The 288,358-nt window shown below is 44.4% G+C and overlaps 2 protein-coding genes and 1 long non-coding RNA gene across 7 annotated transcripts in view; 1 reads left to right on the forward strand and 2 right to left on the reverse strand.

Annotated features, from left to right (window-relative positions):
* Nucleotides 1-9,756: 9,756 nt before the first annotated feature.
* On the reverse strand, nt 9,757-155,143 carry GXYLT1 (glucoside xylosyltransferase 1). 2 transcript variants are annotated; one of them, XM_029615449.1, is made up of 8 exons: nt 154,686-155,143; nt 141,664-141,756; nt 114,788-114,959; nt 81,836-81,961; nt 54,342-54,593; nt 27,946-28,069; nt 26,624-26,796; nt 9,757-9,955 (listed from the first exon to the last, which is right to left on the reverse strand). In XM_029615449.1, the coding sequence occupies exons 1-8, from the start codon at nt 154,898-154,900 to the stop codon at nt 9,794-9,796; spliced, it is 1,317 nt and encodes a 438-aa protein (XP_029471309.1). In that variant the 5' UTR covers nt 154,901-155,143; the 3' UTR covers nt 9,757-9,793. The 2 variants fall into 2 exon arrangements, with proteins under 2 accessions (XP_029471309.1, XP_029471310.1); XM_029615450.1 differs by lacking the exon at nt 141,664-141,756 and having other exon boundaries at nt 154,686-155,141.
* On the forward strand, nt 154,445-196,208 carry LOC115098664. Its single transcript, XR_003858585.1, has 3 exons — nt 154,445-154,527; nt 195,001-195,175; nt 196,161-196,208. It is a non-coding gene; the product is annotated as an uncharacterized LOC115098664 (long non-coding RNA).
* Nucleotides 196,209-201,333: 5,125 nt separating this feature from the next.
* The window catches only part of YAF2 (YY1 associated factor 2), a 90,249-nt gene continuing 3,224 nt past the window's right edge, over nt 201,334-288,358 (reverse strand). For all 4 annotated transcript variants that reach the window (XM_029615454.1, XM_029615453.1, XM_029615452.1 and 1 more), the window contains exons 3-4: nt 204,796-204,948; nt 201,334-203,517 (exon numbers count right to left, since the gene is read on the reverse strand). In XM_029615454.1, the coding sequence (XP_029471314.1) occupies nt 203,280-203,517; nt 204,796-204,948 (391 nt within the window). In that variant the 3' untranslated portion in view covers nt 201,334-203,279. The remainder of the gene's footprint in view (nt 203,518-204,795; nt 204,949-288,358) is intronic.

Consider the following 288,358-nt stretch of genomic DNA (forward strand, 5'->3'; position numbering starts at 1 on the left):
GGGATTTTGTGACAGATACCTTGACCATGTCCTGCAATCATAGCTGAGTTTAAAAGGAGATACGTTTCTGTAGGAAAAATCCAAAAAAACATTATAGCCAAGTGGATTTGAAAAAACAATAACTTATCCCTGGAAGTGAGCATTAAGAAATGGATCTGCTCTTTAGGGTCTGCTGGGTAATTTGTGACCTAGGCACAGAGACAGGAAGATGGGTTTGATGAACCTTTGGTCTGACTCAGCAAGGCACATCTTTTGTTTTTATGAGTATTGATAACACAGGCTTGTCTACCCTGACCAGCTGCCAGCATATTTAATCAATAATCATCTACATTTATCAAGTAGCTAAGAAATGATTTTTTGTATATTACTACAGTAATCCATTTATCAAAGCTAACATTATCATAAGTAAATTATTACTGAGACATTCTTTATTTGACTTGAAGTGTGCACTGTTTCTAGATCTTGTTTCCAAAGTTGTGACTCTGGGGCTTGACCTGACATGATTTTTAAGAAGACTGCTGAATGAATTCACTACTCCAAACGTCTATGGATGTGATGTCAAGAAAACCAAGTAGGCTTTCTGCAGTTGTCCATGACATAAAGGCTCTGGATTTGTGTTAGGGAGGTTACAAGAAATATTTGCTTAATCAAGAACAAAAAAAATAAATGGGATAGAAATAAAAATTTGATTAATACTGGATATGACTTAGCTGAAAGGGGCATCATATAGATATCCAGTTGAGCTCATTTTCTTAGATAACTAGGATGAAATAATCCTTCATATTTTTCCCAAACTTAATATTTTGGCATATGTTGCAATGGAGGACGGCATGTCAAAACTCATGTCTAGGAAGAGAGAATTTAAAATATTTTCACATGGTTTTATCTTTTCACCCCAAACTGATTTTTATCTTATATACAAAATGAGTTTGTGTTACACTTTTGTATATTAAAATACCATTATCATACCTGGGAACTTTTGAATCCTGCTCACCCTGAGATTTCTCAAGATGGGGGGGGGGAGGGGCCATTTATCACCATCATTAATTATCATTCATATATTCATAATCATTGTTTTAATCACCAATTCATCACTATTATTCAATTCACTATTATTCAATCAATAGAATCAGTATCAATATTTAATATTAATCATCAATTCATCAGGCAGACCAATGAAACCCTGCCCAACCCACCCACCCTGAGTTGAAAGTGTGCCCTTACTGTGGTGTATATATAGTCATCATGTTTGCCTTCTTATAGCTCTTTCCCCCCCTCCCAGCCATATACATGAGTATGGGAAAAATTAACTATGTTTCAATAGATATCCATGTGAGATTAAATGGAGCACATTGAGTTTTGAGCAATAAAAAGTTTGCAATGCAGTTTGCTTTCACAATTTGGGCCAGATAAACTTAAAAAAGCCACCTTTACTTACCCTCTCCAGCAACTCTCCTACTCGTTTCCCTTGGAGGCCAATAGCACATACCAGAAGCAGCAATGGCTGCTGAGACTCTGTCCTCACGCTCCTCTTCCTTAGGACCCATGACAAGTCTGTCTTTCACACACATACACATTCTTTGGACATTATACTTGTGGTCCAGCTTCCTGGCTACTGGGGGAAGAATGCTGGATTTTCCCCACATTCTTATTTGTAAATCCTGCAGGATCAAGTTCACCAGGACTGCTGCTAGCTCAGGTGGAGATTCCAGATCCAGAGAAAACAGAGTTGCTTACCCGTAACAGGTATTCTCAGAGGACAGCAGGTTGTTAGTCCTCAGTCATGGATGATATCATCAGATGGAGCCCAGTCTAGAACTTTGATATCAAAGATTCTAGAACTTTCAAACATGCTCTACTGAGCATATGCAGCTTTAGTTATCACCCTGCCCCAAAGGCAGGGTCCCTCAGGCCATGATATAGCTCATACATGGAGAAACCATCTCGCAGGGGTGGTAGGTGGGTTTTGTGAGGACTAACATCCTGATGTCCTTAGAGAACACCTGTTACAGATAAGCAACTCTGCTTTCTCACAGGACAAGCAGGATGGTAGTCCTCAGACGAATGATTCCCAAGGTATAGGTTGCCCAAGCAGGACACCGGACAGTGCTGAACACACCACCTCTCTCGCTTTTCCTTGTGAATGAGCTGACCCATAAAAGAGTCTAGGCCCGAAAAGAGTTGGGCTGTATAAAGAGAAAACCATAGTTCTGGTCTTCACCACTTCCGGAGGAAGTGGTGAAGACCAGAACTATGAAGGACTTCAAAGGGGCGTGGGATAAACACTGTGGATCCATAAAGTCTAGAGGATGTGAATGAAGAGTGGGTGGCTTGCGGGAATGACGGCTACTACCTGGAGATAATACCCTTATTCAATAAACATACACACGGTTAATGCGACTCCAACATTGCTCTAAGCTTCAACGGCAAGAGGAAATGTGGAAAAAAGGATTTGCATTCACAAAAAAGCGGGGAGTAGCTTGCTTGTTACTGCGGTTACTACCCCAAACCAAATAAGCCTGATACTTCACTTTCAATGCATATCCAGCATAGCTCTCTGCTTCAACGGCAGGGGAGAAAGTCTGATACTTCACGCATATCCAGCATAGCTCTCTGCTTCAACAGCAGGGGGAATGAAGTAAAGTGGATCTATATACAGACAGCAATCAACAAGGACTGAATTACATAGTCTGGGTAAACAAATAAGCATGGGTGTAGCTTGCTTATTGCGGCGGTTACTACCCCTAACTAATTAAGCTAGATATTTCACTTAGATGCAGTTCCAACACTGCTCTCTACATTAATAGTGGGGGTGGAGGGGAAATAGAACCAAAAGGTTACTAAGAGCCAAGAGTAACAGATAAGTATGAGAAAAAAGAAAAAAAGTGCAAAATTTGCTGGGCAGACTGGATGGGCCATTTGGTCTTCTTCTGCCATCATTTCTATGTTTCATAGAAAAGACAGACATGAAACCCCAATGTGTAGCAGAGGCGCCTAAGGCAGGGGTATGATGCAAATGCCAGCAAGAAACATAATCCACATCTCGCAAAACAAAAGCAGGGTTCTGGAAAAGTAAACCCAGACGACAGAAGATCTAGAACCTCCTACAAACAGGAAAGAGTCTAGAGATACAAACAAGAGAACTACTCTTGGATGAAGACTGAATAGTTTCCTTCGGTGTTACAAGACAACTGAAAAACCAACGGAGGCCCAAGAGCACCCCAGAAAGAAACTGCGATCCACTGGCATCTGAAGGACAGAAGGCATCTGCAGACGTGTGCCCTATGTTTGGCTGATAGGCACAATGGACCGAAAAAGCCCAAGCAATGCTTGGAAGAATAATCAGCAACAACGGCAACCGCAAAGTGCATGGTGCTCTACACTGGTGTCCTGCAGCATCCGACCGCATGCACTGTTGACCACTTTGGCGACAGCGCCCATGGGGCCCACAGCACTCTTCTGCTCACCAACAATGGATCATATAAATGGCAGCAGTTGATGCTGCACCCAGAGCTTCAATGGTGCATGACCATATCTTCACCAATTCAATGGTATATAGTGCCATCCCTGTGTCCCAGGTACCCACAGACATAGAGATCCCGGTGCCTGAAGGCGTTGATGGACCAGCAGGGCTGAGGATGCCAGGGGTGCCTGGAGGCAGAGGCTCTGCGGCCCCAACACACTTCATCGGTGCTGAAAGGAACAAATGACTACTGGCACCAATCGACGGTTCCCCTCGGCTCATCTATACATCAGAGGGCATTGATACTACAAGCTTGATGGCGTTCCTTGCTAGTAGCCATGACTGACGATAGCCTCAACAGCAACCCTAGTGCTCATTAGCACCAATGGTGCACGAAGCCAGGCAGAGCCTCTGATGCCTCCCAATCCCAGTGGCTCAGCGCCCCCCAAGATTATCAGCATCCATGGTGCCCAATAGCCATAGGCCATCGATGGGGCAACACAATGCCTATTGGTGCCCCGTCCAGATACCGCAAAGGAGCTTTGAGGGAACCAGACCACTGTGCTTGGATGCCTTGGCGCTCCAGGGTACCTCAGGCTGATGGCGACCTTGACACAACAGTATCAAGGTCATCCAAGGCCTGAAACCCCATCACCCGAGGGCTTCAGTGGCACTCGAGGGCTCTCAGGAGCTCCAGCTGTTTCATGACTTTGGGAAGACCAGGGCTCGCACAGTGATCCCAGTGCAGTGTCGACATTGCTAGACATTGAGAATGGCAACGAATGGCATCACTGGCCAACATGCCCAATGGTATTGAGGGTGGCCACAACATTGAAGCCATGCACCTCGCTGGCATCAAGGGCAACCATGCACCTCACTGGGATCGAGGGCAGCTCCAATGGCATCGAGGGGGACCATAGTACTCAATGGCAGTCCTGGTCCCTCACACAGTTCGGATAGCGCCACTAGAGGTCAGTGTCATTACTCCGCCACATCAAGGCTCAAGGCGCTCGCTGATGCTAAGTTCGATGCAGATATTCTACGGTGCTCCTCGATGCTTACAGCATCAGAAGGCACAACCAGCGCTCGAAGCACGCATAGTGCTTGATGGCGCCCAAGTGGCCCTTACGGCATTGAGGGCAGTCACGCACCTCGATGGCGTCAAGGGTGACCATGGCGCTCAATGGCAGTCCTGGTCCCTGACATGGTCCTGACATCGACTCGTGAGAACATCAGTGCACTGGCATAGGTGTGCATGGGCAACCATTATTGGACATAGCACCAAAGGTGCAGCAGCAATGCCGCTTGCCCAAGCTCCTGCTCACCCTCTCTCACAAGGAGACTGTACTGCCATCACAGGCAAGTAGGACAGGAGGCTCCATCTTCCAGGGCTCCTGCCCATGGAGACTAGCTTCTTTTAATGGGGGGAGGATGAGCTCTTCACCCACAGCACAGTGTGGTTCTTTATTTCTTCACTGTCCCAACCTCCATTGATGACAATCGATCGGTGAAACGACATGGAACTCCTGCCTGGGTAGAACTCAGGCAAGTCTGCAGGCTCAAGTGCCTACACGGATAACCCAGGCCTGCATTTTGTCAGTTCTGCCAGTACCTAATAAAAGTACAAAAAACAGACAGAGCAAGGAGAGGACACAGATAAATAAATACTGCACCTGCAGTTTAGTCTTAAAGGATAGTATACGATTCTGCCAGGCTACACAGTGACTAAGGCCTGCCATGTGGCTGGCAGTCAGTGGAAAGAAGAGAGGGAAAAAAAAAAAAGACTATAGGACATCCCTAAGGAGCAACCAGTAATCAGCCAGATATATTTATCTGGTTAACTAAGATAGCCAGATATAGTCAGCGGTCCTGCTGTGCCGCTGAATATGTCCATAAAATTGACCAGCTACCTATATACAGTTAACTTCATTAGTTACTCCGCAGCTGAATATTGGTCCTGTAAAGTTCAAATACAAGTTGCTAACTGATCAATTTAACAAAGCCATATTTGAAACTTATGGAAATACTGACAAGCTTTTACTGTAACATAGTAAGAAAAATGCTGTACATCATGGGTTTACAAGTTCAATCCTCGAGGACTGCAAAAATGTTTAATTTTCAGGATAATAAAACTATTCAAAATAGACCTTTTTTTTAGCCCATATGTATACATACATCTGATGAACACCCAGATTACCTCTGCTATAAATAATGCCCAGAGGAAATAAGTAAACAATTATTTATACAGAAAATGTTATACATCACAGGTTTCCTTAATGTACCAGTTTCAGATTTTAACCACTTTCATATAGACCTGATCATATACAAAAAAAATTACAAAAGTTTTACTTTATATATTGTACATACAAACAATAACAATAAGCTTTAATTTTAATGTGAAAGTGAATTGTTAGTATGAAAAATATCCAGTTAAATACATCATTAGTAAAATAATTTACAAGTACTTTGATCTTTAATCTTTTATAATCCTTGGTTAAAAAGTGACCCTTCTAAACACCCGTGGCTATTTAAGTATGGTTAATCATGGCACATGATTTTCTAGATGTTGTATAAAGAACTGGGGGGAGCACATATTTAAGTCAAATTAGCTTTTGTTTTCTACATATTTACTAACAAACAAGTAAGGAACTCTTTCAACTTTTTAAAATTAAATCATCATCATCATAATAAGTACAGTACCAATAAATCTAGGATGATATGCCTAACAGATCTCCTGCCAGAAATGAGCTATCTGAAAGACAAATTATCCCATATATGCTAGTATGGATAATCTACATCAAATCTTATAATTTCAAAGGCCGCTTGTTGAAAGCTAACTTGAACACTTAAAAAAAAAATGAAAAGCTTTACTTTAGTGGTACAGTGAAAGGAAAGGAATTTAATCCAGATACCAGGTAGTATGAATTCTGTTGCTGACCCAAGAATTAAATGATTCTTTTGTATGTAGCTTGGTTCCCGAACCAGCATAAGGTGCACCAAACGGAAACTGGGAATAAAGACTGATAGCTCTACTGAAAATTAAATGATTGGCAACAGTAACAATTATTTAGTCAGCCACTGCACGAGATGATCAAGGTTTCAGAAGCAAAGCTTTGGCATGAGGCAGTTTGCAAAATTATCTTTGGTGATTGTCTTGAATTTGTTCCATATTAAATTCTGACTAGAAGTTCTTATATTTGTAACTAATGATATTAATTTTCTTACAAGTATTTATATAATCACTTACTTAAAAGCTAGATCCATCTTTGTGAGGCAATCTTGAAGTAAACAAAACATTATAATTGGTCCTATGTAATATCCACTGTACAGTGTTATTTTGCATTTAAAAGACAAATTTCCCAACTTAGTGGATAAGGTTTCACTTTGATAATTTTTGAACCATAGATTTATACCAGCACTAGCCAGAGCCAGGTTAGCGCTGCAGAAAGTCACAATTCTGCTGATGAACTTTGGTTTAAAGCCTGGAATTCCCCTGTTGTGCCAGTTCTGATGACTAAAAATTTCCAAAAACATGTATTGCTTTTTTGTTGTGTGGACAAATGTTCCCTATAGATAGTGCTTTTTAAGCTTTCTTGTGAAATTACCTAAGTTAATTGGCAAAACCAAAAACTTAAAAAGTTAAAATGTTCAAAAAAAGAAAAAATGATATACATGTGGGCCAGTCTCATGGTGCAGGGGATCCAAGTGCAGATCCTCCATCCATTGGGATTAGATAGGCTTTGGCACACCACAGAGATGGTGCACTCATGTCTGCGAAAGGAGAGCAGACAATGGCTGCTGCTGCAACTATTCTGATGTCCCCTACCAGGAAAACAGGTCGATAAGTAAGGACGCGGTAGAAAACGTGCGGCAGTGCCGGGCGCCCGCTCGTTTGCCGCGCACACAGTTCGGATCACATACCGCTCGATACAGTATTTAAATAGCATGCAAATGCAAGCTGCGTCCAAAGTGCGTCCATGAAGCGCAATCCATTTTACTGTATAGAGCGCTATACAGCGCCTATACAGTATTCTGGGTGCGCTGGTACCTGTCATTTCAAATGTCATTTCAAATGCCAGGTACCAGGAAGTGGATCCCAACTTAAAGCAAAAGAAAAGGATCAGAGAATTATCAGCCGGCCTAAACTCTTGCTTGCCCAACCTAAAATCCAACGCACTGGGAAAGCCAAGCTTCAGGATCGGGCAAACTTTCCCCCAGCCCCCGCTCACCTACCCTGGCCGCGCCCATGGGTGCCGGTCTCCGGAGCAGCCCCAGTCCTCTCTCCCCTCCTCCCGGGGGCAGCTGGTAGCGAGAGCAGCTTCAGCAGCCCGGGGTGGATCGGGCGCTCCCCATGCGAGGAGCAGCTTCCAGCAGCCCTTGCCGGCAATGGTGAATGAGCGCACGCCGTGACCTCGGACGTCCAGCCGGGTGCTCAGGTCACGGCGTGCGTTCATGCGCTCATTCACCATCGCCAGCGAGGGCTGCTGGAAGCCGCGCCTTGCATGGGGAGCGCCCAATCCGCCCCAGGCTGCTGAAGCCGCTCTCGCTCTCGCTGCCGGCTGCCCCCGGGAGGAGGGGAGAGAGGACTTGGGCTGCTCCGGAGACCGGCACCCATGGACATAGCCAGGGCAGGTGAGCGGGGGCTGGGGGAAAGTTTGCTGCCCGATCCTGAAGCGTGGCTTTCCTAGTGCGTTGGATTTTAGGTTGGGCAGGCAAGAGTTTAGTTATGGAGGTTTAGAGGTTATGCTTGGAAACAACAGGTCCTTCCTTCCTGCTCTGGAGCTGTCAGCACGCCCGCACGGGAGATCGGCACCCATGGACGCGACCAGGGCAGGTGAGCGGGGGCTGGGGGAAAGTTTGCCCGATCCTGGCTCCTCTAAAGGTCGTCCCGGGGGGGTGAGGGGGTCGTCTGCCCGTGAAATTTTGTCTCTTTGACCTGACGCTCCACGCTAATGCAGGGGTAAGGGTAGGCAGTAAATTAACAGGTTAAACACAAGGCAAAACTGCAGGTTAAAAAGGCGATAATCAGGGGCACGTTACTGTATGGGAGGGAATAGCTAATCCGATTGTTTACATACCATATACATGCTGCGGGCGGAAAGGGTTACCCGTTGATTTAAAGAAGCGGTAAGGATGGGTTAAAAGGGATAGTGAATCGCGGGTTGGACTAACGCGGCCAAATTGTGAGTAGAAAGCGGGTTAGAAGCAGGGTAACCGCGGCTGCGCTTTACTGTATAGGCCTAAAAGAGTGGCATAATGGGTGCACATTGGAGGAGGTACATTTCCAGCTTTTAAGCTAGCAACCCATGAATGCTGTCTGAAGAGGGTAAGTGCTAGAGATCATGAAGAAAAAAAAAAAAAGGAGGGGGGAAACATTCCCTAAACATGCAAAACTTGTCTAATACTCTTACAAAAATGATTTTCAGCACAGCTAAAATAATCTAGCTCTCAGGGTAAGATATCTAAGTATTTCACAACATTCAGTAGCAGTAATATGAATTTTACAAATACATGTAACCTACAATACATGTAAATCCAGAATGCCCCATTAATCTGTTTAAAAAAAACAACTGTCTTGAAGCAAAAATACACAAATTAATAAAAATGGTAAAAAGTCTAATTTTAAAACCAGCTCAATGGAAATTCTGATATGTGAGCTTTATCATTGGAACATTGGGTTAACAATGCAAATCAATATAGCTAGAGAGGAAACACACCCTAGTCCCATTTTTTCATTGCTTGTAGACTTTCTGTAAAATATGAAATTCATAACACGATTGTCAAACAATATTTCAACAAACAAAAATGAAAGCACACAGATTGTCAACTGTTACATCACATTTCAAAAAGAACATTTTCTGTCATTGTAAACGATTTTCTTCTCACTTTTAAAGTGAAGTTAGTGCGAAGTGTAATTATTGCTACATTCACAGTTTATTAGTGCCTAACATTATGTATGAGATGTGAAACGCATGTCCATTTGTCATCTGTTCATTTGAGTATAAACAGACAACAGAAAAAATAAACAGAGTAATTCTACTGGATGACAAAAGCAACATCTTAAGTTACCAACATTGGTAGTAAGAGGATTTACGGTAATAGGGGTGTCAAGGATAAGAAAATTACTCCTCTGGAAAATATTCCAACTTACTCTTCAAAACAAAGTCTTTCTTCATTTCTGATACATTAGCAAAATACTGTCGATCAGTACATAAGTAACAGAATTATTTCTTTGCACAAGCATCCTTTACACATCTATTCTGTATTTATGTTTGCACTGTTCGAAGACTGAATGGATTTTATATTCTTTATTTTGTTAAAATTACAGTTTTATCTTTCCTTAGGTCTTGAGGCATAATAATCTTTGATGCTTTTAGTCAACTGCTTTGTGAATATTTGCCGTATCCTTCCACAGTATGTGTGCGCTGTCTTTTGCAGTTCTCGCTCTAAAGGGTGCAAAAAGGAGCGAACCAGATCATCTCCAAATGAGTGCTATAGAAAGAATTAACAACAAACAGTAAGTTACATGGGATCAATAATGCTCCCTACAAATAGTAACTACTGTATTATGAAGACTCCCTTTGGGATTGTTTTGCATTTAGTAAACCAAGGGCGTTCATAAAGACAGTTTAACTGGTGGCAATAGGCCAGTAAAAAACTGTGGACAGATGGTATTAAATCTAATTTGGAAACAATCACTGTTATTCCACTTATTAATAGTATATCCTCATTATCCTAATACTATAGTTAGTTATGGCCATAATAAAAGAGCACATCAAATTTTTGCCTTGTGGAATACAAACTAGTATACTCTGTTAAGCAACGGAATTAAACTCAAGCTCTACAGACCTAACACACTTCAAAGACTGCTAGCATGATCACACAATTGATATATCTCGGCTCTATTCTAAAAAGTATAATTATCTAAATCTAAATGCAACTCTGCTCACAATTATAATTCTTATTGAGCTAAGGTAAAATAAGAGTATAAAAGAGCACACTGTAACATCATCTGACAAAATAATTCCCCTTAATTGAATGATAGTAGTGCACATGCCATGTTTAAGACAGCGTAAAGGTATATTCATTAACTCTGCATTTTATCTTGCATTGTAAAATATTTTGAAATAAATTGCATGCAAATCAAACATTTCAAAGTAGAATTATTTAATTTGACTTATGATCATTAGAACAGTTTTGCTTTATGCACGTTTCCTGACACATTCATAAACAATAGCTGGTGATAAAATACAACAAAACATAATGTGTGGCAAACAATATACTGGTCAATATATGTTAACAAAAACTTTTATTTGTGAATACACACACATAAGTGGTACGTAGTTCAAGGCACAAAATTTTCAGCAATTTTTTTTTTTTTTTGCTAATTCTCATAGGAAACCAAGGAGTCACATTTTTATGGGAACACATTTTCTTCTGTGCAGCATAGTCCCAGACCTCCAAAAATATTCACCCTCATTTTTATATCTGGTTGCTAAATAAGGCACCATTAAAATACAGCATTGATTTTTGAAGGTTATATAAGAGAGAGTCTCCTACATAATGAGCATCATTGCCAAATTTCACAACTCTTCTGTAGGCCTACTAGTATTATATTATTTATTAGATACCTTGCTTGTAGTCTGAAAAGAAGAACTCAATCTGCTTGGCTGAAATTGGAAGTAATTGCATCAAACTAATGTGCATAGTAAATTGTACAGATCAGAATATAATTCTCAAAACAAGAACTATAATAAAAGCCAGCGTTAGTTTCTGAAACTGAAAGTTAAGGTCAAAGCACCTAAAGAACATGGGCTCCCTTTCTTAATAATTCTTTCGATAGACTCTGGTAACAAATGAAAATTGCCTTGCTTTCATGGGTTCAGTAGACACACTTTTAGCTCATTACAATGTTGGTTTGGGAAATCAAATAAAATTGGCACTAAAGCAGCAAAGAAGAGCTCCATTTTGAGCCATAAAAGCAAAGAGTTTCAAATTTAAAGTGCATATACCTAGCTATACTGCAGAAAATATTGTGGAAAACATCCCTTTGTTTCTAGCAGCTAGTTATCAGAGTTTTTTAAAATTACTTTTTCTTAAATTTGACAACTCAGTGTCATAGGGCTTCAAGGAACATGTTCAGACTTACACATTAAATGGTGATTCTCCTATGAGTCAGAAATGCACTGCATCTTTTGGTCCAGCACCTCCTGGATCTTCCTTTCCAGTTCTTCCTCAAAAATTTCCAAAGCCAAAACAGCCTGAGAGGCAGGAAGAAAAGCCACATCTTCCTAGGATACCAGAGGTGTATTGGTGCCTGAAGCCTGGACCCGTGGACACTGGTACTATTTCAGAAATTGCACCGAGGATAAGCTCGCCGCACCATTGAACCTTAGATGATTCAAAGCAGAAGGCAAAATGTCCCCCATTTTCAGCATCATGCATCAACGTAGATCAATGTTTATGCTTTTTGGCCTTCACCCAATGAATCTGACTAGAGCTCTGCAATAATGGATTCAAAGAGGCTGAACCCTTCGTGCTCTTTGAATGGGAGAAACCAATGGTCTATCTGGTGGTTGATGTCAAGGGGCATCAATATCTCCTCAATGCTGAGGCATCGCCAGTGGTCGATGTAGGTGCTGGGTCCTTTAATGTCGATTCCTCTGAAGGACCGGAGTTACAATACTTGAAAATACTTCTCCAAAAACTTGTTGGGATTGATGCCCCCGACTAGGGTACACAGTTGTGCAAGGGGAACCCCTCAGACATCGTGGTCTGCCCCCAGGCAGAGGACATATATCATGGGGATCCATGTCACACGTGATCTTCTTGCACAAAGGGCATTTATTGAAGTTACTGGCTTTCTCTTTTAGTGGCACTGAGCAAAAAATTAAATCAGTAAAATCAAACACTTAATGCTGGATTGAAAACATGACTAGTGGCACTTCAATGCACCAGTGCATCATGAGGCTGTTGAGAAAATTGAAGGAAACAACTGAAAAACCTACCTAAGATAACTAAAGAGACAAAGACAATAGGGCTCCCAAGACAATTCCTGCAATATTTATGAAACAGAATTTTCTTCCTAGCAGCAGGAGAGAGAAGAACTGTGATTTGTGGACTCCAAGGAAAAGGGGAGACTGAGGGCCACCCCCTCCCCCCTGCATGGCAGTAGGGCATGCTCAAAGTTTCTGAAAAATCTGAAATAAAATTTCTGTGCCAGCCTACATCTGATGTCACCAGTGTTTGAGAATTGCTATCCTGGCGGTCCTTGAAGAAACTTTAATGGGCCATAGGGGAAGGGAGATGAATGCTAAACCTCTAAAATACGTTACAGGATGCATTGATCATACCTGCTGTTGGAAGTCTATTTAAACAGTAATAGGATGCAAATTTGTACACTGAGCACCATGTTGCAGCCTTACAAATCTCTTCCATGAAAGTTGATTTTAGGTGGGCCACTGATGCCGCCATGACTCAATCTATGACCCTTGTCATGTTGATCCAGAATCAAATCTTCCTTGGCATATTAGAAAGATATGTAATGTACTAACCAATTAGAAAGGCTATGCTTGGCAACAGCTGTTCCAGGTTTGTTTGGGTCAAAAGAAAAAGCTGGTGGACTTTAAGGGCTTCAGTTTGCTCCAGATAGAAAGCTAAGGCTCTTTTGAAATATAAACTGCAAGATTAGTTCATCTTTTTGGACATGTGGCCTAGAGAAAAAAGTTGGAAGGACGACTGACTGGCTGAGAAGGATGCCCAACGCTATCTAAGGCAGGAATTTAGGATGCAGGTACAGAACCACCCTATTATGAAAAAAGGTATAAAGCAGATAAGTTAATAAGGTCTGGAGCTCACTGAATGTGTGTGTACTGAAGTAGCCATCACCAAAAATATGACGACCTAGCTGAGGTACTTCAGCTCGGAGGAATCTAATGGCTCAAAGAAAGTTTTCATCAATGGACGAGTACCATATTGAGATTGCAAGACACAGCAGGAGACAATTTAAATCTAACTGGGAAGCCTTTTGTTATTGTGGTCAAAAAGTAGTGTTAGATTTTGGTTGTTTGTTGAAGAGGTTTGGACTGTGCTCTTTCCTTAGCATTTAGCCTGCTTTGTTGCTGCTACGAGCAAAGTAGATTTGGTAACTTCTTCCTGAAGTAAATTTTTCTGGTTGTAGATGGCTACTCTGCTCTAGCTCCTGAAAGGGTAAAGAGAGTGGAGCAGTGATCTTTAATAGGATCTATTGTTTCTTTAAAGGTTGTCTCCAAAAAGATTATCCTCTGTACATGAAGTATCAGCAAGTTTCTTGTGAACATCTTCATGAAGACCCAAAGCCCACAGCTGTATTAGTTTTCTGGCTCCAAAGGCTACTGCACACATTCTGGAGAAAATATATGAATAAAACAACCATACTAAGAGGATCTACACAGACATCATTGGTGTGGATATGTCCGGTGAAGTGTAAATAACGAATGGAGTGGTAGTGCACTCTTGCTAAAACAACACTGCACTGTTTTATTCTTTTACCAAACAATACAATGTACAGTCCAGACTATACATTGTATTGTTGGGTAAAATGAGTTCATAAAATAATTGTATTTATTTTTTCTAATTTTGAATTAGTTAAAAATTGAAATAATTAAAAATTTATAAAAAAGAATAAAAGACGGTGCAGAGTTATTTTAGCGAGAGTGCACTACCATTGCCCTGGCTATTTACACTCCACAGGATATATCCACATCAGTGGGGTCTGTGTAGATCCTCTTAGTATTGGTGATTGAAGATCATTATAAGGCTTTATTATTTTTAAAATATATGCATGGCAAGCTGTTTAAATTTGATGCTTTCCACATTTCTCTGTTTCTTGCAGCTTAGGAATGAAATAATTAGTGTCATATCTTGTAACTTTTTCCAAATAGTTATACATGTATTGTACCATGTATTTTCACTCAACACACAATCTAGCTCTGGAACTCATTCCCAGAGTATGTAGTTAAGGCAACTAATGTAGGGAATAGCCACTGCTTGTTGCCGGCATTAGTAGCATAGGATCTATTTGATGTTTGGGTATTTGCCAGGTACTTGTGACTTAGATTGGCCACTGCTGGAGACAGGATACTGGGCTTGATGGACCCTTGGTCTGGCCCACTACGGCCTGTATGCTTTGGTGCCAAAGAGCGCATTTTCTTTCTTGCTAAAACTTCACAGAGTTATGGCACATAGCATGGGGGGGGGGGGGGGGGGAGACTCCGTTTTTTGTTTTTTATTTAATTTAGGCAATGCTCCTTCACCTCATTAATTTTCCTCTTTACTGACCTGATGGGTTGACAAGAACTAAAACATTATTTTCAGTGTGTAACTTCTGGATGTTCTGGCCTTGGAAGATTGTGCTGCCCGTGCCTAAATGTTAGGATCAACATGGGATGTTCTTAAACAGGGAACATAGTGATTTTGCCAATCTGAAAAATTAATCTTCTAGAACAAGCAAAGACATTTTTTGAAGCCTGATTTGCCACCTGCCATTGTGAAGAGAGCTGAGGCTAGGTCAAACTCAAAGTTGGAGAAATTGAACATAAAAAAATGTTTGAGACTCACGAAAAAAAAAATCTTCAAAAAGGAAGAAAAAAAATAATGAAAAGCCAGGAGAGCAGAAAACAATGAGCAGCTTAAGAAGAGAGCAAAAATGCATCTTTTCGCACAGTAGGGCCTAGCCTAGGTCACTTAAAAGGAGCTGTGTGTGTGTTAGCTGAACACAACAAGATGGTTCTGAATCAAACAAAATGGATGCTACTGGAGACAAAGAACTGTTATTGTTCAGAAAACAGGACATTGTTTAAACTAAATGACATGGCTAGCTGGACATGAATATGTTGAGGCTACAGTGGCCTTGCAATTGTATTCAGCTAAACAGAATATTTTGATCTGCAGGCTGGGTTTCCCAGCACCTACACCAGTGATGGCCAACCTTTTGAGCTCAGTGTGTCAAAATTCATTAAAAAAAAACCGAGCATAACTCGAGTGGTGTCACTTCTAGAAAAATCCATAATTTTGTGATATTTGTAGCTCTAATTAATAACAAAAAGTTATAATTTTAATATATGTACTGTATTTATTAATAAAGCAAAAACAAATAATTCTTTACCTTACCTGCTTAGTGACTTTTTTGTTGCTGAATTTCATTGGCTAAATCTTCAATTGAAGGTTGGTATTTCGTACACTTCAAGCCCAAGCAAACATTACAAACTTCATCTGTCAGTCGGTTTCTTTTATTGGCTCCCATTCATTTTCACACCACTCCCTCCCCATCCCCCAGGCCTGCACACATTCATTCTCACACACATGCATTCTCACACACATGCATGGGTGCCTGCCCGCAGGCAGGCACCCATGCATTCACATACATACACCCCCAGGCAGAGTCCCATTCATACACATGCACACACTAAAGGCAGACCCCCCCTCTCTTTCTTTTGCCAGCAACCTCGGAGCCTCTCTCATTCCTCTGCTGCCACTGTCACTGCTGCCACATGGCTATTGGGGAGGTGCCGATTGCTGCTACTGACACTGAAGCCCATTCTGCTGCCTCCTCTGTGCAGGCCCCATGGGTTTCCAATTCCTCCATGTTGATCTCGTACATTATGAGATCCGCAAAGAGAAAGTGCTACTCTTGCACATTCCCAAAGATTACATGTGCCAATCACTAAAAAGTAATATTTATTTTTTTTGCCTTTGCTGTCTGATCTTAGTTTTCTAATTGGTTGGTCACAGGCTTTTTTTTCCACCTTCCCTTTCTTATTTTTTTTGCCAATTCCTTTATATTGTCTTTTTTTTCTGTTTCTTTTCTCTCCATCTTCTTCCCTCAAACACACAGTCAGGTTCTCATTCTCACATGCATTTCTCTCTCTCACACACACAGGCTCTCACTGTCACATGATCTGTCTCATACAATCATTCATACACACAGTCTCTCACTGGCACATGCTGTCTGACTCACACACACAGGCTCTCTCTCACTCCCACATGCTGTCTTGCTCAAGCACATGCTGCCTCTGCAAACATTCAGGTCCTCGCTCTCACACACAATCTCTCAACTCATCTCATACACGCACGCACACACACTCTATAGACCCTCAGCCTCTCTCTCACCTCTGGGCCTCCTTTTCGCGGGTCGCCATAGGATGGGCTCTGCAGCGGCCCTGCTACCTGGCCTCTTCCTCTTCTCGGGCCGCTGCGACTTGGAATTCGCGGCGGCCCGTTAGCGCAAGTGCTGCTCCTCTTCTGCACGTGCTGATGCTTCTCTCCTTCCTGCCCACGTGGCTCCGGCAACGTTTACTTCCGGGGCTGCACAGGCAGGAAGGAGGAGCAGCATCAGCGCGTTTAAACGCAATCTTTTTCTTTGGGCCGTGGTGACGTGAGCCTCACCACGGCCCTGCCTATCGCTGCGCCGCATGAGCCTCCCTGCGCCCGGGGGCATTGGGGAGGGTCCAGAGGGTGGGGGGGGGGATACTAAAAAACAAATTTTAAAGGGTCAGCGCAGCCGATAAAAAAAAAAAAAAAATTCCCGATAGTCCATGAGACGCTGCTCGTGTCAGCAAAAATGGCTCGGCGTGTCACCTCTGACACGCGTGTCATAGGTTAGCCATCACTGACCTACACCATAATGTGAACTTGTTGCTAGGGGAAAAAAAATCAGCTTTTAATCACCCGCCAATGATGGACTTTGGCATATCTAATCAATGATCACTTTTGGGATCGGGTGGGCTTTTATATGGGGACCTGGGAGCCTTGAAAGTCCAGGAAAGAAACTGACTGAAAAAGAGAAGGAAGAAGTAGTAACAAATGACAGGGGCTTTTCTGCTGACTTCTCACTGAAACCCTGTCCATGCAACACTTGTATACTCCAAATGGTTCTTGCCTGTCCACATGCACAGAAGCTATCTACCAGGTGATAAGGTCTTATCAGTAATTGGCTGAGAGCTTTCTGACAGCATTTCCTCTCTGAAAGTTATCTGCCACTCTGGTACTGATAAGAAATGCTTCCTGACTATATGGACACATGGAATTGTTTCCAGCCTAAGCAGGGAAACTCTGAATGTGTTGCCAGCCTTGAGAACAGAGTCCTTGATATGACTGCCAGGACTGTGACAGACACGCTGTATGCTCCTGCATTTCTAAGACCTGGGCTAGTTTGTTTTTTGCATGCTGTGCATTTAGCTTTCGATGCATATGTGAGAAAGGTTAAGTTAAACCGATTTGGAATGGGTGATATAGGCATTTCTGAATCCAGAATAATTTGTAGGTGTTACCTAATGAGGTGTTGCTAAACAAGTCTCATGCAACTGTCATTCATTATAAATGACTATTTCACAATAATTTCTTTTACAGAAACAGAAAAGATGTGACTTAATTCTGAGCAGTAGAATGAGCTTTGGTTGATTTTATTGGCTGGGATATAAACATAGTCTCAGCAGTTATATGTTTGAGTCCTATATGCCCCACAGCATAAGTAGAAAAATAAAGACTGAGACTCATGTGGCAGCTGCTGCACAGGAACATCAGCACATGCTCAGAAAAAAAACTGCTTTTTCTGATCACTGAGAGAACTTTTTTGTTTCAGTGCCACTGGATGATGTCACCCAGTTGTGTGACTGATTGTCCTGCTTTTTTTATATATCAAAATCTCTCTCAGTGATATCGTGCAGATGTGGCAGTGCTCTGGCCTGCAGTTACTACTGTTTAGGGCAGAAAAACATATTTGGATTTAATTACTCAGCTCTCCAAACCAGTACTCAAGGCAAGTTCCAGTTTAGGTACAATGAGTAGGTCACTGCCCTACAGAAGGCTTACAATCTAAGATGATGCCTGGGGCAAAGGAGAAGAAAGAGACTTGTTCAAGGTCACAAGAAAAATCAGTGGGAGAAGCAGGATTGGAACCTGTGGCTTCCCTAGTTTTCAGCTCACTGCTCTAAACATTAGGCCACTCCTGCACATACAGAGATCTGAGAGTTTTCAGAGATGAATAAGACATGCATTTTGGTAAAGTTGTCTTTGTAGATTAGTCTCTAGGCAGAGATGAGGCCTAGAGACTAGGCTACAAAGACAGGGTATGTAGGAGGAGTGTCTTTAGTAGCTCCTCCTCCTGCACATCTTGAATAAATTTCACAAAAAAAAAATTAAGAGAATCTCTGCTTTTAACAGTTTTTCAGGAGTTTCCCATTAACATCCTCCAGAGACTATATTTATGTTCTGCAAATCACGTCAAACCAAATAAGAATCAGAAAAAAAACAAAACCCTGTCTCCCAACCAACGGGTCGATACAGTAAGGTGCAGTAGAAAGAGTTGCGTTAGTGCCGGGCGCACCCACGTTTGCCGCACGCACAGTCTGCATCACATACCGCTCGATACTGTATTTAAATGGCATGCAAATGCAAGCCGCGTCCAATGCGCGTCCATGAAGCGCAATCCATTTTACTGTATAGGCGCTATACAGCGCCTATACAGTATCCTGGGTGCGCTGGTACCTGTCATTTCAAATGACATTTGAAATGACAGGTACCAGGAAGTGGATACAGGAGAAGGGCTGACTGACCCCCTAACTCCCCCCAAACTTTCCGCCAGCCCCCGCTCACCTGCTCTGGCCGCGTCCATCTCCCGCGCTGACAGCTCCGGAGCAGCCCCAGCCAGCCCCGCTTCACTGCCTGACCCCCTAACTCCCCGGGACAAGACCGAAGTGAATCAGGCAAACTTTCCGCCAGCCCCCGCTCACCTGCCCTAGCCGCGTCCATCTCCCGCGCTGACAGCTCCGGAGCAGCCCCAGTCCTCTCTCCCCTCCTCCCGGGGACAGCCGGCGGCGAAAGCGGGCGCTCCTCATGGCTCCCTATTCTCTAAAAGGTAACGAGTGCACGCCGTGACCTCGGACGTCGCACACCGTGATCTGAGCACCCGGCTGCACGTCCGAGGTCACGGAGTGCACATTACCTTTTAGAGAATAGGGAGACATGGGGAGCGCCCGCTCTCACCGCCGGCTGTCCCCGGGAGGAGGGGAGAGAGGACTGGGGCTGCTCCGGAGCTGTCAGCGCGGGAGATGGACGCGGCCAGGACAGGAGAGCGGGGGCTGGCGGAAAGTTTGCCCGATTCACTTCGGTCTTGTCCCGGGGAGTGAGGGGGGTCAGGCAGTGAAGCGGGGCTGGCTGGGGCTGCTCCGGAGCTGTCAGCGCGGGAGATGGACGCGGCCAGGGCAGGTGAGCGGGGGCTGGCGGAAAGTTTGCCCGATTCACTTTGGTCTTGGCCCGGGGAGTAAGGGGGTCAGGCAGTGAAGTAGCCCTTCTATTGTAAGCTTTGAGCCCCATGGTGTACATCAAGGGCTTACCAATGCCCGAGAATGGCGCTTTTTATGCTTACTCAACCCCAAAGAGATGGAAGGGCCCCAGGTCTGCTCCAACAAGAAGAGGCTTGCTCAAGAAGCTCCTGTTCAACTTGGCACACAGGGAGCCCGAATACGCTCTACTACAGGAGCACCATCATTTGTGGCTCTTCAAAGACTTGCGTAGATCTTTCATCTTCCAAGCCTAGATTACTGAGAGCTCAGTGTCATCTGGCCACAGCGATAGCAGTTAGATCGGTTGTAGTTCAATCCTATGCATTGGTAACAAATATCACATCTGTTCCTAATGGGCATTTTCATACCACACGCAGTCCTCGAAGCAAAAGATAGTGGGCTTTTTAGTGCCAGATATTTAAAAAAAAAAAAAAAATTCTTCACAGAAAATATTAATTAGTACTGAAAAGTGCTGTTTGGGGGGGGGGGGGGGGCTAGCAATTTAGTGAGGCAAAGTAAGAATAGAAAATATTAAGAAAAGTAAAGATACTAAGAGATATCACAAAGAAAAATGGAGAGATAGGGTACACGTCCAGGCAGATGCTCAGATGACAAAAAAAAAAAAGTGATAGGGCCTCATAGGCAACTCCCACATATGCTCAGTAGAGCAAAAGCACTATAAGACAGAAGAGCCCATTTGGTACAGTCTCATGCTGTCACCTACAAGTCATGGTTAGCAAATGTAGCTTACCTGTAACAGGTGTTCTCACAGGACAGCAGGATGTTAGTCCTCATATATGGGTGACATCACAGGATGGAGTTCAATCATGGAACACTTTTGTCAAAGTTTCTAGAACTCTGACTGGCACCTACTGGGCATGCCCAGCATGGCACTAACCCTGCAGCCAGCAGGGGTCCCCCTTCAATCTTGTTTAAAAGCTACAGGAAGTGCCGAAAAATAAAACAACAAACATAACGAACCCAACACCGCGGGGTGGCAGGCGGGTTTCGTGAGAACTAACATCCTGCTGTCCTGTGAGAACACCTGTTACAGGTAAGCAACATTTGCTTTCCCACAGGACAAGCAGGATGGTAGTCCTCACATATGGGTGAGTACCAAGTTGAGGATGTCTGTCTGAGTATGCACCAAATGTACCCAGGTGTGCAAGGCACTAGGGCTGGGGTGCAGTTTGGCTGAGGGCATCCTGAACCCTACCGGGCAGGCGGAAGGGTGTTGGTATGTCAAGTTGTGAATAGGTTACGCAGGACAGATTGGCCAAAGATGGAATCTTGTCTTCCGGCCTTGTCCAAGCAATAGTGGGCTGTAAAGGTATGGAAAGAATTCCAGGTGGCAGCCCTGCAAATGTCAGGAAGCGGCACCGAGCGTAGGTGTGCTACTGAAGTCGCCAAGGCCCTCACAGAGTGTGCTTTAACACAGTCTTGAAGTGGAATGCCTGCTTGCTGATAGCAAAAGGATATGCAGTCCGCTAACCAAGAGAAGAGAGTCTGCTTACCCACAGGCGGCCCCAATTTAATGGAATGGAAAGAGACAAACAATAGAGTGCTTTTCCTGTGGGCAGCTGTACGGTCTAGGTAGAATGCTAGAGCCAGTTTACAGTCAAGGGTATGCAGAGCCTGATCTTCTGGATTGGAATGGAGCCTGGGAAAAAAGGTAGGTAGTATAATGGACTGATTGAGATGAAACTCTGATATTACCTTAGGCAAAAACTTAGGGTGAGTGCGGAGTACTGCCCGGTCCTGCAGAAGTTTAGTGTAAGGCAGATAGGTAACTAGGGCCTGTAACTCAATAACTCTACGAGCTGAAGTGATTGCCAAAAGGAAGATCACTTTCCATGTGAGATAGCGAAGTTCACAGGATTGGAGAGGCTCGAATGGTGGTTTCATGAGCCGACCCAAAACAAGGTTGAGGTCCCAAGAAGGGGACGGAGGATGCAGTGGAGGCTTGAGGTGAAGCAAGCCCTTCAGAAAACGTGTTACAAGGGGTTCTACTGACATGGCAACATCCCCGACATCTTTATGGAAGGCGGCGACCGCACTAACATGCATTCTGATGAAGGAAGTTTTAAGACCTGACTCCGACAAGTGCCAGAGATAGTCCAGAAACTTCGTGATTGGACAGGTAAAGGGGTCAAGGGATTGAGAAGAGCACCATGACTGAAACCTGTTCCATTTATAAAGGTAGGATTTTCTCGTGGAAGGCTTCCGTGAAGCAATCAGGACACTGGATACTGATTCAGAAAGGTTAAATGGCTGAAGAATTAACCTTTCAACATCCAGGCCGTCAGGGACAAGGCTTGAAGATTGGGGTGGCGTATGCACCCATCGTTTTGAGTGATCAGAAGCAGGTCCTTTCCCAAGGGTATGTGCCTGCGAATGGAGAGATCCTGAAGTATTGGATCATGGTTCCCTTGCCCTGACATAACTTCACGAGAGTCTTTGAGAGAAGTGGAAGTGGAGGGAATGTATATAGGAGACCGGTTGCCCATGAGAGGGAGAACGCATCTCTTGGCTGATAGTGTTGGCTGTGAGTGAGAGAGCAGAAGTTCTCTACTTTGCGGTTTCGAGGTAACGCAAAGAGGTCTATTTGAAGGTAACCCCATTGTTGGAAGATCGAGTCCGCTATTGAGGGGTCGAGAGACCACTCGTGCGGTTGAAAGGTGTGACTTAGCTTGTTTGCCAACACCTTGTCCACTCCCGGCAAGTAGGTGGCCCTGAGGTACATCGAGTGGGAGAGGGCCTCCTCCCATATCTGCACAGCTTCCTGACACAGGAGGTAGGAGCCCGTGCCTCCCTGTTTGTTGATGTACCACATGGCCACCTGGTTGTCCGTTTGAATCAGGATGACTTGGTTGGAGAGGCGATCCTGAAATACTCAGAGCATATCTGATTGCTCGAAGCTCCAGGAAATTTATCTGGTGTTTGGCTTCCTCTGGAGACCAAGTTCCTTGTGTTTGCAGATTGGCCATGTGGGCTCCCCAGCCGAGGTTGGAAGCATCGATGGTGAGAGTTATTTGAGGATCTGGAGCCTGGAAGGGCAAGCCTTGGAGGAGATTGATCTGATTTTTCCACCAGGCGAGAGACTGACGGAGTGAGTCGGTGACGTGGACAATGGTCGACAGGGACTGAATGCATTGAGTCCACTGTGACCTTAGAGTCCACTGCATGACTCTCATGGCTAGGCGGGCCATTGGGGTGACCTGAACTGAGGATGCCATGTGTCCCAGTAGGATGAGAAAGTGGCGTGCAGTCGTGTAGCGCTGAGACTGCAGCTGGTGTGCGAGAGAGACGAGAGTGAGAGCTCGTTGTCTAGCAGGAAAAGCTTTTGCCTGCAAGGTGTCCAAGTCTGCTCCTATGAATGATAAGGTTTGAGATGGGACTAAGTAGGATTTGTCGTAGTTGACGAGAAATCCTAGGGAAATCAGAGTGTGTAAGGTAAGATGTAGGGACGACAGAGCAGTTTGCTGAGTGGGAGCCCTGATCAACCAATCATCTAGATAGGGGTAGACATGAACACCTTGAGTCCTGAGGAAGGCTGCAACTACTACAAGACATTTTGTGAAGACTCGTGGTGCAGACGCAAGGCCGAATGGAAGCACTCGGTACTGATAGTGCTTGGGGCCTACCAGAAATCTCAGGTATTTGTGATGAGATGGAGTTATCGCAATATGAATGTATGCGTCCTGGAGGTCTAGAGAGCAGAGCCAGTCTCCCCTTTGTAGAAGAGGAAGAAGAGAACCCAAGGTTACCATCTTGAACTTTTCTCGATGAAGGTACTTGTTGAGGGCACGTAGATCCAGAATTGGACGAACGCCTCCCGATTTTTGGGGATTAGGAAGTACCGGGAATAGAACCCTAGGCCGTGCTGAGAGTAGTGTACTGGTTCTATTGCCTGGGACTGGAGAAGGAGGAAGACCTCCTGTTCCAGAAGGATGGAGTGATCGGATGTTCTCCACGTCTGTAGGGGTGGGGAGTCCGGTGGGATGGAGAGAAAGTTGAGATGATAACCTTGAGTGATTATCGCTAGGACCCACTGGTCTGAGGTAATTGTGCCATTTTAACAACAGGTGGCACTCAATCGACCTCCCACTGGTATGTGAGGCAGTGGAAGCTGGCTGCTGCTCTCTGTGCAGGAGTCAAAAACCGAAAGCAGGGCCCAGCTGAGGAGCTGCTTGCGGCTTTTGTTTTCGTATCTGACGAGACTGGGTTTTTTGAAATGGTCTCAAAGAGCGAGTTCTAGCCGGTGGTGGGTAGGGCTTCTTCGGATGGAAGAAAGACTTCTTAGTGTCTTTTCGGAAAGGCTGTTTTGAGGAGTACTCAGAAGGCATCAGAGAGAGGTATCTCAGGGTCTCATGATGGTCCTTGAGTTCTGCCACCGTTCGTTGAATCTGCTCGCTGAACAGATTGTTTCCTACACAGGGCAGATCGGATAATCTGTCCTGCACTTCAGGGCGAAGGTCCGAAGACTTGAGCCAGGCCCATCATCTTGCCGAGATAGCGGCTGCAGATACTTTGGTAGCAGTGTCAAAGATATCGTAAGACGATCTTATCTCATGCTTGTCCACCTCAAAACCCTTGTTTACTAGGGTTTGGAGCTGATCTAGGGAGTCTGTCAAGTCTTGTATCTGCTTAAATAAGACCCTGTTGTATTGGGTCATATAGAGCTGATAAGAGGCAATTCGGGAAATGAGCACTGAGCCCTGGAAGACCCGGCGACCAATGGCATCTAAAAATGTTTGCTCCTTGCCTGGGGGAAAAGAAGTGTGGGGTTTTGATCTCTTTGCTCTCTTTTGGGCAGATTCTACCACCACAGATTGGTGATCCAATTGAGGTTTTTGAAAACCTGGGGCTGACTGTACCAAAGAAGTGTTGTCAGCCTTCCTGTTGACTGGAGCAACAGAGCCAGGGTGTTCCCAGTTCTTTTGAGGAGATCTAGAAGAAATTGGTGAATAGGGATGGAGGTTATTTCCTTGGGAGCATCCAGGAATTGCAATAGCTCCATCATTTGATGCCTGTCATTTTGTTCGGTCTGTAATTGGAAGGGAACCAATCCAGACATCTGCTTCACAAAATTTATGAAGGAAAGGTCCTCTGGAGGAGAATGCTTTCTGCTTTCAGTAGGAGAAAGTGGTGAAGGCAGGTCATTGGTGTTTGGTGAAGAATCATCAGTCCAGGTATCGTAGGGATCAGCACCTGCCCCTCTAGGAGCCAGAGGGGGATGGTAAGGTGGAATCCCTGAAGGCTCCAAAGGAATAATTGGAGGCACCGATGAAGGCATTGAGGGCATCAATGAATGGATCAGTGGCACCAATGGACACATCGGCATTGGTAGGACTCCCGATGCAGGGATGCGGAATAGTGTTTCTCCTCCCGATGACAAGGTAAGCGGAGAGGGTACCGGAGCCATCAGTGACCCGGAATCCATCGGTGGAAAAGCGGCAATGACCGCTTCCAACCTCGAGAGCAGTGGTGCCAACGCTGCCGGAATCGGGTCAGTGGTCGGTTCCACAATCGGTACCGGTGTCTGTGTCGGAGGAACTTGGAGTTGATGCATCACCTTGTCGATGGCCTCCTGGACCAGCCGGTCCAGTTCTTCTCGGAGTCCTGGAGCAAGCAGCGCTGGCTCCGGAACAGAAGGAGGCAGAGGCATAGCCGGAGGGACCACCGTTAAAGGCGGAGTTGAGGCTCCCAATCCCCTTTCTGGTGAGGGTTGCCTCAGTAACCCGGTCGGTGCCATTTCTGGACGGGGTTTCTTCGATGGTGGCTCGGACAATGGTGAGGTCGATGATTTCGCTCCCTCGATGGTCCAAGACTTCCGATGTCGGTGGCGATGTTTCTCTCTACGATCCCCTCGGCCCTTAGAGGGAGTAGAGGTGGTTGAAGGCCGAGAAGTCGTCGATGCCGGACGGTCACCGGTCACTGGTCAATACTGGCGCGAAGTTGACGGTGCCGATTCTGACGATGTTGATGCAATAGACGATGTCTGGGTTTGAGCATGGAAGAGAAGTTCCATCTTCTCCATTCTGGCCTTGCGACCTTTTGGTGTCATTAAGGCACATTTGGTGTAGGTCAGGACATCGTGCTCACATCCAAGACACATTACACAGACCTTATGAGGGTCTGTTATGAACATGGTGCGATTGCAGTCCGGGCACCGACAGAACCCCGATGTCATGGCCATGAAAAGTTTGAGCCGTGGTACGGTCAACGGCCAAACTCGTTGGGAATCGACCGAAAACAGGTAGAAAAATTACCGGAGTACTGTGGCTTGAAAAAATTGAAGGAGGGACCCCTGTGGGGTAAGAAAAGTTGTAGTAATTCCGTGAGGAAAATTCCTGTCAGGAATCTCTGTGGAGCTCCTTAACCGCGTGGCTACTGCTGTGCAGAAAAAAGAAGACTGAAGGGGGACCCCTGCTGGCTGCAGGGTTAGTGCCATGCTGGGCATGCCCAGTAGGTGCCAGTCAAAGTTCTAGAAACTTTGACAAAAGTGTTCTGTGATTGGGCTCCATCCTGTGATGTCACCCATATGTGAAAATTCAGGCCTATTTTCAATGGAGAAGAATGTGTACACATGCATTAACTTTTGAAAATTGGACGTGTGTGTTTGAATGTCCCTGGAATGCCTCTTTCAAGTTTTCATAAAAATTTGAAATAGCTTCCATGCCATTTACATACAAAACCCCCACAGCAATTTTCAAAAAGCCCATTTACACAATTTTTTTCATGTGCAAATTCTTTTAAAAATTAGGCCCTATGTATACTGAATATGAAGCAAAGGGGTAAAACAGTTACATGTGAAAGACTACACATAGTTGCTTACATTTCGTAGTGCTTCATAAATAGCTCTGAACACTGGCTGTTTATCATCATGATAAACTCCTCGATTCCCATGGAGTATAAAAATTCCTTCTTCTTCTGCTTCCTGACAGTTGCTGCCATAAATGCAATGATCAGGACGGTAATTCCATTGGCAAGGAAAAATAAATAGGCTATCTATTAAGAAGAAGATACATGTTAAGACAAAACTCAAAATCTAAACACGGCTGACATATTGTCCCTATGATATTATATAAAAACCGAGGTCACAACACGTAGACAAAGTTGTATTGTATTGATTAATTAATTAATTTTATTTAAAAAGCTTTTATATACCACTATTTGGATACAACCATCATAATGGTTTACAATATTTGTCATTATCTAACAGATACCAAAAACAATACAATATTCAAAAGCATTCTTCTTACGTTCTTAAAATTAAACAAAAATTACAATTTAAAATAAAATTTAACTAATTCTTCTAAGCATTCATATCGTTAGCAGTCTCGAAAACTTATGCTGCATGCTGGATTCACGCTGTTACTAAAAATACTTATTCTGTCTCGGTTTTGTCTGTACCAAAGGCTTGCTTGTATAACCAAGTTTTGATTTTTTACTTAAATTGGATCACATTAGCTTCTAATCTTATTAGTGTTCCTCTGATCAGAGAAAAATTCAATAAGAATACCCTCATACACCCTACCTGAACCTCTGGAACATTTGTAATTCCAAATTGTTGTCCAGCCAATGACAGAGCTCTTTCCCTTACAGATGTTAGCTTTGCTGATACCAATGATTGAAGAGATAGAAGTCCTTTATTGGCAGATCTTAAATTTCTCTGCGGTGTGTGCAGTCTTATTACCGCATTTAGCCATTCAACGTTTTCACTATGGATTGTTTTATGTAAAATGCATAGCACTTTGTATTGGACTCTCTGCTCTATAGGTAGCCAATGGAGTTCCATCAAAACGGGGGTAATATGTTCTTTTCTGTTTGACCCAACTAGTATCCTTGCTGCTGTACATATTTTTCCTTTTATTCATGTACATGTTTTTCCTTTTATTCTTTTTAGAAAAGCTAACATATCTATAAAACATGGTGATACTTGGGATTAAAAAATAAAATATAAAGGATCAATATAATTTATCACTGTTTATTACTTAAGAATATGTTTTAAAATACATAAAACCTACTAAATTTGTCTAAGAGGAGTGAGAGGAGGGGAGGGGCAATTTGTACTGTTTTGCAAAGTGCTGTGTGACTGTTTATTTGTGAAAAACTTTCAAAATAAAGATTAAAAAAACACTACTAAAAGCAGCATACCTGGATTGTAAAAAAACATTATGTTTAGAAGATCTTGATCCCCCCAAGTAATGTTCAGTTTGTATTTTTTAAGCAAGGGCATCAATAACTCTCCCCATCGCAGCTGTGCAGTTGTCATATCATTCTATAAAATAAGACAAGGTATTTAGTAACCAAGAAAAAATATCAAACAATTCTATATTTAAAAACTGAAATCCTAATATATATAACTTTGCTGCTCTTTGAACAAAATTAAACTGATTTAGAGTGCATGTAAAGCTCCCCTATTCATAGCTCCTTGAATAATTCAATTAGTATTGGAACATACAATGGCCCACTGAACCCAGTATCCTGTCTCCAACAGTGGCCAAAATTTAGGTCATCTGGAAGTACCAGACAGATATTAATGGAAAGATACCTTTCCTATTGCTTATTCTTAGAAATTAAAAGTGGTGTCATGGCAAAAATGCACTGGCCTCCTTTGAATAGGAGTTTGTTCAGATAAGAAGCTAGCATTCTGGTTCTGAGTCACTAGGTGGCTTGAGAAAATGCAAGCTCAAGCAGGCCTGAAGAGTCTGTGACTCCAATGAAAAATGCAAAGGTTCTGCTTCTATAGATCTGAATTGATCCTAATGAATTCAAAAGGGTTTGCTAGGAAAGCTACTGTGATCCAGGAAATTAGATTGGAAGCCCTCTTTAATATTCTCAAAGATACCCATGAGTTTTTGTATTTGTTTGTAAATGTCTAAAATAGTGGAATTACTGTGAGACTAGACCATGTATCGGATTATGGATCTGAGAAGCCTTCTGACTATGAGCACTATATTTAGATGTAGTTCATGCCTTTTCAATGGTAGCTCAAGGCAAGTTATATTCAGGTACAGTAGGTATTCCTTGTCCCCAGAGAATTTACAATTTAAGTTTGTACCTGAAGCAATAAAGGATAAAGTTACTGACTTAAAGTCACAAAAAAATCAGCAGGATATGAACTCTGGTTTCCCTGGTCTGAGTATTCTGTTCTAATTACTCGCCTACTCCTCCTTCCTACTATTAAAATAGAATTTGTGGAGTAGTTTTTGTTTTTTTTAATTTCATCATCATCGTTAATACTTCAAAGAGGATTACGTAGGTATTTTCTTATACCTAAATGGTTTACAATGTAAGGGGCTCATTCATTAAGCTGCAATAGGCCATACATTGCAAGAAAAATTATAAGGCAAAGGCTGAGTGGCACCATTTTGGAAAATGGCTACCACCCAGGCCTGGAGCCTAAGGGGCACTACAGGCCTCCAGTGGACCACTAGTATAACTTTTTTTTTTTTTTTTTTTTAGCATGGGGGAGGGGGGGGGTTCAGGGGTCAGGGATCCACAAGGCCACAAGGGATCTTTGTATGTAAGGAGGAAGTCTAAGGGGTGAGGGTAAGGGGGCCCACTGGATCACCAGAGCAATGGCCATATTTTCTGAATGAAGGGTGGTTTGGAGCTTCTTAAAAAGTTTTTTGGGTTTTTTTTGTTTTTTTATTTTTACAATGGGCCACCTGCAAAGGAGGGGGTGGGACAGGGGGGTCTATGCAGACCCCAGGAGATTTACACTATTTTGAGGGTAGGTAGGCTTTCTTGGGGCTAACTGGACTCTTTAAACAATGGTGGCTCCATACTCCTTGGACTGCCATCATACTTTATTTGGGGGGCTTTCACTGCCCTGGTATTTTTTCCCTTGAAGATAAAAACCGTGGTAATTACAAAACGGCAGGGTCATTTACCATGGCTTTGTGATGCCCACAAAAATAACACAGTCTGTTCCTGAGAAATGGAGAGTGAAGTAACTTGCAACTGTCAAAGATAACGAAGAGAGAGAAGGTACCCAAGTGCAGATAAAGGCAGAATAATAATGATAGCGTGACAACCAAAAGAGTAATATCTAAGCAAGTTGAAATGGATTATAGGACTTCTTCCAGTTTACCTCTGTTTGGTGAAACTTTCAGTATTAACAGCATAGTGTATAAGAGAATCGCATTTGAGAAAAAAAAACTTGGGATCTGGGTAGACTACTCAAATTGGAAACAGCAGTTGAGTAATCAAAAGCTAGGTGGACAGTAGTCAGTGGGAGGCTAGACAGCACAGTATTTGTGAACTGGAGTTATCTAAGTCACAGGTAGTGCAATATGGGCAGGGTGCATAGAAATTTAGTTAAAAGTTGAAGGTAGACCAATAAGTAATCTTTCTTATTTCTCTGTTTCCCTTAAACCACTAACAAAATCTATTAAGGCTCAACATTCAGAATATACAGACAATCGGCAGTGAGTCTGGAAAGAAGCCAGTTGGTCAATCTGACTAGCTAATTGAGGATTGTCTGGAAAATAAAATCTCAATATATGAATTGGGACCTTTGTAAAATTCCAGGCTGCCACAAACAGAAACAGAGCTAACCATAAAGTTACTGAAACAAAAAGTGATACTTAAAATTTATTTTGAATTCATAATAGTAGGCATCTCATGCCTGCATCCTTTGACTTCTAAAACCTTGCAACTAAATATACTTCATTTGTCAGACTATCGTAAGATAGACACTTATGGTCTATTTTCCCTGTAACTATTCATGTCTGAGTTAAACATCAATTTAAAATAAAGTTTGTTTTTCCTTTGCTTACCTTTTTAACTAGTGCTACTACAATTAACCATATACAAGCATCAGCAAACCCAAAAAATAACATCTCAGTTGGCTTGAACTCAGTGCTTACAGTATGCATACAAGATGTATTTACTTTACCTATACCAACACATTTCTAAATGTATAATACTACATCAGTAAATTAATTTCTCCATTATTTGGTAAACTATGAAATTATGGTGATTAACCATGGTCTCTGTGTTTATTTTTGCCCTTTGATGGCTGCACTTCCAAATGCTTAGCTTTTCCTTTTCAACCACAGCAGCTGCTATTCCAAGTCGTAATTCATCAGTGTTTACTGCTCAGTTTTGAAATTTTATATTAAGACTCAAGCTTGTTTTTCCTTTTCACCATCATTTTGTTAATATTTGAATAGTAATAATTCCATGCTACTATAAGACATGTAGTAGCATGCATAAATTCTTACTTTATAAACATTTCTGTTTCAACTCTACATAGATACAGAAGATATTTATGCCAATATACATAACTGGGTATTATCTGTTCAATGTATCATAATATGATCTGATAAATTTCCACAGTATCTTTTGATAACTTGTTTACTTTAAATGAAAATAGTAATCTCTGTTATATTGCTATCAGTAGTGAGGGGGAGGAGGAGGTGTTGCAGGTTACAAGTACATTGTATTTGGAGGTGCAGGGGTAACAAAAATATGCAGAATTCAATATATTATTGTACTTAGGTTAGATATTTAGAAATCAAAGATTTCAAATAGTAGAACTTAGTATCCATTTTCTGTATCTCACTTGAAAATGCACAAAGACTTCTAGCAAACAATCTTGCAGCACCATCTTCTGGTCAAAATTATCAACAGGTATTGTACACACATTGTTCAGAAGTATTGGCACTTAAGTTCATGTGACAATTTTAAAAGCAAACGTAACAGCTACAGATAATGAATTAGGTACAAAAGCTAAAGGATTAAGGAGCCTACAAAAATGACATTTTAATTAAATGGATATAACACAATTTAACCTTTTGATGGGAAAAAGAAATAAAACCTTTTCTCTTTAATAAAATAAACCATAAAATGTAAAAAAATGTTTACTTACAAATGTTCACACACATTTATTTTTTTAATAAATATGAAAGTGAGAGAAAACAAATTCCTTTTGTATAAACATCCAATAAATAAGAAAAATACTTTGAGTAAAAAGTTTATATACAAGGAGATATTTATGCTTGAAGAGTTTACAACTTCTTCCTACTTAGCATTCCAACTAATCAATGCATGTAATGGCTAATTTAACCTGCTTATCGACTGAAAAAGCAAAACTAACAGGTGACTTCTGAGGATAGCAGAATGATCAGTCCCAGAATTTTCTGGAAAAGCAAATTTGCTTACCGTAAACGGCGTTTTCCCATAGATAGCAGGATGACTTAGCCATACTTTCAGATAGTAGAAAGACTAGGGGGCACTCCATGAAGTTAACATGGGGCACATTTAAAACTAATCGGAGAAAGTTCTTTTTTACTCAACGCACAATTAACTCTGGAATTTGTTACCAGAGGATGTGGTCAGTGCAGTTAGTATAGCTGTGTTTAAAAAAGGATTGGATAAGTTCTTGGAGGAGAAGTCCATTACCTGCTATTAAGTTCACTTAGAGCAGGAGTCGGGAACCCATGGCTCGCGAGCCAGATATGGCTCTTTTGATGGCTGCATCTGGCTCGCAGACAAATCTACTTCCAGTCCCCCGCTGACCCAGCTGCTCCCTGGTCCTCCTCCGCCCGGGCTTAAAATGCTGTCAGCCCGGGCGGAACGCGGCAGAATAGCTGGAGTCGGCAGCACCGGCATGCTCTCTTCTTCCCGCCCCCCACCCCCCCCACCCGCGGCCTGGAAGAGGAAGTGGTGAGCATCGGGTGCGTGCGCGGGAAGAAGAGACCACGCTAGTGTGGTCAGCGTCGGTCCGACGAAAAGAAGACTGTGCAGCGCAGCTCGGAGGAAAATAAAGAAGAGCTTCAACCGCGGCCGATGGGACTCCTCCTCCGCGAGGGTTGAAAATGAAGGAGGTTAGCGTTGGGAGGAGGCTGCTGCTGCCGCGAGTTCCCGGGGTGGTGGTGGAGGAGAGAGAGAGTGAATGAGCGAGCAAGCATGTGTGTTTGAGATCCTGTGTGTGTGAGTGAGAGATTGCATGTATGTGAATGACAGAGCCTGTATATGTGAAAGAGAGTATGTCTGTGATTGACAGCCTGCCTGTGAGAGAGAGAGCATGAACGTAAGTTTACAATTGGGAACCTGTATGTGTAAGTTTGTGATTGAAAACCTGTTTGTGTGAAAGAGTATGTGTGTATGATTGAGATCCTTTGTGTGTGAGAGAAATCATGTGTATGTATGATTAAGAGCCTGTGTGTATAAGTAAGAGAGAGCATGTGTGTCTGTGTGTGATTGAGAGCTGGTTTAGGTGATGGAGCATGTGAGTATGTGATTGAGAGCCTGTGTTTAAATGAGAGAGAGAGACCATGTGTGTCTGTGTGTGATTGAGAGCTGATTTAGGTGAGGGAGCATGTGAGTATGTGATTGAGAGCCTGTGTGTAAATGAGAGAAAGAGAGGACATGTTTGTAAGCATGTGAATGAGAGTCTGTGTGTGAGAGAAAAAGACAGCATGTATTTATGTGACTGAAAGCCTGTGTGTGTGTGTAAGTATGAAAAGATAGACAGCATGTGTGTAAATGTGTAATTAAGAGCCTATATAAGTGAGAGAGAAAAAGCATGTGTATATGTGAGTGACTGAGAGCATGTGTGTATAGGTGTGTAATTGAGAGCCAGTGTGAGAGAGAGCGCTGGTATGTGACAGAGAGGAGAAAGTTCCAAGCAAACCACCCCTCCCTCCTGCTAATTCAGAACAATTTCAGGACACCTGGATATCAAACGTTCCCAGGTATGCATAGCAAAAAAATGTTTGTATCCTTATTTTTCATTACTGGGTCTTTGTGTCTGCTATTTTGAAATATTTTGTTGGTATCTGGAAATTTTTTATATGAGTTTTTAATTATTGGATATTCCACTCATCAGCTGTTTTGAAATATGTTCTTTTTGTTAGTACAGTTTTACTGCTGATGATTTTATATTTCTTGATTTGTTTTATAAGGATGGGTAATGTTTCTTTTTTCCTTTGTTACACTACATACAGAGACTCTGGCTTGTTGCAGTTTCCAATTCAGTTTTTTCTGCATGCTTCTAGTTATGCGTTTTGGTCTCTTTATTCTATGTTAGGTGAGGGTCAGCACGTGATTCAGGTGAGGTTTTCTGCTGGCGTGTAGTTTCTGTGTAGGACTCTATAGCAGCCTGACTTGGTCTGTTTTCCTAATAGGAGATGTATTGGTGTCTTAAGGCCTGGTGTAATATTTTCAGAGACTTATTGAACTTTAAAAGTGTGATCTTACATAAAATGCACACATTTACTTGTATTTAGTTTTAAAATATTGTATGGCTCTCATGGAATTATATTTTAAAATAAGTGGCGTTCATGGCTCTCTCAGCCAAAAAGGTTCCTGACCCCTGACTTAGAGAATAGCCACTGACATTAGCAATGGTAACATGGAATAGACTTAGTTTTTGGGTACTTGCCAGCTTCTTATGGCCTGGATTGGCCACTGTTGGAAACAGGATGCTGGGCTTGATGGACCCTTGGTCTGACCCAGTATGGCATTTTCTTATGTTCTTATGTACTCTCTGGCATGTCCTCCTGGCTGCCCGATGCGGAATCCTCTCAAAGTATTCAAAGCTGTGCTCTGTGCATCTGCCCAGCCGTTCTTGCACGATTCTCCTCCCCCCTTCAGTTAAAGAAAGCATAAAACATGCAGCGGAGAATAGGACAGAGATAGAGCCAAGGAATAAGCTCTCCAGGGAGGAACATGGGGACACATGGCTAATTCATCCTGCTATCTATGGAAAACACAGTTTACAGTAAGCAAACTTGCTTTCTTCCCCATAGATAAGCAGGCTGAATTAGCCATGCTCTCTGGGAGTCCCCAGCTATGAATTCTAGAGCACACTGTTAATTCAGATTCTTCTCAGCATTGTATAAAATTGGAAGGGTGTGTGCAAAGGAATTACCATATTTTTCGCTCCATAAGATGCACCTTGTATTCAGAGCGGGAAAATTAAAAAAAAAAAAAAATTGTGCACTAAACCAGCTCTGTTCCCGGGCATCTGTGCATCTTATGGAGCAAATTAGGGTAGGGCATAAAATGTTTTTTATGTCCCCATTTCCCATCCCAACCGTTTAAATTTAATTAACTACAACCCCCCACCCTCCTGACTCCCCCTCCCAAGACTTGCCAAAAGTCCCTGGTGGTCCAGCGGGGGTCCAGAGCGATCTCCTGCATTCGGGCCGTCAGCTGCCAGTATTCAAAATGTCACCGATAGCCTTTGCCCTTACTATGTCACAGGGGATACTGGTGCCATTGTTCGGCCCCTGTCACATGGTAGGAGCACCATTTCGCATCGGGCAGTCAGGAGGACATGCCAGAGTATGGCTAATTCATCCTGCTATCTACGGAAAACGCCTTTTACGGTAAGCAAATTTGCTTTTCCAGAAAATTCTGGGACTGATCATTCTTCTATCCTCAGAAGTCACCTGTTAGTTTTGCTTTTTCAGTCGATAAGCAGGTTAAATTAGCCATTACACGCATTGATTAGTTGGAATGCTAAGTAGGAAGAAGTTGTAAACTCTACTGGTGCCATTGGTCGGCCCTGTCACATGGTAGGAGCACCACTGCTCCTACCATGTGACAGGGGCCAACCAATAGCACCAGCAGCCCCTGTGACATAGTAAGGGCAAAGGCTATCGGTGCCATTTTGAATACTGGCAGCAGATGGCCCGAGTGCAGGAGATCGCTCCGGACCCCTGCTGGACCACCAGGGACTTTTGGCAAATCTTGGGGGGGGGGGGGGGTTGCAGTTAATTAAATTTAAAGGGTTGGGATAGCGGGGGGTTCTTTTTTTCCCCCCCACAGAAAGAGAATGATAAAGGTTTTCTGATCTGGGGAGTGGACCGAAATGGCCCTCCCCAGACCCAAAAACGAAATGGGGACCAAAAAAAAATAAAATGTATGCACTTCCCTAATTTGCTCCATAAGATGCACAGTCGCCCGGGAACAGAACCATTTTTTTTTGGTTAATTTTTCCCCTCTGAATCCTAGGTGCGTCTTATGGAGCGAAAAATATGGTAATCTCCTTGGGGAGTCCATGGAGGTGAAAAATGTGTTTCAAAAACAACTTGGCTAATTCTGGGGCCAACAGAAGGCCCGGGAAGGGAATAAAGTGACCCATCTTCGAAAAATGGTCAATGATGACCCAAATTATGGTATTGTTCTGGGATGAAGGCAGGTCTGTAATAAAGTCCGTTGAGATGCTGACGTGGTTGGAGTAAGCCCCAAGGCTTTCCTGTAGGCGGTTTCTGTTGGGTGCAGGTGTTGAGCCACCAATTGTTACGACTGTCGCTGCCCATCTCCACTCCGCCCTCCTTACCTCTTTGGCGACTCCTCCCGCGGTTGATGGACATCTGGGCTGCCGCGGCATCTGCCTGCCGTCCTCTCTGGCGTCCCCGGTCCGGCTTGGGCACTGCATCCTGCCATGTTGTTCAGCTACCATAGGGTGCGCGCACCGCGTGGCCCTGCTTCTTATTCCTTCTTTGGTGTGAACCTCAGGGGCGTCCCCCTGTGACGACATCACGCATCCCGGATACAAAAGCCTACTCTGTTTGCTAGCTATTCGAGTTAGCAAGGTGAAGGGACTCCTTACGGATGGGATTCGCTCTCCGTACCTAGCTATTCTGCCTCTCCTTAATTGGACTTACTCTATTGGGGTACCCACTCCTCGGGGGCCTCTCTCTTTTCTTTCAGGTCGCTGTCTGGAACCGGTACTCGCTCCTCGAAGGCCCATGTTTGGGGACTCACTGCCTGAGCTCACTTCTGCTTGGAAGAACCCGCTGCCTACACCATCAGTGAGTTACCATCTATATTCTCTCAGAGCTGTTCCCTGGAACCAGGTACTCGCTTCTCGAGGGCCTGCCTCTATTCCAGCTTCTGTGTTACCTTCTGGGAGAAACTGCTGTGCGAGTAATCAACCAACGAGGCTCTAATCCAGAACCCTGTGTATGCTCCACTGTACTCACTATCTCAGTTCCTCTCCACTACAGCACAGCTATTGCAGAATCGCTGTTCTAGTGTCCTGAGGGACTACAAGCCCAGCCGAGTTTCATCTCTACTCACTACTGCCACCTCTGGTGGCTTCTCAACTTTGTTTAATAAAAAATAATTCTGTGTTGTGTGTCCTAAAGCTGAGCCTGACCTGTGGCCCCCCACAGGATTTCCCCCCGTGGGCGTGGTTATCTGCCACAGTGTCCAAGGGTCCACCCAAAACCTTACAAACAATAACACCAATAGCGTCTTCATAACATCTCTAGGGTCCTGCCAACTTGGAATCATGAGCCCATTTCAAAACTTGTTCACATAATCATAAGAACATAAGAACATACCATACTGGATCAGACCAAGGGTCCATGAAGCCCAGCATCCTGTTTCCAACAGTGGCCAATCCAGGCCATAAGAACCTGGCAAGTACCCAAAAAACTAAGTCTATTCCATGTTACTGTTGCTAGTAATAGCAGTGGCTGTCAATTAATAGCAACTAATGGACTTCTCCTCCAAGAACTTATCCAATCCTTTTTTAAACACAGCTATACTAACTGCACTAACCATGTCCTCTGGCAACAAATTCCAGAGTTTAATTGTGTGTTGACTGAAAAAGAACTTTTTCCGATTAGTTTTAATTTTTTTTTCAAAGATTATCGTACTGTCTTGCAGTCTCTAATTTTTTCGGGTATGGACTATTGCAATGCCCTATTCTTAGGTTTATCTGACTCCGCTTTATACCCTTTGCAATTAATTCAGAACTCTGCTGCACTGCTGCTCGAAGGTACCTCACACCGAAATCATATAACACCTGTCTTATTCTCCTTTCACTGGTTACCAATTAAATACCGAATTCAATTCAAAGTATTATCAATTATTCATTCTCTTATTTACAATACTTCATCTACCTGGCTATGCACTAATCTCCGTATATACAAACCTTCCAGATATCTCAGATCTCTCTCCAAAAATCTATTAGACGTACCTACCATCAAATTGGCAAAACATGAATTAACTAGAAAAAGGGCTTTTTCAGTAGCAGGCCCTGTTTTATGGAACTCACTCCCAGATTTCCTCCGCCTTACCTTCTTCTATACAACCGTTTAAAAAATCACTAAAAACCTACTTATTTCAGAAAGCCTATAGTTTATTCTCTAACTCATAAAATTAACACTCACTTATCTCCCACATTGTCACTATCTACCTTCAAACAGACAATAACCATATTATCTCCCACATTGTCATTATCTACCTTCAAACAGACAATATCCATAAGAAATAATACTCTACAGTCAATTTAATTTTACTGTCTAAAGTCGTAGGGCATGAATGTTTATTGTGCTATTATTTTAATGTTAGTTTTAATTTGTTGCATTTTTAAGTTTATTTATTATGTATGTTTGGTTGTAAACCGTTTTGATTAATTCTTTTGAATTGTAAAGGCGGTATATAAACATTTTTAAATAAATAAATAAAATAAAATGTGCCACAAGCTAACTTCATGGAGTGCCCCCTAGTCTATTATCTGAAAGAGTAAATAACCAATTCACATCTACCCGTTCTAGACCTCTCATGATTTTAAAACACCTCTATCATATCCCCCCTCAGTCGTCTCTTCTTCAAGCTGAAAAGTCCTAACCTCTTTAGTCTTCCCTCATAGGGGAGCTGTTCCATTCCCCTTAACATTTTGGTCGCCCTTCTCTGTACCTTCTCATCGCAATTATATCTCTTCTGAGATACGGCGACCAGAATTGTACACTCTCTTTCTTGGTAGGTAGCACCTAATATGGAACCTAACATTGTGTAACACTAGGATGAGTTATTTTTCCCTATATGCATCACCTTGCACTTATCCACATTAAATTTCATCTGCCATTTGGATGCCCAATTTTCCAGTCTTACAAGGTCTTCCTGCAATTTATCACAATCTGCTTATGATTTAACTACTCTGAACAATTTTGTATCATTTGCAAATTTGATTACCTCACTCGTATTTCTTTCCAGATCATTTATAAATATATTGAAAAGTAAGGGTCCCAATACAGATCCCTGAGGCACGCCACTGCCCACTCCCTTCCACTGAGAAAGTTGTCCATTTAATTCTACTCTCTGTTTCCTGTCTTTTAACCAGTTTGTAATCCACGAAAGGACATCGCCACTATCCCATGACTTTTTACTTTTCCTAGAAGCCTCTCATGAGGAACTTTGTCAAATGCCTTCTGAAAATCCAAATATACTACATCAACCGGTTTACCTTTATCTACATGTTTATTAACTCCTTCAAAACAGTGAAGCAGATTTGTGTGTGCATATTTGTATTTATACGTCATGGTCTTTTTATTCTTATTTGGTGAGGGGCTATCTGTGGTTTGCATTTCTGACTAAGGTGAGGTATTCTGCTACTATTTAGTTACTGTGTAGGTATGTATAGCAGCCAGGCTTGTTCTCTTTTTCTAATAGGAGGTGTATTGGTGTTTTAAGGCCTGGTGTAATATTTGCAGTGTTGTCTTTTCTTAGGTAGGGTTGTTACTGCTTTGAGTGCTAATAATTAATGCTGTTTTGATTATGGGAGGTGTTCTATATTTTAATTCTGTTTATTCATGGCCTAGCCTACACCCAATGTGCTTTACATTATGCCTAATACCATATGTGTTTCAAGTGTCTTTTCTGCAGGGTTTTCTGGTTGGCTACGGCAGTGCATGTAAATTTAATAAACATGTTGGAAATATTTTTATCTAAGAATATTGTACTTTGAATGTCCTTTTTCATGTAAAAATCTTTTAGGTTGGGAAATTGGTTAATAAGAAATTTTAAAATAAATGTATAATTTTTAATCGTGTGTGTGTATGAGAAAAGGGTACAGAGTTATAAGGTCTAGGAAACCTAATACCGCTGCACCAACCAATAGAGTACACCATACAGACTCCTATCATTCACCCATCTCTCAAATCCCCAGGGGGGGGCAGATGCTGGAACTATGGGAGGCAGGTGGTAGGGTTCCCATCTCTCTAAAAATGATGTGACTGACCCTCTGTGCCATTCCTCTGGGAGCCCTGACTCTGCCTTACCCCCTTATCCAGCATATCAAATTGCTGAAAGGGCCAGATTCCAAAGGCGGCCTCTCCAGTAATCGTACCTATGCTGTGCCTTTGGGGGGGGGCACCATCTCATCCCTCAACTGAGGCAGCAGATTGTCTTGAGCCACCCCCCGATGATGCACGATGGGGGGTGGCAGAAGGGTGCAAGGAGAGGAAAGGTGATGGTGCCAGGGAGCGAGGGAGGGAACAGAAGGTGATGCCAGGGGGTAGAATGAGAGGAAAGTTGATGCCAAGGTGTGAGGGGAAGGGAAGTTGATACCAGGGGGTGGAGGGAAAAGGAAAAGAAGCAGATTGCCAGGAGGGGAGTGGAGGGAGTGGAAAGAGAAGTGAAAGTGATGCCAGGGGGTGGGGGAGATGAAGGGAAAGGGAAGGTGATGAGAGAAAGGAAGGGAAGGGAAATGAAGAGCTTCAGGGGAGAAGGGAGATAAGGTGATTATGATGCTGGGGGGAGGGAAGAAGTGGGGGAGGAGAAGGTAATAATGATGTCAGGGGATGGGGTGGGGGAACGAAGAGAAGAGGAATGGATAATGAGAAAGCTGATTGTGTGCCAGTCGTGCTATAAAATAAAAAAGCTTGGGAAACACTGGTCCAGACCATTTCTCAATTTTTTGCTAAATCCCTCATGTTTTCCACAGCGTTCTAGCTGTCTATTCTGTTGCACATTTTGGTGTCATTACAAAAATATAAACCTTTCCAACAATACTCCTGCAATGAAGCTCACAAAAATGTTGAGAAACACCTGTCCTAGAAATGACACCTGTAGCACACCACTATTAACACCCCTCTCCTGGGAATGATTGTTTACTAATACTCTTCATCACCTCCCACTCAACCAGTTTCTAACCCAGTCATGCACTTTAGGGCCCATACCAAGGGCAACTCTAAGTCACCTATCTGGAACCGTGCCAAATGCCTTACTGAAATCCAAAGTATGACGGTTTCTCCAGTAGGAACTGTAGTGGTCACAGCAAGGGATACGCAGGCAGGATCTATGATGTAGCTAGGAACTTCCAGAACATCTTCAGGTTCAAATGATCTTGACAGTGGGTCAGCACGGAGGTTCTTGGAACCTGGGCGGAAACATAGAACGAAGTTGAACCGTTCAAAGAAGAGCGCCCATCGGGCTTGTTGAGGATTCAGGAGTTGAGCTTCTTTAAGGTGCTCAAGGTTCTTATGGTCAGTGAAGATGGTAAACTTGTGTTGCATCCCTTCTAACCAAAGGCGCCACTCTTGAGTGCCACTTGACTGCGAGGAGTTCTCGGTCACCAACGGTATAACGTTGTTCTGTAGGAGAGAACATATGTGAGTAGAATGAACAAGGTATCAATTTAGCCTTGGGAGAAAACTGGCTCAAGACAGCTCCTGCGCCAACTGTAGAGGCGTCAACTTCAACGACAAAAGGACATCTTGGGTCCGGATGCTGAAGGCAAGGGCCAGAACAGAAAGCCTCCTTAATCATCTGAAAGGCGGCTGGTGCTTTAGGCGTCCTTACCCTAGTGTTAGCCCCTTTCCTGGTCATGGCGGTAAGCGGGGCAAATAAGGTAGAATAATTGGCAATGAAGCTCTGGTAATAATTGGTAAAGCCAAGGAAACTGTGTAAGGCCCGTAGGTCTACTGGCTGGGGCCAGTCACAGATCCTTTGGACTTTCTCTGGATCCATGGAGAAATCTTGATCAGATATGATATACCCTAAGAAGGGTAAGCGATTACGCTCAAAAAGGCATTTTTCCAACTTGGCATACAGATGGTTCTCTCTCAGACATTGAAGGACGATCCGAACATGATCTCGATGAGATTCAAGGTCTTTGGAAAAGATTAGGATGTCGTCAAGATATATGACTACAAAGGAGTACAAGAGGTCTCGGAGAATTTTGTTCATAAGGCATTGAAAGACCACTGGGGCATTGCATAGCCCAAAGGGCATCACAGTATATTTGTAGTGACCATCCCTCGTGTTGAATGCAGTTTTCCAGATATCTTCAGGTTGGATGCATACCAGATTATACGCACCTCTCAGATCCAACTTGGTGAAGATCCGTGCCCCTTCAAGGTAATCAAACAGCTCACTGATAAGGGGCAGGGGATAATCTGTCTTTGCGGGTTATAATGTTGAACCCTCTGTAGTCAATACAAGGGCGTAGACCACCGTCCTCTTTCTTAACGAAGAAGAACCCCACTCTAGCAGGGGAATCAGAAGGACGAATGAACCCTTTTCTAGGTTCTCTTTAATATACTCAGACATAGCTTGGGTCTCGGGTTGAGACAGTGGATAAGTTCTGCCTTTGGGAGGCATTGTGCCTGGCAGAAGTTCTATAGGGCAATTGAACTTGCGTAACGGAGGCAAGGTATCCGCTTTCTGCTTCGAGATGACATCTGAAGACAGAATACTGCGGAGGCAAACCAGGTAAAGTAACAGACCACAACAGGAACTACTTGAGATACAGAACGTAAACAGGTCTTATGGCATTTAGAGCCCCACTGCACCAACTGCAGGGAATGCCAACTGAACTGGGGTTCATGGGCCTGGAGCCAGGCAGCCCCAGGATAACTGGATGTGTTGATCATTTTAATACATAGGACATCTCTTCGTGGAGAGTGCCCACAGTAAGACGAACAGCCACTGTTTGGTGGGTGATGAGCCCTGGAAGGTGTTCTCCTTGGATAGAGGCGATGCAGAGGCTCACTTCTAATAGCTGAAGAGGAATGTTCAGAAGCTTGACAATGTCATCCATAGTGAAGCTGCCACTTGCTCCGGTATCGACAAGAGCAGTAGTGGCGAAGATGTGGGCCTTGATGCCCACAGAAACAGGAAGCAAGAGTTGAGGGCCAGTAACAGTAGCGCCTAAGCTCGGGACCTCCGCCAGGCTCAGGCGTTGCAGTTTCCCCAGACAATGTCTAGAAGTGCCACAGTAAAGGCAAAGACCCTCCTTCTGCCGCCTGAGATGTTCGGTCGGAGACAATCGCCCACGGTTCACCTCCATAGGTTCCACCACGGAAGAGGGTGGTGGTGCTGGAGTCTTAGCTGGAGGACTAGGAATACGCATGGGACGTGGTGTAGGAGAGCGGGGAGCCTTTACTTCTAGGCGTCTTTGCCAGAGGTGATAATCTATCTTCTCAGCAAGGGAAATCGGGTCTTCTAGAGACGTGGGAGTCTCACAGACGGAGAGCTCATCTTTGAAAGCGCAGGAGAGTCCATCTAGGAAGATGGCTTGCAGACAATCTTCTTGCCACCCAAGCTCAGTGGCCAGAGTCTTAAATTCCACCATATACTCAAGAGAGGGTCCGTGATCCTTGGAGAAGGTGGAGTAAGTTATGGCTGGCTACAGCCTGGGTCTCCGAAGGTCTGCTTGAAGAGAGCGATGAATTCAGATAACTTGGAAAATATGGGATCAGAGAATTCCCATAAGGGAGAGGCCCATGCAAGAGCCTTCCCTTCCAGGCGAGATAGGATGAAGGTCACCTTGGTGATTTCCTTCAGGAAAGAGGGTTGCAGTGCAAATTGCATGAAGCACTGATTAAGGAAGCCACGACAGGAGTGTGGATCCCTATTGTATGGAGAAGGTGCAGGAAGTGCCAATGATGCTTTGGGAAGCATGGAGGTCGATAGGCCCACGGGATTGGCCAAAGTTATATCTCGTAGCTGGGAATGAAGCTCTTCCACCGAAAAGGCCAGTGATTTCAAAGCTTGATGATGTTCTTTGACTGTGGCGGCCAAATCCAGTAGGGCCCTAGAGGCGGGAGACTCTGCCGAGTCCATGGCCTTGGCAACCTGTTGCGCTTGGGGGTGGACCCTTGTCCTGGAGCAGAGGAGAACTGCTCCCTGGTAGGGACCAGGAAACACCTCCCCCCCCCCCCAGGGGGCGGAGCACTGGAGGAGACAGAGGTTAGGATGAGCTTCACCAATGGAAGCCCGCGGTCCCCCCTGGTGGAGCCTGTAGGGACCCGGACCGCTTGGACTTAGGTGGGCCTTGCAGGGTCTTCTGGAGAGATGATAGACAGGCATGCCCACAGACAGGAGAGGAGCGTGGTCGGGTTCGAGACTGGCAGTCAAAGGGATCAAGGAGGACCAGAACAGCATACGCGATGACAAGGCAAGTAACAGAACCAGAATCTGGAGACATGGTCAATCAGACAGAGGTCAGAATCTGAGGGTCAGTCCGAGGAATGGTCAGCAAGCAGGGGTCATTTTCAGGAGGTCAGACAAGGTCACATGCAGGCCGAGTGTTATGGTTTTGAGGTGTTGGAGTGGATTCTTGGGTACTGTGGTGATGACCACTCCCACGGGGAGGAGCCCCGTGAGGAACCACAGTACTAAGCTAGACTCTAGACATGCAAACACAGAGATTTGTCTTTTATTATATAGCACAATGATACCACCAGAGGTGGCAGTAGTGAGATGATCCAGAGGTAGCAGTCCAGAGGCCCTCAGCAGAGGAGACCCGTCTCGCAATGATAGTATAGGGAGTGCAGGATGTAGGTTCCCAGTGCTGATCTGTAGATGAGACAGACTGACAATGTTAGATTACTCACTAACAGGCAGATACAGTACAGTGCGCTCCGATGGAGCGAACTGTTAACCTGCCATTGGACGCGCGTTTTCCCTTACCCCTTATTCAGTAAGGGGCGGAAAACGGGTGTCCAACCCGCCGAACCTAATAACGCCCTCAACCTGCAAATGCATGTTGATGGCCCTATTAGGTATTCGCGAGCGATTCAGAAAATAAAATGTGCAGCCGAGCCGCACATTTTACTATCAGAAATTAGCGCCTACCTACCCAAAGGTAGGCGCTAATTTCTTCCGGCACCAGGAAAGTGCACAGAAAAGCAGTAAAAACTGCTTTTCTGTTCACCCTCCGACTTAATATCATGGCGATATTAAGTCGGAGGTCCCGAAGAGTAAAAAAAGTTAAAAAAAAAAAAATTTGAAGTCGGCCGGCGGCTGTCGGGTCGAAAACTGGACGCTCAATTTTGCCGGCTTCTGGTTTCTGAGCCCGTGGCTGTCAGCGGGCTCGAGAACAGATGCCGGAAAAATTGAGCGTCGGCTGTCAAACCCGCTGACAGCCACCGCTCCTGTCAAAAAGGAGGCGCTAGGGACGCGCTAGTGTCCCGAGTGCCTCCTTTTGCCCATTTCTACCGCCGGCCCTCATTTAAATACTGTATCACGCACACAGGCGAGTGGCCTGTTCGCCCGCTCTCCCGCGGACTTTACTGAATCGGCCCGTAAGTTGGTAGCTGTACAGATGGAGATCCCAGCAGGAAGAAGTCGTTGAATACAGGCACCGAGGCAGGGAGAGCAGGCCCTCAAGGAGCGAGTACCTGATCCCTGATAGGTACCTGAAAGAAAGCAAAAGGGCCCCCGAGGAGCGGGTACCCAGGTAAGAGAATTACCCCGAAGGGTAGAGAGAGCTTCCAGCGGCAGCAGGGAAGCGGTAGAGTAGCTTAGACCGGACAAGTCCAATCCTTGCTAACTAGATTTGTTAGCAAACAAAGGGTAGGCTAAATACCCGGATGGCGTGACATCACTCGAGGGGGCCGCCCCTGAGTTTCCCGCCATGACGTGGATAAAGACGCGCACCCTAGGAGACCCTCAGAAGAAATATGGCGGATTGCCTTGCCATTGCCATTCCGGGGACACCGGAGAGAGCGGCATGCAGACGCGGCGGTAGCCATCTTCCCAAGGCTAGCGGAGAGAGCAGAGAGAAAGGTGAGGCACAGAGGTCGAAGCCATCTGAGACAGACGGACGCAACACCGAGGTCAGAAGGCAGGCAGCAGGTTCAAGGAACAAGCCGAGGTCAGTACCAGTGAGACAGTCCGGAACTACTACCATGGGGAGATGACAGATGAACACAGGAAGAAGAGGACACTGGAACGGAAGGATGCAGGAACAAGGATGGAACAGAAGGATCCTGGAACAAGACTTGAACAAGGCTCAGAACGCAGTGACAATCTAGCACAATACTAACCCGATTGCCAAGGCAAGGAAGTGCAGGCATGCCCCATGCCCTACAAGAGACCGGGTGGTCCGCGCGCGCAGGGGCGTGACCAATGCCATGGAAGGCACCGAACTCCGAGGCGAGGCCTGGTGGAAGGACCGGCAACTGCCGCCGCAGGACGCCAAGGCCTGGAAGAGCTCGCACCTGCCGCTAGGGAGGCCGACCCGGGACCTGCCGTAGAACCAGAGAGGTGAGCAGGCCTGTGCACGGGCCGGACGCGGACGGGGTGCGCAACAAAAGCAGAGTTGCTTACCTGTAACAGGTTTCTCCCAGGACAGCAGGATGTTAGTCCTCACATATGGGTGACATCATCAGATGGAGCCCTGTCACGGAACACTTTTGTCAAAGTTTCTAGAACTTTGGCACACTGAGTATTCCTTCTTTAAATATCTCTTCTCTTTTGATGTTAAGTATGGCGCAGGTTCTATGTCAGTCGAACTTCTAGAGCAATAAAAACCAGATTAATAGAACACAGATCTAGACTTAACACCAACACTACAGAAGCTCCAATGGTTGAACATTGTATAGGACAGAAACATACGTTTGAACAGTTACGATAGGCAATTATAGATTCAGTGGAATCAAATAGTAGAGGCGGCAACCTCAAGAAGAGTCTAAACTTCCATGAACAACATTGGATTTTCAAACTCCATACAGTCACTCCTTCGGGACTAAACGAAGAAATCAATTGGGCATCTTTAGTATAAAAATCCATGGGGGCAAATTCTTATAGGTTGAATAATAATTACCTGAACAAATCAAACTGAAGGACGGTGATTGGATTAAGACAGGATGACGAATAACTGTAGCAACCCTTCATTGGTGCAAAGCTGATCATCTAACCAGCATAAAAAAGCAGTTGCTTTTTGGGAAGGAGAAGAAGAACGCCATTAAGAGTAAGAATGGAGACCCGACAGCGAGGAGAGAAGACGAAATAACTCCCCTGATGAAGAAAACATCTTTTCGAAACATGGCCATGTTGAAATATCTGTAAGCAGGGCCATGGAGGCAAGCAACAGATTATGTATGAAGCCTACACCATCCCATATAATAATTTATCAAATTAAATTTTGAGTGAGAGTAGGGTTACATTGTAGGTTGGGACTGATTACGTTTACCCTCACTACGGTGGAGATTTTTTCAGCAAAAATAATTTCCAAGCAACTGAACTGCAACGAAAGTGGGGTAGAAAAGAAGTATTATGGACAGTCCTTTAAAAAAAAAAAAAAAAAAAAAAAGATGATGGTGCATCCATTTTTACTCAGCATGGAGCAATACAGAGGCATTATGACATTCTCCATTGCCTTCCTAATAATTCCTAACACTCTCTTTCTTCTTTTAACCACCACAACATACTGAGCTGACAATGTCAATGTATTATCCACTAAGGTGCCTAGATCTTTTTACTGCGTGGTAACTTCTAACATGAAACCTAACATCGTGTAACTACAGCATGGGTTATTATTCCCTATATGCATCAACTTGCACTTATCCACATTAAATGTCATCTACCTTTGGAAACCCAATCTTCCAGTCTCATATGGTCATCTGCAATTTATCACTATCCATCTGTGATTTAACGAATAATTTTGTGTCATCTGCAAAATTTGATCACCTTTCTCCTTTCCATATCATTTATAAATATATTAAAAAGCACTGATCCAAGTAAAAATCCCTGAGGCTCTCCACTGTTTAACTCACTCCACTGAGAAAACTGACCATTTAATCCTACTCTCTTTTAACTAGTTTGCAATCCACAAAAGTACATTGCCTCTTATCCCATGACTTTTTAATTTTCTTAGAAGTCTCTCATGCAGGACTTTGTCAAATGCCTTTTGAAAATCCAAATACACCACATCTACCAGCTCACCTTTATCCACATATTTATTACCCCTTTCAAAAAAATGTAGCAGATTTATGAGGAAAGACTTCCCTTGGGTAAATCCATGCTGGCTCTGTCCCATTAAACCATGTTCTTCTGTATATGTTCTGTAATTTTGATTTTTAGAATATTGTTTCCATGATTTTTTCAGACACTGAAATCAGGATCACCAGTCTATAGTTTCCTAGACCATCTTGGAGTCTTTTTTAAATATCAGGGTTATATTAGTCACCTTTCAGTTTTCAAGTACAATGTACAATTTTAATGATATGTTACAAATTACTAGTAATAGATCTGAAATTTTATTTGAGTTCTTTCAGAACCCTCAAGTATATACCATCTGATACAGGTGATTTGCTACTCTTTAGTTCAGAGCTTTCCAAACTTTTAATGTTGGTGACACACTTTTTACACAAACAATTTCGTGACACAGTAATTCAGTCTACTAGCAAACCAGAGGTTAAAGGTTAAATGAACGAAATGTATTGACAATTTATGTATGTTTCCTTAAATATATACATAATAAAATGTTTCACGACACAACCTATCTTGTGAAAACCTTTCATTTATATTAAAAATATATAATATTCCAAGATTAATGTTATTGTTATAATTTATGAGTAACAATAATAAAACAAAGTTATTGTGTTATTCAATTTACCTCTTTAATGAGATATATGAGCTTGATGGGATGAACACAGCTTTTGAATATTTGGTGTTAATAAAGTCCAAAGCTGGCCAGTTTCACACTATAAAATTATTTGATAGCCTCATTCAACTAATTCTATATGGCTATGAGAGCGAAGTCTGGAATTTATAGGAAGGGACGGAATGTCAATATAAATCCTGCACCTCCAGTTCTGTAATTCTGTGCAACCACTGAAATTCCCCCAAACAATGGAGCTTGGATGTTTTCCTTACAGTTCATCATACTAAAAAATATTTTCAAATTCTGGTGTCACCTCACAGTAACAGCAGCACAAACACCTTCCACTGCCAGGCACATTGTGAACTAAAACAAAACCCCGCAAAAAAGACACTCAAAATCTATACTGCAATCCCATCGTAACGTAACAGTAATAACACCAAGGACTCAAACAACAACCACCCTACCTGTGAAAAAGCAAGGGTAATTATTACACTGGGTCCTAGAATACCAATACACCACCTACTGAGGAAACAAAACAAACCCCATTGCTATAGATCCCTATGCTAGCAGAATCTCTCATTGTGGTCACACACAGAGCAGAGACAGACCCTCACCAAATACAGAATACAAAATAAAGGAGCACAAATTAGACAAAAACTGAAATGGAAATCCCAAGAAGCCAGACTCTGTATTAACAATGGAAAAACAGAACCACCATTCCTCATAAAACAAATAAAATCAAGAAACATAAAGCATCAGTTGTTAATATGTACTTTCAAGTCTTTTGTTCAAATGTAAACCGGTATGATGTCCCCACTAATACCGGTATATAAAAGTTCCTAAATAAATAAATAAATCAGTTATAATAGTAAAACCATACTAATAAAAGAATATTTTAAAACTACTGATAAATAGAATTGCTATTAATTAAAATCATATACATTTTTTACAATTTCCCAACCACCAATAAAATATTTCAAAACAGCACATATATCAAATAACACCCAATAATTAAAACTAATAAGGATTTTAAAAAGCCCCTGCTGTCCATACGTGGGAGTTCTTGATTTCCAGTCACCCTGATATTGTCAAGGATTAGGAGGTTATCCTCTCTCTCTCACATATACTCACATGTCCATTCTCTCTCACACATACACTGTCACATACATACACATTCAGGCTCTTATACCCACCATAACCTCTCGCTCTCAGACACTGACACTCTCAGGCTCTAAGACACTCTCCCCCCCTCCACACACACTCCCTACACAAACTCTTACTCCCCTGGATTTTCTCATAGACACTCATGCTCTCACTCTCTCTGGCTCCCTCACACACACACACACACCCAGGCAGGCTCCCATTCATTTTCAAACCACTCCCTCACCATCCCCCAGGCATGCACACATACATTCTCACACACACAGACCCCCAAGGCAGGCACCAATTCATTCTCACATACACCACACACAGGCAGGCACCTATTCTCACACATAGAAACCCCAGGAAGACACCCATTCAATTCTCATACAGACACACCCTCAGGCAGGCACCCATGCATTCTCACATATACACCCCCAGGCAGACTCCCATTCATACACACTCATACACCCCCATTCATACACATGCACACACTAAAGGCAGCCCCCTCTCTTTCTTTTGCCAGCAACCTCGGAGCCTCTCTCATTCCTCTGCTGCCACTGTCACTGATGCCACATGGCTATTGGGGTGGTGCTGATTGCTGCTACTGGCACTGAAGCCCATTCTGCTGCCTCTTCTATGCAGGCCCCGTGGGTTTCCACTTCCTCCATGTTGATCTCGTACATTGTGAGATCCGCATAGAGAAAGTGCTACTCTTGCACATTACCAAAGATTACATGTGCTAATCAGTAAGAAGTAATTTTTTTTTTTTACCTTTGCTGTCTGATCTTAGTTTTCTAATCGGTTGTCTGAATTTTTTGTTCCACCTTCCCTTTCTTATTTTTTTGCCAATTCCTTTCATATTGTCTTTTTTCTATTTATTTTCTCTCCATCTATCTTCTTCCCTCAAACACACAGTCAGGTTCTCATTCTCACATGCTTTCTTTCTCTCATATAATCATTCATACATAGTCTCTCTCTTGCACATGCTGTCTGACTCTCACACACCCAGGCTCTCTCACTCCCACATGCTGTCTTGCTCAAGCACAGGCTCTGTCACATGCTCTCTCTCATACAATCATTCATACACACAGGCTCTCACTGTCACATGCTGTCTCTCAACTCACTCTCACACTCGCACACAATCTCTCAACTCAATTCATACACACACACAATCTCATCTCTCAACTCATCTCATACAGACACTCTACGGGCTCTCAGCCTCTCTCTTACCTCTGGGCCTCCTCTTCACGGGTCACTGCAGGATGGGCTCTGCAGCAGCCCTGATCTTCTCGGGCCGATCCAAAGTGGCGGCCCTGCTACCGGGCCTCCTCCTCTTCTCAGCCCGCCGCAACAACGCTGCTCCTCTTCTGCACGTGGCTGATGCTCCTCCTCCTTCCTGCCCACGCGGCTCCGGCAACATTTTTCTTCCGGGGCCGCGCAGGCAGGAAGGAGGAGGAGCACCTGCACGTTTAGACATGACCTTGTTCTTCGGGCCGTGGTGACATGAGCTCCACCACGGCCCTGCCGATCTTCCTGCTGTGTGTCTCCAGCACAGCACAGCAATATTTCACTACTCAGCCACCAGTGGGATGAGGTCCACCGGCAGCCTCATTGGCTCCCCCTGACCTCTCCTTGCTCCGCCCCGTCACGTGCACCTGGCTTGAGCGACATACCGGCACACTGCAGGCAACACACTAAAGTGTCACAACACACACTTTGGAAAGCTCTGCTTTAGTTTGTCAATCTGGCCTACAACATCTTCCATGTTCACTTCAATTTGGTTCATTTCATCTGAATCATCACCCTTGAAAACCATCCCCAGAATGGGTTATCTCCCCAACATCTTCATTAGTAAACACCGAAGCTAAGAATTCATTTAGTCTTTCCACAATGGCCTTATCTTCCCTAAGTGTCCCTTTAACCCTACAATCATCTAACAATCCAACCAACTCTCTCACAGGCTTCCTGTTTTGGATATATTTTTAAAAGTTTTTTGTTGAGTTTTTGCCTCTATGGCCAACTTCTTTTCAAATTCTCTCTTAGCCTGTCATATCAGTGTTTAACATTTGACTTGTTAATGCTTATGCTTTTTCCTATTTTCTTCAGATGGATCCTCCTTCCAATTATTGAAGGCTAAAACAGCCTCTATCACTTCACCTTTTAACCAAGCTGCAAGGAATTTGGCCTTTCTTCAAGCATGGAATACATCTGGACTGCGCTTCTAAGATGTATTATTAAACAATGTTCACGCCAGTTATACACTCAACCTTTGTAGCTGCACCTTTCAATTTTTTTCTAAATATCTTCATTTTATCAAAAGTCTTCCTTTTGAAAGTTTAGTGATAGAGCTACAGATTTACTTATTGTCCCCTTTCCAGTCATTAATTCAAATTGGATCATGTATGATAGTTATTGAGGCAACTCTCACCTGCCTACTAGTCTTCCATCTCCAACCCAACCCCCACTAGCCCTCCCATTCTCATCACTCACTCCTTTTCCAGCATCCTATTTTCCTTTGTCTTTCATCTATTCCCTAGTCCCCTATTTCTACTATTTTTGTACTCATCCTATTATCTTCTTCCTGTGCACTCATCCCCTCCACAGCCCCTGCTCCTTCCCTGTCACTCATTCCCTGACTTCTAGCCCATTCTTCTGTTTCTTACCCCTACTGATTCAGTGCATGCCTAGAGACTTTGAGTGTGTTATGCCGGTCAGCCACGAGCACCGCGACCGACCGCGCTCACCTGCTCTCCAGCTGACGGCCCTTTCCACTGCGGGTGGCCGGATCCATCCACAGTGCGCCGCCCCTCTTCGGCTGCCTGCCTGCGGGCAGGAGGCCTCAACTCGCAGAAGGAATGCCGCCGCCGTTTCTGGACTCCGTCCCGTGGCTTCCCTTAGTGCGTGTGCCATCGGGGAAGAATTTAAAGGGGCTCAGGGTGGGAACCCTGGGCCAACCCTCTTGATGACATCAGACTTGCAGGGCTATTTAAACTCCCTTCCACTCCTCATTCGGTGAGTTAGCAAGGACTTCCTTCTTGTTTAATTCTGCTCCGCTTTGAGATCTTCAGTTCCAGAATCTCCTTGTGGCATTGGATGCTCCGGGTATCCGCTCCATGGGGGCCTTTCCGCGTCTTTACTATCCTCTCCTCAGAGGGCCTTCCTGCCTTGGACTTATCCGGACCCGATCCTCTGGTATCTCTACTGGAACTTCCCTGTGTGCGTACCTTCTTCAGTTTCTGCAATTTTGCTGAGGTCTTCACGGTGTACTCCGGGCCACCACCGTTCTTCAGCATATCAACTCTATCTATCCTAAGCTACAGGATACCACTTCTCCTATTTCCTTCTACATTGCTGAAGCCTCCACGGTGTACCTTGTGCCTCGGGCCACTACCACTCTTCAGCATACCATCTCTACTCATCCTGTGCTACAGGACATCTCTACGTCTACACAAGATCCTCTGCCTGATTCCTGTGCCTCAGACCTCTGCTTCCTTGGCATCTATAGCGCAGTTTCCTCTGCATACCCCGGGCCACTACCAGATCTGCACTAAGAGGTATTTCCATCAGCCTGTTTTATGGTTGGGCGATAGCCAGGTGTGGTGAACACCACCTGCAGGGGTGACTCAGGACAGGGAGAATAGGAGTCACAGCAGAATCTCTGGTACTGGCTGGAGAGGAGTCTCTGATGCAGGCTGGAAAGAGTCTCTGGAGCTGGGTGCTGGCTGGAAGGAGTCTCTGGAACAAGGTGCGTGGGAGTAAGGGTGAACTTTGGGAAATACTGGAACAGCTTGGGGGTACGCATGGATGTGAGTGCAGGTAAGCGTGGTCTGAACACAGGAACTGAGTGTGGGTATGGGTGGAATCAGGATAGCGTGCAGGTAAGCGTGAGTTGGAAAGAGAGAACCAGGGAGAACAGGACAGACAATGACTGGGCTAGACAAACCAAGACAAGATTTACACTGAACATAAAACACAAAAGCCCGAAGGCAGCAAGGCAAGGAAGCAGGGGGAAATAAGACTGCAACAGGTAAGGAATCAGGAACTGAGGGGAACAACGAAGCAGGCAAGGCAGAAGGCTACAGGGCAAGAAGAGCAGGGGCCAAGGCCACGAAGCAAGACAGGTAGCGAGAAGCCCAGAGGCGCACAGAAAGTAACAGGAGGCTAGAGCAGGGAGCCCAAGGGAACTCGGCCGAAGCACTGAGGCATGGGCTAGGCAGGGTTAAATAGGGAGTTCTGGACATGGAGCAGACAGGTAGGACAGACTGGGCCAGCTAAGACAGCATGCTTATGAGGGGCCTCTGGTGGTGGAGGAGGCTGCACAGCAGCCATAGTCATAACAGCCTGCAGGAGTCTCCTGGTGTACCCCGCACTGCGGGCCACTACCGGATCTTCTCATCTTGACTACTTTATTTGCTCAAGAACTGTGTTTATTGCATTTCCCGCTCCTCGGGTTATGCATTATCTTTTTTTTCCCTAATAAAGTCTCTCTCACAGCTGTGTTCTACGTCGCTGAGTCCAAGCCCACTGACTGTGAGGCCCACGGGGCTCCTCCCTGTGGGCGGAGACATCTCTCACCTCGGCCCAGGGTTCACAACTTCCATAAAAACATAATAGAGTTTTTGGTGTTATATATATTAATTATCTATTCCATAGGTTATGCAAATTGAAACTTAGATACATTTCACTTAAGTTAGAGTCACCTTGCAGTGTTGTGAGAACCTTGTAGGAAAAAAGCTCATCACAATTTAAACAAATATAAGGTGGCCACATAAAAAGAATAAGATAGCAGAAGGACATAAACAAATTCATGCACATATACCTTAAAAAACTTTCTCCTCATACGGGTCATATTCATTAACATCACTCCAGAATTGATTCCAGTTTTTCCATAATATGGGTGTCGAGCAAAGCGATTGTACCATCCAATACGAGGTTCCTCATGTTCCGGAGCCATTGCAGCAATATGAGTGGAATTAAATTTTTTCAAAAAAGCCCATATGTCATCCACGGGTCGCAAGAAAAGAATGTCTGTATCCACGTATAATAGAGAATCCACATCTTTAAGAATTAACTGACAAGAGAAAAAAGTATAAATCAAAAAACTTAATTGATCCTATCTTTTATACATTATATATTTAATTTGCTTGCTTCCTAGCAAATACATTATATTGTGGTAAAAAGTTCATAGGAAAAATTAAAATCTACTGTAAGCAGGACTTTCTGTACCTTATTGAGACATGTAAGAATGACCAGACTACTGCTTCTAAGGTAGAATCAAGAAAATGGCTAGTAAGGTCCAAAATCTTTCTTCCCCTTTCTATATTATCATGCCACACACCACCACCAACTAGATGCCATTTCTTCGATATTTTTTCTGATATACTTCAGTAAGTTTTGTCCTCCTATGCAGTCATGTATGGGTAAAGTACTGTATTTATTTATTTATTCATTCAATCTTATATACCGGCTTTCAAGTTCATTTCAAGGCGGTTTACATTGATTGAAGTTGCAGTAGCAACCTTCAAACACATATATACTAAAAACAAAACATGGTACATGACTAAAATACATTAAAACCAAAAGCTAGCTGACTAAAAATATATTAAACTAAACCCTTTCAAATCCCAACAATTCTGCCACATCTTCCCAGGTACCCCCCTTCCCTCCACCCATCCATCTACCCTCCTCCCCTCCACCCACCCATCTCCCCTCCTTCCCTCTTAGACTCTCCTCTCCCTCCTCTCCTAGTGTCTCTGTACTACTATGGAAAACTGGGTCAACTATTCAGGCTAAAAGCCTGTTCGAATAGCCAGGTTTTTATCTGCTTCCTAAAGCTGTTAATGTCCTCCTCTGTCCGAATCTCAGCGGGTAAGGAATTCCACATTTTTGGCCCTGCTAAAGATAAGGACCTCTCTCTCACTGAACTAAGGTGAGCCAGCTTGGGCGATGGAATGGTCAACAAGGCCTGCCCAAGGGACCTCAAATTTCGTGATGGGACATGGATACGTAAGGAGGCATTCAGCCATTCCGAATTTGTGCCATATATTGCTTTATGTATTAAAGTTAGGCACTTGTATTGTATACGGAACTGAACCGGCAACCAATGTAAACCCATCAGAACTGGGGAAACATGATCAAATTTTTTTGTGTCAGATATTAGCCGTGCAGCGGCATTCTGCAACAATTGCAGCGGACGGATAGTCGATGAGGGCAAACCCAACCATAGGGCATTACAATAATCTAACTTGGGTAGAATTAATGCCTGGACTACAATCCGGAAATCATTTGAGTGCAATAGTGGTTTTAATCTCCTTAACACTCTTAATTTGTGAAAACCGTCTTTTAGGATAGCCTTCACAGAAGATTTCATTTTAAGCTCAGAATCTAGCATACACCCTAGATCTCTTACCTCAGATTGAATTTTATATGTATGTATGTGAACTAAGTTTACAGGGTATAGTTCTGTACTTACAAGACTTGCCTATGTAACTTTAATACTCCTCACCTGACAGCTCCTAAGACCAAGTATTTATTTTATGAAGACAACTGTTCACCAATCTAAGAAAAAGCAAGTTTACTTACCATAAATGTGGTTCTCCATAAACATCAGGATGAATTAGCCATATCGCATGGTGACGTCATTAGATGATACAAAACGGACCCTTCTCTCCTAGCTCATAGAGCTTTTGCTTTACTGAGCATGTGTTTCCATGCACACACTACTTTGTGAGCCTCTTAACTGATTGCAAATCTTAGCTTTAGCTAGGCAGTCGACTCTCCAGTGAAGCAGGTGGTTATTAAGCATGGTTAATTCATTCTATCTTCAAAGAACCCCGTTTACAATAAGCACATTTGTTTTCTCTGATGACAAGCAGGGCTGAATCAGCCATGATGTGGGGAGTCCCAAGCTGAGGGCTACAATGGAGCACTAGCTGAAAAAGCAACCAGGATACCAGCAAGGAGAACAGACTACTGGGTGAACAGGCTGCAAAACACTGCTTACCCAAAAGATAGTCAATTTTTGATAGATTGTCTAGACATTAATGGGATATGAAAGTGTGAATAATCTGCAGCTTTGCTAATGACTTTGATAGGCACGGCTCACAGATGAACCACTGAGGTAGCCATGGCTCTCACTTGATGCGCCTTGAAAGTCTGTGATCTGGAGGCCAGCTAGAGCATAGCAATGTGTGACAGAGTCTGCTAGCCAGCTGAACCACGTGCAACTCCATTAGAATCGTAAGAGAAGAAACGTTGAGAAGCCCGACAATGTGGTCAAGTTCTGTTCAGAGAACTGGCCAAGGCCCTTTAATAGTCCAGTGAACGGAAAGACTTCTCCCCTTTGTGTACATGAAATTTTGGAAAGAGCATGGGCAAAACAATGGTTGATTCAGATGAAAAGTCAAAACTACTTTTCATAGAAATTTGAGGTGGGTGTAAAGCACCACACTGTTGTGAAAAAATGCAGGTATGGTGAATAATGAACCAATGCTTGAAGCTCACAGACTCTTCTAGTCAACAAAATAGTGACTATGAACACTACTTTCCAGATGAGGAACTTTAAGGAAGCCTATCTTAAGAGTTTGAAAAGAGGTTTCATTAGCTGTGCCAAAACATTGAAATCCCATTGCACCCATGGCCTCATATGCTACAAGCCTTTCATGAACTTCAACACTAAAGGATATATGGAGATCAGTTTGCCATCTGCTTGAACCTCGTAAGCCACAACAGCATGGAGGTGCACTTTGGATCTCAGTATGTCATCGGTCAAAGAGGAGAAGGAGAATAAGTACTGGAGCAACTCCTTTGGTGCGCAGGGCAAACAGGTCCAGAGAGCTTGCTCAACACCAAGATGAAAATCTTTTCCATTTAAAATGTAAGCTCTTCAAGTTGAAGGCTTCCTGGCCAAAATCACAGTATCCTCAACTTCCTAGTAGACAGCGACAGTGAAGAGAAAAGTGAGTGCTCAACATCCATGCTGTGATTCAGATGACATATATGACCCTCCTCTTGAGTTAGCAAAGCTGGATCAGAACCCAGGTAAGATGAGGTAAGAGAAAGAGAATCACACTTGTCTGAGCCATACTGGTCCAATGAGGACCAGGTACACCCAAGTCCTTGAGTGCCTTCTGCATTGTTCTCGCCACAACAAAGTGGTGGAAAAACACACAGTAGACCTCATTTCACTTAAGCATAAAAGTATCTAGAATAGATCTGAACTTGCTTTGAAGAATGGAGCAAAGGTTTTTTTTGTTTTTTTAAACTTCCTATTGTCCTCTGATGCGAACAAGGTTAACAGGTGATCCCAGAGATTGAACAAACTGTCTACAATCGTTTGGTCTAGAGACCACTCATGGGGACGAAACACTCTGCTGAGGGGATTTGCAGAAGGAAGGAAGCTCTTAGGAAGGCTCGTGGCTACAAGCCCATAACCTGTGCCCCCTTTTTGTTTGTTCACGTAGGACACTGCAATTTGGTGGTTGGTTTGGATCAGAATTCTCTTTTCCCAAAGAAGATGTGAAAAAAATCAATACATAGATTGATCGTAGGAGATGGATCTGAAATAAACAGAAGTTCTCTTGACAGCCAGATTCCTTGGGTTCAGAAGCAGCCTATACGTGCCCCTCATCCCTGGTATATGCATCCATTACAAGAGTTACTTGATGAGGTAAAAGCTGAACAAGAGCCCCCCCATCAGTGAGTCTAGTCATAACTAGAGAGACCCCCCTTCATATCCAAGGTGACCCTCTCTGGGAATAACTAGAGCTGAAGCAACTGGTCCCACAGGGCGTGGGGGCCCAACTGAAGAATCCACATGTTGAGACGGGATATGGAAACACCATGAAGCGCTGCAGCCATGTGACCCAGGATAACCGGAACTTCTTGGGCTGGGACTTGATTCTGCTGTAGTAGGTTCTGGATCAAGGCTCAAAGGCAGAATGACTGCTCTACGGGGGGAAATGCTTTCTCCTTAAAGGAGTCTTTCCATGCCCTGATGAACTTGATTCTTTGGGTAGAAAACAGATTCAACTGGAAGAGCTAGGTCATCTTATGCAGGGAATCCAACAACTTTTTTTTTTTTAATCTGAGTACCCAATGCAGTTGTTTATAGTTGTTCCCAGTAGGATCAGGTGTTCTTGTAACATACTGGCATTATGATTTAATACATGTGTATGAATTTTATTTTAGTCTTGATGTCATTTACTGTTTGATTGTATTGTGTGTGTTTATATGTAAGAACTATAAATGTTAATTATGTACAATGCCTAGTAATAAACTTAAATAAATAAATAAATAAATAAATAAATAAACAAACAAACAAAAACTGAGTGGGAAGGCCCTGTCACTAGCCAATCATCCAGGTAAGGAAAAAACACCACCGCTACCCACCAGGCATTTCGTGAAGACATTCATGGGCAAACAGCCTGAAAGGGAGAACTTTGTATTGGCAGTGAGACAAATTTCTAAAGGGAATGATGGATGGGTATATGAGCATACCCATCTTTCAGATCCAGGGGGCAAATCTAGTCTCTCGCTTGAATGAAAGGCAAGATGATGTGGAAGGAATTCATTTTGTAGTCTCATAACAGGATCTTGTTTAGTCTTCATAAATCCAGGATGAGTCTCAATCCTAACTTCTTGCGGATAAAGAAATAGTGGAAGTAGAACTCCCTTGATGTCAATGCCTCGATGCCCATCAATGTGGCTCAATGGCTCCACGATGCTGATGGACCGGCCTTCTCTGACCCGAAGAGTCGCTCCATCTTCTCAAGCTGGATTTTACATCCTTTGTGGGGTCATTTTGGCATATTTGCTGCAACCCTGGACATTGTGCAATGCCTCCAGTATGGGAAACATTGATCATGGGGGATCAATGATAGACATGGTTCTCGAGCACCGGGGGCAAGGCTTGAAACTGGACAAGGACATAGCACAAAATAAAAGGGATGACAAATAGAATTTGATGGCAGCGACCAGCAATGACCGGTGGGCACCAAGGGCACCGCTACTCCAGGGATATCAGCGAAAGAAAAAAACCCATCAAAAATGGCAAAAAACCTGGCTATGAGACTAAGGGGATAAAGATCAAGGAAACCCACATCAATGACAGGAACTCGCTAGAAACAAGTGAAAAAAATGCAAAAAATAGAGACTCAATTACCCGCGACCATGAAGCTCTGCAGGTAAAAAAAAACAACCCATAAACAGATGGGACCCTGTGTGGATACATGGTATAATGGCATGCCGGGCATGTTCAGAAAGGCTCAAAGTTCTATCAAAGTTTTTCTAGAAGTTTTCCATGCCGGGCTCCATCCAATTATGTCACAATTGTGTGCGGACTGCCATCCTGCTTGCCCTCAGAGAAAATAATAAAGTATTTTCCTACTTACCCACTGAGGTTTCAAGGACGACATTTAATAGTTGTTCCTACTGCTGTCTGTTCACCTTCAAGAGACTCTACAAAACTTATGTTTTTTGGATAGTGGGTTCTCCGAATGAATTCACTTTGAAATCTTTGAGGGCACTGTTGGATTATAGAGTCTTTATAAAGCAATAGAAATTTTATATTTTCCCTTAGCTTTTAGTTAGGGATTATTTCTAAATTATTAGGATTTTAACTGATTTGTTTTTATTAGCATTTTAATCAACTATTATTTTGTCTTGTTGTTTTATATCTGAATTGTTGATTAATTATACAAGGTGAAGATTATCCACTTAGAAAAGTATTTTCTGTATAATGCGAACTATAAGATTTTAAATAAATAAAATAAATCAACATACTTTAGCTATGTGCAGAACACCCTCCTATTGTGATAAAATATAGTATAAGATAGATAGTCACTAGAGGAATGATTCAGTAGGGTGAAGTGACTGCTACCAAAAATGCAACTTTCTAGCAGCTCGATACTGTAAGGTGCGGTTGGAGATTAACTCGCTGTGGGAGCACAATTGGGACGCGTAAGGCGATCCTGCGATACAGTCTCCAGTTTCACGCATCCTTAGCGCTTCTTGAAACCAACCCGTAACCTTTTCCACATGCAGCATGTATATGATATGTAAATGAACGAATTAGCTATTTAATGAACGAATTAGCTATTCCCCTCAGATACTGTGACGCGCGCTCCGATTATCTCTTTTGTAACCCATTTTATTTATTTATTTATTTATAAATAAACTTTTTTATACCGGCATTAGTGGGTACATCATGCCGGTTCACATTGTAACTAGAGAAAGGAAAAGAAATACATCAAACAAGGGCGGGGGGTAGGGGATGAAAGGATAGAGAGGAGAAGGAAGGTTTAAACTGCAGAATAGTCATTAACAACGTAAGGTAATAATAGTAATAATAAATGTTCGTATAGTGACAAATAATATACTGTCATTAATATCAAAAGTATAAATATGAACAAGAATATGATAACGTCTGGCTGCTGGAGGTAGCTGGTGTTATGTACAATAGTTCAAAAACAGGGATCATTGGCTGGTATTACAGATAGAAGTGAACAATGGGGTTAGTCCGGATAGGCCTGTCTAAATAGCCAGGTTTTTAGTTTCTTTTTGAATTTAAAGAGGCATGGTTCAAGGAGGAGAGCTGTGGGCAAAGAGTTCCAGCGTGTAGGGCCGGCAATGGAGAGGGCACGATCCCTGGTATTGGAGAGTTGTGCTATTTTGAGAGGAGGCACCTGAAGAGTTCCCTTATAGTTTGTTCTGGTAGGTCGATTAGGGTGAGAAAGGCTGAAGGGGAGCTCAAGCCAGTTTGAGTTGTGGGAGTATACGGCTTTGTGGACGATGGTGAGGGTTTTGTAGAGAATACGAGAGGGGATGGGTAGCCAGTGTAAATCTTTAAGGATGGGGGTGATATGGTCGGCTTTGCGGGTGTTTGTGATGATTCTGGCAATGGCATTTTGGAGCATTTGGAGTGGTTTGATGGTCGAGTAGGGGAGCCCTAGTAGGAGGGAGTTGCAGTAGTCCAGTTTGGAGGAGAGGGTGGCTTGTATGACAGTGCAGAGGTCGTGGGGGTGTAATAAGGGTTTTAGTTTTTTTAGAACATTTAGTTTAAAGAAACCCTCTTTGAGGATGGAGCTGACATATTTCTTCAGATTTAGCTGTTGGTCTAGGATGACTCCAAGATCTCTTACAGACTGTTGCGCTGAGACAGATTTAAATAAGGGATCATTAGCCAGGGAGGTTTTCGGTGTGGTGTGATTGGAAATGAAGAGGAGTTCCGTTTTGTTAGTGTTGAGGGCGAGGTGAAGGTTAGTGAGTAGAGAGTTTATAGCTGAGAGGCAGGTTTCCCAGTGTTTTAGGGCGTCAGGGCGCTCAAGGCGTGACGTCACGATGCTTGACGTCACGGCATGTGACTGCAGGGGCTGCCGGAGGCCGCTTTCGCTGCCGGCTCCCTCCGCCTGGATGAATGCATGCCCGCCGGCTCCCGCCGCCGCCTGGATCAAACGCGCGCCCACCCGCCCGCTTCCGTCGCTTGGATCAAACGCGCGCCTGCCGGCTCCCGCCGCCGCCTGGATCAAACGGGCGCACACCCACCCGCTCCCGCCTGGATCGGAAAGTGACAAGGTATATATATATATATATCTATATATCTATATATCTACCGTATTTTTCGCTCCATAAGACGCACTTTTTTTCCCCCAAAGGTGGGGGGAAAATGTATGTGCGTCTTATGGAGCGAATATAAAAAAAAAACCTAACAAACCCCCCCCCCCCCGACTCCCCCAAGACCTGCCGACTTAATTTCCTACAACCCCCCACCCTCCTGACCCCCCCAAGACCTGACAAACGTCCCTGGTGGTCCAGCGGGGGTCCGGGAATGATCTCCTGGGTGTGGGCCGTCGGCTGCCAGTAAACAAAATGGCGCCGACGGCCCTATGCCCTTCACTATGTCACTGAGACCAACCGCTGCTATTGGTCGGTCTCAGTGACATAGTGAGGGCATAGGGCCGTCGGCGCCATTTTGTTTACTGGCAGCCGACGGCCCTATGCCCACACTATGTCACTGAGACCGACCGCTGCTATTGGTCGGTCTCAGTGACATAGTGAGGGCATAGGGCCGTCGGCGCCATTTTGTTTACTGGCAGCCGACGGCTCACGCCCAGGAGATCGTTCCCGGATCGCTCCTGGACCCCCGCTGGACCACCAGGGACGTTTGGCAGGTCTTGGGGGGGTCAGGAGGGTGGGGGGTTGCAGGAAATTAATTCGGCAGGTCTTGGGGGGGTCAGGAGGGTGGGGGGTTACAGGAAATTAATTCGGCAGGTCTTGGGGGGTCAGGGGGGTGGAGGTTGTTAATTTAAAGGGTTGGGATGGGGTGGGGGGTTTGGGGGTTCCCAGAGAAAGAAAAGTTTTCTGATCTGGGGAGTGGACCGAAATGGCCCTCCCCAGACCCGAAAACAAAATGGGGAGAAAAAAAAAAAGCTATGCACTCCCCTAATTTGCTCCATAAGACGCCCAGACGCAGAGCCGGTTTAGCACAATTTTTTTTTTTTTTTTTTTAATTTTCCCCCTCTGAATCCTAGGTGCGTCTTATGGTCAGGTGCGTCTTATGGAGCGAAAAATACGGTATATATATCTATATCTATATCAACCTAATAAATGAAGGTTGACCGACATGCCGCAAATGCGCGGTAGAGACCAGCTCTACCGCGCATGTGCGGGCGAGCACGTCGGTCTCAGCCAGCGTCAGAAAAAAAAAATATGGCAGCGTCGAGTGGCAGCGGCGGCGGGTGGCAGCGAGCGGCGGCCAGTAGCAAGGGAGGGGGGAGGGAGTGACTGAGTGAGAGGGAGGGACTGAGTGGGAGGGAGGGAGTGACTGAGTGAGGGGGAGGACTGAGTGGGAGGGAGGGAGGGACTGAGTGAGAGGGAGGGACTGAGTGAGAGTGTGGGAGGGGGAGGGACTGAGTGAGAGGGAGGGAGGAGTGGGTGAGTGTGTGGGAGGGAGGTAGGGGGTGGGGAAGAGTGAGGGGAGAGGGAGAATGAGGGAGAGGTGAGAGACAGGAATGTGAGTAAGTGGAAGGGGGAGAGGGAGAGGTGAGAGACAGGGATGTGAGTAAGTGGAAGGGTAAGAAGTTGTGGAGCAGAGAAAAAGGGAGTGGAGGAGGGCTGAGGGGGAGGGGATGGGATTGAGAGAGGGTGGGGAGTGACTGAGGGAAGGGGAGAGAGGTGGGAGTGACTGAGAGAAGGGGAGGGAGGTGAGAGTGAGGGGAAGGAGGCAGTGGGAGACAGAGGGTGAGTAAGACTGAGTGGAGGAAAGGGGAGGAGTGAACGAGGGGAAGGGGAGAGAGGGAGAAAAAGTGTAGAAGGGTGCTGTGTTAGAAAATGGACTGAAAAAAAAATGTAATGTAGCCCGTTTTAGCGGGCTTAACGGCTTGTATATATATATATATATATATATATATATATATATATATATATATAACACTTTGTTCCCTTTTGTTTTAATTTTCGCCCTGCGCCTTGCTTCGGGAGGGGGGGAACCATCCACTTCCTGGTGCCTGTCATTTCAAATGTCATTTGAAATGACATTTGAAATGACAGGTACCAGCGCACCCAGGATACTGTATAGGCGCTGTATTAAGCGCCTATACAGTAAAATGGGTTGCGCGGGCCTAACCTTCGCCTAACGCTTCGCAGACGCGGCTTGCATTTGCTAGTAATTTACATAGAGTATCGAGCGGTATGTGAAGAGAACTGTGCGTGCGGGGAACGAGGGTGCGCCCGGCATTGCTGCACTCTTTCTACCGCGGCCTTAGAGTATCGACCTGTAGGTCAGGTATATGAGCTCACAAATGTCTCAAAGTTCAAAGAGTGCTTTCATCAGTTAGGAGAAAATCACAATGTCTCATGACACTATAGATGTGTTCATGGTAAGCTTCAATTAAAACAAGCCCCATACAAATCTAACAACTAAAGGCCATATAGAAATGGGGTTTTCTTCTACATGTTGATGACAAATGTGACTTGTACAGAGGTAAACCCTAATAGAATTGTATTTTTAAGCCAAACTCTGAAAAGATATGGAAGATATTCAAGTAGTTTATGTGTGGGATAACAGAATGATCTAGGGCCTTACTATCAGACCAGATGGCAAACTCCTCCATTTAAATCCCTAAGATTTCTAGAAGACAGAAGAATTTTATACACTTTTTGAAAAACCAAGGGAACGTATGTTTCCCTTTATATCCAAGGTGTAATGACCAGAGACTGGATGATTAGGTGGAGCAATGCTCCCTGGCTCTATGTAATCAGAGCTGGGGAAGTTCCCAATTTGGTTTCCTCATGGACAAATCCCAAAAGAAATGGAAATCAAATTTCTCTTTGTCAAAAAAGGAGTTACAAGGGTCATGGTAACCTGATCCTTTTTGAATTCTATTATGATTTTGACCACCAGAAGTACAGGAGGCTATGCACACAGACGTTTGTAGGGAGAAGGTGTCTGCTATTAAATTGCTTCTGAGCTCCTGGTGTGATGACTTATTCTTTGGACGTGCCCCACATAAGGAAAAAATTTTGTTTGCCACATCCTGATACAGGGACTACTTTTGAGATTTCAACAGTTGACAGAGTTCACCAGGATGTTGTCTCATTCTGCTATGTTGTTGTTTGAGTTGACCCTGAGGAGATGGACCAATTGCCCACCTTGACACTTTCCAAACATATGAAAATGAAGGTTGTTCATTCTTCTTTAGGTACAACATATCCACCTGTTTGGAGTTAGACAAATTTTGTTGGCAACCTGATTCTTGAGCATCTTTAGATTGTTCAGAAAAGCCCACATTTGCAATAGATTGATGTAAAACCTCTGCTTATCGAGAGATCAGGGGCCTACGTGCAAAGGCCTTTCAAGTGCGCTCCCCAGGCTAAGTTGGAAGCATCTTCTAAAGACAATTTAGTGGGGTGGGATTTAGAAGTGTAAACCCAGAGTCAAATTAGAATGGGTGAGCTACCAAGATGGAGTCTCTGTGAAAACGAAAAGAACTTTCAGAAGCAGAGCACTTGAACGTAAAAGTTGTTTGAACTGTAAATGTATGGAAGAACCAATTGTTTTACATTTTCTTGAAAAACAGCACTCTTGAATCTTTAAAGATTTGGAATCATTGATCACATTAAAGGAAATATTAGAAGGGGTGACAAAGAAGGTTGGTTCAGGCATTTGGAACAAAAATGGATTTTCTATCTCAATACTGTGGAGCCACTGGGATCGAATTTTGCAATAGAATGGTATCTTTTTGTGACTTAAAATGACCCCACTGGCTGAAATGTTTAAAGAGCCAACTTAGTTGAATAACTATGAGAAACTCTGGTAGACTGAGATTGAATGAATGCAGTTGAATAAGGGTCTCTATGGGGGAATTTCGTAGAAAGATTCCCATTGGTTGACAGCAACTCTGAAGAACCAAGCACTTAAAAATTTGGTTATTACATTGGGATTGGTGAACTCACTCAATTGCTCTTTATAAAAGCACTTCGCCATTTTATTATGTGCACTCTTTGAAAGATAACAGTAAGTTTGATATCATTGAAATCTTTATTAGACTTTCATCAGCACATAAGTATTTTAAAACAGCAGCGCATGGTTCGGAGAGATGTATCTTTAAAGGATACTAATGATGCATTAGAATTAGGGCATCCCGACAGTGAGGTTCCAATAATTAGAAAAGTAGTCCAAGTGCCTGTAACTAAAAACTCACCTGAGCTAAAAAATTCTAACTTATCCCTATCAATTAAAAAGCAGAATAAAAATACAAACAAAAAACAAACTTTGAAATGTTTGTATGCTAATGCCAGAAGTCTAAGAAGTAAGATGGGAGAATTAGAATGTATAGCAGTAAATGATAATCTAATATATAAACAAACCCCCAGGCAGAGAGCAAGAGCGCTGTATGGCGTCCGGAAAACCTTTGCCTTGACAGAAAGAGCGCTGTATGGCGTCTGGAAAACTTTGGCCTTGACAGATGATTTTCAGCTAACGCGGTATACCTGACTATTTTAAAAAGAACATATCCCCTGAAGAAAGGTTCCAGCGCGAACCAGAAACGTAGCTACGTCGGGTGGATCAACATCGTCAGATAAGTCGGGACTTTGAAATCATATTGAAAGAGGCTTCAGTATTTTACAAATAATATTTAAGAAAAATTGGTTTTAAGGGATAAAAAAAATTGTGTTGCAGTTTTCACTAGGGTTTGCACAGAATTTCTAAAAAAAACCCATAGGTGGAGGAGGTTTGGTTGATGATTATACTTGAAAATCTAACAGACCTTATGCTGGGCTGAGAAATCTATATATGAAACCCTTCCTCTACCTTTCTAAAAATTTTTGTCGTTGAATCATTGGGTAACGTGCAAGGGTCTCATGACACTTTGCGGTTTACCTTTTAAATAATATGTAAATTTAAGACTTGATTGTGAGCAAAGAATTATTTTCAATATTTGGCAAAAAAATTAAAATACACTGGGGGTTTGTTTATATATTAGATTGTCATTTTTCCAAATACCCCAGAAGAATTGGGTGCTATTTTTGAGGTTTAGCAGTAAATGATGACATAGACTTAATTGGCATCTCAGACACATGGTGGAAAGAGGATAACCAATGGGACAGTGCTATACCAGGGTACAAATTATATCGCAATGACAGAGAGGAGCAGTCGGGAGGAGGTGTGGCGCTTTATGTCCGGGATGGCATAGAGTCCAACAGGATAAACATCCTGCATGAGACTAAATACAAAATTGAATCTTTATGGGCAGAAATCCCTTGTGTGTCAGGGAAGACTACAGTGATAGGGGTATACTACCGTCCACCTGGTCAAGATGGTGAGATGGTCAGTGAAATGCTAAGAGAAATTAGGGAAGCTAACCAAATTGGTTACAGACCGGTTAGCCTGACTTCAGTGCCAGGAAAAATAGTGGAAAGTGTTCTAAACATCAAAATCACAGAACATATAGAAAGACATGGTTTAATGGAACAAAGTCAGCATGGCTTTACCCAGGGCAAGTCTTGCCTCACAAATCTGCTTCACTTTTTTGAAGGAGTTAATAAACATGTGGATAAAGGTGAACCGGTAGATATAGTATACTTGGATTTTCAGAAGGCGTTTGACAAAGTTCCTCATGAGAGGCTTCTAGGAAAAGTAAAAAGTCATGGGATAGGTGGCGATGTCCTTTCGTGGATTGCAAACTGGCTAAAAGACAGGAAACAGAGAGTAGGATTGAATGGGCAATTTTCTCAATGGAAGGGAGTGGACAGTGGAGTGCCTCAGGGATCTGTATTGGGACCCTTACTGTTCAATATATTTATAAATGATCTGGAAAGAAATACGACGAGTGAAATAATCAAATTTGCAGATGACACAAAATTGTTCAGAGTAGTTAAATCACAAGCAGATTGTGATAAATTGCAGGAAGACCTTGTGAGACTGGAAAACTGGGCATCCAAATGGCAGATGAAATTTAATGTGGATAAGTGCAAGGTGATGCATATAGGGAAAAATAACCCATGCTATAATTACACAATGTTGGGTTCCACATTAGGTGCTACAACCCAAGAAAGAGATCTAGGTGTCATAGTGGATAACACATTGAAATCGTCGGTTCAGTGTGCTGCGGCAGTCAAAAAAGCAAACAGAATGTTGGGAATTATTAGAAAAGGAATGATGAATAAAACGGAAAATGTCATAATGCCTCTGTATCGCTCCATGGTGAGACCGCACCTTGAATACTGTGTACAATTCTGGTCGCCGCATCTCAAAAAAGATATAATTGCGATGAAGAAGGTACAGAGAAGGGCTACTAAAATGATAAGGGGAATGGAACAACTCCCCTATGAGGAAAGACTAAAGAGGTTAGGACTTTTCAGCTTGGAGAAGAGACGACTGAGGGGGGATATGATAGAGGTGTTTAAAATCATGAGAGGTCTAGAACGGGTAGATGTGAATCGGTTATTTACTCTTTCGGATAGTAGAAAGACTAGGGGACACTCCATGAAGTTAGCATGGGGCCCATTTAAAACTAATCGGAGAAAGTTCTTTTTTACTCAACGTACAATTAAACTCTGGAATTTGTTGCCAGAGAATGTGGTTCGTGCAGTTAGTATAGCTGTGTTTAAAAAAGGATTGGATAAGTTCTTGGAGGAGAAGTCCATTACCTGCTATTAAGTTCACATAGGGGCGGATTTTAAAAGGCGCGCGAATAGCCTACTTTTGTTTGCGCACCAGGCGCAAACAAAAGTACGCTGGATTTTAGTAGATACGCGCGGAGCCGCGCGTATCTGCTAAAAACCTGGATCGGCGCGCGCAAGGCTATGGATTTTGTATAGCTGGCGCGCGCCGAGCCGCGCAGCCTACCCCCGTTCCCTCCAAGGCCGCTCCGAAATCGGAGCGGCCTCGGAGGGAACTTTCCTTTGCCCTCCCCTCACCTTCCCCACCCGCCCGGCCCTGTCTAAACCCCCCCCTTACCTTTGTCGGGGGATTTACGCCTCCCGGAGGGAGGCGTAAATCCCCGCGCGCCAGCGGGCCTCCTGCGCGCCGGGCCGCGACCTGGGGGCAGGTACGGAGGGCGCGGCCACGCCCCCGGACCACCCGGGCCGTAGCCACGCCCCCGTACCCGCCCCCAAAACGCTGCCGACACGCCCCCGAAACGCCGCGACGACCGGGCCCGCCCCCGACACGCCCCCCTCGGAGAACCCCGGGACTTACGCGAGTCCCGGGGCTCTGCGCGCGCCGGGAGGCCTATGTAAAATAGGCTTCCCGGCGCGCAGGGCCCTGCTCGCGTAAATCCGCCCGGTTTTGGGCGGATTTACGCGAGCAGGGCTCTGAAAATCCGCCCCTTAGAGAATAGCCACTGCCATTAGCAATAGTTACATGGAATAGACTTAGTTTTTGGGTACTTGCCAGGTTCTTATGACCTGGATTGGCCACTGTTGGAAACAGGATGCTGGGCTTGATGGACCCTTGGTCTGACCCAGTATGGCATTTTCTTATGTTCTTATGTTTTTCCATACAGGAAACAACAGAAGACATGTCACTGACATTTTTATTAGAATTTGAGCAGAGAATAATTTAAGTATCTATTTTGTTTTGTAGAGGATATCCCTGACGCAGCCTACATGGTGAAATGCTGGCCACATCAAATGTTTTTGTATTGAATGATTGCACAAGGAAATATTGCCCTAGGTGATATACAAAGTAAATAGTTATCATATGAATAAAATCAAATTATATACAAAATAAAATAAATATAAAAGTATGTTTACATTTTTTGAAAAATTTGCACTTTAGAGTTGAATATAACCATTTAGAGGCTAGTTTTGCACAATTAAAAAAATGAAGTTTTTGGACTGAAGAATGTTGGAACTGGATGGCATTTGCTGGCCTATTTTCCTAGTTTCTTTGACATATATTTCTTTCTACTATTAATAATTATACTCTTATTTTTAAGCATTGCAAATAGATAAAAGGGCTATCACATTGTCTTTGTAGATTTTGAAAGTGAAAGCCCATGGCTTTACATTTGAACATTTATTTGATTTGATCATATAGAAATATGCCATGGAAGTAAATCTGTGGAAACCATAAGGCCCAACATGGACCAAGCTGATGTTTGATTCAGAATTACACCGTCTGTTGTAGCCACTATATTAATGGCATTATTGACGGGGAGATAAACCAAGATGAAATATCTTAAAGCCACCATGAATTCTGATTAGATGTTAAGCTTAGTTTGGATTTGGAGTAATTTATGACAAATCCTATCCACTGAAACACCAGGATGATATTCTTATATAAATTTGTCCACTGTTGCTTTAGATTTGCTCTTGACCAGCCAGTCATTCAAGTAGGGAAACAGAGGAACTTTCAAGCTTGTGTAGAAAGGCTGCAATGACTGAACTGGCCCTGAGATGTCACCATGGCTGTCACTTGAAGAGTTTTGACAGAGTAATCTGTAAGCCAGCTAGCCCATAAAAGTGCATGATACAGTCTACTAGCCAACTGGGACAGTTTGACTACTGCCCTTCCTAATCCATTGGGATCAAAGGACATGAATAGTTAAGAAGCTTGATGGTAAAGTTGATTTCTCTTTAGGTAATACACCAGGTTTCTCTTACAGTCAAAAGGAGTGAAAAGCCCCTTCTCCTTTATATGCACATGAGATCTTGGAAAGAATGTAGAAATCAATATAGCTTAATATGGAATGCAGATACTTTTGCAAGGAACATGGGATGGGTTCATAGAACCACCTTCTTGTGAAAAAAACTGCAGTTATAGTGAATATGAAATCAGCATCTGTAGTTAATTCACTCTTCACGCTGAACTGATGGGCATGAGAAACAATACTTTCCAGGTGAGAAACTTAAAGTTCACTGACTGAAGAGGTTTGAAAAAGGTTTCATAAACTAAGCTATGACAATACTGAGGTCTCAAAATATTGGAAGTTTACTGACTAGAGGTCTGGAATGTCAAATGATGGAGAGAAATCAGAACCACCTTCCACCTGCTAGCGATATGCCACAATGGCACTGAGATGAACTTTGATCGAAGAGATGTGAAAGCCTAAGGATGAGAGGAAAAATAGATACAGAAGGAATACAGACAGTTGGCCCCACACAGAGTTGAGAACCTCTTCAACTTGAAACTATAGTCTCTAAGGCTTTCTAGTCAAAATCAGTACATCCTCCAACTCCTTTGGAAGACAAAAGGATGAGACTTACTGCACGCTCACCCAGTCATGATGGCTAGTGATGATAGAAGAGTTTCAAACTCTGCCATTTGAACCTAAGTGATGAGAATCTGAAGTATCTCCAATGGAACCAGAGACTAAATTGAAGAGCAAGTTATGAATACCACACATCAAGACCAAGCTGGTGCTATAAGGATTGTGTTTGCCTTGTCTTGAAGGCCCTTCTGGACAGTCTTGGCAAAAAGGCATAAGATCCTACCTCCCTCTTTATGTAGAACATAGCTACTTGAATATCCTTCTGGATTAAGATTCTTTCCCGAGAGGAGATGAAAGAAAGCCCTCAGAGTACAGCAAATGGCTGCAGCTAAGTGGTTGATTTGCAGGTGACTGCCTACTGGGGACCACAGTCCTTGGGTTCACCTTGCACAGGTATGCTTCCTACTCCTCAGTAGAGGTATCAAGAGTCACTTGATGCAGTGAGAAGCATAGTGAGAGACCTACTTATAGAATTTACAGCTTCCTCCATCTCTGAAGTGATGTTCTCATCCTAGAGGTCATGGATATTTGGTGGCATAATGGAAAATAGAGATGATTTCACTGGCTTTGTGGACCCCACTGAAGGTCTCATAGGTGCAGACGAGTCAAGGGTACCACGTGTACTACAGCCACCATATGGCTAAGATAGACCTGGACCACTCTTACTGAAATAAGGCCCTTACTAGGCTCACCAACAATGTAGCCCTTTCGACAGGGAGAAAGGCCTTTTCCTAAAGCGAGTTTATCCAAGTTCACATGAACTGAATTTTTTGAGCTGGAACCAGGTTTGACATGGCAAAGTTTACCAGAAAGCCCAGGAACTGGAAATGCCAAATTGAGTTTGAGGGACTCCAGAATTACTGATGGAGATGTATCAATCACCAATTATCCAGATATGAGAATACACAGATTCTCTGTTGATGAAGTTGTGCTGCCACTACTGAGAGATGTTTTGTGAACATCCTCAGGGCCAACAAGAAGCCAAAAGGGAATACCTTGTGTTGGTAGTAAACATCTTTCACCATGAACTTCTAATGGGCAGGATAAATAGGAATTTGTGCATAAATAACTAGGATCCAAAGCACACAGCCAATACTTTGGCTGAATGAAAGGAAGAACTGTCTGGAAAGAATTCATCTTGAACCTCACCATAACTAGCAATTTGTTCAGACTTTGCAAGCCATTTGAGTTTGAAGGACCCTGTGAGCCAGAGTTCATTCTTTTCAGAAATGCAGATCAGCTCATCCTTGACAGGGCTGCCAGTACAGTTGAAGAGGAAACTGACACCATGACAGTATTTGCTGTTGCAGGGGTGGTAGGCCAGCACCAAGGTGATCTGCACTGGCTTCATCAACTCCCCCATTGATCAACACCAATGGGTCTGGAAGTTCCTTCCACACCACAACAATCACTGTGAAACTCTTATATATACACACAAGCCAAAGCAATCTGCTCCAACACCACTGATAGCATCATGATCTGCTGTACCTTAGAACAAGAGTTCCATACCAAGGACATGGACAGTGCCCTGGTTGGCCTCAGATTCAGATAAAACAGATAGGATTGCCATGACTCCGATGCATCACGAAAGATGACAACACCTTATCCAATGAGACCAAGTCCAGCCTTGGTGTCGTGGAGGGCCCTGCTCCTGAAGAGCCTTGTACTGATGGCAGTGATCTCTTCTGCAGCTACATGTGGGAACAGCTACAAGGTGGGTCACCAGTGCCATTTAGTCACTCTTCTTGGCAACTCCATTGCCACAGACCGCTGTGCTACACTCAACCCCGATCCAAAGCAGATCCAGAGGTTAACGACATGGGTGGGAGGATGGAAAAATTCCTGTGCTTATGGGATTGAAGAGGGGGAAATTTGCCACCGTTCCTAAATAAGGAGTGGATCTACTGTTCAGTCTCTCACTAAGGTTTGGAGCTCATATCCAGCAGCGCCAACCTTAAGGCCTCCATCTTCCAAATATGGTGCTGATGTGCCTGAGGGGACATCAAACAGCTGCAGCAGTTGGAGCTGTGGCCCGGGCCCAAACAGTGAGAGTAGACAGAATATGTTTTCTGTGATGGATATCTGGTGCCCACAGACCTCAAAGCCACTTACCATAACGTTCTTGGCCTTGGTCTTCTCTGTGCTCTTGAACATCTTACTTCTTAAATCTCTATTATAAAGCAACGAGACAGACGCACTAGGCCACAAAAAGTAAAAACATTTTGAGAAACAATAGAACACATCTGTGTAGTAGCTCGGACAAAGAACGGGACTTACGAATCAGTGTGCACAGAAAAGTCTTTACTGAACTCAGATATTGGTCCGTGTTGGTGCCGTCGCATGATGTCACCATGTGTAATGGTTAATTTGTGCCTGCTTATCAATACAGAAATATAATACTATACACATTTAAGGTCGGGAGGTTGCTAAAGTACTTTGTATGTGCATGACAAGTGTAAATAAACTTAGAAACCTACAATATGACAGCAAATAAAGACCATAAGGCTCCTGGTACATAACAAACACCCCAGATCTCTGGTTTTCCCTTCATTTCTTCACAAATAGGGATCCCCTGTGCTTATCCTATTGTTTCTTGAATTATATTACTGGTCTTGCTTCCACTACCTCTCCCTTAGAAAGCCATTCCCCATATCCATTACCGTTTTTGTGAAGACATTTTTTCTGATGCTACTCCTCAGTCTACTTCCTTGGAGCCTCAAATGTTTGGTTCTTGTGCATTATATATTTGAATGTCTATCATATCTCCCCTTTACGATAGCGTAAACATGCTTAGGTCCTTAAGTCTATTGTCATACAGTATACAAGGAACTAAAGGGAAAATATTATATACAACAGGGTCCTCTCCCTAGGAAATTGAACTTACTTCCTCCACCATTGTAGGTGGAGCCCCTCTCTGAGGGTACTACTACTAGTGTATGGTTACCCTGCCGCTGCCTCCCCGAAGACCCTGAGACCTTAACTAAGTCTGCTGTGACTTTGCTTCTCTTTTTGTCTTTCCCTCTCTTCTTTTTTTCACAGATGCTGCGTCCCCCGCTGACGGTCCCGGAAGCAAGCCCTGAGCCCCTCCCCTTCGGCTGATGCTGCTGACGTCCACCACTGAGAAGCCAGTGGACATAAGACGAACAGATAAACCCAGATTGGACAACCATGGATAGACAATGAAAGACAAGAACCGGTAGTACACATGATCACAACCTGCCTAAACAAAGGTAAATATGGAGATAATTACACTATAGCACATAGAAATAGACACATAAACATAAAAAAAACATACAAAGCCTAGTAACCTCATACTAGTAAAAAGGACCTAAATCCCAACCAATCCTTTGTCAAATAATTTATTAATGCTAGCCTTCCTTTTAGTTAACGCACAATCCATCACTAAAAAATCCCCAATCATTACAGATCTACTCTAGGCACAAAACCAAACTTTATTGCAATCACCGAATCGTGGTTAAAACATTCAGACACAATCTTAAAGAATCAAATAGCACACAGGAACTATGATGTTTTTTCAATCCCCATAATAAATAAAAAGGGGGGGGGGGGGGTCCTAATGCTAATAATTGAAAAAAAAATTCAAATGTAAACTAATACCCACACCACCACCAAGAAACCATGAAATTGCCCTCTTTGAAACTACGAACTTACAAATATGCCTGATATACTGCCCACCATGCCTACTCAAATTTAGATGCGTTAAACCTCTCAAATTTAGATGCGTTAAACCTCTCATAGACCTACTGACAAGAGGTCAGTAGGTCTATGAGAGGTTTAACGCATCTAAATTTGAGTAGGCATGGTGGGCAGTATATCAGGCATATTTGTAAGTGGAAATAGGTGCATCTCCTACCTTGTTATGGTAGGCTGACATTGCACTTAAATGTACCCTTACGGACGAAGTCTGGAGACCAGAGTCTGAAAGGTGGTATAAGTACTCTAGTAGAGAAATAGTGGGGCAAGCAAAAGGGTCAATTTTTTTCTGCTTACACCACAAAGTAAACCATTTCCATTTTAAAGAATAGTTCTTACATGTGGAAGGTTTACGTGAAGCTAGAAGCACTTGAGATACATTGGTGGAAAGATTGAGTGGCTGTAAGATCAAGCTTTCAACATCCATGCTGTCAGGGATAGGGATTGAAGGTTGGGATGGCGCAACCGACCCTGATCCTGAGTTATGAGAGTGGGAGCTACTCCCAGACGAATTGGATCCCTGATCGAGAAGTCTAGAAGTGTGGGAAACCATACTTGTCGAGGCCAATATGGGGCTATGAGTATCATGGACCCCTTGTCCTGTTGAAGTTTCACTAGAGTTTTGGTTATGAGCGGTATTGGAGGATACGCGTATAGTAGGCCCGAGTTCCAAGGACGAGCAAAGGCGTCCTTGGCTGGCTGTTTCTTCTGTTTGTGTAGAGAAGAGAATATGTCCACTTTGTAATTCAGATGTGAAGCAAAGAGGTCTATTGTCGGTTGACCCCAATGCTGAAAGATCCTGGTCGCTACTGAGGGATCCAGGGACCATTCGTGTGGTTGGAATTGATGACTGAGGCGATCCGCTAGTACATTTTGAGTGCCTGCCAGATAAGTGGCCCGGAGAAACATTGAGTGTGTTAGGGCCCAGGCTCAAATCTGTGCAGCTTCTTGACAAAGGAGATACGAGCCCGTACCTCCCTGTTTGTTGATGTACCACATAGCTACTGTGTTGTCCGTTTGGATCAGAACAGTCTTGTGTGAAAGGCAGTCCTTGAACGCATGTGGCGCATAACGTATAGCTCGAAGCTCTAGGAAATTTATTTGAAATGTTGCTTCGAGTGTTGTACAAGTCCCTTGTGTTTGGAGATTGTCTATGTGAGCTCCCCAACCCAAGGTGGATGCATCTGTAGTTAATGTTATCTGTGGGACTGGTTGCTGAAAGGGTAGGCCTTTGCGCAAGTTGTCCATGTTTGTCCACCAAAGTAGAGATGATCTTAGTTGGTGGGTCACTTGAATTGGATAATGTAGTGGTTGAATGGCCTGGATCCATTGTGATCTTAAAGTCCATTGAGTAACTCTCATGGCGAGCCGTGCCATAGGAGTGACATGAACTGTGGAGGCCATATGGACTAGTAAAGTGAGAAACTGATGAGCTGTCGTTTGTTTCTGTAAGTAAATGGATCGTGCTAGTAGAGTAAGTGTCCTTGCCCGATCTACGGGTAGAATGGCCTTTGCTAGATTGGTGTTCAATTCTGCTCCTATGAATTGAAGCAGGTGAGCTGGAGTAAGATGGGATTTTTGATAATTGATGAGAAAACCCATGGAGTGAAGTAGGGTAATTGTTCAAGTCAGAGAAGTGAGAGCTCCTTGCTGAGATTGACTCCTGATGAGCCAGTCGTCCAGATATGGGAAAACATGGACACTTTCCTTGTGCAAGTATCCTGCTATTACTGCCAGACATTTTGGGAATACTGTGGGGGCAGAGGCTAGACCGAATGGCAGAACTCTGTACTGGAAATGTTGATGGCCCACCATGAAGCGCAGGTACTTGCGATGAGGAGGAAATATTGGAATGTGAGCATAAGCGTCTTGAAGATCCAGAGAACAAAGCCAATCTCCTGTTTGAAGAAGTGGAAGTATGGTGCCTAGAGAAACCATCCTGAACTTTTCTTTCTTCAGAAATTTGTTGAGGTTTCTGAGGTCTAGGATGGGACGTAGGCCTCCAGTTTTCTTTGGAATGAGGAAATACCGGGAGTAGAATCCTCTGCCCTGATAAGTCCGGGGCACTGGCTGTACAGCCCTGGCTCTCAGAAGGATGGATAATTCTACTTGTAACTGAAGTAGTTGGGAATTTTGTTGTGGGAAGAAATGTGGTGGAGATTCTGGAGGAATTGAGAGGAAATTTAGCTTGTAACCTCGAGACACTATGGAGAGTACCCATTGGTCTGATGTTATGTTTAGCCAATGTGTGTGAAAATAGGATACTCTTCCTCCCACTGGCAGATCTGGTCGAGGATTTAAGGGATGGACTTGTTCTCTGGCCTGTGTTTCAAAAGCCCACCCCTGGGCCTGTCTGTGCAGGGGGTTGCAGGCAGGTAGGCCTAGGCTGTCTGGCCTGGGACCGTTGTTGTGGTCTAGTTGACCTACCCCTAGAAGTTTGGGGGTAGTATCTTCTTGGCCTATAGTAAGAACGTCTGGTTTCTCTTCGAGGTAAGCGACGAGAAGATTGTGTAGAGGGGTCTTGTGGTATTTGAGACAGTTGTCGTAAAGTCTCTGTATGGTCTTTAAGCTGTTGTACTGCTTCTTGGACCTTTTCTCCAAACAAATTGTCGCCGACACATGGTAGGTCCACAAGTTTTTCTTGGACCTCAGGCTTGAGGTCCGAGGCCTTAAGCCATGCCCATCTACGGGCGGTGATTCCAGCTGCTGCTGTTCTGGAAGCATTCTCAAAGTTGTCATAGACCGCCCTCACCTCATGCTTCCCGGCTTCTAGGCCTTTGTTGACTATGGCCTTTGCTGGTTCCTGGAATTGCGTAGGCAAAGAAGTAATAAATTCTTCCATTTGCTTCCATAGGTTCCTCTGATATTGTGTTATATACAATTGGTAAGCAGAGATTTTTGTGTTCAAGATGGCACTTTGATACACTTTTCTGCCTAATGAATCGAGAAACCTATGGTCTTTACCAGGTAGAGTTGATGAGTGTGGGCGCATACGTTTTGACTTTTTCTGTGCAGACTCTACTACCACAGACTGGTGTGGTAACTGTTTCTGATATCCTGGAGCTGTCTACACTAAATTGGTTGTATCCACACGCTTATTCACTGCGGGGACAGAAGATGGATGCTCCCAGATGCGGCGTTGAAGATCCAAGAGAACCTCATGGATTGAAATAGCCAACACTTGTTTAGGTGGGTCTACAAACTGTAGAATTTCTAGAGTTTGTTGCTTGGTATCTTCTTCTGCTGTTAGTTTGAAGGGAATGGAGTCAGCCATGTCCTGTATGAATGTTGAGAAAGATAAATCTTCTGGAGGTGATTTTTTTCTCTGGTCTGGAGGTGAAGGTTCAGACATGAATCCCTCAGAAGACATTACAGACTGCTGGTCATCCCAAGAGTCGTCTGGGTCATCCCTATAAGGAGACCTTGGAGGAGATCTGGGAGGATAATGAAGGCCTGAAGGGCCTGGTTGTGAATCCTCGGAGGAAAACAGATGTGAAGTGTCCTGAGGCTTTGTTGTTGGCAGGTTATCGATGACATTTTGATATCTTTGTAAAAGACGTTGATAGAATGCGAGATCCTGTACTTCAGGAGGCTCAGATGATGGTTGCCTCGATGATGCAGTGGTTGTCATCGATGCAGTCGTCGGTAGAAATGTTCTGGAAGACTTCGACATCGTTGGAATAGAGATCGGCATCGAAGAGCCCGATGGTATCTGGGCGAAGATGGACGTTGATGACGCGATGAGTCTCTGTGTCGTAGTGATAGAGTCCATCGTTGTCCTTGGTGCCAACAAGGGCACCTGCATCAGTGGGCCCACCGGCATCGTAATACAACCAGCATCGATGCTGGTGGCATCGGCAGGATCGCCGGAGGTGCTTGATCTTTTAATGCCTGAATGACCGCTTGTCTGATGAGATCAGACAATTCTGGCTGTACAACTGATGGAATCAGAGCAGTTGTAAGCGGTGGTGGAGGCTGCGATGATGAATCCTGTGCAGAAGTCTGTGGAGGATCTGGCATCGATGGAGGCAAAGGCCCAGGCGTTGAGGGGACCGCTATTTCCTGGGTCTGTGGCCTCCTGGGACGTCGATGCGGACGACAGTCGACGATGTCGATGCTTTAACTTAAGTTGGTCGGTCGACTTAGTCGATGCTGTGGACGATGGTGAGGACGGACGATCACCGGATTCGTCCGGGCGAGGTTAAGTAATGCTCGTTTAGTCACTCCAGCCGGAGACGACTTCGATGATTTTGAAGGGGAAGGAATTAGTTGCAGCTGGAACAAATGTTCCATTTTTTCCTGCCTAGCCTTTCGTCCCTATTAGAATTGTTCCATCACCTCTGTAAATAAACAAGCTCTAAATCACACAAACACGACATAATGAGGTTGGCTCTCTGCCTCCCTCCCACACCCTCTTGTTTATAGTATTCTGTGTTCTCCCCTCTTTATTTCCTATTCCCAGTTTAGGCGCCCTTGTTATAATGTAACTTTATGCTTCATCAAATTGTCTCTGGTTATTTGGTTATGGTTAACCGCTTAGTTCGATGTAAACCGAGTTGATTTGATTTGTATCAAGAAAGTCGGTATATAAAAGCCTTAAATAAATAAATAAATAAATAAATCTCAGCACACATAGGACAAGTATTCACGTCGTGCTTTTCACCGAGACAGAGGACACATTCAAGATGTGGGTCGGTGATCGACATGGTTCTGTTGCATATAGGGCATTTTTTGAAGCCCGTAGCCATTTTGTTATCGACGGCCGTCGAAAGAGAATGGGAATTCGTGAGAAAAAATTTCCAAAGATGAGAAATCGAGACCGAGGTACTCACCAGCAGGTGAAAGGGAACCCCGAGAGACCTCTATGAGAGAGAATATTCGAAAAAACTATGACTTTTCAGTCAGAGAATGTTGTGAAGAACTCGCAACGGCTCCTGTCCCGCGATGCTGGTAGCAGCGCGGAAAAGCGAAGACTGAAGAGAGACACCTGTGGCAGAGAATATTATGGCATGCTGGGCATGCTCAGTGGCCTCACAGGGCCAGTCAAAAGTTTCTAGAAACCTTGACAGAAAGATTTCCCGTGCTAGGGCTCCATCGGTGACGTCACCCATATGTGAGGACTAGCATCAGTCTTGTCCTGGGATAAAAACAGCGACCCACTTAACCTGAGCAATTACAGACCAGTATCAAACCTACCCTTAATTGCAAAATTAATAGAAAAAAACTATACAAAAGCAACTAGCAGAACACCTAGATAGCAATAATATCCTGTATCCATCACAACATGGCTTTCGAAAACACTATAGCACAGAGACACTACTGCTTGCGCTGACAGACAACATCATGAGAGGTTTTGATAATAGTAAACATTACTGTCAGCGGCCTTTGATACCGTAAATCATGACATACTTTTAAATAGACTAGAAGAAATTGGATTAAGTAACAAAACTATCAAATGGTTTAGATCATATCTAAGTAACAGATATTTCCAAGTACAAATCAAAGACGTAATGTCAGAAAAAATAAACCTTCAAACAGGAGTACCACAGGGATCTGCCCCATCTGCTACACTTTTCAACATATACCTGTTACCATTGTGTCACCTGCTGGCTGGTCTGGGCATCACACATTATATATATATATGCTGACGATATTCAATTAATACTACCCATCGACGACACAATTGAGAAAACATTAAACATAGCTAACATGTATCTAAATATCATCAAACAGCAACTAAACCAAATGGAGTTAGTAATTAATATAGAGAAAACAGAATTCCTACATTTAGAATGCAAAAATATTGAGATCATTCAGAGCCCAATCACACTCAAAAACAACCAACAAATAAAATTAGCAGAGAAAGTACGGAACCTAGGAGTAATAATTGACACGGAACTAAGCTTAAAACAACATATATCTTTAAAAGTAAAGGAAGGATATGCCAAACTCATGGTTCTCAGAAGACTTAAACCACTTCTAACAACCGCCAACTTTCGATCAGTACTACAAACGTTGATTTTTGCAAGCACTGATTATTGTAACGCCCTTCTACTAGGTCTACCATACACCTCACTAAGACCACTACAAATTTTACAAAACACAGCTGCAAGAATTTTGACCGGTAAAAGTAAAAGAGACCACATCACCGAAACCCTGGCTGAATTACACTGGCTACCCATTGAGCAAAGAAAACAGTACAAAACACTATGCACCATACATAAATTAATACACAACGAAAAAGCAGACTGGCTGAACACAGCCCTTCGCATACACGTCCCTAACAGAAACCTAAGATCAGCCAACAAAGCACTCCTAACTATTCCACCAAGACTAACAGACTAAGAGAAAGGGCGCTATCCTTGGCAGCATCCATACTATGGAACTCCATGCTTTTGGAGTTAAGATTACAAAGAGACAGCAAAACCTTTAGAAAAAGTTTAAAAACCTGGCTCTTTAAACAAGCTTATCAAAAAGAGAAGGGAGAATAGAACCCAGGGAAGTGCAAGGTACGAACAATTGAACTCCCACATACATTGCAGTAATCATTATGTGTGTAGTTTTTATTTATCGTTCATCACTAAAGGATAAGTTACAATTATAAAGCTAGTTTTATACTCAAAATTGATACAGAGAGATTTGGACATGATTTATCACATTTACCAATTAATATTGATTACAAACTATGCTACCGAAACTTTATGGCACCTGTGTAAACTGATATATTTTAGCATCATTACTTTTATGTGCCTTACTGTAAACCGTTGTGACGGTATCCATCTTAACGACGGTATAGAAAAGATTTTAAATAAATAAATAAATAAATAAATAATGACACCTTATTAAAGTAGTTGTAGAAGAAAAAGTCAAAGAAATAGCTTACTGGCAGGAAAAGTCTTTGTGATGCACATGGCTTAAAAAGCTTCTTCCATTCTATTGCATTCTCAGATGGAAAAGTTATTGGATACATGGTGTATTTAAACTTTTCAGGAAATGGCCATTTGTCAAGCTAAAGATTAAAAAAAATAGTTACAATATAGTTACAGCAGCAGAAACATATCTTAGTCTAAGAATTTTAACACAAATACCATTTTTGTTAGAAAATGAAATTGCTTACCAATAAGGTATTCCTTGAAGACCAAGGAATCATCTGTCATACAACTGGGTGACATCATCTGATAGCCTTGGCATGAACACACTTCCAGAACTTTCTAGGAAAACCCTGAAAGTATCTCTGGACAAGAGCAGTAGTTTGTGTCCCTGCTCCATATAGCATGCCTCAGATCTGTTATTAAACTAACAAGCCTAACTCCAAAAGAGGGGGGAGTGAGTATGTGCAACTGGAGAATCTCATTATACCACCTGAACCAATTAACTATTTTAATATTCTAATAGACCGCTTCGATATAATCGTATTAAGCGATTTACATGATTAACATTAATATTTAGAAATATCTAAAAGACATTTTAAAATTAAAAATGTTACTAAATCACATATTAGGAAATGTGCTAAATGGTAAATCCGTGTTATCAGTTGATTGGTTCAGGCACCATCATGCAATTCACTTCTTTGTGCTCTTGAGACTGGCTTTAGGCATGTGCGTCATCTCTCAATTTTGGCTTGACCAGCAAGATATAGTGAATACAGGCTTTATAGAAGTTCTAGTGTGTATGTCAATGAAATTTTTCTTTGAATTATTGTTATTCAGGTTCTGTCATTTGTTATATTTTTCATAGTTTGCCAGTTTGTAACTGGCATCGATAGACTGCATTTTTTCAGTGGCATTCATATGATACCCTATAAAACCGTAGTAAGTATTATCAAGTATATATATTTTCAGTTACTTTTTACGATAGGTTGTTTCATGCCATTGTGTAATGACTAATTGTTGCAGGTTGATACTGGAAGGTTTTCAGCTGCTTACCCTGAGGAACTGATATCTTAATGACCAACAGATAAGCGTTTGTTCTTTAAAATTACTTAAGTATTATTCCCCTGAAGAATCCATTGAATTGGCAAAACAAAGGATCCTTGCAGGGGTACTTTTTCAAATGGTTTCAACATATGGAGTACTTTTTCATGTGGTTTACAAGTGGTTCCAATACATGTAGGTTTCTACTCTATTTTTAGGTCATATATGGAGGTCACATATTATATGTGACAGGTATTTTGTGTTTAGTTTATTAATAGAGATTTGAGAATAAAAATGAATTATAATACACTTTTTGAAGCTAATTTTTGAAGTGTTTTTTTCATTGGTGTGTAATGATGAGCTAAAGGACACTTTGGAATGTTCAAACTAAATACTGCACTAGGCAGAAAGGAAGCACTTAAATTGTTCAATCTTTTTCATTTTTTTTTTTTAGCACAATATATATTTTTTTCAATTAGTTATAGGAAAATTGGTACTTACCTGCTAACTTTCGTTCCTGTAATACCACAGATCAGTCTAGACAAAATGGGTTTTGTTCATCCCTACCAGCAGATGGAGGTAGAGAACAAAACTTTGGGCACTCCCACATATACGAGAGTTCCACCTGCAGTACCCTCAGTATTACTATACCCAAGCCAAGATAAGTAACACCTAATTTAAAAGGCGAACAAAGGTCCAACTGGATACCCCTGACTAACTGGTAACAATATTATGACAGCAAAAACCTCTGACCAAACCAATGGAAACTCTGCTTTGCAGTCAATATACAGCAGTCTTTCGGCATAGATCCTCAGGGCGGGCCTCTAGACTGATCTGTGGTATTACAGGAATGAAAATTAGCAGGTAAGTACCAATTTTCCTTTCCTGAACATACCCAGATCAGTCCAGACAAATGGGATATATCAAAGCCTCCCTACAGTGGGCGGGATCTCGAAAGACCCACACGAAGCACACTCTCCCCAAAAGGGATAGTCTCCGGAGCCCGCACATCCAAACGGTAATGCTTGGTGAAAATATGCAACGAAAACCACACCGCGGCTCTACAGATCTCCTGGGGCAACACTAACTGACACTCAGCCCATGATGTTGCCTGCGCTCGAGTCGAATGTGCTCTAAGACCCACTGGAACTGTTCTTCCTTTGGATACATAAGCTGCAGAGATAGTTTGTTTAACCATTGAGATAACGATGATTTGGACGCCTTCTCCCTCTTTTTTGGTGCCCCGAAAAGAACAAACAAATGATCAGAGCGACAGAAAGCATTAGTAACCTTCAAGTACCGCAACACCACATGTCTCACATCTAAAAGAAGAAGCTCACGTCACATCGAGGGATCCAGAGTCCAATCCGGAAACCCGGAAAACTCCACTGTTTGGTTTACATGAAAACTCGACACCTCCTTGGGCAGAAAGGAAGGCACCGTTCGCAAAGACACCTTTGTCTTACGCAATCTGGAGAAACGGATCCTGACAAGAAAGAGCTTGCAACTCCGAAATCCTCCTAGGCGAACATATCGCGACCAAGAAGACCATCTTCAGTGTAAGGGTCTTCAAAGATGTGCGACTCGGAGACTCGAAAGGATCCTCAAAGAGCCTTCAACACGAGATGGAGATTCCATTTTGGACAAACGCTATGCAGGGGTGGACGAAGATGCTTGAATCCTTGTAGAAACCGAACCACATCCGGATAGGAAGGCAAAGCCTTCCCCTGCACCTTACCTCTGAGACAACCTAAGGCCGAAACCTGGACACGAAGAGAAATGTGGGCCATCCCTTTGGATAAGCCCACCTGTAAAAGAGACAATGTGGGAAACAGAAGCCCGAAGAGGCTCTAAGCCCTGCTGCCCTCACCAGGTCTCAAAGACTTTCCATACCCTGGAATAGGCCAAAGAGGTAGAAGGACGCCGCGCTTGCAGAAGTGTAGCAATGACTGACTCAGAATACCCTTTTATGCGCAATCTCCGCCTCTCAAAAGCCAGGCCACGAGACAGAAGCAATCCTCCCGATCCGAAAATATGTGCCCCTGTCGCAGAAGATTCTGCAAATGGTTCAGATGCAACGGACCGTCTACCGCCAGACGAAGCAGATCCGCAAACCACGGAAGACGAGACCACTCCAGTGCCACCACTACAACGGATCCCGGATGAGCCTCTATCCGTCTGAGTACTCTTGCAATCAGTGGCCAAGGAGGGAAGACATATAGCAGAATGCCGGACGGCCACAGACACACCAGGGCGTCGAGCCCCACCACTCCGCACTCCCTCAGACGGCTGAAGAATCTGTGTCTTGGCATTGAGGCTCGTGGCCATGAGATTGAACTGAGGAGTTCCCCACCGATCGCAAAGAACATTCCATGCTTCCAGAGAGAGCTCCCACTCCCCCGGATCCAACTATTGCCGGCTGAGATAGTCCGCCTGGACGTTGCAGACTTCTGCCACATGTGAAGCGGCGATCCCCTCGAGATGGAGCTCTGCCCACTCAAACAACAGTTGAGCCTCCTGTGCTACCGTAGGACTCTTGGTTCCCCCCTGCCGGTTGATGTAAGCAGTGTTCAAGTTGTCCGAGAAAACTTGCACCATCCGATGGCGGACTAAGGGGAGAAACTCAACCAAAGCCCTGCGCACAGCTCTCATTTCCAGTCGATTGATGGACCACGCCTGCTCCTCCGTCGACCACAGGCCCTGTGCAGTCCTGCCTAGTCAAACCGCAACCCCCAGCCCCGAAGGACTGGCATCCATGGTCACCACCACCCAATCCGGGACCTCGAGAGGCATTCCCTTCTCCAGGTTGCTGCACGTCATCCACCAGAGACAGGGACAGAAAGTACTGCTGCAACCGAGGACTCCAAAGGGACAGCAACACTCTCTGCAGAGGCCTCAAATGAGCAAAAACACATGGTACCAGCTCCAACGTGGACGCCATAGAGCCTAGGACCTGTAAATAATCCCAGACCTTTGGCATCGGCAGACGCAGGAGACTAGCAACTTGTTACTGAATCTTGTTCATCCTGTCGTCCGTGAGAAACACTCTGCCCCGCTGAATGTCGAACCAGGCCGCTAAGTACTCGAGGGATTGAGAAGGCATCAAGATGACTCTTCTGCACATTGATGATCCAACCCAGCGATTCCAGGAGGGACCACACTCCTTCTACCGATCACACACTCTTCTAGAGACTTCGCCCGGATCAGCCAGTCGTCCAAGTAAAGGTGTACCAACAATCCCTCCTGTCGCAGAGCTTCAGCCACCACCACCACCATCACCTTCGTGAAGGTGCGCGGAGCTGTGGCCAGACCGAAAAGGAAGTGCCTGAAACTAATAGTGCTGTCCTAGTACCATGAACCTGAGGAACTTCTGATGTTCCTGCCGGATGGGGCTATGGAGATAAGCCTCGGTGAGATCCAGAGACGCCAAGAACTCTCTGCTCCTTACTGCCACAATTACGGTTCGCAACGTCTCCCTCCGGAAGCACAGTACCTTCAAATTCTGGTTCACCTTTTTCAGATCCAGGATAGGTCGAAAAGTGCCCTCCTTCTTTGGCACCACAAAATAGATGGAATACCAGCCCAGACCCCGCTCAGACGCCGGCACCACCGCCTCCAGACTTACTAACCGAAGAAGCGTTTTCTGGATAGCCACCCATTTGCTTCGGGGAAAGACAACACGATTCCAGAAAGGCAGGCCTCAGGGGCAGAGAAAACTCTAAGGTGTAACCTGCGCTCACCAGACTCAACACCCAGCGGTCTGATGTAATCTCGGTCCACTCCTCGTAAAAATGGGCTAGCCGGCCCCCGATTACCAGAGACGAAGAGTGGATCTGCCAGAACTCATTGGGAGGACTTATTGCCACCTGCTCCCTGGGCGGCCCCGCCTCTTAAAGACCTTCCAGTCCCCCGAAAAAGACTGCTGTCTATTACAAGCTTGAAGTTGCGCGGAGCCTCCTGAAGATCTCACCGGACGAAAACGTCTGGCCTCCCGAAAACGAGGCTGAGAGGAAAAGGGCTTGCGGCCCGACTTCCGATAGCCGATTGCCTTTTGTCTCACCCAGAGATATCAAGTGGTCCAGGTCTTCACTGAACAACAGCTTCCCCTGAAAAGGTAAATTACAGAGCTGCGACTTCGACGAAAGGTCAGCCGACCAATTACACAGCCGCAAGTGACGTCGAGCAGCCACTACCGACACCATACCACGGGCCTTGGCGCGTACCAGGTCATACAAAGAGTCAGCCCCATAGGCAATCCCCACCTCCAGGCGAGCTGCCTGGATCGGAGACAGAACACCAGAGGCAGACTGCTGCTGCAGCTTCTGAACCCAACACAAACAGGCCTGCTGCATGAGACTTGCACAGACTGCCGACGCAGGCCTAGAACCTCAAAGGCTCTCTTGAGGTGTACCTCCAACTTACAAACCTGAACATCTTTCAGAGCAGAAGCTCCAGCCACTGGAATGGTAGTCTTCTTGGTAACCGCCGCATCCACTTTCGGGACATTGAGGACATCCAAATGCTCCTGCAGCAGTGGATACAGCTTGGACATTGCTCTGCCGATTCGCAGCCCCGAGTCAGGGGAGTCCCACTCCCTGGTAATCAGTTTCTGGATCTTCTTTGGAATTGGAAACGCACTGGGAGCCTTCTGAAGGCCATCCTGCCCCTGATTAACTCCCTCCGCATCAGAATCCTCCAGAGTAAGCTTAACTCCCAACTCTTCCAACACTTGGGGAATGAGCAGTCGAAGCTCCTCTCTCAAGCAGGCAAATGGCGCGTGGATCACCACCTTCCGCCTCCGGAATTTCCACTACCCCCTGATCCAATCTAGGATCTAGGGGGTCCAGAGGAGGGTCCCCTATCGGATCCACATCCTGATCGGCTCCCAAGGAAAAAACATCCGCCTCCTGGGAGTCCTCCGAATCAGACTTCTCTTGCTCCGGGCGGTCACCCTAGCGAAGCGAAGCAGGGGCTCCCTAGCGTACCCAAGGTACGCTAGGGAGCCCCTGCTTCGCTTCTCCAAGTCCATGTGGTCAACTTCCTCCCGCACGTGCCTGCCTGCCTAGCTAGGAAGGCATCATGGAGAAGGAGAACAAATTCGGGTGAATTTCCCCCCCCCCCCCCGAGATTCCAGAAGGACGTTTGGGGCTGCTCGGACCCAAGACACCCTGATCCGCAGGGTCTGGAAGTGTTCTAGAAGCACCCAAAGGCGTGCTTCCCCCTGCACTGTGGGATCCGCTAGCCGGTGCCACCTCCGCAGCCATTGCCACTCCCACTCCCTCCTGAGCCCCCAGATCCCCTGCAGCGGACCTGGCGCGATGCCGCGGCTTTAACTTTGGCTCCAATGCCCCCTCCTCCCTCCTGCACACTCCGTGCAGAGGAGGTGGTCATTAAGAAGGGCCACCCGAGCCCCACATGACCGACAGGCTTCCCCTTGCTGCAAATCTGCCATCACTTTAGTTATTTTAACTTTTTTTTTTTTTTTTAATTCTAAAACAGCAGTGCCTGCAAACGCTGAATCAATACTAGACGCGGCTGAGCCACAAGGGGGAGGGCCGCACCACGCAGCCGAGAATCAAACAGAGGAGGATGCACTACCCCTGCAAATCCTGCCGGCGCAAAAGACCGGCCTCTGTGCCATCAGAAAAAAAAACGCGCGCTAAAACAACTGTGGAGCTTAGCCTGCAGAAGCAGCAAAAAAAACGGCAAGCAAACCCCACCCCGGGGAAAATCGCCGCTGCCAGCTGTCACCAATCCTCTGCTTACCTCTGTGCCCGCCTGCGACGAACACAGAGGCTCTGTACTAAGAGGCAGCTCAGCTAAACCAGAGCTACTTCAGCTGCAAAGCAGGACTTTTTTTTTTTTTAAACTAAAAAAAATTAAAGGCACAGACACCCAACAAGTTCCCATAGAAAAATAAAAGGTAGGGTACTTCCCTGAAAGGTGCTCTGGCCAGCGGAGGGGGCTTCAGGTTCCATTGAGGGAGCCAGACCACTGGCTATCCGGGTCCTGGAGATGCGGGTTGAACTAGGCAGGGGTATCCAACCCCCTGTTCGCCCGGCTCAACTCAAGAGATGGCCCGTGTCCAGGAACCTGGCACCTCGGGGAGCAAATTTTCCTGAACAAGCCTCAATCAGTCAGGACTGCAGGTTTAGCACCTCTACCCTACATGTAAACCGTTAGCGACAGTATAGAAAAGATTTTAAATAAATAAAATACCATCTGCTGGAGGAAGAGAAATACTGAGGGACTGCAGGTGACACTCTTGTATATGTGGCAGTGCCCAAAGTTTTGTTCTCTACCTCCATCTGCTGGTAGGGATGAATAAAACCCATTTGTCTGGACTGACCTGGATATGTTCAGGAAATGGTTATACTGCTTTTTTGTTTTCTTTACATTTAGATATTTGTGGTTTCTTTATAACGATAGACCAAAATCAGAAAGTAACATTATCTGTTTTCAATATGGATACTTCTTAAAGCTGCTAGCTTTCTTTTTTACAATCATCAGAAAACCTGAAGATGCAAATCATACAGTTTTGGGGTTTTTTTTTTTTTTTTTTTTTTTTTTTAAATGGCTCAATTTAGGAAGGCTTGCCAGAAATAGCCCCTCCCCTCCCATAAAAAAGGCCCTGACAGGAATGTAGGAAAATAAAGAAAACTCTAAAACCAACAAATCTAATTAGAACTGTAAGAGAAAAGAAAAAAAAAGTACTATGATGCACTTTTAGCCTGAAAAAGAAAAACTGTTCAGAAAGAGCACAAGAACAAACTCCAGCAATTTAAGAAAAAAGCGTGTTCATCTTGGCAGTGATGAAATGAGGTACACTGTATGAGCACAAGGACATAGAAATTACCAAAGTATGCCCAGAGAAACTTTCAAATTTTTCTGAGAAAGCTTTGGAAATGTATTCCATAATCGGTGTCATCGGATGATGTCACTCAGTTGTGTGAATTGCCGATTCACCTTTCTGCTGAAAATCTACCTTATAAATGGCCTGTGACCGACGGCCCGCAAATGCGCAGTAGAGCGCAGCTCTACTGCGCATGTGCGGGCAAGGATGTCGATCAGAAAAAAAAATGGCGGTGGGGCCGCAGGAGCGGGAGGAGAAGCAGCGGCGCCGCGCGCGCGCGCGGTGCCGCTGCTTCTCCTCCCCAGATCTGCCGGCAGATCTCGGGGGGGGGGTGTCACTCCCGCGCCCCCCCCCCGAGATCTGCTGGCAGGAGCGGGAGGAGAAGTAGCGGCACCGCGCGCGCGCGCGGTGCCGCTACTTCTCCTCCCCAGATCTGCCGGCAGATCTCGGGGGGGTCACTGCCGCGCGCGCGGGAGTGACCCCCCCCGAGATCTGCCGGCAGGAGCGGGAGGAGTTAATGGAGCCGGGTGAGGGTTGCGGGAAGTCGCGCTTACGGCGCCGGGAGGAAATGGAGGTGGGTGAAGGGAGGGAGAGGGGGACTGAGTGAGTGGGAGGGAGAGGGACTGTGTGAGTGGGAGGGAGAGGGGGGACTGAGTGGGAGGGAGAGGGGGGACTGAGTGAGAGGAGAGGGAGGGTGGAGAGGAGTGGGTGGGGGAGGGGGGTGGTGAAGAGTGAGGGGAGAGAGAATGAGGGGGAGGTGAGAGACAGAGGGATGTAGCCCGTTTTAACGGGCTTTACGGCTTGTAGAAGTATAATGAACAAAATACCACATAGCAAGTACCCACTAGTATGCTCGATAATGTGCTATTAAACACAAATAAGCCTCATGTCCAAATCAAATGTGAGTGCTTCCAACATTGCCAAATTAATTTCCATACAGTGTGTGCATGACAGAGACTGATTCATGGTCCCAAACTGGACACCAGCAGGTAAGTGTAGACAACTTTATGAAAGATCTTTGTCCCTCAAAACAGTCCCAGGATGAAACTAACATCAGGATAATAGTTCATTTACTGGGTTTGCTGAAGTTGAATACTTTAGATATATTCTTGTTGATTTTTCAGTTTTACTTGCAGATGAAAAGTTAAAAAAAATTGTTTTGGGTGAATGAATGAGAAGACCAATGGTGTTCTTTGTAGACTTCACATCTGGCTGCTGCCATCCGTTCAAATATTTATTATAATCGTTTGACATTTTGGTGGGAGCACCTATATGATTTATCTGGTGGTGTTTATTTTTTAGTTAATTTTCTCCTTCTCTCGTTGCTATTGTTTCTGACTAAAGCTTGAGATAAAGCATATAGCCCTATTTTGTTTGTTCTGATAGATAAAAACATAAATACACAATTTTGTAGCTATTTTAGAAAATGCATTTGACCAAATTTATAGTTTAAGATTAAAGAACACCAAGGCTACAAACTTTATTAAAACATAATCAGAAAATATATTAAATCAAAGTTCTCACTGCAGTAACTGCTAAACAAAAAAAAATTGTGTAACTGTTGGCCAAAATTCTGCATCAGTTTTAAAATGACAGAAAATTATTAAACTAGTTTTAACATTTTTTTTCCTCATCTCAGTTGCCTTCTCTACCCGTCCACCCCCTCCTGGCACAGTCTTCCCATTTTCCTGCCAAAACTTTCTCTTATCTGTAAAACACATCTTCTCCCCACCTCTTTTTGTAGACTTCTTCCCTTCTACTCTCCATCTCTTAATTCTCCCTTCCCACCTGCTCTTTTCCAGAGACCACAATTTTTCACCTTCTGTGGTAAGTCCAGATGGATGGCTTTCAATCAGGGTTGCAGATTTCAATATCTACCATTCTACTCTCTTTGTGGGCCTAGTAGGATGGGCTCCATCTGGCTACAGGATCGCCTCCTTAATGGGTCTGACACAATAGTTTCTCATTGGACCACTGACTGCAGTACCTCCTAGCTTGGTGAACCCAGCAGGAAAAATTCTGTCCAGGCCACAAGTCTCAGAAGCCCAGATAAAATGGAGTTTTGCCCAAGCCGCAAGATCTCCCCCATCTTAGTAGGTCTAAAGGAATGGGCTCTGCTGACCAGACAATAGGCCTCCACCACTCATCCACCATCAATGTCATTGCCATAGCACAGAAACTGCCCATCTTTTATGGCTCAGCCATAGATGTCATCTCTCTTACTTCATAGACCTAGCAAGATGGATCCCTACTTAGGCTTTAAAATCTCTTTATCCCTTGGGCCTGGTGAAATAGGCTCCACCTGGGCTAAAGGACTCATTTCCCTTTCCAAAATGGCCCTGATGAGATGGGATCGGCTGGGAATGTAGGCTTAAACATATCCTCCCTCAGTAGGCTGGGTAAGATGAACACTATTCAATCTACTCATCTTGCTCCCCAATGCTTTCCACTGACAAGAAGATTGTGCACACTTCCTGACAGAAGATGGCACCAGGATAGAGGAAAGTTGTATAGCAACTGCGCCAATGTAAAAAAAAAAAAAAAAAAAGTCACCAATGTTTACCCTTCTTTCATGCAACAGAAAAACTGTATCCTCAACACAATCTAGAGAGGAAATCCACTCAGTCCCAAAGTTACTATAACTGTCTCTATTCTTTTGGGCCACAACTACTTTGTTTCAATGGAACAATCCCTCACTACCCATCAACTACTGCAAATTGGTTACATCTTGGAAGAATTCCTTCTCTAGAAAAAGGATTTCTCTCTCAGAACAAGAACATCAAGAATGTTTACCTAAGCAGGAAGGAGAAGCAAGTTTGCTTACCGTAAACGGTGTTTCCGTAGATAGCAGGATGAATTAGCCATGCTGTCATGGGAAATGTCCATCAGGGCCAGGAGGCGGAGCTTCTTAGTAGAATACAGAGCTTTGCTCAGTGGGGCTGCGTGTGCCTTCCCACGCAGAAAAACAGTCTCTCCTCAGTCTGTGATTTAGCAGTTCATGAAATAATTTGCAGACTATCCAGGGAGGTGGGTGGGTCAGCATGGCTAATTCATCCTGCTGCTATCTATGGAAACACCGTTTACGGTAAGCAAACTTGCTTTTTCCAGTTGATAGCAGGGCTGAATTAGCTATGCTGTCATGGGAGTCTTAAGCTCCTGATCACGCTACCATATGTTTGGGTTTTTATTGCGTGATGTAAGGTATGGATAGTCTGTTGTAATTCAGGCTGACATCGTTTGCAATATGATTCTTCCTAGCTTAGCATAGTCAGTTGTCTGTTGATCCAGACAGTAGTGGGACGTGAACGTGTGCAACGAAGACCATGTCGCTGCCTTACAAATGTCTATGGGCAGTACCTGAGAGAGGTGTGCCATTGAGGTTGACACTGCCCTTACTTGGTGCGCATTAGGGTGAGAATCTAAGGGTAGATTATTCTTCGTGTAACAGAATTGAATGCATTGGGCTATCCAGCTGGATATAGTCCTTTTTGCTACCGGAAGGCCGGGAGCGTTTGTGTTGAAAGAAAAATAATTGGGACACTTGTGTCTCAGAGTGTGTTCGTTGTTTATAACAAGCCAACACTCTCCTGCAGTCCAATGTATGTAATAGATGTTCTCTGTCATTCTGATGCGGTTTGGGAAAGAACGTTGGTAACTCGATGGATTGGTTCAAGTGGAATTGGGTGACTACTTTTGGCAGGAAAGATGGCTGCGTTCGCAGCACTACCTTATGATGGAAGAATTTCAGGTATGGACTGTAATGCACCAAAGCTTGGAGCTCACTGACTCTGCGTGCTGATGTTAAGGCGACGATGAATACTACTTTCCATGTGAGATATTTGATGTGGGCCGCATCCATTGGTTCAAAGGGTGCCACCATCAATTGTTCCAGTACTAAACTGAGATTCCACAGCACCGGAGGCTTTGAGATTGGAGGTCGCAGGTGGGTGAGGCCTTTCAGAAATCGTGAAATGAAAGGATGGACGGAGATGGGCTGCCCCCTATATGGGCGGTGATAAGCTGCTATCGCACTGAGGTGTATTCTAATAGATGAGGTTGCAAGGCCCGTTATATATAATGAGAGAAGATAATCCAATAATTTTTCTGGTGAGCATTCTAATGGAGGTATTCCTTTAGATGAGCACCAGGCCGTATACCTCTTCCATTTGAAGCTATAGTTTCGACGGGTAGAAGGTTTGCGAGGCAAGGAGAATAGCTTGTGCTGACAGTGATATTCCTTGCTCAGTCAAGAGGAGCCGCTCAATCTCCACGCAGTCAAGTGTAGGGAGCTATGCATGGGATGTAGTAGGGTCCCCTCGTCTTGCGTCAAGAGATCTGCGTGGTCTGGTAGCAATATTGGGTCTGCTACTGACAGATGTAGCAGATGGGTGTACCACGGTTGTCGTGGCCACACAAGTGCTATCAAGATTAATTGAGCTGCGTCTCTTATGCATTTTTGTGATGTTCTTGTTATGAGGGGTATTGGAGGGAATGCATACATGAGAGGTTCCGTCCATGGCAGGAGGACGCATCCTGTGCTGTTCGGTTCTTGCTGGCCCACACTGAGCAAAGACGAGGGACTCTCGTATTGAGTTCCGTCACGAAAAGGTCTATGGTTGGCTTTCCCCATGTCTTGAAAAGAGTGTCCACTACTTGTTGATTGAGTGTCCACTCGTGAGGGTACAATATGCAGCTGAGGCGGTCTGCCCAAGTGCTGATGGCTCCTGGCAGGTACGTCACCTGAAGATGTATTGAGTGACGTGACGCATGGTCCAATATATGCAGGGTTTCCTTGCAAAGGGACCAGGAACCTGACCCTCCTTGCTTGCTGATGTAGAACATTGCCACCTGATTGTCAGTGTAGACCAGTGATGGCTAACCTATGACACGCGTGTCAGAGGTGACACGCCAAGACGTTTTTGCTGACACGCGCAGCGTTTCATGGACTATGGGTAATTTTTTTTTTTTTTTTTTTAATCGGCTGTGCCGAGCCTTTTTTTTTTTTTTCGGCTGCGCCGACCCTTTAAAATTAGGTTTTTAGTATTTCCCCCCACCCTCCCTCCCCAATGCCCCCGGACGCAGGGAGGCTCATTTGGCGCAGCGATAGGCAGGGCCATGGTGAGGCTCACGTCACCACGGCCCGAAGAAACAGATCGCATTTAAACGTGCTGATGCTCCTCCTCCTTCCTGTCTGTGCGGCCCCGGAAGTAAACGTTGCTGGAGCCACGTGGGCAGGAAGGAGGTGAAGCATCAGCGCGTGCAGAAGAGGAGCAGCACTTGTGCTTACAGGCCACTGCGACTTTCAAGTCGCAGTGGCCCGAGAAGAGGAAGAGGCCCGGTAGCAGGGCCACCGCGGCCCAAGAAGATCAGGGCCGCTACAGGGCCCATCCTGCGGCGACCCGCGAAGAGGAGGCCCAGAGGTGAGAGAGAAGCTGAAGGTCTGTAGAGTGTGTGTATGTATATGAGATGAGTTGAGAGATTGTGTGCGTGTATGAGATGAGTTGAGAGATTGTGTTTGAGAGTGAGGACCTGAATGTTTGCAGAGACAGCATGTGCTTGAGCAAGACAGCATGTGCGAGAGAGAGAGAGAGAGAGAGAGAGAGAGAGAGCCTGGGTGTGTAAGTCAGACAGCATGTGCCAGTGAGAGATTGTGTATATGAATGATTGTATGAGAGAGCATGTGACAGTGAGAGCCTGTGTGTATGAGAGAGAGAGAAATGCATGTGAGAATGAGAACCTGACTGTGTGTTGGAGGGAAGAAGATGGAGAGAAAAGAAACAAAAAGAGAGACGACAATATAAAAGGAATTGGCAAAAAAAATAAGAAAGGGAAGGTGGAAAAAAAAAAAGCCTGTGACCAACCAATTAGAAAACTAAGATCAGACAACAAAGGCAAAAAAAAAAATAGATTACTTTTTAGTGATTGGCACGTGTAATCTTTGGGAATGTGCAAGAATAGCACTTTCTCTACGGATCTCACAATGTACGAGATCAGCATGGAGAAAGTGGAAGCCCACAGGGCCTGCAGAGGAGGCAGCAGAATGGACTTCAGTGTCAGTAGCAGCAATCGGCACCTCCCCAATAGCCATATGGCAGCCTTGACAGTGGCACCAGAGGAATGAGAGAGGTTCCGAGGTTGCTGGCAAAAGAGAGGGGGGTCTGCATTTAGTGTGTGGCATGTGTATGAATGGGGCTCTGCCTGGGGGGTGTATGTGTGTGAATGCATGGGTGCCTGCCTGGGGGTCTGTGTGTGAGAATGAATGTGTGCATGCCTGGGGGATGGGGAGGGAGTGGTGTGAAAATGAATGGGAGCCAATAAAAGAAACAGACTGACAGATGAAGTTTGTAACTCTTGCTTGGGCTTGAAGTGTACGAAATACCAACCTTCAATTGAAGATTTAGCCAATGAAATTCAGCAACAAAAAAGTCACTAAGCAGGTAAGGTAAAGAATTATTTGTTTTTGCTTTATTAATAAATACAGTACATATATTAAAATTATAACTGTTATTAATTAGAGCTACAAATATCACAAAATTATGGATTTTTCTAGAAGTGACACACCACCCGAGTTATGCTCGGGTTTTTTATGAATTTTGACACACTGAGCTCAAAAGGTTGGCCATCACTGGTGTAGACCATGACCCATCGTCCTTTTAAGTGCGGAAGGAATGTTTGGAGGGCATTCTTTATCTCCCTGAGTTCTAGGAGGTTGATCTGCAGGCATTGTTCCTGTGCGGACCATAGCCCTTGGGTTTGTAGTTGGTCCAAATGTGCCCCCCCAGCCCTTGTGAGAGGCATCGGTAGTCAGTACTGCGTTGTGAGGGGGTGTGGTGAACAGTGCTCCTTTCTTGAGATTTGGCTCCTTGAGCCACCACTGTATATCCTGCAGCATTGCCGGGGTCAAAGTCACTCGCGATGTTAATGGTTGTGAGTGCTGCTTCCATTGTCTTTTGAGTCCCCATTGTAGACGACACATGTGTAGTCTCGTATTGGGAACGGTGTGAATGGCTGCCGCCATGTGTCCCAGAACGGTGAGAACCTGCCGTGCTGAAGGCTTCTTGAGTAACCGGGTGGCCTGAAAGAGACGTCGCATTTCTAGTCTCCGTTCTTTCGGCAGGAAAGCCCTGGTTCGGATTGTATCGAGACGCGCCCCAATGAACTGAAGCGACTGCGTCGGAATCAAATGGATTTTTGGTAATTGACTACAATCCCCAAACTGTTCAAACAGTGAAAGGTCTGGTGAATATAGGCGGTGAGAATCTGCAGTTCGGACGCCACTATGAGCCAGTTATCCAGATATGGAAAGATTTTGATGCCCGTTGACGGAGATGTGCCACCACCACTGCCATACATTTGGTAAAGACCCTGGTGGCTGCTGAAAGGCTGAAGGCTAGTACCTTGCATTGATAATGTTGTTCCCGAAATTGGAAGGATAGGTACTGCCACGAAGAGTGGTGTATAGGAATATGGGAATAGGCATTTTTCAAATCTATCGAGCACATCTAGTCCTTGGGTTGAAGAAGTGGTAAGATGGTTTTCAGGGACACCATTCTGAATTTCTCTTTGACTAGGTGCTTGTTCAACTCCCGTAGATCTAAGATCGGTCTCTGTCCCCTGGTTTTCTTGGGAATTAGGAAATACGGTGAGTAAAATCCCTTGTTGCGAGCATGTGTTGGTATCCGTCGGATCACTCGCTGCTGGAGTAGGGATGAGATTTCCTGTTGCAATTGAGTCTGTTGCCCTGGAACTCGATTGAGCAGTAGATGCAGCAGATTGGGTTTGTTGTTGAATCAGAGTTGATAACCCTGTCTTACTATTTCTAGAACCCAGAGATCCGTGGTGATGGTCTCCCAGTATGGTAGGCACAAGGTAATCCTGCCCGGCGAGTGCAGTAGCAGTGATGATGGCGTCTGCACTAAAAAGAGGGGGGTCGCTTTAAATGAAGTTTGAGGTTGTTGTGTTGGTCTACCTCTCCTAGGTTGAAGAGGTTGAGGTGTCACCCGCTGCGGCGGGTTGTAAGGAGCAGGGCGAAATTGTTGATATTGCCAGAAGGGCCAACGGTTATATGGTTACCGTGGTTGAATACGTAGTATCGACGCTGTGTAGTGAAGGAAGGTGTTTGCATCAATGATTGGACAGCAACTACTTGGTCCTTTAAGCTTGAGACAGTCTCTTGGACTTTGTCTCCGAAGAGATTGCCCCCTCTGCATGGTATATTCGCCAGTCATTCGTGCAGTTCTTCCCGAATGGCACTGGAGCGGAGCCAGGCAGAGGCCGAAGTGCGAGCCGATGACTCAAACGCTTCGTACACCATTCGGAGAAGGTGCCGAATGCCTTCTTCCAAGTCCTGAATTGGTTGAGTTATTGAAGGTGACGATTCTTGATTGGGCAGCGCAGTCTTTAGTGTTTGCAGACTTTCATATAAATATTGGACCAGGTAGAACTGGTGCTGACTGATCCAGGAAGAAAGCATAGACTACTGTTATGCTCTTTTCCCGAAGTCATCTAGGAGCCGCTGTTCCTTCCCTGGAGGTGCCAATCCATGTAGCTTAGATCTTTTGGTTCTCTGCATCACAGATTCTACGACTAGTGAAGAGTGTGGAAGTTGCGGCATGGAATAGAACTGTGATTTTTGCATTCTAAATTTAAGATCAGTCTTTCTGGAGACTGGTGTGGTAGTGTAGGGGAATTCCCACGTTTTTTCTAGGATGGAATCCAACACCTTGAGGGATGGAAGTGAGGCAGGTTCCGCTGGTACTTCAAATATTTTAAGGAGACCAAACGTTTCCGCCAGAGGGTCCAGTATCTTTTGGACCTCTAGGTTAAGAATGGCCCCCATCTTATCTAAGAATTTTGGATAAGAGAGATTTTCCGGGGGCGAGTATTGTTCAGGTGTCTTATCTGGCGGGTCCAATGGATATCCCGTGGATGATGAGGGAGATGAAGGAGGGGAATCCAAATCTGCTATTGCTGGTGACTTGTCCTTTCTCGGTTGTATGGCCACATGGTGGGACAGACCTGGTGGGGAGAGGTCCCTCAGACCTGGTAGGGAGGTGAAGGAGGTGAGCTACCCACAGGAGACGGAGGGAGTTGGAACGTGGATTGTAACGTTTCAAAGAATCCCACTAGGGCAGATGAGAGTTGTGAAAACGCCTCTTGTGTCTGTGGAGGCATCCGTGGTTTCAGCGGTGTCTCCCTAGGAGGCGTGTATTCCACGTCTAACATGGTTCACCTTCTCTTTTGAACTAGTTCTCGTGGACCTGTTTCGTCAGTCTGGTGAGAGCCAGGTGAATAAGGGGCCGATGTCTGACGTGGAGAGGAGGAAGAAGATATAATTCTGACGCACTCCTCCTCAGATTGCGCTGTTGACCTATTATAACCTGCACTCCTTGGAGATATGGAGCGTTCAGAGATATGGGGCGTTTGGAGAAGTGAGGGCTATGGAGCCATCTGTCCCTATATTGCGAGGTGGAAACAGATCCTCTCACCAGGGATGGGGACGACTGTGGATAGATTTCACTCGACCTGGCCCTGCGCTTCTCCTTCCTTCGTTCATGTTCCGAGTGGGTTTCATCCCTGGGAAGATGAGTCGAGACATGCGTCGATGTTTTCTTTGTATGCGTCAGTTTTGCCACTCCGAGCGTCGGTTTAGACCTTGCATGCGTCTGTTTCTCTGCGGTATTGGATTTGGGTTGTTCATGCGTCAACAGGAAAATTAGTTCTTACCTGTTAATTTTCGTTCCTGTAGTACCACGGATCAGTCCAGACAGTGGGTTGAGCCTCCTTTCCAGCAGGTGGAGACAGACTAAAACTCGCAGGATTCCTATATCAGGACAGAGCCTATCCTCTCACCCCTCAGTATAACGTATGTCAAAGCATAAAACAATAAACCCAAGAATAGGATCAAGCAAGTAACCAAAAAGCTCAACGGAGCAACCATAGATTAATGTAGAAGCATGGTATACCTATATGCTCTTGCATAAACTTGGTATAAAATAACCACCAAGGCTTCCGGTGTAAATGCTCAGTAATCTTGCACCAAGGAAAATATGAAAATCTGCAGACCTGCAAGAAAACAAGCTTCGAGAGGACAGAAGACAGACCCGGATCAGTCCAGACAGTGGGATGTACCAAAGCTTCCCTAAACTGGGTGGGACTGAGACAGTCCCGCTCGAAGCACTTGCCGCCCAAAGGAACCGAACACGGGGCGTGGACATCCAGACGGTAGTGCCGAGCAAAAGTTGCAGAGACGTCCAAGTGGCAGCCCTGCAAATCTCCTGCGGGGAGACAGACTGACTCTCCGCCCACGAAGTAGCCTGAGAACGGAGAGAATGGGTTTTCAGACCCTCAGGAAGTGGACAACCCTGACAAAGATATGCCGAGGAAATGGCTTCTTTCAACCACCGCGCAATCGTGGTCTTAGAAGCCTGTTTACCCCGGTTGGGACCACTCCAAAGGACAAAGAGATGGTCCGATATGCGGAAGTCATTGGTGACTTGAAGATAACGGAGCAAGACTCGCTTGACATCCAGCCGACAGAGGTCGCCCCCAGCTGTACCCGCAATCTCCTCCGGACAGAACGCAGGGAGTTCTACCGAGCGGTTGATGTGAAAGGCGGAGACAACCTTAGGCATCGGTGGAATCTCTGATGGAACCGAATTTGGCATCTGAATCTGTCCCGATGGCATCGGTGACGCGATCGGCGATGGTCTCGGTAACTGCATCAATGGAGTCTCCGATGGAACCGGGAACGGTGTCGATGGAAGGCTTGTGTCGATGGCGCTGGTCTCGAAGGTTGTGTCGGTCCCGGCAGGGTGTTCAGAAGCGCATTCCTGACCGCCTGGCGGATATATCCATCCAGTTCCACCCACATAGCTGGTGAAACCAGAGCAGCTATGGGGGGAGGCAGTGACGGCGATTCCGGTACCTCCGCAGAGCCCTGGGGAGGTACGGTTCCCATCACCGGTATCGGTGGGGATCGCCGTGGAGTTGAAGGCCTCTGAGAAGCCTCATCCGTCTGAGGTTTCTTAGATGGAGATCCGGAATCCTTCGATGACATACTGGATCGATGCCAGAACCGTGTGGCCTTCGATGCCGATGCTTTTCCTTGTGTTTTTCGCTGCCCGATGTCGATGCCCTCGAAGAAGGAGAGGGGGAAGTTAGGGATGTATCTCCCACCTCATCTGGAACTCGTTTTTTAAGTATTACTTTACGAATCGCTCCAGCCAGAGACGATTGTGCGGACGTTGATGCTGAAGGGAGCAACTGAAGGTAGAAAAGTTGCTCCATTTTTTCCATCCGGAGTCGTCATCCTTTTGTCGTCATCTCGGCGCACTTTGGGCAGGACTGGACGTCATGTTCCCCGTCGAGACAGAGCACACACTCTAAGTGTGGGTCTGTGATGGACATGGTCCTACCGCAATTAGGGCATTTTTTGAAGTCCGTAGCCATAGTTAGTCAGACAGCCGTCGACGACTTAGGCTAAGAAGAAAAAACGGTATGGAACACATGGAAATAAATTAGAAAACTTACCGCGATGTTATATATAGGGAGACCCTTGCGGAAAGAAGTTTTCCTAAAGTTTTTGCTAAACTTTTTAAAGTATGGTGAAATCAGCACAGGACTCCAAATTAACCGTGAGGCTAACAGCTCCGCGGAAAAAAGAAGACTGAAGGGAGACCCTGTGGCAGAGAATATAATGGCATGCTGGGCATGCTCAGTGGGCACTCTCTGTGCCAGTCAAAAAGTTTAATAGAAACTTTGACAGAAGTTTTTCCATATAGGGCTCCATTATCGATGTCACCCATATGTGAGGACTAGCATTCTGCTTGTCCTGGGATAACACGGAATCCAAACTGTGAAAGTTTGGACTGATAACCAAGCAGCAATTTTGCAGATTTCTGCAACAGACATGGTTAGGAAATAAGCCACAGTCTGATGAGCCTTGACAGAATCCATAATCTGTAAATCGGACTGTGCACAACAATGTGCTATACAATTTGCTAGCCAATTCAACAAAGTCTTTTGGCAACTATCATTCCCTACCTGTTGGGATCAAATATGAATAGGTGAGCAATTTGTCAGTGAGGTCAAGTCCTTGTAATATGCTAAGGCTCTGTTACAGTCCAAGAAATGAAGTGTCTGTTCTCTTATGTGCATGCAGTCTTGGAAAGAATGTAGGAAGCCCAACTGACTGGTTGATATGGAATGCAAATATAACTTTCACAATAAATTTTAAGTGAATACATAGGGCTCTTGTGAAAAATCTGGAAGGTATGGCAAATAAGACCAGTGTCTATAATTCACTCACTCTTTGTGCCAAAAGTGACAGCCACAAGGACCATCACCTTTCAAGTCAGAAAAGCAAGTTTGCTTACCATAGTTTGTTTATTCATACATAACACGATAAATTAGCCATTTCACTTGGATGACAATCATCTGGAGGCACTGAATGGCTCATCTCTTCAAGTTAGTGGAGCTTTGCGTTCTACTGAGCATGTGTGGGAATTCCTGCACGGACCTTGCCTTGTGAGCCTTCTCAGTCAGTACCAGAGCTAAGTCTAGCTATGTAGTTGACTCTCCAGGGAGATGGAGCATATTCCATGGCTAATTCATCCTATCATTTATGGTAAGCAAACTTGCTTTTTTCTGTCGATAAGCACGCTGAATTAGCCAATACATGTGGGGAGTCAAGTTGAGGGTTGCAGCAGAGTATTTACTTAATCACAGACCCTATTGTAGTGAGTGGTCTACAATGAAAAATTTCACAAGATTCCCTGCCAAATCTACTGTCAGTCTTTGAGAGATTATCAAGACATTAGTGGGATGTGAAGGTATGACCTCAAGTTGCAGCTTTGCAGATGTGTATGGACACTTCAGTGAACAAGGTGAGCAACAGAGGAGGCCATGGCTCTCACTTGATGAGCTTTAACTAAATCAGAGTTGTAAATCTGCTAAATCTTAGCAGTGCTGAATACACTCAGTTAACCAATTACATAATGTTTGCTTGGCAACCACAGCGCCTAGACCAACACTGATTGGTTTTATGATGTGTCCGAGTTTGTCTTTTGTAGTATGCCAAAGCCTGTTTGCAGTTTGAAGTATGAAGGGCTTTTTTGCCTTCATGAGCAACCAGCCTTGGAAAAATGTAAACAGAGCGAGTGAATTATAAATGCCAAAGTCTGTGACCATCTTTGGAAGAAATATGGGGAGAGTTCATTGTGAAAAAATTGCAGATATGAAAGATAGTGAACTCTAGCTTCTTGTTCACTGACTCTTCTAGCAGACATGCTTGTAACCAGAAAAATCACATTTCAAGTATAACATTTTAGGGAAGCAGATTCTAGCAGCTCAAATGGAGGTTTCATTATCTGGGAAAGAACCATAAAATCCCACAGTATGGCTGGTTTTCAAGTCGGGGGTTAAACATGCAACAATCCTTTCATGAGCTTAGAAATCAGACAATGAGTGGATACAGGTTTATTGTCCACCATATTATGGTAAGCTGCTATGGCACTGAGGTACACTCATACCAAGGCTTGGCAAGACCTGAGTTTGAAAGATGAAGAAGGTACCAAAGGAGATACAGAGGTTAGCATGAGAAAGGGTCAAATGCATTCTTCAGACACCATTTAGGATATCTATTTTACTTGAAGGCATAGTTTTCTAGATGAAACAAATACATCAATCTCTGTGCGTTTAATATCCAGACTTTAAGTTGAGGAGAGCAAGGCTGGGATGAGAGTTCTGTCCTCTTGAGTTAACAGTGCTGGATTTATTCCTAGCAGATTGGGAGGACTGCTGCAAAGTTGTATGAGTTATGCATACCATGCTTGTCTGGGCCATGTTAGAGCTATGAGGATCAGTCAAGCATGATCCTGAAGAACATTTTGCACTGTTCAGGCTATGAGTGGGATCAGTGGAAAAACATATATGAGGCTTGTTCCCCAATCGAGCAGGAGAACATTCTGAGACAACCATAGCTTGCTTGGAAAAAATGAGCAGAATAGATCCACCTTGTTGTTCACCTGTACAGTGAACAGGTCCAGTGACAATTTGACCCCATAATTTGAAGATTTTGTCTGCCACCGATTGGTGCAGAGCAAAATATTCTGCTTAGCCAATCTGCTAGTGTGTTGGCGATGCCTGGAAGATAAGAGGCTTACAGTGGCACCCGATGTTTGTCCGCCCAAGTCCAGATCTTGGGCGCTTCCTAGCAGAGTGGCAATAATCCCCTTTTTACTTGTTTGTTGACATAACATAGAAACATAGAAACATAGAAATGACGGCAGAAGAAGACCAAATGGCCCATCCAGTCTGCCCAGCAAGCTTCACACATATTTTCTCTCATACTTATCTGTTTCTCTTAGCTCTTGGTTCTATTTCCCTTCCATCCCCACCTTTAATGTAGAGAGCAGTGATGGAGCTGCATCCAAGTGAAATATCTAGCTTGATTAGTTTGGGGTAGTAGCCGCCGCAATAAGCAAGCTGCACCCATGCTTATTTGTTTTACCCAGACTATGTTATTAGCCCTTATTGGTTGTTTTTCTTCTCCCCTGCCGATGAAGCAGGGAGCTATGCTGGATATGCGTGACGTATAAGTCTTCTCCCATGCCGTTGAAGCAGAGAGCCATGCTGGATGTGCATCGAAAGTGAAGTATCAGGCCCATTTGGTTTGGGGTAGTAACCGCCGTAACAAGCCAGCTACTCCCCGCTTTGTGAGTGCGAACCCTCTTTTCTTCTCCCCTGCCGTTGAATCAGAGAACTATGCTGTATATGCATTGAAAGTGAAGTATCAGGCTTATTTGATTTGGGGTAGTAACCGCCGTAACAAGCCAGCTACTCCCCTCTTTGTGAGTGTGAATCCTTTTTTCCACATTTCCTCTTGCTGTTGAAGCTTAGAGCGATGTTGGAGTCAAGCCTGTGTATGTTTATTTAATAAGGGTATTGACTCCAGGCAGTAGCCATCATTCTGGCGAGTCACCCACTCTTCATTGGCAGCCTCTTGACTTTATGGATCCACAGTGTTTATCCCACGCCCCTTTGAAGTCCTTCACAGTTCTGGTCTTCACCACATCCTCCGGAAGGGCATTCCAGGCATCCACCACCCTCTCCGTGAAGAAATACTTCCTGACATTGGTTCTGAATCTTCCTCCCTGGAGCTTCAAATCGTGACCCCTGGTTCTGCTGATTTTTTTCCTTAGGAAAAGGTTTGTTGTTGTCTTTTGATCATTAACACCTTTCAAGTATCTGAAAGTCTGTATCATATCACCTCTGCTCCTCCTTTCCTCCAGGGTGTACATATTTAGATTCTTCAATCTCTCCTCGTACGTCATCCGATGAAGATCCTCCACCTTCCTGGTCGCCCTTCTCTGTACCGCCTCCATCTTGTCTTTGTCTTTTTGAAGGTACGGTCTCCAGAACTGAACACAGTACTCCAGGTGAGGCCTCACCAAGGACCTGTACAAGGGAATAATCACTTCCCTTTTCTTACTCGATATTCCTCTCTCTATGCAGCCCAGCATTCTTCTGGCTTTAGCTATCGCCTTGTCGCATTGTTTCGCCGACTTCAGATCATTAGACACCATCACCCCAAGGTCCCTCTCCTGCTCCGTGCACATCAGCCTTTCCCCCCCCATTGAATACAGTTCATTTGGATTTCCACTCCCCATATGCATGACTTTGCACTTCTTGGCATTGAATCTCAGCTGCCATATCTTCGACCACTCTTCCAGTTTCCTTAGATCCCGTCTCATTCTCTCCACTCCTTCCGGTGTGTCCACTCTGTTGCAGATCTTAGTGTCATCCGCAAAAAGACAAACCTTACCTTCTATCCCGTCCGCAATGTCGCTCACAAAGATATTGAACAGGACCGGTCCCAACACCGATCCTTGCGGTACACCACTTAAAACCGCTCTCTCTTCAGAGAAGGTTCCATTTACCATCACACATTGTCTTCTGTCCGTCAACCAATTTGCAATCCAGGTCACCACCTCGGCACTCACTCCCAAGCTTCTCGTTTTATTCACCAGTCTCCTGTGCGGAACCGTATCAAACATGGCAACCTAGTTATGTGTCTGAATCAGGATGCTCTTGCCCTGAAGATGATGTGTGAACATACTTAATGCATTTCTTAAACCTGCTTGAGCTGCAAGCAATACATCGGCTTTCCTTGGGAGATCAAATGCTCTGAGTTCAACAAGAGTCCCCACCCTGTTGTTGAGGTGTCCGTTAACATTATTCTGTACAGAAGCTAATAAGTGCATTATCTCAAGGGACGTGAGATTGTAGCCACCACCTGAGCTTATATACTCCCTTAGACAAGTAAAGAGAACACAGACAGCAGAAACCAGTTCAAACAGCCCATCCTAAAGCAAGCCCGGTTTTTGATCCTATCCCTCAATCCACATCCCTCTGTTCTGGTTGAGGGCAGAATCCAGCATTTTGTTTTCCTTCCTCCTTAATGGGTTAAAGGAAGGGGCAGGTTCGCATATATTCGGCTCCTATTCCACCAGCCTACAGTACCATCCCATAATGTTTGCAGCGCCTTTGGAGCCTATTTTGTCAGAAGATTCCCTCATTACTGGTGTTGCTAGAGGGACAGCATTACACCAGCCAGAGGATGAAATCTCTTAGATCTGACTGACGCTTACCACCTTTAATACTGGTGCCCAGGAGTTGTTTTGTATTCTCACTGGATTCTGCTGGTACTGTCCCAGTAGTTGGGGATCATTCAAACCTGGTGGATGCCTTGAAGGCCTCAGCTTTACAGAGGTCTGTTAATATTAGCCTGGAGGATGTTTAGCAGGCCATCGTGAACTTAAATGCTACAGTTAATGATACATTTGGATACTTTTACTCCAAAATGGAGAATATACAGGGTCAGGTATCTGCTAATCAGCTTGTACTTATGGAACAAGATTCTAGGATCAATTTTTATTTTCTCAAAAGTTTCAAGCTACTGTTGTTAAAGACAATATTATAAAATCAACAGGAAATTAAGATAGTTTATTCTCAAAGATTTCTAATTTTCATTTGTTGAATTTTTCCTCGCTCAGCTTTGCTTGGTCCAAATAAGCTTATTAAAAAATATTTAAAGGAAATTTTGAGATAAAAAAAATCTGGAAGGGGTCCTTGTTTAAGCTTTATTATGTTTTTGATAGGGGAGGGGGGGGAAGAGAAATTATATTTCTGTTGTAAACCCAGTGCCAGTTTCTTCCGGAAGTTTAATTTGACAACATTTCCTAGAAGAAACCGATGAAGGTCTATCTGAACGAGCTACTTGGTTAATTTCCAGTTTATCTGAGTTTGATAATTAATTATGTGTTTATATTTTTCTAACAAAGATGATCCCTTTCTGGGTCAGAGGATCACGATTTTTCCCAAGGTTTGTAGACAAAAATTAGGAGAAAGACTTTTCTCTCTCTTCATTCTATTGTCAGTTTGGGGGGAGAATTCTCTTTACTGTACCCTGCTAAATATATTGTTAAATTAGAACACAACAAATACCTTTTTTGATCCATCTCAGTTGAAAGCTTTTTTGAATAGTAAGATCACTATTCAACCTGCTTCTAGTCCAGTGTCTACTTTAGATAGCTATATTATTATCTAGCAAGTAATTTATTCTGCTTTAGATTTATCATCGATTGATCCCTCTGATGTCAATTTTATGGTCTTTTTAGGCTATGTTCAAATTGTAAATCTTTATTTGTCTTCTTCTATTAATTATGTTAACTATGCTTTTTTTTCTCTTTCAAGCATTGCTTGTAATGTATAATTTTGAAATTGATAAAGAGTTAAAAATAAATAAATAAAATAATAGCTAAGGGTAGCTGACAGACCCTACTTCTAGTTGAAGGAATGATTAACTTTTGCAAGCAGTCATGGATATAATGCACCATGTAGAATTGTTGAATAGTAATACGAAGAGACAACATAGAGGCTTGAAATACCTTTTTGTCAAACTGGTCCAAGAACCTGTGGTCTTTTCCTGGCGGTGAACTGAAATGTATCTGTATCTTTTTTCCTCTCTTCATTGTGGATTTGACTACCACTGAATTATGTTCCAATTGTACAACATCATATCCTTGAGACTATTGAACCTGTATTTCAGGTCCAATTTGTGTTACGCCTGCTGCCCACAGAACCCCCCGGGCGGCTTCACTCACCCAACCCTGTGCTGCTGTGGCCGAGCCAGTCCCGGGCTCCCTCTCAGCAGCTGGGAGCCACCAGCTGAGGTCGCCAATGCTGCAGACATCCTGTTCCTGCCGGCATTCTCCTAGGCATACACACACCTCTCTTCTTAAAAGGGCAGGAAAAGCCTCGTGGCCCTTGTTGACGACATCACCACCCTGGGACTACTTAAGGCTGGTCCCTGCCTTCAGCCCTTGGCCTTGGCAATAGGTCAACTCTCTCCAGAGTAGTGGATTGCCAGTTCCTGAGTTCCGTGATCCTTGCCTTCTCCTTCCTTCCCTTTGGACTGATCTTGGTTTGACCATGGACTGGACTTCGACCCTACACTTCTCACTGCCTGCCTCAACCTTTGCCTAGACTTGACCTCGAACCGTATCACCACTTTATTCTTTTCTCTGAACCCCTGGCTGTTCCTCAACAACCCTTCAGTGTGCTGCCCGCAACGTTCCAACTTCCTGGACTCCCTTCTCCGCAGAGGCCCCACCTCAGACCAGTTGGCCCCGGCACGCGAGAGCTCAACCTAAGGGGAACACGGGCTGGTATTAGTGAAGCTCCAGCAGGGCCTCTGCTTCCACCAGCCTCGCCTACTGACAGTGGGGGCCTGTGAGGCTCCTCCCTACAGATAGCGGCAACTCCCCCTCTGTCCAAGGGTCCACCAGCACAACAATTTTCTAGCCATTGGTAGGGTAGAAAAGGGTGTTTCCCACATTCTTTTCTGCAAGGCGCTAAGAAAAGCATGAACAGGTAATGCCACTGGCTCTGGCTAACAAGAATTTCTAAGAAGCCGAGCAGCTCAGAGCAGGAGCACGGGGTCTTTGCCCTTGCGAATATAGACACCCAAGGTGCATGCCATCTTTTTTATAAATTTTAAGTGGGAGAGGTCTTCCAGAGGCAAAATATGGTCTGGTGGCTCTGGCAGAGGATTGGAAGGTATACCTATTGAGTCCTCATCAGTATCCAAAGGCACCAGATCACTCATTTAGGAGTGCAATGAAGACTAGGGTGATGCAGGAGACCCCTCTGGCAGGAATGTCTGTGTTGCAGCATGGTCCATCCTTTCTGATCCAGAAGACTCCACTGCAATGGAGTGAGAGGAGGAAGAAGCTTGAAGAACAGGCTCTAAGGATATATTCAGTCTTAATCGGTGCAACTGGGATTGCACTAGGTGGAATTGACAGACACCAGGTTCTACAAAACTGGCTGAAGAGACTCACCAGGCTGCTTGGACAATGCAGAGAAGCTTTTCACTAGAATCAAATCTGATCCACCAATTGAGAAGGCCTCTGTACTACTGTAGTTGGTAGTATATCCTCTTCCGACACAAAGATGGGTTCCAGCAATTGGATCTGTGGTCGGTCGAAGTGAGTGGTATTAGAGAACATATAGGATACGGTATCTTCAAGTGAAACCCCTGTGCCAGTAACCTAAGCAGGAAACATGCTATGGTGATTGGAGAAAGAAGGGATGCATCAAGTGTTTCAATGCCCCAAGCTTCAAGCTTGTCAATGCATTGTGCACTGAGCAAGGCGATGCACCGGGGTTGACCTCAGTTGTTTCAACACATTGTGCATCAAGTTTGTTGATGGATCCTGCGCCAAGCGATTTGACACAATCTGCACCAATGGCATACATATGGACATCAATGGTGACGATACAAAGATGCCCCCCTTTGAATGTTTATGCTTCTTTGATGCAGGCTCGAGTGGCTCAAGCTATTAGCTACCCTTTACTTCAACGCAGGTCAACCACCCAAACTTAACCCTGCGGGCTCGGTCTGCGCCAATGGGGGAGACTTAAGGGTTGGCACTCCACACTTTTCCCCTCAAGGCAGACGAGTCTGCATTGCAGGAGAAGGACATCCTGTGACTCCTCACCAAAAAGTGCTTTAGTGGGGCTGCCGAGGCAGCAAGAATTGAAGACAATTGAGGTAAAATAAGAAATAAAAGGAATTTAGACAAAAAATGTTAGAGAGACAGGGTACACATCCATGCAAAGCTTGAACAAAAAATGACTGAGGAAGCTCACAAGGCAATGCCTTATGGCATCACCCACATGTAATGGCTAATTCGGCCTGCTTATTGACAGAAAAATATTAAAGTTCATCAACGTAAGAGGTTCAAAGGAAGGCTTCATAAGTTGAGCTAGGACCACAGTGGAGATCCCACAGTGTTGGTGGTTTGCTGACTGGTGGCTTGGTAAGACTCTTCATGAACTTTCATGCTAAAGAATGGACAGACATTAGTGCTCCATCCATTCACTGGTGATAAGTTGCAACTGCATGGAGAAGTATCCTAACCAAAGAGATACTGAGGCCATATGATAGGAAAAGGTTTTGAAAATCCTTCTGACTCTCTGCTTCCATAGATGGGCTGCTACAACTGCCAAACACTTTGTGAACAACTTTGGTGCAGCCGAGAGGCCGAACAGGAGCACCGTGTACTGACAGTACCCATCTCCCACCACAAACCTGAGGAATTTTCAATGAGTGGGGTGATCCAGAGCACTTTTAAGTCAAAAGACTGGTTCTATTTTTTTTAATGATAGAACTGCCTAAAGCAAGTACAACGTGAACATGTCACAGACCAGTAACTTGCTCAGGTTCTGCAAATCTAAGATGGCCCATACCCCACAAACTTCTTGTGAATTATCATGTGGGAGTAGAACCCTCTGCCATGCTTCCACAGAGTGACAGGCTCTATGGCCTTCTGACGAAGAAGAGAAGTTATGTCCAATTGCAACTGAGCCGACTGGGCTGGGTTGAAACTACTGATGTCTGTCTGTCTGTTCAGGAAGAGAGTGTGAGTCGTTCAAGCAGTAGCCATATTCCACAGTTCACAGGACCCACTTATCCTCAATAATGTGGCCCCATTCTGGCAAGGGCTGGTCCTTTCCTCCACTGGAGAGGAATAGAGAGACAAGTATCAAAGAGATCAAAATCCTACCCCAAATTTGGGCTACAGTTGCTGTTGTGCTTTGGCTAGAGGTCTCTGCTGACCTCTAGCCAAAAACTGCTGAGAATGAGAGGGCAGGGCTCACTACCTTTGGAACAGACAGATCTCCATTGATAAAAATAGCCACTCAAACAAGAAGAACTAGGCCATGATGCAGCAGAGTAGACTGATGCTCCTTTATCCAGGCCACATTTCTTACATCTTGTCCCCAAGCAGGATCTCTCCTGTATATGGAACATCCACCAGGCGATAATGAACTTCCTCTCAGAAACCATTAGGTCACAGCCAATCAAGACTCCAGGCCCCAAAATAAACTGGTGACATTCTGCCTGCAATATCAAAGGCCTCATATGTGGGCCAGTTAGCTGCTTTCTGCATTCCTCCATGTCCTCTAAAACACACTGGAAATCAGCCTGATGAGGGTTTATCGGCCCATCAGGGGGGCTTCAACTTTTAACACACATTTGTGCAGATACTGAACTATGAAGAGTTGGTGGGCCACAATTCTGGTTCTAAGCATTGAACCCTTGAAGACTTTCTTCCCAGAGGTATCAGATGCCCTCTGGTTTCCCTGGGCAGCGTATTAGAATGATGGAAGATGACATGGGAAGGGACTTCTGGTGGTCTGATGGAGACAGGAGCAGTAGAAAATTCAAAAATGAACCAACTTCACACCCTCCCTTTCTGAAACCTTAGATGATGACACCAAGAGAGGAGTTGAACTAGCTATGACTTCATATGGACTCTGTCCCTCTGGTGAAGCTGCTCAAGGGTACACTTGGGCACTCTGGGATGTTCTCGAAACCTACTTTACAGAAAAAGTTCTTCTATCCAGGACAGGATAGGTTCCATCCTCCCTTTCTGTTCTTCATGGAGTTAGTAATAAAGTGCCTCACCATCTCAGACAGCTGGGTCGCCATCTGCAAAGGAGCCCTCTGTACTCAAGAGGAGACGACACATCTTCAAATACCCAGAATGGTTCTTCCTTGCTGGGCGTCACAAAGCATGGGCACTGTGACATGGAGTATATTCTGATGACATGCACCAAGTCTGTTGTACTGCGATTGACTGGAGACTGGCTAAACTCTCAGAGTCAGTGGCCCTTGCCTTTCCGCAAAATCTCTGCTTTCTATACTGGATGGTCTTCTGGGCATCAATGCACTCTGTGCCAAGAAAACTGACAGTGTCTTGTCTTGCACCAGGGTGCTCTGCACTGATTAAACTGAAGGTGCTTTTGACAGGTCAGGAATTGAAGCATCAGGGAATAGGCTGTCCAGTACCAATAAGGTCATCCGTGCCTGGAAAGCCACCACCTGTGCAACAGGTGCCCTACTCAGTATCAAATCAAGGTCCAAAACCATCATCTTTGGTGCTGAGGATGACCACCCCGGGAGTCCTTTTAGTGCTCAAGACTCTTCCTGGCATCTTGGACTTCCATCCCATGCTCAGACCCTGATCTATGAAGGTTCCGAGACTGGCACCAACAGAGGGGGGACTTTTCCAGTCGATTTACGAGTTGAGAAGTAGGCCAACTCCCAGAATAATTGAAGATTTTTAAGGTGCTGAGAACCCAAATAGGCCTCATTTTGGGAGTCAGAGTGACTGCACTGACAACCCTCATGCTGAGGCTTCAGGATCTTATCAGAAGCTCACTTCTGAAGAACTTCCATCCTTCAGACATGGGTCTGAAGGACCTGCAGAGACATTTAGTTTCAATTAGGGCAATTCAGAGCATCATGGTCAGGGTCCATGCAGTAGCAGCACTGAGTATGTGTGTCTGTGATGGATATATAGCACACCCACACCCACAGACCTTGAACCTGCTGCCTGTAGATTTCTGCAGCATTACTTTTTCCAATTTGTATTGAGCACTGAAAAGAGCTGTTTGGGGCTATCGAGTTAGAGGAGAAGTAAAGGAGACAGAAGAAGTCATGTCCGAATCGCACACAGGGAAAGAAAGAACTGACAGAAGACAGCCGTGCAGGAACAGCACCGTGCAGCAGCAAATTTTGCTGCTAGAAGACTACATTCCCTCTGAGAGCCGCCAGGGGGCACTCCCAGAAAGCATGGCTAATTCAGTCCTGCTTATCTGCGGAAAAAACTGTAGAACAACGGGTGAGGGGACCATGAAACTCAAGAGGGAAGACTCTGGAATGATGCCACAAAAATATTTCTTCAAGAAAAGAGTAATGGATGCATGGAATGCCCTCCCAGAAGCAGTGAAGACAAGAATAGTAATGGCATTCAAAGGATAGAAATGAGTGTTAACTGAGGTAACCTGCATAGAGTAGCAGTTTCTACCCAAAAAGGGAGGGGGGGGGGGGGACAAAATGAAAAAAACTTGCTGGGCAGATGGGATGGACCACATAAGAACATAAGAAATTGCCATGCTGGGTCAGACCAAGGGTCCATCAAACCCAGCATCCTGTTTCCAACAGAGGCCAAAACCAGGCCACAAGAACCTGGCAATTACCCAAACACTAAGAAGAACCCTGGGTCTCTCTCTCTCTCTGCTATCATTTACTATGTTAACTAACAGGCCAATACAGTAAGGGCGCGTAAGAAAAAGTGCAGCAGTGCCGGGCGCCCGTTCGTTTGCCGCGTGCACAGTCCGGATCACATACTGCTCGATACAGTATTTAAATGGCATGCACATGCAAGCCATGTCCAAGAAGCGTCCATGAAGCGCAATCCGTTTTACTGTATAGGCGCTATACTGTATCGACCTGTAAGTGTATTAATTTCTATAGAAAATTTACCTGCACAAAAAGCAGATGCAGAAGTCTGCAGGTAATTAGCACCTGTGGAAAGCTTCAAAGGGAAAGTACACACATACTCTCTCTTTGAAGCTTGTTGCAAAGTCCATGGGTAAAGTGATCACAGCCATCTCAACGTAAATAGCCTGAAAACTGCCACTTTAACCGCCATTAATCAGTTGCTGGAGGGCATCAGAATAATTCTCTCTTTAGTTGTTTTTATAAACAAATTTATCTGAAGCTGAAGAAGCAATACTGTACATTTTGGATTTAGAAAATGAACAAACTCTAGTACCTTTTATCTGATAAGATAATCATCATAAGGGTGAAAGGTTTCAAGTTTTTTTTGCTAAAAAGTGCTATAAATATTGCCACCTATATTCCTCATTTATACTGTAATCTGATATGTAAGAGTACAGTTTCTCAAACATAAAAACTAACAATTTCTGTTCTTTAGATAAGGTCGAAGTTGAACCCAAAAAGGCAGACAACGTACTTGGAATTGTTACATATGCATACCTAACAGTTTAATTCTATACTAACTAGCCGTTAAGCCCGTAACAACGGGCTCGGTCCGTTTCCTTCCCACTCCCCTCCCCCTCATTCTCCCTCCTCCTTCATTCTCCCCCCCCCGCCTCTCACCTCCCTCCCTCCCCCTCTCCCCCCCTCTCTCCCTCCCTCCCCCTCTCTCTCACCTCCCTCTCTCACACCTCCCTCTCTCTCACCTTCCCTCCCTCTCACCTCCCTCTGTCACCTCCCTCCCTCTCTCTCTCCTCTCTCACCTTCCCTCTCACCACCTTCTCCTGCCGGCAGATCTCGGGGGGGGGGGGGGGGGGGGGTCACTCGCGCCCGGTGCTGCTGCTTTCCGCGCACGCGCAGCGCTGCTTCTCCTGCCGGCAGATCTCGGGGGGGGGGGGGGGGGTGTCACTCGCGCGCGGCGCCTCTGCTCCTCCTCCCGCTCCTGCGGCCCCACCGCCATGTTTTTTGTTTCGGGCACGCACGGCTCTGACCAACGTGCTGGCCCGCACATGCGCGGTAGAGCTGCTCTCTACTGCGCATTTGCGGGCCGTCGGTCAGAGCCCATTTATAAGGTAGATTATAAAATGTTTACATTCAGTTTTAATCATTCATTTCTACCACAAATTGCAATGAAAAATGTCATATACTTACTGTATCTCTAAAGTTTTTCTGCAGTCGATCTTCTGCAAATATGTGAAAATGAAGACATTTGACACTAAAAATAATTGCAGATTTTATCATAGTAACAGTCTCCTCTAGTCGATCTCCACAGGCAACAACAGCCAGATGCATTTTCTCAGTGGGCTGAATGTTGACATCATACCTGTAATGGCCAATACAGAAAATTATTTAGTAGTAGGCAAACCTAAAAATATATCAATTTAATCTTATTATTTTGATATTTTAAAGTGAAACAATCTTACATAATTTCCTTTCCTTGAGTCCTGCTAGACCAGTCCTTACTCATGGGAAATTTCCCCCTCCATAGCTGCTGGAGATAGAGAACATACCATTTCTGTTGTGACATCACATCCAACTATAAGGGAGGTGTGACATCAGGCAGTTACCAGTAACTTTTTAAAACAGCAAGAAAGGGACAACTATCCTACACCAATCTGAAGTAACCACAATCAAGGATGCAATGAAAAGAGGAAGAGAGATCCCCTGATTCACTCTCTGTTCATTTCCTTGTTCAATTATATGAATGTGTTTGACCTCAAATATTTATTTATTTAGAATTTTTATATACCGACATTCTTGAAAAAAATATCAAATCATATCGGTTTCCATTGTAACAGAACAATCGCGGCTAAGGCGTTACATTAAACAAGTCGTCAAAAAAACAAATAAAAGTAGAACAGCAAAACAGTGGTAATGGGCGTTACATAAAATAAGGCATCTAAAAGGGTATCGCTATAAACCTGAGAAGTAGCTAAGGCGTAAGTGGGGGCCCTAAAGGATAGCGGGTGGCAATGAGGAGAGGGAGGGGTAGGAGGAGCAGGCTGAAGGACAGAGGGAGGGAGGAGGAAGAAGAGAGGAGGGATGGGTGGCACTAGATCGTGCTAGGGGGAGCATGCTAAAGTGGTTGAGGACAGTCATGGGTCCCCATAATGTCCTGTTATGACCTTTGACCAGTGTCCGAGTGTTCTTGAGACTCCGGGAAGGCTTGTCTGAAGAGCCAAGTTTTGAGGTGTTTCTTAAATGTTTGAAGACAAGGTTCTTGGCGAAGCTCCGGAGGCAGCGAGTTCCAAAGGGTGGGGCCCGGCTGTAGAAATTACACGTTTTCTTAAAATGGTTTTGACCGGTGGTGCATATAAAGATCCTTTATAGGCGTTTCTGATTGGTCTGTCAGAGGTGTGCGGGTGGAGTTGAGAGCTTAGTTTGAGATGTGCGATGCCGTGAATGTCCTTGTGAATCATCATCAAAGCTTTGAAGGTGATCCTGGATTTTATGGGAAGCCAGTGAAGGCCGTGTAGGATAGGTGTAATGTGAGCTCTTTTATTTGAGTTGGTGAGTATCCTAGCCGCAGAATTTTGGACCATCTGTAGGGGTTTAGTAGTTATCGCCGGGTGGCCTAGGAGAAGTGAATTGCAGTAGTCTAACTTTGTAAGGATGATAGACTGAACTACTAACCAGAAGTCGCTGAAATGCAGGAGAGGTTTCAGATTTTTGAGAACTTGAAGTTTAAAGAAACATTCTTTAGTTGTGTTGAGGACAAACGATTTTAAGTTGAACAGGTTGTCAAGCCGAACCCCTAGGTCTCTGACAGAGGAGGAGTGGTTGATGAATGTTTTAGCGAATTGGGATGCGCTTTGTGAGTTGAGGAGATTGTGGTTTTCATCTGGAGAGATAAGGATTTCAGTCTTATTTGAATTAAGGATAAGGTTCAGGCTGGTAAGCAGGCTATTGATGGATTGTAGACAGCAGTTCCAGTGTGCCCAGGTTTTTTGCAGGGATTCAGTGATTGGAAGAAGAATTTGAACATCATCAGCGAATATGTAGTATTTTAGTTTAAGGTTGGAGAGTAGGTGGCAGAGAGGCAGCAGATAAATGTTGAAAAGCGTGGGGGAGACGGAAGATCCTTGCGGGACTCCCAGGTTTGATTTGATTGGGAGTGATTCTTTATTATTAATTCTGACCTTGTAGAATCTATTCTCAAGGAATGATTTAAACCAAACATGAGCCTCTCCTTGAATGCCGATATCTGATAGGCGCTCCAGTAGTATGGAATGATTGACCGTATCGAAGGCGGCGGTTAAGTCGAGAAGGGCGAGAAGGTAAGGTTGTTTTCTTTCCAGGTTGAGAAGAATGGAGTCGGATAGTGATGATAGTAAAGCTTAAGTGTTTTGGGATTTTCTGAATCCGAACTGGAAGGGGGAGAGTATGTTGTTCTCCTCGAGGTACTCGGACAGTTGTTTGTTTACAATTCTTTCCATCACTCTGGAGATCAAGGGAAGATTGGCAATTGGACGGAAGTTGGCAGGGTCAGACGTCGGAAGGTTAGGTTTTTTTTTAGTAAGGGTTTTAGGATGGCTAGTTTTAGTTGTTCTGGAACCTCTCCTTGAGTTAAAGAGCAGTTGATGATGTCTGCTAACGATTTAGAAATGGTATTAGGGATGGAGAGGAGGAGATTAGATCGTATTGCGTCCAACGGGTGAGAAGAAGGTTTTAGCTTTTTGAGGATGATTTCGATTTCCATTGAGGATGGGGTCTCGAAGGATGTTAGGTTAAAACTCCTAGTGGATGTTGAAGTGCAGGAGGGAAGGGTTGTCGGTTGAGAATTAGAGATAGGCTTGAGGAGGTTGGTTATCTTTTTATCAAAGTATATGGCTAGTTCTGTGGCTTTGTTGGATGCTTGCTCGTCAGGGATGATGAGGGGCGAGGGTTTAGTAAGAGATGATACAAAGGAGAATAAGGCTTTGGGGTTGAATGAGAAGTTGTGGATTTTTTTAGCAAAGAAGTCTTTTTTGGCTTTGAGGATGGCAATCCTGTATGCATTCAGGTGGGCTTTGTAGTTTGAAAGTGTGTCAGTGGATAGGGTCTTGCGCCATTTGAGCTCTTTGCTACGAAGTTTTTGTTTGAGGCTTTTAAGTTCCAGGGTGTACCACGGATTCCTGTTAGCTTGGGGTGGTTTCAAGGATTTAGTAATGGTTGGGCATGATTGATCTGCGACCTCGCTTGTTATCTTGATCCATGAGTTAATAGCCGAGGGAGCGTCAGTGAGATCAAGTCGATCAAGCTCTTTTGAAAGCAGTTTGCTAAGTTGATCTGTGGAGCAGGGTTTCCTGTATTGTATTGTGGTTGTAGGGAAGACAGGCCGAGGATGGTTATTAATTTGAAGCTCAGCAGAGATAGTATGATGATCTGACCACGGGATTGGGACGCAAGTTGGGACGGTGGCAGATGATAGACCATCACTGAGGAAAATCAGGTCTAAGGTATGTCCCGCTTTATGCGTTGGGCCTTGAACGATCTAGCTGAAGCCCAAGTGATTGAGTGCTGTAAGTAGGATGTCGCAGTTGTGGGATAGTGGGGAAATGTCCACATGGAGATTAAAATCTCCCATCAAGATGGCTGGTTTGTCCCTCTTGAGATGTTTAGCTGTAAATTTGATTAATGGCGAGGGATCGGAGTCTAAGGTTCCTGGGGGTGAGTAGACCAGAGCTATTTGTAGATGGTCCGAGTTGAATAAGGCTAGTTCAAGGTTGCTTATTCTGGTGGCTAATTGCAGGGAGAGTCCAAGTCCCTTTTTTGCAGCTAGTAGTAGGCCTCCTCCCCTTTTTTTGATTGATACTTATATATTTTTTAATTATTTTTTTTAAAGGAAGAAATGGAATCGAACTTCTAAACCCTTGGGGGAATACAAATTGAATGGAAAAAAGAACTAGTGCATAGCTCCTGTGCTGTGCTACGGATCTGACAGCACTGCATTCTTGGGTGGGTCTTGGACTGGTCTAGCAGAACTCAAGGAAAGAAAATGATCAGGTTAAGATCAAAATTCACCTTCATTATCTTCCTGCTTACTCATGGAAAGTATGTAAGCTGCGACTCATTCAGGAAGAAGAGAGAGTGCTTCTCTAAGGACGCTTGTTCCAAAGGCTGCATCTACCTTGGCCAATACATCCACTCTACAATGTTTAAAGTAATGCAGGGAGAACCAGGTGGCTGCCCTACAGATTTTTGCTGGAACCAAAGATACCTCTGCCCATAAAGCTGCTTATGCTCTGGTGGAGTGTGCCTGAAGCCCAACTGGTGCCTATTTACTCCTGCAAACATAAGTGAAGGTGATTGCTTTCTTGGTCTAATCTGGCTATTATAGGCTTGGGGGCTTCTTCTCCCTTTCGCAGACTTCCATATAGTACGAACTTCCGGAAGGGGTTCATGTCTTTTAGGTACCTTAAGAGTATGTGTCCAATAGGAAAAGTTGGAGTTTCTATTTCATAACTTATCATCACTGAAGGCCAGAAGGATTATCACCTGATTCAGATTAAATGGGATCATCACACTGGACAAAAAGAATGAAACTATCAGGTGGTGACTGAATCCAGTGAAAAGATCAAGTGAAACATCTTGTATTTCAGAGATAAGTCTTGTCAACACTGGCCACCAAAAAGGCAGTCTTTAAGAAGAGATTTTTTTTAAAGAGATGATTGTCTTATTGGTTCAAAAGGGGAGGGGCACATTAGGGCCATTAGAACCAAAATGAAATCCCACTGAGAGACCACTGGCTTAAAAGGAGTCTGATTATGCTTAGCTCCTCTAAGAAAAACGAACTATGCCCAGGTGTGTGACTGCCTGCAAGCTCAAATGGCCCTCTATAGCAGGATATGGCTGCTACCTATACCTTCAAGTAGCTAAGAATCTTTTGTCCAATTCCTTCTGGATAAACTCTGGATGCACGCAATATCTGCCTTTCAGGGGGAGACCAAGGGTTATGACATGGTGATGAATTTCCTAAATGAGAAGGGCTCAGTTTCGGTCCAATACCAGCAGAATTAATCATTGAATATGTAGGGATGGCAAGGGAAACTGGGCTATAGAGGGGTGGTAGTGGCACACCTTGCCGAATGGCTTTCTTTGTAAAAGCACAGGGTTGGGGAGATCCTACTAAATTTCATGGTTAAAAAGGTGATGGCAGGATGGGCAAGGAAAGCAGGTCTGGCAGTGGACCTTAGGTACCCGGTATCATAAGATGTTGCTGGTAAAGTTGTGGCTTGTGCTTCCAGCCATATGCTAATCCAACTTCGAGACTAACCTATTTAGAACAGCATTTGTGTGGGCCTTTTTCAGGGCCTCACGCATAGCGAACTGGTAGTGGCATCTAAGAGTGACCCAGGAGAAAAGGCGCAGCTGTGCATATTACCATACATAGGTCAAAAGACCAATCAGTTGGGTAAAGGTGCCATAATCTGTTTGCGGCAGGTAATTTGCCTGGAAAAGAATATAGAGGATTATTTAGCGAGGAGGTCCCAAGGGAGAACTCACCTAACTAATACATCAGGACACAGTACCGCTTATGAAATACCAATTTTCTCCCATTTTCAAATGGGCACTGTGTAAGCTGGGGCAGAACCTGTCCTTTAGAATAGGTGCAGTGACCAATGTAGTCAAGGCAGGATTCCCCCAGATACTTTTAAAAGGACAGGGCTCTGGAAATCAGCGGCAGCCAATTTATGTGTTAGAGTTGTGGTTGAACAAGTCCATTCTAACTAGTATTTCCTTGTTTCAGGTCTGTCTTCTGGACATTGGACTGTCTGGATTGTTAGGCACTCCATCCACTGGGCAACTCGGAGGGCAAGACAATGCCCATATGGGTTACATTTGGGATTAGCTGCTTACGGAACTTCGTTGTTCCGTAAGCAGCCACGTCTGGCCAAGCCAGACGTGATCATCATACATTTGGGTGGCAACAATTAGGGACACCTGTCATGTAGGCAATTGGTGCAAGCAATTAAGCACAGTTGGATGGAAATAGCAGCCCTTTTCGGGAACACTTGATTGTTGTGGTCGGACATTATCCTATGGAATCAAACTGATTGAGATGAAATTATGGAGACGGGGGTCGAGAGAAGGTCAATAGACAGATGCAGAGACTGGGAGGAAGGCAGATCATGCATAAGTGGGCGAATGACCTGTGTCAGGGCTACTATAGGCAGGATTGAATACATTTGTCGGATATCGGATAGGACCTCTTCAACAATGCCATGCAGAAAGCTCTGGAAGGAGGAGTTTCCGGCATGGGAAGCCAATGAGGCCGTAGCAGTTGAGTGGGGGGGCAGGAGGCAAACCAGAAGCTGTCTCATACTTGTGGCAATGTACCCTTGCCGGAGAGAGGGGGGGGGGGGAGGGTAATTTTGAGAAGGTTGTGGAGACAATTCCGGAAACGGGTTTCTTCGGCCAGGTTCCGAAGATGGGAACATGTGTATAATGACCAAGCACAGCTGTGCATGATTGCAATGGCCCTCCTTGCTTGGATACACGGTGGGGGCACTGGGCACAAGGAGGTCTATCTTGCTTTGTAAACCAGCAGTCAGTCAATTGGATGGACATTGGAATGAAAATGTTAGGAAGAACGATTAGCAGGGCTCAGGTACTTGGGAATGTAGTGATACGTGCAAGATGTTAATAAAAGCTGTGGCCTCATTTGATCCAAATGAAAGCATCCGTGTCAATTTGTAGGAAGGGAGCAGTGTGGGCAGAAGGGTGCATGGCTACCAGCATTATTAAAATAAACGAAAGACAAAAAATGAATACAAGAGTGAAGAACTTCTAAACAGGAGAGCTTTGTTTTGCATCCATTCAGCAGAGTGGAAAAAACAAAACTGAGGAAACTGTGGGAACTACTATGCACGGGAGAGGAAGTGCATGCTTAAAACTTAACTAGTTCTGGGAGAACTATTCTGTCAGAATGCCATCAGATCACATTCACCCTCCTGTGTGTGCGATTATATCCTGTTTGTAGACAGAGAATATCAATACACACCACTTACATTTAGCCAGGTAAGTCTGGTTGCATAGAATGATATCCTGAAGTTACCCAGACAACTTTATCCAGTTACATTCAGCAGCAGACTTATCTGGATACATGCCACTGAATATCCAAGTGAATTTACCCCAGTTAATTCTTCAGCTCAACGGACTGCTGAATATCTACCAAATGATCAGCAACTGCATGTTTCTGTCTTCACAAAAATGTTTTTAGAACTGTAGAGCATGTGGCTCAGGCAAAAAAAAAAAAAAAAAAAGCTTTCCTAAAGACAAAGAGGTCAATTCTGAAAGCAGTTTGTCCAGTTGTTGAAGTCATTTTTTGTTACTTTTACTGAGGATGTATATAGAGGGTAGGTCGTATGGATTCAGAGTTTTCACCCAGACACAGACTAGTTTAAAGGCCTCTGGCCAACCTCTAAGTCAGAGCTTTCCAAAGTGTGTGTCGGGACACATTAGTGTGTCGCCTGTAGTGTGGAGGTGTGTCGCCCGGTCCACAGGGCCGGCGGAAGCAGGGAACTATAGCAGGAAGATCGGCGGACAGTGGTGGAGCTTACATCACCACGGCCCGAAGAAAAGGGTCACGTTCACTCCTCCTCCTTCCTGCCTGTGCAGCCCTGGAAGAAAAACGTTGCCGGAGCCGCATGGGCAGGAAGGAGGAGGAGGAGCATCTGCTGCGTACAGAAGAAGAGCAGCATTAATGGGCCGTTGCGGATCCCACGTCGCGACGGCCCGAGAAGAGGAGGAAACCCCATAGCAGGGCCACTGCGGATCCCACGTCGCGGCAGCCCGAGAAGAGGAGGAAACCCGATAGCAGGGCCGCTGCAGATCCCATGTCACGGCCAGGGAAGATCAAGGCCTCTGAAGAGCCCATCCTTCGGCAACCCGTGCAGAGGGCCATCATGTGCCAGTGAGAGCCTGTGCTTGAGCAAGAGAGCATGTAGGAGTGAGAGCCTGTGTGTGTGAGAGTGAGACAGCATGTGCACGAGAGAGACAGTATGTATGTATGAGAGAGAGACATGTGAGAGTGAGAGCTGTGGATGTGTGAGATTGCATGAGAGTGAGAGCCTGTGTGTGTGAGAATGTGTGAGATAGCGTGTGAGAATGAGAACCTGATTGTGTGTTTGAGGGAAGACAGATGGAGAGAAAAGAAAAAGAAAAAAAGACCCTGTAAAAGGAATTGGCAAAAAAACAAGAAAGGAAAGGTGGAAAAAAAAGCCTGTGACCAACCGATTAGAAAACTAAGATCAGACAGCAAAGGTAAAAAAAAAAAATTACTTTTTAGTGATTGGCACATGTAATCTTTGGGAATGTGCAAGAGTAGCACTTTCTCTATGCCGATCTCACAATGTACGAGATCAGCATGGAGGAAGTGGAAGCCTGCAAATATTTATTAGGAGATAGGTTGTGTTGTGAAACATTTTATTTATGTATATATTTAAGGAAACATACATAAATTGTTGAAATACATTTTGTTCGTTTAACCTTTAACTTCTGGTTTGCTGGTAGACTGAATTACTGTGTCACGAAATTATGTTTGTCTAAAAAGTGTGTCACCAACATGAAAAGTTTGGAAAGCTCTGCTCTAAGTGAACTCCAATTTACTGTCTTGCACTGTGAAATGTTTACGAACAGGCAAGAGACTGTTTATTTAGTTATTCCACTAGGTCTATGATGAGAAAGCCTGAGAGAGAAAGTGAAGGCCACACAGCTGTGCCTGAAATTTGTTAAGAAACCAGAGGGAGGGAACATCACTGTTCTCCACAAGCATTTGTGGTATATAAGGAGAGAGAAAGCGAGAGATCTGGATGTGATGGTACAAGCTCAACCTTTAGAAAGGTAAGCTTTTTTTTTTTTTTTTAATCTATGTAGCAATTGTTAGTATCTACCATTACTACTTCTGTGTAATCTGACTTTATTTGTTCTATCCTCCTATTGCTCAAACTCACTTCCCTAAATACCTGGAAATGTGATGCACCATCTCAATCTAAAAAAATTTGTAAACACCACCACTAAGGAATGCTTTTTCAAACTGCAAGTCCTAAAAAAGCTGAAACCTCTCCTTCACTTCCATGACTTCCGCATGGTGCTGCAATCCATCATCCTGTCAAAAATAGACTATTGTAACGCTCTTCTTCTTGGTCTCCCAGCTAACACCATCAAACCTCTACAGATGGTTCAGAACTCAGCCGCCAGGATTCTAACCAATACCAACAAAAGAGAACACATCACTCCCATTCTTCAGAATCTCCATTGGCTGTCCATCAAATCCAGAATTCTCTTTAAAGTCCTCACGATAATTCATAAAGTCATTCACAACCTCACCCCCCTTGATCTAAGCATCAATCTGCGTCCTCACTCATCGTCCAGACCTGTCAGAAGAGCCTATAAAGGCACATTGTATGCTCCTCCTGCAAAAACATCCTTAAGGAAGCGCACCTTATCTACAGCTGGTCCTACACAATGGAATGCCCTCCCCCCGGACCTCAGACAAGAACCTTGCCCATTGGCTTTCAAAAAAAAACAAAAAAAAAAAAACCTCAAAACGTGGCTTTTCAGCCAAGCCTTTCCCGAAACATAACACTCACTTATGTCTAGAAGGTCAAGCCCATTTCCTCTATCTGTCTTAGTTTTTCAGTCCCCTTCATCGAGTTGACCCAGAATGCTTACATTTATCTTTACCCATCCTTTAAGACTACCTGCCCACAAGAGTGCTCAGCTCACTCCGTTTTTGACTTAGAATCAAATTGTATCTAGTTATATTTGGAGTAGCTTTTAATTTGCATGAAAGCTGTATACAAAATATATTCTATGTAATTTGTAGGTAAGGTTGTTACGTGGGTTGTCTTGCCCGCAATTGTTTTTAATTCAATTTGTAACTAATGGCTGTATTTGGGGTCGTATATAGGGGGAAGATATGTTAGTTTCCTGCTCCCAGTTATTTGTATCTCCTGTTTCTTGTAATCGCTCCATCGCGACATCTCAGTTCAGTGTAAACCGGTGTGATCTGTATTTTTTACAGGAACATCGGTATAAAAAAGTTTAAAATAAATAAATAAATGTACTGAAGCAAAGTTTGTTTGTGGCCATTTGTGTAGGGGATAAGCTCCTGGGTTCAAGACCCCAGGTATAATTCCAGTAATTGTGAGTGTTTATATGGGATAAGCCCCTCTGGTAGCCCCAGCGTAAACCTCAGTGAGATTAGCCCCTGGGCAGGATATCAATGTGCACGGTCTAAACCCGTAACACCAGCTAAGTCCCAGACTTAACTGGCAATTTTTTTTATCTAACTAAAAAGTTAGCTGGATAAGTCCAGAGCCATCTGGGGTGGGGTTGGTTATTCAACTAAGTTAATTCTGAAAATTTGCATTTATCTGGCTATCTGGTGACAGAGCCAGTTTCGGTGCGTGTCATCAACTTACCAAGGTCGTGGTGATGCCACCACCACAGCACCATACATGGTAGTCAGGGGGATAGGCTGATGTGGCCTGACTTGCGATGTCCCATTGGGGCATTTAAACTAGAGGGATGGCCTGGGGGACAGAGTCTGTAGCACAGGGAGTGGAGCCGGGAACATTTTGATTTCCTGTCCATTTGCTCTTGCTCCCGTGTTGTGTAGACATGCTGCATTGATCGCGAGTGTACACAGCTTTAAAATTTGGCTAATTAGGTCACGTGATGTGGTGAGCTGGGAGGAAGCCTGTCTCACCAGCTCCAGGGTCCACTCCATATATTGCGCTCCATCTCAGCCCGTAAACAGCTCAAATCGAGCGCTGATCACAGAGAGGGATTAGCGCGTATGTCCATTATACCATATAGCAAAAAAACACACATAGGGAATATATCAAGACAATTCTCTAATCATTAAATATACCCACACATAGAGAATTATATAAACATTCCAATATTGTGCAATAATTGTATTTCTCTATTAAACTTGTAAACAATTACACCATTAAAATTCACCAATAACACTCACTCTTCCATTCACACATTAAAAACACAAACTGATGACAAAATATAATTCATCATATATAAGTGCAAAAATACAAAGTATCAAATTTTTTAATTGAGAAAAACTTTTCTTCATAGAGTTTCCAATGGCTTCCAACTTAACCCCTTATTATGATTATGTACTCCAGCAGTTATACGTGTGTGTGCTGACTCTCTGCACCCACTCGCCGCTGTTTGCAATATTCCACAGCTTCTTTAGTTAACTTGTGCCAAGGGACTAGCCCTATTAACACTCCATCCACATTTATACAGTCCAACACGTTTACGTTTACTTGACACGTGAGATGAGTTACTCTTGGGAAAGCGTTTGAACTCCTCGGAAGAGGTTGAATTTAAAATCGATATGAGAATCTTGCCATTGGTACAGCGTTTGAAATTGTACTGAGAATATTAATCACAGGTGAACATCTGGTAATTATTAATAGTATGTCCCTGATGAAGCCCAAATGTGGGTGAAACAAGGATCCGTTGTTGGACTGTATAAATGTGGATGGAGTGTTAATAGGGCTAGTCCCTTGGCACAAGTTAACTAAAGAAGCTGTGGAATATTGCAAATCAGCCCACAAAACTGAGATCTGGCGGGCTTCCAGATCGAAAAGGGAATTATAATTTCAAGGTAGCCCGATTCGTATTTTTCAAGATTTTTCAGCTACAGTCTCCGAGGCTCGGAAAGGCTTCGCTGCAATCTGTTCTTCACTCCACAACCAAGGGGTAAAGTTTTCCCTGCTCTTTCCAACACGTTTGAAAATTTGGAAAGGAGACCAGGCACACCTTTTTGACACACCAGCTTCAGCGCATAAATTCGTCGACGACATAAACAAATGATCTGAAACCATCAGAGTGGGCGGATAAGGTAACCTGTTCCTATGTTGCAGTTTAAAAATGTTATTTCTAGTTCTCTTATTTTCACGTGTTCTGCATCCTGGTCGGGGCACGGCACGGGGAAACTTGTCCTGCCTGTACTAAGTTTTCTTCACCGGCTACAAGGAACCCATTTTCGTCCCCCTTTATATACATCAAAATATGCATTTTGTAAGGCAACAGTGGGCTGCACTCTGGCATTGATAAGCAAGGGGGAGGAAAGATCCTTTTCCACTGGTGTGCTATGGCCAACAGTTGAACTAGAACAAAGGTTTTACATGCGGTTCATTACCATATTTCTCGGCTATAGCCATGGTATTGGGGACATCTGGAAAAAATGTGTTTATTTCATGCTCCCGCATCACCCCTAGCTTTCTCATCATGGCGCCAAAACCCAGCTCGGGAAACAACGGCCATAAGATCGTTCGTATGGAAGACTTGTCGGACACCCCTCGGGAGCCCGGTCAGGACAAATGGCGACAAGACTCCGTTCCTGGGACACCTTTTTTTTCCTCATTTTTCTTTCCCTTCGGAGCTTCAACACAGGACCGTGGAAGAAAGGGAAAAAAAGAGAGTAAAGAACTAGAACAGGGAATAGGGGACTTTATATTTAATTTAAACGCACTAGATGGAGTTTCTTTTTTTTATATATATATATAGTATCGGAATCCCTCAAGACGGTAGTCTTATATGGAGTGGGGACCCTGGACATGTACAACTGATCTCCAAATCTCCTAGTATTGGAGGTTACAATTTCAAGTTTGTTTATGGGAATGGGAAGGGAGGGAAAAGGGGAGAAAAGGGAAGGGATTGGGAAAGCACAGGTTCTGGGGGAGGATCTGGGGGAGGGGGGGGGAAATGTTGGTGGTATATATTGCTCTGTGTACAACTTTTTCCTTGTGGTCCAGACATAGGCACTGTCTATCATCACACAATTGAAAAAAAGGGACAGAGGGATGGCTAGGCTGGGGGCCTTCCCTTTCACTGATATCTCACACTCTTTTCATGACTTCTCACGTTTTATTTCTATCCCATGCCTAAACTCATTTCTTGGAATGTTAATGGTTTGGGCACTCCCGTGAAGAGGAAAAAAGTTTTAGCACACCTCAAACGTTCACACGCTGATATAGCGTGTATCCAGGAAACCCATTTAACAGCACTGGAAACTGCAAAACTTCAAAGGGACTGGGTGGGAATGTGTCTTTTTTCTGAAGCAAAACATAGGAAAGGGGGAGTAGCTGTTTTAATCAACAAATCTACTAATTTTCGGGTACTCCAATCCCTATCTGATCCAGAAGGAAGATATTTTATTTTGGTAGGCCTTTGGAACGCGAAACCAGTAACTTTATGCACAGTATATGGCCCAAACGGTTATGCTCATGATTATTTTGTGAATTTATGCAATCTGCTCCATGTACACACTCAGGGCACCATTTATCTATTAGGGGACTTTAATTGTGTCCATGACACATCCCTGGATAAATGCTCCTCTCAGGGGACGCCTGCTGGCAAGCGTAAGAAAGGGATAGCCTATCTATGTCATAACCTAGACCTACTGGATGTATGGAGAACCTCCATGTGACTGAACGAGATTATACTCACGTCTCGAGGTCTCACAACACACTATCGCTCATCAATTATATATTAATCTCTAAACACATTTTTTTTTTAGGTTACTACTGCAACTATAGAAACTTTGGCTATTTCAGACCATACCCCGATCTCCATACAAATGCACTCTTCGCCCCCCAACAACTCGGCCTTATTATGGTGCTTCCCCTCGTTTCTTAAAGAGGATGCTCAATTTCACATATTTTTAAAGAACAAATGGAAAGATTATGCAACACTTAATCAGCAGCATTTTGATACACCCCATCTTTATTGGGAGGAATCGTTTCCTATGTCCACTCTAGGAATAAACAGATTAAATCAGTCAATTTTGCAATTGGAGTCGCAGTTAAAAATAGCAAAAGAGGTGTAGATTCAGCGAAATTCTGAAAGCAATCGAGCTGAATTTTATAGTGTGCTGGGTAGGTTGAATACTTTATTGGATAAACGAGCCAAGGCCTATCTCTGGAAAGGTCAACAGGCCCTTTTCCAATTTGGAAATAAACCAGGGCGTTTACTCGCCAGACTGACAAAAATACTGAGACCAAAATCCTTTGTAGCTAATCTGAAAACTTCTACTGGGGGGCGAACCACTTCAGACCTTGAGGTCAGCAAAGTTTTCAGACATTTCTATAGCACGCTATATACTTCTGATCTACAAGGCAATGTAGCAGAGGAGGAAGCATGTTTCCAAACTCTCAAACTCCCCACTTTGTCTGCCTCACAATTAGAGTTTTTAAATAGGCCTCTTCAGGTATATGAAATTAAACAAGTCATCTCAGCAGCGGAATCAGGCAAATCCCCAGGTCCAGATGGATTAATCTACGATTTTTACAAAATTCTTTCACCGTTTATCGGTAGTGCTCTGACCAATAATTTCCAAGATGGCCTGGAAAAACACACTTACCCCAATTCCTTTAATGAGGCACATATCATTGTACTCCCAATACCTGGCAAGGACCCACAACAACCTTCCTCATATCGGCCCATATCGTTGCTAAATTGTGATTTCAAAATATTAGCAAAAGCTTTAGCAGAAAGACTGAAAGTGTTTCTTCCCCAGATAACCTCCGTGCACCAAACAGGATTTGTAAAAGGGCGCAAACCCAACACGACTATTATTAAATTGTTAACTGCAATGAATATTTGTCAACACCAAAATATACCAGCCCTGATCACAGGCTTTGATTCTGAGAAGGCCTTTGATCGGGTGGAGTGGGGCTACCTTTATTCGGTTTTGCAACGATATAGGATCCGAGGAGACTTCTTACGCTTTATATCCTTACTTTACAATGACCCGACCTCCCATATTTTAGTTAATGGGTGTTTGTCTGAAGAAATAAAGATTGGGAGGGGGGGGGTCCGTCAGGGATGCCCCTTATCCCTGCTTTTATACATCATATCCCTAGATCCCCTTTTACGGAAAATTGATGAGAACAGACTAGTACAGGGTTTTGGAGGACCGCACCATATTTATAAAATCGCAGCCTTTGCGGATGATCTGCTGGTCTTCCTCACCAAGCCTCAATCCTCGCTCTTAGAAGTTCTTGAACTCCAGCGATGGTTTGGCGCTTTTGCAGGCCTAAAGATCAATTGCGACAAGTCTGAGGCACTGGATGTTACCGGAACTCTACAACAGACCGGGCCGGGGATTTTTCCCTTAAGATGGGTAACGGATCATTTAAAATATCTGGGGCTCCGCATCCCACGTAAGGTAGACAGATTCTATACCGTAAATGTACGGGCCTTGATGGAGATCACGCTAGCCACCCTACAGAAATGGTCACCTTTACCGCTCTCACTAGTTGGACGCATACAGCTTTTTAAAATGGTACTGCTACCTAAGTGGCTCTACCTTCTTCAATTGGCCCCCCTTTGGATTTCTAAAACAGACCATCATAGGATACAAACGGCGCAGCGATCCTTTTTGTGGCAGGGAAAACGAGCCCGGATTTCCATTCATACCTTAATGACCTCTAAAGCGCAGGGGGGATTGGGATGCCCGAACTTGGAGTTATATAATTTAGCATGTGGAGTTCGTTACGTTAAAGATTGGCTATTTGCCACATCCTCCTTTACCCCTTACCTCCTAGAATGGTATGGGGTGAAATCCCTAAATCCCTTACTCCAACTCCCAAATCATATGGTCCCCCAACATTTAAAAATGCAGGAACTATTGCGCACATGTCGCCACGCCTGGAAATTGTTTTGTAAACTGGGAAAAGTACCCAACCCTTTAACTTCGCTTATAAGCATTATTGATCATGACTTGGTTCCCCCCGGGGAAAGAGAGCAGGGTCTTTCAACGCTGGAATCAACTAGGCCTTTCTTATATCTCTGATATATATGATAAGAAAACCAGGAGCATTCTTCCCTTTTCTTTACTTCAACAACGGTACATGCTACCAGTGACCCACTTGTAAATATGCAAGTGGGTCACTTGCATATTTACAAGTGACCCACTTTATTAACTCCAGGAAGCCCCCACTTATATGATGGCTCCTAGATTTTGTATTTCTAGCAGAAACTCTAGAAATACAAAATCTAGGAGGCATCATATAAGTGGGGGCCCAACATAAATCCACAGTTTCACATTATCATCAAGTGTTACTAAAATTATCAGACCCATAGTTTCTTCGGCCCTTATTTACCAGGTGGACAGAGTGGGCTTTGTTTTCTTTAACATATGTGGAATTTGTAAATTGCTTTACGGAATTATCTAACAGAATGTTAGATAATTCCGTAAAGCAATTTACAAATTGCTTTATGGAATTTTGTTAACAGAAAATGTTATCATGTTAACAGAAAATGTTATCATGCAAGAAACGAACTACAAATTTCTTTGGCAAAGTTTTATTACCCCCCAATGAGCCTATCAAATGAAATTAACGCAGCACCCTTGCTGCCCTAAATGTACAAACTGCATTGGCACTTACTTTCATTGTTTTGGGGATTGTGAAAAAATGTCCTTTTTCTGGAAGAAAGTGTGCCGTGTTTGCTCCAGGATATTGAAAATATTACTCCCACCAGACCCCAATCTTTGGCTTTTTGGAGTCGATAATTCCATACCAGAGCCACTACAACCCTCTACGCGCTCGTTTATTGCCAAAGCTGGAGTAGTGGGAAAACAAATTGTTCTTACCCACTGGTTAACTTCGGAAAACCCCAGCTTATGACCTTTGGTTTAGAAAAATGGTTTGTTTGTGTTCTATGGAGCACGCTACCCTTACACCAGCTATGCCTAAGAGATCTGTATTGGTTTCCCAGGCCTGGAAGCCTTTCACAAATTATCTTACTCCTCGCATGGGGCCACTTCGGGACCCTTGGAATCATGATGAACTCCTGACCTTCACAGAAGACACATCTGTACACCACCCAGACTGCTGAGCAGGACCCATTTTGGACATATTTGGAAACAGCTCATGAGTGCCTATGGACAGATCATGTAGAGATCAAACTTATTTTCTACTTGTGGATCACAGAGATAGGACACGAGACAAAGGGGGGGGGGGGAGGGTTAAAACACTGTTCTGATAATATATACTGATTGTTGTTCCATGGTTTATTTCGGAAAACTGAATAAAGATATTATTTAAAAAAAAAAAAAAATTTGGCTAATTGGCATAAAAAAAACCCACTCAAAACAAGACACACACACACAATAAAGATATCCTGCTGGAGATATACAGTTGGGGGCGATTCTTTCCTCCTATTTCTGCATACTGCAAGTTCTACCTATGCCTGCATCCCGTGGCCGCAATTCCATCGCGTATTTCTGCTAAAATTCCTTGGGGGGGGGGGGGGGGAGAATGCTAATGATGCACCATCCCCACGGGGAACTGGGAATTGTTCAGCCTAAAGCGCCCCTGGAGTTGGTGAAAAAATGGGATGCGTGCAGAGGCTAGAAGGGAGGTGCTAGGGGCAGAGTCCTTGCCCTGTTTGACAGCCCTGCTGCCAGACACATGCAGCAAAATACGGGTGACGCAACCAGGAGAGCTGAACCTGGTACTATCAGTGGTCAGAGTTAGCCAGCAACAGGGGGACTGTTCATTGTCCCACGTTAGCTGGCCCCCCCATGCCCAGAAGTGGATGGTACCCACCTGGGAACTCTGGCAGGGAGCTATCCCAGATCCCCTTTACTCTGCATCCCGGTCAGGTTCCCGTGTGGAGACCTGCTGAGACATTGACCTCACGATGGCATTTTCAAAGATGATTTACTTACCTGAAAAAAAGGAATAGAAGAGAGAAGATATTGAAGAGCCAGATAACCTATCTGAGATTCTGGAAAAATCATATGAGACAAAGATTGAGAATAGAGCGACTTTATTAATATCGTTTGTACAAACCATGGACAGAGACAACATATTGAAGAAGTTTTTTCGAAAACAAAATTTATTAGTCTATGGCTATCAAATAAGAATATTTCCGGACATAACTAAGAAAATGCAGGAAAAGAGGAAAGAGTTTTTGATAATGAAACAAGAAGTGATCACACGTGGAGCTAAATATTTTTTGAGGTTCCTGTGTAGATGCATTCTTCTACACCAAGATAACAGATGTATCTTCACGGACCCAGCTCAGCTCCGTCAATATCTGGACTCCTAAAACTCTCAGAACTAGGAGGGTTGGATAGTTAGAGTGGGTACACAACACAGAGTTTTTCATGTGGAAGATGTTTAATTATTTCCTCTAATCCGCTAAATATTTTTGGTTCTCCCATTGTTCTCATAATTGTGAGAAAAATGTATTTCCTCTTTCCTAATGATTAGGAGATTATGTGTGTATTGCAATGATTTCTTTCTTTATTTCAATATTCAAGTTTCAATGTAAATTGTTGAAATATCAATAAACAAAAAATGAAAAAGAAAAAGAAAAAAAAAAAGGATTAGCAAAGTCTTTCAGCTGGGCGCTCCCTCTTGCATCTTCCCGTGTTTGCCTGAGGCTCCTCAGTCCGTATGAAAGCAAACTGGTATGCCATGTCGGAACTGTCTGGGGAGGCAGGCGGGTCAGCATGGCTAATTCATCTGCTATCTACGGAAAACACCGTTTACGGTAAGTAAACTTGCTTTTTTTTTTTTCACATAGATAAGCAGCTGAATTAGCCATGCTGTCTGGGAGTCCCCAGCTGACGTATTGAGCATATAGATATGAGTATAGTTTATTTTTGCTCAATACGGAAATTATAGGTGGACAGTTCTTATGTAGGTGGTTTATCTGTTGAATACGTGTTGTTCTGTAATATAGTCTGCCCCATGCGAGCATCATCCGCAGCTTGTTTGTCCAAACAATAATGGGATGTGAAGGTGTGCAGTGATGACCATGTGGCCGCTTTACAGATGTCCAAGAGAGGCACCTCATGGAGGTGAGCAACTGAAGCAGCCATTGCACGAACCTGATGCGCTTTATTTATTTATTTTAAAAAAAAAATTTCTATACCAGCATTCGTGAGGGTATCACATCATGCCGGTTTACAATAAACAGTGGAGTGAAAAAAAGAACAATGAACGAAATAAATAATAGGTGCTAAACATAAAATAGTTACTGTTACAATAAAACAGGGATGAGTACAACTGAGAGCAAGAGGAAAAATGAAATGAAAGGAACTTTAACATGGTATATTAACCGAAGTATGACGGGGTACATTACAAGAATTATGAATTGTTCATTTGAAATATTTACAGTTTTTATCTAAAAGGTAGTGGTCATAAGTGAATGGTTTTCTGTATACTGGTAGTGCTGAAGTTGGTTGAAGGTGAGGTGAGTAATGAGTTTAATCCGAGTCTGGGAATGCTTTTTTGAATAGCCACATTTTAAGTCTTTTCCTGAATGTTGGGAGGCAAGGTTCCTGCCTTAGCTCCATTGGGATGGAGTTCCACAGAGGAGGTCCTGCTGTGGAGAATGTCCTGTCTCCGAAAGTTATGTGAAGGGAGGTTTTGGAATGGGGTACCTGAAGAGAATCTTTATAGTGCTCTCTTATGGGTCTGGAGGATGTATGTTTTTTGAAAGGGATTTGTAGGTTGAGCGGAGCAATTTGTTGGATAGATTTGTATATTGTGGTGATGGACTTGTATAGTATTCTATAATGAATTGGCAGCCAGTGTAATTCTTTGAGGATGGGGGAGATGTGATCTCTTCTCCGTGATTTTGTCAGAATTCTGGCTGCCGTATTTTGAACCATCTGAAGAGGTTTAGTATGTGATGAAGGGATACCTAATAATAGGGAGTTGCAATAGTCTAACTTGGAGAAGATTATTGCCTGTAGGATTGTCCTGTAGTCATGGTTGTGGAACAGTGGTTTTATTCTTTTTAGGACATGCAGTTTATGAAAGCAGTCCTTTGTGGTTTGGTTTATAAAAGCTTTTAGGTTTAGCCGATTGTCGATGATCGCTCCCAGATCTCTCTCTCTTGGGCTGTTTGAAGGTTTGCTGAAGGATTTGTGGGATGGTAGCTGTTCTCAGTGGATATGAGAAGGAGTTCCGTTTTTGAGGGGTTTAGGATTAAATTGAGGTTGGAGAGGAGGGAGTTGATTTCTTGAAGGCATGATTCCCATAAGTCTAGGGTTTTTTTGATGGGTATCACAATCTGGACATCGTCGGCATACAGATAGTATTTTAGCTTCAGGTTGGTTAATAACTGGCAGAGAGGGAGGAGGTAGATGTTAAAGAGAGTGGGTGAGAGGGATGAGCCTTGAGGGACTCCTAGAGAAGAAGGGTAGCGTTTGGATTCTTTGTTGTGTATTTTGACCTTGAAACCTCTGTTATTCAAGAATGTGTTGAACCAGGCCAGTGCAGTGCCTGTTATGCCGATGTTCAGTAGTTGGTTCAGGAGCATAGAATGGTTAACCGTATCAAAGGCAGCCGAGAGGTCCAAGAGGATCAGTAGATATGCCTGGCCTTTGTCAAGGCCCAAGATGAGGTAATCTGTCAAGGAAATAAGAAGTGATTCGGTGCTTAAAGATTTCCTGAAGCCATATTGTGAGGGGAAGAGAATTTTGTGATCTTCAAGGTAGTCTGATAATTGAGTTTTAACTAGTTTTTCCATGACCTTGGCAATGAAAGGGAGGTTGGAGATTGGGCGAAAGTTGGTGGGGTCATCTGGATCTAAATTTGGTTTTTTCAGGAGCGGTTTGATGGAAGCCATTTTAAGATTGTCAGGATAGATTCCTTGGGATAAGGAGCAGTTGATGATGTCTGCCAGGGCTTTGGAGATGGTGTCTGGAATAAGAAGAAGTAATTTGGAGGGGATATGGTCTAAAGGGTGAGACGAGGGTTTCATTTTTTTCAGTACTTTTAGGATCTCTGAGGTTGTGATGGGTTCGAACGAGTTGAGAGAGATGTTTTTGTTAGGGTGAAGATAGGTACTGTAAGGGGAAGAGGTATTGGGTGTCATCTTTGTTAGAAGGTTAGTGATTTTGTTGTTGAAGAAGAGGGCTAGCTCCTCTGCTTTTTCTTGGGCTTTGTTAAGTGGTATGTCCGGTACTTGGATTTGGGTTAAGTTGGAGACGTAGGCAAACAGGGCTTTAGCGTAAAAAATCATGTGATGGATCTTGTGAGCATAGAAGTCTCTTTTAGTTTTTAACATGGTGTTTTTGTAGTGGTGGAGGGCAAGTTTGTAGGCAGAGAGGGTGGACGCTGAAGGAGTTTTGCGCCATTTGCTTTCATTCCGTCTGAGGGAGAGTTTTAGTTTTTGAAGTTCTTCATTAAACCAAGGTTGTTTTTTAGGATGGTTGTATTTGAGTTTTTTAGTGGTCAAAGGACAGAGTTTGTTTGCTGCCGCTTCTGTTATATTATGCCATGAATGAAGGGCTGAATTTGGAGTGGAAACGTCTATGAGGGGGAGTTCTGAGAGTAGGTAGTTGTGGAGGTCATCGGAAGCGCATGATTTCCTGTAGGAGAATTGTTGAGGGGCGAGGATGCTGTTTCTTTGTGCCAGTGTGATGGTAGTTGAGATTAAGGTATGGTCTGACCAGGGTACTGATTTACTGCTTTAGGTGTCATAGGTAGCTGTTCTAAACGCTTTTGATAGCAGAATTGTATACAGTTGGATATCCAGGAGGATAAAGTTCTTTTTGATACTGGACATCCTGGTGCATTTGGATTGAAGGAGAGGAAGAGTTGTGAGGCTCTGTTGGGAGAATGGGTGCGCTTCTTGTAATAGGCAAGCGCATGCTTACAATCCAGAGAGTGTGAAGTTTTCTTTCGTTGTAATTGGCGTGAGGCTTTGGATGGAAAGTGGGTAAAGTGATGGTTTGGTTAATGTGAAAAACTGGAACCACTTTTGGTAGAAAATTGGGGTGTGTGCGCAATGTAACTGTCATGGTAAAATTGGAGATAAGGAGGGTAATGAACTAAGGCCTGTAGTTAACTGCCCTTATTTTGGCAAGGAGAGTCAGTGAAGAAGAGTACTTTCCATGAAAGGTATCGTAGATGGCAAGTGTCCAGTGGTTCGAAAGGGGGTAGCAATAGTTGCTCGAGGACTATGTTGATATCCCACAGCACTGGCACTTTATCGAGGGATGTAAGCGTAGGACCCCTTTCATGAATCTGGAGATGAGGGAACAACATGATATAGGTTCCCCATTTAAGGGAGTATGGTAAGCTGCTATGGCGCTTAAATGTACTGAGTGAGGCAGCTGCTAGGCCTTTGCTGTAGAGTATATGTAGGTAGGCCAGAAGACGTTCTGGTGGGCAAGTAAGTGGGTCCAATCCTGTAGTTGAGCACCAGGAAGTGTAGCGTGACCACTTCCGTTGGTAGGGGAGCCTAGTCGATGGTTTTCTGGAGGACACAAGTATGTCCTGAAGAGGAGGAGCGATATTCAAGTTTTGGAAACGAGCCTTTCAATCTCCATGCCATGAGATCCAGTGAGGAATGAAGTGGATGAAGTAGTTATCCGTTCTCCTGGGTAAGTAGCTGAGGGCTGATGCCCAGGGGAATCGGATTGAGAATTGATAATTGTATCAGGTAACTGTACCATAGCTGTCTTGGCCACTCTGCTGCGATGAGAATGAGATCTGCCTGGTCCCCGATGCATCTCTGGACCGTGTGAGAGATGAGTGGTATCAGAGGAAATGCGTATAGAAGACCCCGAGACCAGTTTATGAGGAACGCATCTTGAGCTATCCGATGTGGGCTTGGATACTCTAAGCAAAATATTCTTCACCTTTCTGTTGTGTTCTGTCGTGAAAAGGTTGATGCGGGGAAGACCCCACTTGGAAAAGATGTGGTTCGCTATTTCTTGATTTAGTTCCCATTCGTGGGGGTGAAATATTCTGCTCAATTTGTCTGCTCTGGAATTGCTGATTCTGGGTAAGTTGCTTGCAGGGAGATAGACCTGTCGTGAGCCCATTCCAGAATTTGGACTGCTTTCCTGCATAGGTTCCAAGAACCTGACCCTCCTTCCTTGTTTATTTATTTATTTATTTATTTAAGAGTCTTCTATACCGATGTTAGTCGAAACATCACCTCGGTTTACATGGAACAAAAGCAATGGAAATTACAAGTAACAGGGGAAGGGTAAGGGGTACAAAAAACCATAAGGAGAGCAGAGAAGCATAGGAACAAACAACAAGTGAACTATAATGTCATAAGAACAAGGTCATAGTCAAATTCAGGTCATGATCCATCACAATTCAATATTCATCAAGGGTGTTGGGGAAAGGCTTGTTTGAATAGCCAGGTTTTGAGCTGGGCTCTGAATTTGGTGATGCAAGGTTCAAGTCTGAGGTGGGTTGGGAGTGAGTTCCAGTGCATAGGTCCAGCAATGGAGAGCGCCCGATCCCTTGTAACTGTGAGGTGTGCTTTCTTTAGGGATGGCACATGGAGGGACCCTTTGTTGGTGGTCCTTGTCGGTCGATTCGAGCAGGTAAATTGGAGGGGATCTGCCAGCCAGTTGGAGTGATGGGAATATGAGGCTTTATGTATAATGGTCAGGGATTTAAAGAGGATGCGGGAGGGAATAGGGAGCCAGTGTAGGTCCTTCAGTATAGGGGAAATATGGTCGTATTTGTGAGCGTTGGAGAGGGTTCTGGCTACAGCGTTCTGTAGTATTTGGAGGGGCTTTAAGGAGGAGTAGGGTAGGCCAAGAAAGAGGGTGTTACAGTAATCCATCTTGGATGCCAGTGTAGCCTGGACGACAGTGCGGAAGTCACTAGCGTGAAGGAGAGGTTTCAGGTTTTTTAAGACTTTAAGTTTGAAGAAACCCTCTTTGAGTATGGCACTGATATGTTTTTTGAAGTTCAGTTGTTGGTCGATTAGGACCCCCAGGTTCCTTGCGCAGGGCTGTGCATGAGGAATCTTGATAGCAGAGTCAATTGAGAGTGCGGGATTAGTAGGGGGGTGATGGGATATGAGGAGGAGTTCAGTTTTGGCAGTGTTTAGAGCAAGGTGGAGACCTTGCTCTAAACACTGCCAAAACTGAACTCCTCCTCATATCCCATCACCCCCCTACTAATCCCGCACGACCGTAAGGAGTTGATGGCAGCGAGATGGTTTCCCCAGGATTCAAGGGTGTCAGATAGGGAGCCTTGAATGGGTATGATGATTTGCACACCATCAGCGTAGAGAAAGAATTTGAGGCCAAGTTCTGATAAGAGTTTGCACAAGGGGGTGAGGTAAATGTTAAAGAGGGTAGAAGAGAGGGAGGAGCCTTGGGGGACTCTTTGGGCAAGGGCGTAGTGGGAGGACTCAGCATTGCCTATTTTCATGGTGAATTTCCTATTGTCGAGGTAGGATGAGAACCACTTAAGGGCTGTGCCAGAAAGGCCAATGTCGGTTAGGCGGGCAAGGAGGTGGGTGTGATTTATGGTGTCAAAAGCTGCTGAAATGTCCAGTAGAGCAAGAAGGTAGCTGTGACCTTGATCCATTCCCCTGAGTAAGTAGTCAGTCAAGGAAAGTAAGAGGGTCTCAGTGTTGAGGTGTTTACGGAAGCCAAATTGAGAGGGGTAGAGAAGGTTGTGAGTTTCAAGGAATTCTGTAAGTTGCGAGTTGACGACCTTCTCCATGATTTTTGAGATGAAAGGGAGATTGGAGATAGGGCGAAAGTTGGCGGGGTCCTTGGGGTCAAGTGCAGGTTTTTTGAGCAGTGGTTTGACCACAGCATGCTTGAGTGGGTCAGGGACAATGCCTGAAGAGAGGGAGCAATTGATAACATCTGCAATGGGTTTGGAAATGATGTCAGGTATGGTGAGGAGGGCTTTGGTGGGGATAGTGTCTGATGGATGAGTCGCAGGTTTCATCTTTTTGAGGATAGATGTGATTTCAGTGGAAGAAACGAGTTCAAGGTCGTTAAAGGAGGACGAGGGTGGGTCAGTGCCTGTAGCAGCTGGGAGCGAGGAGGGAGTAGAGGGAAATCGGAGAAGGATAGTTGCGATTTTGTCATGAAAGTAGCGTCCCAGTTCTTCACATTTGCTGCTGGCTTCACTGTCAGGAATGGGGGGGATGTGTGTTTGGTAAGGGAAGAAACATAGGTGAAGAAGGCTTTGGGGTTATATTTGTAATCGTGGATTCTTAGGGCGTAGTAGTCTCGTTTGGCTTTAAGGGTGGCTAGCCTGTAGAGATGTAGTGAGGATTTGAATATGGATGCTTTTTGCGGGGATGGGTCTTTACGCCATGTGCGTTCTTTCTGCCTGAGCTCATGTTTCATTAGTTTGAGGTCTGGGGAGTACCATGGGTTTTGTTTTTTTGCAGATAGTTTAGTTTTATGTGTGGTGATAGGGCACAGTTTGTTTGCAATATCTAAGGTGATGAACCTTAGATATAGCTGGAGAACCGTGGAGGAGACACATCAGGACAGAGTCGACCACGAGAAGTGGCGATGGCTCCCTAGGTCTTTTATGGCCTGTTATGTGCTTTTTGAGCTTCGGCTGTGTCGGCACTGTCGGGCTCTCAGAAATTGTGAATCGATGGCGTCAGTGCTGCGTCTACCTGACGCGGCTGCATTGACATTTTCTCTGTGAGTCGATGCTCCGGAGGCGCGTCGATGCTTCGAACGCGATCCGGAGTGATGGCCTTCAGTGCGCCGGTGAGTTGATGGCGTCGACGCAGCCTGTGGCCACGGTGCAGCAGATACATGCCCCGTGCTGTGTGGCGGTTTTTGTCTGTGGCCCCCCCCTCTTGGGGGGGGGCCACAGAAGAGGCTCTTCAATGAGAGAGGACTTCTTGTGTTTTGGGCATGGGGAAGATCTCGTTGAAGCCTCAGAAGGAGCATAAGAGACCTATGGTGCTGCTTTTAGTTGTTGAATTTTAGCAGCTCGCAGGCACTGCGCTCTTGGGGAACATACGGCCGAAGTCTCCGCAGCTTGCCTGGTCATGATCAGGACAGAGGCAGAGCTAGCAAGATTTGTGGCCATCAGTGACCGACATAATCTTTCCACAGGCACAGAATTTGAATCCTGGTCGAGGCATTATGGTAGCAAAGCCTTTCCCTGTGGTATTGAAGTTTGTTTTGGGTGGTTTTTTTACCTCACAACTATGAATCTCTGTAGGAGAAAGGAGCTCCATGTGCGATCAGTCGCGCGGAAAAAAACAGACTGAGGAGCCTCAGGCAAACGCGGGAAGATGCAAGAGAGAGCACCTAGCTGAAAGACTTTGCTAATCTTAGAGAGCTCCGCCACCTAGTGGCACGGAGGACATACCCAGACAGCATGGCTAATTTAGCTGTTTATCTACGTAAAAAAAAAAGAGATCCCAGTCTACATAAAGTGCATGTTTATATGCCCTCTTAATCCTTTTGGGGGTTTGCCTTTTGCTTCATCTGCTTTTACAGTATATCTTGTTTATTTACAGATTGCATGCATTACAGCTTTGAAGACCCATATGGTCTATTTCATGATTTGTAGAGTGCATATTTATAAAGCCACTAAACACTATACAATCATGATTTTTTTTTCAGTAGATAAATATATACAAAATACACCCACACAGCTCTGATGGAAATGTTACAAACACACAAAAGAACAAAAAAAGGTACAAGGAGAAACTTAAAAAACAGACATTAGGACATTGTTCTAAAACAATGTTAATGTGTCGATATTGTATTGTCTTAGTAAGATTTTCTTTATGGAGTTATGCAAATATGGTTGGAATGTATAAGAAGAATTTCATGCAGTATTAACAGCATACATTTCCCCCTTCACCTACCGCAGCATCCCCACAAAAAATTCATAAGTTAAAAAAAAAAATTATATATATATATATATATATATATATATAAGATAGATAGATACACACACACACACATATATACCTAAGAGCAAAGGAAATGTAAAAACATTTCCAAGATTAAAATTATCTGGTGCAAACAGTTTAAAGACTGAAGAGATACGTCCTGAACTTTAAAATGACATTTCTAGCAATACTGAAATACCTACAATACTTGAATGTAATCCACATTGAAGTTACAAAGGAAAATATAAATAAAGACTGAGCCCTCTCTGTTTACTTTCATCTTGCCTCCCCTGAAAGTGCCTTCCTCCATTTCAGGAACAAATCTCAAATCCTAATTGCCTTTTCCTGTATTACTACCAATAAAGTTAATAGGTTACTTGAACATCACAGCCTACCTAAATGCAGCTTCCCAAAAGCAGTTCATTCCACAAACATCAGAGGGCAGCATCCAATAGGGATTCCAGTTAGACACAGAGAAATCCTTACACCTGACAGGGTGAGACACAAATTACAATCCTATATCAAATATTTGTGGTTTTACATGCCGCTACCTCCCCCCCCCCCCCCAACACTAAATTACCTTGTGACACATAGCAATGAAGCTATTCAGTGTGGCACTTTAAAAGGTCAAGGACAAAGTTAACAGAACTGAAACTTTAAAAAGTCGGAGAACCAATTTTGCCACATGTCACATTTACCTTGCAATAAGAATTATGCAACAATTCTGTACACTGACAAAGCAATAAAATGGTAATTTTGTTTACAATCCTACCTACTTGCCAAATCCTTTGGCCACAAAAAAAAATGGAAGGAACATGCCACAAAATATTGAAATTTAAACTGTTACAAAATAATGCTCAGATGTTTCAAAAATCCAACACGTGATCTATCAATCCAAAATGCTTCCGAAAGCCTTGAATCAACTCCACTGTTTTCTTAGGGAGGTACTTTTTGACTTGCAAGTTGCCAGATTCCCTAGGCTGACTGAATGGCAAGGGGCATGTCTATAAGAAGCAATGCTTTGTTGACAAGATTTTTACTGGCATAGTAGCACTCCCGAAAAATGTTTAAGGTCACCCAGGTCTTCTTATTTGATCTCTAAATGACAGGTAAAATTTTAGTTTTGTATAGCCTTTCATGGCCTTCGGATTTTCAGAATGGTCCACCAGCAGGGGCTTCAATTTAAAATCATCTGCAGCATTACCTCTCAGCAGTGTCAGGCAATTTCTGACCTAAACCTAAAACTTTTCTTCCTCAGCAATAAAGGCTCTGTCAGGCAATAGCTTCCAGAAAATGACTGGCTCATCAAAGCTGAAAACGTATTCTGGTTTTTACCCTCCTCCCCCATCCCCTGATGATTTTTTTCAACAGTTCAGGATACTGACAACATACTATATCACCAATGGCTCTTGTGCAAACTATGCCATCTTTTAAATCCCTCAAACCACTTTTTATTGACTGTGAAAGTTTCAGTCTTCAAATTTCGTTTCTTTTCCTGGACTCTCTAATGCTTGTGGACTGTATGTTGCCCCAGAAATGAGAAGCTTAGCATCAGGAGAGTCAAATTCAGGAGCTGATGGTAGAAATTCTTCCACTTATACCAGCCATCTTCCCTTCATGTTGAACACTCAGGTGCTGTTGGCCGGCAAGGCATAAGAAACAGGAGTAGCCCTCAATACAAACTAGGCATGAGAGACCTGGGGGGAGACAGGAATTTAGGAACACTGAGATAAAGCAGGAACGCTAATGGTAGAACTTGGAGACAAAAACATCTTCTGGATACAGGAACGGAGCCAGAGTACAAGGACTGGAAGGTAGGACCAAGCTCTTGTAAATATCTAACGAGACTGCTTTAGTATAAAATACAAGAAACAAGTTGACCACCAGGGGAAGTGCAGGGCACAGGGCTGAGAGGACTGGATAGTAGTCCAAGCAGTTCACAGCATCACCCGCATTCAGCAACGGATTCTTAGACTATGCTTATGGGAACATTATACCAATTCTGATCTTCGATCCATACATTCAGTATTCTTTCCATGTCCCAGAAGTAATGTCAAGGAAAACGAGACAGCCTGGAAACACTAAAAAAGGTGTGCTTCTTGATAATGTGTGTCAAATGTCTATTTTCAAGGATTGTTCCTACTGTATATGATGAAAACACTAATGCCATAGAAGTTTTGGTCAGTTTTTCACCAAATTCAAAGCGCCTTAAAACTTCTAATTTTTACTTCTAAAGTAAGGCATTTTCTCTTTTGGCACTTCAGTTCTGACCTTCAGACAATAAATGCTTTGCAGAGATCTCCACTATTACTTTCCAATGGATGAAGCTGAATACTGAAAGAGGCTGTGAACTATGCCAAAGGTTTTGGTCCCAGGCTCTCTTGTCCTGGAATAGATCTGCAGCTTTCCTCATAGGGTACTGTTTCAAATAGCAGTGGAAAAACTACAACCTACAGGCCAAAATCAGCCCATGCGACCCTTTGATCCAGCCTACTTTAGATGATGTAAATAGGGACAACCACTAAGCTATGGCATTCTTGCTTCTCTGCAACACACAAAAAACACAGGAGGTAAGTGAATGGAGTGATTATGTGCCATCGCGCAGGAAAAGAAGGATGCAGCAGGCACAGCTATGTGATAGAAAAAGATGGAACCAGTCAGATGGGCACAAAGAGAGGCAGCCACCATCACTGTGCGGGAAAAAAAAGGTAGCTGCTGTGTGGCAGAAGACTGTGGTAGAAAAGGGAGGTAGGAATCTTTGTAGGTGGGAGGGGGAATCCTGGGGTTTGGCTGGAAAGAGTACTAAAGATGGAGGATGCTGTTAGGCTGCCAGCCTGGTTCTCATTCTCTGGCCCCTTTTGAGTCCTACCTTGAGAAATTTCCTCTCAATGCGTTTTTACTCCAGCATATTCCTTATTTCTTTGGATTTAATGATTGTCTCAGTCTACTTGTTTCTACCTTTTACTTGTGCTTCAAATTGCGTTGCTGCTTATTCCTGCTCCCAGTCCTCAAAGTCCTGCCGGCCACAAGCACTCAAGGGGAAGGTCCTGTCGCAGGCAATAGATACCCTGCTGCTATTGCAGTTGGAATCAGTCAATCCTGCTTTGCCAGTATACTGGTCTCTCTCAATCTAGAGCAGTGGTTCTCAACCTTTTTTCTGTCGGGACACACCTGACAGATGGTTCTCACATGCGTGACACACTGACCCATGATCGTCACGGGGCTAGATGTAAAAGTTCAGTTTGCATCCACGGGAACCCCCCTGACCCACAATAATGGATGTAAAGCAGAATTATAACATTCCCCATACAACTCACCCTACAAAAAAGATATTCTGGTTCTGGTGTCATCTCAGTAACAGCAACTCAAACTCCTTCTACTTCCAGGCTCAATAGCCCTACTTATGAAAAGACAGCAGTTTACCACCAATGCATGTCCTCTTGAGAAAACACAACAAATAAGACTGATAAAACTCTTACATGCTAGTAAAATATTTCATCTCGGTAACAGACACAGATCCGACCTAACATACTCCCAGGATCTGTAGTAATGCACATAAACTAATCCACACACATTTACACTTGTATTATGGAATACACTCAAATAGGAGCAACCCTATCTATGAAAAGGCAACAATATAAATATTAAATCAGGCCCTAAAAACCAATACACCTCTTATTAGGAAAACAGAACTAGCAAGCAGCTATAGATCCCCACACAGAAATAATTGTAAAACTATACTAATAAGCAGAATAAATGTTTCTAAATAGCTATGAACAGAATAACATCCAACAATTAAAAACTATTAAAAACTATTTAAAAATTCTCCAAACACCAATAAAATATTTCAAAAAAAGCAGACACATCACATAATATTAAATAATTAAAATGACAGTCAATCAAGAAAAATAAACTTAAAAAGCCACCTTTACTTACCCCCTCCAGCAGCTCTCCTGCTCCTCTTCCATGCAGGCCGTAGCACACAGCAGAAGCAGCAGTAGAGGCTAAGCTCTATACTCATGGTCCTCTTCCTTAATGCCCATGTCTCTCACACACACACACACCATACCAGTCATGCCCCCATGACCAGTTTCTGTCTCTCACACACTAATCATCTCCCAGTCTTTGACACACACACCAGTCACCTTCCTGAACAGTTTCTCTCATGCCATACACACACACAGGCTTCCCACTCCCGTGTTCTACTTACATATACGGGCTTCTCACTCTCATAATCACTTTCTCTGTCTCACACACACTCACCAGTCTCCCATGCTTGTTCTCTCCACATGCACAGGCTTCTCATTTCTATAATCACTTTCTTTTTCTCTCTCTCTCACAAACACACACACACACACCAGTCACCTGATCTCTCTCATGCATACACACACAGGCTTCCCACTCCCATGTTTTCAGATATACAGGCTTCTCACTCCCATGCTGTGTCACACACACCCAGGTTTCTCACTCCCATGCTCACTCTTCACATGCACAGGTTTCTCATTCCCATAATCACTTTCTTTCACAGACACACACACCAGTCACCTGATCTCTCTCATGCATACACACACAGGCTTCCCACTCCCATGTTCTTTCAGATATACAGGCTTCTCACTCCCATGCTGTGTCACACACACCCAGGTTTCTCACTCCCATGTTCACTCTCTTCACATGCACAGGCTTCTCATTCCCATAATCACTTTCTCTCTGTTACACACACATACATACACACACACATACATATATACACACACACACACACACACACCAGTCTCATTTCCATGCTCGCTCTCCACTGCACAGGCTTCTCATTCCCTGAATCACATTCTTTCTCTCATATTCACACACACCAGTCTCTTTCTCTCACACACCCCGTCACCTTACCAACCAGTCTCTTGCTCTCATGCATGCACACACACACACAGGCTTCCCACTCCCATGCTCTTTCTCTCACATAATCAGGCTTCTCACTCCCATGCTTTTTTTCACACACCCCCCCCCCCCTCCCCCCCAACACCAGGCTTCTTACGCCCTTGCTTTCTCACATACCCAGATTTCTCACTTCCATGCTTTTTCTCTCTCTCACACACACACACATCAGTCACTTCCTTGACTGTCTCACACTCTCACATACACATCAGTCATCTCCCTGAGCAGTCACTTTCATTGTCTCTCACATATACACCACATCAACTCTCTGACCAGTTTCTCTCACTCACAAACGTGCTCTCAATCACACGCAGGCTGGCTGCTTCTTTCTCTCACTCACTTCCTTCCCCCCCGGAGCACAAATGGAAACTGCAGCAGCCTCCTCCTCCAGCCCCCGCAAGCCAAGAAAGTAGAATCCCATCGACCGCGGGAGGCTCAAGCTGCTCTCTCCTTTCTTGATTACCGGCTGCTTCGATTGCCCAGGGGCCGATGACGCTGCTGCTGCTGCTGCTACTTTATCACGCGGCACGGGCCGGCTCTTTCTCCTTCCCGCGCACCGCGTATCACTTCCTGTTCCGGGTCACGGGGGGGGGGGCGCGCGGGAAGAAGAAAAGGCCCAGCCACAAGTGCCACAGCTTCTTTTAGCGCCGCTGCCGTTCCCGCTGGGCTTGAACGTGCTGATAGCCCGGCGGCAACGGCAGCAAGGAAGAAAGAGCAGCGGGAGAGACCCGGAGCACGCGACACACTACCCGGTGCTTGGCGACACACTAGTGTGTCGCGACACACCGGTTGAGAACCGCTGATCTAGAGGGTCACAATTCTGGCCGCCTATTCCATCCCAACAGCCTGATCGATAGGAAACCTGCCCCTGGGGCAGGCAAGAGCCACAAATGTGGACTTGTGTAATAAGTTTACCCACCCTGTTCTGGACTGCAGGAAACTTTTATATCTGTGCAAAACAGGACTCGTGTAGCCTGTGGAAAGTTCATCAGTATGGGTCAAAATTAAGAGTCCATAAATTCCATATGTCAAATCCAATTCCCAAAACAAAATTTCTGTTAGAAAGTAATTCCATTAAGTAAGTTTCTGAAAACAAGAGATGATTGTACATGGTTTGACTGGGAAATCTCCATTCAAGTGGACCAACACAGCAACTACACAATATAATAATTCAGTTATGTCAAATAATGATGGCAGTATTATCATTACATTGATACCTATCAAAAGCAGTATATCAAGCCTCTTATTAAAGAGGATGAGAAATGTACAAAAAATATAACTAGCACTGTTGAATAAAAATAACTGATTTTCACAAGTATTCATTCTCATTTTGTTTCTAAATAAACTGATTTGACTTTTTTGGGACATCTTCTAGACACGCTTGTGTCCAGGTGACAAAAATACCTATATAGTTTGCTATATAACTTGAAATAAATTAAATACAGAAGTGGTCCATTAAAGTAAAAATGTTTGAATTTAAATTAAGACTTGCATATTTTTCAATTACCACAAAACTCATGTGGCCAACATACACAGATACCAGGAGCACCAGCCTCATTATTCAATTGGAGAAATTACTTACCTGATAATTTTGTTTTCCTCAGTGTAGGCAGATGGACTCAGGATCAATGGGTATTGTGCTCTCCTGATCGCAGATGGGAGACAGAGTCAGATTTCAAAGCTGATGTCAGCCTACATATACCCGTGCAGCATGCTTAGCTCTTCAGTATTATCTTCGAAAAGCCAGTGTGGATATATGTTGCTTAATACTTGATTACACTTGATTAACCTTGAACTGGTTCAACTGATTATACATATATATAAAACCTTTGAAACTGGAGACTACCAGTGCACTGAAACAAACGCCGACACCTGGGCAACTGCGGGTGTCTTGGATTAGAGGTAAGCCGTGGCTTACCCATACTTGTTCAGTCTCGAGATTTGATATCCGAGGTTCTCTATTTCTGGAGCAGCCGTGGACGGGATGCTGAGTCCATCTGTCTACACTAAGGAAAACAACATTATCAGATAAGTAATTTCTCCATTTCCTAGCATGTAGCCAGATGGACTCAGGACCAATGGGATGTACAAAAGCTACTCCCCTGTAGGGTGGGAGGCTGCTCGTGGCCCACTTAGTGCTGCCCTTGCGAAGGCTGTATCCTCTCTGGCCTGAACATCCAGGTCGTAGAACCTGGAGGTATGTAGGGAGGACCATGTTGCCACCCGACAGATCTCGTCTGGCGAAGGCAGACTGGTTTCAGCTCAGAAGACTGCCTGGGCCCTTGTAGAATGCGCCTTGACCTGTAGAGGTAATGGTTTTCCTGCCTCTATGTAGGCAGCATTAATTACTTCTTTGATCCAGGGGGCTATGGTGGCCCATGATGCCGCTTCCCCTTGTGAAGAATGAACAAGTGGTCAATTTTGCGCAAGGATTCAGATCTTTTCAGGTATCGGACTAGGATTCTGCCGACATTCAGGTGGCAGAGGAGGCATGAGTCTTCTGAATCCCTGTGCTCATCTGGTGATGGTAAGGATATAGTCTGGTTCATTTGGAACTGGGAAACCACTTTCGGAAGGAAGGATGGATGGTACCGTACGCAGCTGTATAGTGCCCGGGGTGAACCTGAGGAACGGCTCCCGACAGGATAATGCTTGAAGTTAGGAGATGCGCCGGGCTGAGCATATTGCGATCAGGAACTCTGTCTTTAAGGTCAAGAGATGTAGAGACAGGGTGCTTGTTGGTCTTAAGGACTCCCCTGCTGGGAAGTCTAGTACTAGGTTGAGGTTCCATAGAGGAACTGGCCACTTTAGTGGTGGTTGGAGTTGCTTGACTCATTTTAGGAAGCGAGACACATCCGGATGAGTTGATAGTCTGATGCCGTCCACTTTGGACCTGAAACAGGCCAGTGCTGCGACTTGGACCTTGAGGGAGTTGAGGGACAACCCCTTCTGCATGCTGTCCTGTAGGAATTCTAGGATCATGGGAATCTTGGCCGTCCTCGGGAGGAGACCGCGGTCTTCACACCAAGCTTCGAATACTCTCCAGATCCATATGTAAGATAGAGATGAGGAGAACTTGCGTGCCCGAAGCAGGGTGTCAATCATGGCTTTTGAGTAGCCACGCTTCTTTAGGCTAGTCCTCTCAAGGGCCATACCATAAAAGAATCGAGCCGGGTCTTCGTGGGAGATCGGTCCCTGCTGAAGAAGGTCCCTGTATGGCGTTAGACGTAGAGGATTCCCCGTCATAGTCTTCACATGTCTGCATACCATGGTCTTCTTGGCCAATCCGGGGCGACTAGTAGGACTAGTCTCCTGTGGTGTTCTATATTGCGGATGACCCTGCCCAGTAGTGGCCATAGTGGGAAGGTGTATAGGAGGCTTTCCTCTGGCCAGTTCTGGACAACAGCGTCGATTCCCTGAGATTGTGGTGCTTGTCTGTGGCTGAAGAATCTGGGGACCCGGGCACTGCGACAAGTTGCTAGTATGTCCATGCCTGGGAGACCCCATCGATTTACTATCAGCTGGAAGGCTGTGTCCGCAGGTGACCATTACCCCAGGTCTAGGCTTTCTCTGCTGAGGTAGTCTGCAGAGATGTTGTCTTTTCCCGCCATGTGGGAGGCCGAAATCCCTTGTAGATTTATTTCCGCCCACTCCATGTAGGGGTATATTTCCAGAGACACCTGCTGGCTCTTGGTTCCTCCCTGTCGGTTGATGTAGGCAACGGTTGATGCATTGTCCGATATGAATGACTGACTCGCCTCGGAGTCTGTGGCTGAATCATAGCAGGCTAGTCTGACCGTTCGAGCTTCCAGGCGGTTTATGTTCCATCCCGCCTCTTCCTGGTTCCATTATCCCTGGGCCATCAGTTCCTGACAGTGGGCTCCCCAACCTCGCAGGCTTGAGTCCGTGGTGAGCAAGATCCACTTCGATGCGGATAGGTTTACGCCTCTTCTTAGGTGTTCTTCCTGTAGCCACCATTGAAGCTGCTCCCGACCCTGTCGGTAGCTGGAGGCGAACTGAGTAGTTCTGGGACACTGGATTCCATCGTAACAGTAGGGCAGCAGAGGCCAGTTGTGCCTGGACAAAGGTATGCAGCCCTTTGAAAAATTCCACCCAGAAGAAGGTTCCTGGATCTATGTTGATCCCAGGAGGGGTTGTAGTGGAAGTCCCGGAGGAATTTTCCTGAGGGGGCACCGAGTTGGAAATACTTAGGTCTGGGATGCCATCATCAGTGGTACCGGATCCCTCTCTTGACTGTAGAGAGTCTTGATTTGGTTCTCCCTGGTTCTGTTCACACTGTTGGCACAGGAGGGATCCCAATCCAGGCCGCACGGCTCTTAAGTGGCAGGCTAGGCAAAGGAAGGGTCCCTTGGCTTTCTTGGATGGTGGTGCCATTATTTGTGCGCGTGTAGGGCTTAGGAACTCACCCATGCGTGGAGTTATGCGCACGGATGCGCTTAGTTGAATGCATCAGAAGTTATGCACACAGGCAACGGAGTTTGTGCGCGCGGCACAGCTATGTGCACAGTTGTACGTGTCGCTGTGCGCGCCGCTGTGCACCCACCCCGTAGATAAGCGTTTAAGTTACGCGCTTCAGGCCTCCGGCCTGGCACACGCATATCGCCGGTCGAGGGGGGAAAATGGCGCAGACGACCCTGAAGGCAAAATGGTGCCGCCCCCCCCCCGGAGGATCTCCACGTGTGTGGACCCTCATACCGAATCGGGGCCTGCCCAAGGAGGGCTGCTCAACCCGATTTTAAAGCCTCGTCTGAGGAAGGACGGTATGGCTATTCGAGCCTTGGAGACCGGAGACTTAGAAGTAAAGGTTTCTAACTTACCTGGCCTCGGCGCTTACCGGTCGCGTGGCGGGCGATCTCCAGCTGCGGGGGGAGAGGGAAATACCTTCACTGCCGCGCTCGAATCTGCATCTGTTGCCTTTCAGCCACCCTGGGGGCTAAGTCCACGCCGGGAATCAGCTGTCGGACCAAGGCTCACCTCTGAGGGATACTGAAAGTCACCTCAGGAAAGTCTCGACTGGGGGAGGGACAGTTAGGTTTTACTGCAGGAGAAGCGGGGGCTCTCTTCTTAAGGTAAACTTCCTTTCTTGCTGTAAAATGTTACACTATTCTTGTTTGGGATAGTGTCGGCATCTGCTATGGAGACGGAGAAATATTGAAGAGCTAAGCACGCTGCACGGGTATATGTAGGCTGATGTCAGCTTTGAAATCTGACTCAGTCTCCCATCTTCTATCAGCAGAGCACAATACCCATTGGTCCTGAGTCCATCTGGCTACATGCTAGGAAAATCTGTGTTACCCTTAAGTTACCTATTGACCGGACTAGACCTAACTCACTACCTCCATGCTGACGACATCCAGATATTACTACCAATACATGACACAATTGAAAAAGCGTATGAACTCATGGCAATGTACCTGAAGGTCATCAAGCTCACACAAATGAAGCTGGTAGTAAATATTGACAAAACTGAAATCATTCTTTTAGAAAGAAAAGTTTCCCCCAGGAGTTCAAGATTGATAACACTACAAGATAATACCATTTTCACTTTAGCCAAACATATACGGGACCTAGGAGTCATCATTGATCCAGAATTATGTTTTAAGAAACATATCAACTAAAGTAAGGGAAGGTTATGCTAAACTAATGATGTTGAAACGCCTGAAACCTTTATTATCTCAAAATGATTTCCGAACAGTCCTGCAATCACTAATTTTTGTGAGCACGGACTATTGCAATTCCTTATTTCTAGGTCTCCCAGCCTCCTTCATCCAGCCATTACAGGTCCTGCAGAATGCAGCGGCAAGAAACCTAACTGGCAGTAGAAAAAGGGACCACATTACCCCTATCCTGATGGCCTGGTTACTTATTGAATCACGGATTAAATTTAAAACACTCTGCACCTTGCACAAATAGATACACGATGAGCAAGTGGACTGGCTAAATGCAGCCATTAGGTTGCATGGGCCCCAAAGAAATTTACGATCCGCCAATAAAGGACTACTGTGAATACCAGTTGTACACTCTGCTCATTTGAATCAAGTCAGAGAAAGAGCTGTGTTGCTAGCAGGGCCTAAACTATGGAACATACTACCAACGAATTTGAGACTACAAACTGATTTTAAGAAGTTTAAGCAGGATTTAAAAACTTGGCTCGTCGACAAGGCATAAATGGAGTGAAACTGAGATTGTTACTATTTTAACTACATATTTCTTTTAGTCTCTTTTAACTCCAGTACTAATGCACATTTTTAGTTTTCTATTTGTTTACTTAGCATTTATTTTTGTTACTGTTTATTATTATTATTATTTTATGTACTAAATGATTTTAATATTGTATGTTTTACCCTCTGCATTCTTATAATTTGTAAACCATTGTGATGGCTCGTCTTAGCGACGGTATAGAAAATTTGATAAATAAAAACATTTCATTAAATCCTTAGGTTTAGGACATAGTACCTTTAAAAAATAAATTTGATTAGCAGTTCCCACTATCTAAGAAATTTACAGAGCTGATTTGGTTTTCTACAAGTAGATTTCAAACTACAAATATTAACAATTTCACACTTTAAAGCTGGAACACAAAAAATATATTTCACTCCAGGTACAGCATCTCATATCTACAGCAGCATTACCTCAATAAATGTTTTTACCAATGAGTCATATCTTATCTAATACAGGAATTTCGGTATATAAAAATTAAAAATAAATAAATAATCAAGTTGACTTAGAGAATAGCCACTGCTATTACTGGCATCAGTAGCTTGGGGTCTTCTTGGTGTTTGGGTATTTGCCAGGTTCTTGTGGCCTGGTTTGGCCTCTGTTGGAAACAGGATGCTGGGCTTGATGGACCCTTGGTCTGACCCAGCATGGCAATTTCTTATGTTCTCATCTGTACAGGATTCTGATACATCTAAGACTAAAACACTTGGTATATTTTCAATACACCAAGATAGAAATTAATTGCATAAATCGTATCGATATTTAAGTCTTAAGCAGACATGATTCAGGGCCGATGCAATAAATTTTGCGGAAAGCGGGCGCTGACTTTTCAGCACCCGCTTTCTTAGCGCATGCATGGCGCCCGCAAGGGTGGGGGCACCATGCAATATGCAAATTAGGGGGTTGCGACTCCACGGCAGCTGCCAGTTATGAAGACCAACGCCGGTAAACTCGGTATCAGTCTTCATAACTTGGTCTGCCAAGGTAATTTTTTGTTTTGTTTTATTGAAGAAGTTCCGAAAAGCAGTTTTTCCTGCTTTTCTGTATTTCTATGTGCGCTCAGGCAGGCGGTAATATCTGAGCGATAAATGTGCGCCTGAGACACATTTATTTTTTTGAATGGAGAGTGAATGAGTAATAGCCTCATTCACATGCATCTGCATGTGATGAGCGCTAACTCATTCACTCCGCGTCGGATGCACGTTAAATAGGCACTAATCCCCCTATTGCATAGGGGATGGATTAGCGTCTATTTAACCTGCGTCCAATAGCGGGTTAAACAGTGCGCTCGTGTGAGCGCACTGTATTGCATCAGCCCCCTCAGTTACTGCACTGCAGAAGCAATACCCTTAGTTTCAAATTTGCGATTATTTTAAATACCTCTTCCACTTTTGTAAACAAGTCATTCAGACAGAAAGCACTTCATAACTATGAGCGTATTTACAGTTTAAGTGAGTAAATCTTCATATTTGTAACTACAAGAAGAAAAAAAAAAAAACGTACGCAAAAGCATCTGATGAAATTTATCATTTTAGTAAATGGGAAAATGCTGGAGGGAACCAAAGATGGAAGACGTGTCCAGACATCACTTGTGCTGGACAGTCAGCTGGGTTCAAGATTAGCTTTTAACTGCTGCAGATTACCTTTCTTAAAATTCCTTTTTTATGGCAAATTACTAGGCAATTCCTATAATAATTTGTAACAACTTCTCAACAGCTATCAAACTACAGAATTTTTTTTAAAAGTAGTAATTTTACTGGTCCGCACAGCTACCCAGCAAAAATGTATAAAAGATTATCAAATTATTAGCTTTGCCTTTTAAAATCATGAAAGGTATTTGTTTTGATTCCTTAGAGTCAATCTCTAGAACGAGTAAGTTGCCAGAGCGCCTGACCTCACCATTCCAAAGTTACGCAGTTACAGTAGATTTAAACCCCACGATAAACAAGGGAGAGGTTAATGTTTGGGAGTAATTAGGTATACTAAATCAATTATGATTACAAGAGGAGCTTGTGCCTGCGGTAGGACACCAACCCTACCTGCGCCCAATTCTAAGTACTGCCGGGAAGCAAGGTCATTTCAGGCACAGAGTAAGTTTTGAACTTTATAATCAACTTTCTCCCTTACCCTCTCACATGTTTTCGATATTATCTTTCCTTCCATTACTACCAATATAGCCACATGGGTGTATGAGCTGCTCTGTCTTTGGCGAAGTCAGTCGGATTACTTATACACAGCTCAAACTTACCAGTCCCGCGGGCGACGTTCACCAAGGCCTACGCTTCTCGCTGCTTTCCTAGCTCCCCGTCCGCTCTGCCCGGGAAGAAGATCGGATGCGGTACGCGATTTTCCGCCTCTGTCTCCCCACGCCTCCAAGGCGCCCGAGAGCTGAGAGAAGGCGTAGAGCAGCGAACAGAAGCCGCAAAGAAGGCACAGCAATAACATTCGCAGCCAGCGCCGCATGTCCGGTATCTTACCCCGGCCTCCTACCTTCCTGCCTCTCACTGCGCTCAAATTTAAACTGGGGCAGGCGGGAACGGCGCGAGGTGCAAACTGCTACAAGGGGAGAGCGCGCGCCAATACCGCCATTAGAACCGTGCCTACGGCACGAGACCCCCACCCATGCCACACAGAACCGAAGCAGCAGCCATAGCCGGGCTCTCAAGGAGGTGAGAGGGGGCGGGACCGGATAAAACGAGGTGGCAAGGGTGGTGTTATTCCATTCTCGTCATCCCTCAATATGTCTTTTTTGGATCTGCATCTTTAGCTAGCTGAATATACTGATCTGAAAGAGATGCAGTGGGAATGGAGGTTAATTGCTTTTACGTGGAAGCAGAACCATGGGAATACAGATTAAATGGATATATTTATGTTTCAAAAATGATGCTCACGATGAGGATAATTTAAAAAAGTATTTACACTTAAAATTGGGTTTTACACATGTAAATTTATTTTACCCATGTAAGTGGGCTTTTCAAATTGCTACAATATTTTCCATTGAATTATCCATTAGATTTTCATGTGTAAGTGCACTTTAAGCAGGTACCATTACTGTACCTTGGGAAGAAACAGGAGATCTGCTTATTGTACAATATGTACATTTTTATAACTTTATGTAAGTATGTTGTTTATTGTTTTAACTGGTCTATTTTGTGTTTGTAAGGAAATAATTCTGGAAGTTTTTATTCAAAACCACCTAGAAAATTTGATAGGCTGTTAATTATTAACAGGTCTATACAGTAACGAGCAGTAGGAAGAGCTGCGTTAGTGCCCGGCGCACCCGCGGTTGCCGCACGCACAGTGCAGCTCACCTACCGCTCGAACCTGTATGTAAATAGCTTGCAAATGCAAGCTGCATCTAAGAAGCGTCCGTGAAGCGTTAGGCCCGTGCAACCCATTTTACTGTATAGAGCGCCTATACAGTATCCTGGGTGCGCGGGCCTAACGCTTCACGGCCACCCTGGTATCTGTCATTTCAAATGTCATTTGAAATGACAGATACCAGGAAGTCGGGATTGCCAGTCCCCTCTCCCCTCCTCCCGAAGCAGGGCGCGAAAAGCTGCCTTGCTCCGGGAGGAGGGAAGAAGGGACTGGCAGTACGAAACGGCGAAGCGACTTACTTTTTGCACCCACCTCCGGACATCGGACGACCTCTCCTGCCTCCAGCTGCTCACGAAGATGGACGCCTGCACGGCCGCTGAAGATGTGGCGTCACGACGTTTGGCGTCACGGCATGTGATGTCACGTCTTCAGCGGCCGTGTAGGCGTCCATCTTCGCGAGCAGCTGGAGGCAGGAGAGGTCGCTTTACACTGCCAGTCCCTTCTTCCCTCCTCCCGAAGCAGGGTGCGAAAAGCAGCCTTGCTCCGGGAGGAGGGAAGAAGGGACTGGCAGTGTAAAGCGACGAAGCGGCAAAGCGATTTACTTTTTGCACCACCCTCCGGACATCGGACGACCTCTCCTGCCTCCAGCTGCTCGCGAAGATGGACGCCTGCACGGCCGCTGAAGACATGACATCACATGCCGCTTTACACTGCCAGTCCCTTCTTCCCTCCTCCCGGAGCAAGGCTGCTTTTCGCACCCTGCTTCGGGAAGAGGGGAGAGGGGACTGGCACAGGGGAAGCCACGATGTCCGGAGGGGACTGCAAAAGTAAGTCGCCGAGCGTCGGATTGCCCGTCCTCTCCCCTCTGTCTCTTGCAACTTTTTTTTTCGCTTTTTTTTTTGCTTCGGGAGGAGGGGAGAGGACTGGGGCTGCCCCGGAGACCAGTATCCATGGATGCGGCCAGGGCCGGTGAGCGGGGGCTGGGGGAAAGCTTGCCGCCTACCCTTACCCCTGCCTCTAACGCAGGGGTAAGGGTAGGCGGTAAGTTAGCAGGTTAAACGCGTGGCAAAACAGCAGGGTAAAATAGCGATAGTCGGGGCGCGGGTTACTGGATGCTAGGGAATAGCTAATTCGCTCGTTTACATGCAATATACATGCCACGTGCGGAAGGGGTTGCCCGGGGATTTTAGGACGCGGTAAGGGTAGGTTAAAGGGGGTTGTGGATCGCAGGAAGGGCTAACGCGGCCGGAAAGTGAGCAGAACGCGGGTTAGGAGCGGGGTAAACGCGCCCGCACTTTACTGGATAGACCTGTATAAATAGCTTTTTTAAATTGCTACAATAATGTTTACATTTATATATGTAACTAATTTTAAAATTACCCTTAATGTGTATAGTTCTTAAATTCACCAATAATATCTGCTGAGATGGTGGTAGCGGGAGGTGCATATCTCAGAGCAGTGGCATAGCCAGAACTGATGTTTTAGCAGGGCCTGAGGTTAATACAGGTGGGCATTAGGCAAACAAGTATGAGCTGTGCTAGTTATACTATTATTGGCAATCCCCTGCCACCCCACCCCCATTGCTAAATTGAAAATAAAATGCTTTTTCTATCTCTCTTGTTTGGACATTTTCTTTTCTACTCATATTGGTCTCACTCTGGCTCGCTTTCCTCTGGTTATTCTTCAAACTCTTTTTCCAGAATCTCTCTTCCATTTTTTTTTTCTCTCCTTCATTTCCTCCCCTACATATCTTTCACACATTGATCTTTCCCTTTCATTTGGGCCGGAGCGCACTGTTAGCCCAGGTTTGGACGCGCGTTTTTGACGCGCTAGCTTTATCCCGCGTCAAACGCGCGTCCAACCCCGGGCTAACAGTGCGCTCCACCAGAGCGCGCTGTACTGTATCGGCCCAAATGAAAGGGAAAGATCAATGTGTGAAAGATATGTAGGGGAGGAAATGAAGGAGAGAAAAAAAAATGGAAGAGAGATTCTGGAAAAAGAGTTTTGGGGGGGGGTTGGACGCACATTTTCGACGCACTATTACCCCTATAGCACGTCAAACATGCGTCCAACCCCCCCGAAACTAATAGCGCCATCAACGGGAATAAAGTGTAAAAACATTGCTTACCTGCCCTGGCCCCGTCCGGTCTCCGGTGCAGCCCCAGTCCTGTCCCCTCCTCCCGAAGCAAAAAAAAAACAAACCCGAAAAAGTAGCAAGGCTCGGGCCTGCTACAGTAGTCCCTTCTCCCTTCTCCTCTCCTCCCGATTTCGGCGCTCAAGGCGGCCGGGTGGGCGTGCATTCATCCAGGCAGAGGGAGCCGGGATGAATGCACGCCCCCGCCGGCAGTGAATGAATGCCCGTGCGATTTCCATAGAGCAACTTGCGGTAGCGCCTCCTAGAGGCATAACAATAGAAATAATAAAGAGTAAAAATTTCACTTTAACACACCACACACAGGCAGGCACCTATTCTCACACATAGAAACCCCAGGAAGACACCCATTCATTCTCATACACAGACACACCCTCAGGCAGGCACCCATGCATTCACACATATACACCCCCAGACAGACTCCCATTCATACACTCACATACACCCCCAGGCACTCTCCCATTCATACACATGCACACACTAAAGGCAGACCCCCTCTCTTTCTTTTGCCAGCAACCTCGGAGCCTCTCTCATTCCTCTGCTGCCACTGTCACTGATGCCACATGGCTATTGTGGTGGTGCTGATTGCTGCTACTGGCACTGAAGCCCATTCTGCTGCCTCTTCTATGCAGGCCCCGTGGGTTTCCACTTCCTCCATGTTGATCTCGTACATTGTGAGATCCGCATAGAGAAAGTGCTACTCTACCACATGTAATCTTTGGTAATGTGCAAATCAGTAAGAAGTAATTTTTTCTTTTTTTACCTTTGCTGTCTGATCTTAGTTTTCTAATCGGTTGTCACAAACTTTTTTGTTCCACCTTCCCTTTCTTATTTTTTTGCCAATTCCTTTCATATTGTCTTTTTTCTATTTTTCTCTCCATCTATCTTCTTCCCTCAAACACACAGTCAGGTTCTCATTCTCACATGCTTTCTCTCTCTCATATAATCATTCATACACAGTCTCTTTCTTGCACATGCTGTCTGACTCTCACACACCCAGGCTCTCTCTCACTCCCACATGCTGTCTTGCTCAAGCACAGACTCTCACTGTCACATGCTCTCTCTCATACAATCATTCATACACACAGGCTCTCACTGTCACATGCTGTCTCTCAACTCACTCTCACACACGCACACAATCTCTCAACTCAGTTCACACACGCACACAATCTCTCCACTCAATTCACACACGCACACAATCTCTCCACTCAATTCACACAAGCACACAATCTCTCAACTCAATTCATACACACACACACACACACACACACACAATCTCATCTCTCAACTCATCTCATACAGACACTGTACGGGCCTTACCTCTGGGCCTCCTCTTCACGGGTCACTGCAGGATGGGCTCTGCCGCAGCCCTGAACTTCTCGGGCCGATCCAAAGTGGCGGCCCTGCTACCGGGCCTCCTCCTCTTCTCAGCCCGCTGTAACAATGCTGCTCCTCTTCTGCACGTGGCTGATGCTCCTCCTCCTTCCTGCCCACGCGGCTCCGGCAACATTTTTCTTCCGGGGCCGTGCAGGCAGGAAGGAGGAGGAGCACCTGCACGTTTAGACATGACCTTGTTCTTCGGGCCGTTGTGACGTGAGCTCCACCATGGCCCTGCCGATCTTCCTGCTGTGTGTCTCCGGCACAGCACAGCAATATTTCACTACTCAGCCGCCAGTGGGATGAGGTCCACCGGCGGCCTCATTGGCTCCCCCTGACCTCTCCTTGCTCCGCCCCGTCACATGCACCTGGCTTGCCCGACACACCGGCACACTGCAGGCGACACACTAAAGTGTCGCGACACACACTTTGGAAAGCTCTGCTATATAGGTTATAAGTTTCTAGTTTATGTACGACACTGTGGCATCGGTCCTGCAGGCACACTATAAGTCCTGCCCAAATTGAGTAAGCATTTTTATTCTACATTGTCACTTTTTATCTTTTATTTTTTCATTTTTCATTTTTGTAAGTTCTATAATCCCTTCCACATAATCACTGACTGCCTGACATCTATTCATATTTTAAGCATGATCATTGCATCATGGTCCATTCTAACACAAAGTTATCCTCTCCACTACTATCTTGTCTGTGTTTACAACCAGTGTCTCAACTATTTATATCTGTACACATACTGTGCCCTGTGTTCCTTTTCTGCATCATTTCTGTACACCATTATGATGTCAAACACACATATATGTTATAATTTATTCAATCTCTGGAGTTTGTACACCCATATATGTTGGTGATTGATTTTAATTTTTTAAGTGTGTTCATTTTTTAATGTTTTATATATTTGTTTCTAGTTGCCCCTGAGGCAGCTCTAGATAAAAGAGCGAAACTCGGCCAGAGTCGGGCAAATTTCAATAAAGGACGTTTTCCATCATCCGATTCTCGTTCTCTTCACTGCTACACAGCCAACTGGATCAGCTTCCGCTTTGCTTTTTGGGTCCATCCCATATACACACATATACACACACACACATATATACATATACACACATGGCTGTTGGGGCCGTCCTAAGCCAATTGTCCAATGGAGGTAAATCCCTGCTGTGCTCCTTCTTTTCACGTAAATTCTCGCCCACAGAGAGGAACTACGGCATAGGGTATAAAGAGTTGCTGGCCATCAAACTAGCATTCGAAGAATGGCGCCAGTGGCTGGAAGGGGCCTAGTATCCAGTGATCGTGTATATGGACCACAAGAACTTAGAATACCTATGCCACGCCCAGCGCCTTAACCCCCAGCAAGCCCGGTGGTCTCTCTTCTTTAGCCAATTCGACTTCCTTCTCCGCTACCGGCCCGCAGTCAAGAACATTCAGGCAGACACCATTTCCCACACAACTGAGACGGAGGACACCCCTAATCTACCACAGTACATCCTTGACCCAGCCAAAGTGCTCCTCGCGGCCTCCAACATAATCCCGATGGGGAAGACAGTGGTGCCATTCCGACTTCGAAAAAAGGTCCTCTCTTGGGCCTACGACTCCCTGACCGCTGGTCACCCGGGAACAGCTAGAACCCAGGAGTTACTCTCTGAGTTCTACTGCTGGCCTCAGTTTAAGAAAAACGTCTGTCTCTACGTCTGCTCCTGCCCAACCTGTGCCCAACAGAAGACTCCCACTGGCCATCCCTGGGATCTTCTTCAGCCTCTGCCTGTCCCCATTGAATCGTGGACCCACTTATCCACAGATTTTATCGTAGATTTACCCACTTCAGAAGGGAGAACAGTGATCTGGGTTACGATAGACAGGTTCTCTAAGATGGTTCACTTTGTGCCCCTCGTTAAACTGCCCTCAGTGCCTGAACTGGCGAACCTGTTTACTCATCATATCTTTTGCCTTCATGGGCTCCCTCTACACATCACCTCGGACAGGGGCTCCCAATTCACGGTGAAGTATTGGGGGGCGCTCTGTAAAATGTTTGGGGTCCACCTAGACTTCACGACCGCCTTCCATCCCCAAGCTAGTGGCCAAGTGGACGCACGAACCGGACATTGAAGACGTTCCTCCGGTCCTTCGTAGGAGACCTGCAAAATGATTGGGTGGCCCTACTCATGTGGGCGGAGTTTTCTTACAACCACCACAAGCATTCCGCCACGGTAAATCTCCCTTTTACACGGTATATGGGAGATGTCTTCGGCCTCCTTTGCCATTGCCGTTGGAAGAGCCGTCTCCAGCCATACAGATCACGGCCCGACAGTTGCACCAGGTCTGGAAATCCATTCGGGAGAGACTTCTGCACACTGCGGTTATTGCAAAAAAATTTGCGGACCGCCTGCGATGGCCAGCTCTGGTGTTTCTTCCCGGGGAGAAGGTGTGGCTAAGCACCAAACACCTCCGCTTGCGGCTTCCTTCGATGCGTCTGGCTCCAAAGTACATTGGCCAGTTCACTATCAAGGAAAGGGTAGGGGCAGTTTCCTACTGCCTCCGTCTCCTGCTTACGCTCAGGGTATACAATGTCTTCCACGTTTCCCTGTTGAAGCCATGGGTTCTCTCTCCCTTCCATAGGAAGTCGCCTGCACCTGCCACTCCTGAGGCACAAGAAATGCTGTCTATCAGGTCAAAGAGGTACTGGATGTGCGGTTTCGCCTCAGATGCTGGGAGTACCTCCTCTCTTGGGAAGGCTATGGTCCTGAAGAGAATTCCTGGGAGCCAGCCGCCAACATCTTGGACAAGGGCCTTCTTCATCAGTTCCATGTGGAACATCCTGCTAAACCCAGACCCCCGGGAAGGGAGCATAGGAGGGGGGATACTGTTACGGGACCAGGCAGTGTCCCAGTCCCTCCTCCTACCTCGGGGCCGGCCTGGCCCGCACGAACGTCCCTGCGGCCATGTAGGCCTGATCGGCCTCCTGCTGCGGCTCTCTCTGCGCGAGGGAGACGTCACCGAACCGACGCACTTGGCCCCGACCCCTAGGCATGCGCACGCCTGGGGGCTGGAGCTTTAAAGGGGCCAGTGCAGGAAATCTCGGTGGACATCCTCGGATGACATCAGACGCTGCAGGGTATTTAAACCCTGCAGCTGGGCCTAAACCTCGCCTTGCAATGAGGTTCACTCAGTCCCCTGAGTTGCTAGTTGCTGCTTTGGATCTTGGATCATCTCTTCTACTTCTGGCTTCCGACCCGGCTTCTTCCTTTGACTTCGTCTTCGCTTCCACCCCTGGTTTTGGTTTGGACGTCTGACCCGGCTCCATCCAACGACTGTTTCCAGCTTCTGCCCCTGGCTTTGGCTTCGGACATCTGACTTCTGGCTTCTGACCGGGCTTCGTTCCTGGACTCTGACTTCTGCTTCCTCTACCTCCACAGGTATCTGGTTCTTGCTGGCCCAGGGGATTCTCCTAAGTCCCAACGGCTCGGGTTCTCACGGGCTCCTCCCTGGGGAGCCACGGGCTTCCGAGGGTGAAGACTCTTCCAGCCTCCTGGGTCCTGCCGTCCTGATCGACCATCTCTTCGACCACTTCCTGGATCCTTGGTCGCATAGGGTCCCACCTAAGTCCAAGAGGTCCGGGTCCCTATGGGCTCCTCCTGGGGGGACCTTGGACTTCCAGTGGTGAAGTCTTCTCCGGAGTCTCTCTTCAGCACCACCTCCCGGCTGTGACGCTCGCAGTGTGTCCCCACAGTACAACATCTGCAGTCTCAGCCAGCCCAAGGGTCCACGACCGTAACAGCACTATCAGTGGAATCTATTGTCAAAGGATGTGATCAAGGTAACTAGCGTAGCAGGATTTAGAAGAGGCTTAGACAAATTCCTGGAGGAAATGTCCATAATATAATTAGCCAGGTAGACTAAAGAAAGCTATTGCTATTCCTGGGTGTGAATAACAGGAATCAGATCTACTTTATGGTATCTGCCAAGTTCTTGCAACCTGGACTGGCCACTGTGGGAGACAGGATACTGGGCTCGATGGACCTTTGTCTGATCCAACATGGCAGTTCTTCGTTTTCTTAATTTTTTTTATTTATGAATCAATTTTTACAATAATATCACCAGCAATTTCATTAAAACTATTCTTTTAATCAATAATCATTAACATAACAATAATCTGAATTAACTTAAGTCCTCAATACAGAGGATCAGATAGAATTCCAAAAAATATACACCCAGGAGGGTAACAAAAAAAAGCATTCCCATAGGCCATTAACTTCAGAGCGCATCTAAGAACCTAAACTACTTTATCCTTAAGAACTTTTTCAAGATGGAAGGATCATAAAAAACAAACTTAGATTGTTGATAAACAACTAAACATTTACAGGGATATTTCAGAAAGAATGTAGCCTCTAGCGCAATCTCTTGGGGTTGCAAAACTTCTTACTCCTCTCTTTTGTAACAAACATTACAACTAGAAAAATACTCAGTAATAAACCATAAAAATGAATGTTTCTATTTAGAAAACATAAATTCATAACCATATTGCTCTCCATTTCCAGAGCAAAGCTTACTATCAAAGACCTAATTCCAATTTCTTCGTGAGATGATCTCTAATAAGGCAGTAACATCCAATCTGCTTGATGCGTCTAATATTTCCAGAGCACACCCTCCTGATCCACAATGTGCCTCTTGGTCATAAGTAAAAAATAAACTTTATATAAAAGTGGAATTTGCTGAGTATACAGCTTCAAATTCTCCAGAAGTTATTTCATAAAGGTCTCATACAGTGAAACCATCTTCAATCAAATACAATTTGTCACTCACAAATTCTTATATCTTGATAGATTTTCCAAGATTTCAACTCAAACCCTTAGGTAAATATTATCTCTCAATAAAGCCTCTTTAGTGGCCAGTATAGTAGAGATTTGAATAGACATAGTAGATAACTGAATTGCTTGTTAGAGTGCCTCCTATTGATCCTGGAATTTTGACACTGCTTGAGATGTAAAAAAAAACCAACTGGAAATAGAATCAAATAACACCTCCACTTATGCAAAACATGCTGCAAAGTCTTCTAAAGTCACTGGTTTGGCTACTGGTGAAACTCTAGCCAATCCCAAGCCAGGGAGTGAAACTAGTGTAGAGATGGTAGCTCTCGAGGCATTTTTCATACTGCTTCTAGTGTCTGAAGCTCTCCCCACTATTGCTCCTCAGTAAGCAAGATCATCATTGAGCGTGCTTTCTGCAAAGAGCCCAGATTATTCCCTTTGCCCTCAAGGGTCAACGTAAGGGCAGGATCTTCAACAACATCTGACTCTACCACTAACCCTCCATCCACACGCAGAAACCCCCAGGGAATCGGCAGAGGATGCAGGCCTCCGGACTAAGGGAGAAGTTAGAATCTACCTGGGAAGTCATAAATAGATGCCCCTAGCTCTCCCATTGATCTGAATGGACTGCAGATAATGCTGATGAACAGATCCAAGAGTGCAGTGTCCCTCTGGAAGCAGTTGGAGTTGAAACCACATAGGTCTGTGCTTTTATCTCATATTCTTCCCATAACAACAGGCAAAACTAGAAGAAAAAAAAATGCAAGATACAATGGGACTCCAGAGCTCAAACAGCACCATCCTCCTAGGCTGATGCCATCTTGAACCCCCCAGATATGGCAAGTCTTATGTTCATACCTAGACACACAGAAAGAAACCTAACACCCAGACAGGCATAAAGAATCAGACATACCACAACACATAGATATACCACCCCCAGACAGAAGATAGACACAATACACCCAGACAAAAATACAAGCAGACACACCACACCCAGACATAGAAATACAGGCAAACAAACCACATTACATACACAGACATAGCCTACCCAACAGACTAAAGGATACCAAACACAGAAACATACACTCCACACCACATCCAAACATACAGGTCACATTGCGCAATGGTAAGGACTGGAACATTTTTCAAAAACGTAGGTGCCAGCTAACGTTTTCTAGGAGCTGAGAAAAACTCCATCCCACCCTACCCAACTTTTTTTTTGGTTTGTTTTTGTACTGTTTTCACAAATTTTTCCTATTTTTGTATTTGTCTTTCTTTGCTTATCTTTTTAAATTTTTCATGTTTTGATTTGCTTTTTCTTCTCCCTTCCCTACCTCCTCCCGCTCTCCCCTCCACCTTTTCATTCTCATTCTCTCTGGCCTCTTTGCCCATTCCCCCTCTCCTACCTCACCACTTCTTTTTTTCCCCCAGTGGGCAACAGTTATGATCTCTGACCCTGGGTATGGACCTAACATCAGCAGGAACTCTTCCCAGGTTGTGGGCTGAGGATGGCAGGTTTTCCTAGGTTGTGGAACACCGTTGTGGCTGCTCCTATGTCCAGTTCTGCCACAGAATAAGCGCCTTTTCCCCTGGACCCATCATTGTAAAAGCAGATCCTCTCCCTAGCTTACCGATAGAGACACATAGCTAAGCTATGGTATGCTTAGCCATGCCATTATATAAGTATCCACTGTGATTAAGTAGTATATGATTAGAACTATAGTGCATTTTACAGATACAGTCTATAGCAGGGGTGGGCAAACCTTTTTGTGTTGGGAGCCACATTATAAATTATCGAGTGCGAAGGCTGGGGTCCCCCTTGGATCTCCTTGACATAACAAACCCCCAGCACTTGCTGCAGACATTTCAGTATCCAGCAGGCTTAAGCACCATAATTTTTAGCACCCAAAGAGCCCCTTCCATCATGGATCCCAGCCTATTCCAAAATTAAAAAAAAAACCTTCAACCCAACAGGTATAAGGCATTTTCGCAGATAGCAGACTACATCACTTCGGTCACAAATGCAGAACACAGATTGGCCCATACCAAATAAAAATAAAGAAGCCATAAACTATAAATAGTAAGGTGCAGACAAAAAAAACTGGCTTGGAAACCACTAAAAGTCAGATTCATATGCAGTACAATAATGTAAAAACAGAAATATCACCATACATCATAAAACAAAATCAAGAAATATAAATCAATCATAACAGTGAGGAAACCATACTAATAAAAAAAATATTTCAAAACAGATCCCATATATAACACCACCTAATAAATTAAGAAGGATAAAGAAATATTTAAACATTTCCACAAAATCAAATATTTCAAAACAGCAAACATACCAAACACCCAATAATTAAAACCAATAAGGATTAAAAAAAATTCCCTCCTCTACATACCTGGAAACTTTTGATTTCCAATCACCCAAGATTGTAGACTGGATTAGTAGGGGGGAGAGGAGGGTACACACAAACTTCCTCCTTTCCCTCTCATATACACACACGTTCATTCACACACATGTGATGTGCCCGTCAGTCGCAGATGGCTGTGCCCTCATTGCTCACCGTTTTTCTGCCTGACTCTGTTCCTTTTGGGAAGATGGCTGCCTCCGCTTCTCCACGCCGACCCCTCCGGCGTCTCCAGCCTGGCATGGGTGATTGCGTTTGCCATCTTTCTCCCGGAGTCACCTAGGGCATGCGCGCACAGCCCCGTCCTTTACAGGCATCATGGCAGGAACCTCGGGGGCGTCCCCACCGCATGATGTCACAAGCTCTGGTATTTAAACTCCGTTCACAATTCCCAATACGAGTTAGCAAGGAATCCTCCTTGCTGATCTCTTTTCGTTACCAGACGCTGCCGCTCTGTGTTCTCTCATTCCAGGATGACTTAGGTACCCGCTCCTTGGGGGCCTTGCCTCGTTTCTCTACACCCTCCGGGGTTACCTGCTACCAACAAGGACGCCTAAGGTACCCGCTCCTCAGGGGCCTTGCCTCACTCCTGTCTACTCTCTGGGTTGCCTACCACCTTCAAAAACGCCTAAGGTACCCGCTCCTCGGGGTCCTTATTTCATCCCGGACCTCCGCTCCTCGGGGGTTCTCTTCTACTACAACTACCAGCATCAGAGTGAGTACTATTGCTCCAGTTCTGTCTCTGCCTTGTCTCATCTCTCTCTCTATAGATCCTCTGCCTACCCCGCACTGCGGACCACTACTGGATCTACTCTCACTAGCCTTCCATCTAGGCCTGTGTTCTCGGCCTAACCCGCTTCGCGGACCACTACTGGACCCATCTCCCTCTCGGGACCTGGTGAGACTGTGTGAATACCTTGCCACTCTGAAGCTTGCAGACAGAACATTGCCATCAGAGATCTCCTCTTCTGGCTGGGATCATTGCCCATTCCTCGGGATACCATCTACGTTGCAGTATAATAAATACTACCCTTCTCTGTGTCCATCTTTACTTGGAGCTAGCCTATTATTGCAAGTCCCCGCAGGGCTCCGCCCTGTGGGAGGTGCCATCTCTTGCAGCGACCAAGGGCCCACACCTCAAAAACATAACAGATTGCTAACTCATGGACCCGGCTCATCTCTCAGCCTTATAGGCCATTCCTGACCTGGCCCAGTGGATTACAGAGCAACAGAAAACTCTGGAGGCACTAACCGCCGCTTTCAACCAGTTGAATGCCCGACTGAATATGCCGACGGTTCCAAAGAAAGATTCTTCTCCTCAAGTGGTTGCAGTTCGTACCACTGTACCGCTTCCAGCTCCTACATGCTTCTCTGGTGATGCCCAGATGTGCAGGGGTTTTATTAATCAGTGCTCAATGCACTTCTCATTGCAACCAAACTACTTTCCCAATGCTGTTTCCAAGACTACCTATATCCTATCGCTACTCGATGGAAGAGCCTTGGCCTGGGCTTCACCTCTCTGGGAATGCAGCAACCCTGTTTTAAATGATCTGACTGACTTCTTGAACCTGTTTAAATCAGTATTTGATGGCATCCAAATGGCAGATGAAATTTAATGTGGATAAGTGCAAGGTGATGCATATAGAGAAAAATAACCCATGCTATAATTACACAAAGTTGGGTTCCATATTAGGTGCTACAACCCAAAGTGGATAACACATTGAAATCGTCGGTGCAGTGTGCTGCGGCAGTCAAAAAAGCAAACAGAATTTGGGAATTATTAGAAAGAGAATGGTGAATAAAACGGAAAATGTCATAATGCCTCCGTATCGCTCCATGGTGAGACCGCACCTTGAATACTGTGTACAATTCTGGTCGCCGCATCTCAAAAAAGATATAATTGCGATGGAGAAGGTACAGAGAAGGGCTACCAAAATGATAAGGGGAATGGAACAACTCCCCTACGAGGAAAGACTAAAGAGGTTAGGACTTTTCAGCTTGGAGAAGAGACGACTGAGGGGGGATATGATAGAGGTGTTTAAAATCATGAGAGGTCTAGAATGGGTAGATGTGAATCGGTTATTTACTCTTTCGGATAGTAGAAAGACTAGGGGGCACTCCATGAAGTTAGCATGGGGCACATTTAAAACTAATCGGAGAAAGTTCTTTTTTACTCAACGCACAATTAAACTCTGGAATTTGTTGCCAGAGAATGTGGTTAGTGCAGTTAGTATAGCTGTGTTTAAAAAAGGATTGGATAAGTTCTTGGAGGAGAAGTTCATTACCTGCTATTAAGTTCACGTAGAGAATAGCCACTGCCATTAGCAATGGTTACATGGAATAGACTTAGTTTTTGGGTACTTGCCAGGTTCTTATGGCCTGGATTGGCCACTGTTGGAAACAGGATGCTGGGCTTGATGGACCCTTGGTCTGACCCAGTATGGCATTTTCTTATGTTCTTATGTTCTTATCCAGCACGTCAGACCATCGCAGGGTCTACTCTTCTTCACCTTCAACAAGGAAGTAAGCCTTTACCGGACTGTTATTGAATTCAAGACACTAGCATCTGAACTCCATTGGGACTTGGGATATCCTCGTGCTATATTTTTTTAGAGGGCCTCAACACCCGTATCAAAGACGAACTAGCGGCTCGTGACTTGCCAGACACCCTGGAATCTCTCATTGACTGAGCTGGGAGAGTTGATCGCAGGATACACGATCGGACTCACGAGGCAAAGTGTCACAAGAAGCACCCTATTGGAGGTAATCGCTCTCGAGCCATGCACACGACTTCAGCCCAATCTTCTTTGCCCAGTGAAGAAGAAGAAGAACCTATGCAGTTAGGACGCAGTCACCTGACTTCTAAAGAGAGACATTTTCGCAGACGCTCAGGTCTCTGTATATACTGCGGCCAATCCGGCCATTCTGTCCAGACCTGCCCTATCTGTCCGGGAAAAGGCCAGACCTAGGATCTGCTGGAGGACTCCTCCTAGGTCTAACTGCACCTTTTCCTCCATTATCTCTCCCCATCTTTCTCATCTCTGGAGGCCTTGAATTTTCAACACTCACATTCATGCACTCAGGTGCGGGAGGAAATTTTATGCTAAAGAGAATTGCAGACCATCTGCGAATTCCCACTACACCAATAGCTACTTCCTTACTGCTGTCTTCTATACATGGAGAACCACTTCCAGGTGAGGTCTCGCTTACCACGCAACCCATATGTCTCCGCACAGGGGCCTTACACACTGAGAACATCGCCTTCCTGCTCCTAGAGAAGGCCATTCACCCCGTGGTACTCGGCCTACCATGGCTACAGGAACATACACCTCAGTTCAACTGGATCACCATGGAGCTTTCTGAGTGGGGCCCTGGCTGCCATGATCGTTGTCTAGCCAAAGTTTCTCCGCTGCCCTGCATGTCAACAACTCCCTCACTACCTGGTCTTCCGCCGCAATATGCGTCTTTTCAGGACGTCTTCTCCAAGCAGGCAGCAGACTTATTACCTCCGCTCAGGACCATTGATTGTGCTATAAACCTCAAGCCTAACTCAGAGCCTCCCAAGGGAAGAGTATACCCCACTCACTAACAGAGACTGAGGCCACGTCAGCCTATATCCAAGAAAACCTGCAAAAAGGGTTCATTAGACCTTCTAAGTCCCTGGATAGCGTGGGGTTCTTTTTTGTTGGGGAAAAAAGACGGATCCCTTCATCCTTGTATCGATTACCGAGGTCTCAATGAAATCACCATCAAGGATCGCTACCCTCTACCGTTGATAACCGAGCTCTTTGACAGACTCCACGGGGCCAAGGTGTTTACTAAGCTGGACTTAAAAGGGACCTACAACTTGGTCCGAATCCGTCACGGGGATGAATGAGAAAACAGCTTTTAACACCCGTGATGGACACTTTGAATACTTAGTCATGCCCTTTGGATTGTGCAATGCACCAGCAGATTTACTGTATCAGTGTGTGGTGGTGTATTGAGATAACATCCTGATTTTCTCCCAGGACCTCCAGACACACCAGGCAGACATGATAATGGTAGTACAAAGGCTACATGACAATCGCCTTTTATGCGAAGCGTGAGAAGTGCGCTTTTCATCAGGAGTCAGTGCCTTTTCTAGGGTACATCGTTTCCAAGAATGGCTTTCAGAAGGACCTTCAAAAGCTGAAAAGCATTCAAGAATGGCCTCAACCCACTGGCTTAAAAGCTTTATGCTGTTTCCTTGGCTTCACAAACTACTACCGTACCTTCATCAAGCACTATTCCACTCTCACAGCACCACTCACGGCCATGACCTGAAATGGGGCCGATCAATCTCGATGGTCTGCTGAGGTTGTAGCGGCCTTCCAAACCCTCAAAGAAGCCTTCCAAACCAAGCCTTGTCTTCGTCACCCCAATCCTCAGCATCCTTTCATTGCCAAGGTAGACACCTCTGACGTTGGTGTGGGAGCAGTACTGAGCCAATACAGCGATGCCCATGTCCTCCATCCCTGCTCCTTCTTCTCACTGTGATTCTCCCCAGCCTAGAAGAATTATGGAATCGGAGATAAAGAATTGTTAGCTATAAAATTGGCCTTTGAGGAGTGGCATCCATGGCTGGAAGGCACGCAGCACCAAATAACGGTGTATACCGATCATAAAAATTTGGAATATCTACGACATGCCCAACGCCTTAATCACCGGCAAGCGAGGTGGTCGTTGTTTTTCAAACGCTTTGACTTCCTACTAAAATACCGTCCTGCAGAAAAAAATGTTAGGGAAGATGCCCTTTCACGCTCCTTCTCTCCGGTGGACGTACCTGACGAACCTCGCCACATCATCAGTCCTGAGAAGGTGGTGTTAGCAGCCACTCACGCCGTCCCCGCTGGGAAAACAGTGGTGCCGCTGGGAATGAGAAGGAAACTGCTAAAGTGGGCACATGACTCCCGTCTGGCTGGCCACCCCGGGCAAGGCCGTACATTAGCCATGCTTCAATGTTTCTATTGGCGGCCTACTATGAAGACTGATGTCCAAGCTTACGTGGCCTCCTGTGCCACCTGCACGAGACAAAAACCTCCTGCCGGACGTCTCTGGGGTCTCCTCCAACTTCTGCCTGTACCAGAGGAACTTTGGACGCACATCGCGACCGACTTTGTGGTGACTTACCTCCTGCCAGAAACAATACGATCTGGGTGACCGTTGATCGATTCTCAAAAATGGCACATTTTGTGGCCCTGCCAGGTTTACCATCCACTGCTGAACTGGCTAAATTATTCATGAAGCACATCTTTCGCCTCCATGGCATGCCCAAACACATTTTGTCTGACTGAGGCGTACAGTTTATCGCAAACTTCTGGAGAGCTCTGTGTCGGAAGTTCGACATCGCATTGGACCTGACCTCGGCCTATCACCTGCAGTCCAATGGCCAAACAGAGCGAATGAATCGGACGCTCAAATTATTTCTACGCTCATATGTGAATACTAGACAAAGTGACTGGGCAGATTTGCTCCCAAGGGTCGAATTCGCCCTAAACTCTCATGCAGCTGCTGCTATGGGATCTACGCCTTTTCAAGTGGTGTATGGTCGCCAACCATTACCTCTGTTATTTATTTATTATTTAAGGCTTTTATATACCGACTTTCTTGATACAGATCAAATTAACTCGGTTTACATCGAACTAAGCAGAACTATAACCAACCATTCAACAAGTGACAATTTGAAGGAGCATAAAAGTTACATTATAACAAGGTTACCTTAACTGGGAGGAGGAAAAAAAGAGGGGGAGAACGAAGATAATTACTATATACAATAAATTACTATATACAAAGGAATATGGGAGGGAGACAGGCAGTTATCTCTGCCACTCTCCATGACATCTCTAGCAGCTCAAGTCACCGCATTGGAATTACAATGATTGTGGAAACAGACTAAGGATCTACTCCTCAAGGAGCTCACCACAGGAAGGCACCTCAATTTCAGCCTGGGGATAAGGTATGGCTTAGTACAAAGTTCTTCCACTTAAAGCTAACCTCTTCACGTTTTGCTCCACGGTACATTGGATCTTTTGCCGTCCTCCGATCCCTTGGGAATTTGACTTATAGTTTGAAGCTACCGCCATCCATGAAAATTCATAATGTGTTCCATATGGCACTATTAAAACCTCTCGTCCTGTATGAGTTTTCCAACAAAGCACCGGAGCCAGCACGGCTTGATGCCGAAGAGGATATCGTGTATACCATTGATGACATACTGGATGTATGCAAGAGAGGTAAACGTTGGGAGTACCTTATCTCCTGGAAGGGATATGGACCAGAGGAGAACTCCTGGGAGCCCATGGCCAATATCCTGGATAAAGACATGATCCGTCGCTTCCATCAGTCTCATCCTCGGAAGCCGAAACCCCCTGGGAGGGACCCATAGAAGGGGGGGTACTGTTGCGCCCATCGGTCACAGACGGCTGCACCCTCTATTGCTCACCTTTTTTCTACCTGACTCGGTTCCTTTTGGGAAGATGGTTGCCTCCGCTTCTCCACGCTGATCCCTCCGGCTTTTGCCATTTTTCTCCTGGAGTCACGTAGGGCATGCGCGCAGCCCCCGTCCTTTACGTGCATCATGGCGGGAACCTCGTGGGCATCCCCACCGCATGACATCACAAGTTCTGGTATTTAAACACCGTTCAGAATTTCCAATAAGAATTATTAAGGAATCCTCCATGCTGATCTCTTTTCGTTAACAGATGCTGCCGTTCTGTTCTCTCGTTCCAGGACGACTTAGGTACCCGCTCCTTGGGGGCCTTGCCTCGCTCCTCTACAGCCTCCGGGGTTACCTGCTACCAACAAGGACGCCTAAGGTACCCGCTCCTTGGGGGCCTTGCCTCGCTCCTGTCTACTCTCTGGGTTGCCTACCACCTTCAAGGACGCCTAAGATACTTGCTTCTCGGGGTCCTTATTTCATCCCAGACCTCCGCTCCTTGGGGGTTCTCTTCTACTACAACTGCCAGCATCAGAGTGAGTACTATCACTCCAGTTCTGTCTCTGCATTGTCTCATCTCTCTCTACATAGATCCTCGGCCTACCCCACACCGCAGACCACTACCGGATCTACTCTCACTGGCCTTCCATCTAGGCCTGGGTTCTCGGCCTACCTCACTTCGTGGACAACTACTGGACCCATCTCCCTCTCGGGACCTAGTGAGACTGTGTGACTGCCTTGCCACTCTGCAGCTTTCAGACGGAACATTGCCATCAGAGATCTCCTCTTCTGGCTGGGATCATTGCCCGTTCCTCAGGTTACCATCTACGTTGCAGTATAATAAATACTACCTTTCATTGTGTCCATCTTTGCTTGGAGCTAGCCTATCAGTGCAAGTCCCTGCAGGGCTCCGCCCTGTGGGAGGTGCCATATCTTGCAGCGACCAAGGGCCCACACCTCAAAAACATAACAACATGCTTACACTCATGCACCCTTCTACCCTCTCTTCTTCTCATTCTCCTCTTCTATTTCATCCCACCCTTTCCCTACCTCTCACTCACTTTTCATTCTCCCCCTCTCCTCACTCAACCTCTATCACTCAACCTCTTCCCTCACTCAAACCTCTCACTTTCTTCCCTTCCCTGTCACTTGCCCTCCACTCAATACCCCTACCTTCCCTGTCATTCACCCCCTCACTTCACTTACTCTTTTCCCTTGCTTTATTCTCACCCTTCCTTCAGTCTCTCCCTCACACTCTCATTTCCCTCTCCCCCATTCTTCCCTTCCCTTTCACTCATGCTTACTCCCATTCTCTACCGTCACTCACCCTCCCACTCAATCCCCTTCCAACTCACTCACTCACCCCATTTCTCATTGTCACCCCATACCCACTCACTCGTCTCTCCCTCCAACTCATTCCCTTCCTGATACTCACTGCTTCCCTCTGTCACTTACCCTCTCCTTCCCACTCATTCATGTCCCTTCCATTTCAGTCACTCCCATCCTCACCCCTTTCCCTTCCTTCTCTGTTCCTTCTTACGCCACCCCTTACCCTTCCCATGCCTCCCTCTTACCCTTTCATTCCCTTACTCCTCATTTTACTCACCATTCTTCCCCACAGCAGCACGGGGCATCTCCTCGCTGCTGAGGGGTGGGATCCCCGCAAGCGCCATCATACATGTTCTTTCTATCTCTTTGCGGGGGGTGGGGGGGGAAGTGGAACCTCGCCAGCATGCCATTGCACGTGGCCTCTCCTCGCTAGCGGGGGACAGGAATCCTTCCAGCTCATCATTAAACTGCACCCTCATGCATTTGGAATACGTCGCCTTCTTGCATCAATGCTCTGATCTTACCTGCACAAGAGTCGAGCATCAACAAGAGCAACAAATTGGCCTTTGATCATGTTGGACCCTTGGGCAGGCAAGTTGGAGCATTGGCAGAGTTTCCAAGGGATGGATGAGCCGGAATAAAGACTGCGAGATGCTAAATTTGGCCCGCGGGCCATAGTTTGTCCACCACTGGTCTATAGCCCAGTGCAGGCACAAGACTGCAAATAGACTGTGCAGCACTTGTTTTACTGATACCGCTTTATTTGCATCATTGGGGACTCATTTTTATTTCTTCACCTTGTTTGTTTATGCTTACAATGATGGTACGACATTCAGGCCGCTCCCTTCCTTCTGAGCTTACAGTGCCTCCATAGAACCAATATTCAATAGCATAGCCATTTTTTTTCTTCCTTGATTAGGCAGCAAGTGTATCCCCCTTCAGGATTGTTCAAGGCCACCTCCCAATTTGCTCACCTCCGTGGTAATCCATTCTTTCCTCCTGGGGTAAATAATCTGTTATTGTCAGAATGGAAAAGAAAAGGATTAGTGAGATAGCAATTATGGATAAAGCACTGGATTATTTTGTATCCTTTACTAAGATACAAGAAAAATTTGACATTCCTAGATGAGTTCTATGCCTTCTTAAAAGCACAAAATTTTATTTAGCATGGAAGGTATATTCTCTAAATAAGAGTGGGAATTTAGACAGCCATTTAAGTCTTAAAAATAAAGAATTATCTTTCTTACTCATAAATTTGGAATCCATACTATAAATTAAAAATTATTGGTCAGAATGTTTAGGAACTGATATTTTAACTAGAGAATTAACATTGTACTTTTCCCAATTATATAAAATACCTAAGAAAGCTAAATTAAGAAAAATGTAATTTAGGATATTAGATGCCATATACTTTGATCCCAGCATATTAAGTAGGAAGGGATGGATTCAGTTAGATGAGTCAGACATATGTATTAAATGCAATAAAGACAGAAGTGCAGTTGTTCATTTCTTTCTTCAATGTGAAAAATAAAAATATTCTGACAAGACGATACATATATGGCCACACATAGATTTACATTCTGCCAAGAGGATACATATATGGCCACACATAGATTTACAACAGTATTTTATAACTCACTTATATTACAAAAGTATGCATATCTCTACCCCACAACATATGCGTATAAGCTTATGCACGAATACATACATTGCATTAAAACCATATACTGTATATCAGTGCACTGAATGCATGTACTTTTCTTAGCTATTTTAGAAATATACAACCATATTTTTTACATGTCAAAGTAACTTACTTAAGTCCAGATTTGCATGCATGTCAGCTAATTTTAAAATATGTGTGCGTAAATGAAATTGAGAAATTACTACTTACCTGATAATTTCCTTTTCTTTAGGACAGTCAGATAATCCAGAATGAATAGGTTATGCACCTCTACGGAGCAAACTGATGTCACAGTATATATACCCCTGCAATGACATCAACCTGCCAGTATTCTCTTCAAAAGCAACCTTAGACAGACAAGCAAAACTTGATTAAACAGATAACCATTTCAATACTCAGCCAACAGACAACTCTGAGCTCAGACAAGAATGTATTTAATATTAGTCTAGGGACTGGACTAACACTTACCAGTAATCCCTGTAACACGTAGCCATGGAAAAGGACCATAATACAACCAGATAGCAGCCAAAGGAGGGAAGCTGGATTCATCTGACTGTTCTAAAGAAAAGGAAATTATCAGGTAATTATTAATTTCTTATTTCTTAGCATCCAGTCAGATGAATCCATAACAAGTGGGATGTACCCAAGCTACTCCTGAATAGGGCAGGAGGCTGCCCATGGTCCAGTCAAAACAGCACATGCAAAGGCTGCATCCTTCTGGGTTTGCATAGCCAGACAATCATACCTGGAAAAGACACATATTGCAGCTCGGCAAATGTCGACAGGAGACAACAATTTCACTTCTGCCCATGACACTGCCTGAGCCTAGTGGAATAAGCCCTGCCCTGACTAGGTAACTGCTTCCCAGCATCAACATATGCAGCCGTGACTACTTCCTTAATCCAGCGAACTATGGTAGCCCGTGAAGCCTGCTCTCCCTGCCTAGTACCTATGTAAAGGACAAATAGGTGATCCATCTTCCGTAAAGGCTTAGTAACCTTCAGATACCTGACAATGTCTCTTGATATCCAGGGGTTGCAACAGATGACGCTCCTCCTCTACATCTCTCTTTCTGTCCAGAGATGGCAGAGAGATGGATTGATTCAAGTGGAACTCTGTGACCACCTACAGTAGAAACAAAGGAACAGTACACAGCTATACCGCCCCTGGAGTCACCTGGAGGAATGCCTCCTGGCAAGACAAAGCCTGCAGTTTGGAAACCCTACGCACAGAACAAATCTATGCACTGTATGATTTATATGTTTGCCGACGCTAGACTTTTATAGCAGGTCTTTGTTATGTTTATATGCTGCATTGTAAACATATGTTGTTATATTTGAAAAATATAAATAAAAAAAAAAGAAGCACAGTTTTCAAGGTCAGTAACTGCAAGGTCAGGTTATGCATCAGTTTAAACGTAGGGCCTACTAAGAAATCCAATACCAAATTAAGACTCCATAAGGGCACCAGAAACCACAGAGGAAGGCAAAGATGTTTACTCCTTTCAGGAAATGGGCCACATCAGGATGAGCCGACAAAGTTCCACCATTCACCTGACCTCTGAAATAGGCAAGAGCCACTACTTGTATCTTTAAGGAATTAAGGGCCAAGCTTTTATTCAAGCCTTCCTAAAAAAAATTCCAAAATGAGCGGGATCTTGACCGAACAAGGAAGAGTACCTCGATCCTTACACCAGGCCTCAAACACTCATCAAACCCCCACATAGGCCAAGGAAGTAGAGAACTTTCTCACTCTTAGCAAGGTGAAAATCACTGCCGCAGAGTATCCACGTTTCAACAAGCGAGCCCTTTCAACGGTCATACCATAAGACAAAATAGAGTTGGATTTTTGTGAAGAACAGGACCCTGCCGCAACAGATCCCTGTGCGCTGGAAGCTGAAGGGGCGATTCTGCCAGGAGCCACTGCTGATCCACATACCACTGTCTCCTGAGCCATTCTGGAGCAACCAAGAGCACCATCCCTCTGTGGCGCTTGATCCTTCGGACTAATCTGCTCAACATGAGCCATGGAGGAAAGGCGTATACCAACTTGTCTTCCAGCCATTCCTGCATCAATGTATCGATCCCCAATGGCTTCAGATCTCTCCTGCGACTGAAGAATCATGAAACTGTTGCATTGCGAGAAGTTGCCAGCAGGTCTAGAAATGGAGACCCAAGTCATCCAGAATCAGCTGAAATGCCTCGTTTTGAAAGCACCCATTCTCCTGGGTCCAAATTCTCCCTGCTGGGAAAGTCTGCTCTTAAATTGAAGCTGAGATATTCTAGAGATGTAGTTTGGCCTATTCCATAAGTTGATTTATTTCCTGCGACACTTGTTGGCTCTTGGTTCTTCCCTGCCGATTTATGTAAGCCAGTAGTTGTGTTGTCGGACATTATCCGGACTGCTCGACCCTGCAGCTTGTCGCCGAACTGCAAACATGTCAGCAGACTGCCCTGGCTTCCAAACTATTGATGTTCCAGTGAGACTCTTCTGCATCCCAGTGCCCTTGTGCTGTCAGCTCCTGACAGTGAACTCCCCAATCATGGAGGCTTGCATCTGTCATTGGTACTAGCCATTCCGGTGGTGCTAGGGAAATTCCCTTCCTTAGATGATCCGGCTGTAGCCACCACTGCAGTCGTGAGGAGACCTCCATCAGCAGGTGGAGCCGAATCAAATAATCCAGAGACTGCGGGTTCCACCGAGACAATAGGGATTGCTGAAGAGGACGCATGTGCACTCTCGCCCACGGTACCACTTCCAGGGTTGCCGCCATTAAACCAAGTACCTGTAGGTAGGATCATACGGTCATGTGCAGAGGGTTCATCAACAGAAGTAGCTGTGCCATCAACTTCTGAATACGAGCTTCTGGCAGGAAAACCTTGTCCTGCTTCATATCGACCTGAACCATGAGGTATTCCAATGACTGAGCAGGCTGAAAACTACTTTTGGCCAGGTTCACCACCCAGCCAAGCTCCTGCAACAGAGAGATCACCTTGCGGGTCACCAGGCAGCTTTCTTCCAGCGACTTGGCTCAAATCAGCTAGTTGTCCAAATACGTGTGTACTAGGATCCCATCCTTTCTCAATTCTGCCGCAACTACCACCATTACCTTGGAAAAGGTACTGGGAGTGGTGGCCAGACCAAAAGGAAGTGCCCAAAACTGATAATGATGTCCCAGAACTGCGAACTGCGAACTGCAGAAAGCATTGATGCTCTATTCGAATGGGAATGTGAAGATACGCCTTGGACAGGTCCAAAGAGGTTAGAAATTCCCCTGACTGCACGGCCATTATCACCGAGTGCAAGTTCTCCATGCGAAAATGCGTCACCTGCAAATGATGGTTGACACCTTTGAGATCCATGATGGGACGAAAGGATCCCTCTTTCTTGGGCACAATGAAATAAATTGAATATCACTCTGTTTTTTCTTGAGACATGGGCAGTGGAATCACAGCCCTCAGACTGAGAAGCCTTGCCAATGTATCCTCCACTGCCTGCTTCTTTTGCAGGGAGTGACAGGGAGAGACTATGAACACATCCTGAGGAACACTGCGAAATTCTAGCACATATCCATCTAGTGTCACCTCCAGGACCCATTGATCTATTGTGTTCTCGAGCCACCTCTAATAGAAGAGAGAGAGGTGTCCCTCTATCTTCTGTTCCCGGGGTGAGTCAGCAAACCTTAATTGGGAGGCTCGGGAGCCCTTCTGGGCTGTCTGGGATGAAAGGACTGAGACCTACCAAAAGGCCAAAACCTCTGAAAGGTTGCTTCTCTATAGGGTCGAAAATGCTTGGATCCCCTAGCACAATCTCTCATGCTAAAGAAGCGTGGCGTCTGCTTCTTATCCTCCGGTGATTCACCCCATTTACAGGCCAGTTTCTACAACTTGCTCCCAAACAAGAGCAAACATTTAAAGGGCAATTTCGTGAGGTTAGTCTTGGAGGTCGCATCAGCCTACCAATTTCTCAGCCATAATTGACACCTGGCTGCTATTACCAAAGCCACCCCTCTGGCTGAGGTGCGGACCAAATCGTAGCCTGGATATGCCAAGGCGGCCACTGGTTTCATAACTGCCCTGGAATTCACCCCAGAGTCATCAACATCCTGAGAGAGAAGCTACCAGGGAACAAGAAGCTATTTACAAAGTCATTGCCACTGCTTCAAATGCCTACTTAAGAATAGTTTCAATCCTCCTCTCGTGTACATCCTTCAAGGCCACTTCTTGCTCTATGGGGATAGTCGTTTGCTTGGAAAGTGCACATACAAGTGCATCTACCTTCAGAAAACATAAATGCTCTCTCACTACCGGATTCAGAGGGTACAGGTCTTCCAAAACCTGACCTCCTTTGAAATTAGCCTCTAGGGTGCCCTACTCAAGATCAATCAATGTTTGAATGGCCTCCATCACAGGGCAAAAACAAGAGGCTTTATGCGGAGAAACCAGAATGGGCTCACATATGGAATCTGCACCAGGTACTCCCAGCATATTCAAGGTCTGGAAAATCTGGGTCAGCAGTTCATCTCTATAGAAGAACCATAGCATAGTCCTATACGGTTCTAATCCCAGAGAAACTTCTCCATCCTCTAAAGTCAGGATCAGCCTCATCATCCGTGCCATTTGGATCCCTATCAGGCAGACCTTCTGCCAATCTCGGTGTACTCTGGCACTTAACAGTAGATCCAAGCAAGGTTCCTACCTGCAACTCTGACCTGGGAGCAGTGGACGGAGCTGAGGACTACAACTGAAGAAAGGTTTGCAATCCCTGGAAATATTCTACCCATGAAAATGTAAAAGGATCTATGCCAAAACCAAAAGGCAACTGAGGTGTACCCACTGAGCTACCTTCCCCTGCTGACGAACCAGTTAGGAGAGTTCCAATATCAGGCGCCTCACCTGACGCATATTCACCCAGACCTACATCCAGCTGGGAAGAACTAGGCTTAGTGAAATTAGAGGAAGTTACCGGGTATCCCAGGTTGAGATACCCAAATATGACAGGCAGCACAAAGGGAAAAGCGCTTAGGCTTCTTAGCTATAGGAGCCATTAGACCAACAGTACGCTAAGTGACGACTGAAGGCATGTGTCCAGCTGGTGGGTTTTTTTGGGTTTTTTTAGGCATCCAAAAATTCTAGGCATCCAATACTTAGGCGTCCCAAACCTGGGTGTCCAGTACCTAGGCATCCCTAAGGATAGGCGCTGCAAAAAATTTAAGCACATAACAAAATGCCCAACCTATGCACACAGGTAAGCGGGACAGCAAATAAGGCACGGCTTAACTTGGACGCACAACCGAGGTCAAACTATGCATCCAAAAATGGGACGCACAACCTGGATGCACAAGCCGAACCAACAATCCTGAAGAAGGCAGCCTAACACAAAGAAAGTGTGCGAAAAACCATTGAGGCCTACCATATGGCGTGCAGCAAAAAGGCATTAGAGTGGGACCTAGCCTACGGAGGCTGCTTAACCCACCAGGCTGCCCACGTCCCTAAACTCCTGCGGAGCGGGACAAACATCGGAAAGGCACATCGAGCACTCATCTGAGGGACCATGGATATCGCCTCAGGAATTTCTCAACTTGGGGAGGGACCATTTGATATCATCACATGGCATGGCTAGAAGGTCAGTGCCCTCTCAGACTTCAATTAAGGTGGTTCTTTTCAAGTCTGAGAAATCCTGGGATCTTGCTTCTCGAACTGAATTGGATTCTGAATAGGATTCCTTTTCAGGTCTCTCCTCTCTTCTATAGATTAATAAAGAGCCTTTCTTGAGGAACTCCCCTTATAAGTAATGGCCAAGATCATGTGGAGGTCAAGGGTGCAGCCAATTCACCATTATTAGACTTCCTGAGATTCCTCAGTACCCCTCCACCACCTCCTTTGAGAAGTTCAGATGAGAACATGGGATATCCCACTCTCTCTCTTCTAGTTGGCAAGGAGGTGGACATGAAATAGCCCAAAAGACTCCTAGATTTGGGAAAAAAAAAGTCCTGTTACACTAACCTGATGGTCAAATCTGCTATGAAAATGGCCAAGAGGACTAAGACTCACTCTTCTGTTTCCCCACTGCAGTCTCAAAACTCTGGGACGTTTTAGTAAGAAGTTTTTCAGCAAACTATGCTTAGCTCCTACATAGTGTCCTATCAGATCTTCATGATCAAGTTTATACATTCTGTTCTGAAAGGAGAAAGCACAGTTGCTTACCTGTAACAGGTGTTCTCCTAGGGTAGCAGGATGTTAGTTCTCACATATGGGTGATATCATCTGAGGGAGCCCAGCACAGAAATCTTTTGTCAAAGTTGCTAGAAACTTTGACCAGCACACTGAGCATGCCCAGCATGCTGCTGTCCACGTGTCCACACAAGGTCTCCCTTCAATCTCGTAACAGCAAAAAACAAGCAAGAAATAAAACAAACCAAAGGAGAACCCACCCCTCAACTATCATCCTCCCCCATTCTCCAGCTACTTCTTTAAACAATATTTGTGGTTTGGTATTCTGAATACTAAGACTGGATATTAATTTTAGTTTTTATCAGTTTTGTCCTTCCATTGTTGTTTTTGTTGTTTATTTATTTATTTATTTGGAGTTTTTTATATACCGATAGCCGTTTGCACATCGTATCGGTTAACATACAACTAATAACTTGTGGGCATCGCCCTTACAGAGAACAATAGACAAAATATGAAAACAAATATACATGAGATATACGTATAATTAATAGATCTAAGCAACAAAACCATGGGTATAGGTGTACATAAGAACAGGGAGTATAAACAGGGTATTTTAGAAACTAAATTGATAAAAAATATCGTAAAGAGAGCAATTATGATGGGGGGGGGGGGGGGTCATAATGCTAGCACAACAATAAACCTTAAACTATACAACGTTGTCATGAGAGAAGGTAAACAGCCGAGAGGAGCTGAGTAAGTCAGAGATCCTAAAAAGGATGGTTCGGAGAAAATAACAGCATAACGGAGGTATAAGAGGGTGTAGGAGAGAGAAACAAAGGAGGGCATACAAAGGGATGGGAGGGGGGGTGATAAAATTAGATAAAAAAATTAGATAAAAATGTTATCTAATTTTTATACTATACTGCTCTGGATTTTTCATATTTTATTATGTATGTACTGTATGTAAACCATTTTGATTACTTTTTATGTTGTAAAAGCAGTATATAAACATTTTTAAATAAATAAATAAATTCCTGAGGACTAACATGCTGTCCTAGGAGAACACCTGTTACAGGTATGCAACTGCATTTTTTCCTAAGACAAAGCAAAATTGCTTACCTTGTAATAGGTGTTATCCCAGGACAGCAGGATGTAGTCCTCACATATGGGTGACGTCACTGACAGAGCCCTAGTGCGGGAAAAACTTTCTGTCAAGGTTTCTAGAAACTTTTGACTGGCCCTGTGAGGCCACTGAGCATGCCCAGATATTCTCTGCCACAGGGGTCTCTCTTCAGTCTCGTATGTAAAAATAAGCTTTAGCAAAAATAAAATAATAAAAGGTCTGAGACCCAACTCCGCGGGGTGGCGGGTGGGTTTCATAAGGACTACATCCTGCTGTCCTGGGATAACATCTATTACAAGGTAAGCAATTTTGCTTTATCCCAGGACAAGCAGGATGCTAGTCCTCACATATGGGTGATTATCAAACTAGAGCCTGAGTCATTTTGTAGTGAAGCAACAGTGAAGTTTTGTTGTTGAAAATGAGTCAGCCGAAGATCACAGCAGGTTGGATGTAGAAGGAGTTGGGTTTAAACTGGAAACAAGTTCTTTAAGACAGATTTTCCATAGGCTGAATCTTGTTGTCCCTGCTTGTCCAAACAGTAATGAGCTGCAAAGCTGTGAAGAGAACTCCATGTTGCAGCTTTACATATGTCAAGAACTGGCACTGAACGATAGTGTGCTACTGAGGTTGACATTGCTCTTACTGAATGTGTCTTTACTCGCCCTTGGAGAGGAAGGCCTGCTTTTTCATAGCAAAACTGTATGCAATCTGCTAACCAGTTAGATAGAGTTTGTTTACCCACTGCATTACCTGGTTTGTTTGGATCATAAGATACAAAGAGTTGATTGGATTTCCTATGGGCTGCAGTGCCATCTAAGTAAAATGCTAGCACATGCTTACAGTCCAAGGTATGTAAGGCTCGTTCCCCTTGGTGACAATGAGGTCTTGGAAAGAATGTGGATAAAACTATAGATTGGTTCAAGTGGAATTCCGTAACTACTTTAGGAAGGAATTTTGGATGTGTACGGAGAACCACTCTGTCATGTAGGAATTTTGTATAGGGTGAGTATGTGACAAATGCTTGTAACTCACTAACCCTTCTAGCTGATGTACTGGCTATGAGAAAGATAGTCTTCCATGTGAGAAATATAAGATCACAGGAATTCATGGGTTCAAAAGGAGAACACATGAGTCTTGTTAAGACCAGATTCAGGTCCCATTCTGTGACTGGTGGCTGAATTGGTGGTCTAAGTTGAGCTAAACCTCTCATAAACCTGCTGACGAGAGGTTGTATGGATATTGGTGCATCTCCCATCTTGTTATGGTAAGCTGAGATTGCACTTAAATGTACTCTTACTGATGAAGTCTGGAGACCAGATTCTGAAAGATGGTATAAGTAGACTAGTAGTGAAGTCATGGGGCAGGTGAAAGGATCAATATTCTTTTGCCTGCACCACAAAGTAAATCTTTTCCACTTGGAAGAATAGTTCTTTCGTGTGGAAGGTTTACGTGAAGCTATAATCACTTGAGATACATTGGTTGAAAGATTGAGTGGTTGTAAGATCAAGCTTTCAACATCCATGCTGTCAGGGATAGGGATTGAAGGTTGGGATGGTGCAACCGACCCTGATCCTGAGTTATGAGAGTGGGAGCTACTCCTAGATGAATTGGATCCCTGACTGAGAGGTGTAAAAGTGTGGGGAACCAAACTGGTTGAGGCCAATATGGGGCTATGAGTATCATGGTCCCCTTGTCCTGTTGTAGCTTCACTAAAGTTTTGGTTATGAGTGGTATCGGAGGATACACGTATAGAAGGCCTGAGTTCCAAGGGCGAGCAAAGGTGTCCTTGGCTGGTTGGTTTTTCTGTCTGTGTAGAGAACAGAATTTGTCCACTTTGTGATTCAGATGTGACGCAAAGAGATCTATTGTTGGTTGTCCCCAACGTTGAAATATCCTGATCACTACTGAGGGATCCAGGGACCACGCGTGTGGTTGGAACTGACGACTGAGCCGATCCGCCACTACGTTGTGAATGCCTGCCAGATAAGTGGCCCAGAGGAACATTGAGTGGTTGAGGGCCCAGCCCCAAATCTGTGCAGCTTCTTGACAAAGGAGATACGAGCCCGTACCTCCCTGTTTGTTGATGTACCACATGGCTACTGTATTGTCCATTTCGATTAGAACAGTCTTGTGTGAAAGGCAGTCCTTGAACGCATGTAGCACATAACATATAGCTCGAAGCTCCAGGAAATTGATTTGAAATGTTGCTTCAAGTTTTGTCCAAGTACCCTGGGTTTGGAGATTTATTTATTTATTTAGATTTCTTCTATACCGACGTTCCTGTATAGAATACAGATCACACCGGTTTACAATGAACACAGAACAGTCGCTTGGTGGCGATACATTGAACACAGAACAGTCACTTGGTGGCGATACAAGGAACAATTACAATTTGCAATTTAAAACAAGGAACAATTAAATCAAGTAGATAAAATAACTTCAGTACAAATTAAGTCAACAATTAAAATCAAGTAGATAAATAATTTCAGTATAGAAATAAATAACTTCAGAGCAGTTAAAATTATTATTATGTTACAATCAAGAAAAGAACCCGGAAGACTAAGGAGCTGTTGAGTTTTAGGTAGAGGGCTCACAGCTTGAGGAGCTAGTTAAGGGAGAGCATTGGGCTGTGAAATGATATCTGCTGAGTTAAGGGATAAATATTGGTTAACTTGAGCAGGTAGGAAAGTGGGTTAGAGTTGAACAGGACTGGGATGCCATAAGGGGAAAAACAATAAGGGGGCAGGAACATGATGTGGGCAGATGAGCATGCTAGGTTTGAAAGGGGGGGCCCCTGAAAAGGGCTGGGAGGATTAATTTGAGGGTGCGACGTAACCTAGACTGGGAGGCGGCTTCAGAGAGAGCTTACCTCTCCGTTAAAGGCTTGGCTGAAGAGCCAAGTTTTAAGGTTTTTTTTTTAATGTCTGATGACCGAGTTCTTGTCGGAGATCAGGCGGAAGAGTATTCCAGAGGGTGGGACCCGCTGTGGATAAGGCACACTTCCTTAAGGATGTTTTTGCAGGGGGGGGGGGGGGGGGCATAGAGAGTGCCTTTGTAGGCTCTTTTGTTTGAGCTGGTGAGAATCCTGGCGGCGGTGTTCTGAACCATCTGCAGGGGTTTAATGGCGATTGCAGGGAGACCAAGGAGGAGGGAGTTGCAATAATGAACTTTTGATAGGATGATGGATTGAAGCACCAGCCGGAAGTCACAGAAGTGAAGGAGAGGTTTCAGTTTTTTTAAGAACTTGCAGTTTGAAAAAGCATTCTTTTGTGGTGTTTTGTACAAATTTTTTTAGGTTTAGTTGGTTATCAACAGAACCCCTAAATCTCTAATTGATGATGAGTGATTGATAGTTGTTTTGGCAAATTGGGAGGAGCTTGGGGAGTTGAGGAGCACGTTGTTTTCATCCAGCGAGATGATGAGAATCTCCGTCTTATTGGTAATGAGGACAAGGTTAAGGCTGGTGAGGAGGCGGTTGATTGCTTGGAGACAGCTATTCCAATGGGACCATGTTTTTTGAAGAGATTCTGTGATTGGGAGAAGGATCTGGATGTCGTCCGCATAAAGGTAGTGGGTTAGATTTAGATTAGCGAGTAACTGGCAGAGAGGGAGAAGATAGACGTTGAAGAGGGTGGGTGAAAGGGATGAGCCCTGGGGGACTCCCAGGTTGGATCTGATTGGGTGTGATTCTTTGTTGTTGATCCTCACCTTGAAGAATCTGTTGTCGAGGAAGGATTCGAACCAGCTGAGCACAACTCCCTTAACACCTATGTCTGCCAGACGCTCTAATAAGATTGTATGTTTCACAGTGTCAAAGGCCACAGATAAATCGAGAAGCACTAGGAGATAAGGTTGTTTTCTTTCCAGGTTAAGGAGGATGGTGTCCAAAAGGGAAGATAGGAGGGATTCTGTGTTTAGAGTTTTGCAGAAGCCAAACTGAGATGGGTAGAGAAAATTGTTGTCCTCCAAGTATTCAGACAGTTGTTTGTTTACTATTTTTTCCATAATTTTGGAAATCAGAGGCAAGTTCGCTATGGGGCGGAAGTTAGCTGGGTCTGTAGTTGACAGGTTGGGTTATTTTAATAGCGGTTTAAGTATTGCGAGTTTTAGTTGGTCAGGCACCCGCCCTTGGGCCAAAAAGCAATTAATGATATCTGCAATAGGCTTAGAAATGATGTTCGGAATGGAGAGAAGAAGATTGGGAGGTATTGGGTCCGACGGATGAGAGGAAGGTTTGAGTTTCTTCAGAATGTTTTCAATTTCCAGCGAAGATGTGGACTCAAAGGATTCAAGGGAAGAGTTACGTTGCGGTAAGGTTATGGGTGGGAGGTTAGAACTCTGATTAGAGGCCGTGAAGGGTGTGATGAGGTTGGTGATTTTTTTTTTTTCAAAGTAGTTGGCCAGATCTGAAGCTTTGCTGAAGGCTAGGTCATCTGGTATGATGGATGGAGCTGGTTTGGTGAGAGCTGAGACATAGGAAAACAAGGCTTTGGAATCAAAAATAAAATGATGGATTTTTTTAGAGAAGAAATCTTTCTTGGATCTGTGGATGGCGTTCCTGTAGGCATTAAGTTGGGCTTTGTAGGCCAATAGAGTCGAGGATCCGGGGTTTTTGTGCCATCTATGTTCTTTGCTTCATAGGTTTTGCTTCAGGGCCTTTAGTTCTGGAGTGAACCAAGGTTTCCTGTTGTTCTGCATTAGGTGTAAAGTTTTGGTGATTGTTGGGCAGGATTGGTCTGCCACTTTGTTAGTGATATTGATCCAAGAAGTAGTCGCTATATTGGCGTCTTCGAGGTCGAGTAGGGCTAGTTCCTTGGTGAGCTGAGTGCTGAGGTGGCCTATGGAGCAGGGTTTCCTAAATTGGATTGTGGTTTTGGGGTAGGAATGGGGGGGAGGGTGTTCTTTCATCTGTAGCACCGTGGAGATGATCTGATGGACTGACCAGGGGACTGGGGAGCATGTAGGGTTGGTGGATAAGGAGATGCCCTCAATTATGAAGATGAGGTCCAATGTGTGGCCCGCTTTGTGCATAGGGCTGCTGACAATTTGTCTGAAACCCATGTGGCTTAGTGTGGTGAGGAGAATTTTGCAGTTCGGGGATTGTGGTGAAGCGTCCACGTGTAGATTGAAGTCTCCTATCAATATGGCTGGCTTGTCTGTGTTGAAATGTTTGGCGGTGAATTCGATCACAGGAGAAGGGTCAGAGTCAAGTTTTCCTGGAGGTGCATAGATTAAGCCGAGTTGAAGATGTTCAGATTTGAAAAGGGCTAGTTCGAGATTGGTTGTGGAGGTTGACAGATGCAGAGATAGGCCTAGACCCTTTTTTTGCGGCTAAAAGAAGCCCTCCTCCTCTTTTTTTGAGTTTTGGGATTGAGAGGAGGTCATATAGTTGAGATGGGAGCTGGTTTGTTAGTACTATATCAGTAGGTTTTAACCAGGTTTCTGTGACTGCACAGATGTCAGGTTTAGCGAACATAAGAAAATGCCATACTGGATCAGACCAAGGGTCCATCAAGCCCAGCATCCTGTTTCCAACAGTGGCCAATCCAGACCAAAAGAACCTGGCGAGTACCCAAAAACTAAGCGACTGCCAGATAGTCGTTCAGAATGTGAGTTTTTTTGGTGAGGGATTGGGCGTTGAAAAGGGTTAGGGAGAAGAGCGAAAGACTGAGTATTTGTGTGACCGATGAGATCATGATTGGGATTAGCCTCTGTTGCCGGATGATAGGAAGAGCAGAAGGTTTGGGCCGATTGGCCAAGCGGTTGTATATTATAGATATAGGGAAGATGCGCATCCTGGGGGGAAGCTGGGTAGTGGAGTGGAGAGAGGGAGGTTGAGTGGCGGAGGTGGGGGAGAAATAGGAGATGGCACAATAGGGGCGCAGCCCCTGTGGGGTGAGCAGATAATTAAGTCCTTCTACGCTGTGGGCAGGATAAGGTCGCTGGCGTAACTTAGAAGAGATTGGCTGCTGACGAGTGGTCTCCGATATGGGCGAGTAGACTGTAGGTTTGTGGGAAAAGCAGGAGGCAATGAGGAGGCTTGACGAACGGGGCGTAGAGGACTTGGAGGAGAGCTGATAGTCTGAGGTGATCTGGGGTCCAAGGCAGATGAGGATTGAGGGCAGCAGTGAGGAGGGGGCTCTGGCAGCACTACGGAGCTGCACGAAGGAGCGCACAAAGGGGCAGGCCCCTTTGTTGCGCACCTTCGGCGCGTGGCACCTAGCTGTGGGAGGATTTAAATCTCTGCAGGGGCAGCCTCTGATTGGTTGCCCCGTTGTGCGTGTCAGGGTAGGCTGAGCTCGGGGATGGCCAAATCAGGCCGGGCCAAGCTCCTGCCGCGGTCGGGCCGACGGCGCGGGTTGCCTCATGATCGGTGCCGGAGAGGTTCGGAGTAAGTGTAATTTTTATAGTAGGCCTTACCCCGGCGGGTCTCCGGCGCCGATTGCGCAGGCCTTCCTCCGGTCGTTCGCCCGATGAAGAGATGACGCCTAGCTGTGGGAGGATTTAAATCCCTGTAGGGGCAGCCTCTGATTGGTTGCCCCGTTGTGCGTGTCGGGGTAGGCTGAGCTCAGGGATGGCCGAATCGGGCTGGGCCGAGCTCCTGCCGTGGTTGGGCCGGAGCGGTTCGGGGCAAGTGGCATAGTCGGCCGCCTAGAGGTAGAAATGGCAAAGGGGGATCTTCGCTCCCAAGTTGGAAGTCAAAATCCCACAGCAGGACTAGGCTGGGTGGGAGATTGAGGTTTCTGAGCCCTTGGCTGGCATGGTGCAGACTTTTGGAATGGGCAGGACGGACAAACCCATGCCAATGGTGGATATCATCTCCGGCCTTTGTATGCTGTTCATTTAGCTTCCCGTCTAAACGTGCGCTTGGAGGGAGCTGAGAATTCCGCATGAGCGGCTGAAAGCTGATGGAGTGTTTCGTTGTGGTCCTTCAGCTGGGCTACTATCTCCTGGATTTTTTCACCAAAGAGGTTATCCCCTGTGCAGGGGAGGTCAGCCAGACAATCTTGCACCTCCGGGCGGAGATCAGAGGACTTTAGCCATGCCCAACGGCGAGCGCTGATGCCGGCCGCTGATATCCGGGAGGCCGTATCGAAGACATCATATGCCGATCTGACCTCGTGTTTACCAGCGAAGCCTTTTTTGATGATACAGTTCAGCTGGTCTTGAAACTGCTCTGGGAGAGACTTGCCAAAGTCCTGCAGTTGTTTAAACAGGTTCCAATTGTACTGCGTCATATATAATTGATACGACGCAATACTTGAAATGAGCATTGCTCCTTGAAACACTCTGCGGCCGAAAGCGTCAAACTTCTGCTCCTTCCCAAGTGGTGCTGAGGAATGAGGCTTTTGATGCTTGGCCCTCTTCTGGGCAGACTCCACCACCACCGACTGATGTGCCAATTGCATCTTCTGGAAGCCTGGAGATGGCTGCACAAGATAGATTGCATCCGTCTTGTGGTTCACGGGAGAACCGACCCAGGATGCTTCCAGTTCCTCTGCATCAAATCCTGTAGAATGTCATAGATGGGGACGGACATGATTTCTTTTGGAGAATCCAGGAACTAAAGTACCTCTAGCATTTTAAGCCTGGAGTCCTCCTCCGTCTGCAGTGTGAAGGGAATATACTCCGCCATCTCCTTGATGAAGCTTATAAAGGAGAGGTCTTCCAGCGGAGATTTGCGCCTTTTCTCTGGAGGTGACGGCTCCAACGGAACTTCGATGGAGTCCTGGGAATCAGATGTATCGTCTGTCCACGGATCATATGATTGATCCCCTGCATCCATCGGCGGTCATGATGGAAGAGATGGGATCCCTCCAGCTGGAGAAGGCCTTGGCATTGATAAATCGAGATCTGGTATCGGTGCTGGGTGAAGTGGCACCATTGGCATCAGGGACTTCACCGGTGGCCTCGGTGCGGGCACTCCCAAAGGCCCCAGAACGGGCTCCAGCCTCGACGCGTCCTCTTCCTCCGATGAGAGCAGAATGGGCATCGATGGAGCCATGGGGATCGGCGATTTCCTCGGTGCCCCTAGCAGGGCACTGATAATCAAGTCAAACTTATCCAGAAGAGGAAGTAGCATCATGGCATCGGTGCCAGTTCCGGCACAGGCGCTGGTGTCTGTGGTCTCGGGAGGCTTTGGACAGCCTGGACTACTGCTTCTTGCACCATCTGGTGCAATTCCTCTCAGAGCACTGGGGTGGTGAGCTCCAGGTCCAGAGTGGGAGGCATGGCGGGCAACACCAGAGGGTCCACCGGTCCCAGTGGATTCTCGGCAACTGCACCCACCGAAGGCAAGGGATGCCTCAGTGCATCCGGCTTCAAGGGCAACTCATGCTCCTCAGCTCAGGTCTTCTTAGGTGGCTCGCTCGATGAGGGTGCCACCGGTGCTCCGGAAGTCGAAGGCACGGTCTCCGATGTTTGTGCCAGTGCTTCTCCCGATGATCAGCTTTCCCCAACTCCGTTATCGATGATGGGGACGTCGAAGATCGAGACACCGATCGAGCTTCACCGGCATCGGAGCGAGGACGATGCTTCACCAGTGGAGTCGATAGTGTCTGTGGAGACGGACGCTGAAATAAAAGCACCATCTTCTCCAAACGTGCCAGACAGACTTTCAGGGTCATTTGGGCACATTTGGTACGTCTCCACATAGTGCGACTGTCTGAGACATAATACACAGACCAAATGGGGGTCCGTGATTGACATAGTCCTCGGACAGTCAGGGCACCGACGAAAACCCGTTGCCATCGTGGCCGTCGAAAAATTTAGGCCGGTCGCGGTCGGTGCCAAAAAGGCCCTGAGCGGTCCCCACTGGGAACCGAACGAAAAACAGGGCAAACTTACCGTATGGACGCGGCAATCAACGGCGGAGAAGGGAGACCCCTAGGGCGCATAAACCTTTGCAAGTTTTGAAAAGAAATTTCCTGAGGAAAAATTCCTCTCAGGAACTGTGAAGAGCTGAAAATCCACGTGGCTATAGCTGCGCAGAAAAAAAAAAAAAAAAGAGACTGAAGGGAGACCCCTGCTGGATGCAGGGTTAGTGCCATGCTGGGCATGCCCAGTAGGTGCCAGTCAAAGTTCTAAAAACTGTCAAAACTATTCCATGATTGACTCCATCCTGCTTGTCCTGTGAGAAAAAAATTCTCAGATTTCTTCCTCCAGAGAAACAAGAAGAATTTCTTCACTTGATGAACACTAAGAATGTAGGAAGCATTTGTTCTGGTTGACTTATGTTGCTTGTGAAACAGCATCAAGAGCCCCTGGGCATGGCAGCTGGTGTCAAGACTCCCATGGTGTGAACCTCAGAGTGAGATATGCAGGACAGCTTTTCAGGAAAGAGGGCAGGAAAATTCTACTCCAAGTAGTTTCTGATACTCAGGAAAACTGGGGGGGGGGGGGGAATTTTTTTTTCTATACTACAGCTAACAATCTTGAATTCATTTTTGCATAAAAGAAGTTCAGAATTTCCTTTAACACTACAATTCCCCTCCTAAACAAGGGAGAATAGCAATGCTCCCTGACTGATATAGAGATACATCCCAGTCACAAGGTGTATCTCAGATTTGTTGTAGGTCAGCATAATTTCCAATCTTACATATTGCCTTGTGTCACTGCATGCGTGTTCACAAAACGTCTTGCATCAGTGGCTACATAGGATAATACATATATCCACACTGTGTAAAACTATCTGGATGAGTGGTTGGTCAAGAGTGCTTCTTTGGCAGGGGCAGTCAAGACCATGCACATCATTGAGGTGGATTAGAGTCATGAGGTTTCATTTTAAATTACCCACAGTTCAAATTAAGCCCATCAACTCAATTAAAATGTATAGAGGTTCTGCTAGACAATTTGAGCAAAAGTTTTTCACCCTACAGACAGGATCAGAGATTATGGCAGTAGTGAAAGAAATCATTCAGTACATGTCAGCTCACAAAATGTTGATGATGCTGGACCACATGAATCAACAATTCAGGTTACCCCCATGGCATTTCTCCATAATACAAGCCCAGTGGAACTTGTGCCAGTGGAATCAGACCCTTCAGGAGCTTGATGGCTGTTCTGTTCCAATTTGGCCAGATCTCTACCTTTCTAAATTCCTTGTTACCCCACTATTCAGTCTATGGATGCCTCCAACCTGGAATCAAAAGCTTATGCACAAGTGCATCAAACCTAGGGCCCTTGATCTGTTCAGAGACAATATTAACATATACAATTCTAGAGCTTCAGACAGTATTGCATGCTTTAAGAGCTTTCAAAAGATCAGGTAGCACATACAGTTGTCTTAGTTCAGTCAAGTAAACATGTTGTACTGGAACAAGCAGGAAGGAAAAGGCTCTTTTCCCATATAGGAAGACTGGTAAGGTGTTAAGTTGGACCATCTCTCATGAGTGAACCCTGATAGCCACATATCCATCAAGAAAAGAAAATATCTGGGTAGAGAAGCTCTCTGGTCGGGTCCCTAGATCAGGTGGTGGCAGGTTTCTTCTTGTTAGGCACACCCAAGATAAATGTTTGTGACTTTCCTGAACAGGATATGCCACAGCTTCTGCTCCAAAAGACAACCAGAAAGTAGACCATCTCCATTTTTGGAGACAGGTAGTTTGTATGTGTAAGTAAGGTTTCCAAACCTTACAAAATACTCAAAATGCCATAAAACTATGATTCTGATAGCTCCCTTTTAGTTGAGACAGATTTTGTCTACTCCAAGTATTGTTCAATCGGGGAACCAGTTTGGTTGGGGGAATTGCTGAGCTCTGATTACAAAATACTTCTTCACCCTAATATTCAATCTCTTTCCCTCACAGTAATTTCCTATTCTGCCTTCTCAGCTGAAGTGCCTCACATACTGCTGATTCCTAAGAAGGAATTTACTAGGAGGTTGTATGGTTTTAAATGGAAGAGTTTTGCCATCTAGCATGATGGCAAGTTCTTAGATCCTGTTTCTTGTTCCACACAAAAGCTGCTTGAACATCTTTTACAGTAGGCCTGCAACACTAATTCTGCTAGGGTTCACCTCAATGCACCAACTTTCATTCAGCAGATTTATGGGGAGCTTGCTTCAAGTGGTGTCTCCCATCAAGCTTTCTCCTGTGTTATGGGATACTAACCTGGTATTAACTCAATTGATGAATGCCCCATTAAAGCCCTGCACTCATGTGCACATACATACCTGACCAAAGGTCATATTTTTTGGTGGTGGTTACATCAACAAGCAGAGTTTATCAGCTGAAGGCCCCACAGACTTATCCATCTCATATGAGATTTCATCACAACACAACAGTAGTGTGCATGCAGCCCAAGTTCCAACTAAGGTGGTATGAGATTTTTATCTTACCATTGGTTAGTACTGTATTTTATGGACTAAATGGACTGATGCATATAACACTGATTAAGGCTGCATTTTTGTTTAGTCTCAATAGATATTGTGATACCACTGATCAATAATTATTTTACACGGTGCATAGACTAATGCATACATTAATGTATGCTGATCTAATTATGGTTCTTTAGACCATTGATTAACCTTAATTGGGGCTGTTTTCATTAGTAACATTTTATGAATGTATATATTTTCTTGGCTATCATTATTGTACATGCATGCTTTTTGTGCTTGAATGATTATGCTGTTCATTACTGCATGTAATTTACTGATGGTGGCCATTTATAAAACTGAGATAAGAACTAGTCAGTCAATCATCTTTCCAATATTCTTCTACAGGCCACATGTTCATGAAGACTGTTACAGCATCATAGGCTTCTACCCTGAGTGGACCAAAGCCCATGAGTCAGGCTACCTTACTTTTGGTTCTTTTGACCCACAAGTGGAATTCAAAAGGGCAGGGAACAAACACAGAGGATCCCTGCTGGCTACAGAATGGAAATGAACAAATAGGGTAACTTTACTATTACGCTTAAAGTTTGTTGCTGCTTGGGGGTAGCATGGATGGAGCAGCAGTTGCTTCTACCCTTAAAAAAAATATTAAAAAAAAAAAAATTTACTGGGCACACTAGATGGACCATTTTGGGGTCTCTCTATTATCATTCACTATGTTACACTGGATTGCTATCATATAAAAAAAAAAAAAAAGAAAGCCTCTCTCCAGTTGGCTAGCAGAATGCATCTCCTTTTGTTCTGTCTAGGCAGGCCTAACTCCAGCCAGGAATGTCAAGCATAGCAGCCTAGATGAATCTTGATTGATATTTACAAAGCTATCCCATGAACTTCTGTCTACATATTACTAGCCCATAAGTATGTGGGCACTGACTCCCACTGCAAGAATAGGTTTGAGTTATCTGTCCTTCAGGATCTTTTTGAAGGAGCAGAACCTAACTCCACCCCCTTCCCACCACCCACAGCAACCTTTAGTCTTGCAAGTTACCTGTCTTTAAAAATGTGCTGCCTTCATTGTTTTATGCTCTGTTTTAGTGAAGGCAATCTAGGTGTGAGGTTGTTTTCCTGCATGGCCTTGGTGAAAAGCAGAGCTACATCCATGTAAGATGTATTCTAATGTCAAGAAAGATCACTTCACAAATCTATTTACCTTGTCTTGAAGTTGGCATCTAAGTTGTTTTTTTTCCATAGCTTTCTAAAATGTTTAATATTGGCATCAATGTTAGCACAATGTCACATGACAATTTTTGCACAAAGGACACTGCATACAGGTAACCAACTTTACTTTCCACACTGCTGCTAGTTTATAATTGTACAGCTATAGCTGTGTACAATACAAGCCTCATAGTATAGCCTAGCATACTGTAACTTGTACAACTTTTTTTTTTTAAACACCTTTATTTTGTAATTTTGTTAAAGCTAGAACCCCTTATTTCCCCCAATGTTAACTCTCACGGTCTTTATTTTCTAATGGTTTTCACCCATAGGAGGTAAAGGGAAGAAAAGAGACCATGCCCAGCTGCCCATGTTATAGGTAAGCAACTGTGCTTTACCTTAACAGCTGTTATGAGGCTAGAAGAATGTTAGTCCTCAGAGACAGGTGAAATCATCGGATAGAGCCCTGGTCTGAAACTTTGATCTCAAAGATTCTAGAACTTTCAAACAGACCCTACAGAGTAGGTACAGCTATAGTTACCACCTTGCCCCCCTTAGGCAAAGTGCCTCTGTCCATATACAGCTCCTACAAGGAGAAACCAAATGCCAGGGGCGGTAGGTGGGTTTTGTGAGGACTAATATCCTGTTGTCCTTGGAGAACTCCTGTTACAAGTAAGCAATTCTGCTTTCTGTGTGGACAAGCAGGATGATAGCGAAGGTATAGACAGGCTAAGCAGGAAACTGCACAAGGCTGAAAGCACTCCTTCTCTCCTTTGTGCCTGTGAGGCAACTGACCCATAAAGGGGGCCAGGTGGGTTCAACAAAAAGAAAACCATAAAACAGACACAAAAGTCTAATACATAGCAAAGGCACCTAAGACAGGGGAGTGATGAGAATGCTAGCAAGAAAACAGTGTTCCCCCATCAAGGAAAACATGACAAGCAGGGTTTCACATTAGAAAACCCTGACAACAGTAGTAGGTCTAAAATCTCCTGCATACAGGAAAAAGGTCTAGAGCTGCTACCAAGAGAAGAACATTTGGACAAAAACTGCATCATTTCCTACCCTGTTACAAGACAACTGAAAACACAACTGGAGCCCAAACACACCCCACAAAGAAACTGCGGTCCACTGACATTTGCAGGACAGAATGCAGCTGCAGAAGTGGGCCTGTGTTTGACTGATAGGCACAATGCACAGAAAAACCCAAGCAACGCTTGGAAGAATAAATCGGCAACAATGGTAGGATCTAAATCAACCCTCCGTCCCAAAGTACCAGATATAGCTGACCATGCAGGACAGCATGGCTCAACAATGCATGAGCTCTACCCCAGCAACCTGATATCTCTCCCAAGACAGCTAAGAGGAAGGATCGAACAGGAATTTTTCACCAGCCTGGAAACCCTAAGGGTACCAGAACAGGGTCAGTGTGATAACAGAACAGACTGCCCCAAACCTGGGTGAGGTATTCCTCCACCATAATTACATATATCATCCCCAAGGAAGCACACAGTCCAGTAAATGGAACAATCGTTGCATAAACCAGGACTCCCCTGTCTTTAGACAGTATTATCCCTAAAATGGAGATGTATAGGTTGCAAGCCACTGCAACCACAGAGAAGCACCTCTGTTGTGGAGCCCCTTGTCCCCCAACTCCCTCAGCCATGGATATGATAGGTTGAAAGGCATACTTGCCAATTAGATAGACAAGAACCTTCACTGAGGAAGGGTCCCACCAGTGAGAATGACTGGGAATAGTGATTCTCCATGAAAAACACCCATTGAGCTCAGCAGATAGCAAAGGTAACTCCTGGACAGGAGAAACAACTAATGCTCACCAGTGAGCTACCCCAAAGAGGAGACTCCTAGGTATGACAGGGAGACCAAATCTGGAATGGCTCCCTTGAGAATAAGACCTGTTGTGCCTTAGGACGACCTAAGGAGAACACTACCACCTGACCAGCTTTTAGATCCCACGAGGAACCAAGAGCAACTGCCAGTCAGAAGCAGATATCCCTTTTCCAGGAAACTGAGAATGAGGGACACTCCAGCATCCAGAGGGGGACCCAAAAGGTTCACCCTGGCAAACCAGTCCTATCTCCCCCATCCTGCAGGGACAGAAAAGCAACAGAAATCAGAGCCTCACAATCCCAAAAAAAACCTTAAAACTCTCCAGGTGAGAGTTGTTAGTCCCTGATCACAGAGGTTCAGAAGCAACCAATCTGCCACTTGCAGCCACCCTCAGATGGAGTAGGCCATCATGGAATCAATAGAGAGCCACAGCAAAAACAGTCCAATGATCACTGCTGCTATCCCCCAGTCCTGGCCTATAAGGAGACGCACCAATTGAAAAATCAAAGCTCCAGTTGAGTGATAAACATGCAAAGGATGGGGCCCCAGGGCCCGGGCCCCCCCCAAGAGGATTTCTAGCACAGGAGGAGTCGAAAGACATACTCCTCCTCCTGAGGAAGGAGAAGACTAGACACTACCCTCCTCGTATACACTCCCATAGGAGTTTCACCAGGGACACAGTCTTAGGTTAGTCTTGTGGCACACAACCTCTTGTGCTCACAAGCAACACACACACACACACCCATACAAGTAGAGGGCAACTGGAAGAATGTGCCCTCTGCTATAAAAGCACGCCGACTCATACAATAGTATCTCATCCTATGGATGGTGGCACACCTACGAACCCACTTGCCGCACTTGTGGATAGAATCCCATGGCACAGCAAGGTCCAACTACCACTTGTTAATCAGTGGCAGCACGCTGCCAAAAAGCAATCACAGTGTGTGTGATGGTGCCTTCCTTGCCAGTTACAGAACAGATGAGGAGGCTGATAACTTGACACAATAATGGCAGAACCCTGGCATGACTGGGTACTGCACAGACAGAGAGAATGCCACCTGCCAGTATCGAGGTGCTTGGAGTAGATGCCCTACTGTACCAAACCACAGAAGCTGCGCTCTGTCACACTAACTCCCAACGAAGTGGATAAGAACAGTGTGACGACGGCTCCACAGTACCACTAGGGTTCTGATTATGGCATGGTGGTGGGTGACATTCTATGGCATCACCACCATGGTACACCCAGTACCTGATAACACTCCAAGAGGCTGGACACAACCCTTGAAATTGCTTTGAGAATGGCTCACTGCTGTTTCTCTCATGGAACAGCAGCAGCAAATTCCATAGCGACTGATGGTGCCTCTGGTGTTCTGTGGTCGTTGCTTGCAGCATCTGACCTCTCCCCTGCTGCCCACTGTGGTGACAGGGCCCACAGCACTCTCATGCTCACCAACAATGGATCATCAATGACACTAAACGATGCTGCACCCAGGGGTTCAACAGCGCTTGACCGTGTCTTGATCAGTTCGATGGTATATAGTGCCATCACGGGCACCCGCAGACATAGCACGGCGGCATCAATAGAGGTCCCAGTGCCCAAAGGCATCAATGGACTGGCGGTACTGAGGATGCCAAAGGCACCTGCAGGCAGAGACTCCACAGCCAGAATACTCCTCATCTGTGCCCAAAAGGAACCAATGCCTGACCACACCATCAATTGTTCCCCTCTGCTCACTTATGTCCAAGGGCTTTGATGCTGCAAGCTTGATGGCGTCCCTTGCCAGCGGTTATGGCTGTCGACAGCCTCGCTAATGCTCATTAGCGCCAATGGTGCATGATGCCCCCCAATCCCAGTGGCTCAGGGCCCCCAAGATCATTGGCATCCATGGTGCCCGATAGCCATAGGCTAGTGATGGGATAGCTCAATGCCCCTTAGTGCTGTCTGGATACTGTAAAGGAGTCTTGAGGGCACTGGAACACTGCGCCTGGATGCCTTGAGTAGCATCAAGTTCAGCCAAGGCCGAAACACCTGTTGCCCAAGGGCTTCAGTAGCACTTGAGGGCTCTCAAGCCCTGGCAATCTATGGCCTGCAGGGCGACTAGGGCACGCAGTGGCGATCCCATTGCCTCGATGGTGCTAGACTTTGTTGAGAGTGGCAACGAATGGCATCAGTGGTTAACACACCTGATGGCCTCCATGATTGCCCCGTATCTCTATGGCATCGATGGGGCAGCTCCACACAGCAATTGCCTTGAGGCAGCCATGACTTAGAGGCTACGTACTTAGATAACATCAAGAGCAGCTCAGATGGCGTCAGTTACCATGGCACTCAATGGCAGTCCTGGTCCCCAACAGTAGAGATAGTGTCACTACTCTGCTATATCAAGGCCCAAGGCGCTCTGACTCTGGTGCAGAGTCCACAGATGCCTATGGCACAGAAGACCCTTACAGCATTGAGGGCAGTCACGTACTTCGTGCCCCAGCACCTCGACGGCATTAAGTGTGACCATGGTGCTCAATGGTAGTCCTAGTCCCCAATGTGGTCCCGTAATTGACGTGTCAGACCATCAGTGCTCTGGTCACAGATGTGCGCAGGCAACAGTTACTGGGCATGGTACCAAAGGTGCCACAGCAAGCTGCTTGCCCAGGCTTCTGCTCACCCTCTCTCACAAGGAGACTGCACTGCCATCACAGGCAAGCAGGAGAGGAGTCTACATCCTCCAGGACTCCTGCCTGTGGAGGCTAGTTCCTTTGAATGTGGGGAGGATGAGCTCCCCACCCACAGGAACCATGTGGTCCTCTATTTCTTCACTGTCTGAAGCTCATTTATGTCAATCATTTAGTGAAATGATACAGAACTCCTGCCCAGGTAGGATTCAGGTGAGTCCCCAGGCTCAGTGGCCTACACAGATCACCCATGGACTGCATTCTGTCAGTCCTGCCAGCACCTGACAAAGGTACAAAAAACAGCAAGGAGAGGACACATGAAAGTGCAGGTACAATATTTAATAAGGGATAGTATTAGACTCTGCGAGGCTGCACAGCAACTAAAGCCCACTATGCAGCTGGCAGACAGAGGAAAAAAAGGAAAAGAAAAGAGAAAATAAAATTACCATAAGATAAGGGAAAGAAAAACAGCTGCAACTCTAGAAAAAAATCATTCAAAAACTGTGAGGAGAGCAAAGCTGAATACTGTGACACATATGGCTCTTGCAACCACACTGCTCCATGGGGGGAAAAAAAAAAAGACTGAGGTAGTCTGCCTAGGGCCAGGGTAATAAGTATAACTGCACATGTAGGGCATGTTTAAAACTTCTAGAATCTTTGAGATCAACATTTCAGAGCAGGGCTCAATCCAATGTCACCCATGTGTAAGGACTATGATCCTTCTTGTCTGAGAAAATAAAGATTGTGCCATGTTTATATCTCTAATACACATGAAGACACTACATAAAAGTTGGATAATAAGATACATTCTTTAAAAATTTCTATAGTAAAAAAAACCCAAAACTATACATTTTCTTTTTTGGCCATGCATACTATTGTCATACAATCTACCAAAACATTCATGTGCTTCTTACATGTGTTTTGTAGATCTGATTAAAATGATATGTAATCACATAAGGACAGAGATGATGTTTCTAATTACTGAAATAAAGCTTGATAGCATAATGTTTACTAGTCAGCTACCATTCATCAGATCTGATTTTCAATCACAAAAATGCAACACCAACACCAAACAATGAGGTATGTAAGTTTTTTAGATACCACATCAGACTTTCATTTTATGCAACTGTATTTCACGACTAGCATTTTACAAAATAGACAGTACCATTGTGCCTGTAGAAGTACTGCATTTAAACATAAAAATACATTACTACAAGAATCCACCACACATCACAATTATCTGGGGCTACAAATATTTTTTTTTTAAAACTGGATATATCATTTTCTGTACTTTTTTTTTAAGATTCTTAAAATGTATAACTGGTCTGTTTCAAACCTTGATTGTAAACAAAAATTCAAAATTTGTATTCATAACCAATTTTATGAATTTTACAGAATAGTGTATAGAACTAAATATGATCAGCATTAAGCTATGGGTAACTGAATAAATGTTCACCATATGCTGAATGCCTGAATGTTTATACCTAATTTATGTGAATTTTGTTCTAGAATTTTTCATAAGGGCCAATTAAAATGATCAGTGTTAACAACAAGAGGTAATTACTAGTTCTCCCTCACTCCTGTGCAATATTTCACATATTTGTAAAAATGAAACTGAAAAGTCAAAACATACATATATATTTAAAAGAGCTTTCGACAGACAGCAGAAAGAAAACAAGAGTTTTTACTACTGGATTATTTTCAGAGCTTTTCCAGACTTTAGCCAGATTCTGAAATGTACATTTGTCTTTGCCAAACTTTTTCACATTGAATTCAACTTTTATAATGCGGGCAGAAGTATAAAAATGACTGTACAGTTTGGCAGAAACACCAATGATTTAGATGTTATTTGCTAATTAACACAGAAGTGTGTATTAGGTATGTGCATTTGTTTGAAACAAAAGAAAAGTTCCCATTTTGTTTCAATTGTAAAAGAAAAACAAAATGTGTTCTTTTTTTCAGAGACCTCTGCCTGCCCCCAAACCCTACCATAGTTTTATTTTTCTTCAAAATTAGGAATTATCCCTGCTCACACCTTCTTCACCAGAGATACACTTATACTCATTGCTAACATCCTGAGGCTGGCACCAGTTATTTTTTCCATACAAAATAGCACCAGTCAGTCCCAGATCAGGGACTGCTCCTGTCCATGAAGAAAAAGAACACTATGATAACAGAGTAAGAGCTGGGGGAGTCAATGTTTTTCTTTTTTTCTAACAGGACCTGATTTTTTTTTTTAATTTCATTTTACCTTCTGTTGTAGATTTCATTTTAAAAGGAAAAAAAACCACCTATGCACACCTTTAAGTGTGCCAAAATTATTTCAACCAGCAACATAATCCAGATTTCATAAAATGTGTTGAAAAACATTAGCAAAAGTTTATGCAAATGTTTCATATTTTTCCTATTTAACCACACCAAGTACCAGCAGGTGTATTTAAGAAGATAACCATTATGAAAATTTAGTAGCAGTAATAGTTGATTAAATTGATCTTAGACATGTATACATATAACTTTCTTTCACAATTCTCAAATACATATTTAGGCAGCTTGAACTATGTTATAAAAACTTTAAACTCAGTACATGCCAATAATAGAGAAACCAAGATTTGTGTTAGAATTCGCTAAACTAAAAGTGAAAATGAACTTATGAATAACACTGCATAATGAACATTCAACCACATTTTCATGGCACATTGAAGTGTGGGGATTAAAAGTTAAGTCTGGAAATGTCTTTTATATCTTTGCCAACTGTATTAACTAATGCTACACTTGTTATAACAAGTCTGTAAAACTGATGTTTGTGTGCATAATTATAGTCTAAGACATACAAGTTGTGCATATGAATAGTTTGTCATGAAAACGTGGTAACTGTTGGCAGAAGATGTATATTTGTATGTTTAGAAGAGACTAAAGAAATTGGAGAAAATAAACTAATGCAATTCTCCATTTATTGATGAGGCTTCACCCCTCGGTGACGATGACCTGGACACTCCCCTCTCCGTGTTATCAGAGCTAGAGCCACTCTGACTGTGTTGATCCACAGATGCGGCACTAGAAGTAGGTGGTGACTTAGTTTTCTCTTTAAAGTCTGTAATAATGACTGTCAGATCGCCAACGGTAACTTCCAAATGCTGCGCACTACTTCTATCTACATTTTTCAATCTTGGCCTAAATGAAGAAAGAAAGCAAAACAAAATAAATGTTCCTATTTCAATAACTTTTGAAAGAGGAGAATTGTTATAGTGCAAAATTCTGAATGTTAGCACCTTATAATAAGCTCTTTAATGGAAACAAATTTTATATTAAAAACATTGCCACTACCCTCTTATGTTGTCCTGCATAGTAAACCAATATTGCTGGGATTAGTAACCATATCCTGCATAAAGCTGTAGTTTTAACAAGCAAATTAAACAGGTTCTCTGGGAAAGTGAAAGGTAAATCCACAGATACATTTTGAGCCATAGGATTTGTTTGCACATTTCTTGACAGCTAAAAGATTCTTTGGGGCCGATGCAATTATCTTCCCAAGGGGGACGCCATGCAATATGTAAATTAGGGAGTCGTGCTAGGAAGGAGGCACTAGGGTCGCTTGCTCGACCTTAGCGCCTCCTTGCTAACGCGACCCACCGCGGCTGCCAGTTATGAAGACAGACACTGGTAAACTCTGCCTCTGTTTTCATAGCCGGCCGTCTGCTAGTAAGTTTATCGGCAGCCATTTTCATTACTGGCACACGGCCGATTATGAAAACAGAGGCAGAATTTACCGGCGTCTGTCTTCATTACAGAGTCTGCTGAGTTTTTGGTTTTGTTTTTTTTTTTAAAGTAAGAAAAAAAACAAGGACAGAAAAGCAGTTTTTCCTGCTTTTCTGTACTTCTTTTCAATACGCTCAGCTATTAATGCCTGCTCCAGACAGGCGTTAATAGCTGAGCGATAAATGTGTGATTGAGACGTACATTTATCTTTTTGCATTTGGAGTGAATGAGTAATTGTCTCATTCACATGTATTTGCATGTGATGAGCGCTAACTTATTCACTCCATGTCGGACGCACGTTAAATAGGCGCTAATCCCCCTATTGCATTAGGGGGTGGATTAGCGCCTATTTAACCCGCGTCCAACAGCGGGTTAAACAGTGCGCTCGGCTGAGCGCAATGTATTGCATCGGCCCCTTTGTATGTTGCAATATCTTTAATTGGACCAATACAAGAATATTAAAAAAAAAAAAAAAGTAATTAAGCTTTCCAAACCACATTGGTCTCTTCAGACAATATGGAAGTTGTATTTTAAACATTTCTAAGAATTAGATTATGCAGTAGGGTTGATTATGTAACAATAACCTTTTTAACTGTAGGATGGGAGTGTGCAGGAGAGAAGAGAATAGGAATACCAATATGTTTACAACTGTATTTAATGAAATAGAAGTCAGAGAAACTAACAAACATGTACCTGGTTTTCTTGTGGCTGTTCTTTTTGATGGAAGTTTCTTTTTCACTCTTTTCCTTTTCTACTTTGTCTTTTTTCTCTTTCTTTGACTGTATGGGGGGCACAAATTGCTGTGTAACCTGTTGGGCAACCAACTGGGAGACCGGGCGAGGCTTCCTGTGTAGATTTCAAAAGATATAATCATTATTCATGTTAATTTTGTTGTGTTTCAGATAAGGACTTTAGCTTTTTGATATATGAAATAAGTGTTTCTGATAGCTCAGATGTTTCATACCTGGCCACCATTCCTACATGGGAAAGACATTTAAAAAATCATGCAACTCGTAATGTTTGTATTAGCTGTTACTCCCAATGCAAGGAAGTCCATTAAAGTTCTGAAGGCTTAAAAAAATCTTGCTGGTTCCTGGTTCCTGGCAGCCACCCCGACGTCAGCGGGAGGGGCCGAGAGACGCTACAAGAACAGCGTCTCGAATAGGCGCGCCACCGTCGCCGGCGCGCCACCAAAGCCGCGCACACCTAAGGGGTGCACGGCTTTGTGCGGCTTAGTTCGGCGTTGAGAGGCTTGGAGGGGAAGGACTGCCAGAATCTCTGCCGTCACGGAGGCAAGTAAATAATTAACATTGTAGCAAAAAGCGAACTTCCTGAAAGTAACTGTTGATATAAGATGCCGCCAAAACGGAAGGGGAGAGTAAGGGTGTTTCCTTCCCTGCCTCCCCCTTCACCGATACAACAGGAAATTGTTCGTTTTTTGTCAATACCTCCATCTACCCCAGTGGTCAAGGATACCGCTGGCTCAGGTACCTTGGGAGGAGTATCAGAGTCCATGGAGGAGGCATCACTGAGTCCGAATCTGGATAGACCACCTTTGTGTAGGGCACAAGAGGGTCCTAAAATGGATACACCTGAGGAACTCAATATAGTTGAGCATCAGCCCCCCACAGATAATATCATAGGAGGGGCTGGAAATGAGACACAAGATCGAGTCTCAGCTGGTGATTCCATTGCGACCCCTGAACGCCCCACTGTGGTAACTATGGATTTGTTATGGGATATTATGAATAAAATGTCCTTGGATATAAAAGGGTTAGACAGAAAAATAGATACAATGACAGGGAAAGGGCAGCAGGATATCAGAGAAATCCGAGATGTCGTGAAAAAATCAGAGGAAAGGATAGCTTTATTAGAGGATAGGGAGAAAAAGAATTTAGAATTCTAAAGCTTGGTAGTTAAAGATAGAGACTCATTATCCCGAAGAATAGAAATCTTTGAAAACAACAGTAAACGTTTAAATCTTCGTCTTCTCAACTTCCCTCGGGTAGTTGGGCAGACATTGATGGAAACGTTGAAGAGATTTCTTTTAGAAGTAATGAGCTTGCCAGAAAATGATATACCTGTTATCACCCATTGCTATTTTCTTCCCAAAAAAAATCCAAACTTAATAACTGAGGAAATGCCTTTTCAAGGCAACCTCACAAACTTTTTAGAAAGTACTAATAATATGATAATAGAGGTACATTAGTGGCAATTTTTCTTAATTTAAGTGATCTTAACAAGGTTATGAAACAATATTTTGCCAAGTATCCTATCATGTTTCATGAAAGTTTGGTAAGGATTTTCCCTGACCTATCAATTACTACTCAGGCAAGAAGAAGAGAATTTCTGTTATATAGACAAGAATTAATAGGGATGGGTTTCACTTTTACCCTGCGATACCCGTGTAAATGTGTGATTAAGAAACACCTAGATGTATACATTTTTTTTGTCCCCGAACATCTAAAGGCATTTGTAGAACAAAAGAGATTAGAAGTAATATCCGTACAACCTAATGGTGAAATATAAAATTGATGGAGGAATACAATGTTAAATTTCAGATAATGTTACTTTTATATCTCCCAATTATTTTCAGTATGTCTCTGTTTTCAGATAATGATTGAAATATTTCTGTATGATTATATCATAATTAGACTATAAATATCAGTGAAATATTGATCTGTAAAGAAAATGATTCTATGATATAGTTTAATAAGTATGTTTTATTACATGTCTAATATATGGAAAATCAATAAATATATAATTGAAAAAAAAAAAAATCTTGCGTTAGCGCTGGAAATTTAAATTCCTGTTAAGAGGTGAAGTCAAGTTAATTCACATTTCTGGGGTCTGTTTTAGTCTATGGTGCTGTGCCCCAATGTGGTCCTAGATTTCAGTTTTGTACTCCTAACCTTTATAAGCAAAACTTTTTATGCACACGAGCCATGTTTTACACAGGTAAATCATTTTGTCTGCACACTGTTTATGCATATTTTTTTTAAATCTAATGTATTAGCATACCAACAGACTGATGCAATAATCTGTGCCTTAAAACTATGTGCTGAAATTCAGCAAAGTTTAACGCATAGATTTTTTTTTTAAACTCCCGATGCAACAAGCTAATGCTATGGCTAATGCATTGGGAGTTTAAAAAAAAAAAAAAAGGCACAGATTGTCAATGTGCACTCAGCACAGGCTGAACACACTTTAAATCTAGACACTGTTCCTTTAAGAGCTTGAGGGGACATGCAGGAAGAAGCTTCAATAAATTGATCAGAGGTCTGTCCTGCCTGACATTTGGGGAAGTGGGAAGGAGATAACTACTGAATTGCAGTAAGAAAAAGGAAACAGAAACTGGTCTGGAGAGGAAAAAAATTAAAACAAAAACAATACCGGGACAAGAGGAAAGTGGTACTGGGAAGATTGCTGCAAGACTGATGCTATTAGAAGAGAAAAAAAAATCAAAAACATCTGAACACACAGCAACAGGAAGTTGTTGTGAGCTCACGAGGCCTCTGGCACTCTCTCATCTGTCCGAGCTGTTACCAAGCAACACCCTGAAGACCCACATCTCAGGGAAGCTGGAGAAGATGAAGTTGCCACTTCCGCCGAGTGCTGGAAACTTTACTCCACCTCTGACCTGGAGTAAAATTTTCAATGCTAATAAAACATGTTAAGCCAGCACACCTCTCTGCATTGGTGGGGGTGTAATGCTTAATAGAGATGTGCAGTGGAAAAAATGTTTTAGTTCGTAAATTGTTTGATTCGTGTGAAAAAATAAATCAAACAAAAAAAAAAATCCTCCAAACAGCTGAAAAACAAATGAGGCCCCCTGGGGCCACCTGCCCATCCGGAAAAATGCCGGGGCCAGAATCCCCCAGCCCCCACTTACCCAGTGCAAAAGGGATCCGTCAGCAAGGCATCGGCCTTGCGTAGGCTGAGCCCATGGTATGTTGCCATGACCTCTGCCTACTCAAGGCCAACACCTTTAGCCTGGCCCAAAGGCCATGTTCCAATGCCTGGTCCTCAGCCGGAGCCCAGACCCTATACCGCGATCCGGTCCGGAGACCGGGTCAGACACTGGGGCCTCGGCCCAGACCCAGGTCCAAAAGATGCGACCCGGCCTGGAAGCTGAATTCTGACGCCTCAGCTGGAACCAGGACCCAGGCCCAATACCGCAATCTGGTCCAGAGGTGAATTGCTATATATCAAAATGGTACTGCCTGCTAGTGTGAATGCGCCAGACTTAATTCACTTCCATTGTGGAAGTGGTAACTTAGTCAATAGGTCTTTTTGTGTCTGCAATAGCAGGTGCTCTGTGGAGAGTATGAAAGGATGGTGTGTATGAGTGAGTGGGAAAAGGTATGTATGTTAAGTTTGAGATGTCATGAATAACAATGTGAGAAGGCTACATGGGAGGATATTATAGAAAAAATGTTCCGATGAAGGGATATACAAGTTCTATGTTTTATTGTAGTGGTGTGATATTGACCTGCTTTATATATTGTGTCCCAACAAGGAAATACAAATTTCTGAAAAAAAAAGCCCTCCTTGTTGCATCAGCAGTGAAATTTATGCCTATGAAATGTGTACAACTCAAGTAAGACTGCATTCTGAGTGCACTTATTGCATCGGTCTCCAAATTTTACTGCATCAGAAGTTAACTTTTTTAGCAGCAAGTAAAGAAGTGCATTGAATTTCAGTGCACTTTTTTTTTTTTTTTTAACTTATCTTACTACAATTGGGCCCTAAATTTGATTACTCCTTTGTCCTCATATCCAACATCACTTTCCTTCCCCATTACACTATCATTGTAATATAAGAAGAAATTACTACTTACCTGATTATTTCCTTTTCTTTAGTACAGACAGGTGAATTCAAAACCAAAGGGTTATGCACCTCTATCAGCAGATGGAGACTGAGCAAAGCTGCAAAGCTGACATTGCAGTATATATACCCCCACTGTGGCATCAGCCCATCCGTATTCTCTGCAAAAGCCAACTGTGGACAAACTAACAAAACTTGATTAACAAACAACCATTCTAGCACTCAGCCAACAGGAAAACACTGAGCTCAAATAGAGTGTAATAACACTAGTCTAGGGATTGGATTGACACTTACCAGTACTCCCTGAAACACACCCAACAGCACAACCATTTGGCAGCCAAGGGTGGGAAGTTGGATTCATCTGTCTGTACTAAAAAGGAAATAATCAAATAATTATTTCTTCTCTCTTAGCATTCGGACAGGTGAATCCAAAACCAGCAGGATGAACCAAAGCTACTCCCAAATAGGGCAGTCAAAACCGCATGTACAAAGACTGCATCCTCCCAGGCCTGCACATCCAGACAATAATGCCTGGAAAAGGTGTGTAAAGAGGACCATGTTGCAGCTCGGCAAACGTTGACGGGAGACAATCTAACCTCCACCCATGACAATGCCTGAACCCCAGTGGCATGAGCCTTAAACTGACTAGGTAATGGCTACTCAGCATCCACATATGCGGCCATGACTACCTCTTTAATCCAGCAGGCTATTGTAGCCCGTGGTGCTGGCTCACCCTGTTTACTCCCACCATGGAATATAAACAGCTGGTCCATCTTTGAGAGGTTAAGAAACCTCTAAATACCTCAAGATATGCCTCTTGACATCCAAAGGCCATAACAGACGATATTCCTCCACATCTCTTGCCCTGGCAAGAGATGGCAGGGAAATAGATTGATTCAAGTAAAACTTTGAGATCACTTTTGATAAAAAGGAAGGAATAATGTGCAACTGTATTGTCTCTGGAATCACCCGTAGAAACTGCTCCCAGCAAGTCAAGGCCTGTAGTTTGGATACTCAACATGCGGAACAAACTGCTACGAGAAACACAGTTTTCAAGGTCATTAACCTTAAGAAAAGGTTATGCATTGGTCAAAAAGTAAGGCCCCCTAAAAAATCCAAAACTAGATTAAGACGCCACAAGAGCACTGGTAACCGCAATGGAGGATGAAGATGCGTCACTCCTTTTAAGAAACTGGCCACATCCAGATGAGCTGACAAGGGCCCACCATTCACCTGACTCAGAAACAGGCAAGAGCCGCCACCTGTACTTAATGAATTAAGGGCCAATCCTTTGCTCGAACCATCCTGCAAAAATTCCAAAATGAGCAGGATCTTAAACGAGGAAGAAACTCTCAAACACATGCTAAATAGACACACAAGCTAAGGAAGTAGAGAACTTTCTTGCTCAAAGTTAAGGTGGCAGTCTCCGCAATAGAATAGCCATGCTTCAGCAACCGAACCCTATCAAGGGCCATACCATAAGACAAAATAGAGTCTGATCTTTAAGAACAGATACCTGCTATAGCAGATCCCTGTGTGCTGGGAACCGGAGGGGAGAGTCCACCAGCAGCCTTCACAAATCTGCATACCATGGTCTTCTGGGCCAATCTCGTGTCATCAGAAGCACCATCCCCAATGAATCTCAATCTACCAAATCATTCGGCCCAACATGGGCCACAAGGAAAAGTCATACAGCAGCTTGCCCTCCAGCCATTCCAGCAGGAAGGCATCGATGCCCAAAGACTTTGTATCTCTTCTGTGACTGAAGAAGTGAGGGACTTTCACATTGCAAGCAGTCACCAGTAGATCCATAAACGTATGGCCCCAGCGATCCACTATTAGCTGAAACTCCTCATTTGACAAATCCTATTCTCTTGAATCGAGACTGTCTGCTTAGAAAGTCTGCCCTTACACTGCCTTTTCCTGCAATGTGAGAGACAGATCTCCTGAAGATGTAGTTCTGCCCATTCCATAAGTTGGGCTATTTCTAGCCTCACTTGCTAGCATTTGGTTCCTCCCTGCCAACTGTTGTAAGCCACTGTCAGGCCAATACAGTAAGGGGCGGTAGAAAGAGGTGCGTTAGTGCCCGGCGCACCCACGTTTGCCGCACACACAGTTCGGATCACCTACCGCTCGATACTGTATTTAAATGGCATGCAAATGCAAGCCGCGTCCAATCCGCGTCCATGAAGCACAATCCATTTTACTGTATAGGCGCTATACAGTATCCTGGGTGCGCTGGTACCTGTCATTTCAAATGTTTGAAATGACAGGTACCAGGAAGTGGATGGTTCTCGCACTTAGCCGCCCAGTCCCGAACCAACCCAATCCACAGAAAAAAAAAAAAATGCTTCTCGCACTTAGCCGCCCAGTCCCAAACCAAACTAACCCAATCCGCAAGCCCCAGCAGAGAGAGACAAAATTTCACAGTCCCAAACTTTCCCCCATCCCCCGCTCACCTGCCCTGGCCGCGGCCACGCAAGCCCCCAGCAGCAGTAGAAGTAGAAGGGCGACGAGAGAGAGCGGCTTCAGCAGCCCCGCCGGCTAAAGTGAATACGTGCACGCCTGTACGTCCAATATGGACGCTCAAGGCAGCAAAGGCGCATGCACACACATTGGACCTACAGACGTGCAAGTATTCATTTTCGCCGGCGGGGCTGCTGAAGCCGCTCTCTCTCGCTGCCTTTCTCCTTCTACTGCTGCTGGGGGCTTGCGTGGCTGCAGCCAGGGCAGGTGAACGGGGACTGGGGGAAAGTTTGGGACTGTGAAATTTCGTCTCTCTCTGCTGGGGCTTGGATTGGGTTGGTTTGGTTTGGGACTGGGCGGCTAAGTGCGAGAAGCATTTTTTTCTGTGGATTGGGTTGTTTGGGACTGGGCAGCTTTTGGTGGTAGAATCAGATAATTACATTCTTGTTAATACAGACAGTGCAATGGAATGTATGGGATCATGCTGAGCCTTAAATACCAAGGTTAAAGCTTTAAATTGAATATGCTGAGCAACCAGTGAACCACACTAACGCAAGGGTCAGGGTAGGCAGTAAATTAGTAGGTTAAAGACGTGGCAAGATAGCAGGCTAAAAAGGCAATAGTCGGGGTGCACTTTACTGTATGGGAGGGAATAGCTAATCAGATCGTTTACATACATATACATGCCGCGGGCGGAAAGGGATACGCGTCGAGTTAAAGAAGCGGTAAGGATCGGTAAAAACAGATAGTGAATCGCGGGTTAGACTTACACAGCGAAATTGTGAGTACACAGCGGGTTAGAAACAGGGTAACTGCGGCCGCGCTTTACTGTATCGGCCTGTGTAGTTGCATTGTCAGACATTTTCCGGACTGCTCGACCCTGCAATCTGTTGCCGAACCGCAAGCATGCCAACCAGACTGCACGGGCTTCCAGCCGATTAATGTTACAGAGAGACTCTTCTATACTCCAGCGCCTTTACACTGTCAGCTCCTGACTAATCTCCCCAACACTGGAAGTTTGCATCTGTTGTGAGCCAGTCCATCAATCTTAGGGAAACCCCCTTTCTTAGATGATCCACTTTTAACCATCACTGCAGTTCAGAACAGACCTCCATCAGTAGGTAGAGCCGAATCAAACAGTATTGAGACCGTGGGCTCCAACGAGAGCGCACGCTGAAGACAATGCATATGCGCCCTTGCCCACAGCACCACCTCCAGGGTTGCTGCCAAACCAAGCACTTGTAGAAAGGACCAAACTGTCAGGCATATTGTTCATCAATAGATACACCTGCACCATCAACTTCTGAATATGGCCCTTCTGCAGGAAACTCCTGCCCTGTTTCGTGTCTCTGAACACCAAGATATTCTAGTGACTATGATGGCTGAAAATTGCTTTTGGCCAGGTTCACAACCCAACATATGTAGCTCCTGCAACAAGGAGATCACCTTGCGCGAGACCTAGAGGCTCTCTTCCAGACTCTTGGCCTGAATCAGATAGTCACCCAAGTATGGGTGTACCAGGATCCAACCTTTTGAACTCTGCAGCCACCACCACCATAACCTTGGAAAATGTTCTGAGCATGGTGGCCAAACCAAAAGGTAGCGCTCAAAACCGATAACACCCCAAAATCGCGAAACGCAGAAATAGTTGATGCTCTTGTAGAGAGATCATGTTTTACCACTGAATCACTAAATATGAATCACAATAGCTCAGAAACATACAGACCAATGTACTGACAGGCTCCAAAACCACCATCGCAGCTCAGGGGAAAAAGAACTTTTGCCCAGATACATGGAAGGATACTTTATCAAGATGTGCCTGTTTGTAAGTACCTGTTTAAATTAAAAAAAAAAAAAAAAAAAAAAGCAGCAAGCAGACAGGAGGACAAAGCAACTTAAGCTCATAAGCAGGTGTCAGGGACCAGGCCAAGGGGAGTCCATAGGTCAGAAATACCCCCACCCTTGGAAGAAAGGAGGGCCAGTCAGAGACAGAGAAAAATACTCTGGCACACAGACGTGGCAGAACCTGAAATGTTGCAGGACTACCCTCCCCCCCCCCCCCCCCCGAAGTAATGCAGAGGGGGAAAAAAAAATAAAGACTGGCAATGCGGCAAAGACTGTCCACCCACCATGTGGTTATGCATGAGCTTATGCATATTTATTAGCCGGAAAGTATAAGACAGGGGGGCAAAGAAGGGGGAGCAAAAACCATAAGAGCGAGCCTGCAAGCAAAGGACCCCCCCCGAAGACTAAAAGTGAGAACCTGTGGCAAAGCATCCTTCAAAGCGAAAGGGGGGCCAGAAGCAGACCAGCAATCCCTGCTATCGAGGAGGGATAAGACCAGGTGTGGCCAGGAAAGAGGAAACCCTCTGCTCAGGTGCGGAGAGTGAGAGTCAGAGATTAGGGACAAGAGCAAGTTGAGATAGCCCAGCAAATACCAGAGCCAGAAGCAAGTCTCCTTCTGGTAAAAGCCTGCCCGCTCTGCCAGGACCTAGCCCGGGAGTCAAGCCTCTCCTCTGCCCACATTCTTCAGACTTCACATCTGAAGCAGATGCTGATTGGAACAGAGGGATCGCCTGAAGCTGGGACCAAGGGTAAGTTAGCCATAAGAATTAATATATTAAGCAGGCTAAGGTTTATGGCATGTGTGAAACCACCCATGAAACAGAACTTTCTTTAGGGAAAACTGATGTTAAGTGGCCAGAACCTTAGAGACACGAATTATTTTCTAAATGCTATATCCTGCCAAATCTGATAAGAAAAATCAGTTTCTGAGGAGAATACATGTCTTTTTCTGACTTAGGATCTTGAAGTAAAGTGGGAGGGCAAATGGAAGTGTCCTGTAGCAGACCGGTCCCTGCAACCTCAAACTTGCTTACACTCTAGCCAGATGGGAATTATGAGGTATGCCATGGACAGGAACTCCTCCAACCATACTGCCATTATCACTAAGCGCAAGGTTTCCATACAAACAACGAGTCAGCCGCAAATGACTGTTGACCCCTTTGAAATCCAGGATGCTATGAAAAGAGCCCGCCTTCTTGGGCACAACAAAAAGTAATATCAGCCCATGTTTTCTTGAGATGGCTCTGGAACCACCACCCGCAGGCTGAGGAGTCTTGACAACGAACACCACCGCCTGTCTCTTCTGCGGAGAGTTGCAAGAAGACATCATGAATGCATCCCGAGGAACACTGCAAAACTCCAGCGCATGGCCATCCCTTATCACCTCCAGACTCACTGGTCTTTTGTGACCTCAACCCACCTCTGATAAAAGCATACCTTCATTGGGAGGCTCAAGGTGCTCCACTTCCTGAGCCCTGGCCCTGTCTGTGCTGCCTGGGGCGAAAGAACAGATCTACCCAAAGGTCAACTCCTCTGAAAGGCTGCTCCTTTGTAGAGTCAAAAAACATCTGAATCTTAGTACGACCTCTTGTGCTAAAGGAACGTGGTGCATGTTTCTTATTCTCTGGTAATCGAGGAACCAGAGAGACTCACCTCACTTATTGGCCATTTTCTCCAACTCACTCCCAAACAAGAGGAAGCCTTTAAAGGGCAACTTCATAATGTTACAATTTGAGGTTGTATCGACTGACCAATTTCTCAGCCATAGCTGACGCTTAGCCACTATTACTGAAGCCACCCCTCTGGTGGAAGTATGGACCAAATCACAGCCCGCATCTGCCAAATAGGCGGCTGCTGTTCCATCACTGCCCTGGAATTCACACCAGATTCAATCTCCTGAGAGCGCAGTAAACAAAAGCAAGCCTCCAGGGAACAACAGGAAGCTCTCTGCAAATTCATTGCCATTGCTTCAAAGGCCTGCTTAAGGATAGCTTCTGGAACAAAGGCATTGATCAACCTGAAGTATGTATCAGAGGATGATATATCCCTTACTTGGACATTACACTTAAGAACTTTGTCTATTATCCTCTTTTTTTCTTACCATTTTATTATTAATGTCTTTCTGGCCAATACATTTTCTACACCACATACACAGGTCATGCCATTAATGAAATATAAAACATTTTATGCATCCCTATATTATTGGCTCTTTCCCTACCACAAGACCACAATGACCATCCTTTGCCCCACACCATACTAATCCCCTACCCCTAACCCCATTGCCCTCCTACAACCATTAACACCACCCTCATCATTGGCCCTCAAATGCTCCCCCACACCAAACCACCCACATTCCAAGTTCCCACAAAGTACTTACCCCCACGGGGGTACAAAGCCAGGAGAATTAAATATGTCTGCCTGAGCACCCTGTTCTTTCTTCTTACCCCTGGATGGGGAATATTAGTCTCATCACTTTTGCTGTCTCAGTTCTCCAGACTCCTATAGTACTCTTATACTCGGTTTCTCTTGCCTCTTCTCAACCAAGCTCAAAATGCACGCTTTCAACATCCCCATTATTTACAATCACCAGAGAATTAGAGAGAAAATACCTCAATTTCACACCTACCAGCAAAAAAGGCTAATCCCTATCATTATTTCTCCTATTACACAATTCCTTGGGCTCTCCCTTTTCAATGCACAATCACTCTCAAAAAAATCTCATATACTCAATGATTTTCTTTCAGACACTAATTTATTTATTTATTTTTAATTTTTATATACCGGAATTCCTGTATGCAATACAAATCAATCCTGACATCTGTGCCATCACAGAGACTTTGTTAAAATCCACAGACTCAGTAATCATTAATCAACTCCCCACACAATCATATGACATCTTTTCGATTCCCAGACTGAAGAAAAGAGGTGGTGGCCTGTTACTTGCAGCTAAGAAAGGCCTAAAAATAGCCTTACAACACTCAAGCCAATTTGCTAATATAGAATGTGCATACTTCAAATCTAAACAACTACAAATATGCCTAATCTACGCTCCACCTGGAATTCTTGATGCTGAACCATCTCCCACCATTGAATACATTGCTAAACACATCAACTACGACTCTCCTGCTTTAATTATGGGTGACTTCAACCTTCATGTAGATTCGGCTATTCTCTCACACAACTGTGAAATTTTCTTATCTTCACTTCAGAACATGGGTTTTACACAGATCATTAAAAACCCAACTCACAAAGCAGGCCACACCTTGGACTTAATTTTCATTAATGAAGGTATCTCTCTTGCTTCTACTCCAACTTGTAATCCAGTACCCTGGTTGGACCACCAAATTATTACCACATCCCTCGAAATAGCTAACACTCTTCCCCCATCCTTCCCTAAAACTACAGTTCATTTCAGAAAACCATGTTCTACAGAAGTCCTAACTAATCACCTTGAAAAGGAACTACCACAGCTAGACCTCTCAAATGCAATTTCCGCCATTAATTCTTGGCATTCTATTATTAACAAAGTCGCAGACCAAACCTGCCCCCCAACCACTAAGGTGATTCACAAAGCCCAAGACAATAGAAAACCTTGGTTCACGCCTGAACTGAAAGCAATCAAACTATACCTCAGAAATAAAGAACATATCTGGCGTAGAAATCCTTCTCCCTCAACTTTAGCAAGCTACAAATCCACCCTCAATAATTACAGGAACTCTATTTTCAAAGCAAAGAGAATTTTTCGAAAAAATAATTCACCACTTCATTTTTTATTCTAAAGCTCTCTCTTTTCCTACATTTCAGCTCAGCCCGGTGGAGGAGCTGGCTGAGTTTTCTGAGGCCTGGATTGTCTGGCCTGACCTTTCTGGTAAGGTCTGGAGGAGCGACCTCAAGTAGGAGGAGGATATCATCTCTGTGGCTTGAAGGACAGCCGATTAGAGTCTCTTCGGAATATCCTTTTAGAGGTGGACGGAAAATCAGAACGCACCGATGAAAGCTGGCATAGCGTCTCGTGGTGATCTTTGAGCTGTGCTACAGTCTCCTGGATTTTGTCCCTGAAGAGATTATCTCCAGCGCAGGGCAGGTCAGCCAACTGGTCCTGTACTTCTGGTCTTAAGTCAGAGGACTTCAGCCAGGCCCATCTTTGCGCACTAATCCCTGCTGTGGACACCCTAGAAGCAGTGTCAAAAATGTCATAGGCAGCACGGACTTCATGCTTGCCAGCATCTAGACCCTTCTGAGCCAGTGTATTGAGTTGATCCTGAAGCTGGTCGGGTAAAGACTCAGAAAATTCTTGGATCTTTTTAAATAGGTCCCTATTATACTGGGTCATGTATAACTGGTAGGAAGCAATGCGAGAAATAAGCTTGCTTGTTGAGGTACCACATTGCTACCTGGTTGTCGGTCTGAATTAAGACTACCTAGTTGAAGAGGCAATTGAGAAAAGCCAGTAGGGCATACCGAATTGCTCGAAGCTCCAGGAAATTTATCTGGTGCTTCGCTTCTTGTTTGGACCAGGTTCCCTGGATTTGGAGGTTGTTGACATGTGCTCCCCAACCCAGATTGGATGCATCTGTTAGAGTAATTTGAGGTTCTGGCGACTGGAAGGGTAGTCCTGTCTGAAGATTGGACTCCCTTGTCCACCAAGCTAATGAGAGACTAAGCTGGCTGGTTACTTGGACATGGGTTGACTTGACTGGGACTTTAAAGTCCACTGTTTTATCATCACGGCCAGTTGAGCCATTGGAGTGACATGAACTGTAGATGCCATGTGACCTAAGACGATTAGCAGATGACGGAGCTGTGGTTGTTTGACACGTCTGCACTGCTTTGGCCAAGGTTGTGAATGAGCGTGCTCAGTCGTTTGGGAGGAAGGCTTTGGCCTGGAGAGTGTTCAGATCTGCTCCTATGAACGAAAGGGTGCGTGAAGGAGACAGATGTGATTTTGGGTAATTGATTAGGAATCCTAAGGATTGTAGTAGGCTGATGGTGAAATGGAGAGAGTGGAGCACTTCCTGTCGGGATGGGCTTCTGATGAGCCAATCATCTAGATATGGATAAACGTGAACGTTGGTCTGTCTGAGATGAGCTGCGATGACTGCGAGGCATTTTGTAAATATCCGGGGTGCTGACGCTAGTCCGAAGGGTAGCACCCAGTACAGGTGATGGTGGCCGCCTACTACAAACCTTAGATATTTCCGATGAGGAGGGTATATGGCAATGTGGGCATAGGCCTCCTGGAGATCTAGAGAGCAGAGCCAATCTCCCTGTTGTAGGAAAGGAAGCATGGTGCCCAGGGTTACCATTCTGAACTTTTCTCTGAAAAGGTGCTTGTTTAAGGCACGCAGGTCTAGAATAGGACAAATGCCTCCTGATTTTTTTGGTATTACAAAATACCAAGAGTAGAACCCCTGACCCCACTGCAATCAAGGCACTGGTTGCACGGTGGAATGCAGAAGAGTCAAGAGCTGTCTCGAGAAGCGGAGAGTGACTGATGGAAGCTACTTGCCAGACAAGGAGAGGTGTTGGGTGAGGAAGTTTAGTCGATAACCCTGGTTGACCACAGAAAGGACCCATTGGTCTGTAGTAATTGTGTGCCATATGTTGTGGAAAAGGCACAAGCAGCCTGCTACAGGAATGGTGGAAATTGAAGGTTGGCTTCTGCTCTGTAGAATAAAAGAGTCAAAAAACTTGATGCTGGACCTTGGGCTTTTGGAGCCCTGGGTTGTATAGGCTGGCCTGCCGAGCATGGGACGGTTTATAGGAAAATTTTCTAGGATCACGTCTGAAAGACCTCTTGGCCGTAGCTGGAAATTCTGAAGGAAGAGAGGAAAGTTGACGCAAGGTGTCATGATGGTCTTAATTGTGTAACCATTTCCTGGATTTTGTCGCCAAACAAAATTATCTCCGGTACATGGAAGGTCTGATAGCCTCTCTTGGACCTCCTGTGTAGGTCCGATGATTTGAGCCATGCCCAGCGCCTGGCTCTTATACCTGCTGCTGACACTCTTGAGGCAGTGTCAAAAACATCATATGCTGCCCTTACTTCATGCTTTCCAGCATCTAGTCCTTTCTGAAGGATGGAGTTAAGGCCTTCTTGATACTCATCCTGTAGGCTTTCAGAAAATTCCTGGAACTTTTTCCAAAGATTCCTGGAGTATTGCGTCATATAAAGCTGATGAGCTGCTATCCGTGCCATCAGCATGGAGCCATGGGAAAACTCTGCGTCCAAAAGCATCCAAGGACTTTTGTTCTTTAGCTGGAGAGGCAGAAGTATGAGGTCGAGATCTTTTGAACCTTTTCTGAGCAGACTCAAGAGATTGGTGAGGAAGTTGGCTTTTTTGAAACCATGGAGCTGCCTGGACTAAGTAGGTGGCATCAGTTTTTCTCTTTACTGGAGAAACTGTGCCTGGGTGTTCCCAGTTGTGTTGTAGCAGATCAAGGAGCACCTCATGCACTGGAACTGCCATAACCTCTTTAGGTGCATCGACAAATTGTAGCACCTCTAGCATTTTGTGCCTGACATCCTCCTCTGTTTGTAACTTAAAAGGGATGGTTTCAGCCATCTCCTTGATGAAGTTAGCAAATGTAAGATCTTCACTTCAGGAGGGGTGAAGACTCTGACAGGATCTCAGAGTCTTGAGTGTCTGAGGAATCACCACCCCATGGGTCATAAAGGTGCATCTCCAGCACCTTGAGGGCGTTTAGATGGAGGTATTAGTCCAAATCCGGCCGGATCTAGAGGTGGCACCGATGGAAAGGATGGAGGCACCGATTGAGGCGGTGAAGGCATTGGTGCTCCGGCATTGGTAAATTAGGTTCCTCATTGGAGGATAACGGAATCTGTGGTCTCGGAGGTGCCGATGGCATGGCAGGAAGCGGTGCCAATGGCAAAGCACCGATCAGGACATAGAGACTGTCAAGCAATGGAGCCAGCATGGTGGGCATCGGATGGGGTGCTAGCATGGGTGCCGGTGGAGATTGGAACCCTCGAAATGCCTGGAGAACTGCCTCGGACTATCCTGTCCAATTTCTCCCTAGAAGCTGGCATCTGTGGCACAGCTATTGGGGGTGGAGGCTCGGAAGGCATTGCCGGAGGGTCCACATGTATTAGTGGAGTCTCTGCTCCCAGCACAGATGCCAGTGGGGGAACGCCTCGATGTCCCGGGTCCAGAAAGGGATGGGGCCCCCTTTCTCCCCGGGACTTCGTAGTCGATGGCTCCTTCGATGCTGATGTCTATGGCTTGCTGGTGGAGGCATCGACCAAAATGTCTCGTCTGACAGTGAAGGTGCTTCTCTCGATGCTCCATCCGGATCTTCTCCGGCACAGAGGAAGATGACACAGATGCCTTCGAACGTACCAAGGATGGTGAAGGAAGATAGATGACTCGATGTCGCTAAGACTTCGAGTCGAAAGTCATCGACTCCGTTGCCATTGGTGTTTTAGCTGGATTAGATGAAGATACTCACTTAAAGAGAAACTCCATCTTTTCCAAGCAGGCCCTGCAGCCTTTTGGCGTCATTTGGGCACAGTTAGTGAACTGTTGGACGTCGTGAGTGGGGCCTAAACATAACACACACACGTCGTGAGGGTCCATAATGGACATCGTCCTCGGGCACCCGGGACACTTACGGAACTCTGTTGCCATAATTTTTTTAAAATATAGGCAGCGTGCAGTCGATGGCTGTCTGGCACCGATGAAAAAAAGGACCGCCAGGAACGAGGTAAACTTACTGGCGTCAGCGGGGGACCCCGGGATGGGGTAAGAGTTTAATTTTCAAAGTTAATTTCCGTGAGGAAAAAAGTTGTGAGAAATTCTCAGAGCTCCAAGATCCACGAGGCTACTGCTGCGCAGAAAAAAAAAAAAAGGAGCCTGAAGGGGGACCCCTGCTGGATGCAGGGTTAGGGGCATGCTGGACATGCTCAGTGTGCCAGTCAAAGTTTCTATAAACTTTGACAAAAAGTGTTCCATGATTGGGCTCCATCCTGATGATGCCACCCACATGTAAGGACTACCAGCCTGCTTGTCCTGGGAGAATGCTCCCTATCTTCAATTCTACCATGACAAAGTAACCTTGCGGACTCACCCTTCCTTCCTGCCCAAGGTTGTCTCTGCCTTTCATTTGAATCAGACCATAGCTTTACAGACTTTTTTCTCTAAGCCACATGCTTCCAACCAGGAAGCTCTTCTACACATGCTGGATTGCAAAAGGGCATTAGCCTACTATAAACAAAGAACCCACGCCCCTCAAAGGTATTCCCATCTCTTACTCTCATTCAATCCGAATGCTCTGGGCTTGCCAGTATCCAAACAGACACTTGCAAACTGGCTAACAATGTATTCACTTCTGCTATGCTGCTTGATCAGAATGCCTGACATCAAGAGTAAAGGCCCATCAATATAGTGACTTCAATTGCTCATCTGACAGGTGCTGGTTCAAGACACATGCAAAGCAGCTACCTGGTCGTCGCTCCCCACCTTCACAACTCATTACCTCCTGCAATAGCAAGCCAGCTCAGATGCAGTAATGGGACAAGTAATACTTCATCATGGCACTAATTCTTAGGACTGTCCACAATATATTGGGATCCTTGCACAGCCAGCTCTAAACAGACCAGGTCACTAAGAATCTACGTTCCTCCAGGACTGCTCTTGACGCCATACTTCGAATCCCTTGGGCTGGGGACTCGTGTCTAATTCAGCCTTTTTATTTGCGGGGAAAAAGCAAGTTTGCTTACCGTAAACTGTTTTCCGTAGATAGCAGGATGAATTAGCCATGCATTCCCACTCTCCTCTTTGGACAGTCTACTCTTTTTTCTGTTCCTGCCCTTCTTCTACACTGCATTCTTCTGTGCATTGGGATCAACTGAGGCAGAGAGGGCAGTTAACGCAGGAAGGCAAAGCTCTGCACATATTTGGAGAAGTTCCTGCTTCGGGCCGCCAGGGGGCGCGCCCCAGCCAGCATGGCTTATTCATCCTATGGAAAAACACCGTTTACGGTAAACAAGTTTGCTTTTTTTCTCCTCTGTAAAAAAAATTCTCTTTTCTTTCCCTCCTGCTGTGCTTTGATTAGGCAAATTCTATAAAAAAAAAAAAAAGAAGAAATGTAACCTATATTAAAAACAAATTCTACAAACACACTAAACTGTCCAAAACAATTGTCTTTTTAGAAGAAACCCAATGTGTCCATGTTTTGTTTGATGCCTGCATCAGGGTCTGGATACTAAATCCATAAAATACAATGAAGAAAAATTCATCTTAATTTGTATGGCATAAAACAAAACATGAACATTAAAATTAACTGGAAAGCAAAAGTATATACCTTATATGTATAGAGAAGAGCAGCAGAGAACAAACAATGAAGCCTTACTGTACCTGTATAAAAATAAATATATTTATGGTAATTTGGAAAATAAAATAAAAATAGGACAAAGGAATAAAAATTAACACCACACACCATTTGTAAACAGAGCCTACTGGCTCAAAGACCAATCTATTCACTCCAGAAAAAACAGTGAAGATGCTGTCCAAATACCTAACAGCGGCACTCATCAATTTCTAAAGAAAGGAAAGAAAACCAGGAATGAAGGAGAGAGATGATAGAGAAGAGAAGAGAGGGAAGGAGAAAAGGGGATGGGAAAGGGAAGATGGAGCAGAATGAGAAGGAAAAGAAAAGAGAAAAAGGATAGGAAGAAAGGAAGAGAAAGCAAAAGGAAAAGGTAAAAAGGGAAATAGAGATAAAAGAAAACATTCTCACTGTAGTTATCTAAAATCAAGCTAGTAGAATTAACCGAATATAAAATCAATGACAGAGAAAATACTGTAGTCAAACATTCATACTGCTGGCTCCCCACTAATAATGTATTTGCTCCCCTGCACTGTATTGCTAGTTCCAAAAAAAAAAAATAAATTATATATATATATATATTGTTTGCACAACACCTCCTGTAAAAATAAAAGGACAAAAAAAAAAGGATGAAAAGAGTGATCTATGCTACAAATGGGGGTTCCATCACATTAAGTATCATTGTAAACCGGCATGATGTGCTTCACGAATGTCGGTAAATAAAAGTTAATAAATAAAGTCTATAAAGCCAGATTGCCTTAAAGTTGTTGGTGTTTATAACAAAACAGCCACTTTAAAATTTTCAGATGCTTTTTTGATTTGTTATAATGCATTTTCAATTACATTAAAGTGTAGAGTACATCAAGGAACTTCACATAACATGGAAAACACAAAGCTTGTGGTACTGAAAAAATAGAGACGCTTCAATCAGAAGCTTTTAAAATGGTGATTGACAGACTCTCACGAAAGACGACAAAAGGGGGCAAGGTCGTATGATAGCAAAGCACCAGAAGACGAAAAAAAATATTACTATTCTGTTAAAAAGCAGAGCTGCTTACCTGTAACCGGTGTTCTTCTAGGACAGCAGGCTGTTAGCCCTCACATGGTTGACATCATCGGATGCAGCCAGTCACAGAAAACTTATGTCAAAGTTTCTGGAACTTTGACTGAGCATGCCCTAATCCACATGGGGGTCCCTCTTCTATGTTATGAGACTGAATTACAATAAAAATAAAAATAGGAGAAACCCAACTCCACAGGGTGGTAGGCGGGTTTCATGAGGATTGCCATCCTGCTCTCCTAGGAGAACATCTGTTACAAGTGAGCAACTCTGCTTTCTCCTAGGACAAGCAGGATGGTAGTCCTCACACATGGGTGAATCTCTAGTTACACACTGCTCCCTAACACAAAAGGAGACCAACAAGCACCAACCAGGTGCCAATGAGCACAACCACAGTGCTGTTGGTAACAGAGGGGGAAAAAGCCTGAACCCAAACAATGGGCCCTAGGCTGGGAGAGTTGGGTTCTACACCTCAGAGATTCCAAAGGACAGACTAGCCGAACCTATCACGTTGGCCATCCCTATTCAGACAGTAGCGAGGTGCGAATGTGTGGCAATAAACTCCACATCGCAGCCCTGAAGATCTCCTTTATGGGCACTGCTTGCAAATGGGCCACTAATGTTGCCATGGCTCTGGCAGAATAAGACTTGACATGACCCTCAAGATGCAGTTCCACCTGGGCATAACAGAAGGAGATGCAGTCTGCTAGCCAATTGGATAATGTCTGTTTGGCAATGGCAACTCCCAATCTATTCCTATCAAAGGAAATGAAGAGTTGGGTGGACTGTCTATGGGCTTCTATCCGCTCCAGAAAGAAGGCTAAGGTCTCTTGCAGTCCAAACTGTGCAGGGTTCGTTAACCTTGGTGCAAATGGGGCCTGGAAAAGAATGTTGGCAGGATGACTGACTGGTAAAGATGGAAATCAGTCACCACCTTAGGCAGGAACTTAGGATGCGTACGCAAGACCACCTTGTCGTGATAAAAATTTAATATAAAGGTGAATAAGTCACTACGGCCTGGAGATCGCTAACCCTGCACGCTGAAGTGACCACCACCAAAATTTGACCTTTCAGGTCAGGTACTTCAGGTCACAGGAGCGCAGCGGCTCAATAGGAGCTCTCATCAGCTAAGCTAACACCACGTTGAGGCCCCAAGACACAGTGGGAGGCCTTAGGGAAGGCTTCAACTGATGCAGGCCCTGGATAAAACTATACAACTATAGGTTGTATAGAGATGGGCGTACCATCTACAACTTGGTGATATGCGCCAATTGCACTGAGATGAACTCTAACGAAGTTGGTTTTCAAGCCAGCCTCAGATAGGTGTAGAAGATAGTCAAGCAGTTTTTGCATAGGGCAGGAGAACCATGTAGGGCCTTCTGCTCAGACCACACAGAAAACTTCCTCCACTTTAATCCATAGAACTTTCTAGTGGAAGGCTTTCTGGAAGCTACCAGGACCCGAGACATCTTCAGAAAGCGTAAGCGGCTGCAGGATCAACTCTCAACATCCAGGCTGTGAGCAACAGGGCCTGGAGATTGGGATGCCGCAGCCTACCCTGATCTTGCGTGATGAGGACTGTGGAAGTCCCCAGACTGATCGGTTTCCGGTCGACAACTCCTGAAGGAGAGGAAACCAAATCTGTCTCGACCAATGAGAGGCTATGAGGATCAAAGTCCCCCAGTCCACGCGAAGCTTCAAGAGTCTTCGTAGCTGGAGGAATCTGAGAATACACATACAGAAAGACCCCTGCCTCAATGTCGGGCAAAGACATCCAAGGCTGGTTTGCCATCTGACCTATACAGGGAGCAGAACTGAATCACCTTCCTGTTGCAGGAGGACACAAACAAGTCCACCTCCAGGCTTCCCCAGAGGCGGAAGATCCAGTTTGCTACCCCCTGGTCCAGAGACCACTCGTGAGGTCTGAAGGCATGACTCACCCTGTCCGCTATCACATTCTCTGTTCCGGCTAGATACATGGCCCTGAGTACCATCCCATGGGACAAGGCCCAGGACCAAATCTGGACCACTTCCCGACACAAGAGGTATGATCCTGTGCCTCCCTGCCTGTTGACAGAGAAAACTAAGATGCCATGTGGTGGTATTACAATTTTGCTGGACAACCTCTCTCTGAAAGCCCATAGCGTGTACCTGATCACCCAGAGCGCCAGGAAGTCGATTTGACACCGTGCTTCCTGGGCACAGAGCCCCTCTACATGAGCTCCCCACCTTAAGATGTACACATCCTTTGTTAGGATAATTTGGGTACAGGGATTTTGGAACGATATTTCCCGTTCCAAATTTGAGAGCACCAGCCACCAGGACAAAGTCTCGGAGAGGCGAAGTGACTCTGACACGAGCCTGAAGCCAGTGCAACCTCAGAGTCCACTGGACTTTGAGCATGTGTAAACATGCCAAGGAAGTGACATGGACGGTTGCAGCCATGTGCCCCAACAGCCTGAACATATGCAGAGCTGAAACCTGCTGGCTCTGTTGAAATCACCGCCGCAATGGACGCCAAGGTGATGCTCTGGATCGCGGTAGGAAGGCTTTTGCCTGAGCCATGTCTAGCAGGGCTCCTATGAAGTTCAATCGAAGTGACAGGCTGAGATGGGACTTCGGGTAGTTGCCGGCGAACCCTAGCAACTCCAACCCCTGGATGGTCAAGCACAAGGACTGAACTGCCCTGGCCTGGGAGGTGCACTTGACCAGCCAATCATCCAAGAAAGGGAAAACATGCACACCCAGTCTGCAGAGGTGCGTCCCCTCCACGACCAGACATTTTGTAATGACACGAGAGGCAGACACTAGCCAAAACGGCAACACTCTGTACTGGAAATGCTGTTTTCCCACCACAAATCCAAGATTCTTCTGCGCACAGGAATCCGTTGCGGCAGGGATCTGTTCTTCACAAAAATCCAACAGTTTTGTCTTATGGTATGCCCACTGAGAGGGCTCGCTTGCTGAAGCATGGATATTCTACTGCAGTGATTGCCACCTTACTACAAGCATGAACGTTCTCCACTACTTTAGCCTGTGTGAGTTTGGCAGGTATTTGAAGCTTGGTGTGAAGGTAGAGGCGTGATTTCTTGTTCAGTTAGGATCCCACTCGTTTTGGAATTTTTGCAAGATGGTTTGAATAAAGGGTTGGCCCTTAATTCCTTGAAGGTAGAGATAGCAGTTCTTGTTTCAGGGGTCAGGTGAATGGCAAATTCTTATTGGCTCATCCAGATGTGACCTGTTTCTTGAGAGGTGTGAAACATCTTTGTCCTGCCTTGCGGTTACCGGTATCCTTGTGGAGTCCTAATATGGTTTTGGATTTCTTGGCAGGCACTAGGTTTTGGCCAATGTACAGCCTTTCCTTGCGATTACTGATCTTGAAACAGTGTTTCTGGTGGTGATATGTTCTGCACGTCGAATTTCCGAGCTACAGGCCTAGTCTTGCCAGGAGCCGTTCCTTCAGGTGACTCCAGGGGTAATACAGCTGCGTACTGTTCCTTCTTTTTTGCCAAAGGTGGTCTCAGATTTTAACTTGAATCTGTCCATTTCCCTGCCGACCCTGGATAGGGAAAGATGCAAAAGAATGTCACCTGTTGCAACCCTTAGATGTCAAGAGACATGTCGTGAGGTATCTGGAGGTTTCCAAATCTTTCCAAAAGACCGATACCTGTTTGTCCTTCACGGTGGATGTAAACCGGGTGAGCCAGCTTTGCTGGCTACAATAGCTCTCTGAATTAAGGAGGTAGTCATGGCAGCGTATGTGGCTGCTGCAAAGCCGTTGCCTACTCCAGGTAAGAGCTCATTCCACTAGGGCTTAGGTAGTGTCATGGGCGGAGGTTAGATTATCTCTCATTGACATTTGCTGAGCTGACCAAAACAAGTGGCATGGAATGGCTGTCCTATGAGGTAAGGCTAAGGAAGTTAGGGCTGTTCAGTTTGGAGAGGATGACTGAGGGGGAATATGATAGAGCTCTACAAAATCTTGAAAGGACTTAAGTTAATATAAATCAGTTATTTACTCTCAGATAATAGGGGGTACTTCATGAAGTTAGCAAGTAGCTAATTTAAAACAAATCTAAGGAAATTAATTTTCACTCAGCACATAGTTTAGCTCTTGAATTCACTGCCAGAGGATGTGGTTACAGTGGTTAGTGTAGCTGGGTTTAAAAAAGGTTTGGATAAGTTCCTAAATGAAAAATCCATAAACTGCAATTAATTATTAAGCAATAGTAGCTTGAAATTTAATGTTTTGGTTACTTGCAAGGTACTTGTGACTTGGATTGGCCACTGTTGGAAACAGGATACTGGGCTTGAAGGACCCTTGGTCTGAGCCAGTATGGCAATTCTTAAGTTCTTAAGTTAAGTTCTTAACCCGTGTTTTCCACACTCCAGGCCCTGACATATCAGCAATAAGAGGGGATCTTACTGCTGCTGAGGCAGTCATTCAGCCACCTCTTGCACAAGTTGCAAGAGTATTAGCTCATGTAGAACTGGTAAGAGGCAATAAGCATGGCTACTTGGAACACTTTCCTCCCAAGAGCGTCCATTGCTCTATGATCTTTGCCTGGGGTATGAGGTATGGGTCCGATAGTACTTGGCCTTCTTGAGAGCGGGTTTGACCAGAACTCAATTGGTGTGACAGCTGATGCTTCTCTAATCCAGTAGCCTGTTTGTTGGTAAGTTTTCTCTTAGGCTACAATTATGTTGGCTCTCAAAGTGCGATAAATTTTTGTTAATAAGCCTTACATTTTTTTTTATTATTAAAATCTCTTAAATTTTCATTTGTGGTATTATTTTGAAATCTTAAAAAGTTTCATCTCTAGAATTTAGCCAATTATAGAAAACCAAAAGTTCATCTGAATTACCATCTCATAAAACCCCTCTCATCTCACAAAACCCCTCTCCAGCAATCCATAAACAGACTCTTGAATCATTTGAACTCACATCCTCCTTGGAAATCAAATCTATAATCAAGAAAATGAAGCCTTCATCACATCCAACAGACCAAATACCTACCAAACTCTTACTTACCATTCCTAACACCATAGCCAAACTACTGGCAGACATTAATTGCTTCCTCGCTCAAGGATCCGTTCCGGACTCGTTAAAAACTGCTTCTCTGAAACCCTTACTAAAAAAAACCCAACCTGGATCCAGCCAACCCAATAAACTTCCGCCCCATTGCCAACTTACCTTTTATAGCCAAGTTAATGGAAAAACTGGTCAACAACTGTCTCACAGATTACCTCGACTCCCATAATATTCTCTACCCTTCTCAATTCAGTTTCCGGAAACATTTAAACATGGAATCTCTCCTACTCTCTCTGACAACATCCTGATGGGTCTCGACAAAGGCCAATCACACCTACTAGCTCTTCTTGACATCTCTGCAGTGTTCGACACAGTAAACCATACAACTCTCAACCGTCTGACGGAAATCGGCATCACGGGCTCTGCTCTCTTCTGGTTCAAATCCTTCAACAGGCACTACAAAGTTAGAATAAACGACAAAGAATCCCTCCCCGTCCCTTCCAATCAAGGAGTACCCCAGGGTTCATCGCTATCCCCTACCCTGTTTAATATCCATCTGCTCCCCCTATGCCAGTTACTTGAAAGCCTCAACCTTACCCACTTTATATACGCTGACGACGTGCAGATCCTAATCCCCATCATGGATCCCATCGCCAGCACCCTAAACTTCTGGAACAGCTGCCTTCACTCCATCAACCTCCTTCTTTCCAGTCTCAATCTGGTTCTTAATACGTCCAAAACAGAACTCCTTGTCATCGCTCCCAACGATAATAACCCCCTCCTCAGCAACCCAATCATACCACAAGTAAACCAGGTGAGAGACCTTGGTACCACTCTGGACACTAGAATGAACTTCAAAAAGTTCATTAACACCACCACAAAGGAATGCTTTTTTAAGCTACAGGTTCTAAAACAGCTGAGACCTCTCCTACACTTTCGAGATTACCGTTCAGTCCTTCAAGCCATACTGTTCTCAAAGCTTGACTACTGCAACGCGCTTCTAACTCTGCCTCCCCACCTAAACCACTACAGATGCTGCAAAATGCCGCAGCCAGGATCCTTACAAACTCTTGCCGCAAGGACCACATCACACAGATACTAAGAAACCTACACTGGCTACCCATCCACTATAGAATACTGTTCAAGACACTGACCATCGTTCACAAAACCATTTATCAGCAATCCTCACTCCAACTCGCCATCCCACTCGAACTCCACTCTTCTTCAAGATCGATTAGATCCGCATACAAAGGATCCCTCCAGGCTCCCCCAAACAAATCCTCCATCCACAACTCCATTCAAAAATGAGTACTGTCCACCGCTGGACCTCATCACTGGAATTCACTACCCCCGGATCTTCGCCAGGAACAATGCCATCGATCCTTCAGAATGAAACTGAAAACCTGGCTGTTCTCTCAAGCCTACCCTTAAAGGGTCTCTCCCCAACCAGCATTGGCGATCTCACCTCCTCTTTACCATCTCTTCCTCACCTGGCCCTATAACCTCTTCCCCCCCCTGCTCCCTCCCTGATACCCATCCCCCATCACACCTTCGGACTCCTCCCCTGCCCCAACCCAAAGGATCTTTTATGCTTGAACTGCTTATTTAAATCAACTGCTAAATCAGCACCCTTTGCCGATCAATTGTCTGCCGTTTATATTACCTCTTTAGTCTAGTTACGTTAAACTAATTCTCTCTCTCTTATCGATCCCGAATTTATACTCCCTGTTTTATTGTAACTTTCTTTCTTCTTGTTAAATGTTTTCCCCTGGTTCTGCTGTAAACCGGTACGATAAGACTTAGTCTTGAGCATCGGTACATTAAAAGAATTTAAATAAGAGTAAAATATCTATCTACATATAGGTATCTCTCTTCCATAAAATGATCTTTCCTTCAAATGGATGACTGCTAAAAAAAAAAAAAAGTCTCTTTCTAAATTAGATACATAAAAGTTAGCTATGTCTGGAGCCATGGTTACAACAGTTGCTGTTCCCTTTATTTGCTGTTAAAAAAATTATCTAAAAATGTAAAATAATCCTTTGAGTGTGCAATTTATGCCAAATGTACAAATATACTCCAAAGGTATTCTTAGATTAGCCTGTCTTTTACTCCGGGTTTCTCTTATTAAATTAATAGCTTCCTTTTGCGGGATATTCCTGTATATTGCAGGAAACAAAAATGTACTGTAGAATCTTTAAAGACAGAAATCCCAGGTGACAAGGGGAATAGAACAGCAGTGGGATGAACAGAAATTAGGGAAGTAACAAAATTAGCAAAACACAGTAATAATGGGCAATTTCACTTATTCCAAAACTGACTAAGTAAATGTCTTATGCTAAGGAGGTATAGTTTTTAGGTGAAATAAATGACTGCTTTATGAAGCAGCTGGTACAAGATCAGACAAGAGGGGGGAGCTATTTTAGACTTAATCCTTAGTGGAATACGATTTGGTGCGAAAGGTAACAGTTATGATCACTATTTCCAAGTGGCCCCAACAATCAAATCTGACTTGATAACTGGAGGGAGGACACCAAGGAAATCTACTGCGATAGCATTTAACTTTCAAAAGGGAGAATGATAAAATGAGGAAAATGGTTATTGGTCACTGATCTTTTATATTATTAGGTTTAAGTTCAGGCATGTAATGTGAATGCTCCTAAATTATTCCATAGGTTCGTAACACTAAGTTTTATGGCATTACATGTGGTGTCTGTTGCTTTCAGTTGGCAAATTGGTTCACATGATACCTACAGCCTTATCTTCCCAAGTGCAGAGCTTGATTTTGAATGACTGAACAGGAACATAGAAACACAGAAACATAGAAATGACGGCAGAAGACCAAACGGCCCATCCAGTCTGCCCAGCAAGCTTCACACATTTTTTTCTCATACTTATCCGTTTCTCTTAGCTCTTTGGTTCTATTTCCCTTCCACCCCCACCATTAATGTAGAGAGCAGTGATGGAGCTGCATCCAAGTGAAATATCAAGCTTGATTAGTTAGGGGTAGTAGGGGAAGTAACTGCCGCAGTAAGCAAGCTACACCCATGCTTATTTGTTTTACCCAGACTATGTTATTCAGCCCTTATTGGTTGTTTTTCTTCTCCCCTGCCGTTGAAGCAGGGAGCTATGCTGGATATGCGTGAAGTATCAGTTTTTCTTCTCCCCTGCCGTTGAAGCAGAGAGCTATGCTGGATATGCATTGAAAGTGAAGTATCAGGCTTATTTGGTTTGGGGTAGTAACCGCCGTAACAAGCCAGCTACTCCCCGCTTTGTGAGTGTGAATCCTTTTTTCCACATTTCCTCTTGCTGTTGTAGCTTAGAGCGATGTTGAAGTCACAGTAACCAAGTGTATGTTTATTGAATAAGGGTATTATCTCCAGGCAGTAGCCGTCATTCTGGCGAGCCACCTGTGACTTATGACGACATGGAGTTGGGTTATATTAAAGTAAGATAATAGAATGTAGAGACTGCTTTTTGTGTCATTTACTTATAATGGGAAGGGTAGGGGAAAATAAAGACTACACAGATTTATTTACTGTGGGTAGGTTGTACCTTTGGAGTGCATAAGAAACCATTGTACTTCAAAGGAATGAATGTTCATAGTTTAAAGTTTAACAAACAGTTTAACTCAATATCAAGGAGTAAAAGCCATGTAAGGAAATTTCTCAGTCTACAAAGATTGTGCTCTACATTGTCAAAATATAAACATCAGGCACAATATATGGCTGTCAGTTTTTGGACAGAGGTTATCCGCTTGCCTGTATAAAAAAAAAAAAAAAAAAAGGACTTATAAAAACAGATTTGCAATCCGGGATCTATTGCTTTTACCTCACAGAAGAGAATCGCCTCAAAGATTATAATATGAGATTCCTTTTTCTAAATCAAGCTAGCATTATATGTCGCATCATTTTAGAATTCTAGCCTGTCCTTACAGTTTGTGTACAAATGCACTAAAAATTGTACGCCATTATTTGGTACATATGATGCAACTGTATATTTTTGGATCTGGGGTATTGCAAAATGTGGGCTTGATCACTTGTGAGAAAATGTGTAGCATTGTCAAGCTATAACAGGCTCACCCTTATTATTATGCAATCACCTTCCACTCATCTGAAACATGTTTCTCATTGCGACTCTAAGGGTCTAGTATTTCATTCAATACTCTTGTTTATTCCTATATATTGGCAAAACATCTTGAATGTTTTGACAAAGGGTGATTTAACAGTGGAGTTATGTAAACCAGAGAGTTGAAGCACCTATTGTAGAACATTATTGGCGGCTTCAACATTGTTACCTCTTTAAAATTGGATATTCTGCATATTGTGACACACTCAATTAGAAGAAAAATTTACCCTTAGATTCATTAAGCCGTGGTAAAAATAGCAGAAATATAGCGCGTTAGCATCCCACGATAAAGATGGATATTAATGAAATATCACAACACATTTAATTGCATGTCATTTTACATGTGTATATATCTATATAAATAAAAATGTGAATATTAGTTCACCAATTGCTTTGAAATTTTGACACAACGTTGCATTCAAATATGCGCGTGTTTTTATATACCTATATTATATAGATATCATACCTGTGACAGGTAAAAACATGCTTTTCTGGAAAAACAGCGCCATCTGTTGTACGTACAAGCAACACACGCTATCTACAATATAAATGGGCTCTGATTCACGGCCCGCAAATGCGCAGTAGAGAGCAGCTCTACCGCGCATGTGCGGACCATTGAGCTCTGCGCTACATGCTGGGTGTCACAGAGGCGAGGAGGAAAGGGCAGACGAGTCGCCGCTCTGAGAAATGGCTCAGCCCATTCCTCCCCCGCTGGGGAAGGGGGGAGGGAGTAGGGACTGCCGGACAGTTACACACAGGAGGAGGAAGGGGTAGAAGAGTCGCCGGGCAAGGGGGGGGGGGGGAGAGAGTTGGGATGGCCGGAGCAGAGCAAATGCAGTAGAAAGTGGCTGTGAAGAGATCACAAGCAGCTGCAGCAGCCAAAGCGCAAAGAGCTGAACAGAGAACAGCTTGCCCTCCTCCCCCACCCCGAGTCCCACAGATAAGGAGAAGCCAAGTAAATATCCTGCAACTGCGGGGGGGGAGGCAGTGCTGTCAGCCCGCCCGTGGGTTTCAGCCGCCACAGGAAGAGTTTACATGGGCATCGCTCCACCCCCACTCCCAGCAAAGCACTGTGACGAAAGTGAAAGCCAGAGCCCTGCTCCCTCCTCAGCCCCCGATCGGATTGAGAGACAGAGAGACTGACTATGTAGGGGGCTGTATAAGAGAGATTCTCCCCCCCCCCCCCCCCGTGGAAGGGGTTCAGTGTAGAGGGGAATGGGAGAGCAAAGGAGTTGGGGCCTGTAAGTATAGAGTGAAAGGGGTCTGAGCCTGTCCCTCCGCCACCGGGGAAGGGTGGAGGGAGTTGGGATGGCAGGACCATTACGCCTCGCGAGATCCCCCTCAGCCACCGCCGCCTCTGGCTCTTCCTGGTGCTGGGGGGGTGGGGGGGGGAGGAGCGGAGGGGACAAAAATCTCACCCGTTTTAACGGGCTTAACGGCTTGGACTAAATATTTTACGATTCCATTTCAATGTTTCCGATTGCATTGTTAAATTGAATTTTCATAGATTGATTTATTTTCATTTTGATTTAATTATTTCATGTGACATTGCGTTGGAATTGAGCTGTGTCGTTTACCATACCGTTCATTCAGTGACACACACACACACACACACACGCTTCCTGCAGCTGCCTCTTTTGGAGGGTGTGTCAGTTAATTTAGTGGGTAGTTGGAGATAAAATTAGAGTTCTTTGATTACCTGAGTTGTTCTGTTTGTGTTTCAACTGTTTATATTTACGCCATTTGTCTATTGTGCTTATCTACGTGTGTAAAGAATGTTAGTTTTTGTGTGGACCTTTGTATGGAGGAGTGGAATGGTGCCAGAAAGGATGAGGTGAGGAGGAGGAGTAGGAGGAAGGCAGGAGTGGTAGGATGAGGAGGAAAGAGATAGGAGAAGACAGGTTGAGTGTGGAGGGAAGAGGATGGCAGGATAGGCCTAGACAGAGGACAGCAAATGGGGGGAGTTGTCAAGGGAGGTGCAGGAGGGGAGTGGGGAATGGGAGCAAGAATCAGTAAAGTAACACCACCTCTCCAGAAGTGGCAACCCAATCCTCCGGCAGCATCTATGGGCCTAACAATTTCAGCATGGAGGATAAATGAGCAGCTCATCACCAGAGTCCTAGAGAATTTCAATATGCGCTTTGGCAACCGGGCTGCAATGATCCTTCAGGGCTGCCAAGGGCCAGATATGGAAGAGCATCGTGCAGGCCATATCCCAATGCAGCGACATCAAGAGGACTGGAGAGAAGGTGGCCCACCTCTACAGGGACAAAAGGTGCAATTGAAGAATAAGGTGGCCAACATGTACCACCAAAACAAATTGACCAATCACATTCCTGACCCTCAGACACTGGGGTTCCCAGGATAATCAGAAAAGGATACAGATTATGCATTTTGGAAACTTGATTAAATTACCCACCAAGAAGCTCATGGTTTGCTTATCATCAGGAACTGCTACAAAAGGAACTTTCCTCTCTCAGAGGCCAACGTAGTTAAACCTGTTCCACTGATGCCAAAGAAAAACGGGGAAGGGACGGCTGCATCCTATCCTAGACCCTAAGGGCTTAGAACAGACTCCTAAATAAAGGAAAAGTTCAAAATGATTTGCCTGGGTACTTAGCCTTTTTCTATGAAGGGAATCTATTGGCTATGTTCCTTCAATCTAAAAGATGCTTATAGTCACAAGGATATTTCAAGGTTAAAAGGAAGTCTTCAATTTGTAGTAGGGAACCACAACCTGCAATCTCTCATATTTCAATTTGGCCTAACATCAGCACGATATGCATTTACATAATATTTTGTGGTGGTGTCTGCATATCTATGCGCATTAGGGGTGCATGTATATCTCTACCAGATGATATTTCAAGAGCACATCTCAAGAAGGTGCCATAGAATAGACTAACAAAACCATCAAGGTGCTCGAGTTGCTGGGGTTCATCATAAAAGCTGTTCACTCTGATTTTTTTCCAGACTGAGTGTGGATGTGCAATACTCTTCAGCACAGAAATTTTTTTTTTTGGGGGGGGGGGGCAGAGTCGTGATGGTTAAAAAAAAAAAATTCTATCTGCCAATACTTACCACAGGCCAATGACCATCTTTCTCCTTTTCTGTTCAGTAACTTCTCTCTTCCCAAACTTCTCACATCTTTCAGCTCTCACCTACATCTTCATTTTCTTCTTTTAGCCTTCCATTCCTTTTTCTCCCATTCTTCTACCACCTTCCCCATTTCTCCATCTACACGCCATCCATTATCCTTAAAGTGTATCCATTTTCATTATTAACTCCTACCACCCATAATCTGTTTCTCCCATCCCCAGCATCCACTGTTCTGCCTTCTCCTTGTATTTATGACTAGAGGAGGAGCCCCTTGCCTAATAGTCTTGACACAGATGGAAGAGCGGCTCATTCAATGGCTAGGACCAGATGTCTGAGGACATGAACCAGGCCCTGGACACAATGCAAGCCAGGGGCAGTTAAATCACATCACCTGTAAATGTGAAGTTTGCTACAGATTTAACACTTCTTTGCATAGGATGCTCACATTGAATGATGCAAAGTGCACATCTTAATCAAAACAGTACATGTGCACTTCTTAGCATTCATACTTATGTCCAAAGCTCTCACCCAGGAAGCCCCTAGTTCCAGTAGTGCAGCCCCAGGTCTCAGTGTCCCCCTGTCTGATGGATGCTGAGACACAGTGGACAGAAGAAAAGGAGGAAGAGCAGCAGCAAATACTTCAACACCTTGGGTCGCCCATACCACCTGACACCAGCCTCAACCTATCAAGCTTCATAGAGGACACTACCCTTCCATGGGAAGTACATGCTCAGTCCCCAGCTGCCTCCAGCATCAAGAGGCGGCATGGGCTGCAGTTACACCATATACGGACAGCTCGGCTGAGGGCAGCTCAGCAAAACTACACAAATACAATGCAGAAGCAAACAGCAGCCCTTCCACAGGGCTTTACCACTGCGGTACCGCAGCTAATTAAGCATTTCCTACTGCCTGCAACACCATGGCAACTCCAACCTCACAGGAGTCTACTCCATGAAGCAGTCTCCAGCTATCCGGGTAACCCAGGGGTAGGCCTCCAAAAGAAATGCCACCCCCATCCAGGATTAGGGCACATAGGTGCAAAGCCTCAAATATTGCTCTCAAAGAGGACACTTCCAACCAAGCTGGCTTGTCTAATCTACAGAGTTCCTGTGACAGCTAGAAGGAAAAAGACTGCTGGGCATGTCCTGTTTATAGAGTTCCTGTGCCAACTTGATGTGGATGGTCTGTCTGCCAGTGGTGTTCTGCTGCTTCCTTCTTATGCTCTCGTTGCTTTGCCTGTAGTTGTGCCTCCTTGCTGCAGTCTCCACTCACGGTCCTACTGGGGTTTCTTCTCATCCTGCTGCTGCCTCCATGATGCCTTCTCCAGACCTGGTCATGTTGCTTCCATGCTGCGTTCTCCAGTCTTGGTCCTGCTGCCTAAGTCAACTTTGCTACCATGGCCCTTTGCAGACCCTTTTGAGTGCACTCTTTCAACATGGACTTGGGGGCCTTCTCTTGCCATCAAATTGTTGTGCTGGCATCACATCTAACATTAGTAGAAGAGGACCAGAAGGCTCTGATCCCAGCATCCCCCAGGAGAGGAGTCCAGATATCCCCGCAAGTGATCCAGGGATTGAATTCCACAGACCAAGCTTCCAGAGGCCCCGCACCCTTTGCAGTAGAAGAAGTCTGGAAGCACATGCCATTAGGTGCACAAATCTCAAACCCTTCAATTCTTGGAGTGAAGATCAATTTAATGGTGGTTAAAGAGGATTGGTAGGTATAGCTTTGGGAAATCTTTGGACTTATAAAAGTTTGGAGAAAGGTGAAATAGTGGGATACATTCTTTAGAGCAGGGGTCAGGAACCTTTTTGGCTGAGAGAGCCATAAACGCCACATATTTTAAAATGTAATTCCATGAGAGCCATACAATATGTTTAAAACTAAATACATGTAAATGTGTGCATTTTATGTAAGATCACACTTTTAATGTACAATAAGTCTCTGAAAATATTACACCAGGCCTTAAGACACCAATACATCTCCTATTAGGAAAATGGACCAAGTCAGGCTGCTATAGAGTCCTACACAGAAACTACACGCCAGCAGAAAACCTCACCTGAATCACATGCTGACCCTCACCTAACAGAATAAAGAGACCAAAACGCATAACTAGAAGCATGCAGAAAAAACTGAATTGGAAACTGCAACAAGCCAGAGTCTCTGTATGCAGTGTAACAAAGGAAAAAAGAAACATCACCCATCCTTATAAAACAAATCAAGAAATATAAAATCATCAGCAGTAAAACTGTACTAACAAAAAGAACATATTTCGAAACAGCTGATGAGTGGAATATCCAATAATTAAAAACTCATATAAAAAATTTCCAGATACCAACAAAATATTTCAAAATAGCAGACACAAAGACCCAGTAATGAAAAATAATAAGGATACAAAAAATGTTTTGCTCTGCATACCTGGGAACGTTTGATATCCAGGTGTCCTGAGATTGTTCTGAATTAGCAGGAGGAGGGGTGGTTTGCTTGGAACTTTCTCCTCTCTCAGTCACATACCAGCGCTCTCTCTCACACTGGCTCTCAATTACAAACCTATACACACATGCTCTCACTCACATTACACATGCTTTTTCTCTTTCACTTATATAGGCTCTTACACATTTACACACATGCTGTCTATCTTTTCACGCTTACACACACATACAGGCTTTCAATCACAAATACATGCTGTCTTTCTCACACACAGACTCTCATTCACATGCTTATAAACATGTCCTCTTTCTCTCATTTACACACAGGCTCTCAACCACATACTCACATGCTCCCTCACCTAAATCAGCTCTCAATCACACAAAGACACACGGTCTCTCTCTCTCATTTAAACACAGGCTCTCAACCACATACTCACATGCTCCATCACCTAAATCAGCTCTCAATCACACAAAGACACACATGGTCTCTCTCTCTCATTTAAACACAGGCTCTCAATCACATACCCACATGCTCTATCACCTAAACCAGCTCTCACACACAGACACACATGATCTCTCTCTTACTTATACACACAGGCTCTTAATCATACATACACATGATTTCTCTCATACACAAAGGATCTCAATCATACACACATACTCTTTCACACAAACAGGTTTTCAATCACAAACTTACACATACAGGTTCCCAATCGTAAACTTACATTCATGCTCTCTCTCTCACAGGCAGGCTCTCAATCACAGACATACTCTCTTTCACATATACAGGCACTCTCACTCACACACATAGGATCTCAAACACACATGCTTGCGCGCTCATTCACTCTCTCTCTCTCTCTCCCCCACCCCGGGAACTCGCGGCAGCAGCAGCCTCCTCCCAATGCTAACCTCCTTCATTTTCAGCCCTCGCGGAGGAGGCGGCCCATCGGCCACAGTTGAAGCTCTTCTTTATTTTCCTCCGAGCCGCGCTGCACAGTCTTCTTTCCGTCGGACCGACACTGACCACACTAGCATGGTCTCTTCTTCCCGTGCACGCACCCGATGCTCACCACTTCCTCTTCTGGGCCGCGGGGGGGGGGGTGGGGCGGGAAGAGAGCATGCCGGTGCCGCCGACTCCAGCTATTCTGCCGCGTTCCGCCCGGGCTGACAGCATTTTAAGCCCGGGCGGAGGACTGGGGAGCTGGAAAGTGTGGCGACACACTGATTTAGATTTGTCTGCGAGCCAGATGCAGCCATCAAAAGAGCCATATCTGGCTCACGAGCCATGGGTTCCCGACCCCTGCTTTAGAGTGTGTGTCTCTCTGAGGTAATAAGCAAGCCAGAGATAGTTAATTCTAGTGTCTGTCTTTCCCACCCACTCAACCCTTGATTTTTAGGCACGAGACACTTTCTGATTAAAAATCAATCAGGGTCTTATCTAAATCATACTATTGTACCAGCCCTTATTGAAAATTTAATCATCCCCTTTTAGGACACTAGCTGATTAATTAGTAAATTCACCTGTAAATTTAAAGTACTCTCATTCCAACTCCCTTAGTATCCTAAACTTAACTAGGAACTCAATAAAACTAAGATGAAGGCAGCAGTCCAGCAGCAAGAGGGGGGGCTTTCCAGTCTTTTGCATTGAGTGTCACATGTATGATTCTTTTACCTGCCGGTGAGAGATTGTATGTGTGCACTCTGTGCAAAGCGCTCCTGGCTCTCAGGGAACGAGTCCGATCTCTGGAGGCTAGAGTAGCAGACTTGGAGGAGCTGAGCAGACAGAGAGGTACATTGATGAGACCTTCAGGGACATAGTAGCCATGTCCAAAATCCAGTCTGGCAGCCCCAGTGCTGCCTTGGATCAGAAAGGTCTCCCAGTAGGAGAACATCACCCTAGTGTTGCAGGAAGTGATCCTGTAGCAAGGACCTGCTCTCCAGGTGATGTATTGTCCTCTCGCACTGAGGACAAGTCTCCCAGGGCTACTGCCCAGGAGGGAAGGGTTAGGCCAGCCATCATAGTTGGTGATTCGATTATTAGAAATGTAGATAGCAGGGTGGCTGGTGGACATGAGGACTGCCTGGTAACTTGCCTGCCTGGTGCGAAGGTGGCAGACCTCACGTGTCACCTAGATAGGATTATAGACAGTGCTGGCTGTCGTGGTACATGTGGGCACCAATGACATAGGTAAATGTGGGAGAGGTTCTGGAAGCCAAATTTAGGATTTTAGGTAGGAAGCTGAAATCCAGAACCTCCATGGTGGCATTCTCTGAAATGCTTCCTGTTCCACGTGCAGGTCCCCAGAGGCAGGCAGAGCTCCAGAGTTTCAATGCGTGGATGAGACAATGGTGTAGGGAAGAGGGATTCAACTTTATAAGGAACAGGGGAAACTTTTGGGGAAAGTTGAGACTTTTCTGAAAGGATGGGCTCCACCTTAACCAGAGTGGAACCAAGCTGCTGACACTAACTTTCAAAAAGGAGATAGAGCAGCTTTTAAACTAGAACAAGGGGGAAAGCCGCCAGTCACTCAGCAGTGCATGGTTCGGAGAAATGTATCCTTGAAGGATGCTAATGAAACAGGAGAATTAGGGCATCCCAACAGACAGGTTCCATTAAAAGCAAACGTAGTCCATGTGCCTATATGTAAAAAATCACCTGAGCTAAAGATTTCCAAATTATTCCTAACTGAAAAGCAGGTTGTTAATACAAACAAAAAACACACTTTGAAATGTCTGCCAATGCCAGAAGTCTAAGAAGTAAGATGGGAGAGTTAGAGTGTATAGCAGCAAATGATGAGATTGTGATGCCAATTATGTCAGAGACTTGGTGGAATGAGGATAACCAATGGGACCGTGCTATATCAGGGTACAAATTATATCGCAATGATAGGGAGGATCAACTTGGTGGGGATGTGGCACTTTATGTCTGGGAGTGTATAGAGTCCAACAGGATAAAGATCATACAAGAGACTAAATGCTCAGTAGAATCTATATGGGTAGAAATCCCATGTGTGTTGGGTAAGAGTATAATGATAGGAGTATACTACGGTCCACCTGGACAAAATGGTCAAACAGATGATGAAATGCTTAGAGAAATCAGGGAAGCTAACCAATTTGGCAGTGCAATAAAAATGGGAGATTTCAATTACCCCAATATTGACTGGGTAAATGTAACATCAGGACTTGCTAGAGACAAAGTTCCTGGATGTAATAAATGACTGCTTCATGGAGCAATTGGTTCAGGAATCAACAAGAGAGGGAGCTATTTTAGATTTAATTCTTAGTGGAACACAGGATTTGGTAAGAGGTAACTGTGGTGGGGCCACTTGGCAACAATGATCATAACTATCAAATTTAAACTAAAAACTGGAAGGGGGACAATAAGTAAATCTGCAGCTCTAAACACTAAACTTTCAAAAGGGAAACTGATAAAATGAGGAAAATAGTTAGAAAAAAACAGAAAGGTGCAGCTGCAAAGGTTAAAAGTGTTCAACAGGCATGGACATTATATTTTTTAAAAATCCTAGATGCGCAGTCCAGATGTATTTCACACATTAAGTGTGAAATACACTTAATACTCTTAATACACTTAATACTCTTCACGCGGCGACCGAAGACCTGCGCGACCGGCGCCGGAGCCCCACCGGGGGAAGGTCAGGTCAGTGCTCGGCCTCCCCACCTGGGGGACCCCGACGCCAGCCGCGCTCGCCGAGGCCCAAATCCGGCGACAGCAACGAAAACGAAAACAGCAAAAAAACCAGCGAATCGCGCCAAGGCCCGCCCAAAACTCAGAAGGCAGCCAACCAGAGAGAGCCCGGCAGGGCTTTAAATCCCACCCTGCTAGGCGCCGCGCGCCGAAGGAGCGCGACAAAGGGGCCTGCCTCTTTGTTTCGCCCCTTCGGCGCGCCCCTCGCATCCCCGAGCAGCATCACACCAATACCGAGCTCAGCCAGCGTCCATCTTGATTCACGTTCTTCCAGTTCTCACCCAGCAAGCACCATACTGCACCCAGCCAGTACCATCTCAGCAAGCTTTCAATAAGCTTCCATCCTACATGCTTACCACAAGTGCTCAGCAAACAACCATCCTGCAAACATCCTCCCTGCAAACATTCAGCAAGTTTACAGCAAACAACCATCCTACGCTCATCCAGAGCCCTAACCAACTAATTATTTCTCCTAATCTCAGCCTTTCCTCCCAATAGTCATCCGCCTACCCACTGCACCAGCCAGCTAACCATCCACAATGTCTCTAGTACTCCCAATACCAACATTACAACACCACCTCCCACCTAAAAGAATATCTGCCAGACGAGCCCTTCACAAGAACTTAAAAACCCTCACCCCCACCTTGATTACACCAATCACCCAGCTTCTAGGCCTCTCCCTCTTCTCAATCTCACTCTTCAATGCACAATCCCTAACAAAAAAATCCCTAATTTTCAATGATTATCTCACCAACGCCAAGCCAGATATTTGTGCAGTAACCGAAACATGGCTTAAGCCCTCAGACACAGCTTTAATAAACCAACTACCTACACATACCTATGACGTCTTCTCACTCCCGAGACTGAAAAAAAGAGGAGGTGGAATCCTTCTGGCTACGAAAAAAAGCCTGAACTTCTCCCAACATCCATTCAGCTCTAACTCAAAATTGGAAGTCGGCTTCTTTAGCTCACAACATCTTCAAATCCTTCTTGTCTACGCCCCCCCAGGGTTCCTAGAATCTAATGTCTCCCCTATCCTTGAAATCACCACCATGCTCATCAACCTGGATTCTCCAGCAATCATCTTAGGAGACTTCAATCTTCACATAGACAATCCCTCTCCATCTAACAGCTGCGTAACCCTCCTCACAGCCCTATCTGCTATGGGATTCCAACAAATAGTCAATGAACCCACACACAAAGCGGGTCACACCCTGGACTTGATTTTAGTCAACAAAGGCATTACGAATACCTCCAACTTGAAGAACAAAAAGATCCCTTGGTCAGACCACACTCTCATTTCCACCTCTTTCGCACTGAAAGAAACCAACACTCCCAACATCCCTTCACCTTCATTCCACTACAAAAAGCGATGCTCTCTAGAAGACCTTAACACCCAATTAGTCTCCCAGCTCCCCCTATTAGACCTCACCGACCCGAACACTGCCATTCGTTCATGGAACAATATAACAGAAAATATAGCCAACAAGCTCTGTCCGTCTATTACAAAAAAATCTCACACCAATGCAGCCAACAGACAACCTTGGTTCACCAACGAACTCAGAAAACTTAAACAAAGTTTAAGAAAAAAAGAAGCGACCTGGCGTAAAACCCCTTGCGACACCACCATCTCTTCATACAAATCTACACTATACCAGTACAATTCTCTCACCTCAAAATAAAAAAAAGACTTTTATGCATCTAAGATTCACAACCTGGTCTTTGACGCCAAAGCCCTCTTCGCCTATGTCTCCAGCCTCACTCAAACCATATCGCGAGAGATCCCCGGCAACATGGCTCAATCCAAAGCTGAAGAACTCGCTCACTTTTTCCAAAATAAAATTTCCAATCTCTTAATACAACTGCCTCCCGACACCGCCGCCCTCCAGACACATCAACAACCTGCTCACAAAAACATCAGCTTAAACACCTTCGAACCTGTAGCTTCTACTGAGATACAAGCCATCTTGAGAAAAATGAAACCTTCATCTCATCCTGCAGACCACATCCCTTCCAAACTACTTCTATCTATTCCAGACACAATAGCAACATCTTTGACAAATATCATCAACTGCTCTCTAGCCCAAGGAACCTTCCCTGATGACCTCAAAATGGCCTCAATCTCACCGCTCCTAAAGAAACCCAACCTTGACCCGAAGGACCCCCAACAACTTCCGTCCCATAGCTAACCTCCCATTCATCGCCAAGATCATGGAAAAACTAGTGAACTCTCAACTCTCAGATTTCATCGAAGACAACAATCTTCTCTTCACCCCACAACACGGCTTCCGAAAAAATCGAGGCACAGAATCCCTCCTCTCCTCGTTGACAGATTATATCTTAATGGGCCTGGACAAAGGAAACTCTTTCCTATTGATCTTGTAGACCTTTCAGCAGCGTTCGACACGGTCAACCACGCCATCCTCCTAAACCAGCTTTCGTCTATAGGAATCAGCGGTACCGCCCTATCCTGGTTCAAAACGTTTCTCAATAACAGAGGTTACAAAGTTAAAATCCAAAACAAGGAATCCTCAAGATTTGACTCTGTCATAGGAGTCCCTCAAGGTTCTTCATTATCTCCGACCCTATTTAATATCTATCTTCTTCCTCTCTGCCAACTTCTTACCGACCTCAATCTAAAGTACTTCCTTTACGCAGACGATATCCAAATCATCATCCCCATCAAAGACACATACTCTAAAACTATTGACTACTGGGAATCATGCCACCTGAAAATCAAACTACTAAACAACTTACACCTCATATTAAACTCTTCCAAGACAGAAATTCTACTCATCTCTCCCGAAAACAATATCTCCAACACTACTCTTCCCACCAACCTACCTACCACACAAGTTAGAGACTTAGGAGTGTTAATAGACAACCGGCTAAACTTCAAGGCACATATCAACAAAACAACCAAAGACTGCTTCTATAAACTCCAGGTTCTGAAGAGGATAAGACCTCTCTTCCATGCTCAAGACTTCAGAACGATCATCCAAGCAGTCTTTTTTGCAAAATTAGACTACTGCAATTCCCTATTGCTAGGTCTGCCCTCATCCTATTCCAAACCACTACAGATGGTTCAAAATTCAGCAGCCCGATTACTAACAGGCGCAAGAAAAAGAGACCACATATCACCCATTCTGAAAGAGTTACATTGGCTACCCGTCCACTTCCGTATCATGTATAAAGCCATATGTGTCATCTTCAAAACTATTCATCAACGCATCTTCCTCGATCTACAAATCCCCCTCCAAGTACACAACTCGACAAGACCTACCAGAAATGTTTACCGAGGCGCCCTCAAAGTTCCCCCTGCGAAAATGACCAGACATCACTCTAAGAGATCGTGCCACCTCCACAGCTGGCCCTTCTCTGTGGAATTCCATTCCTACAGATCTCAGACTGGAACCCTGCCTCTTAACTTTTAGGAAAAGACTTAAGACTTGGTTATTCAAGCAAGCTTTCCCAGACACAATCTAATGTCACAAGTCACGGACTCAAACCAAGGACTTCAAAATATTCAGCCATTAATCATGCCATCTATACATAGCATTTAATTTATTTATATACCGTTTAATCGTTTATTCTTTCCTATCTCTTCCTTCTTATCCAAGTTCTGCTACCCTTGTTATTTGTAACTGCTCCTTCGATCACCACAGTTCTAGTTGATGTATTTAATGCACTCCCGTTTCATGTAAACCAGCAAGATATGTGCTCATGATTGCCGGTATATAAAAACCTTAAATAAATAAATAAATAAATAAAAATAAGAAAGGTGGAAGGAAGGCAAAGCGATTACTGTCATGGTTAAAAGGTGAGGTGAAAGAGGCTATTTTAGCCAAAAAACATCCTTCAAAAATTGGAGGAAGGATCCATCTGAAGAAAATAGGATAAAGCACAAGCATGGTCAAGTTAAGTGTAATTACGATATCAATGCCCAAAAAATTCTTATTCCAGTGACTTTAAAATTGTAATCCACACATCAAACAAAAAGAGCACACTGGTATATACTTATCAAAAAATTAACCTGTTGAACCACAAACAGACAAGTCCTTCTTGAACAATCATGTATTTGTAGGACCTCTGAGCCACATGAGAATGTTGTGTCATACAGACTCACTTTTAGTGTCCAGGTCCAAATTTGATTTATTTATAGAAAAAAAATATTTTGTATGTTTTTTAATTTAAAAACATAACAAGACCCTTATCTCTTCAACTTAATTAGGAGTATCACCATTATATGTATGAAGAATGAATGTTTCAAGACAGGAAACTGACAGGAAGGGACATTGAGGACTTTCTAAAGATGAGTATACCTTTGGGACTTGTGACTGCAGGAAACTCGTGAAATATGATTTAAAGAATAACAAATTTGTTTCCTGTCTTGAAACATTCATTCATTCTTCATACATATAAATGGTGATACTCCTAATTAAGTTGAAGAGATAAGGGTCTTGTTATGTTTTTAAATTAAACTTACAAAAATGTTTTTTTCTATAAATAAATCAAATTTGGACCTGGACACTAAAAGTGAGTCTGTATGACAACATTCTCATGTGGCTCAGAGGTCCTACAAATACATGATTGTTCAAGAAGGACTTGTCTGTTTGTGGTTCAACAGGTTAATTTTTTGATAAGTATATACCAGTGTGCTCTTTTTGTTTGATGTGTGGATTACAAGTTAAGTGTAAAACATTGATAAAACAGGCAAAGAGAGAATTTGAAATTAAGTTGGCTGTAGAGGCAAAAACTCAATTTTAAAAAATATATCCGAAGCAAGAAACCTGTGAGGGAGTCTGTTGGCCCGTTAGATGACAGAGAGGTTAAAGGGGCTCTTAGGGAAGATAAGGCCATTGCAGAAAGACTAAATGAATTATTTGCTTCCGTGTTTACTAATGAGGACGTTGGGGAAATACCCGTTCCAGAGATTGTTTTCAAGGGTGATGAGTTAGACGAACTGAACCAATCACTGTGAACCTGGAAGATGTAGTAGGCCAGATTGACAAACTAAAGAGTAGCAAATCACCTGGACCCAATGGTATGCATCCTAGGGTACTGAAGGAACTCAAAAATGAAATTTCTGATCTATTAGTTAAAATTTGTAACCTATCATTAAAATTATCTTGACGATATATCACTGCTGACCAAACAATGGGCCTTTTCTCTGGGTCTAGCACCTAATGCTATAATCACACAATTCTTTAGTCAGAAGCCTACTTGAAAAATACATTAACTACTTGGTCTTGTTCATCACTAATGAGCATTATTTTGCAGCTGCCAAATCCAAAGAGTAAATAGTGTCCAAGTAACTCTTCTCTGTCTTGTTTTATGTGGAGTAACACAAATGACCCCCACCAAAGATAATATTGGGGCCCTTACACATTTGTCTTCAGTCTACTTAAAAAGGCAGGAATTACATTTAAAAAAAAACCAAACACAAAACTACTAATGTATGAAGCTTTAAATATATGTAATCTACTTGCTGCCTGCTAGAAGAGTGTCATCCCAGAAAGTTGTTTCTATGTAAAGGCCATATAGCCTGTGTGACAACTGAGGAGTCCCGAGGTGTTCAGGATAGAGAGTCCACACTGCCTAAGAGCAGAAAGATGAGGCCTGCTCTCTCTTATGTCCAGGTGGACTTCCTCCTACTCTCTACCACCCCCTGCACTGCCTTTGCTAATAGCTATCTACAGAGCAACAAAGTCTGATGTATGTGTTGTTACTATTCCTTATGGACATACAGTGCAGAAGCATTTAAATACTATACACCAAATGAGAGTCTATCAGCACACCTGCCTTGTTTTCAGTATCCACAAAAGACAAAAATACACTAACACCATAGGAGACATTTTATAAAAGACTACAACTCTGCTACGCTGGCCAAAAATTGTGTCAGAACATGACCATTTCTAACTCCTGTGAACCAGCCATGTCGAAAAGCAAGGACCTCAAACTTGTATACAACTGAAAAATTGTGCTTCTGCTTGGAAGATGACAATTCTGGAGTCCTCAGCCTATGTGTTTTAGGGGTGGCCACATATAAGATAAGGACTGTAAGGGATACTAGCAATCAGATCAAGCTACTCTGCAGATTTTCTATATACCTACATAAAGCCGGACAATATGTATAGCCAAGAGCTGGACAGGCAAAGGTCCTTGGCTGGGCCCTGATCTCAGGGTAGGTTTGTAGCTTCTAACACAACTTTGCCTTTGGTTCAACGAGTTGAACCATTTGTGTGTCACATGTGGGTGCTGTTATTGTCATCACAAAAAAATACTTTGACCTATACATTTCAAAGGTTTCTATCTACACCATATCAAGGTATGACACCATCCTATTCCCAATCCAACCTTCAGATAATCAGACCAGCATACTTTGATAGCCTCCCTGTGCAGCTAGCTAACAATCAACATGACAGAGCAAGGGCCAAGGCCCTCACCATCTATACATGAGAGTTGAATGCTTATATAGGTGTAGTAGGGTCCAGCTGCGCATGGTTGTGTGCAACCCATATGAAATACACTAGCTAGCAATGACCTGTGAAGTTTGGGATTCCCAGGATATTGGACAAAAACGGCTCTAAGTGAAGGCCTGCTATGTGAGCACTCAGATGTCAGCAGCGCCTCAAACTAAATGAGGCAGTGCTGACACCTGTCTTTCCATGCCCACCTGAGACTATGATTCTGATGTACATGTGGATACCTTCCATATGCACATGTATGTCAGTTAGGGAATCTGGCTGCAACATGTACAGTCAGTGATTATGACTGTAGCTGTCAACTTGTAGCTTCAGGCTGCGCCTTTAAGCAGCTTAGCTGCTTATGATTTCTTGTACAAATTAAGCATTCTGCTCCATATCCTAGGCCCTGGACATCCAACATACATATGCATCTTGCCAAATTGCGAGGGCTAGGACAGGGTCAAAAGGGTAGCAGAGGCTAGCAGAAGGTGCTAGAGATACCATACTATGCACACTGTTTTGGCATTCATACACAAATGTAATGGCAAGACGTGACTGACTGACATTCAGTATGAATACATTAGAGCAGCCAATTCTCTTTGTTAGGTTTATTTTTTTGTCCACTTTAGCTGCAGTTGACAATGATCTATTTTCATGATGTTGCCTAACTAGGTTTAAGTGTGGCAGAGAAGGTAAATAGTGACCTGGCTGGGCATTGCAGACTACTTGAGGCAGTCCCAGAGAGGTTCCTTCTTCTGTTCCTGTGCAGATAAGACTCTTAAATTTCTTCTGGGGGATAAAAGACTCTTAAATTTCTGGGGTGCTCTTCTGAGGGAAAAAAGAAAAAAACGAAAACAAGCAGGGTTTTTTTTTGTTTCACTATTCTTCTAATTGCTTTGTGCTGCACTAAAATCTGGGCTCTCTGAGCAGTAGAACTTCTGTGTTTTATACCTTTCTCTAGGTCTGTTATTATACAATAATTGTAACTGTTGCTTGCAAACTGTTATTTTTAAGATCCAGTATACCTGCTTTTCTATTATTGTATAGCTGTTCTTTAATAATCTGGTTAATATTGGCACAGAAGTGCTGAGGGGGTCCTTTAATAGCTAAAGGACTAATAAAGTTCCAGAAAGTGTCCTGCTTGTCCCAGGTTCAACTGTTTCCCTCCAACCCTACCCCTCTACCCACCCACCCCTGGGATTAGATTACTAATATAGACTGTCTAAATTAGCATTAGCAACAAGATCAATTAGTAAGTTAACAGCTAAGGACATACCAATCCAAAACTTAACCAATATGAGAACTATCCAATGCAACTGTTGTAGAGCCTTTATTCTGAGGGAAAGCATCTGGAGACTTGGAGCTTGCCCGATCTGTGCACAGCTCTCTTCTTTGAAAACGGAGCTGACTGAGGTTAAAGCTCAATTAGCTTCAATTAAAAGAATTACACCCATATTGCATTACTCAGAAAATAATTCCCCAACACCAAAGAATAACCAGGAGTCAAGAAAAAGAAATACAGTAGACTCAGGTAGGATAACACATGTGTCCCACAGTCACCCATTCTTGACAGATGGGAAGCCAACAAGTATACCCCCCCCACTCAATCAGTTCATCAAGTAAATCATTAAAAAACAGGATCACAGTGGGCTCTGGTAGAATTAGACCTGTAACAAGGAGACACACACAGTATCAAATGCAACAAGAACATAAAGCCCTCCCTATATTAACTGAAGAAATTCTAGAGAAAAACATTGAGATGGATAACTCTGTCATCAATGGCACAACTGCAAAAGGAACGAGTAAAGTGAATAACAAATCTCAACTAAAGTCTCATAAGGAGTACAGGAAAAGCAATAACCGTAAAGAGAGTACCTGGAAAGCTATGACTACAAATGCTCATAGTTTGGGAAATAAAATCCCAGATCTGCAGGCCCTAATGACAGAGGCAGAACTGGACATCGTTGCTATCACAGAGACATGGTTCACAGAATCTCATGATTGGGATACGGCAATACCAGGCTATAATTTGTTAAGGAAGGACAGAGTGGATAGAAAAGGGGGAGGTGTGGCTCTATGTCAGAAATAATATCCAAGCATCTGAGCTGCAAGGAAGTTGGGGCAAGGAAGAAGCACTATGGGTAGACCTAAAAACAGATGATGGAGCATCCATTTACATTGGAGTGGTTTACAGGCCTCCAAACCAAAAGGAAGAGCTGGACAGAGATCTGGTTGAAGACATCCATAAGATAGGTAAGAAAGGGGAAGTGGTGATCATTGGTGACTTTAATATGCCAGATGTAGACTGGAAAATCCCATCTGCAGAATCTAAAAACAGTAGAGTAATACTGGATGCCATGCAAGTATCTTTGTTCAAACAAATGGTATTGGAACCCACGAGAGAAGGAACTATTCTCGACTTAGTGCTCAATAATGGAGAAATAGTCTCTGATGTCAAGGTGGGCGCCCACCTCAGCACCAGTGATCATCAAGCGGTATGGTTTAATATCACTAAAAGAATATGGAAAAGGAGCACAAAGACCAGAGTTTTACAGTTCAAAAACACAGACTTTGAGGAAATGGGGAAGTACCTAGAGGAAGAACTAAATGGATGGGAAAATGAGAGAGATGTGGATCAACAGTGGACCAATCTAAAAGGAGCAATCGCCAAGGCAACTGCTCTATATGTTAGAAATGTAAAGAAAAGCAAAAGAAAAATGAAACCTATCTGGTTCTCAAAGGAGGTGGCTGACAAAATTAAAGCTAAAAGAACTGCATACAAGAAATACAAAAGATCCCAAAGGAAGGAGCACAAAGAAGAATATTTGTATCAACTGAGGGAGACAAAGAAATTAATCAAGTTGGCAAAAAGTCAAGCAGAAGAGAGGATTGCCAAGGAGATAAAATATGGTGACAAAACATTTTTCAGATACATCAGCGAAAAGAGAAAGGTCCAAAGTGGTATAGTGAAATTGAAAGGTGGAAATAATCAATGTGTGGAGGGAGACGAAGAAATGGCAGAAATATTAAACGAATACTTCAGCTCTGTGTTCACTAAAGAAGACCCTGGAGAAGGACCATCTCTACACAACAAGAAACTGGAGGGAAGCGGAACAGAGGAAAATCCATTTACAGTAGATAATGTATGGGAAGAGCTAAAGAATCTGAAAGTGGACAAAGCCATGGGGCCTGATGGGATTCATCCAAGGATATTGAGGGAGCTCAGAGATGTGCTGGCGGGACCGCTGTGCGACCTGTTCAATAGATCCCTAGAAACGGGAGTGGTGCCGAGTGATTGGAGAAGAGCGGTGGTGGTCCCGCTTCACAAGAGTGGGAACAGAGAGGAGGCTGGTAACTACAGACCGGTTAGCCTCACTTCAGTGGTGGGAAAAGTAATGGAGTCACTGTTGAAAGAGAGAATAGTGAACTATCTACAGTCCGGAGAATTGATGGACCAGAGGCAGCATGGATTCACCAGAGGAAGATCCTGTCAGACAAATCTGATTGACTTTTTTGACTGGGTAACCAAGGAATTGGATAGAGGAAGAGCGCTCGATATCATATACTTGGATTTCAGCAAAGCTTTTGATACGGTTCCGCACAGGAGACTGGTGAATAAAACGAGAAGCTTGGGAGTGAGTGCCGAGGTGGTGACCTGGATTGCAAATTGGTTGACGGACAGAAGACAATGTGTGATGGTAAATGGAACCTTCTCTGAAGAGAGAGCAGTTTTAAGTGGTGTACCTCAAGGATCGGTGTTGGGACCGGTCCTGTTCAATATCTTTGTGAGCGACATTGCGGACGGGATAGAAGGTAAGGTTTGTCTTTTTGCGGATGACACTAAGATCTGCAACAGAGTGGACACGCCGGAAGGAGTGGAGAGAATGAGACGGGATCTAAGGAACTGGAAGAGTGGTCGAAGATATGGCAGCTGAGATTCAATGCCAAGAAGTGCAAAGTCATGCATATGGGGAGTGGAAATCCAAATGAACTGTATTTAATGGGGGGGGAAAGGCTGATGTGCACGGAGCAGGAGAGGGACCTTGGGGTGATGGTGTCTAATGATCTGAAGTCGGCGAAACAATGCGACAAGGCGATAGCTAAAGCCAGAAGAATGCTGGGCTGCATAGAGAGAGGAATATCGAGTAAGAAAAGGGAAGTGATTATTCCCTTGTACAGGTCCTTGGTGAGGCCTCACCTGGAGTACTGTGTTCAGTTCTGGAGACCGTACCTTCAAAAAGACAGAGACAAGATGGAGGCGGTACAGAGAAGGGCGACCAGGAAGGTGGAGGATCTTCATCGGATGACGTACGAGGAGAGATTGAAGAATCTAAATATGTATACCCTGGAGGAAAGGAGGAGCAGAGGTGATATGATACAGACTTTCAGATACTTGAAAGGTGTTAATGATCAAAAGACAACGACAAACCTTTTCCTAAGGAAAAAAATCAGCAGAACCAGGGGTCACGATTTGAAGCTCCAGGGAGGAAGATTCAGAACCAATGTCAGGAAGTATTTCTTCACGGAGAGGGTGGTGGATGCCTGGAATGCCCTTCCGGAGGATGTGGTGAAGACCAGAACTGTGAAGGACTTCAAAGGGGCGTGGGATAAACACTGTGGATCCATAAAGTCAAGAGGCTGCCAATGAAGAGTGGGTGACTCGCCAGAATGATGGCTACTGCCTGGAGTCAATACCCTTATTAAATAAACATACACAGGCTTGACTCCAACATCGCTCTAAGCTTCAACAGCAAGAGGAAATGTGGAAAAAAGGATTCACACTCACAAAGAGGGGAGTAGCTGGCTTGTTACGGCGGTTACTACCCCAAATCAAATAAGCCTGATACTTCACTTTCAATGCATATACAGCATAGTTCTCTGATTCAACGGCAGGGGAGAAGAAAGAGGGTTCGCACTCACAAAGCGGGGAGTAGCTGGCTTGTTACGGCGGTTACTACCCCAAACCAAATGGGCCTGATACTTCACTTTCGATGCACATCCAGCATGGCTCTCTGCTTCAACGGCATGGGAGAAGACTTATACGTCACGCATATCCAGCATAGCTCCCTGCTTCAACGGCAGGGGAGAAGAAAAACAACCAATAAGGGCTAATAACATAGTCTGGGTAAAACAAATAAGCATGGGTGCAGCTTGCTTATTGCGGCGGCTACTACCCCAAACTAATCAAGCTAGATATTTCACTTGGATGCAGCTCCATCACTGCTCTCTACATTAAAGGTGGGGATGGAAGGGAAATAGAACCAAGAGCTAAGAGAAACAGATAAGTATGAGAGAAAATGTGTGAAGCTTGCTGGGCAGACTAGATGGGCCATTTGGTCTTCTTCTGCCGTCATTTCTATGTTTCTATAAGTGCAGGGCCGGCACAACCATTAGGCAGGATTAGGTGATCACCTAGGGCAGAATCAGGGATGGGGCACTGCTAAGGTACGTGAGGGTGCCATTTTCAAAATGTGAAAGAAGGGACAACAGCAGTCATGCAAAACACGCTAAATTTATGCAACATGGTGAGAGTGCACTATAAGAGGGTGACCATGACTATATCTACCACTGTCAGAAGGGCACATTTAACTCAGGGTGGGTCGGGGGGGGGGGATGGTGTGACCTCTATCATATCCCCCCCCTCAGCCATCTCTTCTCCAATTTCCTGCTTAGCTGGGCAAGAGATGCAGTTAAATACCTGGGGTTAAAATACACAAGACCCCAAGCACTTGGTATCAATGTGTATTGGGTCAGAGTATAGTGATAGAATTATTACCATCCACCTGGACAAAATGGTCAGGCAGATGATGAAATGCAAAGAGAAATCAGGGAAGCTAACCAATTTGGCAGTACGATAATGGGAGATTTCAATTACTCCAATATTGACTGTGTTACATTGGTTTGCCTAGGGTGCTACAGACCCTTGCACCGGACCTGCCTAAGTGGTTTCTGTTGTACACTAACGTAGACAGGGATCGGCGAGTAAAAGAAAGATGCAAGAAGCCAGAACCACTCTGTTGGGCTCTCTTCCCTGCAATGGGAAGAATTAGATGACTAACAGGCAAAATAGCGTTGTATAACACTTTGCCAAAGCCGCCAGTCAATGTGATCTCTAAAGCTTGTCAGTGAGATATGGGGGATCCTCAGGTAGATCTGGAACAAGATGCCATAATGTAGAGCAAGATTATGAAATACACAGCAGACAAGCACTAGCTCTGCCACTCTGGCTGGGGCATACATTAAAGTTCTCCCCGTTTTGTCCAAACAGCGAAATCTACTTTTCAGAACTACAAAAGTGTGTTCTGACACACAACAGGTAGAACCATAAGGCTTTGTTGAACCTCTTCTCTGCTGCTGTGTTGGGAATAGCGACAGGTGTGAGAAGCCAGGTCCTGCAACCATATCCTGAATCTCCTGTGGCAAAGAGAATGGCTGCACCACTCACACCACCGTGACTTTGTAATATCACTGCCAACCCATAACATGCTATTACACACTACAAGCTAAGCTATAGCTTGAAATGAGCCTTAAAAGGCTATTTCCAAACAAAGCTCATGCTACCTTTTACTGTTACACAATACATATGCTCTAACATTTTATTAAGTTGTTTTGGATCTTCATGAATGGAAAACTGCATCTGGGGTTCCTACACAATGTGTACATGTCACTCAGAAGTAAGCAATCTCTACCCATTTCTAGCACTCCTATAACAAATAAGCTGTACATCACAGCTGCCACACGTCATTAACCTCATGGTATGACTGTTCATTTCCCTGGCTGTTCTGCAGTCTGTCCTCCAGAGATACACATTTGTCAGCCATGATACAGTGAATAGGATTGGCCCAAAATGCACATCTCACAGCTTCAACTGGGCCCATGTACCCTATGATGTTTCAGACAAACCGTGGCCAACATCCTGGCTGTTAAAGCACAAGCACTGCAGACAGGATACAAATATGGAATAGTTAGCTGAGGGCCGACAGAGCACACCTGATCTTAAAAAGCAGAGTTGTTTGTTTTTATTATTTTGCTCATAATTAAATATTAATTTAAAAACAGTATGCACATATACGATTAGCCCGGCAATCATAAATAGCATCTCCAACCCACTTTTCAATTAGAGTATATTATTGAACAATGTAACCGTAAAATATTGGCACCGCTTGGATAACTTAGAAAACTATCAAACCTATTTCGTGCCTAAATGTAAACCGTTGTGATGGTGCATTACTAAACAACGGTATAGAAAAGTTTTTAAATAAATAAATAAAATTGTGAAGGCATGCATCAGACTTCTACAGCATGAAGAGAAAAAACTGGGCCCTGCCACTATGGCTGGTTGACTAAAAATGCGCAAGGAACTTCTCATGTAACTGATGCAGTCACATCTCTGACAGCCCCCCACGTCACTACCCTTTGCTGTAAACACACAGCTGAAGAGGGATGATAGAAACACTTCCTTGAACTATTAGCCAACCGTCTCCAAACAGGCAGACTTCAAATTGCTCAAACAGCCCAGATTGCTTAAGTATAAAGGAATCGTGCACAGCTACCAGGTACCTGGTGACCACATGAAGGATGTGCAGTTAGTCACAGACCACTTGCACATTGATGTAGTAGAAGAGCTGTTTCGGTATTTTGCCTTCCTGAGATGAGGTGGGATGATGGTTATGTGAGTGCAGTCCATAGCTCCCAGAACATTTGGAAAGTTCACTATGGCATAAAAAACCCTCAAGTCTGGTAAGTCCTGCCTCTCACAAGGAAATCATATATAACTGATTAATACAGGTATGACCTAGTCCAGACAGCGGGAAAAAGATGTTTGGGCATTCCCGACAACCCCAACTGTTTGGAATAAGCCAGATGCAGGTGTACAGAGGTTTGGTAAGGCCTAGTATTGCGTGGCACCTTTCTGTAACTGGATCCAGCTCCCCTCTGAGTTCTTGATATAATAATTCCATGATAGCCCGAGAGCTCAGGCAATACCTCTTAACCACATGCTCCTCCAGGATCACCAGCAACGTGGCACGGGGATGAAAGATGCACTTCCCTATACCTCCTGCATGGCAAGCCCTGACATGGGCCATCCTGCTCTACTGTGGGAGGCAGGGGTTGCAGCTCAGGCTCCTGTGAGAGTACTTCCATAGGAAGCGTTTGGACCTCCCTTCTCTGTTGTAGAGCAGCCTGAAGCATCCAGTATCCTACTACTAGTAGACTTCCACCTAACACTCTGGCTTTAGGAAGACAGGACAGGTAAATAAAGGTATTTATATTGGCTCACCAAGGCTGTGTAGATGCAGATAGAAGGCCTCATTTTATCGCACATAATTGCTACTATCCTGCAATAACGGTCGCTATGGCCCAAATAACACCTCTTATTTGCGATAGGATAGCAAAAAAGTTATTTCCCCACACACAATATACATGCAAACCCGTATGTATATTTTGTGCCCAGAAATTTTTTTTTTTTGTAATCAAGTCCTTACATTTTTCCTCTAATTTAATCACTGCAAGCAGTAGAACTTAGTATTGCAACAATACTAAGAGACCAGTTTTTTTAGGTTTTTTTTTTTCATGTGTTCGACTCGTGGTATGACAATGTCAGTTCCGGGGCTTGCGTTAAATTTGCCACGTTAAAAAGGGTGTTTGTCAACCGGTGGTTTTTTGCATCAGGGGTAATAGCTAATAGTGCTCATCACATGTAAGTACCACGTAGATGAGGCTATTAGTTATGCTTCTATTTGGATGAGTATTTTGGACACCTAATACCCTTATTGCATCGGGTGTTAGTCAACCATGTCCAAAACGCATGTCCAACCATGGGTTAACCTGTGTGCTAAGCTAAGCGCATTTTTTTGCATTGGTCCCCAGGATTGGGGTATGTCAGGTGGAAAATGGTACAATACCTGTACAACACATTAGAAAAATTGAAAATTCTCTCTCAATCAGTTCTTACAGACCAAATCAGACTTTGCCATATTACAAGATGCGGAAGACTGTGCAAAGCATATTTATTTATTTGAGGAGTTTTATATACCATTATTTGGTTGAGCCATCATAACGGTTTACAAAAGTATACATTTGTCTTGTAACTGAGCAGTAATATGAATGTTAAACAGATTCTTAACAGTTGGGTAGCAGTACAAAACCATTTAAACAATATCAGACGAATGGATATCAAGTCCAGAATGAGTTATGCGGTAAACAATTGAGAGTCGGGATGATTAGATGCCGAGATCAATATATGACTCTTTATATGGTATCAAGAATTTCAGCCATTGCAAAACGAATATCTTAGCTTAGGAATCGCGTGAAGATTTACATGAAAAATTGGCAGATTCTCTTGTAATAAAAGACAATTTATTCAGTGACAAAGAAAATGGACATGAAATGAACATTTTTTTTTCACTGCACATACCTTGCAGACACAGGAGAATCTAGCTCCCACCCCAGGCCCAGTTTGGCGACCTTATTACAACTTCCTCCTACTTTCTATGCCTTTAGACATATTAACAGGAATTACCCAATTTTGGCACATACTTTACATGTTTGGAGAATGGTCCAGAACATAAAATTGTGTCACCCTGTAGGAAATAGATCTTATGACCGCTCGACTCGGAATCCCCTATCCCAGTGTACCTTTTTTTCAGATGACATTACTGAGAATGTGTGCGCATTATGACTCCTTGGCCACCTTCTTGAAAATCATCAAGTCTTTTTCAGATCTTATGACGAGCATCAGATCCCCAGACACATGCATTTGTACTTCTAATTGGAAAAAGATATTTTGCAAAAGTCAGGGGATTGAAGAAGGGGACAGTATTTGGAAGGGAATTTCTGTTGTGCTGATGGGTGTTGACATTTTACATACAGTATATGTTATATGTGTGTGTGAGAAAAAGAGACTTAAGTTGACGATTTTCAAGCAGTTGTACTACACACGTCACCTATTCACTTATTTACTTATGTCCACAAACGTTTGCAACAAATTGGAACAACTCAATGGCAATTTAGAACGCCATGCACATTGTTTTCATTCCTAAACTATATTCCGCTACAAAGCTGGAAGTACTTCACTGAATTATTTAGGTATAGTTTTGAAATAGATGGTAATCATTTTAAAGTTTTAAAAAACTGTTTTAAATCAACAGCAATTTGTCCCTGTGGAAACAACTCAGCCTTTTTGGTTTATTTATTTAACAGCTTTTAATATACCGGCATTCGTGGGGCACATCACGCCGGTTCACAATGAACTTGAGACAGGAGGAAGTTACAAAAAACAGGGAGAGGGGGGAGGGAGCAGGCAAGAGAAAAGGGAGCGGGGGGAGTGTGGGATAGACAGAGAGGAAGAGGAGAGAGCAGCAAAGAAGGTACATAGGAGTAACCATAACTGAGTAGAAATTATTTACAGCAGATTATAAGATACCAACTGCAGAGATTAACATATTTACAGCAGATTATTACCCTGTTTCCCCGAAAATAAGACAGTGTCTTATATTAATTTTTGCTACCAAAGATACACTAGGCCTTATTTTCAGGGGATGTCATTTTTCCATGAAGAAGAATTCACATACCGGTATATTGTTGAACAAAAAAATGAACTCGCTCCTCGAGGGCCTGCTCTCCCTGCCTCGGTGCCTGTATTCAACTACTTCTGCCTGCTGGGATCATTTTTAACTTGCTTCCTTTTCTCCATTGGGAAAAACTGAAAGGTGGAGGCTGCTACTGACTCAAACCTAGAAAATGACCACTGATGTTACTGAATCCTGAGAGAACGGGGCGTTGAGCACATTGTCCATCCATTCTTCTCCATTCATTTGTTGATGTTTGAGAGAATGCAGAAGAAAGGAAACTTAAGACTAATCTGATTTGATTCCTTCCTTCTTATAGCAATTTGTATGAGATTTTATTAATCTAGATGTCCAATTATATCACCAACATATAGGGCAGTTGCTGAACAAAACAAAACAAAGCTTGCATTCTCTTCCCTTTTGGGCTTGATGCTCACAGAATCACAGACTGACTGAAAAAGAAGAGTGACGCTCTTTATACAGTAATTTTAAAAAATGCAAGCTGCGTCTACAGTAAGAAGCGTCCGTGAAGCGTTAGGCCCGTGCAACCCATTTTACTGTATAGAGCGCTATACAGTATCCTGTGTGCGCTGGCCTAACGCTTCACGGACACACTGGTACCCGTCATTTCAAATGACAGGTACCAGGAAGTGGACGGTTCTCCTACGCTTGGGATTGCCAGTCCTCTCTCCTCTCCTACCGATGCAAGCAACGAAAGCGGGGAAAAAAAAAGCGCGAAAAAGTGAAAAAAATAAGTTGCAAGAGAGAGGGGAGAGAGGACAGCAATCCTATGGTACGCTCGGGATTGCCAGTCCTCTCTCCTCCTCCCGAAGCAAGGCGCGAAAAGCAGCCTTGCTCCGGGAGGAGGGGAGAGGACTGGCAGTGTAAAGCAACGAAGTGACTTACTTTTTTCACAGCCCTCCTCCGGAGACGGACACGGATCGCGGCTCCCCTGCCTCCCGGAGGCGAAGATGGATGCCTGCACGGGCGAAAGCGGCCCCTGTGCGTGCAATTGGGCCGCTCAATGCGTGACGTCACATGCCCACGCATTGAGCGGCCCAATTGCACGCACAGGGGCCGCTTTCGCCCGTGCAGGCATCCATCTTCGCCTCCGGGAGGCAGGGGAGCCGCGATCCGTGTCCGTCTCCGGAGGAGGGCTGTGAAAAAAGTAAGTCACTTCGTTGCTTTACACTGCCAGTCCTCTCACCTCCTCCCGGAGCAAGGCTGCTTTTCACGCCTTGCTTCGGGAGGAGGGGAGAGGACTGGCAATTCCGAGCGTAGGATTGCCCGTCCTCTCTCCCCTCTCTCTCATGCAACTTTTTTTTTCGCTTTTTCGATTTTTTTCCCGCTTTCGTTGCTTCGGGAGGAGGGGAGAGGACTGGGGCTGCCCCGGAGACCAGCACCCATGGACGCGGCCAGGGCAGGTGAGCGGGGGCTGAGGGAAAGTTTGCCGCCTACCCTTACCCCTGCCTCTAACGCAGGGGTAAGGGTAGGCAGTAAGTTAGGTTAAACGCGCGGCAAAACAGCAAGGGCGCGCGTTACTGTATGGGAGGGAATACCGTAGCTAATTCGATCGTGTACATGTAATATGTGCTAGGTCTTACTTTCGGGAGAGGTCTTATATTTAGCAATTTGGCAAAACCTCTACTAGGTCTTATTCTCGGGGAAACACGGTATATACAAAAACATTCTTTTTGATAGACACCTGCCCCCTCCTGCACCTTAGCATATTAAGGGGGGTTGGTCTCAGGTGAGGCCTGCCTGAACAACCAGGTCTTGATGCTTTTTTGAAGGCGGGCAGGGAGGGTTCGAGGCGGAGGTGTGTGGGAAGGGAGTTCCAGAGGGCAGGGCCTGCTATGGTAAATGCTGTTTCTCTGGTGGTGGAGAGGTGCGTGATTTTTAGAGGGGGGGTGTGTAATATGCCTGCAAGGGTGGATCTTGAGGGGTGGTAGGAAGAGTGGAAGTGAGGCATTTCCTTGAGCCAGGTGGAGTTGTTTTTGTAGAGAATGTTGTGAAGTATGGTCAGGGGTTTATATTGAATGCGGAAAGGGATGGGCAGCCAATGCAGATCGATAAGAATGAGTGTGATATGTTCTCTCTTATGGGTGTTAGTTAGGATTCTCGCCATGGCGTTTTGCAGAGTTTGCAAGGGTTTGATGGTAAATGGTTTAAGGTTTAAGTGATGTCATCCTGTTCCCCCTGATGAAGGGGGGACTATTGCTTAATTGCAGTTTATGGATTTTTCATTTAGGAACTTATCCAAACCTTGTTTAAACCCAGCTACACTAACCACTGTAACCACATCCTCTGGCAGTGAATTCAAGAGCTTAACTATGTGCTGAGTGAAAAATAATTTCCTTAGATTTGTTTTAAATTAGCCACTTGCTAACTTCATGAAGTACCCCCCTATTATCTGAGTGTAAATAACTGATTTATATTAACTTAAGTCCTTTCAAGATTTTGTAGAGCTCTATCATATCCCACCTCAGTCGTCCTCTCCAAACTGAACAGCCCTATCTTCCGTAGCCGTACCTCATAGGACAGCCATTCCATGCCTCTTGTTTTGGTCAGCTTGGCAAATGTCAATGAGAGATAATCTAACCTCCGCCCATGACACCCTAAGCCCTAGTGCAGAGCTTTCCAAACTTTTCATGTTGGTGACACACTTTTTAGACAAACATAATTTCGGGACACAGTAATTAGTCTACAAGCAAACCGGAGGTTAAAGGTTAAATGAATGAAATGTATTTCGACAATTTATGTATGTTTCCTTAAATATATACATAATAAAATGTTTCACGACACAACATATCTTGTGAAAACCTTTTGTTTATATTAAAAATATATAATATTCCAAGATTAATGCTATTGTTATAATTTATGAGTAACAATAATAAAACAAAGTTAGTGTTATTCAATTTACCTCTTTAATGAGATATATGAGCTTGATGGGATGAACACAGCTTTTGAATATTTGGTGTTAATAAAAAAGTCCAAAGGGTCTTCTGCATAATTTTAAAAAGCTGGCCAGTTTCACACTATATAATTATTTGATAGCCTCATTCAACTAATTCTATATGGCTATGAGAGTGAAATCTGGAATTTATAGGAAGGGACAGAATGTCAATATAAATCCTGCACCTCCAGTTCTGTAACTCTGTGCATCCACTGAAATTCCCCCAAACAATGGAGCTTGGATGTTTCCCTTACAGCTCATCATACTAAAAGATATTTTCAAATGCTGGTGTCACCTCACAGTAACAGCAGCACAAACACCTTCCACTGCCAGGCACACTGTGAACTAAAATAAAACCTCGCAAAAAAAGACACTTAAAATCTATACTGCAATCCCATTGTAACATAACAGTAATAACACCAAGGACTCAAACAATAACCCTACCTGTGAAAAAGCATGGGTAAATATTACACTGGGTCCTAGAATACCAATACACCACCTACTGAGGAAACAAAACAAACCCGATTGCTATAGATCCCTATGCTAGCAGAATCTCTCATCATGGTCACACACACAGAGCAGAGACAGACCCTCACCAAATACAGAATACAAAATAAAGGAGCACAAATTAGACAAAAACTGAAATGGAAACTCCAAGAAGCCAGACTGTGTATTAACAATGGAAAAACAGAACCACCATTCCTCATAAAACAAATAAATCAAGAAACATAAAGCATCAGTTATAATAGTAAAACCATACTAATAAAAGAATATTTTAAAACTACTGATAAATAGAATTTCTATTAATTAAAATCATATACATTTTTTACAATTTCCCAGAGGTTATCCTCTCTCACACAGACTCACATGTCCATTCTCTCTCACACATACACTGTCACATACATACACATTCATGCTCTTATACCCACCATAACCTCTCGCTCTCACAGACACTGACACACACTCAGGCTCTAAGACACTCTTCTCCCCCTCCACACACACCCCACACACAAACTCTTACTCCCCTGGATTCTCTCATACACACTCTCTCTGGCTCCCTCACATACACACAAACACACACACCCAGGCAAGTTCCCAGTCATTCTCACACACTAAAACTGACCCCCAGGCAGGCTCCCATTCATTTTCACACCACTCCCTCACCATCCCCCAGGCAGGCACCCATTCATACACATGCACACACTAAAGGCAGACCCCCTCTCTTTCTTTTGCCAGCAACCTCGGAGCCTCTCTCATTCCTCTACTGCCACTGATGCCGCAAGGCTATTGGGGAGGCGCTGATTGCTGCTATTGGCACTGAAGCCCATTCTGCTGCCTCCTCTGTGCAGGCCCTGTGGATTTCCACTTCCTCCATGTTGATCTCCTACATTGTGAGATCCACATAGAGAAAGTGCTACTCTTGACATTAACAAAGATTACATGTGCCAATCAGTAAAAAGTAATTTCTTTTTTTTTTTTTTTTTACCTTTGCTGTCTGATCTTAGTTTTCTAATCGGTTGGTCCCAGGCCTTTTTTGTTCCACCTCCCCTTTCTTATTGTTTTGCCAATTCATTTCATATTGTCTTTTTTTCTATTTCTTTTCTCTCCATCTATCTTCTTCCCTCAAACATACAGTCAGGTTCTCATTCTCACATGCTTTCTCTCTCACACACACACAGGCTCTCACTCTCACATGCTCTCTCTCTCATACACACAGGCTCTCACATGCTGTCTCTGCAAACATTGAGGTCCTCACTCCCACACCCAATCTCTCAACTCAGCTCAGCTCATACAGGCACCCAATCTCTCAACTCAGCTAATACACGCACTCTATGGGCCCTCAGCCTCTCTCTCTTACCTCTGGGCCTCCTCTTCACGGGTCGCTGCAGGATCGGCTCTGCAGCGGCCCTGATCTTCTCGGGCCGATCCGCGGTGGGGGCCCTGCTACCGGGCCTCTTCTCGCCCGCTGCAACAACGCGGCTCCTCTTCTGCACGCGGCTGCTTCATCTCCTTCCTGCCCGTCTGGCTCTGGCAACGTTTTTCTTCCGGGGCCGCGTGGGCAGGAAGGAGGTGGAGCACCTGCACGTTTAGACATGCCCTTTTTCTTCGGGCCGTGGTGACGTGAACTCACCACGACCTTACCGATCTTCCTGCTGTGTCTGCGGCACACAGCACAATGATTCTTCACTGCTTAGCCACCAGTGAGATGAGCTCCACCGGCGGCCGCATTGGCTCCCACTTGCCGGTGTGTCACATGCACCGGGCTTGCGCGACACACCGGCACACCTCAGGCGACACACTAAAGTGTCGCGACACACACTTTGGAAAGCTCTGTATTACACCCTAGCCAACATGGCTTCCGCAAGGGACACTCTACGGAGACCCTGTTACTTGCCTCATTTGACTCCTTAATTCGAGGATTTGATAATTACACCGATTATATTATTGTCTTCTTGGATATTTCAGCGGCATTCGATACTTTAGATCACAAAATCCTTCTATTTGGTTTACAAGCAATAGGTATAACTGACAAGGTACTCAACTGGTTTTCTTCTTTCCTATCGAACCGTAAACAGATCAAATGTAGGGAACAATTCGTCCGAACATTACATCATTTCATCGGGTGTCCCCCAAGGCTCCTCTTTATCCCCACTATTGTTTAATATTCACTTACTTTCCTTATGTAACATCTTATCATCACTAAATGTCCAGTTTAAAATGTATGCGGACAATACTCAATTTTTTGTACCATTTAAAAATTCTTGGTCCGATACACTAGCAACAGTTACTCTATATTTCAATACTATCAATACATGGCTAATGCACAGTCTAAAATTGAACACTTAAAACAGAATTGGTTCATCTCACCTCTATTTCTGACTATTGGCCCCCCATCTCATCTGCTCCTTAATGGAGTTTCAGTGCCTATAACTAACCATGCCACAAATTTAGGCGTTACTAATTCAGATTTATCCATGACACAACATATATCATCCATTACAAAAAGGTCATTCTTTAAAATTCATGTACTAAGAAGACTTCGTCCATTGCTCTTTCCTCAAGATTTCAGAACGGTCCTTCAAGCCTTAATCTTCTCAGGATTGGATTACTGTAATGCTTTCTTTCTAGGTTTATCTGACTAATTTGCATTCACTTCAATTAATTCAGAACTCAGCTGCACGTATATTGAAAGGTACATCCATTCGAAACCATATATCACCAGTACTTCACTTTCTACACTGGCTGTCTATCAGAACAAGAATTCACTATAAAATTCTAACTGATTCATGTGTTAATACATAATCCTTCCACTACTTGGCTATGTTCTACCCTTCACATCTATCAACCTGCTAGGCATCTAAGATCACTATCAAGAAATCTACTGGAAATCCCCTCAACAAAATCAGTTAGACTACATTATACAAGAAAGCATGCTTTTTCAGTGGCAGGCCCACTGCTCTGGAACTTTATACCTGACACACTTCGCCAAATATCCAATAGAAAGCAATTCAAAAAAAGAACTTAAAAACATTTTTCAGCTAGCCTATAATATTTCAGAAACTTGACAAACATTACATCAATCACAGTAGGTTTTCTGGAGGTCATTTGTAGCACTATAAGACACACTCTCTCCTTTTCTTGTTATGTACGATGTAATATTTTACTTTTATTTATATTGACATTTTTGTAATGTTTTATTCTTTATTTTTATTGATTTTATATTTATGTTTTACACTTGTAAACAGTTTTGACCAAGTAATTGTAAAGGCGGTATATAAACACAAATAAAAATAAATACATAAGTGGCCAAAACATTTCCAGGAAGGATCCAACCTTTTAACACCCTCCATTGGAGGAGTAGCCTAATGATTAAAGAAATGGGCTATGAACCAAGGAAACCAAGGTTTGAATCCCACTATTGCTCCTGTGACAATCCAGTGGGTGCACTGAGAGGAGAGGATCACCTTGCTGGTGATGGAAAAGAATCAGTAAGTTTTTGCTTGGGAAATTTTCTCTTTTTTAAAAGTATTGGGGCAAAGTTAACTATTTGGGAATATTATTTAGTGTGTTTGTGCTTTTAACAGTCAGTAAGGCAGCTAAATATGCAGAAGTTAGAGTGCTTGTATATTAAAAACAAAAAAGTAGCCAGAAGCTAGAAATAAGCTAGGTGCAGTGTATACCAAAGTAAAAAGGTTGAAAAATTCAGTTCAGTTACTCACCTTGGAAAAGTGTTAAGGTAGTATGATTTGGTTTGATTAGGTACCAACATTTGTTAATCAAGAGAGCAATGAGTCACTCTGGCTGCCTAACTGAAGTTAGACTGTTTCAGGAACAGACAAGAGGGAGCAATTTTAGATCTAATTCTCAGTAGAGCACAGGATTTGGTGAGAGAGGTAAATGTGGTGGGGCCACTTGGCAATAGTGATCATAATATGATCAAATTTGAATTAATGACTGGAAAAGGGACAGTAAGCAAATCCACGGCTCTCGTGTTAAACTTTCAAAAGGGAACTTTGATAAAATGAGAAAAATAGTTAGAAAAAACTGAAAGGAGCAGCTACAAAGGTAAAAAGTGTGCAAGAGGCGTGGTCATTGTTAAAAAAAAATACCATTCTAGAAGCACAGTCCAGATGTATTCCACACATTAAGAAAGGTGAAAAGGCGGCAAAACGATTACCGGCATGGTTAAAAGGGGAGGTGAAAGAAGCTATTTTAGCCAAAAGATCTTCATTCAAAAATTGGAAGAAGGATCCAACAGAAGAAAATAGGATAATGCATAAAGCGTTGGCAAGTTAAATGTAAGACATTGATAAGACAGGCTAAGAGAGAATTTGAAAAGAAGTTGGCCATAGAGGCAAAAACTCACAGTAAAACCTTTTTTAAATATATCCGAAGCAAAGCCTGTGAGGGAGTCAGCTGGACCGTTAGGGCACTTAGAGAAGATAACTTAATCTTTCTATGATGGCCTTATTTCTTTGCTTCAGTGTTTACTGAAGAGGATGTTGGTGAGGTACCTGTACCGGAGAAGAAGGTTTTCATGGGTAATGATTCAGATGGACTGAACCAAATCACAGCGAACTTAGAAGATGTGGTAGGCCTGATTGACAAACTGAAGAGTAGTAAATCACCTGGACCGGATGGTATACACCCCAGGGTTTTGAAGGAACTAAAAAATGAAATTTCATACCTATTAGTAAAAACTTGTAACCTATCATTAAAATCATCCATTGTACCTGTGTTGCGTCCAGTCTCAAACAACTTCGACCTCTGTGCCTCACCTTTCTCTCTGCTCTCCCCGCTAGCCTTGGGAAGATGGCTACCGCCGCGTCCGCATGCCGCTCTCTCCGGCGTCCCCAGAACAGAAGTGGCAAGGCAATCCACCATGTTTCTCCTGAGGGCCTCCTAGGGTGCGCACGCACACACCACCCACATCATGGCAGAAACCTCGAGGGAGGACCCCTCGAGTGATGTCACGCCATCCGGGTATTTGGCCTGCCCTTTGTTTGCTAATAATTCGAGTTAACAAGGATTGGACTTGCCTGGTCTAAGCTACTCTGCCGCTTCCCCGCTGCAAGCTCTCTCTATCCTTCGGTGTATTTCTCTAACCTGGGTACCCACTCCTCGGGGACCCTTTACTTTCTTTCAGGTGCCTATCAGAGATCAGGTACTCGCTCCTCGAGAGCCTGCTCTCCGTGCCTCGGTGCCTGTATTCAACTACTTCTGCCTGCTGGGATCTCCATCTATACAGCTACCAACTTACGGGCCGATTCAGTAAAGTCCGCGGGAGAGCGGATGAACGCCCATTCTCCCAGTGCACAGAAGAAGGCGGCACTAGGGGCGCGTCCCTAGCGCCCCTAGTGCCCCTAGTGCCGCCCTAGTGCGTCCCTAGCGCCTCCTTTTGACCCGGAGTGGCGGCTGTCAGCGGGTTTGACAGCCGACACTCAATTTTGCTGGCGTCTGTTCTCGAGTCCGCTGACAGCCACGGGCTCGGAAACCGGATGCCGGCAAAACTGAGCGTCCGGTTTTCGGCCCGACAGCCGCCGGCCCATTTTAAATTTTTTTTTTCTTACTCTTCAGGACCTCCGACTTAATATCGCCATGATATTAAGTCGGAGGGTGCACAGAAAAGCAGTTTTTACTGCTTTTCTGTGCACTCTCCCGGTGCCGGCAGAAACTAGCGCCTCATTTCTTAATGTAAAATGTGCGGCTTGGCTGCACATTTACTTTCTGTATCGCGCGGGCATACCTAATAGGGCCATCAACATGCATTTGCATGTTCAGGGCGCTATTAGGTGCCGCGGGTTGGACACACGTTTTCCGCCCCTTACTGAATAAGGGGTAAAGGAAAACGCGTCCAAGGACAGGTTACCAGTGCGCTCCATCAGAGCGCACTGTACTGTATCGGCCTTTAGTGAGTAATCTAACATTGTCAACCTGTCTCATCTACAGATCAGCACTGGGAACCTGCATCCTTCACTCCCTATACTATCATTGCGAGACAGGTCTCCTCTGCCGAGGGCCCCTGGACTGCTAGCTCTGGATCACCTCACTACTGCCACCTCTGGTGGTATCATTCTGCTGTATAATAAAAGACAAATCTCTGTGTTTGCGTGTCTAGAGTCTAGCCTAGTACTATGGTTCCTCATGGTGCTCCTCCCCGTGGGAGTGGTCATCACCACAGTACCCAGGAATCCACTCCAACACCTCAAAACCATAACAACCTGAAGACTGGAAAACTACAGAGCAGTTAACCTGACTTCAGTGCCAGGAAAAATAGTGGAAAGTGTTCTATATCTCAAAGTTACAGAACATATAGAACAAAGTCAGCATGGCTTTACACAAGGCAAGTCTTGCTTTACTTTTTTGAAGGAGTTAAAGACAGGAAACAGTAGGATTAAATGGACAATTTTCTCAGTGGAAGGGAATGGGCAGTGGCGTGCCTCAGGGATCTGTATTGGGACCCGTACTTTTCAATATATTTATAAATAATCTGGAAAGTAATACGACAAGTGAGGTAATCAAATTTGCAGATAATACAAAATTGTTCAGAGTAGTTAAATCACAAGCAGATTGTGATAAATTGCAGGAAGACCTTGTGAGACCGGAAAATTGGGCATCCAAATGGCAAATGAAATTTAATGTGGATCAGTGCAAGGTGATGCATATAGGGAAAAATAACCCATGCTAGGATCCATATTAGGAGCTAGAACCCAAGAAAGATCTAGGCGTTATAGTGGATAACATCATCAGTTCAGTGCACTGCGGCAGTCAAAAAAGCAAACAATGTTGGGAATTATTAGAAAGGGAATGGTGAATAAAACAGAAAATGTCATAATGCCTCTGTATCGCTCCATGGTGAGACCGCATCTTGAATACTGTGTACAATTCTGATCGCCGCATCTCAAAAAAGATATAATTGCGATGGAGAAGGTACAGAGAAGGGCAACCAGAATAATAAAGGGAATGGAACAGCTCCCCTATGAGGAAAGATTAAAGAGGTTAGGACTTTTCAGCTTGTAGAAGAGAAGGCTGAGGGGAGGGGGGGGGATATGATAGGTGTTTAAAATCATGAGAGCTCTAGAACGGGTAAACGTGAATCTTATTTTCTCTTTTGGATAATAGAAAGACTAGGGGGCACTCCATGAAGTTAGCTTGTGGCACATTTAAAACTAATTGGAGAAAGTTCTTTTTACTCAACGCACAAACTCTGGAATTTGTTGCCAGAGGATGTGGTTAGTGCAGTTAGTATAGTTGTGTTTAAAAAAGGATTGGATACGTTCTTGGAGGAGAAGTCCATTAGCTGCTATTAAGTTGACTTCGAAAATAGCCACTGCTATTACTAGCAACGGTAACATGGAATAGACAGTTTTTGGGTACTTACCAGGTTCTTATGGCCTGGATTGGCCACTGTTGGAAAACAGGATGATGGGCTTGATGGGCCCTTGGTCTGCCCCAGTATGGCATGTTCTTATCCCTCCTTAAACTATCAACCAATCCGTGACAGACTTCCAGGGGAACCAATGAAATGAACCCGCCAACCCATTCAAATCAACATCATCCATTCAATACTATGGAATGAACGATAGTATTGAATGGGTTGGAAGGATTCATTTCATTGGTTCCCCTAGAAGTCTGTCACGGATTGGTTGAGAGTTAGTTTAAGGTGGGTTATAAAATGGAGGGTGTTAAAAGGGTGGATCCTTCCTGGAAATATTATGGCCACTTTGAAATGCGGGTGTAGTAACTGGAGCTAAGACACGTATGTATTTTAGTAATTTAAGTATCTATTTAGGATGTGTAAGGCAATTCTAACGCTATATCTTGTTTGTTCTTTAGAAGTTGGTTAACATATTCCTGAGGTCCCTGAGGAAGGTTTTCGAAACACGAGCAGCGTCGGGCCGAGTATTATGAAACCAACTGCATAACATGCATGAGTGTCCGTTGTTTCTATCCGGAGTGAATTAAGCATCGCGGCGTTATAAGATAACAGCGCTTCTCTGTTTTACTTTAGAGCGCATTAAGTTGTGGTATCGTGGCATATAAAATAAGCGTGCCATTACGCAAAAAAAAGTGTGGAGCCCAATGATTATATTTAAAGGGTGCATAATCACCTTTGGTGACATATGAACTTATGATTTTGCCTTAATAAGTGAATGCTGTTCTTGGTTAAGAAATGATACAAAAAGCAGCACCTATTGTTTGTATATGGAGGTCTTTCCCACTTTTTTTATATACTATCTAAAAAAAAAGTGTTTCCGAAGTTGTGTGGCTTTTTTGCATTTTGATTATTATATATGCCAGCGGTTCTCAACCGGTGTGACGTAACACTCTAGTGTGTCGCCACACTTCCCAGTCCCCCACGGTCCTCCTCCACCCGGGCTTAAAATGTTGAAAGCCTGGGTGGAATGCGGCAGCGGCATGCTCTCTTCCCACACCCCGGAAGAGGAAGTGGTGAGCAGCAGGTGAGTGCACAGGAAGAAGAGACCATTCTAGTGTGGGCAGCATCAGCCCAAAGAAAAGAAGAGAGGCGCGGCCTGAAGGATGAGCAGCGCAGTTCGGAGTAAAATAAGGAACAACGACAACCCTCGGGGGTCGATGGGATTCCTTTCTCCGCGAGGGCTGAAAATGAAGGAGGTTTGCTGCTGCCCTAGGGTTGGGAGGCTGTTGCTGCCGCTAGTTCCGGTGGTGGTGGGGGGGGGGGGGGGAGAAGAGGGGGAGAGAATGAATGAGCAAGCATGTGTGATAGCATGTATGTGAATGATTGAGAGCCTGTATATGTGAAAGTATGTCTGTGATTGAGAGTGAGAGAGAGAGAATGAATGTAAGTTTATGATTGAAAACCTGTTTGTGTGAAAGAGTATGTGTGTATGATTAAGACCTGGTTTAGGTGAGGGAGCATGCGAGTATGTGATTGAGAGCCTGTGTGTGAGAGAGAGAAAGAGAGCATGTTTGTAAGCATGTAAATGAGTGTGTGAGAGAAAAAAAAGACAGCTTGTATGTGTGTGACTGAAAGCTGTGTAAGCGTGAAGAGACACACAGCATGTGTGTAAATGTGCAATTAAGAGCCTATATAAGTGAGAGAGCATGTGTATGTGTGTGTGATTGAGAGCCAGCGTGAGAGAGAGAGCGCTGGTGTGTGACAGGAGAAAGTTCCGAGCAAACCACCCCTCCTCCTGCTAATTCAAAACAATCTCAGGACACCTGGATATCATACGTTCCCAGGTATACAGAGCAAAAAAATGTTTTGTATCCTTATTTTTCATTACTGGCTCTGTGTGTCTGCTATTTTGAAATATTTTATTAGTATCTAGAAATTTTTTTGAGTTTTTAATTATTGGATGTTCTATTCATCAGCTGTTTTGAAATAATCTGTTCTTTATGTTAGTATGGTTTTTACTGCTACTGATTTTATATTTCTTGATTTGTTTTAGAAGGATGGGTGATGTTTCTTTTTTTTCCTTTGTTACACTGCATCCAGAGAATCTGACTTGTTGTGGTTTCCAATTCAGTTTTTGTCTGCATGCTTCTAGTTATGCGTTTTGGTCTCTTTATTCTTTGTTAGGTGAGGGTCAGCACATGTGATTCAGGTGAGGTTTTCTGCTGGCGTGTAGTTTGTGTAGGGCTCTATAGCAGCCTGACTTGGTCATTTTTCCTAATAGGAGATGTATTGGTGTCTTAAGGCCTGGTGTAATCTTTTCAGTGTTGCTTTTTTTTAGGTAAGGTGGTTACTGTTTAAGTGCTGGAAATAGGTGCTGTTTTAGTGTGGGATGTTTACTATTTATGCAATTTCTGTTCAGACAGAATACATATCTTTTCCTTGTGTCATTCTTAATAAAAATAGTTACTGGACCTTTACTTTTTATTTCCGCTGTGAAATGTAATGAGCAGTATGAGCGTGGCCTGTCAGGGATATCAGTATCACAATGGGGAAAAGGTTGAGAACCACTGATTATATACCATACAATTCATCAGTTTTGGTTTTTGTAAACTGTCATTTGGTGTAGCCATCACAACAGTTTAACAAATCCAAGTACAAATTAAACAAAATGTAATAAATTTAAAGTACAATAACTTTCAAGATAAAAATTAATATAATTACATATTAAAAGAAAAATAAATGTTAAAAACATAAAAGAATAAAAATCTTGGACTGTTAGAATAGGAAGGGTAAGGGGTGCGAGGGTTATTATGAATCTTGATATGCCTTTGTAAAAAGCCAAGTTTTTAGCTCCTTTTTAAAAACATTTAAGCTTGATTGCAGTCGTAATTCAGTGGGAAGTGTGTTCCATAATTTTGGACTGGCAAGTGAAATTGCCCGTAAGAAAATATCTGAGATTCAATATAAAGGAGCAACATTTTCAATACATAGTTCTTACTTTTTGGACTAGCATCTGCCTCCAGGGTATCATGAAATGTTTCTGCAGTAGTAGTCACATATTGAAGAAAGAACAAAAAGTCTTTCTATTTTCTTAGTTACAATGCTGGTTAATATTAGGCATTAATTTACAAAGTGAATTGAAGAATACTTCCTTTGAAGTTTGGGTCCTTTAGCATTTGGGATTCAAAGTCCAATTTGACACCCTCTCAAGAGTTGAAGTTCATAGGAACACTTCTGGACCTCAAGGAGAGAGAGTGTCATGCTTTCTTTCCAGATCAAACAGTTTATGCAAACATAAGTGGATAACTGCAAGATCTTTAACGAGGATACTAGGTCACATGGTGTCTACTAGGAATGTTATACCTTTAGCTCACCTAAATATGAGGTCAATTCAATGATGTTTCAAATCACTTGAATCAACATAAGTCAACCTCTATCAACCAAACATATATCCTAGCATCTCATCTCATCACTATGGTGGTGAACAAAGAAGCAAAACCTTTCCATTGTCCTTAAATGCAAACAGCTGTGACGCAGAAGCCTCTCACCAGGGCTGGGAAGCACATCTTGAGGCAGTATGTTCATCAGGAGAGTGGTCTCCTCAAGAAATCAGCTTCCATATCAACCTCTTAGAACTAAAAGCTATATCAAAAGCACTTCCAAGTGTTTGCTATTTGGTTGTCAGTCTGGACTTGAAGTACTGAATTGTCCAGTCATGGCTCAATGTTTTATGTGAACAAGTAAGGAGGAACTGGATCACTGCAACTATGCAAGGAAGCATCAAGATATGGAAGTGGTCAGTATGAAGAGGTTTCCAGCTAGTTCAGAATCTATTTCATCAATAGGGGAATCCAACTACAGATCTTTTTGTAGCACTGCTCAATCAGAAGCTACCTCACTATTGTTCAAAAAGCAAAAAGGAAGCTTTGGTAAGGGACACTTTTTCCCTTCCTTGGAACAGAGAATTAACACACATTTTCTCCCATACCACTGATTTAAAAAATGATATATAAACTGAGAAAAAAAGAGGGCAGAATCATGACTTTGATAGAATGGCAAAAGCCCCACTAATAAGATTTCCAGTCTATCCAAATCTATTAACAATTCAGAGGTTCCGTTTTTCACCCCAACCTTTGATTTCTAGCACTCAAAGCATGGATACTGAAAGCGGAATAGAGCAAGACATGCACCTCCCTTCAAAAGAAGGTGAAGTGCTGTTACCTACTGTAAAATTGTCTAACTACTTCAAATGGAAAAGATCTTCTGTGTGTTGCTCTTCCCATAAGGAGAATAGAGTTACATGTTCACTCTGAGCAATTTTGGACTATCTCGCTGACAAAATTTGATTAAGGTGCATCTAAGTGCAATAGTAGCTCATCACCAGCAAAAATAAGATGGCTTTTTAGTTTCACAAACCCCTCTAATACAAAGGTCTCTACAACTTGTGACTGTTGGTAAAGACAACTTCATTTTAATGGAACCTGAACATGATTCTCACCCAGCTAGTGTGACCTTATATGAACCAATAGATACAGCAGAAATTAAATTTGCAACATGGAAATTGCTGTTTCTTGTAGCAATTATCTCAGCATGGTGAACTTCAAGCAGGGTTCACATCTTCAAACACAATACTGTTAACACACCCAAAATTTCTGTCAAGAAGTATTTAAAAAAAAAAAAAAAAAAAAAAAGTACTTCTTACCCATACCTTACACTGTTTGGGGTAGGTTATAATTACTAGATAGCAAATGTTGCTTACCTGTAACAGGTGTTCTCACAGAACAGCAGGATGTTAGTCCTCACATATGGGTGACATCACAGGATGGAGCCCAATCACGGAACACTTCTGTCAAACTTTCCAGAACTTCGACTGGCCCCTACTGGGCATGCCCAACATGGCACTAACCCTGCAGCCAGCAGGGATCCCCCTTCAGTCTTGTTAAAAAGCTACAGGTAGTGCCGAAAAGAAAATAAGAAAACGTAACGAATCCCAACACCGCGTGGCGGCAGGCGGGTTTCGCGAGGACCAACATCCTGATGTCCTGTGAGAACACCTGTTACAGGTAAGCAACATTTGCTGTCTCACAGGACAAGCAGAATGGTAATCTTAACATATGGGTGAGTACCGAGCTGAGGATGTCAGAGTATGTATCAAATGTACCTAGGCATGCAAGGCACTAGGCCTGGGATGAAATTTGGCCGAGGGCATCCTGAACCTCACCGGGCAGGCAGAAGGGTGTTGGTACATCACGTTGTAAATAGGTTGCGCAAGACAGACTGGCAGAAGATGGAATCTTGTCTTCCAGCTTTGTCCAAGCAATAGTGGGCTGTAAAGGTATGGAGAGAACTCCAGGTGGCAGCCCTGCAAATGTCAGGAAGCAGTACTGATCGCAGGTGTGCTACTGAAGTCACCATGGCCCTCACAGAGTGTGCTTTAACATGGTCTTGAAGTGCCGATAGCAAAAGGATATGCAGTCCGCTAACCAGAAGGAGAGAGAGTCTGCTTATTCACAGGCTGCCCCAATTTGACAGAATGGAAAGAGACAAACAATTGAGTGCTTTTCCTGTGGGCAGCTGTACGGTCTAGGTAGAACGCTAGAGCCCGTTTGCAGTCAAGGGTATGCAGAGCCTGCTCTTCTGGATTGGAATGGGGCCTGGGAAAAAAGATAGGTAGTATAATGGATTGATTGAGATGAAACTCCAAAACTACCTTAGGTAAGAATTTAGGGTGAGTGTGGAGTACTGCCCAGTCCTGCAGAAGTTTAGTGTAAGGCGGGTAAGTAACTAGAGCCTGTAATTCACTAACTCTGCAAGCGGAAGTGATTGCCAAAAGGAAAATCACTTCCATGTGAGATATCGAAGGTCACAGGATTGAAGAGGCTCGAATGGTGGTTTCATGAGCCGACCCAAAACTAGGCTGAGGTCCCAAGAAGGGGCCGGAGGACGCAGAGGAGGCTTTAGGTGAAGCAAGCCCTTCAAAAAACGTGTTACAAGGGGTTGTACTGAAATAGGAACATCCCCAACACCTTTATGGAAGGCGGCAACCACACTGACATGTATTCTGATGGAGGAAGTTTTTAGACCTGATTCTGACAAGTGCCAGAGATAGTCCAGAAACTTCATGATTGGACAGGTAAAAGGGTCAAGGGATTGAGAAGAGCACCATGGCGTAAACCTGTTCCATTTGTAATAATACAATTTTCTCATGGAAGGTTTCCATGAAGCAATCAGGACACGGGAAACTGGTTCAGAAAGGTTAAGTGGCTGAAGGATTAACCTTTCAACAACCATGCCATCAGGGACAAGGCTTGAAGATTGGGGTGGCGTAGGCACCCGTCGTTTTGCGTGATTGGAAGACAGTCCTTTCCCAAGGGAACGTGCCTGCAAATGGAGAGATCCTGAATTATTGGAAACCACACTTGGCGCGGCCAATGGGGTGCTATCAGGATCATGGTTCCCTTGTCCTGACGTAACTTCACGAGAGTCTTTGAGAGAAGTGGAGGGAATGCGTATAGGAGACCGGTTGCCCATAAGAGGGAGAACGTGTCTCTTGGCTGATAGTGTTGGCTGCGAGAGAGAGAGCATAAGTTGTCTACTTTGTGATTTTGAGGTGACACAAAGAGGTCTATTTGAGGATAACCCCATTGGTGGAAGATCGAGTTCGCTACTGAGGGGTTGAGAGACCACTCGTGCGGTTGAAAAGTGCAACTCAGCTTGTCTGCCAACACATTGTCCACTCCCGGCAAGTAGGAGGCCCTGAGGTTCATCGAGTGGGAGAAGGACTCCGCCCATATCTGTGCAGCTTCCTGACACAGAAGGTAGGAGCCCGTCCCTCCCTGTTTGTTGATGTACCACATGGCCACCTGGTTGTCCGTCTGGATCAGGATGACTTGATTGGAGAGTCGATCCTGAAATACCCTGAGAGCACGAATGATTGCTCGGAGCTCCAGGAAATTTGGTGTTTGGCTTCCTCTGGAGACCAAGATCCTTGTGTCTGCAGATTGGCCATGTGGGCTCCCCAGCAGAGGTTGGAAGTATCGGTGGTGAGAGTTATTTGAGGGTCTGAAGCCTGGAAGGGCAAGCCTTGGAGGAGATTGATCTGATTTTTCCACCAGGCGAGAGACAGACGGAGTGAGTCTGTTACGTGGACAATGGTCGACAGGGGCTGAATGGATTGGGTCTATTGTGACCTTAGAATCCACTGCATGACTCTCATGGCCAAGCGGGCCATTGGGGTGACCTGAACTGAGGATGCCATGTGTCCCAGGAGGCTGAGAAAGTGGTGTGCAGTCGTGGAGTGTTGAGACTGCAGCTGGTGTGCAAGAGACATGAGAGTGAGAGCTCGCTGTTGAGGCAGGAAAGCCTTTGCCTGCATGGTGTCCAAGTCTGCCCCAATGAACGATAAGGTTTGAGATGGGACTAAGTAGCATTTGTCGTAGTTGATGAGAAATCAGAGTGAAATTAGAGTGTGTAAAGATGTAGGGACGACAGAGCAGCTTGCTGAGTGGGAGTCCTGATTAACCAATTGTCTAGACAGGGGTAGACGTGAACACCTTGAGTTCTGAGGAAGACTGCAACTACAACGAGGCATTTTGTGAAGACTGTGGTGCAGACACAAGGCCGAATGGAAGCACTCTGTACCGATAGTGCTTGGGGCCTACTAAAAACCTCAGGTATTTGTGATGAGTTGGAATTATCGCGATATGAGTGTATGTGTCCTGGAGGTCTAGAGAATAGAGCCAGTCTCCTCTTTGTAAAAAAGGAAGAAGAGAGCCCAAGGTAACAATTTTGAACATCTCTTGCTGGAGGTACTTGTTGAGGGCACGTAGATCCAGAACTGGACGAACGCCTCCCGATTTTTTTTTTTGGGGGGGGGGGGGGGGGGGGGATTAGAAAGTACCGGGAATAGAACCCTAGGCCTTGTTGTGAGTATGGCACTGGTTCTACTGCTCTGGACTGGAGGAGGAGGGAGACATCCTGCTCCAGGAGCAGTGAGTGGTTGGATGTTCTCCATGTTGGTAGAGGTGGAGAGTCCGGTGAAATGGAGAGAAAGTTCAGTCGATAACCTTGAGCAATGATCGCTAGGACCCACTGGTCTGAAGTGATTGAGTGCTACCTGTTGAAATGGCACAATCGACCTCCCACTGGTATGTGGGGCAATGGAAGCTGGCTGCTGCTCTCTATGTAAGAGTCAAAAGCCGGAAGCAGGGCCTGGCTGAGGGGCTGTTTGCGGTTTTTGTTTCAGTGTCTGACGAGACTGGGCTTTCTGAAACGGTCTCGTAGACGGTTTCTAGTTGGTGGCGGGTAGGACTTCTTCGGGCGGAAGAATGATTTCTTAGAGTCTTTTCTAAAAGGCTGTTTTGAAGAGTATTCAGAAGGCATGAGAGAGAGCTGTCTCAGGGTCTCATGATGGTCCTTTAGTTCTGCCACATCCATTGAATCTGCTCGCCAAACAGATTGTCTCCTACACAGGGGAGGTCGGACAATCTGTCCTGAACTTCAGGGCGAAGGTCGGAAGACTTGAGCCAGGCCCATCGTCTTGCAGAGATAGCAGCTGCAGATACCCTGGTTGCAGTGTCAAAGATATAAGATGATCGTAACTCATGCTTGCCTGCCTCAAAACCCTTGTTGACTAGGGTTTGGAGTTGCTGAGGCAGGGAGTCTGTTAAGTCTTGTATCTGCTTAAATAAGACCCTATTCTATTGGATCATATAGAGCTGATAAGAGGCAATTCTGGAGATGAGCATTGATCCCTGGAAGACACGACGACCAATGGCATCTAGAAATTTCTGTTCCTTGCCTGGGGGAAAGAAGTGTGAGGTTTTGCTCTCCTTGCTCTTTTCTGGGCAGATTCGATAACCACAGATTGGTGATCCAATTGAGGTTTGCAAAAACCTGGAGCTGACTGAACGAGATAGGTGGTGTCAAGTTTCCTGTGGACTGGAGCCAAAGAGCCAAGATGTTCCCAGTTCTTTTTGAGGAGATCTAGAAGAACCTGGTGAATAGGGATGGAGGTTACTTCCTTGGGAGCATCCAGGAATTGTAACAGCGCCATCATTTGATGCCTGTCATCTTGTTCAGTCTGCAATTGGAAGGGTACCAATTCAGACATCTCCTTCACAAAATTTATGAAGGAAAGGTCCTTTGGAGGAGAACGCTTTCTACTTTCAGTAGGTGAAGGTGAAGGCAAATCGGTGTCTGGTGAAGAATCATCAGTCCAGGTGTCGTAGGGATCAGCACCTGCTCCTCTAGGGACTAAAGGAGGACGGGGCGGTGGGATCCCTGAAGGTCCTGGTCTAGGCTCCAAAGGACTCTAATGAATAACTGGAGGCACCGATGAAGGCATCGAAGGTACCGTGCGGGCATCGATGGATGGCTCGGTGGCACCGGATGTATCTGATCGACGGCTGAGGCATCGGCAGAACTCCCAAAGGAGGGATGCGGAACGGTGTTTCTCCTCCTGATGACAATGCAAGCGGGGAGGGCACCGGAGCCAGCGGTGACCCGGGATCCATCGGTGGAAAAGTGGCCATAAGCACTTCCATCCTCGAGAGCGGCGGTGCCAACACTGCTAGAATCGGGTCAGTGGTCGGTTCCGCAATCGGTACCGGAGGAAACTGGAGTCTATGCATCGCCTTGTCGATGGCCTCCTGAACCATCCGGTCCAGTTCTTCTCGGAGACCTGGAGCAAGCAGCCCCGGCTCCGGAACAGAAGGCGGCAGAGGCATAGCTGGAGGGACCACCGTTAAAGGCGGAGTCGTGGCTCCCGATACCCTGTCAGGTGAGGGTTGCCTCGGTTACCGAAAAGGTCGGTGCCTTTTCGACGGCGGCTCGGACGATGGCAAGGTAGATGATTTTGCTCCCTCGATGGTCCGAGACTTTCGATGCTGGTGGCAATATTTATCTCTACGATCTCCTCGGTCCTGAGGGGGAGTACAGGGCGACAAAGGCCGATAAGTCATCGATGCCGGCACAAAGTTGACAGTGCCGGTTCTGACGACGTCCATGCAATGGACGATGTCGGGGTTTGAGCAAGGAAGAGAAGCTCCATCTTCTCCATTCTAGCCTTGCGACTTTTTGGTGTCATAAGGGCACATTTGGTACAGGTTAGGACATTGTGCTCACTTTTGAGACACATTACACAGACTTTGTGAGGGCCTGTGATGGACATTGTGTGATTACAGTCCGGGCACTGGCAGAACTCAGACGCCATGGCCATGAAAAAGTTGAGCCACGGTACGGTTGACGGCCAGTAGGCTGTGAGGGCCAAACTCGACGGTACTAGACGGAAAACGGATAAACTTACCAGAGAACCGCGGCTTGAAAAAAGTTGGAGGGTCCCCTGTGGGGTAAATTAAATTTTAGTAATTCCGTGAGGAAAATTCCTGTCAGGAATCTCTGCAGAGCTCCTTAACCGCGCGGCTACTGCTGCGCGGAAAAAAGAAGACTGAAGGGGGACCCCTGCTGGCTGCAGGGTTAATGCCATGCTGGGCATGCCCAGTAGGGGCCAGTCATAATTCTGGAAACTTTGACAGAAGTGTTCCGTGATTGGGCTCCATCCTGAGATGTTACCTATATGTCAGGACTACCATCCTGCTTGTCCTGTGAGAAACATAAAAATCGAACACAGAAATAAAACTAACCAGATAAACAGACTGACCTAAGCACTGCTAAAAGAAGAAAATTTATGCTAGACTTATTCCTGAAAGGCCTGTTTGAACAAGGTTTTCAAGAAGTATCCAAATGTCACTTAAGACAATCCATAGTATTGCCATTTTTTTTTTTTCTAAAGCTGCAGGCTTCCACAGCAGGATAAACTCTTCCTACCTTAGCCCAATGGTTCCCAAACCTGTCCTAGGGGGACCCCCAGCCAGTCAGGTTTTCAGGATATTCACAATGAATACGTATGAGAGAGATTTCCATGCATTGGAGGCAATGAATGCAAATCTTTCGTGTACATTCATTGTAGATATCCTAAAAACCAGACTAGTTTGAGAAACACTGCCTTAGACTGTAAAGACCTATACTATCTACCTTATAAATGGGCTCTGACCGACGGCCCGCAGATGCGCAGTAGAGAGCAGCTCTACCGCGCATGCGCGGGTGAGCACGTCGGTCAGAGCCGAGCGTGCCCGAAAAAAAAAAAAATGGCGCTTGGGCCGCAGGAGCGGCGGCGGTGAGAAGCAGGAGGAGCAGTAGCGGCGGCAGCGACGAAAAAAAAATGGCGCTGGGGCAGGAGCGGCGGCGGCGAGAAGCAGGAGTGGGAGGAGCAGTAGCGGTGTCGCGCGCGGGAAGGAAACCCCCCCGGAGATCTTCCGTCTGCCGGTTGTGGATGATCTGAAAGGAGAGGGTGAGTGACTGAGGAGAGAGTGAGGGGAAGGGGAAGGAAGGAGTGGGAAGTAAATGGACCAAAAAAATTTTTTTTAAATGTAGCCCGTTGTTATGGGCTTAACGGCTAGTTCTATATGTATAGAATGAAGTCCTACAAAAAAGTCATTCAAATCATATGGGGAAAAAAAAAAAAAAAGGCATGCCAGCAACAAAACACTTTTCTAGATGGATCTCTTGCATTGCTCATTGCTACTCCACTGCAGGTCTTCAGTTTTTGAAGAGAGTAAAAGCTTGTCAAGTTAGAGCAGTTGCAAGTACAAAGGAACATCAACTCAGCTTCAACACATGATATATAAAAAGATAGATACAGAGATAGAGATACAGTAGCCACATGGTCAACCATACATCCTTTCACCAAGATTCTCAGACAGATTGTAACTTTGGCCAGGCTGTTAAATGACATTTAAAAAAAGTCACACAATCCCTACTTCCTCCCCATCCAGTTGAAGTTAACTAGATATCAGACCAAAGAGGGCCACAGTGATGGCAGCAATGGGAACTCCCACACATGCTCAAACTATTTTTGATAACTTTCAGCTACGAGAGAGCAGGTAAAGATTAGACAGTCAGATGATGTCACATTTGTGTGGCTGCTTGTCTGCTGTCCACAGAGAACATACTTTACAGGTAAACAGCCTTGCTATATATGGGCTCCACCACATGGCTAATATTTCCATTGCTGCCTCAGTCAAAATAACTTTTGCCTTGATGTTTCCTCAAAACACAAGCTCTTCCCATCAGTACTAGTTTCCCAAAATTTACAAAAGCCTAGACTGAATGTACAGAGAAATCCTTTTCCTCATGTAACATCTCCACCAAGAAACAAAGGATTATTGATGAACAGAAAAACGGTTATTCCACAGTATCTGCAAGACATCTTTTGAAACTTTTTTTTTTTTTTAAGAGGACATCATATAACAAATAGCCAGTGGTCTTATAAATAGAAAAAGTTCTGGAAACCAGGACACACCAAAATGCATATAATATTCATACTGAAAATCTCAAAAAGTTTTCCCAAAAATAAGCATAAGAATTCATTACTGTACTTGAATTCATTTTACCAGCCTAAAGACAAATAGTACCAACAGATCTATCCCATTTTAGTTGATGTCATTTATAGTACTGCATCTTAAAAAAAAAAAAAAAAAAAAAAAAAGTCCTAGTCTCTCTCCTACAATTAAAAGTCAGACTCCAAGAAAGCTTCTATTATCACAAAGACTACTAATTATTAATCCTTTGTTTTTCTCCTAGCAGTTTCCTCCTGCTCCTTTGGGTTTCTAGTTCAGTCAGAACGAGGGCTGGGTTCCAGACCAAGGAGCATTTACTCACCATTACCCAGGGATTTATTCCCCATTTTATATCCCCCTTCAAACTCACTAAGCACCATCATAATTGCCAGTCCTCTACCAGGAGCCATGCACCAGGGCTCCTTCTGTAAACTTGTAATCATATGTCCAAAGTCCAGCCACTAGGTGACACTGTTTCCCCAGATTGGCCTCAAGGAACAAATGACCTGACTCAGGATTGGAACCCAGATCCTCCATACTGTATCGCACAGTATCCTCAACAACTTTATATACCAGCCACAGAAGATGAACAATCTTTGTTTTACTATTTGAAATAAAATTCAAAAAACACATGGAAATAAAGAAACTTGCCCTTCAATACAAAGTTTGCTATCACAGATAAAAGTGAGCCAATTGATGATATGTATTTGAATTTTTAGAAGGCATTTCACAAAGTACCCATTGAAAAACTCAGGAAAGTTTTAAAAAAGTCATGGTATAGGAGGCAGCATCCTATTGTGAATTACTAATTGGTTAAAATAAAGAAAACAGAGGATAAACTAAATGGTCAGTATTCCAAATTGAGAAAGGTCAATAGTGTAGTGCCCCAAGGATCTATACTGGGACCCCTGCTGTTTAATTTATTTATGAATAATTTGGAAGAGGGAGCGAGTGATCAAATACTCAGCCAACAAATTTTTCAGAGTTGTTAAAGCAGCAATAGCTTGTGAAGAACTGCAGAAGGATCTTGTGAGATCAGAATGGAAGATTAAATTTAATCTAACATAAGATTTGCTACACTGGGTCAGATTAAAGGTCCATCAAGTCCAGTATCCCATTCCCAGCAGTGGCCACAAGTTCCTGGCAGGATCCCAATGACTGAGATTCCATGCTGCTTATCACAAGGATAAACAGTGGATTTCCCCAAGTCTACCTTAATAATGGTTTACGGACTTTTCTTCCAAGAACTTTTGTCCAAACATTTTTTAAACCAAGCTACACTAACAACTTTCACCACATCCTCCAGCAACAAAGTCCAGAGTTTAAATTATCCATCGAGTAAAAAATAATTTCTCCCATTTGTCTTAATTACACTTAGTAACTTCATTGAATGTTCTAGTCTTTGCAGCTTTTGAAAGCATAAATGATTTTCATTTACCTGTTCTGTTTTTTTTTTGGTTTTGTTTTTTTTTTTTGTTTTTTTTTTAACAGACCCCTTATCATATATCCCCTCATCCATCTTCTCCAAACTGAAGAGCCCGAATCTCTCTAGCTTTTCCTCATAGGGGAAACATTCTATCCTCTATTTTGGTTGGCCTTCTCTGTATTTTTTTTTTTTTTTAATTCCACTATATCTTTTTTGACATGAGAGGACCAGCACTGCATACAATACTCAAGGGGCAGTCAGTCACACTACGAAGTGATGCAAAGGCATTATGATATTCTCTGTTTTATTCTCCAATACTTTCCTAATAATTCCTAGCATTCTATTTCTTACTTGGCCACAACACACACTGAGCAGACAACTTCAATGTATCTATTATGATGCTTAGATCTTTTTTCCTGGGTGATGACTCCCAATGTGGAACCTTGCATTATATAGCTATAATTTCACTACATGCATCATGTTCACTTATCCACATTAAACATCTGCCCAGTTTCCCAGAGTTACAAGGTCTTGTAATTTTTCACAATGCTCTTGAGATTTAACAACTTTGAAAGATTTTGTATTATCAGAAAATCTGATCACCTCACTCATCATTCCCTTCTCATATATAAAATGTTAAAAAGCAGTGATTCTGGTACAGATCCCTGGGGTACTCTACTATTCATGTTTCTCCATTGAGAAAATGAACCATTTAGCCATTTTCTAGTTTTTAACCAATTCTCAAGCCATAGTAGAACATTGCTTCCTATCCCATAACATTTTGATTTCCCTTGACTAAATATCCATGTTGGCTTTGTTCCATTAAACTATGTCTGTCTATATGATCAGTAAATTTTGTTCTTTAGAATAGTTTAAAACATTTTTCCTGGCATTAATGCTAGGCTCACCAGTCTGTAGTTTCCTGATCACCTGTGGAACCAATTTGAAACTGGCTTTACATTGGCCACCCTCCAAGTCTTCAGATACCATGATTGACTACATATTATTATATCTGCAACTTAAATTTTTTCATTCTGGAATTTAATATCATGTGGTCCAGATGATTTGCTACTCTTTAATTTATCAATTTGCCCTAGTACAACTTCCAGGTTCACAGATTTGTTTCAGTTCCTCTGAATTATCACCTTTAAATATCACTTCTGGAATGGGTATCTGCTTTACATCTTTCTCAGTAAATACTGAAGCAAAGAATTCATTTAAATCTCTCCACTATGGCTTTGTCCTCTTACCACCCCTTTACCCCTTGAAAATCTAATGGTCCAATGATTTCCCTTGCAGGCTTATTGCTTTGAATGCACTTGGGAAAAAAAAAAAAAAGTTTTCATTATTGAGTTTTTGCTTCCACAGCAAGCTTCTATTCAAATTGTGTCTTTGCCTTCCTTGTCAATGCTTTGCATCTAACTTGCCAGTGCTTATGCCATTTCCTACTTTCTTCGTTTGGAAGAGTGCAAAGTGATACACATAGGTCAGGAAAAATAATCCCAATCACATGTACAAAATGCTGGATTACATGTTCAGAGTCACCATTTAGGACAAGGACCTTTGAGTCCTTGCAGACAATACACTGAAATACTCAGCTCAGTGTGTGTCAATTACCAAAAAAAAAAATAAAAAATCACAATGAACCTGAAGATGTTGACAAACTAAAGAATAGCAAATCACCTGGCCCGGATGGTATACACCCCAAGGTTATGAAAGAACTCGAAAATGAAGTTTCAGGTCCATTAGTAAAAATCTGTAACATCATTAAAAGCGTCCATTGTACCTGAAAACTGGAGGGTAGTAAATGTAACCCCGATATTTAAAAAGGGCTCCAGGGGTGATCTGGGAAGCTATAGAACTGTGAGCCTGACTTCAGTGCTGGGAAAATTTCTGGAAACTATTTTAAAGAACAAAATAACAGAGAGACATGATTTAATGGAACACAGCCAGCATGGACTTAGAGGGAAGTCTTGTCTCACAAACCTGCTATATTTTTTAAAGGGGTTAATAAAAATGTGCATAAAGGTGAACCAGTATATTTGGATTTTCAGAAGGCATTTGACAAAGCCCCTCATGAGAGGGGAAAACTAAAAAGTCATGGGATAGGAGGAGATGTCTTTTCGTGGATTGCAAAGTGGTTAAAAGACAGGAAAGAGTAGGTTTAAATGATCAGTTTTCAGAGTGGAAAAAGGTAAACAGGGGAATGCCTCAGAGATCTGTATTTGGACCGGAGCTTTTAAATATATTTATGAGATCCGGAAAGGGATACTACGAGACGTGATCAAATCTGCAGATGACAATTATTCAGAGTAGTTAAATCACATGAAAATTGTGATAAAATGCAGGAGGACCTTGCGAGGCTATAAGATTGGGCATCCAAATGCAGATTAAATTTAACGTGAACAAGTGCAAAGTGATGCAGAGGAAAAAATAACCTATGCTGAGGTCACATGTTAGGCTCCATTTTAGGAGTTACCACCCAGGAAAAAGATTGTCAGCTCAGTGTGCTACAGCAGTCAAAAAAGCAAACAAGGGCCTGGATTTTCTATCAGCAAACAGCTTACTGAATTCCACGGTAACGGGGGGGGGGGGGCTGCGAAAGCCGGCAGCAATCACACCACCACGGTGCTATCGCTGCCAGCTTTCGCACCCAATAGCGTCACTGTGAAAGGTGGTGCTATTGGGTGCGCTACTGGCAGCGATAACGGGTCTTACCTTATCGCCGCCAGCAAAGTTACCGCCGTGCCTCCTCCTCTTCCGGTCCAGACTCCGCCCCTATCAAGCTATCGCACGTGAAAAGGGACTTTTCGTGTGCGATACTGATAGAAAATGACCCCTAAAGTTAGGAATTATTAGGAAGGGAATGGTGAATGAAATAGAGAATGTCATAATGCCTCTATCGCTCCATAGAGAGAGACTGCACCTAAAGTACTGTGCAATTCTGGTTGATTCAACTCAAAAAAAGAAAAAAAAAAAAAAAAAAGATATAGTTGCACTGGAGAAGGAACAGAGAAGAGTGACACAAATTGGTAAATGGGATGGAACGGCTCCCCTATGAGGAAAGGCTAAAGAGGTTAGGGTTGTTCGGCTTGGATAAGAGATGGCTGAGGAAGGATATGATAAAGGTCTATAAAATCATGAGGACTAGAATGGGTAAATAGAATCTGTTATTTGCTCTTTCAGATAATAGGCGGCTAGGGAGCATTCCATGAAATTAGCAAGTAGCACATTTAAAACAAATCAGAGAAAATTCTCTCACTCAATGCACAATTAAGCTTCGGAATTCATTGCCAGAGGATGTGGTTAGGGCTGTTAATGAAGCTGGGTTTAAAAAAAAAAAAAAAAAGGGCTCGGACAAATTCCTGGAGAAGTCCATAAACTATCAATCAAGTTGACTTAGGGAATAACCACAACTAACGGCATTAGTAGCATGGGATTTATTTAATGTTTGGGGACTTGCCAGGTACTTGTAAACTGGACTGGTCACTGCTGGAAATAAGAACCTGGGCTTGATGGATCCTCTGACTCAATATGGCAAATTTATGCCCTTATATAAAACTAGCAAATAAAATGTTAGGAATGATCCAGAGAAATGGAAAATAAAACAGAATTATATTCTTCTGTATCGATCCATTGTGACACTGCATTTTTAGTAGTTTGTATAGTTTTGGACACCCTATCTCAAAGTAGAACTAGAAAAGGTACGGAGGCTGGCAACAAAAGTGAGAAAGGGGATGGAATGGCTCCCTATAAAAAAAGAGACACTACACAGGTTAGAGCTCTTCAGCTTGGAAAAGATGGCTGAGAGGGGACTCTATAGAAGGTTATAAAATCATGAGTGTGGTGGAATGGTTAAATCAAGGAGTTATTTACCCTTCCAAATATTAACACAAAAAGGGACACTATCAAAATAGCAACTAACATTTACAACAAATTGTAGAAAATACATTTTTACACAACAATCAAGCTGTGGACTCTTATTGTCCGAGGACATAGTCAAAATGACTATCATAGTGGCGTTTAAAAGGGTTTTGTACAAGTTCCTGTAGAAAAGTCCATAAAACGTTATTAGCCAGGCAGACTAGAGAAAGTCACTGCTACCTCTGGGAGTGAGTAACAAGAAATATATCTACTTTTTATGTACTTCTGACCCAGACTACAGGATACTGGGATTGATCTCTCAGTTTGACCCAGCAATTGTTTCAAAATTTTCTTAAGTAAAAATTTAAAAAGAATACTATTAACGTTTATTTGTAGCTTCCAGATTTATTTTTTCATCAACTCTTTGGACAAGTTTTCTTGACCTTTTGCTTAAACGTATACCATGTTGATAACTGCTCTTTCTAAAGTATACTGATAGGGAGGGATATGAGAAGATGAAGAGAAAGAGGAAGGCTGAAGGCCTGCTGGCCATTTAAATGTGAATTATATTTCCTTAAAAATAGGGCTATTTTAGCAAACGTGGTCCCCATTATTCTTTCCTTATTCATAGAGACTACTACTTGTGGAAATAATATATATATATAAAATTATATTTGATGGCACTAAAATATCTAAATACTGGGGCCAACACAAACTACAATTTACAAAATAATAATTGAACCCCTGTGTGTCTATTTGCTC

Source organism: Rhinatrema bivittatum, chromosome 9 (genome assembly GCF_901001135.1).
Source record: "Rhinatrema bivittatum chromosome 9, aRhiBiv1.1, whole genome shotgun sequence".
Taxonomy (NCBI): domain Eukaryota; kingdom Metazoa; phylum Chordata; class Amphibia; order Gymnophiona; family Rhinatrematidae; genus Rhinatrema; species Rhinatrema bivittatum.

Coding starts and splice junctions, on each gene's coding strand:
- GXYLT1 (XM_029615449.1), bottom strand. CDS start 154,900: ATGCGGCGCTGGCTGCGAATGTTATTGCTGTGCCTTCTTTGCGGCTTC. Junction 54,594..81,835: donor CACAAAGACTTTTCCTGCCA/GTAAGCTATTTC, acceptor TTCTCTTGTCAG/TTAATTCTTAAAGATGTGGA. Junction 9,956..26,623: donor TTTATGAAGCACTACGAAAT/GTAAGCAACTAT, acceptor TTCTTTCTATAG/CACTCATTTGGAGATGATCT.